General features: G+C 40.0%; 7 protein-coding genes, 1 long non-coding RNA gene and 2 pseudogenes across 13 annotated transcripts; 5 read left to right on the forward strand and 5 right to left on the reverse strand.

Moving 5' to 3' along the window:
- Nucleotides 1-20,303: 20,303 nt before the first annotated feature.
- On the forward strand, nt 20,304-20,635 carry LOC132491098 (SRA stem-loop-interacting RNA-binding protein, mitochondrial-like; annotated as a pseudogene).
- A 2,142-nt stretch (nt 20,636-22,777) lies between these two features.
- On the forward strand, nt 22,778-35,184 carry CSTA (cystatin A). The gene is made up of 3 exons (XM_060099933.1): nt 22,778-22,843; nt 31,511-31,612; nt 35,056-35,184. The coding sequence occupies exons 1-3, from the start codon at nt 22,778-22,780 to the stop codon at nt 35,182-35,184; spliced, it is 297 nt and encodes a 98-aa protein (XP_059955916.1).
- Nucleotides 35,185-56,995: 21,811 nt separating this feature from the next.
- Nucleotides 56,996-79,885, reverse strand: MIX23 (mitochondrial matrix import factor 23). Of its 4 annotated transcripts, XM_060099941.1 has the most exons (6): nt 79,792-79,876; nt 78,780-78,987; nt 69,674-69,799; nt 64,810-64,956; nt 59,409-59,468; nt 57,001-57,278 (listed from the first exon to the last, which is right to left on the reverse strand). In XM_060099941.1, exons 3-6 carry the CDS (start codon nt 69,782-69,784, stop codon nt 57,228-57,230), a joined length of 369 nt encoding a protein of 122 aa, XP_059955924.1. In that variant the 5' UTR covers nt 69,785-69,799; nt 78,780-78,987; nt 79,792-79,876; the 3' UTR covers nt 57,001-57,227. The 4 variants fall into 4 exon arrangements, with proteins under 4 accessions (XP_059955921.1, XP_059955923.1, XP_059955922.1 ...); XM_060099938.1 differs by lacking the exons at nt 78,780-78,987; nt 79,792-79,876 and adding an exon at nt 79,511-79,765 and having other exon boundaries at nt 56,996-57,278; XM_060099940.1 differs by lacking the exon at nt 78,780-78,987 and having other exon boundaries at nt 56,999-57,278; nt 79,792-79,885.
- A 953-nt stretch (nt 79,886-80,838) lies between these two features.
- FAM162A (family with sequence similarity 162 member A) lies at nt 80,839-118,845 on the forward strand. 2 transcript variants are annotated; one of them, XM_060099936.1, is made up of 6 exons: nt 80,839-80,996; nt 94,325-94,450; nt 109,322-109,444; nt 112,213-112,321; nt 115,563-115,671; nt 118,623-118,845. In XM_060099936.1, exons 1-6 carry the CDS (start codon nt 80,963-80,965, stop codon nt 118,713-118,715), a joined length of 594 nt encoding a protein of 197 aa, XP_059955919.1. In that variant the 5' UTR covers nt 80,839-80,962; the 3' UTR covers nt 118,716-118,845. The 2 variants fall into 2 exon arrangements, with proteins under 2 accessions (XP_059955919.1, XP_059955920.1); XM_060099937.1 differs by lacking the exon at nt 94,325-94,450 and having other exon boundaries at nt 80,842-80,996.
- Nucleotides 118,846-120,296: 1,451 nt separating this feature from the next.
- On the reverse strand, nt 120,297-123,179 carry WDR5B (WD repeat domain 5B). Its single transcript, XM_060099942.1, has 2 exons — nt 123,129-123,179; nt 120,297-122,664 (listed from the first exon to the last, which is right to left on the reverse strand). Exon 2 carries the CDS (start codon nt 122,589-122,591, stop codon nt 121,599-121,601), a length of 993 nt encoding a protein of 330 aa, XP_059955925.1. The 5' UTR covers nt 122,592-122,664; nt 123,129-123,179; the 3' UTR covers nt 120,297-121,598.
- A 137-nt stretch (nt 123,180-123,316) lies between these two features.
- On the forward strand, nt 123,317-137,792 carry LOC132490629 (uncharacterized). Of its 2 annotated transcripts, XR_009532581.1 has the most exons (4): nt 123,317-123,431; nt 131,140-131,226; nt 131,674-131,975; nt 134,619-137,792. It is a non-coding gene; the product is annotated as an uncharacterized LOC132490629 (long non-coding RNA). The 2 variants fall into 2 exon arrangements; XR_009532582.1 differs by lacking the exon at nt 134,619-137,792 and having other exon boundaries at nt 123,317-123,616; nt 131,674-132,758.
- KPNA1 (karyopherin subunit alpha 1) lies at nt 129,157-182,552 on the reverse strand. Its single transcript, XM_060099007.1, has 14 exons — nt 182,353-182,552; nt 173,469-173,602; nt 162,052-162,159; nt 158,997-159,096; nt 156,850-156,944; nt 150,027-150,158; nt 149,151-149,239; nt 148,702-148,801; nt 147,980-148,143; nt 146,138-146,216; nt 142,326-142,451; nt 140,313-140,440; nt 134,131-134,309; nt 129,157-132,705 (listed from the first exon to the last, which is right to left on the reverse strand). Exons 2-14 carry the CDS (start codon nt 173,595-173,597, stop codon nt 132,518-132,520), a joined length of 1,617 nt encoding a protein of 538 aa, XP_059954990.1. The 5' UTR covers nt 173,598-173,602; nt 182,353-182,552; the 3' UTR covers nt 129,157-132,517.
- A 12,784-nt stretch (nt 182,553-195,336) lies between these two features.
- PARP9 (poly(ADP-ribose) polymerase family member 9) lies at nt 195,337-227,483 on the reverse strand. The gene is made up of 11 exons (XM_060099009.1): nt 227,169-227,483; nt 221,986-222,065; nt 220,923-220,956; nt 217,881-218,725; nt 215,625-215,852; nt 214,192-214,392; nt 211,075-211,138; nt 207,947-208,312; nt 204,491-204,627; nt 203,700-203,874; nt 195,337-195,984 (listed from the first exon to the last, which is right to left on the reverse strand). Exons 2-11 carry the CDS (start codon nt 221,998-222,000, stop codon nt 195,614-195,616), a joined length of 2,436 nt encoding a protein of 811 aa, XP_059954992.1. The 5' UTR covers nt 222,001-222,065; nt 227,169-227,483; the 3' UTR covers nt 195,337-195,613.
- DTX3L (deltex E3 ubiquitin ligase 3L) lies at nt 227,109-234,702 on the forward strand. The gene is made up of 5 exons (XM_060099010.1): nt 227,109-227,544; nt 228,389-228,594; nt 230,471-232,006; nt 232,429-232,646; nt 233,610-234,702. The coding sequence occupies exons 1-5, from the start codon at nt 227,343-227,345 to the stop codon at nt 233,677-233,679; spliced, it is 2,232 nt and encodes a 743-aa protein (XP_059954993.1). The 5' UTR covers nt 227,109-227,342; the 3' UTR covers nt 233,680-234,702.
- Nucleotides 234,703-245,611: 10,909 nt separating this feature from the next.
- The window catches only part of LOC132491107 (large ribosomal subunit protein eL30-like), a 7,228-nt pseudogene continuing 2,136 nt past the window's right edge, over nt 245,612-250,703 (reverse strand).

The raw sequence follows: 250,703 nt of genomic DNA on the forward strand, positions 1-250,703 counted from the left end.
CAAGGCTGCCTAGCAACCCACATGCCTGGATGCACCTTGAAGCTGCTTCCTCTTTAGGGTTTTGCTACCACCCTCCTTTGCTCCAGGCCCCCACGATCTCTGTTCATTCATCACTTCCCTTCCCCTTAGCCAGGACAATATTTTCAAGTCTCACTTTGGTTTCAAACACCTTGTCTACCTCTCCCTATTCTAGAATGTAACCACTTAGAAACAGAAGCCAGAAAGTCTAGCAGACTTCTGCTTCTGACATGCAACATCCCTTCCTTAAGACAATGAGGACAGGGTGACCACTAGCTTGAATGGGCAGGGGATATGTATAAGAAGAGCAAAAATATAGATAAATATATGAAATACTATCTGGTCATTCTTTTATTTTTCAGTATTTACATAGGCTCTTAGATGCCTTGCTTGCACAATTTTGTATCTGTCATCAACCCACTTACTGAACTAAGTTGGCAAATTTAATTTCTACTTTTAACCCCATTTTTCTCACTTGTGTATTCTCTCTACTTTGTCCCTGTATTTCTGTAATACCAAGGATCCTGGGACTTGAAAATATAAACTAAACCTAACCCCAAAAATCAGGGCATCTGATCATTTTCACTAAGGAAATTGATATACTAACATCCTCTAATCAATAAACATATGTGGGCAGGAGATTATACTGAACAATGTTTATGCAGCATTATTTATATTGGCAAAAAATTGAAACAACCTAAATGCTCAATAATGGAGAATTGTTTAAATAGAGTAAGATCACATGATAAAATTCTATGCAGCAGCTAAATGTCAAGTTGTAGAAGAATATGTGATAATATAGGGAACTAGTCACAATAAAAATAATAAATGCAATATGAACCGTACAGTCACAATTTTATGAAGGACATACTTGAACAGAGTCTATAGCAAAAGGCTGGAAAGTTAAAAGGGATCTCTGTGTGATGGGATTATTAATGATAATTATTTCCTTTCCATATTTTTAAATATTTCTACAATGCACATATGTTCTTTTCATAATCAGAGAAATAATGTTATTTGAAAAACTAAGCATTTATTGAGCTTATGATTTGTGTACCACGTATATGCTATACCTCAATAAAAATATTTTTAAAAATAAAAAAGAGCAGAGGTCTTTAACAAGGAGAATAAGAAAGAAAAGAAACATCTCCTGAGATGATCTCAGCCCTAACTGGGCTTCCTTGCTCACCAAAGAAATCTTTTGTACTAATTAAGTTTCTTGGCTATCCTATGGAAAATGTGCTCCTTATTTTTTTTAATTCTCATATACTACTGTGCTTAAGAAAAGTATTTTGCAAACCATATGTACACTAATTACTGATCCAAAGAGGAAATTGTAATGCAGTCTCCCCACAGCTGACTGCAGAACCAGGAAGTAATCAGAATATGTCATACAGGTTATGAATGTCCTGGATCACAGGTTAAATGAGTCATTGAGAACCTGGTGGGTAAATCTGGTCTGACTACTTGTCCTGGACTTCCTAGCTCCTGACTCCATCCTCAGAGCTCTGCTCTGGCTGTTTGACATACCCACCCTCTTGCACAGGCTTGCAGAGCAGATGAGGCCAAGCAGTGATATTCAGAAGGAGGAATGGCGCTTGGCTGAGGCAGGTCTAGTGCAGAATGATGGATATGAAGGATAAGAACCCGCTTGCCATTGCTGAATCTGGGCCTGACTTCACCTATAAGCACTTTATTTTTTTTTTCTTCTATCTGAATCAGTTAGCTCCATTTGGAGATATCAGGTGGTTTGTTTCAATCAACAATGTCATCCTCTAGTGTCTTCTGCTTGGTTTCAGGGTTATTGTGTAACCAGAATGGTAGAAGAGGGTTGATTTCTATGACTTGTGCTGGTTAATGTTCTTTTAACTGATCTCTGACACTGAATATTCAGAGAAAGCCTCAAAATTACATTCTGAGCCTCTAGGTCTAGGTGACTTTTAATTAACATTAGTTTAACTTGTAGGACTTCAACCATCCTCAATTCATTCATTCATTCAACTATTTATTGAACGCCTGGAATGTGTAAGACACTATGCTAGGCACTGGGGATGATGTAGGGAACAAAAGAGACAAGGTTCCTGCCTGTGAAGCTATGGTTTAGGTAGAAGTGCAGACCAAAAAACAAAAGCAAAATAAACAATCCAAAAAAAAAAAATAAGTAAAATAAAAAATCTAAAAAAAGCAAAACAGGCAATTCCAATACACTGTGTAAAAGCTCTGATAGAGAAATTACAATCATAAAGTGCCATAGGAGTACCTAGCAGAGGCATACAGTTGGCAGTGAGGGGAGGGGAAATTGAGGGAGGGGGAGTTGGGGGAGATCGTGTCCCCAGGGCTTAGGTCTTGTGTTAGTTTGCTTGGGCTGCCATACAAAGTACTACAGACCAGATGGCTTAAACAATAGAAATTTGTTTTCTCTCCTTGGCATCTAGATGTCCATCTTCTCCCTTTTCTTCACATGGTTTTCCCTCTATATATTTGTGTCCTAATTTCCTCTTCTTATAAGGACACCAGCCATATTGGATTAAGGCCCACCCTAATGACCTCATTTTAACTTAATTACCTCTTTAAAGACCCTGTCTCCAAATACAGTTGCATTCTAAGGTACTGGGGGCTAGGACTTCACCACATGAATTCAGGGGGGGACACACTTCAGCCCATAACAGGCCTGAAGGATAAAGAAGAATCAGCCAGCCAAATGGAAACACTGGGAGGGGTTTCCAGCATGAGTAGAGGCAGCAAGAAAGGCACTCTAGGAGAATTTAGCAGGAACCAAATCAGAAAGTGCTTGTGAGCCATGTTAAAGAGGGAGAACTGTAGCCTAAGGACAATGGAATGCTATTGAAGGGTTTTAATTAAGGAAACAATATGATCAGATTTGCTGTTTCATATCTGGCTGTTGTGTGAAGAATGGATTAAAGAGGAGCATGGTTGGGACTTCCCTGGTGGTCCAGTGGTTAAGACTCCATGTTTCCAATGTAGGGGGCATGGGTTCAATCCCTGGTCAGGGAACTAAGATCCCCCATGCTGAGCATGGCATGGCCGGAAAACAAAAAAAAAAAAAAAAAAAAAAAAAAGAGGAGGATGGTTGAAGGGGGAGACCAGTGGGGAGCTATTGCTGTTATTGCAGGGGAGATCCAATGGATCTATTTTTCTCGATTCTTTAGATTTTATCTTTGGATTAAACTAACTCAAGGGATTTTTACACTGATTATTTTGCTTCTCAAAATTGCCTTTTCTTTTTTCTTTTTTTTTGGCCTCGCCATGAAGCATGCAGGATTTTCCCTGACCAGGAATCGAATCCATGCCCTCTGCATTGGTAGCACATAGGCTTAACCACTGGACTGCCAGGGAAGTCCAAAATTGCTTTTTCTTCATTGCCCTTCCATCCGTATATAAGAAACAGAAATCTAAGCCTTGTGGAACTTGCAATTACCGTAAGGATGTGTTGAAGACAGCCCTCATTGCTTTAAATAACCTCTCTTTCTAGGCCCATGGGAGAACATTCCATCCGGCCTTGCTATCAGGAAACAGATATGCTTATCATTAGAAACTCATTTTTTTTTATTATTGGAGTATAACTGCTTTACAATGTTGTGTTAGTTTCTGCTGTACAATGAAGTGAATTAGCTATGTGTATACATATATCCCCTCCCTCTTGGACCTCCTTCCCCACCCCATCCCACTGAGCTGAGCTCCCTGTGCTCTACAGCAGGTTCCCACTAGCTAGCTATTTTACACATGGTAGTGTATTTATGTCAAACCTAATCTCCCAGTTCATCCCACCCTCCCCTTCCCCCACTGTGTCCACACATCTGTTCTCTACATCTGTGTTTCTATTCCTGCCTTGCAAATAGATTCATCTGTACCAGATTCCAAATATATGCTTTAACATACGACATTTGTTTTTCTCTTTCTGACTTACTTCGTTCTGTATGACAAACTCTAGGTCCATCCACTTCTCTACAAATGACCCAATTTCATTTCTTTTTATGGCTGAGTAATATTCCATTATATATATGTACCACATCTCCTTTATCCATTCATCTGTCAATGGGCATTTAGGTTGTTACCATGTCCTGGCTATTGTAAATAGTGCTGCAATGAACATTGGGGTACATGTGTCTTTTTTTTTTTTTTTTGGTGGTACACGGGCCTCTCACTCTTGCGGCCTCTCCTGTTGTGGAGCACAGGCTCCGGATGCGCAGGCTCAGTGGCCATGACTCATGGGCCCAGCCGCTCCACCGCATGTGGGATCCTCCTGGACCGGGGCACGAACCCGTGTCCCCTGCATTGGCAGGCGGACTCTCAACCACTGTGCCACCAGGGAAGCCCTCATGTGTCTTTTTGAGTTATGGTTTTCTCAGCTTATTTTCTCATTTCCATGAATTGTGTAAGTAATCCTGTTTCCTTCTTTGCTTTGGCTCCAACGACCTTAAAAGCCAAATTTGTAGTTTGTCTCCAGCAACTAACCCTACCTTAGAGATGCCAGCATTTAGTGTAATAACCTCACGTTGGCTTCATTTTTTTTTCTTCCTACCCTTATTTTTCTTCCCTCCTCCATTCCCTATTTCTTTAATTACATATGGTACACGTTTACCTTGTTGATGTATTTTAAACACCTGGGCAGGCTGATTGGAATCCTTTTTAGAATATTGCTGGGTGGAATAGATAATCAGTTCAAGATGGAAAATTGAAGGCTGTTGTATGAATGTTGATGAATGTTGTTTAAACCCAGATGTGTAAGGAATGATAACCAGGGCCAAACAAGGGTTCCATTTGCAGTTTTGAAACCTGCTTCAGTTGTTCCACAGGTTTATCAGTTCTGACCTGCTTCCTGGCTAGCCCTCAGTTGCTGCCCAAGACAGAGATCGCCAAGGCTCTGGCTACCCACAGTTGCCAGGGTGTCCTGGTTTTCTTACCATTAAGTTGTCAGTCTCTCTAGAGCCCAACCATTTTCTGTATGAAAATACAGAAAATATTTTTCAGCTTATCTGGAAAATGTAAGCCCAGCTTCTCTGTATGAAGAGAAGAAAGAAAGGAAAAGAAGAAAAGTGTGACCCTTATCATTCTTATATATGTGAAACTATGTTTTATCATGAGAGAGACACCAATAAGCAGACAGACACCAGAAGGTGTTACAGCCTGCCAGCAAAGTGATTGACTGGATTTCTCTTTCTTTGTGGTTTTTAAGGTCATTTAAACTGGTAGTTAAGTCCAGTCCCAGTCCTATGATTAACAAGCACCGTGAACCCAAACTGATCTTCAGTTTCCTCAACTGAAAAATGGAGAACTTGACCAAAACATGTTCAGAAAATGACCTTCAAGGACTCCAGATGGATGGTTGACCCCTTCTACCGAAATGAAAGTGGTGAGACATGAATTTTCTCACACATTTGCTGGGCAGATGCTGTGTTTGATAACCTCGGAAATACAATGGGTAGCAGCCAAGACAACAGGGTCTGCCACAGAAGAGATTACAATCAGATTGTGGAGAAAATAAACAAAATATAAGTGTAATACCTGCGAGAACAAGAATATATAGTGCAAACCAAAAGCTAAGGGGAAGCAGAAAGCTCTGGGTGGTGTGGTTTTTGAAAGCAGTACTGAACATAAACTGATGGAGAGGAGGAAGAATAACATCCATGTGAAGGGGCATTGTATGAGCAAGAATGTGGAGGCAAAAATGAGAATGAGGAAGGGGTGTGAGAGACACTAGGACTCACCTGGAGGGGAGTTCCAAGGGAGGAGGCTGGCTCAAGAAGGATCTTGAGTACTTGAGTGCGATTCTTAAGAATTTAGGGTGGATTTGATAGATGACAGGAAATACCCAAGTTATGGAGCAACATTTTTTGTGGTGAATGAGAAAGAGTTCGATTTTCAGGAAGGACTAGAAGGGTGAGACCCAGCTAGGAAGTGTCAGCAATAATCCAGTAAGGGGAGGAGGACAGTTTTGATGGAGTGATACCTGTGAACTCAAGGAAGGGTGAATTTGAGAGACCTTGTAAAGTCATAAACTGCCAGTGTATTTCAGTAATTCCTAGCAATATTGCCCCTGGGTTTCTGTGCAATTAAGCCTTTAAGTTAGCTTGCCAGGATCTCAATAATATTATGCCAAGACCTCATTTATTCAGTTTAATGCTAGGTTTGGGTTGCTAATGCTCCATTTCAGTCTTTAGAAAGCCCTCTATAAGAATACAGTATTTCTAAATATCAATGGATGTAAAATAAGAGACAGTTTAATGTTTAACTCTGTCTTACCTTCTTTCCCAGGGTGGCTGAGTCAGTGCAGGGGAAAGGGAGCACTAGAAATGTTAAAATGGAAATGACACAGTAGGCAAAGGGATTCTACAGATTGCGGAGAAATACTGATCAGTTTGACTTTTGATTAACAATGTGGTGTATCTATGATCATCTTCTGTCCTCTGCTGATTAAATAGCTCCACCTGGGACTTCTCCGGTGGCACAGTGGTTAAGAATCCTCTTGCCAGTGCAGGGGACACGGGTTCAAGCCCTGGTCCTGGAAGATCCCACATGCCGCGGAGCAACTAAGCCTGTGAGCCACAGCTACTGAGCCTTCACTCTAGAGACCACGAGCCACAACTACTGAGCCCACATGCCACAACTACTGAAGCCCAGGAGGCCACCGCAATGAGCAGCCCGCGCACCTCAACGAAGAGTAGCCCCTGCTCACTGCAACTAGAGAAAGCCCACGTGCAGCAACAAAGACCCAACACAGCCAAAAATAAATTAACCTGTCTGGTCACAGAATCCTCAGCTAGGATTGGGGCCATAGCCATTGGACTAGGACAAGCACTTTTAAGGACTGGCTCATTACATGCTCCCAGCTGAATGTGCTACAATATGAAACCCAGAATCAACTTGCCTTCAACTTGATATGAACAACACATTACCAACATCTGCTTTAGCTCTTTCCTTGAGTTGTGTTCATTTGTTTTCTCTTTGTAAAAATGGCTTCCAAATAGCAATGGACTGGTCTTCCAGATTTCCTCCTTTTCACTGCCCTACTACATCTGTAAGCTTAGGACACCAGAATTGTTATTTGCTAGGTCTCTAAATTTAATGCACACAAGACTTGCCTGGGGAGCTTTTTAAAAATGCAGATTCAAAGCTTCACCCTAGAGACTGTAATTTAATAAGTGTGGGATGGGGCTCAGAACCTGCATTAAACAAGCATCCCAGGGGATTCTGGTGTAGGTGGTCCCCAGATCATATGTTGGAAAGCACTACTAAGTTGAACCGGCAGCACAATTAGCCCATGCCAAGCCAAACATAAATTAACATATAACAAGAAACCTTTGAGAGCACAGCCTTAAGTTTATGTATGAGTCCATTTTTCCCAGGGTGTAAGTTGACATGAAGCCATGCTGGGAGACGCCTATGATCTTAGAGTATCCAGCAGGACAGAATTTTCTCCCTAGGGAGAGGTGTAGTAACATTGATTGCATAATACTACTCCACCCTGGCATTTATCATTTGTCATAAAAATTGACTGAGCCAACTCCAATTCTGCCAGGTCACTTGATGAGTATCCAGGGCGTGTAAACCCCTATAATTCCCTTCCCTGTCCCCTCAAAGGGCAATAACACAATGTAACTCAGAAACCAAGCTACTGGGCAGAGGTCATACAAGCTTTTCTACATTGTTCTGAGAGTTCCCAAAAGCCATTGGGTTTGCTGAGATCACAGTTCCTTTGTCCTGCAGAGAAGGAGAAGATGATCGATGCTACACTCCCTTTTGAAGTGAGAAAAGCTGCAGGTTGCTGAAAGATTTATTCTTGAATTCTAATTCATATGATCCAGCAGTTCCACTTCTGGGTTTTTCTGAAGAAAACAAAATCACTATCTTGAAAAAATATCTGCACCCCCATGTTTATTACAGCATTATGTTTGTATAAAGCATATATATATGTATGTATGTATGCATGTGTGTGTGTGTGTGTGTGTGTGTTATTCAGCCATTTAAAAAAGAAGGAAAACCTGCTATTTGAGACAATGTGGATGGGCCTCAAGGGCATTATGCTAGGTGAAATAAGTCAGACAAAGAAAAACAAGCACTGTATGGCCTCACTTATATATGCTAGCTAAAAAAACAAAAAAAAAAAGAACAAAATTTTTTAAAAACCAAACTCATAGAAACAGAGAGTCAATGAGTAAATCAGCCATTGCCAGGGGCAAGCGTGGGTGAAATGGATGAAGGTGGTCAAAGGGTACAAACTTCCAATTATAAGATGAATAGGTTCTGGGGATGTAATGTACAGCACGGTGATTATAGTTAACAATACTGTAATTGTATACTTGAAAGTTGTTAAGAGAATACATCTTAAATGTTCTCAGCACACACACAAAAAGGCAACTATGTCAAGTGATGGTTGTGCTAACAAACTTTATTATGTGGTAATCATTTCACAATATGTACATACATCAAATCATCACCTTGTATACCTTAAATTTACCCAGTGTTATGTGTCAATAATTTCTCAATAAAGCTGGGAGAAAAAGACAAGAGATAACAAATACTGGGGAGAATGTGGAGAAAAGGGAGCCCTTGTACACTGCTGGTGGGAATGTAAACTGGTATAACCACTATGGAAAGCAGTATGGAGGTTCTTCAAAAAATTAAAAATAGGGCTTCCCTGGTGGTGCAGTGATTGAGAATCTGCCTGCTAATGCAGGGGACACGGGTTCAAGCCCTGGTCTGGGAAGATTCCACATGCCGCGGAGCAAGTAGGCCCGTGAGCCACAACTACTGAGCCTGCACATCTGGAGCCTGTGCTCCGCAACAAGAGAGGCCACAACAGTGAGAGGCCCATGCACCGTGATGAAGAGTGGCCCCCGCTCGCCACAACTAGAGAAAGCCCTCGCACAGAAATGAAGACCCAACACAGCCAAAAATTAATTAATTAATTAATTAATTTTTAAAAAAGGTAACAAATGTTCAAGTACAATTGGTGTCTAAAAAAAAATAGAGTGACCATATGATCCAGCGATCCCACTTCTGGGTATATTGCCAAAGGAAATGAAATCACTATCTTGAAGAATACTCTCATATTTATTGCAGTATTATTCACAGCATTCAAGGTATGGAAACAACCTAAGTGTTCATCAACAAATGAACAGATAAAGAAAATGTGAGATAGATGATATATTGTTAGATAAAGATATATGGAACATTATTTGGTCTTTAAAAAGAAGGAAATTCTGCCATTTGTAACAACATGGATGAACGTAGAAGGCATTTTACTAAATGAAATAAGCCAGACAGAGAAAGACAAATACTACATGGTATCACTTATATGTGGAATCTAAGGGGAAAAAAAGCAATTGAACTCATAGTAACAGAGAGTGGAATGGTGGTTGCTAGAGGCTGGGGATGGGAGAAATAAGGAGAGGCTGGTAAAAGTGTACGACTGTCAGTTATGAGATGATTAGGTATGAAGATCTAATGAGAAATATGGTGACTATTGTTGATAATTCTGTATTGAATAATTAAACTTTTTTAAGAGAATAGACTGAAGTTTTTCACTACCCCCACCCAAAAAAGGTAAATATTTGAGGTGATGGAGGTGTTAATTAACTCGACACTGGAATCCTTTCACAATGTACATATATATCAAAGCATCACAATGTACACTTTAAATACCTTACAATTTTATTCACTAGTTATACCTCAGGAAAGAGATGAAAAAAATATTAAAGAAGATTTAATGCAGACACCAATCACTAAACTGTATATTTAAATAGAGTTTAAAATCTAGTGAAAATTTAAGAAAATGTAAACACATGGGGACAATTAGATACTTTTTTGCGAAGTTTTCAGCTCTTCTCTAGAATTGTTCAATCCAACATGTTTTTCCCATATTATAAAACTACCTCCTCTCTTGTGAGCAACTTCCACCAACTTTAGGTTGTTGGAATGGATAAAGGTGGATCCTTGGAGAAGGATGGAGGTAGAAGAGGCATTTGTGGTTTAGCAAAGTCAGAACAAGTTTTTGAATCAAGGAAACACTGCTTTATCTGTACAAAGGGGTGGATGACCTAACTGGTGTGATTAATAGATTAATAGACTATAAATACTTCCCAAAATGTATTTGCTCATCTCATATATAAAATTTCACCATCGTATTTCTTCATCTCAAAGCACTTACTCCAGCCAGAATGTCAACATCCATGAAAGATTTTTGTTAGTCATTTGTACCTTTTTGTGACAGATTTGCAGATTCTTTCCTAAGAGTAAATTTTAATAGATGAGACAGGGAAAGTAGGTGAGTATAGTAACAGCAAAGGGGATTGGGGAAAAGATGAAAATTTGAGAGCCTCAGTCACAGGCTAGGTCACTCCCTAAATTCACATAACCTGGTTACAAACCTGGCATTTAATGCCTTTACCACCAGAAGAACTATATGCATTATAGGAATATAGTTCTTAGGGACAAGGGAAGGACAAACTTAACAAACATGCACCATTTCCTTCCACATGCCTTACTCTATACATCTAGATTTCCTTGGAAAGATACCTGAAATTTGCTGCCTTTTCCCCTTTCTCTCTCTTTATTTAAAAATTTTTATTTATGTATCTATTTATTATTTCTGTCTGCGTTGGGTCTTCGTTGCTGTGCGCGGGCTTTCTCTAGCTGCAGCGAGCAGGGGCCACTCTTTGTTGCGGTGCACGGGCTTCCCATTGCGGTGGCTTCTCTTGCTGCAGAGCACAGGCTCTAGGCACCTGGGATTCAGTAGTTGTGGCATACGGGCCCTAGACCACACGGGCTTCAGTAGTTGTGGTGCATGGGCTTAGTTGCTCTGCAGCATGTGGGATCTTCCTGGACCAGGGATCGAACCAGTGTCCCCTGCATTGGCAGGCAGATTCTTAACCACTGCGCCACCAGGGAAGTCCCTTTTCCCTGTTCTCTTGACTTATCAGGACCTGATGGGAAAGAGACACTTAATAGTAAGTATATAGACCTACACTTATATAGTCAATTTATTTTCAACAACTGCATTGATTAAATTCAGTGGTGAAAGAAGGTTTTTTGTTTTGTTTTGTTTTTTCCAGTAAGTGGTATGGAGCAACTAGCAGTCTGTAAAGAAAAAGAAAAGAAACTTGAACTCCCTCCCTCACAGATGGATCATATATTTAAATGTAAAAGCTAAAACCATAAAGCATCTAAAAGAACATACAGGAAGGTGTATTCCTGAACCTAAGTGTAGATAAATATTTTTAAAACATGTCATAGGCAATAACTATGAAAGAAAAAATGGACTTCATCAAAATGAAAAACTTCTGCTCATCAAAAAATGCCCATTGTGAAGCTACCAAACGTAAGGTAGATAGCTAATGGGAAGCAGCTGCATAGCACAGGGAGATCAGCTCGGTGCTTTGTGACTGCCTGGAGGGGTGGGATAGGGAGGGTGGGAGGGAGACGTAAAAGGGAGGGGATATGGGAACATATGTATATGTATAACTGATTAAATTTGTTAAAAAAATAAATAAATAGAATAAAAAATGCCCATTGTGAAAGTAAAAAGACAAGCTATAGATTGGGAGAAAATATGATAGATAGACTAGAGAGATAGACAAAGAGATAGATAGATAGACAGATAGATAGATGATAGATAGATAAGTAAGTAGATAGATGGAACTCATATCCAGAATATATAAAGAAATTTCCAGAACAGAAGAAAAAAAAAAAAAGTAAGGAGCAGGGGGCAAGACTTAAATAGGCACTTAATGAAAGAAAACATCCAAATAATCAATAAGCACATGAAACGGTCCCCAAAATTGTTACTCATTAGGGAAATGCAAATTAAACCACAGAGAGATACAATATATAACCACAAGAATGGCTAAAATTTAAAAGACTGACAAAACCAAGTGTGAAAGTGGATGGAGCATTTAGAGCTCTCATGAACTGTCAACGGAGTTTAAATGGTACAACCACATTGAAAATTATTTGGCAGTTTTTAATAAAGTTAAACATACACCTTCCTTATATCCCAGGATTTCCACTCCTAGGTATATACCCAAGAGAAATGACTTGTTCATAGCAGATTTATTCAAAATAGGCAAAAACTAGAAACAACCTAAATGCCCATTATCAGGAGACTGGATAAACAAATGTGGTACATTCTTACAATGGAATAGTGCACCACAATAAAAAAAGAAAACAAAAAAAGAACAAACTATTTTTTTTTTTTTTTTTTTTTTTTTTCCGATACGCGGGCCTCTCACTGTTGTGGCCTCTCCCGTTGCGGAGCACAGGCTCCGGACGCGCAGGCTCAGCGGCCATGGCTCACGGGCTCAGCTGCTCCGCGGCACGCGGGATCCTCCCGGACCGGGGAACGAACCCGTGTTCCTTGCATCGGCAGGCGGACCCCCAACCACTGCGCCACCAGGGAAGCCCAGAACAAACTATTGATAAAAGCGACAACATGGGTGAATCTCAAAAACATCAGCAAAAGAAGCCAAACACAAAAGAACATCTATGATATGATTCCACTTATATAAAGTTTAAAATGGGCAAAACTGGTGGTTGAGCAAACGGTAGTGACTGGGAAAAGGCATGAGGAAAATTGGGGGGATGATGGAAATAAGATATAATTTACTATATAGGTGTATACAACTGTAAACACGTAGGCATGTATTACTGGGCTGTGCACTTGAAATGTGTGCATTTTGCCACACATAAATTATGCTTCAATTTTAAAAATGGGGGAAAAAATTCCACCTGGAACCTCAAAGTACATGTAGCCTAGATGGGAATTGGGAGCTCCCATGTAAAGAGATCTAGGTAGGGTTACCACACCCCTACTCTGGAGCTGGAGGAAACCCTATGACTCCCCAAGAGTTTACTGAGCCCTAAGGTCTCCCGATTCTCTTCTGGTCACTCTGCTTTCCTCCACAGCAATACAGGCATGAAACTCAGACAGCGCACTCCCCCTCAAAAAAATCCTCTCGTGCCAAGCATTTTGCAAGTTTAGTCAACTTTCTGCCCGTTTGAAGTCACAAGGAGGGGTCTCATCAGGGAGCACAGGCTGGCCCCTTGCCACCTGGCAGGCTGAACTGTTCCCCCTCCTTCTGAAGGCAGAACAAAAACTGCTTTTCTCAAGCCAGGAAGCCAGCCAACACCCAGGCCACAGGGTCTCAGCTTCCTCCCTAAATGGGGCTGAAGAAGAAAATTCTTTTGTAAGAATAGAGCACTCCTTCTAAAAGGAATTCCGGAAAATACAGAATTCTCCTCTCTCCTCTGTGTGTAGCCATGCCACTCTGGTTGAAGCAAAGAGCAGAGGCAAAGCCTCTAGGGGAAGCTAACTGCTATTTCTCCTTCCATCCTTCCCCTTCCCCTTCCCCTCCAGGCGCTGGGAGAGCTCTGAGGAAACTTTAGAGTCCCTTGAGGACAATTTGAAAACCACTGCACTAAATTTTAGGAAAGGAAAGAACTGTGACAAAAAATGAAGTTTAAAAAAGAGGGCATTAGCCATGTGTCTAAAGAGTTGGAGTAGGGAGTGGCTGGAGGGGAGATTCTAGTTACACGAGTGTTGGCACCAGATGCTTTGGGATCTGCTATGGTCACAGGCAGCCACCCTCTAACTGCCTCAACAGTCCATGTGCATTTCTAACACGCAAACATCCACTGGAAGGGGCTACTGGCCCGTGAACTCCCCTTTCCCTCCACTGAGGCCTCCTCACCTTCTTCCTTCCTCTTCCACTCACTGTCACAGCCCCTCCTGCAGGCCTGGCCCTGCTTAGATGTTAGTGACAGGACTGATGTGGGCTCCCTCAGTCCCAGCATCTTCCAACCCCTCCTCAGAGGCTGGCTCTGCAGTTTATTCAGATTTTCTATTTCTTCATGACTTACTCTTAGAAGATTGTGTGATTCTAAGAATTCGTCCATTTCTTCTAGGTTGTCCAATTTGTTGCCATGTGCCTGTTCATAATATTTTCTTATAATCCTTTGTATTTCTGTGGCAGCCATTGTAATTTATCCACTTTCATTTCTGATATTATTTACCTGAGGTTTTTCTCCTTTTTTTTTTTTAGTGAGTCTAGCTAAAGGTTTGTCAATCTTGTTTATCTTTTCAGAGAACGAGCTCTTAGTTTCATTGATCTTCTCTGTTGTCTTTTTAGTCTCTACTTCATTTATTTCCACTCTGATCTTTATTATTTCCTTCTCCTGACTTTAGGCTTCATTTGTTCTTTTTCTAATTACTTTAGGTGTAAGGTTAGATTGTTCAGTGAGATTTTTCTTGTTTCTTGAGATAGGCCTTTATTGCTATAAACTTCCCTCTTAGTTACTACATCCCATAGATTTTGCTACATCCCATAGATTTTGGTTTTCATTTGTCTTCAGGTTTTTTTTTTTTTTTTTTTTTTTTGCGGTACGCAGGCCTCTCACTGCTGTGGTCTCTCCCGTCGCGGAGCACCGGCTCTGGACACGCAGGCTCAGCGGCCATGGCTCACGGGTCCAGCCGCTCCACGGCATGTGGGATCTTCCCGGACCGGGACACGAACCCATGTCCCCTGCATTGGCAGGCGGACTCTCAACCACTGCGCCACCAGGGAAGCCCTGTCTTCAGGTATTTTTTTATTTCTCCTTTGATTTCTTCATTGACCCAATAGTTGTGGTTTTTTCCAGCTTTCTTCTTGTAGTTGATTTCTAGTTTCATACTGTTGTGGTCAAAAAGATGCTTGATATGATTTTAATCTTCTTAAATATGTTGAGATTTGTTTTGTGTCCCAGTATACAGTCTATCCTTCAGAATGTTCCATATGCCCTTGAGAAGAATGTGTATTCTGCTGCATTTGGATGGAATGTTATGTAAAAATCTATTAAGTCCTTCTGGTCTAATGTTTCATTTCAGGTCACTATTTCTTTGTTGACTTTCTGTCTGGATGAATTATCCATTGATGTAAGTGATGTGTTAAAGTCCCTACTATTGTTGTTCTGCTGTCAATTTCTCCCATTAAGTCTGTTAATTCTGCTTTATATGTTTTGTGCTCCTATGTTCAGTGTATGTGTATTAATAACTGTTATGTCTTCTTGATGAATTGTCCCCTTTATCATTATATAAGGTCCATCTTTGTCTCCTGCTACATTTTTTAGCTTGAAGTCTATTTTATCTGATGAGATATGGCTACAACTGCTTTCTTTTGGCTTCCAGTTGCTTGGAATATCATCTTCAACTCCTTCGTTTTGAGCCTATGTTTGTTTTTAGCCCTGAGATGATTCTCCTAGAGGCAACATATAGTTGGGTCTTGTTTTTTAATCCACACAGCCACTCTGTCTCTTTTGGTTGTTGAATTCAATCCATTTATATTTAGGATATTTATTGATAAATGAGGACTTAGTACTGCCATTTTATCTTTTGTTGTCTGGTTGTTCTATATCTCCATTATTTCTCCATCATTTCTTTTTCCTTATGTTTCTGTCTGCCATTTGGTTGGTGGTTTTCTATGATTTTTTTTCTCTGTTTCTTCTTTTCTTATGTTTTGCATCTCTACTCTAGATTTATGTTGTGTGGTTACCATGAGGTTTGTATAAAACAGCTCATAGATAAAATAGTCCTTTTTCTGTGATAGCGTCTTATCTTCATTAGCCTATATGAGTTCTGTCCTTTTCCTTTTCCCTTATTATTATTATTATTTGTTATTGTTGTCTCTATCCCTTTTAAGGTTGTGATTTTGTTACCAAGTTGAAGTAGCTCTAGTTATTTTTATTGATGTTCCCCCTTTAACCTGTGTGCTCTAATTAAGTGTTTAACAACCTATTCTGGATTGATGTGGTGATGTCACGTTCTCCTGGGCCAGGCCAAAGCCACACCAGACAAAGGACAGACGTTCATGGCAAATGGGTCACTCTTCTGGTTCTGTCCATGGGGGCCCTTGCCTCTCCTCCCTGCCCATTGGTGGTGTGTGGAAGGCAGGGGTGCAGCATCCAGCTGGCAGTGCTGGGGTCCTCTGATGCAGCACACACTGTCGCTTCACCTCCCCGCCGTGGTGGTGAGTGCCATCCTGCCATTGCACTGCACTCCCATCAGTCAGCATGTGAACATGCACTCCAGGTCTCCCCTCAGGTGCCCGAGGCTGAGCTATGAGTCGTTTCCCTTTCCCAGCTAGCCCCTCAGGTCTCCACTGCAGTGGTGTGTCCTGTGAGCAGCTCTCTTGGGGGGTAGAGACAGAAAGGGAGGCACACCTGTCCCCCTTGCAGGGCCAGGTGCTGCCTCCTCATGGTCATCCTCACTCCATGGGGGCAGGGGGGACTGGTAAGTGATCACCAGAGAGGTCGCTAAAGAATATGGGACTGGGTGTGGTGGGAGAAACTCCTAGAGATCTGAGTCCACGCTGCTGTGTCCCATCATCTCTGCATAGTGCAGCAAACACTGGTTTACCAAACCTTTGCTTTTCCATCTCTGGGTGAGTGACCTTCCTCCCCTTTGAAGTCCCAAACCACTACCCTCCACACCCTCTTTGGTCTTTAGGAGCCAAAGGTGTTTTTCAGAGGAGGGCTTGGGCCATTTTGGCAAGTGACTCGGTTCTCCCAGCAGGGTTTCTCCCGTGGACGCATGTGTAGGGGAGCAGAATTTGCCACCCTCACCTATGTCTCTTTGTCATATTGTTTGAAGCTGGTTATTTCTTGAGTTGTGGAAAGGGCTCTGGAAACCAAGTAGGAGTTGCCCTTTCATAAGAAAATTTTCCATTTGTAAGGGTGACTCCCTCTCAGAACCTGGAAGAGGAGGATCACCCATTCTCTAAAAAATCTTATTGAGGACAAGGACGGCCAGAGAGGGGAAGGCACGGACTTAAATGTGCATCACAGTCACCCTTGTCCACTGTGTTTTCCCTGGTCACCTCCCCAAATTGACTCTCTCCACCCTTGACATCTTCGTTTGTCTTTAGCTGAGAATGGTATTGAAGATGAGGGCTTCAGCCACTTTGATGAGTGAATCAGTTTTCCTGGGACTCTCATGTGTTATTCAACTTTGACTTTCTCCTGTTCATCTGCTGTCTCAATTTAATTCTTAGATTAGCCAGAAGAACCTAGAAAAGCAGAGGAAAAGCTCTTCCTCCCCGACAACACTATTGATACACTTGTCACTATGAGATACACTTGTCAAAACCTATAGAATGGGGACTTCCCTGGTGGCTCAGTGGTTAAGAATCCACCTGCCAATGCAGGTGACACGGGTTCGAGCCATGGTCTGGAAAGATCCCACATGCCTCGGAGCAACTATGCCCATGCGTCACAACTACTGAGCCTGTGCTCTAGAGCCCATGAGCCACAACTACTGAGCCCGCGTGCCACAACTACTGAAGCCTGTGTGCCTAGAGCCCATGCTCCACAACAAGAGAAGCTACTGCAATGAGAAGGCAGTGCAGTGCAACGAAGAGTAGCCCCCGCTCACCACAACTAGAGAAAAGCCCGCATGCAGCAACGAAGACCGAACGCAGCCAAAAATAAATAAATATTTTTTTAAAAAAATTCTTTAAAAATAAAAACAAACCTATAAAATGTACAACACCAGGAATGAACCCTAGGGTAAGCTCTGGACTCTGGGTGATCATGAGGTGTCCACGTAGGTTCGTCCATTGTGACCAAACGTTGCTCTGGTGCAGGATGTTCAAAGGATAGTTGAAGAGTGCCAGGCTCTGAGCACCTGGAGGGCGTGGGGCAGGCAGGGAGGAGCAGGGGACATAAGGGAACTCCCTGTCCTCTCTGCTCAATTTTGTTCTGAACCCTAATCTGTTCTAAAATATAATTCAGCCTATTTGAGTACAAATAAACAAGAAAAATAATACCTATTCTGATATAGAGTTGTGATTTTCTGATTCTATTTACTACTTTACTCAAAGTTTTGTGTACTTTTGCCTTTTTGTTTCAGGTAGAAGAGTTCCTTTCAATATTTCTTGTAAGGCAGGTCTAATGGTGATGAACACTCTTGGCTTTTGTTTGTCTAGGAAAGCCGTTATTTCTCCTTCATATCTGCATATTCTTGGCTGACAGTTTTTATCTTTCAATATTTGAGTATATCATTCCATGCTCTCCTGTCAGTTAATGCTTCTGCTGAGAAATCTGCTGATTGCCTAATGGAGGTTCCTTTGTAGGTTACCATCCTTCTTTCCCTGGCTACCTTTAAAATTCCATCTTCATCATTCAATTTTGACAGTTTGAATATAATGTGTCTTGGAGGAGGTCTTTTTGCACTGAGGTAATTAGATGTTCTCTTAGCTTAATGGACTTGTATCTATATACCCAGTTCCTTCCCCAGGCTTGGGAAGTTCGCAGCTATTATTTCCTTAAATAAACTCTCTGTTCCTTTTTCCCTCTCTTCTCCTTCTGAGATATCCATTATCCTAATACTGCCCTTCCTAATAGAGTCAAACAATTCTCATAGAATTTCTTAATTCTCTCCCCATTTACCTGTATCATTTGTACAGTTCTATCTTCCTGATCACTCTTTCTCTCTTCCATGTGGTCTGCTCTATTTCCAATGCTTTCTGATGCATTCTTCCTCGAATTTATTGAGTTCTTAAGCTCCAGAATTTCTGTTTGGTCCTTTTTAGAATTTCAATCTCTTTGGTAAAATACTCCTTCTGTTCGTTAAATTTATTCCTGAGCTCATTGAACTGCTTTTCTGAGTTTTCTGGTAGCTCGTTGAGTTTCTTCATGAGAGCTGTTTTGAATTCTAGATCAGTTAGGTTGCAATATTCCATGGCTTTTTGTTTGGTTTCTGGAGAATTGCCCATTTCTTTTTGTGATACCTTCTTACCGTGGTTTTTCACGGTGCTTGATGAGTTTTCCTCTGCCAGTTCATTTGAGGTGGCAAACACTTTTCTTCTTTAGGTAAACCTTTTTTTTTTTGAACTTGATTCTAAACAATTCACCAGATTAGTACTTAGGAGCCTTTTTTGTTTTTCAACAGGTGGAACTATAACACATTTCTGGTTTCTCTTACCTGAGCTGCCTCTCATTATATTGGGTTGGCCAAAAAGCTCGTTCGGGTTTTTCCAGCACACCCTAGAGAAAAACCCGAACGAATTTTTTGGCCAACCCAATACTTGAGAATTGGCACTTTCCACTCTCACCGCCTCTGCCAAAGATGTCACCACGTACCCTCATTATAGCTGCTTGTGCCTCCAGGTTTTCTGGTGCCTTGCTGCTTCTGGTGTCACTGATGTCACTGGTGTCACCACCTGGACTCAAGGACAGCTGGCACCTCCACCTTGTCTGGGGTTTCCTGGGTTGCAGGCTCCACCATCGCAGGGGGACAGGGGGGTAGGGGGAGCCAGGGTCACAGGCACTTTTGGGGTTGTTGTTCATGGGTGCCACTGCTGCAGGCAGGGATCTGGATTTGCAGGCACCTCCATGGCTGGAGGGACAGGATTACAGGCCCCACTGCTGCTGCGGCCCAGCTCCCTGTGGCTGTGTGCACTGCTGGGGTTGGGAGGCCACGGGCATGTGTGCCACCTCTCCAGCTGCTACTGGCTTTTCTGGGGCAGCAGGCTCAGCTGTTGCATCCAGGGGTCCAGAATCATAGTCACTGCCTCCTCTGTTCCCACAGTTCAGCCTCCTCTATGTATTTCAGTCCACCCACTTTCAAATGTACAGATATATGGAACTTTCTGGAATCCTGTTGTGCTGGAAAGAGGAATCTTTGTTGAGTTATGGATGTTTTACTGGTTGGAAATTGAAGCAGAGAGACAAAGGGAGCATCTCATGTGACCATGAGGCTGGATAATCTCTAAAATTGTATTCATCTGGGCCATTTTAGTTTTGAGCTATCATGAACAATGCGGCTATGACCATTTGTACACAAGTCTTTGTTTTCACCCCTCTTAGGTAAATACCTAGGAGTGGAAATGATGGGATGTATAGTAAGTGATGTAGCCATACATTTACCCCAGCCATGGAAGCACAGTTAGCTGGGGAAGTCCAGAGCCCCAGGCCTGTACCAAAGTCTGGAGATAAGTCCAAATTCTCAATATATTCATGAGTTAAGAATCCTAAGCCAAGAGTAAAATAAGACCTCGTCTGGGGACTATGCACCCCATATGGCCCAGTGAAGACAACCACCCACAACCCAGCCCCCCACAAGGAAAATCTCCCATAAAAGATAATTCCTGTGGAAGATGAACTCACAGACAAGAAATACAGGGCATATGAGAATGTCAAGCTCTATAAAAAATAACCTGAATAATTGATACCCCCAAAAACTCCAATAATACAAGCTTAAAGATACTTAAAAATAAATGTGTATTAATCTAAAGATGGCGGCTTCAGCAGCAAAGAGCCCTACGACGCTGCCAACGAACATCTGCTGGCCATTGCGTTTCTTAGAAAAATTCCCTGGACTGCGGTCACGAGTGAGCTGGGAGAACACTTTGCACAATTTGGCCATGTAGGAAAGTGCACCGTACCTTTTGACAAAGAGACTGGCTTTCACAGAGGTATGGGTTGGATCCAATTTTCTTCAGAAGAGCTTCACAATGCACGACAGCAGGAAAATCATGTTATTGATGGAGTAAAGCACCATGTTCAAATTCAAAAACCCAAAGCTTTACAAGGGGATCAAACATCTGATGAAGAGAAAGAGTTTTGAGACCATCACTGCCTATTAAACAAAGTAAACAAAACTTAAATAAATAAATAAATGTGTGTTTAATTAATTAAATAATTAACACAGAGATATTAACTGTTGAGTTTTTCTTTTCTGCACTTCCTTATATGTGACTCTTACCCAGTCAGTCAGAGGCATCCACACTACCTTGAAAATAACTAGGATACATAGTAGGATAAAAGCAACATTTGCTTTGGGGCAGTTTTTGTTTCTACAAGTAATTATTGAAAATCGAGAGGGAATATCTGAGAGTAACAGAGCATAAACTCTAGAAAGAGAACAGAAGATATGCTGCTTTCCCCATGGCTGACCACTGGGGAGATTAGATAAGGATCACCTGGACTAGTCGGTGAACAGAGAGGTAAAAATAGGCTGTGACCTTGAAAAAAATTTCGACTCCTGGATATGAGGGGACCTGACTTGAGAAGGTCACAGAAAGATGTCAAGGATTATGTGTGGCCAGAGCTGAGCCAAAGTCTTAAGATGACTTGTGGCCTCTTGAGTGAGCACCATGTCATCCACATTTGCTATTTTTCTCAATACATAGATAAAGGCATTCCAGGGACTTCCCTGGTGGCACAGTGGTTAATAATCCACCTGCCAATGCAGGGAACACTCTTATATTGGAAACTCTTTTGTTCCTTTTGAACATTTTTATCATGTGTACGTGTTACACATTCCAAAAATTGAATAAAATAATACAAATAAATATTCACACAAAACAAGTTTTTCTTCTAGATAATTTGCCTGCAAAAGCCCTCACACATGTACAAAAGGGAAAAAAAAGCCTCTTGTTTATAAGGGTAAAAAACTGGAAACAACCAAAGTCTTCATCAGTAGGGGAATAAGTATGTAAATATTGAATAGTATATAGCACTTAGAGGGAATGGATAAACGGTAGATAGATAAATAGATAGAGATAAGTAGATAGACAAATAGATCTATCATAGAATAACACTTAAAGGAAATGAACTAGATTGATCTCTCTGTGTATCAACATGGAATGACTGAAAAATATTTTGAGTAGAAAATAAGCATAATATAGAGTATATGTTTAGCATAAAATTTAAGTCAATTTTTAAAAACACACTAAATAAAAGTATAAAAAATGGGCTAGAAGGATACCAAACTCACAATGTAGCTTACAAGTGTGGAGGGCAAGATTGGGGGTTGGGAAGTGGGGAACTTGTGATATCAGTAGTTTATTTCTTGAAAACAACTACCAAAAAAATAAAAGGGGGGGAAACAAATATGACCAAATGTTAAAAGTTTTAATTCTGGATGATAGGAATATAGGTATTTATTGTTTTATCCTTTGTGTTTTTCTATATTTTAAACAGTTCTAGAAATGTAAATAAAAGTAAAATACAAACATCCAGCCAAGATTCTCCAGATAGATCTTTTACTTTCTTTATAAAGTCAAGTCCACTTTAAACAATCAGCCTTGACATTATTAAAAAAAATATTCCTTGGGCTTCCCTGGTGGCGCGGTGGTTGAGGGTCCGCCTGCCAATGCGGGGGACACGGGTTCGTGCCCCGGTCCGGGAGGATCCCACATGCCGCGGAGCAGCTGGGCCCGTGGGCCATGGCCGCTGGGCCTGCGCGTCCAGGGCCTGTGCTCCTCAGCGGGTGGGGCTGCGGCGGTGAGTGGCCCGCAAACTGCAAATATATATATATATATATATATATATATATATATATATATATATATTTAAAAAATAAAGTTTTTGTTAGAAGTTAAACATTGGGAAACTCTCTGGTTGTGGTTTCAGATTTCATACTTCAGATGCAACAGGATGGAACCAAGGTCAAAGAGAACGCAGGGAAGTTTGACTCTTGTTCCAGCACTATGCCTTGTACACACCCACTTGTTCCTCCACAGCCCCTCCTTCTTGCCAGTTTCTGTTAGCAAATTCTGCTGAGGAAGCAAGAAGACTTACTTCAAGACATACTCCCTTTGTCCCTTCAAGACGTATTTTCCCTTTGTCTTTTGTTCTTTGAGGAAAAGAAAACATTCTACAGGTGGAGCTTGTGAACAACACCTTCTTTAAAAACCAGAGCCTCCACCCTTACCTGACCACTTCAGCGCCAGCATCCTGCCCAGAAAAGACGCAGTTAGCCAAAATGATACCTGGAGGCTTAACTGAAGCCAAACCTGCCACTCCAGAAATCCAGGAGATCGCTAACACGGTGAGTGGATGCAGTCCATGAAAAGGTTTGATCCCAAATCTTGGTTTAGGTTGGCCCTGTGTTAAATGTGTGGGTAAACATCAAAATGAGAACATGGGGAAATGTGTGGTTTTTTTTCAGGTTTCCTTACAACTGAAAAGTTTTTCAGATGAAACCTCTGATAATTCTAACTCTAAGAGTGATCTTGAGCAAGTCATATCTCTTCTCTGAGCCTCAGGTTCCCCATTTGTAAAAGAAGAATTTTTATTGGATCATCTCTAAGGCTCTTACAATATATGATTCTAGGATTACTAATTCAGTTTCTGATGAAACTTTTCTATTCTCACCAAGTGGAGCCAACATGTAATTAAAGTCTTGGGTTGTTAACAATTGATGAACTAGGGACTTCCCTGGTGGCACAGTGCTTAGGAATCCGCCTGCCAATGAAGGGGACACAGGTTCGAGCCCTGGTCCGGAAAGATCCCACATGCCTCAGAGCAACTAAGCCCGGGCACCACAACTACTGAGGCTGCGTGCCACAACTACTGAAGCCCGTGCGCCTAGAGCCTGTGGTCTGCAACAAGAGAAGCCACCATAATAAGAAGCCTGTGCACCACAGTGAAGAGTAGCCCCCGCTCGACGCAACTAGAGAAAGCCTGTGCACAGCAATGAAGACCCAATGCAGCCATAAATAAATTAATTAATTAAGAAAAAAAAGAACCTGCTTATGGTTTAAAAAAAAAAACACTTGGTGAACTAGACTTCAAATGCACTACAGGAAAAATAATTTTAATAGATTGAATGAAGAGCAATATCATAAAGATGATCCACTTACAAACTTCCTACAAATTTGACTCAATGGACAATGTTTTAGTATTTGGAAGATGATTAAATAGTAGAGAAGTGGCATAGTATATGGTGACTCCAAAATTCATTATGGTGAAAATAGAATTCAATGTGTTTAGCAGGTTAATACATTTTTCTAAGTGTTGTCTGGTTAGCCATTACCTATATAATAAAAATTTATTGTATTGCATATTTTATGAAAAGAAAAAATACATAAATTTCTATTTTAGGTTTGTAAATCATCGCCCTATTTTCTTGTATCATTCCTTCTTGCTTTTTCTCGCTGAAACTTCATTCTATGACACTGTTTGGCAAAGATTAGCTTCTTGTGTAAGGGATTCTCTATGTTAGGGCACTGAGAAACTCTCTAAGAGAGCAGATGCCTGAAATTCTACCATTCATTCTGTGGGGTTAAATATTTCCCTTTCAAGAGTTCTTTTAAAAAAGTAGTTACTTTACAATAATGTGAATAAATATATGTGAAAGAATATTAGATCAAAAGTTTCAATTAGACACCAAGATACAAGGTGTCTTAGAAAGTGCACATTCCAAAGGATATGGTAATCCAGATTCAAGTTTTCAAAGGAAATAGCTAATAATAAATTAGATGATTCACCCATGTTAAGAGTAAAAAAAAAAAGTAAATACCTTGTCACTTTTTCTTTTTTGAAGAAGGTAATATTAAGTTATTAATGCCTTCATTCAAATCCCTGTATTGTCAGTGTTTTCAAACTTGAATGTGCACACGGGTCACCTGGAGGTCTTGTTAAAAGACCAGATTTTGACTCAGTAGGTCTGGGGTGGGCCTGAGATTCTGCATTTCTAACCAGCTCTGGTGATGCCCAGGCTGTCCATGACCTCACTTGCCTGCAGTACTAGAGATACAGGGTATTCTGAGAGGCCTATGGGAGATGAGCTTTCTAAAATCAGAGGGTGGGCAAAGAATCTCAATTTCATCTGTGAAATGAAAATAACACCTCTTGCCCCTAGACCTCAGAGCCGTAAGGACTAATGAGAGCACCTGCATAGAAATGACTTGGAGGGAATTCCCTGGTGATCCGGTGGTTAGGACTCCGAGCTCCCAGTGCAGGGGACATGAGTTTAATCCCTGGTCGGGAACTAAGATCCCACAGGCCGTGACTTGGAAATGAGAAAGCAATGTGCATAGGTGAGGCATTACAATTGTTTACTTCAGATTTTTGCCTGAATTTCATCCCTGACCCAGGAAAATCCCTCTGAGACTCTCCAGGGACCAGAGCTGTAAGGGGGCTGGGAATAACAGAAATTTGAAATATAAAAGGTAGAAGGTGCAGAAAATTGTAATGATTTTTATAAAACCTACCTTGGTTCGCCAGAATAATTTTTATTTAAGTAACAACTTATAAGAAGGCCTTGCATTGTTAATAACACCCATCTGTGAGCCACACCTTCAATGTATACATTAAGTTGAAGGTGTGTTTCTTGCTGCTCACCTTGGGCTTCAACCCTCTCAGAGAGACAGAATAAGAAGTTACTGAGTAGCTACCTCACCCCTGAAAGGTGCTTTGCGGTTTTGATATCCTTGTCCTCCATTCGACCTCTCATTTGATTTTCACTCCACTTGGGGCAAGAAGGGAAGGCATCACGTCCATTTTTCAGATGATGAAACTGAGATTCAAGGAGGTTAATAATCACCTAGACAAGAAGCTAGCCTATCTCCAGATTTCGACCGCCTGCCTTTTCCACCACACAGTGGCAGCAACATCAAAAAGCATGAGGAGTGAGGGGAATACACTGGGGGCAGACGATGTGGCAAACTTGCCTTCTCTGTGCAAGCAGCCAGCCTCAGATTTAAAGCAATATGAGAAATGAATATCAATGAATTATTTCTTGAATATCTCTTAGGTATCCAGCATTGTGTTAAATGTTATAGAAGATCCATAAGGACTGTAAGACATGGCCCCTGCCCTCAAGAAGTTTACAATCCCTTTAGGGAAGTCAAGAAAATCTGGAACATAATATAAAACAATCTCCAATTAAGTACTTTTTCCTAATCTTAGGTTTTGGACCAGGAAAAACTTTAGAGATTTCTGGTCAAACATTCTTACTTTCAGGTGAATAATTACTGTTTGGCAGCTCTGTTCCTCCAGTGTTAAACTCCCAATTATCACTTGTCTTCCCTCTTTCACAGGAGACAGCCTCAGGGGACAATTCCCAACTAAGTGTTGGAAGATTGAGGGATAGTCAGCTTAGAAAACGTTTTATAGTTTAGGGAGCATTTTCACATCAATTGTATCACTTATTCCCCCACAGACAACCCCAAGGGGCAGATATTTCTACGAGCTTTAGGTGAAGAAATGTAATCGACATCTTCTCCAAGATTATAGAATTATTTAGGTTCCCAGGCAGGGCCAGGGAAATGGGAAGGTGTAGGTGATCACATACCTAGTGTGATCTGAGGGAGTACCAGGGAAGACCTCCACTTACCCTGTCATTTACCTTGGAGTTGTATTCCTTTGATGTTTTAATGTGCTTCTAGTTTTAAAATTCGCCTATTAAAATGCAGGTATACTTGGAGGAGCTGAAGTTTATCCCCTTTCCCTGTTTTTATCAGAGAGATTCTTAGTGGAATGCCAGCTGAAGGAAGAACCAATTAGGGAGGGAAAGAGAGGAGGGGAAAGTCATCACATAGAGAGGGGAAAGCATCAGAAAAATGATGACTGCAGGTTCAAGGAATTTGACATCAGAATGAAAGAGAGAGGTTGGATCAGGTCAGAAAGAGAAGAAAATCAAACAGAAGGCTTGGGGTTGAGAAGACTTGAACATTTTTGAAGGCAGAAGAAAGGAGTTTCTCCATTCTGAAGATAACAGAGACTGGAAGGTAATGGTGGTATCAGGTACTAAGGGCTGTTAGTAGTACTTGGGTCCAGAGTACACGTGGAAAAAAAAAACCCTTCCAAAGATTCTCTATGCCCCTCTTCTTTCCTCTTTCCTATTTAGGGAGACAAGTTCTCACGAAGGAAAACAAGCCTGGTTTCTTCATTCAGAAAACATTGATTTGGGAATTCCCTGGAGGTCCAATGGTTAGGACTCTGTGCTCTCACTGCTGACGACCCAGGTTCAGTCCCTAGTCTGGGAACTACTAAGATTCTACAAGCCGCGCAGTGTGGCCAAAAGAAAAAGAAAAAAGAAAATAAAAAAGAAAGAAAACACTGATTATGTACACAGTACTGTGTGAATTGCTATAGGGAGAGAAGGGACATAAAAAATGTCCCTACCCTCAGAGAAATTTATCAAATAGATTGGAGAAAAGGGATACACACAAGGAAATAAAGAGCCAAACATGGCCCCATCCATAAAAAGCCATAATTAAGGAGCAAATGAATGGCCCACTGGCAAAAGCCTCTGGATCATTATGGCTGATCCATTATCTCATGCCATATGTAAAAAACCATTGGATAAGAATTCTGAGTATGTTTATGTGCAGGAAGGAAAAGTTATTTCAATAATTATTTTTAGAAATAAGGGCTATTATTACACATGCACAGATGCATACACACAAAACATACACACACACACACACACACACATACCCCTAAGTCAAATGTGACTGCTGAATACCATTCCTGGCATACACACAGATCATGATTTTTGTCTGCCAGGACACCACACAAACACCCCATCTGCATACCATTATGGACACATCCAGGAGCTTAGCATGTCATGGCTCTTACCCACAAATCTGTGTTCTCCTCTCTGACTACAGCCCCCTCATCAGTCACCTCTTCCATTGTCCCCACGTCCAGAGAACCTGCCATTCATCCACACCAGAATCCTTCAGACACTCACCTCCCATCTTCATCAGAGCATGCCTAGGCCCACTCTGTCACTCATCCAGCTGGATCGCATGATGGGTGGTTTCATACTCTCCTCTACCCCTGATTTCCATGACTTCGTGAGCTCTGGCATTCCAGTCCTCAATTAGAGGTCACTCCCACTGCCACAACTTCCTCCTCAGCTTCTACTCCAGGTTCAGAGAACTTTGCTCAAGGAAGATGTAGAAACACAGAAAACTCACCCATTACAAATCTACAGATTCATGCCAGTGAACAACCACAGCAGGACCCTAGGGCTGCCAGGACATCCTTTCAGTCATATCCTGTTGATCGTTTTCTAGAAACCCCACAGAGGTGGATTTGGACCTTCTCTCTCCTCAGTTTCTTAATCCGTCCCATCCCCATGGCCCAACCAGATGGCATCTCAGTTCTTTCTCTTAAAAGATGGCAGCCATCTTGTTCGAGAATGCCCTGAATTACTTATCCCCTGCTGATCTCATTCCTCTCTCCAATCTAAGACTTTGTCCTCCTTAAGTCAGGTGCCATCATTTCTTGTATATTGGGTGCCTTGCCCCATACTTCCCCTGCCCTCAAAACATAGGTGACAAATATTCACAAATCACCTCTCACCAACCCTACTGTACTCTCATGTTGCTACCCAAACTCTCCCTTGTTACTCTCTAAAGCTTCCCAAATATGACCTATCCATGCTGCCACCATTATCTTTCTATGCATTTTTTCCTAAATTATGCATAGTCCAAGTGTTTCTGCAGAATGATTACAGGTAGGGGAAAAGCCTGTGTCTTGGGTTCAGTGTGGCTTAAATCCTCAGATCCTGGAGAACTAGCAGCTTACCGAGATTCATGCTCTGCAGCAACAAGAAATGCTTGAACAGCTCTGGGGTAACTGCATTTTACCAGGCGCTCCTCCCTGGAAGCATCCTTCCACTGGTTGGGACCCAAGTAACAAACCTACACTGTTCCCTTCAGCACCTCAACCACCACCATGCATGGCAGGCGGAGGAAGGTGAATGCCAACTGTGTTCAGCTCAAGGTCTGTCTGTTTACCACCAGACTCTGGACCACCATTCCCAGGTGCCCTTCACCCTCTTAGCACCCGTCCTGGGGGGTCTTTCGACAACAACCTGCCTTCTGAATAAGATTTCACTGATCAGCTCCTTCCAACTCTGCCCCTATTCCTCCTCCTCACCTGAAATCTCATCATCCCAGGTTCATAGCATCCAACAATAGAGCAATACAAATCCATTTTACTGGAAAGGGGGAGCAGGGCTACGGTTTATAAGTACGGTGAACCTGCAATCGAGGCACACAGTCTGACAGGTGCCAGAGCACTTACAGAAACAAACCAGGACATTTGAAATCAACTCTCTGATGGAAAATTCTGGACTTGTGGACTGCATAGATACAATGGAAAGGTTACAGCTTTGGATGTGTTTCTAGGACAGATAGAAATAAAAATGTCTGATACATAGTTTAAAAAAAAAGATAAATCAGATACTCACTATTCAAGGCATTTAAAACGCCAAATAACTATAATCAGTAATTTTTCAGCCTTTAGCAGTCATGTTCTCCTCACAGCCTTAGGTTCCTCATCTGCAAAATGAGGTTTAAATAGATAATTTGGGGCTTAGTGTAGAGATTAACCCTTCCCAGCTCAGCTCCTAACTTGACTGGTACCCAGTGGCTCAAAGGCTCAAAAGGATTAGGCAGGGGGGAGCAATAAGACACTGAACTCTTCCCTTACTCATTCTCTCTGCATGCTTGTCCACTTTTCTCTTCTCTCTCCTGTGCCCTACCTCTTCCCATTTCTTTCTTTCTTTTTTTCTTCACTATTTGTTTCCTTCCTTTCTCCACTTTTCAACCTCACTTTCCATCTCAAGAAAGCAATCACATTCCTCCCATCTATTCTGAATGTTACAGGAGAAATGGGTAGTGGTCCGAGAAGTGTTTGCCCTTAAAAAATGGTCTGAGAACTCAAAGAGTTTGCAAATGTCTAGATCTTTGAAAGCAATCTGGTACCCAAACTGAGGCACAAATAGAAAAGGATTCAAAATGCTTGCCCACTGATGGGAAGGACTGTGTGGCCTTGGGAGAACCCTAGATGCACTGGAGGCCTGACTAAAGCTGTATATGCACATAAAATGTTATGGGCTGGGGCTCCCCTGGTGGCGCAGTGGTTAAGAATCCGCTTGCCAATGCAGGGGACACGGGTTCGAGCCCTGGGCCGGGAAGATCCCACATGCCGCGGAGCAACTAAGCCCATGCACCACAACTACTGAGCCTGTGCTCTGGAGTCCGCAAGCCACAACTACTGAGCCTGAGTGCCGCAATTGAAGCCCACGCGCCTAGAGCCCATGCTTCACAACAAGAGAAGCCCACACACCGCAACGAAGAGTAGCCCCGGCTCTCTGCAACTAGAAAAAGCCCACGCACAGCAACGACGACCCAGTGCAGCCAAAAATAAACAAATAAATAAATTTATTTTTAAAAAAGAAAATGTTATGGGCAGGGAGGCAACTTCCCAATAAACAAGGTATATCCAACACATACAGTTGTTTCCTTTCCCTCTAAATGATAGAAACGATTTGAGGGGGGGAAAATGGCATAAACCCACAAACGTAAAGACAACGTGAGATAGGCAAACATCTCAGAGATATTGGCAAAACTTCGTGTGTGGGGGGATTTTTTGGGGTTTTTTTTTTTCGACAAAACTTTGGAAGATGGAAAACATGAACAATGTAAAATCACTGAGTCGTCTGGACAGAGCATAAGCCACACAGGGGAATGTTGGAGCCAGAAGCAAGCAGATTCATGGTACAGAACTCTAAAATGACTCAACCATTAGCAATGCCAGAAACTCAGGAAGACAAGAATGAGGCATGGGGCTAAAACCAGGAGAACTGATGGAAGATTGCTATGAGAAGCAGTTAGACTGTGCCCAGATCCTTCCCTCTCACCACCCTCCACCCTGGAAGACAAGCTATTACTGGTCCTCCGCCTGGGCAGAAGATTGGGGCTTTACTCTTAGCAGAACTGAGTCAGAGAAACCATAGTAGACACTTAGCATATCAGACCCAGCTGAGAGCAGGAATGGACGACCTATACTGAAAACTGGCAGATTCAGTAAAAATTTACATATTGAATTTCAGACTCTCTTACTGCCTTCTCATGCTTGGTTCAGGAATACTGGCATCTAAGCTTGTATTTCTCTGTGGTAGACAAAATAATGGCCTTCAAAGATGTCCACGTCCTAATCCCTGAATCCCTTAAATATGTTACCTTGCATGGCAAAGGGACTTGTGGGTGTGATTAAATTAAGGGCCTTGAGATATGCTATACTATTTTGCAACTTTAAGTCTGAAATTATTTCAAAATAAAAAAAATTTTGTAATGAAATAGTAATTACCGTCTCCCATTTTTATTAATCAAAGACATGTTTACCTATTTGTAAATACATATTTAACAGATTTGTAAATCACATAAATGGAGTTCGATATAGCCTTGGTAATTTGTTTCCTCTTGTCAACAAAAACTTAATCAGTTGATTTAAGAAAGAAATGGGAAATTTTTTCGAGCCAAATTATGGATTATAACCCAGGAAGAACAACATCTCAGAAAGCTCTGAGAACTGTTCCACCCATTAGAAGTCAAGGCACAGGTATATAAGTTTTTTGAGACTGAGGGCTGTACATCAAATGATGTATAGGTGACAGTTTATTTAATCCAGATCTAAGCAGCATGGTGGTGGGTCATGTGATTTCTTACAAGATAGAGGAGGGATATTATCTTTTAAGGAATTGTCTTGTCAATGCTAGGAGCATGTTACTCTTTATGGTTGAGCAGGTATTCCTGCTGATGGGAGTGGTTTGGCCGGTGCATAATGCAGATACAAAATGCAAAGTGGGGGGAGAGGGGAGGCCAAAGGGCAGAGAAGATTTTGTTGTTGTTGTTTAAATTTCTTGTCTTGCCATAAAAATATGACTTTTATTTCATACTCTTTTCTTAAGGTCAAACCACAGCTTGAAGAAAAAACAAATGAGACTTATGAAGAATTTGAAGCTGTGGAATATAAAACTCAAGTGGTTGCTGGAATGAATTACTACATTAAGGTTAGAGTTCAACATTGGCTTTAGCACTAAAAGATATTGCTGTATCTTTCACTTTATGTGATGTCCCCTGTCGCCCCTACCTTATAATTTGTTCTTTCTCCTTGTCCTAAATCAAGATGCCTACCTAGCATGGTACTGCCCAAGTGGTAAACTCTCAAACTTGGCAGATGATGGTATATTTATATCATCTTTTTCTTGTGAATTTAGAAAGCTTTCTTATATTAATTCTTAACTTAACTTCCAGAAAATGTATAGAAAAAGATTTCAGAATTCAGAGCAAGCTTAGTTTGTGGCCATGGCTTCTTCATGTGGGATCCTAGGATCCTAAAGATGTGGGGCTGGACCAGATGCTATCTTGAAGCTTATACCATCTCAAAGCTTTGTGATTCTATGTGTCTAAATTAAATGGGTTTAAGGAATGATTTGAATCATTAGCTGGGAAAATAATTTAAAACAACTTTTGCCCTTTAAATAAGCATTTTGATTAATATAATTTAAATATATTATTTTTGTAACTCAAATAACTAGTTTCAACTTGTGGCACTATAGGTGTAGTTTGAAGCAGTGGAGTATTAAAAGTATTTTAAAAATTAATTTTACAGTTATATCAGAAAATTAAGTGATACACTGATCCAGTTCTAATTGAAGAAAACTTTTGTGAAGTTATTGAGAGGGAACCAATCCAACAAACCAACCATGGATATTTGGAAGCCATTTTCAACCTTTTGTATTGAGAAGATGATAATTCTCATTTAGTAAATAATTACAACAGACATTCAAATGTATTTACTTAATCTTTACTAACCTACTTGATGAGGGCACAGTCTGGCTTATTCCTCTTTAACAAACAATTAACCACTTGAGATATAAAATTTTTTTTAAGTTTTCAGCAAAAAAAATAAAATGTGTTGTTAAGCAGCTTGGCATGAAAAAATTACAAGACTGGGTCATGTGAAAAGATCAGCCCAAATTGGGAGATTGGGATTGACATATATACACTAATATGTATAAAATAGATAACTAATAAGAACTGCTGTATAAAAAAATAAATAAAATAAAATTCACACACACACACACAAAAATCAGCCCAGTCCTACCACATTTGAGGTCCTGGTACATGCCAGGTGCTGGGGTGCTACACAGGGGTGAGACCCTGCCTTGTCCTCAGAAAGCAATGGTCTTGTTTCCTCCCTTCCTGCTTTCTTCACAGCTAGAAAAGAATGGTTTCTAGTTAAAAGTGGTTTTTTTCAAAGATAAGAAACATTCCATCAAAATTGGGATTATTATTTTAATAACTTATGATTAATCCAAGTACAAAAATTTCACATACTAACCAGCTCATACATTTCTTAAAAGGCCCATCAGAAAAAAGGCCCATCAGAAAAACTATCTTGGAAATTTCTTCCCTTAAGACCACAGTCCCCTTCCCTCCCTACCTCACCCTTCCATCTGCTATCAAATTTCTCCTATGGGATTAAAGTCACTGACCAGTTTCCTCCTTACTTCCTAGCCATCTAGCTGTTGACCTCTTTGATCTGAGACACTCACTCTCTGGATTTCAGATCTGGCTGGTGATGTGACCTCCTCTTGTTTTTCTCAAGTACCTGTCAAGAGACAGGTGGTAAAATGGAAGGATTGTAGTCTTTGGTGTCAGACAGTCCTGGGTTTGAACACTTACTCGGCTTGTTTGACTGGTTAAAACCTGTGTGATCCACAGCCCCTTATCTTCTCTGAGTGTTAATTCCTTTAGCTTCACAACATGAATAATAATAACCTACTTTGCAGGGTGTTGTGTGGAATAAATGAACTAGAAATTTACTAAGCACTTATGGGGACTTCCCTGGTGGTCCAGTGGATAAGACTCCATGCTCCCATTTCAGGGGGCCCAGGTTTGATCCCTGGTCAGGGAACTAAGAGTTCACATGCCACAACTAAAGATCCCGCATGCTGCCACGAAGATCCAGTGTGCTGCAACTAAGACCCGGCACAGCCAAATAAATAAATAAAAATTTTATTTTAAAAAGAAAAGAAGTTTACTAAGCACTCACAATGTGCCAGGCACTGTCCTAAGAGCTGAGCATGTATTATCTCATTTAATCCTCTCAACATGTCTATAAGTATGATCATTTCCTTTGTGTTGCTAATAAGAAAATTGTCCCCTGGGGAGGTGAACTAACTAACAAAGGTCACAGTACTATAAGAGCACAGCCAGAATTTGAACCCAAGTAGTCTGATACTTACTTATTAGCTGTGCTGCCTCCAATAATATATGCAAAACTTGTGCCCTGTTCCAAGCACAGAATAAATGTTTTTGAAATGTTACCCCATAGAGTGAAACTAACACAGATGTTGAAGTTTGGCTTTGTCACTTATTAGCTGAGAGATTTATGAAAAATTACTTAATCTCTCTTAATCTGCTCTGCATCTGTAAAATGGTCCTTGTTCCACCTTTCTTCTTGCCTGGAACAAAATGTAAATATAATCAAGTATATAAGATGGTCATCACAGTGTCTGACTCATGGTAAACATTTGATAAATGACATTTATTAAAATTAGTTTAGTTAGATTTATATATAAAGAATGAACTAGTGGTTACCTGTGGGGAGAGGGAATGTGGGAGGGGCAAGATAGGGATAGGAGATTAAGAGGTACAAACTATTAAGTATAAAATAAATATGCTACAAGGATATATTGTACAGCACAGGGAAATAAAGCCATCCTTCTATATTTTTTTAAATAAAATAAAATTAGGTTAGGAAGGGACATCAGAGCACAATAAATATTATTCAAAGACAAAACTTTTACTGTCTGAACCAAGAACAAAAGTGGAAATTCTTACCATAGTTTTCTAGGTCCCAGATTCATGCCCAGATTACCATTTCAATCTTCATACCAATGATTTCCCAGCAAGATCCCTTTACTTCAGAGGGGAAACTAGACTCTACATCCCTGGGCCCTGCTCAGTTTTACCTATGGGCATTTATAAAGCAGGTTCTAATATAGATATGGGAACCACACATCCCAAATTCTCTAGGGCAATTCTGATTTTCTTCTCCTTGCTCAAACCATGTGACAAATAAAGTATCCCAATTTGGGAGTCGGAAAATGGAAACATCAAAAAGACTGTCACTTGTTTTCTTGATCTGTGCATCTTTGAAAATGAAATGCAACTCTGGGCTTTCATTTGTGCACAGAATATAGTAAACTATAAAATAAAATAAACCTAGGACCTATGTCTCTTGCCATGCCTTTAGCCTGCCCTTTCTCTCATAAAATAAGATGGAAGGTTTATGTAAACTAAGTGTCTAAGAATGGTGGTCTAGGAATGCTATTCCAAAAAAGTGTATTGCAGCTAAATCTTTATAGGTCTGTAGATCTTTCATTTGACATGGATCTGTGTGAATGAATCTCCTTTTTCTTTTTTTCTTCTTTTTAACTTCCAGATACGAGTAGGTAACGATCGTTATACTCACATAAAAGTATTCAAAAGCCTTCCTCAACAAAATCAGTCTTTGGAACTTACTGGCTACCAGGCTGACAAAAACAAGGATGACGAGCTCATGGGCTTCTAGCGACATGTTCTGAAAGCAGTCGATTCTTTCCACTGTCTCCTGATTAATGGCCTCTGCTAATAAATGTAACTATCAATAAAGAAGTATTCTTTTTCAAATAAATTAATCTCTTCCACTAGCTCTTGTCTATTTTTTTTAAGATGTTGGGGTTAAGAGTTTATTAATTAATTTATTTATTTTTGCTGTGCTGGGTCTTCGTTTCTGTGAGAGGGCTTTCTCTAGTTGTGGCAAGCAGGGGCCACTCTTCATCGCGGTGCGCGGGCCTCTCGCTATTGCGGCCTCTCTTGTTGCGGAGCACAAGCTCCAGACGCGCAGGCTCAGTAGTTGTGGCTCACGGGCCTAGTTGCCCCGCGGCATGTGGGATCCTCCCAGACCAGGGCTCGAACCCGTGTCCCCTGCATTAGCAGGCAGATTCTCAACCACTGCACCACCAGGGAAGCCCTCTCATCTATTTTATATAAGAGTAAAATTACTTTTTCTTTCTCAAAATCAATGTTATAGCTTGAGAGTAGAAATTCCATACAAACTGATGTCATTTGGAAATCTTAGAAAAATTACTGAGGCCTAATGCAAAGGATAAAACCACCACCACTCCCACCATTGGCAGGCCAGATCTTGGGTTATCAGTGTCCTGGGGCTGCTGAGAATTCAACACTCCACCTCTACCCTCACATTTTAAAATTAAATCAAATATTTTATTAGGCATATTTATATTTTAAAACAATCTCAAGCTTACAGATAAGTTACCCCCCCAAAACTTTTTTCCTGGACATTTGAGAGTAAGTTATCTACAGTGATGTTCCATCACCAACAAATTCTGCATTTTGCACCTCCTACAAATAAGTACATTCTCCTGAAAAACTGAAATATAATCACTAAAATCAGGAAATTAACACTGAACCTGGAACCAAGCAAGACCCTGTGGGGCTCCTGGGCACCAAAGCCTTTCTGTGTCCCCTGTTTCTTTTTTGTAGGAAATAGGCTTCATTCAGCCTCCATGACCTTCCCTGAGTTCCAAAGGGCAGGTTCAAACTATTGCTAATCTGGGAAGGGAGGGCGATGTGAAGACAGGGAGGAGGAGTCAAGAAACAATAGTGCAGGGCTTCCCTGCTGGCGCACTGGTTAAGAATCCACCTGCCAATGCAAGGGACACAGGTTTGTGCCCTGGTCTGGGAAGATCCCACATGCCGCGGAGCAACTAAGCCCGTGCGCCACAACTACTGAGCCTGCACTCTAGAGCCCATAAGCCACTGAGCCTGAGTGCAACAACTACTGAAGCCCACGTGCCTAGAGCCCATGCTCTGCAACAAGAGAAGCCACTTCAAGGAGAAGCCCATGCACTGCAATGAAAAGTAGCCCTAGCTCACCGCAACTAGAGAAAGCCTGTGTGCAACAACAAAGACCCAACGCAGCCAAAAATATTAATTAATTAATTAAGTAATTTTAAAAAAAAGAAACAATAGTGCAGTCTTTGGGCAGGGTCCTGGTTCCTCCTCAAGGAATATACATAATATCTTTGAGCTCTTCTGCAGAACTAAAACCCACACCAGACTGAAGACGTTAACTACTTGGTGAAGCATTCTTCCTTCCAGAAAGAAGGTTACAGTTCAATACTACCTGATGCCAGATGATCTCTAGATTGAAGGAATGCAGGTCCTGCAGGCACCCTGATCCTTATCAGCAACCCCGCCCCTTGACTATAAGACTTCTCACAAGCTCCCTGGGTTGGAATACACAGTTTTGAAGACATTAGCCCACTGTGGGCCCCTTTGCCTGGCAAGGCAATAAAGCTATTCTGTTCTACTTCATCCAAAACTCTGTCTATGAGATTCAATTTGGTGCTGGTGCATAGAGGCCGGGTTTCAGCATCAAAACATTTGTTAACATCTAATCTTCCAGACAACATTCAAATTTCCCCAGTCACCCCAAAAATGTCCTTTATTGCAAAAAGATCCAGTCCAAAACTTTGTGTTCCATTTAATTGCCATTTTTCTCTTTCTTATTTAACACTTTTATTGAGATAGAATTTATATAATATACCATACAATTCACCCAAAGTATACAATTCAGTGGTTTTTAGTATATTCAAAAATGTGTGAAACCATTACCACAGCAAATTTTTGAACTTTTTTTTTTAAGATTTTTGTTTTTGATGTGGACCATTCTTTAAAAGTCTTTATTGAATTTGTTACAATATTGCTTCTGTTTTGTGTTTTGTTTTTTTGGCCACAATGCATGTGGCATCTTAGCTACCTGACCAGGGATCGAACCCGCACCCCCTGCATTGGAAGGCGAAGTCTTAACCACTGGACCACCAGGGAAGTCCCACAAATTTTAGAACATTTTCATCACCTCAAAAAGAAACTCCATGAACTGTCAGCCCCCATCCTTCTCCACACCCCCACTCCTAAGCAAACACTAATTTACTTACTTTCTGTCTCTATGGATTTGCCTATTCTAGACATTTCATATATATGGAATCATATTATATATGATCTTTTGTAATGGGCTTCTTTCGTTTAACAAATATTTTCAAGGTTCATCCATGTTGTTGCATGTACCAATATTTTATTCCATTTTATAGCCAAATAATACTCCATTTTATGGACATACTACATTTTGTTTATTCATTCATCAGTTGATGGATATTTGAGTTGTTTTCACCTTTTGACTATTATGAACAATGCTGCTATAAACATTTGTGTATATGTTTTTGTGTATACAACTGTTTTCTTTTCTCTTAGGTATATACCTAAGAGTAAAATTGGTGGTTCATAAGGTAACTCTATGTTTAAATGTTCAAAGAACTTACAAACTGTTTTCCAAAGCAGCTGCCTTATTTTACATTCCCACCAGCAGTATATAAGGGTTTGGATTTCTCCAACTTCCTCATTAGCGCTTGTTATTACCTGACTTTTTGAGTCTAGCCATCCTAGTGAGTGGGAAGTGGTATCTTATCATGGTGTTTATTTGCATTTCCCTGATGACTAATGATATCAAGCATCTTTTCATGAGCTTATCATCCATTTGCAGACCTTCCTTGGAGAAAGGTCTATTCAGGTCCTTTGTCTATTTTTAAATTGGGTTGTCTTTTTATTATTGAGTTGTAGTTCTTGCATATTCTGGATACAGGTAACTTATCAGATATATGATTTGCAAATATTTTCTCCCATTTTGTGGTTGTCTTTGCACTTCTTGAGAGTGTTCTCTTTTTTTAATTAATTAATTTTTGGCTGCGTTGGGTCTTTGTTGCTGCGCGCGGGCTTTCTCTAGTTGCCGCGAGCAGAGGCTACTCTTCGTTGCAGTGCACAGGCTTCTCATTGCAGTGGCTTCTCTTTGTTGTGGAGCACGGGCTCTAGGCGCACGGGCTTCAGTAGTTGTGGCACACAGGCTTAGTTGCTCCACGGCATGTGGGATCTTCCCGGACCAGGGCTCTAACCAGGGGCCCTGCATTTGCAGGCAGATTCTTAACCACTGCATCACCAGAGAAGTCCCCAACAGTGTTCTTTAAAACACAGAAGATTTTAATTTTAATGAAATCCAAATTATTTGTTTTTTCTTTTGTTGCTCTTGCATTTGGTGTCAGATCTAAGCATTCTTTGCCAAACTCAAGCTCATGATAATTTACTCGTGTTTTCTTCTAAGAGTTGTGTTGTTTTAGCTTTTACATTTAGGTTTTTTGATCACTTTTGAGTTAATTCTATAAGTCGTATGAGGTAAGGATCCAATTTCATTCTTTTGAATGTGGCTATCTAGTTGTTCCAGCACAATTTGTTGAAAAGACTATTCTTTCCCACATTGGTCTTGGCATGCTTGTTGAAAATCAGTTGATCATAGGCACATAAATTCATTTCTGGACTCTCAATTCCATTCCATTAATTTACATGTCTATCTCATGCCAGTCCCACACTTTCTTGATTACTGTTGCTTTGTAGTAAGTTTTGAAATCAACAAGTGGTGAGTCCTCCAACTTTGTCCTTTTTCAAGAATGTTTTGGTTCGCCTGGATCCTTTGAATTTCTGTATGAATTATAGAATCTGCTTATAAATTTCTACAAAGAAATTTCTACAATTTTAGCTACAAATTTCAGCTAGGATTCTGATAGGAATTGTATTGAATCTATAGATCAATTTGGGGAGTAGTGCCATCTAAACAATATTAAACCTACCAATCCATAAACAAGGATGTTTTCCCAATTATTTACACCTTCTTTAATTTCTTTTGAGAATGTTTTATAGCTTTCAGAGTATATATTTTGCACTACTTTTGTTAAATTTATTCTATAGATGTTATTGTAAATGGAATTGTTTTCTTACTTTCATTTTTGTTAATTGTATGTATATTTAAAAATGCAATTGATTTTTGCATATTAGTCTTGAATTCTTCAAACTTGCTGAAGTTGTTTATTGGTAGATTCCTTAGAATTTTCATATACTACAAATCACCTCATTTACAAAGAGACAGTTTTACTTCTTCCTTTCCAAACTGGATACCTTTTATTTTAATTAAATACCTAATTGCACTTGCTAGAACCTCCAGTACAAAGTTGAGTAGAAGTGGTGAGAGTAGATAGACTTTTCTTGTTCCTGATCTTAGGGGGAAAGCATTCAGTCTTTCACCATTAAGTATGATGGTATCTGTGGGGTTTTTGTAGATGCCCTTTATCAAGCTGAGGAAATTCTGTAATATGTTGTGTTTTTTATCATGAAAGGACATTGGATTTTGTCAAATGCCTTTTTTCTTGCATCTATTGAGATGATCATGTGGTTTTGTTTTTTTATTTTATTGATACAGTGTTTACATTAATTGATTTAGGAATGTTAAGTCAGCTTTGCATTCCTAAAATGAATCTCATGTGGTCATGGTGTATAATTCTTTATTATGTGCTACATTTGGTTTGCTAGTATTTTGTTGAGGGTTTTTGCATCCATATTCTTAAAAGATATTGGTCAGTAGTTTTCTTCTGATGCCTTTAGTTTAGTATCTAGATAATACAGGCCTCATATAGAATGAATTGAGAAGCGTTCCTCCCTCTTCTATTTTTCGTAAGAGTTTGTGTAAGATTGCTATCAGTTCTTCTTTAAATGTTTGGTAGAATTCAGCAGTGAAGCCATCTGGGCCTGGACTTTTCTTTCTGGGAAGTTTTTGACTACTAATTTAATCTCTCCACTTGTTATAGGTCTATTTAGATTGACTATTTCTTCTTAAGTTGGTTTTAGTAGTGTGTCTTTCTAGATATTTTTCCATTTCATCTGTATATTCCATTTTATTGGCATATAATTGTTCACAGTAATCCTTCCTTGGCCTTACCTAATGGATTTTGGACTGAATTGTTTAGGAAGGAGAGGGAAAGAAGAGGGAGAGGTGGGAAGGGAGAAAGGAGGGAAAGGAGGATGGGGAAAGAGAAGAGGAAATTTGTTTTAAAGATGCCCTAAATAATGTCTCCCTCTGTGCTCTGCACTCTGCTCACTACCCTGCTAGTGCCACTTGCCAATCCGCCACCCCCAAATAATAATATAGTATATATTAAGTGCTTATTATGTGTTAGGTAGAGTTCTAAAGACTTTACACATATAACTCATTTAATCCTCATAACAACCTCATGAGGTAACTATTATTATTATCGCCTCTTTACAAAAGCCTGAGCTGTAGAGAGGTTAAGTTACTTGCCCAAGGCCTCATGGCTAGTTAGTAAAGTAAGGATATGATCCCAGGCTGTTTGCCTCCAGGACAAATGCTCTTGATCCATACACTTCACAAACACAAGCTCAGAATTCATTTACTCAGCTATTCTGACCCCTGAAGGAGGTAAGTGAGAGCTTGAAATAGTGATTTTTTTTTTTGTAACCACTGACAACTCTAAATGCTTCTTAATAAGGAAACTGTTCTATTCATCTGCCTTCAGCTCTTAGCACATAGAGATTTAGTTCAATAAATGATCTAAAAGATCTCCACTGGCTGGCTAGTATTAATGCCATAGGGCTTTTAGGTAACAGGAACTGCCAGATGATAGCACTGGCCTAATAAGAATCTTTTTCTGAACAATGCAAACATGGACACAAATATCTATAGCTGTATACACAGGGGAGCTGGACAAAGATATATGAAACTCCATAATCAGATTGATTAGATTTATTTTTACTTTATCCTGATTTTGATATAGAAAGTCTGAATATACCACATATTTAAGAATTAGTCTAATGAGGAACACACAGAACCTATGCAAAGACAATTACAGCACCTCACTGTCAGAAATTAAAAACTTGAATAAATGGATAAACATATCCTGTTGCTGGTTAGGTAGACTTCATGTTAAAGAAAACATAATAATAAATAGGAATAAATAGGAAAGAAGACCAAGTAATATGTGTAGTGATCCTCAATCTTGCCTACATATTAGAACCACTTAATTTATAAATTAAAATTAAAAACCTAGATTGGGGCCCCACTACAGACCAATTAAATAAAAATCTCTGGGAAACAGTCCAGGTGATTCTAATGTTAGCTAGGGTTGAGTACCTCTATGATATAAAGGAAAATAGAAAATGGTTTAATGGAAATACTTGCCCTAATGGAATTGAAAATATATTTCAAAGTTTAAAATATTTCATTTTTCTGATAGTAGGTTAAAAACAGAATAGACAATGGGAACAGAAAAAAAAAAATGTAAGAAAGTGTGACCCAAATCTGTTTAAACCAGGTAAAATAAAAATAGTATGAAAATAATTTTTTATTTACTAAGTTTTGTTGAAAAATACATTTGGGGGGAGATAATCATTTGGATCCATATTTTGTATATATCATAATAGTTTTCAAATTGGTTTAAATTTGAAAACTGGAATATTTTTAAAACAGTTTTAAGATAGATGATATTTTAAAAAGGGAGTGGCTTACTTAAAGGCTAAGGAAGTGGTATGTGAAAAAGTAGATGTATTCCCCCAAAATTGTTGGGATTCCCAGAGTAACAAAAAAGAAAATAGACCTACAACTGGATAAACTGTTGATGGAAAGGGTGTTCAAAAGTTGGTTGGCCATTTAGGACTTATCCAAATAAAGGAGCAGGTTTTTCCCCAAAAGATCTGTCTTCTCTTAGCAAAACCACTGCAATCAAAGGAAAAAATTACATTTCTGAAACATTTCCCCCACCAAATTTGAAGTGGAATCTGGGAGCAAGAATCTGTTCTCTACTGCAAAAGTTATTTTCCCTAACCCCAAAGGAAAGACTGACAGAATGCACTCTTGCCTCGCAAAGCTGAGGGACTCAACCCCAGATATCTGTCAGGCACTTCCAGAATTCACTGCCAAAGACCATGGTTAAATGACTGTGCATTGGGTCAACTGAAGATTCAGAGGGCATGATTCTGACCAGGGTTGTAGGCAATGCCTACTCTGTTCTTTCTTGGGAAACAGGTTTTTTCCACTTACCTAAGGGAGTGAATTGATCAATTTCTGGCGTGTTTCTCACTTAGAAGGCCCAAACTCATCCTGGATACTGGTCTGACCCTTCCCTTGCTGGAACTGAAGTTCAGACACCATGGGGAGTTTCTTCCAAGGTATCCAAGCACATCCATTGTGCTCTAAATGACAATATGAGAAAGTATTGGATGAAGAAAAAATGTCCTAATGTCAGTGGATTTTTTTAAAATTTATTTATTTTTGGCTGCATTGGGTCTTTGTTGCTGCACGCGGGCTTTCTCTGGTTGCCGTGAGCCGGGGCTACTCTTTGTCGCGGTGTGTGGGCTTCTCATTGCAGTGGCTTCTCTTGTTGCAGAGTACGGTCTCTAGGCATGGAAACTTCAGTGGTTGTGGCTCGCGGTGTTCTAGAGCGCAGGCTCAGTAGCTGTGGCGCACGGGCTTAGTTGCTCCACAGCATGTGGGATCTTCCTGGACCAGGGCTGGAACCTGTGTCCCCTGCATTGGCAGGCGGATTCTTAACCACTGCGCCACCAGGGAAGCCCCGTCAATGGATTATTTAAACAGGGAGATACTGCTTGGCCACCTGAGTCACTAGGAATGTTCTTTTTTTTTTTTTTTTTTTTTTGCGGTACGCGGGCCTCTCACTGCTGTGGCCTCTCCCGTTGCGGAGCACAGGCTCTGGACGCACAGGCTCAGCGTCCATGGCTCACAGGTCCAGCCGCTGTGCGGCACGTGGGATCTTCCCAGACCGGGGCACGAACCCGTGTCCTCTGCCTCGGCAGGCGGACTCTCAACCACTGCGCCACCAAGGAAGCCCGGGAATGTTCTTGATAGGCTCCTTCTGTTCAAGAGAACTTTATTTATTGATTGATTGATTGATTGATTGATTGATTGTGGTTCGCGGGCCTCTCACTGTTGCGGCCTCTCCCGTTGCGGAGCACAGCCTCCGGACGCGCAGGCCCAGCGGCCATGGCTCACGGGCCCAGCCACTCCGCAGCATGTGGGATCCTCCCGGACTGGGGCACGAAGCCGTGTCCCCTGCATCGGCAGGCAGACTCTCAACCACTGCGCCACCAGGTAAGCCCAAGAGAATTTTATTTTATGTAATGCAGGGATTTATCATAAAGATGCATCTACTCAGGAATCTGAATTCCAAACAACCAGGTCTCGTGGAAAAGAGGGACCCACACAGAACTGGATCTCACAGCCAGAACCAGGATCCAAGGCAGCTCTAAGAAACCGAGGAGCTGTGATGGTGGGTTTTTGCTCTGGGGGCCCGTCATTAATGAGTCTCAGCTATTCCCCAAGAAGCTGTCTGCATCTCTCTCTCTCTGTCCACCTTTATGACAGCTCCAACTGGCATTCTCTTTACTATTCTGTATACTTTTCTCTGCCTCATGGAGTGCATCCTCACAGCTCCTGCTTTCTCAGAACACTGGACTCACTGTCTTGGTCCCTGTTGCACCTCATCATCACTCTTCTTCAAGCTTCACCTCCCACTGCTAAGTACATCATTTTCTCAGTATTTCTCAGTTCAAAACCTTGAAGAATTTGATTGTCCTGATCACCTTTTTGCTCCAGGACTTGTCACAGAACACTGGCTAACTTAAGGTTTGGCAGTTCTTGGGTCAGTCACCCAGTCCTGGTCCAATCAACATAGTATAAAATGGGCTACCAAGGAGTGCTCTCTAAGTAGGAGCTGTGAACCAGCGAGTATTCCCTAGAAAGGGCTCTTGTATGGTATCTAATCCACATGACAAGTATATAGATGGGTAGATGGATGGATGGACAGACGGACAGAAACAATTTGTCCTCAGAGAAGTAAGGCATGATTGACTAGGGAGAGAGAAACTGAATGTGGGTTGAACAGCTGAGCAAAGAGAGAATTGCATTTGCACATTGCAATGTTTGATTGAGATCTGACTCCAGCCCTTAGGAACCAAGTAATGCACTGATCCTGGCTGGACTGGCTATTAATGTCAAGTCTCCCTTCTTAGGGAAATGAGACATGTTTCCCCCCAGCTGCTTCACACACTTCTGGCTGATCCTTCATGTAGGGCCTGGACTTCACCAGCCTTTCCCTATTTATTAGTTTCTCCCAAAATTCATTCCCCTCCCTCCCCACCTTCCCCGTCCTACCTCCCCGCCCACCACCATGCAGCTTTCAGGATCTTAGCTCCCTGAACTGGGATCCAACCCGGGCCTGCAGCAGTGAAAGCTCAGAGTCTTAACCGCTGGACCACCTGGGAATTCCCCCAAAGTTCATCCTCTAAATGGGGCAATCATGTAAAGTTTTACCGAAAGCTCGGCCTCTCTGTACACTGGTTGAATCTCGGAGACAAAGAGTTTTGGGTGAAGTAGAAAAGGATAGCTTTATTGCTTTGCCAGGCAAAGAAAGACACACCGGGCTTCTGCCACAAAAAAGTGTATCTCCTGGGCTTCCCTGGGGGTGCAGTGGTTGAGAGTCCACCTGCCGATGCAGGGGACACGGGTTCGTGCCCCGGTCTGGGAAGATCCCACATGCCGTGGAGCAGCTGGGCCCGTGAGCCATGGCCGCTGAGCCTGCGTGTCCGGAGCCTGTGCTTCACAACGGGAGAGGCCACAACAGTGAGAGGCCCACGTACCGCAAAAAAAAAAAAACAAAAAACAAAAAATCCTGTATCTCCTAACCAGGGAGGATTTGGTGAGGGGTTTTATAGCAGTGGTTCACAGGTGGGGTCTCTGACAAGATCAGCGTGTGTGCAGGGCCTGCCCTCCCTTAATCTCATCTCAGATGGTGGGTCTCCTAATCTTGATGAGCTTCTCTAGTGCCTTTAATCTTGCCTCAGGTGGTTTCTTGGCTACTCCTCCCTTGATTAGCAACTGTTCCGCCCTTTGGAACTCAGGGTAGGTCATGGAGGCTGTAGTCTTGCCTACAAGAAATGGGGGGAAAAAGGGCCCCCATGCCTGGGAGCCCCACAGGGCCCCGCTTGGTTTCAGAAGTACTTAAAATGTGCCTAATTTGTAGTACACACAGAGCAAATGAGCTATTATTAGTAGCATACTTTTCATTCATTGAACAAATATTTGGACAGTGGGCTGCATTTGGCTAAATATAACAGAATCCTAAATATAGAAGCTTAACCAAACAGGTTAACCACTCTTGTTACATCCCTTGAATGAACAGATAAAAAAATCCCCACCCTCACATTATAACAAATTTGGAGACACAGATAGCCCGGCTGGAATTGGCAACCCACAATGCCATCAAGGATCCAGTCTCCTTCTATGTGTCTGTTCAGCCATCCTTAACATGTGGTTTTCATCTTTTGTTTGTTATCACATGGGCAAATAGTCCTCATCCTTGGCACTCTACCCATCCAGTAGAAAGGAGCAGGAAGGGATAATGCCTTTATTAGGAAAGTAAGTTTCTCATAAATGTCCCAGCAGTCTTCTGCTTATGTCTCATTGGCTTAAGTTGTCTCACTCTTATCTGGGGCTGCCAGAGAAGCTGGGCACACTGCTACTCTAGACAAAATCAGGAAGGGGAAAATGGATATAGGGTAGAAAACTAGCAGTTGCTCAGGTTCATCCATCCAGGCACCGAGAACCTTGAAAGCTGGTGGCGGAGAGGTAAACCAGTAATTGAACAGTGTGATAAAGATCACAATAGGGGCTTCCCTGGTGGCGCAGTGGTTGAGAGTCCGCCTGCCAATGCAGGGGACACGGGTTCGAGCCCTAGTCTGGGAAGATCCCACATGCCATGGAGCAATTGGGCCCGTGAGCCACAGCTACTGAGCCTGCGCATCTGGAGCCTGTGCTCCGCAACAGTGAGAGGCCCGTGCACCACGATGAAGAGTGGCCCCCGCTCACCGCAACTAGAGAAAGCCCTGGCACAGAAATGAAGACCCAAAACAGTCAAAATAAATTAAAAAAAAAAAAGATCACAATAGAGGTGTTTATCATGAGAGCACATAAAAGAGACACCTAATTTGTATTTCAAAGATCAGGAAAGGCTTGCTGAAGGAAGTGATAACTGAGACAAGTAGGAGCTGGCCAGAGAAGAGAGTGTGTGCAGAAGTTCAGAAGTGAGACTGGTTCTTTTCTGGGAACAGAAAGTAGCTCCCTATTGGTGGGCAAAAGAGTGTGCTATAGAGAGGGGTGATGTTGGAGGTAAGCAAGAGCACAAAGGACTTCACAAACTGTTTTAAAGAATTGGTACTTATCTTCAAGGTACTGAGAAGCCAGTGAGGAATTTCAAGCAGGAGACAGATTTTCTTGCTAGTTTTAAAAACTGGAATGGAAAAATCATTGTCTATAGCAATTATTTTTAAATGCCAGTGGATCTGCTGTCCCTGTTTAATGCAGCCAGGAGATGCACAAAGTCACTTGACCAAACCCTCTCCCCTTTTACAGGGTTGCCCTCAGCTGGCCACTGCATTCAGAAGCTGGGAGCTATCTTTGTTTAAAGTTACTAACATTTTGGCCTTCCTCCCTAATGTTGTGGGTAAATTAGGCTTTCTCTGGAAATACTGTCCCTATCAGAAGTGATCACTTTTTTTTTAAACATTGGAGTTCTTTTAATATATTAATTTACTATTTATTTATTTTTGGCTGCATTGGGTCTTTGCTGCTGCGCGCGGGCTTTCTCTAGTTGTGGCGAGTGGGGGCTACTCTTCGTGTGGTGCACGGGCTACTCATTGTGGTGGCTTCTCTTGTGGAGCACGGGCTCTAGGTGCGTGGGCTTCAGTAGCTGTGGTGCACGGGCTTAGTTGCTCCACAGCATGTGGGATCTTCCCGGACCAGGGCTCGAACCCATGTCCCCTGCATTGGCAGGTGGATTCTTAACCACTGCGCCACCAGGGAAGTCCCAGAAGTGATCACTTTTTGACTCTTTTCTTTACTCTGCAGTGTTCATGCTCAACTAAAAGAAACAATCAAGGCTTACCTAAAAGGCTAAGTATAGACAGAAATCATGAGTACCCTAAGTGATCTCTGATGTATTTGATTAGATCATCCATCTCTAGGCGGAATATTTTTTTCTTGATTTGAAATGAGACCACACGTTTGACTAATCTCCCAGCTTCCAAGTTATTCCTGGACCGTCTTAAATAGGTGGTGTGGCACAGAAGCACAGTCTACTGCAGTAGCACTGGGTACATTATTGCTGTTTCCCAAACTGGTATCTTTGGAGCACAACCTGAGAGACCGAACAGTCATTTGAAACCCACTCTTTACTCCCCATTCCTGGTTCCTTGCTTTGGGGGCTGTGACGGGGAGTGTGGGGGGGAGAGCGGGGGCGGAATGGAACTTTAACACTTCTTAGCACGCTATAAAATTACTTTCTTTTGTTTGTCTCCCCTCACTACATGTAAGCTTTTTCAGAGCAGGTATTTTTTTTTCTGTTTTGTTCACTGATGTGTCAGCAGTGGCTAATAGTGCCTAGAATTTGCATTTGGAAGGTACTCAAATACAGGGTTGGCCAAAAATTTCGTTTGGGTTTTCCCATAACATCTTACAGAAAACCCAAACAAACTTTTTGGCCAACCCAATACTTGTTAAAAGAATTTGCAAATGGATTATCATCAGTGTTTTCTCTATGGTTATCTTCTGTTCTGCTGAGGAAGGGCCAAACTTATCTCTGAAATTTGCACCTTGTTTTCTTCTCTTTTTGGCTAAATCCTACCTATGCTTCAAGTAACAAAATCAACAAATTATTTTAAGGCAGCGATTACATGCAAGACACTGTTTCAGCAGGCAAATCAACTTTCAAAAGCAATGCACCATCCCTTTCATAAAAGTTGCAGGCTTAAAATGCCATTCATCACAAGTAAACATACTAGTATTCATTTATACTAAAAGTCACTCCATACTATCATAATTGCACATTTTCATAATATGGTACATTGGAATGCATCAAGCATTCTGCTAAAATTGGATTGCCTAGATAGTACTTTAGCAGACGTGAAATTCTGGAAAGGCTCTTATGAATCCTTCCCAAGGATTCTGTTTCTGAATTCCCTGTTGAGCATCTTTGTTGAGTTTTTTTTTTTTTTTTTGCGGTATGCGGGCCTCTCACTGTTGTGGCCTCCCCCGTTGCGGAGCACAGGCTCCGGACGCGCAGGCTCAGCGGCCATGGCTCACGGGCCCAGCCGCTCCGCGGCATATGGGATCCTCCCAGACCGGGGCACGAACCCGTATCCCCTGCATCGGCAGGCGGACTCTCAACCACTTGCGCCACCAGGGAGGCCCTGTTGAGTTTTATTTTTATCCTCACATGTATCCTTTCAATTCACTCATCCATCCAAAAATTATTAAACATCAACTTTCTGTCATGCACAATTCATTAATAGCTAAGCCCTATAGAAAATCTTTTTCACTGCTGGAACTAGGAAATTCTTTTCTTATTGAAAAGACTACATTATAATCTTAACAAAAGTAGGTCTTGTTTATCAATAATCCAACAACTACAACAGTATCTGAGCCGTAGTAGATGCTCAAAAGCTTTTTTTGAAAGAATGGTGAGACTTCCGGGGAAGATGGCAGAAGAGTAAGACACGGAGATCACCTTCCTCCCCACAGATACACCAGAAATATAGCTACACGTGGAACAACTCCTACAGAACACCTACTGAACGCTGGCAGAAGACCTCAGACCTCCCAAAAGGCAAGAAACTCCCCACGTACCTGGGAAGGACAAAGTGGAGAGATTCCCGCACAGAGGATTGGTGCCGACCGGCACTCACCAGCCCGAGAGGCTTGTCTGCTCGCCCGCCGGGGCGGGCGGCACTGGAAGCTGAGGCTTGGGCTTCGGTCAGAGTGCAGGGAGAGGACTGGGGCTGGCAGCGAGAACTCAGCCTGAAGGGGGCTAATGCGCCACAGCTAGCCGGGAGGGAGTCCGGGAAAACTCTGGAGCTGCCGAAGAGGCAAGAGACTATTTCTTCCCTCTTGGTTTCGTGGTGCGCGAGGAGAGGGGATTAAGAGCGCTGCTTAAAGGAGCCCCACAGACGGGCGCAAGCTGCGACTGAAAGCGCGGAGCCCAGAGACGGGCATGGGATGCTGGGGCTGCTGCTGCCGCCGCCAAGAGGCCTGTGTGCGAGCTCAGGTCACTGTCCACGCCGCCCTTCCGGGAGCCTGTACAGCCCGTCACTGCCGGGGTCCCGGGATCCAGAGACGGCTTCCCTGGGAGAATGCACTGCGCGCCTCGGGCTGGTGCAATGTCACGCCGGCCTCTGCCGCTGTAGGCTCGCCCTGCACTCCATGCCCCTCCCTCCCCCCTGGCCTGAGTGAGCCAGAGTCCCCGAAGAGGCTGCTCCTTTAACCCTCTCCTGTCTGAGCGAAGAACAGACACCCTCAGGCGACCTACACGCAGAGGCAGGGCCAAATCCAAAGCTGAGACCCGGGAGCTGTGGGAACAAAGAAGAGAAAGGGAAGTCTCTCCCCGCAGCCTCAGGAGCAGTGGATTAAAGATCCACAATCAACTTGATGTACCCTGCATCTGTGGAATACATGAATAGACAACAAATCATCCCAAATTGAGGAGCCAGGAGTCAGTGCTGTGCCTCTGAGGTGGGAGAGCCAACTTCAGGACACTGGTCCACAAGAGACCTCCCAGCTCCACATAATATCAAACGGCGAAAATCTTCCAGAGATCTCCATCTCAACACCAGCACCCAGCTTCACTCAACGACCAGCAAGCTACAGTGCTGGACACCCTAGGGCAAACAACTAGCTAGACAGGAACACAATGCCACCCATTAGCAGAGAGGCTGCCTAAAATCATAAAAAGTCCACAGACACCCCAAAACACACCACCAGACGTGGACCTGCCCACCAGAAAGACAAGATCCAGCCTCATCCACCAGAACACAGGCACTAGTCCCCTCCACCAGGAAGCCTACACAACCCACTAAACCAACCTTAGCCACTAGGGACAGACACCAAAAACAACGGGAACTACGAACCTGCAGCCTGCAAAAAGGAGACCCCAAACACAGTAACATAAGCAAAATGAGAAGACAGAAAAACACACAGCAGGAGAAGGAGCAAGATAAAAACCCACCAGACCTAACAAATGAAGAGGTAATAGGCAGTCTATCTGAAAAAGAATTCAGAATAATGATGGTAAAGATGATCCAAAATCTTGGAAATAGAATAGACAAAATGCAAGAAACAGTTAACAAGGACCTAGAAGAACTAAAGACGAATCAAGCATCGATTAAAAGCACAATAAATGAAATAAAAATTACTCTAGATGGGATCAATAGCAGAATAACTGAGGCAGAAGAACGGATAAGTGAGGTGGAAGATAAAATAGTGGAAATAACTGCTGCACAGCAAAATAAAGAAAAAAGAATGAAAAGAACAGAGGACAGTCTCAGAGACCTCTGGGACAACATTAAACGCACCAACATTCGAATTATAGGGATTCCAGAAGAAGAAGAGAAAAAGAAAGGGACTGAGAAAATATTTGAAGAGATTATAGTTGAAAACTTCCCTAATATGGGAAAGGAAATAGTTAATCAAGTCCAGGAGGCACAGAGAGTCCCATACAGAATAAATCCAAGGAGAAATACACCAAGACACATATTAATCAAACTGTCAAAAATTAAACACAAAGAAATCATATTAAAAGCAGCAAGGCAAAAACAACAAATAACACACAAGGGAATCCCCATCAGGATAACAGCTGATCTCTCAGCAGAAACTCTACAAGCCAGAAGGGAGTGGCAGGACATACTTAAAGTGATGAAGGAGAAAAACCTGCAACCAAGATTACTCTACCCAGCAAGGATCTCATTCAGATGTGACGGAGAAATTAAAACCTTTACAGACAAGCAAAAGCTGAGAGAGTTCAGCACCACCAAACCAGCTTTACAACAAATGCTAAAGGAACTTCTCTAGGCAAGAAACACAACAGAAGGAAAAGAACTACAGTAACGAACCCAAAACAATTAAGAAAATGGGAATAGGAACATAGATATCAATAATTACCTTAAATGTAAATGGACTAAATGCTCCCACCAAAAGACACAGACTGGCTGAATGGATACAAAAACAAGACCCATATATATGCTGTCTACAAGAGACCCACTTCAGACCTAGAGACACATACAGACTGAAAGTAAGGGGATGTAAAAAGATATTCCATTCAAATGGAAACCAAAAGAAAGCTGGAGTAGCAATTCTCATATCAGACAAAATAGACTTTAAAATAAAGACTACTAGAAGAGACAAAGAAGGACACTACATAATGATCAAGGGATCAATCCAAGAAGAAGATATAACAATTGTAAATATTTATGCACCAAACATAGGAGCACCTCAATACATAAGGGAAATATTAACAGCCATAAAAGGAGAAATCGACAGTAACACAATCATAGTAGGGGACTTTAACACCCCACTTTCACCAATGGACAGGTCATCCAAAATGAAAATAAATAAGGAAACACAAGCTTTAAATGATACATTAAACAAGATGAACTTAATTGATATTTATAGGACATTCCATCCAAAAACAACAGAATACACATTTTTCTCAAGTGCTCATGGAACATTCTCCAGGATAGATCATATCTTGGGTCACAAATCAAGCCTTGGTAAATTTAAGAAAATTGAAATTGTATCAAGTATCTTTTCCAACCACAATGCTATGAGACTAGATATCAATTACAGGAAAAGAGCTGTAAAACATACAAACACATGGAGGCTAAACAATACACTACTTAATAACGAAGTGATCACTGAAAAAAGAAAAAAAAAAAAAAAAAAAAAAAGAAACAGGAAACATCTCGAATAAACAACCTAACCTTGCACCTAAAGCAATTAGAGAAACAAGAACAAAAACATCCCAAACTTAGCAGAAGGAAAGGAATCATAAAAATCAGATCGGAAATAAATGAAAATGAAGGAGACGATAGCAAAGATGAATAAAACTAAAAGCTGGTTCTTTGAGAAGATAAACAAAATTGATAAACCATTAGCCAGACTCATCAAGCAAAAAAGGGAGAAGACTCAAATCAATAGAATTAGAAATGAAAAAGGAGAAGTAACAACTGACACTGCAGAAATACAAAAGATCATGAGAGATTACTACAAGCAACTCTATGCCAATAAAATGGACAACCTGGAAGAAATGGACAAATTCTTAGAAATGCACAACCTGCCAAGACTGATTCAGGAAGAAATAGAAAATATGAACAGACCAATCACAAGCACTGAAATTGAAACTGTGATAAAAAATCTTCCAACAAACAAAAGCCCAGGACCAGATGGCTTCACAGGCGAATTCTATCAAGCATTTAGAGAAGAGCTAACACCTATCCTTCTCAAACTCTTCCAAAATATAGCAGAGGGAGGAACACCCCCAAACTCATTCTATGAGGCCACCATCACCTTGATACCAAAACCAGACAAGGATGTCACAAAGAAAGAAAACTACAGGCCAATATCACTGATGAACATAGATGCAAAAATCCTCAACAAAATACTAGCAAGCAGAATCCAACAGCACATTAAAAGGATCATACACCATGATCAAGTGGGGTTTATTCCAGGAATGCAAGGATTCTTCAATATACGCAAATCAATCAACGTGATACACCATATTAACAAATTGAAGGAGAAAAACCATATGATCATCTCAATAGATGCAGAGAAAGCTTTCGACAAAATTCAACACCAATTTATGATAAAAATCCTGCAGAAAGTAGGCATAGAGGGAACTTTCCTCAACATAATAAAGGCCACATATGACAAACCCACAGCCAGCATCGTCCTCAATGGTGAAAAACTGAAACCATTTCCACTAAAATCAGGAACAAGACAAGGTTGCCCACTCTCACCACTCTTATTCAACATAGTTTTGGAAGTTTTAGCCACAGCAATCAGAGAAGAAAAGGAAATAAAAGGAATCCAAATCAGAAAAGAAGAAGTAAAGTTGTCACTGTTTGCAGATGACATGATGCTATACATAGAGAATCCTAAAGATGCTACCAGAAAACTACTAGAGCTAATCAATGAATTTGGTAAAGTAGCAGGATACAAAATTAATGCACAGAAATCTCTGGCATTCCTATATACTAATGATGAAAAATCTGAAAGTGAAATCAAGGAAACACTCCCATTTACCATTGCAACAAAAAGAATAAAATATCTAGGAATAAACCTAAGGAGACAGAAGACCTGTATGCAGAAAATTATAAGACACTGATGAAAGAAATTAAGGATGATACAAATAGATGGAGAGATGTACCATGTTCTTGGATTGTAAGAATCAACATTGTGAAAATGACTCTACTACCCAAAGCAATCTACAGATTCAATGCAATCCCTATCAAACTACCACTGGCATTTTTCACAGAACTAGAACAAAAAATTTCACAATTTGTATGGAAACACAAAAGACCCCAAATAGCCAAAGCAATCATGAGAACGAAAAATGGAGCTGGAGGAATCAGGCTCCCTGACTTCAGACTATACTACAAAGCTACAGTAATCAAGACAGTGTGGGCCTCCCTGGTGGCGCAGTGGTTAAGAGTCCGCCTGCCGATGCAGGGGATACGGGTTCGTGCCCCGGTCTGGGAGGATCCCATATGCCGCGGAGCGGCTGGGCCCGTGAGCCATGGCCGCTGGGCCTGCGCATCCGGAGCCTGTGCTCCGCAACGGGAGAGGCCACAACAGTGAGAGGCCCACATACCGCAAAAAGAAAAAAAAAAAAAAAAAAAGACAGTGTGGTACTGGCACAAAAACAGAAAGATAGATCAATGGAACAGGATAGAAAGCCCAGAGATAAACCCACGGACATATGGTCACCTTATCTTTGATAAAGGAGGCAGGAATGTACAGTGGAGAAAGGACAGTCTCTTCAATAAGTGGTGCTGGGAAAACTGGACAGGGACATGTAAAAGTATGAGATTAGATCACTCCCTAACACCATACACAAAAATAAGCTCAAAATGGATTAAAGACCTCAATGTAAGGCCAGACACTATCAAACTCTTAGAGGAAAACATAGGCAGAACACTCTATGACATAAATCACAGCAAGATCCTTTTTGACCCACCTCCTAGAGTAATGGAAATAAAGACAAAAATAAACACATGGGACCTAATGAAACTTAAAAGCTTTTGCACAGCAAAGGAAATCATGAACAAGACCAAAAGACAACCCTCAGAATGGGAGAAAATATTTGCAAATGAAGCAACTGACAAAGGATTAATCTCCAAAATTTATAAGCAGCTCATGCAGCTCAATAACAAAAAAACAAACAACCCAATCCAAAAATGGGCAGAAGACCTAAATAGACATTTCTCCACAGAAGATATACAGACTGTCAACAAACACATGAAAGGATGCTCAACATCTTTACTCATTAGAGAAATGCAAATCAAAACTACAATGAGATATCATCTCACACCAGTCAGAATGGCCATCATCAAAAAATCTAGAAACAATAAATGCTGGAGAGGGTGTGGAGAAAAGGGAACACTCTTGCACTGCTGGTGGGAATGTGAATTGGTACAGCCACTATGGAGAACGGTATGGAGGTTCCTTAAAAAACTACAAATAGAACTACCATATGACCCAGCAATCCCACTACTGGGCATATACCCTGAGAAAACCATAATTCAAAAAGAGTCATGTACCAAAATGTTCATAGCAGCCCTATTTACAATAGCCAGGACATGGAAACAACCTAAGTGTCCATCATCGGATGAATGGATAAAGATGTGGCACATATATACAATGGAATATTACTCAGCCATAAAAAGAAACGAAATTGAGCTATTTGTAATGAGGTGGATGGACCTAGAGTCTGTCATACAGAGTGAAGTAAGTCAGAAAGAGAAAAATACTGTATGCTGACACATATATATGGAATTTAAGAAAAAAATGTCATGAAGAACATAGGGATAAGACAGGAATAAAGACACAGATCTACTAGAGAATGGACTTGAGGATATGGGGAGGGGGAAGGGTAAGCTGTGACAAAGCAAAAGAGCGGCATGGACATATATACACTACCAAACATAAGGTAGATAGCTAGTGGGAAGCAGCCGCATAGCACAGGGAGATCAGCTCGGTGCTTTGTGACTGCCTGGAGGGGTGGGATAGGGAGGGCGGGAGGGAGACGCAAAAGGGAGGGGATATGGGAACATATGTATATGTATAACATTAAATTTGTAAAAAAAAAAAAAAAAGAATGGTGAGCACTTTATACATTTATTGCTCACTTCCAAGTGCACAATCTGATGAGAGTCAATATACTTATCACACAAGCCTATCCACAACCCCGCTGGATCAATCTAACTGTGCCAGAGCCAGGAGGCTTCTGTTTAAATCATGGTAAGCAAAATCCTAGAATGACTCTCCAAAATGTCTCACTCTAATCCCTCAGACTGTGAATATGAGACATTACATCTGTGATGTCACATTACCCAGCAAAAGGGATTTGCAGGTATGATTAAAGTTGTAAGCAGTTGACTCTTGAGGTAATAAAAAGATTATTATGGTAAAACTAATATAAACACACAAACCCTTTAAAAGCAGTCTGTCTATAGCAGAAAAGGAAGTCAGATTCCAAGAATGAGGATTCAATGCACTGTTGCTAGCTTGAAAAGGGAGGGGGCCATGGTGTCAAGAAATATGGGTGGCTTTCAGGAGCTTAGAGTGGCCCACAACAGGCAGCAAGGAAACGGGGACTTCAGTCTTACAACAGAAAGGATCTGAATTCTGCCATCTGAATGAGCCTGGAAGCAGATTTTTCCCCTGCAGTCTCCAGACAAGAGCCCAGTCTGGGCCACAACTTGATTTCAGCCTGTGAGACCCCAGGCAGAGAACTCAGTCAAGGCTTCCTAGCCTTCTGACCTACAGAACTCTAAAATAATAAACAGGGGTGATTTTAAGCTGCTAAACTTGTTAAGCAGCAACAGAAAACGAATACAATCATCCTGTACTAGAATACCATTATGCAAGCCCTCCTCTACTTTTCCATTTTCTGAATTTGTTTTACTTTGCTTTCTTTTTCATGGTCCACAGAAACATTATCCAGGAAAATATTTCCACCCAACATTAATTTCTGCATATGAAAATGAGATAAGTTAAGGTACTAAGAGAATTTCTTTGGACAGTATCCAGCCTATGTTACTGCCCTTTAAGTTAAGAGCAATAAACCTAAAGAGATAAATAACTTAAAAGCTATAAACCTAAAGAGATAAATAAAGAGATAAAACTATCAATGACCAAAAAGGTCTATGCTCATGCCAATAAATTTGTAAAATTCAAAGAGGTACAATATAAATCAAATCAGATACTGAAATTGTATTTAAATTCTCTTACAAAAACTTACTGCCTCAACTTGGAAAAAAATCAAATAATTATGTACACTGAGTCAGAAAATTATTTTAATAGTTACAAAATATCTTTTTTTTTTTTTTTTTTACAGAATCAGTATAAAATAGCAGTTGATTTCTCCATAATTATCAGAATTATTTATACTTGAGGTCTTGGGTAAGTGGGGCTGAAATCAACAAAAGGTCTTGGACTGTTGGCTCAGAAATCTTCCTGGGAAGCCCACCATGTTGATGTCTGTCATGCTTTAACTCTTATGAGATGACCCGGTCTTTTTTAAAAAAAGTATCTTTTTATTCATTCTTTGGAGGTTTGAAGTGAATTCGGCAGCGTTCATTAAACACCTAAGATATGTGAACAGAAACAAAGGTCACTGAGTCATCCTGTATAAATCAGGCCTGGAATTCAATTAAATTTGGCATGGGTCTGGTGGATATAAACTTTTTTGTCCCAGGTCAACAGGTTTAGGAAACAGAGGTGTTTCCTCACTTGTTCAAACTGACTTACTAGGTGCTAAGAGCTCAGAAGGCCTTGATATTCATTTATATGATAATTTTAATATTTTAATAAAATTTAAATTATTCAAGGAAAAAATCATCACAAGCTAGCTTATTTGGTAAACTAACAAATATGCTAGTTCCATATTCTGGACATATTTTGGACAGTTAGACAAAAATATCTAAATTAACTTTAAGATAAAGCTTTTAAAAATCCTTTTATAATGTAGATTTTATTTAGATATCTGTCATGCTTTTCTAAATGAGTGCCAGATCCTTCTCACATGGAGATATACTTGAAGGGAGTCTAGTCTTTTGCTAAACTCTATAAATTTATATAATGTTTTGTTCTATTTATCTTGCTTCCTAAAAACTAAACAAATAACATATAATATTAAAAGAACATTCTATTATTACATGTCATGTGGGACTATGTCAAATAAAAATTTTGGTACATCCATTCAAGGGGATATAAGCAAGCATAAAAAAGAATAAGGAAGCTCTTTATGTTCTGATTTGAAAAGATCTCCAAGATATATTAAGGGGAAAAAAACAAAGTGTAGACAATATACTTCCGTTTGTCTGATAAAGGGGGAAATGTGTGTGCTTTCAAGGAGCAAACACCTCATTACATAGGTGGAAAGGGCAGAAATAAGAAATCTTGGCAAAGAGGATAGGATAAAGAAATGTGATAAAGCAAAGAAAATCGATTTGTATTTTGCAGTTTATTCATGGCTCTGCAAGTTGGTACACTCCAGTTTTGTTTTGTTTTTTTGCGGTACGCGGGCCTCTCACTGTTGTGGCCTCTCCCGTTGTGGAGCACAGGCTCCGGACGCACAGGCTCAGCGGCCATGGCTCACGGGCCTAACCACTCCGTGGCATGTGGGATCTTCCTGGACCGGGGCACGAACCCGTGTCCCCTGCATCGGCAGGCGGACTCTCAACCACTGCGCCACCAGGGAAGCCCGGTACACTCCAGTTTTTGGTTCAGTTAACCTCCCTCTGGATCCAGCCCCGTTCCACTGGTTAATTTCAAAGGGTAAAACAATTTTCAGTTCATTCTTTCAGATTTAATAGATTTTGCCCTTTGGAAATCTTTGAAGTTTTAGAGAGGACATGCAGACATACTTTTTCAGAAAATGAAGTAGGAATTTTGTAATTTTTTTTTATGTTTTATTGGACTATAGTTGCTTTATTTACAAAGTTGTGTTAGTTTCTACTGTACAGCAAAGTGAATCAGCTATACATATACATATATCCCCTCTTCTTTGGATTTCCTTCCCATTTAGGTCACTACAGAACATTGAATAGAGTTCCCTGTGCTATACAGTATGTTCTCATTAGTTATCTATTTTATACATATTATCAATAGTGTAGAATTTTGTGATTTTTAACTACATGTAAAGTCCTGGGATCCTGGTCCCCCAATCTAATTCTTAATTAGAACCAAGTAGGTGGTAATAAGGAGCATGTGAATCTAGGAGCCATAAAAAGCCCTATTATCAAATACCAGTAAAACTACATACAAAGTTTCACGATCAGATATGTTAGAAAACAAACAACTGTGAAGGATAATGATATGAAAATTTATGGAAAGTAACTGAGCTCAGAAAAGCTAACTTGAACAAATAACCTGGTTGAAGGTTCTAAGTTAACAACTAATAACTCTAAATATCAAATAGCCCATAATTAGTATTAGGAAACATACAGAATGTCTCCAATTCTGTTCCCATGACGATCATGCAATTCTACCATATGACTGTAAAGCTACTTTTTGTAAGATGGCTCTAACTTGGATTCTAACCACAACCCACGCCCCCCCCCAAAAAAAGTTAAAGCCTTCAATTGCTTGTAAATGAAGGATCTTTATTATTCTTAAGTGCCCAAGGCACTCTTTGTCTCCCCCCTCCCTTGGTTTCCCTTTGCTAGTTCTGCTTCCTCTCCTAGTTCTCTCCAAGAACCAACATTATTTTATACCTTCCAGCTCCTGTCATTTACCACTTCTTCAACATTCAGTTCTGACTGCATCCATTTCAACTGCAAGAAAGGAAAACAAAAATGAAGTTACAAAAATTTAAATTAAAGAACTAAAACCAAACTCTATGTTTTCCTAACAAACAGCTGCTGCTCCTGCATTCTTTTTTTTTTTTTTGCGGTACGCGGGCCTCTCACTGTTGTGGCCTCTCCCATTGCAGAGCACAGGCTCCGGATGCCCAGGCTCAGAGGACATGGCTCACGGGCCCAGCCGCTCCGCGGCATGTGGGATCTTCCCGGACCGGGGCACGAACCCGTGTCCCCTGCATCGGCAGGTGGACTCTCAACCACTGCACCATCAGGGAAGCCCCTGCATTCTTTATTAATGGTAATACTTAGGCCAGATTTCAAAACCTTCTTTGACATAGCTGTTCTCCTCATATTTAATCAGTTGCTAAATCTTATAAAGCCGTAGTTCTCAAGCTTTGCTGCATATTATAATCACCTTGAGAGCTTTTTTTTTTTTTTTCTTTTTGCGGTATGTGGGCCTCTCACTGTTGTGGCCTCTCCCGTTTGCGGAGCACAGGCTCCGGACGCACAGGCCCAGCGGCCATGGCTCACGGGCCCAGCCGCTCCGCGGCATATGGGATCCTCCCAGACCGGGGCACGAACCCGTATCCCCTGCATCGGCAGGCGGACTCTCAACCACTGTGCCACCAGGGAGGCCCTACCTTGAGAGCTTTAAAAAAAAAAAAAAAATCTCAAATGCCCAGGTAGTTCACAGAAGAAAAACAAATGGCCAATAAACCTATTTTTAAAATGTACAATTTTATTCATGTATAAAGAAATGTAAATTAAGCCATAATATGACAAAAAAAAATTTTAATAGAAGAAATCTGATGTCTGATAAAATCTAGTATTAGTGAGGGTATGGGGAAAGATACACTCACATATATTTTTAGTAGGAGTACAAATTGTTGCAACTTCTATGGAGAGCAATTTGGTAAGACTTACCAAAAATGTAAATTCACATGTCCTTTAACTCAGTAACTCCAGTTCTAGTTATTGATCCTACCATATAGATTTGCAAAGATAGCACAGACGAACAAAAAAAAGGACAAGGAGGTGGCAACCTGCTTTGAATAAAAGAAAAAAGAAACAGGAAGAAAAACAGAGAAGAAGAATATATAAGGCTCAAGTAATTGAGAAAGGGATGAGTTTTCCATACCTTAACCATACAGCCAGAGGTGTGAGGCTAAAAATGCTAGTCTTTCTAACTTTCTTTTTAACTGCCAACCTAATTACTCCATCAAAAAAAAAGAGCCAATTATATTGCCAGGTCCAGATGGCAGGGCCCATCATACTCCTGGTCGCCTCTGGTCAGAGAGACTTGAAAGGAAAGAACCTAACTAATTCCAGGAGGAGAACCTGAAAATATTCAGGAAAATTAGGAGAAAAAAAAGCATGAACTACAGGTTGAGGCAGCCAAGAGGTTAACAGCAGGATGATTTCTTCAGGCCAAAGTCAAGACCCAGGCCAGGAGATTTGGGAACAAAATGCCAGAGGGATTCTGGGCAACCATGAGTTAGGCACCCAGACCAAAGAACCTAACCATAAATTAGGAGTACACCTCGGGCAGGAGGTTTGAGAAATATGCATGTAACACTAATAAGAATGGATGTGGTACTGATCCAACGCTCCTTGTAAACTCCCTTCGTAGACTCAAAACTGCTGTCAGAGTATGGGCCAGTATATAGGATTGAAACCATGAACAAGGGGAAGGACTGCATTTCTGATGTGCTGTGGAGTAGTAACAAGCCTGAGGAAGCCCGCCTGCTTACATCAGAGCAACCTCGGTTTCAGATTTTAATCAGTTATATCGACCCAGAAATCATTAAAGCTTCACTGCTCTGTCAGAGACTGGACTTTCTGCCAAAGAAGTAACAACTTTAAAGAACAGTGTTACAACAGGCCACTGAGACAGTATTCATAATTGCTCTCAAATATTTAAAGGGATGTTGTGTAGAAATGGGTTTAGACTTATCCAGAGGGAAGATTAAGGATCAGTAATTCCATGTTACAAGGAGACAGATTTTCACACTAAGTAAGAAAATCTCTGAACAATTACAACTGTCCAAAAAGAATGCACTGCCACATAAGACTGTAGATCCCCCCAACCCCCTTAATACTGGTTAAACAAAAGGTGGAAACCACTGGTTGGGGGGATATTGTAAAGAGGATTAATATAACAAATATGGAGTCAAAAAGGAAAGAAACTGCTACTTCATTATCAGTCAATATGCAAGCTCTTACATATATTATACAATTTAATCCTCACCAAAAAAAGAAAATATAAGAAGTTACTATGTATCAATTCCATTTTACAAACTGAAAATCAGAAGTTTCAGAACAATTAATTTACAAGGTTACAAAACCTCCAAGTGGTAGATGGATTATTTCTTTAGAGCTGTCTGCCTTTACAATCCATGTTTTTTCTATTCTTGAACACCGCAGATATTACAGTCAGCTTCTAATGCAACTTCAGTGCCAACAACAAAATGTTTTGAGATGGTTGTTTTGGGTTTTTTTAAAAAATAAATTTATTTGTTTTATTTATTTATTTTTGGCTGCATTGGGTCTTCATTGGCACGGGCTTAGTTGCTCCATGGCATGTGGGATCTTCCCAGACCAGGGCTCGAACCCGTGTTCCCTGCACTGGCAGGCGGATTCTTAACCCCTGCGCCACCAGGGAAGTCCCGAGATGGTTGTTTTTGAGGCTCTGGGTCTTAAACGGGTAAACTTCGTTTCAAAGGCTACTAAGAGGTGACAGCAGGTATATAGTTCCAGCAAGGAACGTGCTTTTTCTGAGGTAAGGATTCAGGTAAAGAACTGGGAACTTTCAGACTGGCATCACTGTATATAAATAAGTTGTTCACTAAAGTAATCAGAATTTGACTATTAGTCACAACTTAAGGTAAAAACACTGACTGAATTTAGAGTCAGACGAGATGGGTTATAAAGTCCCAGTTCTACCACTTACGAGCTTGTGACTCTGGGGATGTCAGTATCTCTGTTTCCATATATAGAAAATGAACAGGTAGAGCTGGAACATCTCCAAGAGCTGTCTCTTTCTGATTCTATAATCTTCACAGCAAACTTGAAAAAAAAATTCAAGTTTCCTTATTTGCTTAAATACTACTCATGATTAACTTCTACTCTAGTCCTATGCAGTATCACAGGCCAGAAAACTACCTTTCATAACTCACTGGCTGGTTTCTAAAACTCCTCCTTGCAGTGATTGTGCTGGGCTCTAAAGACATATGGGCAGAACAGAGGGCAGACAAAATCGTGTGACACATCACTCCCGAACACTCAGTGGTTTTTGAACTTTGCCCTCTTCTAACAAGAGTCGCTCTATTCTTTGTCTGACTTAATTTGCAAATAATGATTTTTCAGTTTCTGATTTAACAGCCCTGCCCTGCACTTTCCTTTGTCAATACTTCAAGAGCCTGTTAAAATACAAAATCCAAAAAAAAACTAGATCTTAACCAGCTTTCTATAATTTATCTATAAGCCTTCATCAACAGGGAGGGTAGGCTAAGATGACCATTATAGCCTAAGTTCACTGTCTGAAGAACCCACCACTGGCTGATGAATCAGCAGGTGTGGAACACAGGGCTGAAGCAGTCATCATGAACAAAGAGAACAGCAAAGACAGTGGATGATCCTGTATCCAGTGAGACACACTGCATCAGTGGGATGACTAAGAAAGTGCACACCTGTGTGCAGCAAAAGAACAAAGGCTTGAGAGAGACAGCAAGATCCCTTTTTCAAAGTTTGGCTACATCTACTAAACAAAGAGCAAACTTCACAAATTGTTCAGTACGAAAACATGATTCCATCTCACACTGGATTTTCAGTCACCTGACATGTAAGGATCAGTAAGTCACCTATTATGCCATCTTAAAATACAGACATGATTTTGATAATTATACAGTGGTCATGTAAGAAAAAGCCCTTGTTCTTAGGAAATAACCAACATATGTAGGGGTAAAGGAGTCTAATGTGCCCAACATATTCTCAAAATGGTAAAGGAAAAAAAATGTGTATGGGGGAGGGGGAGGAAGACAGGGAAAGAGGGAGGGAAAGATGGAGGGGGAAAGAAGAGTAGAGAGAATGAACTGTAAAGCAGGTGGAGCAAAATGTAAACAATAGGTGAATATAGGTAAAGGGTATATGGGAGTTCCTTGTACTGTTCGTGCAACTTTTCTGTAAGTTTGAAATTGTATCAGAATAAAAAGTTACCCCTGAAGGCCCCCTCCCACCCCCACCCTCCTCAAAAGACAGCAATGCAGTCCACAAAATAAAATATGGCATATATTTCAACTGTTTTCTTGACGTGTTACGTTTAAGGGCTATAAAGAAATAGCTCTGCTTCATTAACTCTACTCTGAGGTCGACACCCCATCTACATGACAGCTGACTTTGGGAAAATAAAGCTTGCTCTGACATAGCACTCAGTGGACACTTGGTGTTCTCCTAAAAGGGAAAATGGCAGGCATGGGAAATGAAGTGGAAACAAAGGAGAGTCTGAAAAGAGTCAAAGACCCATACCACCCTCTCCACAGCAAAGAAATAAACATAATGAGGCTCTGGTGGCCCTGGTTATATTCAAATAGTACTATATTTTTATGGCGGAAGAGGGTAATATCCTGAAGTTAAATATCTATATTACATTTCAGATTTCTACAGTGAAACCAGAGGTAACTATTTTCAAAATGTAAATATATTTTAAAAATGTTTCTCCTCAAGTCAAGCTTCAAAACATAGATACAGATGTGATTTCCCTAGATTTTTTGATGTGGTGTTGGTCTATATTAATCCTTGTATCTTTAACTGTGGAATATATAAAGGAACGGAGATAACATGATTACATGCTTCTTTTACCTAAAACTTGCTACACTCCATACGTTCATGAAATGCACATTAATTTACCAATTAGTATTTAAATGTAATAAAATAAAGCCCATTAAAAATGAAATACTGGGCCTCCCTGGTGGCGCAGTGGTTGAGAGTCCGCCTGCCGATGCAGGGGATACGGGTTTGTGCCCCGGTCTGGAAGGATCCCACGTGCCACGGAGTGGCTGGGCCCGTGAGCCATGGCCTCTGGGCCTGCGCATCCGGAGCCTGTGCTCCGCAACGGGAGAGGCCACAACAGTGAGAGGCCCACATACCGCAAAAAGAAGAAAAAAAAAAAAAAAAAAAAGAAATACTAATCTCCTGATCATTTTGTTTTAAGTAATAACCGTCTCTTACTCTGAATTTTTCATATTAAAAACTGCCTTTATTTTGAAGGCTAAGTTTGGAAACCCTGCCTCAGAAATGTAAACCCTGTTCAACTTACCTTTGTCTGTTCTTTTCTAAGTTGCTTTAACAATGTTAAATTGTCCAAATTCTTTTCTCTCTCTTCTCGGAGCTGTTTTACTACTGATGAGGTCTGAGCTATACAGTTTTTTATGACTCGGTCCCTACTGGCATGAGCCGCCATCAACTAAAAGAACAAAAGAAGGAAATGAGAAAAAGAAAAAATCACAGCAATTTGTCACATTTCAGTGTTTTAAAAAATTTTTTTTAGGCTACAGAAATGTAATACTTTCTAAAAGAGTTTTTAAAAACTGAATCTGTGGAAGAGAAGATTGTGCTGAATGAGCCAGCTCAAAGGCAGCAGCTGTGAGGGTGAAAGTGAAGAGGTTGGGCCGTCTTCTTCCTCACTAAGCTCCCAGGCCTTCCTGCTCCTCTTCCTGCACTTCTCGCGCTGCGCTTTTCATCTCAGTCTCCTCCCTACACTCCTTTCTCTCCCATTCTTGCATCTGTGTGTTCCTCTACCTACACCCACCCTCACACACCTTCTGGGCCACTTCCTATTGCTGTTCTCTTTTTGTTCTTTCATTTTTTTTTTCAGCCTCATGTTGTCAACAGTGCAAAAAATTATAAAGTAAGTGATATAGAGAAGCTCTTAGTTACAATAAAGAGAAACAAAGAATGCTACATTTACCTATGTCAGACAGAACCCTTTTCAAGATTTTAAACTTTAAGTACTAAGAAGGAAAAATTGTACATGAAGTGGAGGTCACTGATTCCATCCATTGCGTGTGCTGACGGAGAGTAAAGGATGCCCGACAGAGCAATTGTTTATCAGCCTTCATCTTAATGCAACACATCCAATACAATAATTTGCATCTATTTTCTGCCTTGTTTCATTAATTATGATAGTCATGTTTCAATTCAAACATACTCCCATGATCATAGCCAAATTCTGAAGATACCCCAAAAACTTGGGGTGGAGACAGAGCAAAATACTAAAATAATATGCAATCGTCATTATAATTAATGGTGCATAATAACAGTGGTTCACCTCCAACTAAAATTTAAGTGTTGGCTTGCTCCATTTAATCATGTTATATCATTCCTTCTTCCCTCTGAAGGGGGAATATCCCAATGCTATGCTAGTGATGGCTGTATAGAAATAACCCATTATATATATTTTATATAAAATATGGGACTAACAACCATTCTATAAGCATTCCTCATAAGTTATTTGAAATACAGCTCTTAAATGGTCATAATGGGACCCCGTGGTTGAGAACTACTGGTCTAATACACACCAGGAAAGAATAAACCTTTATATTTCTAGAGGGGAATACTAAAAGTGCATTAGTTAAAAGTTGTACCCATGTGAAGGGAGGGAATTTCCTAACAGATGTTAATCCCACCTATAGTATATTTCTCTAATATGCTAATTTTTTTCATTGTAACATTTAGGGTTCACAAGGACAGCCTCAAGGCCCATATTTATTAGCTAATATGCTGCTTCTGTTACAGGCTTCAGTTTCTTCTTTTGGAAAATTATGGATTATGAGTAAATAATCAGTAATATCCTTTCCACCTCTAAAATTTAGAGACAACATGACTCAGTACATTGCTCAGATGCCAGATGCTATTTAATTACTTTGATATTTTGTCTAACCCCCCAGCAATTAGTGAAACAGCATTAGTACCAACTAGAAGTCTATCACAATATTCTCATTTTTCTATCTGCATTTTAAAATCAATTTCAAATTTTGTACATTTTATTAAAATGTTCAATATCCTTCTTTTGGTCTCTCTCCACACAGTTTCCTTCCTTGGTTGGGCTTTCCTCCATTACTCCCCTCTTTAGCTTGGCCCTTTCCCTGTGGATACACTTCTAGATGCAAACTACCCTCCTACCCTCACCTGCTTACATTTCCTTCAGATTAGCCCGACTGTGAACCCACTCCTATGTGAACAGGAATTGCTGGGCAAATCACCTTTTACTCAGTATTATCAATTATTGTGGTCTGTTTTCATGACCATCCTTCAATAAAATTCAAAACTAAGAGCATATGCAAGAGGAATATGCATGGACTTCTTTCTGTACATATATGTCAAAGAAATGAGGACGCTTGATAACTAGTAACAGATGGCGTGACATAAGCTTACCAGAGAAAAAATAACACAAAACCAGGCTTATTAGCTCATTAGTATCAGATGCTTGAGGATTTGGTCATAAGAGAATTATTTCTGATACATAAAGTGCTTATTAAAGGAACTGAGATAAAATTAAGAAACTCAGTAAAGTAAAACTTTGGTTAGAGGAGAAAAATCCTGAACTATAACCACATCATAACCATACTTCCTTTGATTTGGGGTAAACAATTTTGAAATGAAGACACTTGGGGTGGGGCAGGAGAATGATTCAAAACTAGTCTAAAGGGGGTATATCTAGGACTTTCCAGTTTTATTTTACCACAACTTTGAGAACTTCTTTTAGTCTGAAATTTTCACCTACTACCTTTTAATCATTATTTTTAAATAATGCTTTTTGCCTTTAAGGGAAACAGAATGTCGTTTTCCTGATTATAGTTTTTTGGTGTTTTTCTTTCTAGAACAAAGGTTGATTCTAAATTAACTCTAAATTCCAATTTCCCAAACATCATTTTAGAATCCTAACAACGACCCTTAGTTTAACTATCATTAAAAGCAAAACACTTAAATATTGTGAATCAGCATGTTGTACACCTGAAACATATAATATTGTACATCAACTATACCTCAATTGCAAAAAAAGTTAATAAGTTTTTGTCACGGCATTTTTTGTTTTAAATCTTCCTCCAGAACTTCTGACAAAAGGATGTAAGAAGCATATTTTTTAAACATATAGTCCAAAAGTTCATTATATTAAAGAGATAGCTTTAAGAATTACTCTAAATCAATCATTATGACACCGGTAACAGTTTTGCATTTGTAAAGCACTGTTCCAAGCTCATAGACTTTTTAACTGTTCAGTATTGATTTTTATGTTTATCTTGAAACTAAACAATAAATAATGTAAAGCTAGGAAAACTTCATATATTGAGGGAATATGCTCTAATAAGGGAATCTTATTGAAATTATTTCATTTTTACTAAGACTATACTTTTAAGATTTGGAATTTCTAAAATCAGTGCTTTATAATAACTTTGCTGATCTTCTCTTATGAAGAAGTATTATCATTAGAGTGCGCAAATATTCCTTCATCGACTATAAAAGGAAGGGTCAGGGACTAAAGACAGTCAGGGTGACCGTAAACAACTTGGACATGTCACAGAGTTCCACTTCTTAACTGAGACAATATCTAAGGGAACTCAGTGGTACTTGTTAGCATGGGTACTCTATTGCAGGCTCGACCCCTGGAACAGAGCTACTTGATAAATAATCCTTTACATACGTTCATGTTGCTGGATCCCTCTAGAATACAGATGGAGAAAAACCCAAACACATACACAAGAATATCTAAAACAGAAAGGTTCCAAATTTAGCATGCCAGTTTATCCTGGTTCAACAAAGGAATAAGAAATAATAACAATAAGAGAAGCAGCAAGCATTTATATGTAAAATATTTAGTACAGTAAGCACTTTATATTAACTCATTTAATCCTCTAACAATTGACCAGATACTTTTCTGATACTATTTTACAAATAAGGAAACTGACTCAGAGGTTATTTCAAGGTCACCCAGCTAGGAAGTAGCAGAGGTGAGATTTAATCTAGATCTGGAATCCATGTTGTTAATCGCTATACTATAAACCTCTAGGTTAATAAAAAGATTCTAAATGGAAACAATTGAATAGATTATAGAGATTATATATATATGGGTAGTGAGGTGGATCACTAAAGCCATTACAAACTTCTATCAATAGTTCTTTAGACAGAGCTACCCAAAGAAACTCAGTGAACTGTCGAACAACCTCATAATAAATTAGGCCTCGGACCCATGCTCTCTACTCCCAATACTGGTGTCTACTCCTTAAAGCCCCCGTCCTTGCAATTTTATGAAGCCACAAGAATTACCTGACCACTCAACAAAGTAACATACTTTCACATAAAAGCAGAAAAAAATATCAGCAGTTAATGCTTTGAATTTAAGTGATATGAATAAGTTTATCCAAAACTGATTTTTTTTCATAATTGAGAAATGGACTTTAGATTTTAAGTAATACAGTAATCTTGTGGTAGAGCCTAATAAAGCAAATGACATTTGAACATCAGCTTCCAAATTAATGAAAAAAAATAAGTAAGCTATAAAAAATGCTTAGCTAAATCGTTATTTCCTTTCACTTTTAGAAATTAAAAAAGAGAAAAAAGGGGATCTTTAAGAGGCAATGAAAGAATGCATACTTGAGAAACCAAAGCCTCAGAAAAGGACAATTTATCTGTGGCTTTTCCTTCTCTCCTGCCAAATGCTTCTTTTCCCCTTCCTGGTGAGTGAGGGAAGATAGAAGATATATTGATAAGAAGTGTGAAGGGTTTTAATTCTTCCTTAAATCAGGTGTCTAGCTTCTTAGATTGATTCATTCAAAGACCCTGCTCTTGTTTCACTGTTTTATTGTACTTGACTGTTTCACTTTCTCCTTCGTTCCTTGAAGCAAAAGCTTTCCTTAAGTTAAAGGCTGCTCACGAGGGGGTCAAAAAACGGCTGCTTTCATTCCTTAGAACTGTCTCTTCCCAGACTTGTGCTTAAGACCACACATTTTCTTTATTTTGTAGAAACTGGATCAAAACTTATATACACCCTCAGGTGTGGGCAAGAAAACATGAAGATTCAACTCTTGTATCCACAGTTTAATTATGTCAGTTGTTTTCTTATTTTGCCTACAGAGAAAGGCATAAAGGAAGCACAAAAGAAAAGACTCAAAAGATACACTTACAGACTCATAAAGTTGTTTACAGGTTTGGCTGGCATCAATTTTCCCTGCAAAGGAAGCTGTTGGAACCGTAGTGTTTAATTCATGTACTATTCTGTCATCAATCGTCCTCATCACCTTGAGTAATTCCTATATATATTTAAAATAAAAGAATAGTAACTTGAATGGAAAGTTAAGTGGTTAAAAAAAGACCATTTAAGCAAAACTAAATAAATAAATAAAGCTCTTGGATATGTTACAACCCTGTGAATTAGGAGTGGGGAAACCGCACTATATGTAGTGCGACCACAGAAAAATCTTTTTTACAAGAATGAGAGGTAGATTATGTAATAGTAATTCTAACAATTGGCACAACTCTTTCCTTGGTCCCACTGTGATCATCTTAAGTGTAAAGATCGTTTCATTCATTTGTAAACCCCATGTGCTGGCACGGTGCTTAGCAAACACTGTGTGTTCTTTCCATCTCCAGCATACAGCCAATAAAGGATTCTACTGAATTTGATTACCTCAACTTGTCCAAAACAATCCAGCATCATTGCTTGCTCTATTCCCTCTTTGTCTTTCATTCTAAAATGTGGTGCTAGACATAAATTTTCTAGAAAGATACACAAGAAACTATCAGCAGTGATTAATGTGCAGACGTTAATCTATATCCTTTCAAGCTTTTTTTCCTTTCGGGATTTTTGTTTTTTAGTTTTTTACTACGATTGTGTATTATTTTTGTAACAAAAAGTATACTGCTAGAAAAGGAACCAAAACTCTTTGTGGCTTTCTTGTTCATAGAACAAGTAGTTTTACCTTTTCTCAGTTACCCAAGTTCACATTTCCCAAGGATCTCTCCCCTCTAAAAGAGGCTCCAACTCTCAAAACCCAATCAAAATAAAAACAATATTAAAAGGGCAGGTAACTTAGACAGACCCTGATGAGTATACCAACACAGCATAGTCCCTTCTCCCCACATTTTGATTAGGGTACTTCTTTTCACTTGTCACTAGACAAAGGCTGGGCATCAGTTACCTTCTGTCTGCAGATGATATAAACTCTAGAAAAGGTTTCTAGTAGTATACCCCTTTCTTTCTCTTTTAATCCACCCTTACCTCACCCTGGCCCCACAAAACAAAACAAAACACAACCACAGAAAAATCATTAAGAAAACAGAAGTGTATAATACTAGGACTATACTTATTGAAAACATCCAGGAAGTTAACATTTAATATTAATGTGTATTAAAAGCATCTTTGCTTGATCCTCTACTTCCTTCAACATATGAACCTATTTCTTTGCCAAACTTAAATCCATCACTGAAATCAACGTCTTCATTCTTTTCATCCATTTTTTGGGGTCATATTAAAGATGACAGCTTTTAATCTGAAAATTGGCAGGAGTGTGATTTGCATACATTATTTAATCATATGATTGTGAATAAGTTATAGTTACTGTTTATTCTTTTTTATTGAATTATAGTTGATTTACAATATTATATTAATTTCAAACATACAATGTAATGATTCAGTATTTTTATAGATTATACTAAATTTAAAGTTATTATAAAATATTGGCTATATTCCCTATGCTGTATCATCCATTTGTTAAAATAAATTTTTATTACGATTAAAGTATTATACAATCATTTTGGAAAAATTAGAAAAAATTTAAAGAAAATAGAATCATCCATAGTTAACCATCATTAATAAGATATCCCTTTGTTTTTTTTTAAATTAATTTTTATTGGAGTATGGTTGCTTTACAATGCTGTGTTCAGTTTTTTCTATACATATCTGCAAATATTTTTATCAAATTGAGGTATTGTATAACAGTTAAAAGTTTTACTTTATGGAATTATGAGCATTCTGCCCTTGTTACCTTGAAGACATTTTTAATAGGTGCATAAATATTCTATTCTGTAGAGGTATCACAACTTATTTGACCATTTCCCTCATAATTAACAGCTAGGCGTTTCCAATTATAATAACAATTTAGGTCATTCAGTCTGTCTGCAGCATAGATTCTATTCCTATCAGGCTATTAATCTTTAATTAGTAATTTAATGCCCTTTTCCAGAACCCAATCTAGAAATAAAACAGCTTGTAGAAGGCTCATAATTTAGACTAAGAAAAACAGGCAAACATCAGATCTAAAACCAACTTCACTATCTTATCCCCTCTTCTTGTATCTTTCTATTTTTGTCAATAGTATCAAGATTCTCTGTAAACTGGAATTCTTAGGGGATAATCTTAACATATTCACTAAGCAACCACCATTTTAAATAATGTTTTATGTACAGTAGAGGATATATAATGTCAGTAAGTGGCAAATTTCAAACAAACAGCGGCAGTACTATTTAGAGTTAAAAAATAGCTAAGTAGCAAACAGGGACCTTCCTTGCCAACTTTACCTCCTACAACTTGCCTATTGAAACAAAAACAAAAAAAACCTTTAAAATCTCTCCTCTTTCCCTCTATCTAAATCGAACTGATCCTGAGGCCAAGGTTTACATTATACCTTTTAGATAAAGCTTTCCTTGACTGAGAGTCCTCAGCAATCTTTCTTCTTTAAACATATGCAGCAATTAGAGAGACCGCAGAGTTGATTCATTAACTCACTCTTCATTCAAAAAATACTTACTAATGTCTAATGGTTAGGCACCATTCTAAACACCAGGGCTATAATGGTGAATAAAATAGAAAAGGCCCTTGCTCTTATGCAGCAAAATTCTCAGAGGGGGAGAGAAACAATAAACAAGTACCCCAATAAATGAGATAAGTTCAGTGCTGAAAAGTACTACAAAAAAGAAAACTGGTAATGGGATGAAGAATGACTAGGTGGGGCTGAGGGGCTAATACTTTAGATAGGGAGATCAAAGAAGGCCTCTCCAGGACATAACATTTGAACTGAGATCTGAATGATATAAATAAGCCAACTAAAAGGACATCTGGGGGAACAAGTCAAAAATTAAGAGGCAAGAACAAACTTGGGGATGTTTGAAGAACTAAAAGAAGGCAAGTGGGCTGGAAGTGAATAAGGGAAAGAGTGGTATTAGGTGAGATCAGAGTTGAGGAGAAAATAAAGGACAGTAGAGACAACAGAAACAATTAAGGGTTTTTTCCTAAAGGAAACAGGGTTTTAGGCAAGGGAATGATATAACGATTAATTTTTTCAAAGATAACTTCGACTGCTATGTGGAGAATGGAAACAGGGTGATCATTCAGCAGACTACTCTGGTGGTCTAGGCAAGAGACAAAGAAGAGGTAGCAGTGGAATCAGGGAGAAGTTGGATTCAGGATATATTTTGAAGAGAGAGCTGATAGGACTTGCTGATGAATTGGTGTTGGGGGATGAGAAAAGTAAACAGAATGACGCTTAGGATTGAGACCTGAGCAACCGAATGGATAGTAGATAGAGTCATTAATTAATAGTGGGGAGAGACTGCGAGAGGAAAAGATTTGGAAGGAGTGGGAAGATCAAGATCCTATTCTGACTCACAGGATATTTTACATTTAGGATTATTGTTAATTGTTTGTGACACTGGCATTGTTTAAAATTGGAATCTTTTAGAAATAAAGACTGAAATATTTACAGAACAAAAGATCTACCTGGGATGTGCTTCAAAATAATCTGGTCAGGATGGGGAAAATGGTGGTATATAAATGAAAGAAGAGTGTCCATGAACTGATTGTTGGAACTGAAAGATGAGTACACAGGGATTCATGGTACTCTCTCTCCTTTTGTGAAATTTGAAATTTTGCATAATAAAAAGTTTTTTTTTAAAATTCTGTTTTGGACATGTTGAAGTTTGAGATGCCTGTTAGATATGAGTAAAAAAGTTAAGCAGAACGTTGAATATACCAGTCTGACACTGAACTAGGCTGAAGTTATATTAACAAATTTTATTTATTTATTTATTTACTTATTTATGCATGCATGCATGGTGCATGGCTTGCTGGATCTTAGTTCCCTGACCAGGAATTGAACCTGGGCCCTCAGCAGTGAGAGCTTGGAGTCCTAACAACTGGACTGCCAGGGAATTCCCCAAATTAATGTTGTTAAAGCCATGAAACAAGAAGAGATCACTGAGGGAGACTGTAGGGAATAAAGGGGGTTAACGATCAAGAAGGAACTCTAGCATCTAAAACTACAGGAGAAAGACAGATGTCACAGAAGTCAGAAGAAGAAAGGTTTCAAGGAGGAAATGGTCAACTGTGTTGAATGTTACTAGGAAGTCAATAAAGATGTGGACAGAAATTAACTTTTTAGATTTAGCAGGATGGAAACTATGGATGATTTCACAAGAGTCATTTAAATAGACTGTTTAATGGACTGAAAAGTTAATGTGGCTTAAGTACAGAGAATAAGAGAAAGCATGGTGTAAAATGAGGTCCACCATTACGGATCATGTTACAGGATTTTAGCCTTTTTCCTGAAAGCAATAGGGAACCAATGAAGTGTTTAAATACAGTGGAGTTACATGATCTGATTTGTATTCTGAAATGATTGCCTAAGTTAAAGTTAAAGAATTAAAGTGTGGAAAATGGATTAGAGAGAAACAAGAGTAGATGCAGAGAGGTTAGTTAGGAGACTGATGCAGGCGAAAGATTATATCACTTCCTAGAGTTTTGATTTACTTTGAACTTTAACTAGTTTTGAGTCTGATCATTAGCAATACAGCCAACTTTCCCTCCAATAAAACAATTTGGACATACTGTTAAGTTCCTTACAGCAGTGGGAATTTATTGGCATTAACTAGGTAATAAATCAAACAATTTCAGTCTTACAAATGTGAAGTTTCAAATATATGTGTTCTCTGTGTGCTAAAGAATCATCAATATATGATCTAGAGCTTGGCTTTTAATATGAAAGACACCAGCTATCTAAATAACCTCTATCTAATCTAACCTCTAAATAAAATTTTTTGGTTTTTTGTTTGTTTGTTTGTTTTGCGGTACTCTCACTGTTGTGGCCAGGCCTCTCACTGTTGTGGCCTCTCCCATTGCGGAGCACAGGCTCCAGACGCGCAGGCTCAGCGACCATGGCCCACGGGCCCAGCTGCTCCGCGGCATGTGGGATCTTCCCGGACCGGGGCACGAACCCCTGTCCCCTGCATCGGCAGGCGGACTCTCAACCACTGCGCCACCAGGGAAGCCCCAAAATGAGGTTATTTTAATCAAAAATTTTCAATTGCACGAGCTATATTTCAAGTGCTCAAGAGCCACATATTGCTAGTGGCTACCATATTGGACAGCACAAATTTCCACCGTCACAGAAAGCTCTACTGGACAGTGTTGGATTCGAGATAATATAATGACAAACTGATAGTGCACTTGTTCAGGAATTGCTGAGAACTGTAAGCTACTTTTAAATATCACAGAAAAGATACTAGGAAAGCTAAAGATAAGGGGGGGAAAGGGGTAAGGCTCAGGAAGGAATTTCTTTCAAAATTGCAAAAGGAGAAGGAAAAGAACTGTAAACTACCTCACTAGGCACAAATTTCTTTACAGTACAAAAGGTGCCAGGGCTCTTAAGGCAACTCCAAGGGGGTCTAGAGAAAAGCTTGGGTACCCTCACAGACTGAGAACAGATGAAGGTTAATGCAGGCACATAAGTGCTGCCATTAAACTATATGTATCATTCATAAGGAATTACTAACTACCTACCTGATACTTAGCTCCAATGGCATACCCTCTCTCTCACAAATTCACCAAGAAAATATAAAGAAGACACCCCTGAGCAGATAGCATACAACAAACTGCAACACAAGTCCAGAGAGATAATACAGAAATACACAGTTCAGTGGCTCTCTGAAGACTACATCTTTGTATAGGAGCTGGAACCCTAATCAGCTTCTAAGTGTCAAAGAACAGCAGAAGATAACTCTCCAAACTTTGTAGTGCCTCCAGCTTCTCCTTTCATTCTCCTCAAAACAACAAGAAATTCTGATATATCATGAATCTCTAACTTTAGGCTAACCCTTTAATGTTATTCAGGCACTTACCTTGGAATTGCATTTTATGTATTACCTTTAACTGTGGGGTGAAAATCTCACCCTCTTGGAAGGCAATTTCAGTACTGAAGGACTGACCATATCTAGCAGCAGGGAGGGGTGGAGAAAATTTTCTACTGCCCCTGCAATTATGCTATACTCTATTCCTAAGCTTACTCCTTAGCTAAATTCTTTTTATTATTTTGGGAAGCTTTTAGAGTACACGGCGGGTGGTAAAAGGTCTATTACTTGACAGTAAAATTAAAATGTACTCCACAGAATGATCTGAAATTTCTTAACCTTTCTTCTCCTCACTCTCGGCCTGAAGGTACCCAGAAGTAGATCCCATTCACATGGTGCTCTTTCTGGCTCCTCAAACTCCATTTTTATAACAATGCTCACACTGTGCTTCCCCCAAGCCAGAAATACAGACTTGCCTGCAACTGCCAGAGTCCTGTGCAGTCCTCTGCACTCCCAGGCAAGGGAACAGGGAGCAGCTAGGTATGCTGCAAAAGATACCATCACTGATGCTAGAAAATAGTCTATTTAGTCTGTACCTAATTACCAAACAACTCAAAATCAATTGTGTGTAAATAAATAAATATTCTTACCAGAAATACCAAGACTTAAACATTCTAGGAATACTTGGTTGATTTTGCTCAGGTGATATATGAACTGGGTCTCAGATAGAGTCAGGAAGAAGGGATTTCAGGGTGTTAAGTGGAAAAAAAGCACACAGAAATGACAAAACATCATGTGTTCAGGGAAAAGTAGGCCTATGTGGCTGGACAGCAGAGTTCAAATGTATATTGGAAGTGGCAGGGGTTGGGGAGAGAGAAGTATGTATGAATACGGGCAGTGGTGACAATTAACTAAGCAGAGGCACTTTGGGATTGGATTTTAAAAGGACTTGTATGCCATGTTAAGTAGTTTAGACTTAGTCGTATAATCCTGAAATTAGATGTATGGTTCAGGTTCTAAAATTTAGAAGATAACAGTATGAAGCCATAGCATTATGAAGGGGAGATATATTAGAGAAAGGAATGACTGAAGATAAGAAGAGCTACAGCAAAGCTAATTGCAAAAATGACAGGGCGCTAACAAAGACTGTGGGCGTAGTAATAAATCTTCCTAAAACGTCTCTTTGATCAATTCACCCCCTCTGCTCACTGACTCCCTAACCTCACACTTGGCATTCAAGGCCTTTCATAACCTGGTTCCAATCTTTTGTGTAATCCCAATGTGCACCTGTGCAAATTCTGAATTCCAGCAATTTGCTATTTCCCCCCCTCAATATATAAAAGTTTCTGCCTATATACTATTCCTTCTACCTAGAATTCCCCTGGTTGTGTCCACCTCAGGTACAGCTCAATTACCATCTATTGACTTAATGCTCTCTGAACTGTTACAGCATTGTGTTCATATTCTAAATATCCTCTACACGTTTTATATCCCTGCATGAGTTCCTTGTTTTATATCCTGCCCACTCAGTCTCTCCAAGTGCCTGATACCTAGCAGGTTTCTGTTATGGACTGAACAGTGCCCCTGCCTCGGCCCCCCTCCTGCCCCCAATTTCGTATGTTGAAGCCCTAACACCCAGTGTGACTGTTTTTGGAGACAGGGCCTTTAGGGAGGTAATTAAGGTTAAATGAGGTCATAAGGGTGGGACACGAATTCCATAGAACTGGTGTCATTGTAAGAGGAAGAGACACCAGAGATCTCTCTCCCTCTGTGTGCACACAGAGGTCATATGAGGACACAGTGATAAGGTAGCAATTTACTTTGAAATGCATCAAAAATTAAAAATAAAAAAAGGTGGGGCTTCCCTGGTGGCGCAGTGGTTGAGAGTCCGCCTGCCGATGCAGGGGACACGGGTTCGTGCCCCGGTCCGGGAAGATCCCACATGCCGTGGAGCGGCTAGGCCCGTGGGCCATGGTCGCTGAGCCTGCGCGTCCGGAGCCTGTGCTCTGCAACGGGAGAGGCCACAACAGTGAAAGCCCCGCGTACCGCAAAAAAAATAAAAATAAAAAAATAAAAAAAATAAAAAAGGTGGATTGATGGATAGATTGAGGGATGGTATGTGATTTAGTAAATATAGTGAATCACCGTAGAACCTACACAGTGGGTACGTGAGTATTCATTGTAAAATTCTTTGAACTTTCTACAGTGTTTGAACATCTTCATAGTAAAATTCTGGGGAAAAAGTATCTAAATCTTTATAATAAAAACCACACAATTTTCTGTTTCTCTTCCACAGTATTCAGTGCCGTGCTTTTCACATATAAGGTACCTACATACAAAATGTAATGGTTTCATAGCTCTAAAAAACATAAACTTTGATTAATAATTTGTGAGTGTGCCAGTTAACTACAGTTTATAATTTTACAAAATTCATTTAAATGTAAATGTTATACTAAAATTTTACATTTTCAAATACATTTTTTTACATTTGTATGCCTCTGAAGCAGTAGGGGCAAATGTTCTTATACTCATTCACAATGACGTTAAATGATATGCCAAGGCCAGCTCTGGAAAACCTGATCTTCTGACTTTTAACCCAGGGTATTCTCCATTATAAACCACACATTTGGAAAAGCCCTAGAGAAACAATCTAAAAACTTCTCCAGGTTTCACTAATGAGATTCATTTTATGACTTTTTAATTTACATTATCTCTGTGAATAAAATAATTCTGCAAGACAGTTTAGCTTTTGCCCACTTAACAACATCTCATCTGACCTTCCAAAAGAAAATGAAAGTGTTCTTTAAGCACTGTTGGATGTTTCAACAGCTTAAAGAGATCCTTTGAAATTTGGTTTTAGAGATTTAAATAATTATAGAGATGGAAGGCATTTTAAATGTTATTTAACATAATCTTATTTTACAGATTCAAAAGTTAATTATGGAAGGGGTCAGGTGATTAGCTCAAGGTCCCAAAGCTGTTAATGGCAGAAGTAGTACTAGCATCCAGAACATCCAACTCCCTAACCAGGGTTCTTTCAGATAAACTTTAAGGCTATCATTGCTCAATTATCTGAGCTCATTAACCCAAGTTAAATCACAGGACTAACGTGACAAGACCAAGGCCACAAATGGGCTGGTTAACCTTAGAATCCAACAGTCTTTTTTCTACCTTATTTACGATTTTTACAAATATTTGTATTTGTTAGGCACTTTGATCACATTTGAAGTCTGCTGCTGTTGTGCTGATCTAATCTGCGCAGCTGAAGTGGTGAAAAAGGTGTATATAATGCTGGAAAGACTCCACAGAAACTTCTTTGACCAAATGATGTTTGTCAAATAATTCAATCTGTTGAGATTATCTTCAAGAATATCACTCCCTAAAAACGGATGCAAGCACACAGCTTACTACAGAGGTCAGTGATACGTGAAATGATTTTTCATTATCTATAGTTAAAAAAACCTTTTTCATTATTTTTAAATTCCACACTTTTATCAAGACAGCAGCGCTTATGCTTACATTGGAACAGATAACTTTCATAGCAACTTCGTCAAAATCCAGACCCCCTGTTCTTTAATTCGTGTGTTAATAATCAGCCCTAGACCTCTGATGTTTGAATATATAAAAGACATAACCTTTTTCTTAAATGTTACATTTTCTCTAATGGTTGGGAAGGCAGAGCACCAGCGCAGGTACTAGGATTAATCGACCCTTCAAACCTCCAAACGTTCTGACCCATCAAAATAGTGAAACTCGTACAATTTTTTTGTTTTGTTTTATCAAGTAAATAAGCTTTCCTTCACTTTTTCTTTCCTGTAAATACTCAGCTTTAAACAGGAGGGGAATGACAGAGACTCAGAACTGAGTTCAGAGAATGGCTAAATGGTTGTTGCAATCCTTACCCACCCGGCCGGACTCGGCTTTGCCACCGAGGAACCACTGGAGTTTCTGGGCGCAGTTACACAAGGTCTGGGAGGCGCAGGGAGAGCCATGACCCCAAGGCAGCAGCCTCGCTCCCTAAGGCCAAGCCCGCGCCCCCATGACCTCCAATGACTCGAAAAAGGAATTTTGAAATATCCGCTTTTGCCACAACTGGTCCGCACTCCCTCCCAGGCCAGAGTAGGGAAGAGGGTCTGGGGACAAAAGGAAGGGCACGCCTGCCGCGTGAGGAAAACCCCGTCACCTGGAACTCGGCGAACTCCTCACAGCTCACACCGCCACTGGGCGCCGCCATATTGGACAAACACGAGGCCCCCGCCGCGAGCCAATCACCGCGAAGCAAAGGTGTCCGCGGCACCGCCTAACAAAAAATATTGAGAGGAATCTCAGCAAGAAAGCTGAGCTCAAGGTTTGTCTTTTCCCCTTAGCCTCGCCCACATGGAAATCCGTAACGCTGCTATCCTTCTTTTCACTCCTGTGCCTTTAACATGTCCCCCTGGAACAGGCCCAGGTGCATAGATCGAAGAATGTCAGAACTTGAAGGGATCGTTTTACTCCAATCCCATTTACTTAACAAAAAGGGAAACAGTTTCCCGGTCGCACCAACAAGGTGGTTCGAGGAGGAACTCTCAAGTAGAAGTGAGGTTTTTCTTAACCCTCGCGTCCCGACCATTGAGCAGAGGGGCTTTTGTTCTTTAAGAATTTGCGCCCACCAAGAAATGTCAAGAAAAGACATTGATGGCAGTGGGGGGTAAGGTATGAATAAGGTGTTTAGGTGTGGAGATAATAAAATGTTTAGTTTTATAAAAATAGTCAAATAGAAAACAACATAGGCATACATGTGAATTTCTCAGGTAGCCTGAGAGATACTCCCAAAGCCAACCAAGAGATGAAGGCCACTGGTCACTAAGAACCCAATTACGCAGTTTTTAAAAAGGCATGTACACATTCATTGAAAATACTGAAAAAAGTGTACTGAAATACTGGTTTATCTAGGCAGTGTGAGTTCGGGGTCTATAGGTCACAAAAATCCTACGGTAAGCACATTACTTTTCTTCTATTTTAAACGGATACTTTCTTAGGTGCATAGAAGGTCATTGCAAAGGCCCTCGAAACCAAGACTCCAAGGGAGCACTTTCAGGGCGGCTTCCAAGACGCGGCGCCAACAGAGGTGGGGCTGGGCAGGGCACGCTGCCCGCACACTCTGAACGCCATGCACGACCCACACGCTCCACGCTTCTAGCAGGCCCCGCCCATCGCCCGGACGTCACGCATAACCCGTTCGCTCTGCCCTCACCTTCCACAAGCCCCGCCCCAGAGTCCTGCTCGGGTCCCTCCGCGGCGCCAGGCGACCTTGTGCTTACCCGCGCCACCGCCGGCCTTGGGGCACTGTGTTGGTGGCGGAGTAGGCGGCCATGGGGAGCCTCCGCGGCCTGCGCCTGGCGGCTGGTGAGACGCGGGCCGGGCAGGGGGTGGGCGGGAAGCCAGCTCAGCCGCTGTGGGTGGAGGAAGCCTGCAGCCTCCTCAGGCATGGTAGTTGCTCTGTTCCATTGCTTTCCCCTCAGGTAGTTCGGAATCCAACTGCAGGGTAGTAATAGGGGGAGAGAGCAAGGGATGAGCGAGCAACTGGTAAGCAAGACACTGCGGGCTAGCCGAGAGTGACCCTCGCACCTGGCTCTGCATCCACCCAGCTGCCACCAACTTAACGAGCCCTTTTGCTCCCGGATCACTTTTCCGACCCGCAGCCCCCTGTGAGCTCAGTTCTTAATGCACTTCCCATCCCTAAAACTACCCCATTGCCTGATTCATTCAGCTTTCCACGAGTGTTGAGCCTCCCCCTCCCCGCCACTCCCACCCCCACCATCTCTAGAGTTTTATCTCTCAGAGAAAACTTGAGTCTAGGGTTTCCTACCTATTTGGCATCTGATTAGGCAAGGGATGTATGGTCTCCCAGAATAACAGTAATTGTTTTCCTAAAATGGGGGGGGTACATTTCTTTTAAATAATTCTACAATAAAGTGCTTTGAATTTCTTGGAGGAAAGTGTTATGTAAATGCAGGATCTGTGGTTTGTTTCCCTTTTAGACATTTGTGTAATGACTATTTGGAGTCAGGGTTTAATTCGCCTTCTTGGGGAACCAGGAGAGCCTTTGCTTAGTAGGGGCTGAGAAATCAGAGTGTTTGCCTCTTGGCTGTTTTCTAGGCACCAGGGCAAATCACACTTTTGGTTACCTTTATGAACTTTGATAAGGTGTAATGATTGATTCCTTAGTACCAAAACGTTGTTTACTTCAGATTTTACAAGAAGAATCGCCCTAAACTTGACTATTGAGATAATGCAAATGTACATTGTAAACGTAAATGAAATAATGTAAAAAAAAAAGTTATCCTTGACATTTCTTATTTTGCATTTCAGTGGAGTATGGACTGGAAAACATGTCTCATGCTGAATATTATTTACTTCCTTTAAAACAAATACCCTTTCTGCTAAAAGAGATTGATTTCATTGATTTGTTCAGTTTAGATGAACTAATTCCCCTAAAATCTTTTGTACACATCCTGTTAACCTTTTCAGCAAGGTAAGTGAAAGAATCATTGCTCTGTAAAAAAAAAACCCTGTAAAAGGGACTTTGACTACAGAACGAAGACTGAGTGTTTGTAAGTAATTCATCTTCTTGCCTTGAGAATATATTTATGCACTATAAGGATTCCAAAGCCTCTCTCCAAACTTTTGACGTTTAAGAACTTTACCATTGGGTAAAACAAAATTCCTTGAGCAATTTAAGAACAATTTATTTTACTCCAGATAGATCCACTAAGGATGTTATATGAGCAACTCTTCCCAAAGGATCTCTGAATGTCTGATGTTTTGTGAGCAACTTTAAGCAATTTGCTCCTTCACCCACTTTTGCCCATTTTATTTCTAAATACTTTGACCTACATTGTTTTACTTGATTGATTTCTCATAGTAGCCCTCTTAGGTAAGTCTTATCGTCTCCTCTTCATTTTACAGATGAATAAACATGGGTCCGAGGGTTGGTTGACTTGTCCCAGGTTGATCAGCCATAAAATGTTAGAGTCAGGAGATGAGTCAGTGCCCTCTAATTCTGGAACTGTGCTCTTTGCTTTGTTCAGACTGCTTGTTCAGATATATGTGTACATGTATTTGTCATAGCTAATAGGGTCTCTTTGGTGTGAAATGGAAGAGTCATGAAATGCAGATTTTCTTGTGAAATGGAAGCAGTCATTCATATGCAAATAGTTTTCAAGTAAGAGCGATTTAACTGGCAACTTTACTAAAGGAATGGTAGGTCAGATAGAAACATAATCTAGGCATACCTCATTTATCCAGAATATTATTTGGAAGAAGATACTTTAGGTGAGTGAAATTTCAAAAAGCCAAGGCTTAATCCTTTAAATGATGGACCCTTATTTTTAATTGTTTCTGTTGGAAATCTTTACTATACTCCCTTAACAAAGAGAATGTAGGCTTTTACGATCTTGAATTTGTTTACTGTTTTGTAGATGTACCTGTAGAAATAGGTCAGGGTTGTTAACTTTTGGTTCTTGGACCCCTTCACAGATGAGAGGTCCTGTGAACCTCTGAAATTGCATTCACATTTTTATGATTATATGCTTGTTTGGGGAAGAGAGGATCCATAGCTTCCATCCATTACTCAGAGCAATCTGTGGTAAGCTAAAAAGCACTTTTATGATTTGGAACTAAATGGCTATTGACCCACACTACTGTGGGTCCCATGAGGTAAAGATGGGGTCTGTTTTGTTTTTACTAAATCTTCAGCACTTACCAGTGTCCAGCTCATAATAGACAGGCCATAGATACTTTTTGGAATAATTGTTTTTAATATTTTATTATTTTTAATAAAATAATTGGTTTTTTATAATTATTACTTTCTATATAATAATTATTAGATCAAAGGAATGGAATGGTCTTATAAGAATGTTTCTTCACACCTTCAGAAAAGATTTACTGCCCTAAACTCCTTTGACTTAACAGCAGATTTTAAAATAAATTTATTATTGTTATTTTATCAATGCAGCGGGCCATGGGCAGCCTCCTTGTCAGTTTTACCCACACCCTAGAGCATTAGAATCAATGGATAACTTAAAAGTCATGTAGTCATGTAGTACCCTAAGTTTACAGATGAGGAAACTTAAGGCCCAAGAAGGAAATTGACTTGCTAAGGGTCACACGATTACAAAGCTGGGAATATCTCCTGGTTCCCATTCTGATTTTATTTCTACTACATTCTGCTCCTTCATTGTACTTTTTGTTTGTTCTTACTAATCAGCCCTAAATGAGTACATGCCCATTTTTACCATTTTATGCCTCCAGTCTTTGGCTTTGCTTATCACTCCCTCCAGGTCTTGCCAACAGGTTTTTACTGAGCAAACACTGTGTGCCCTGTTCACTATGAAACCTCTGGAATTAGCGGACTACCACTCTTCCTAGGGCTAAAGTTTATTGCAATGAATAAGCAGACCTATATAATATACCTGGAGAGCTTATACAAGACAGTATATATTAAGTTCTAGATTGCAGAACAGATTTTAAATGCTGCTCTGGTGTCCTGACGCTGGTTCCTCCTGGCTTTGTGCATATCTCTTTCCAGTTTCACAGGTTGTCATGCTACACTGGTAGCTTGAGATCTGCCATGGTGAGGGTTATTGGCAAACACTACAAATCAGGGCTTTTCCCCACCAACCCCCTCCCAAGAGCCAGCATACCACTGGCTTTAAGAATTCAGAGATTGAGGGTTCTTTTCCCTAAACCATGTAGCCTCTGAGAGCATAATCTGACCTTAAATATTTTTACCACTTTATCCTCATTTTCTTAGTGTTGACTCAAGTTGCAACCCCCTTTTTAATGAAAGTACATAGAACAGAAAATTTTACAATTCATCCCAAATGGTAAGAGTAAATATTGTTTTAGTCATATATATGTACACACACATAGGTATACATATATATAAATGTATGTGTCTATATTGGTGTACTTGGTCATTAAATAAAATGCATTTTTCCCTTTGGGGAAAAAAAATTCAGAGAAAGGAAAAATAGTGTAGGTTAGGATTATCTACTGAAGGTTCCATTGAAACAGAAGGGATGGGAGAGTGACACGAGCAAAGGTGGGGGCAGTAATGAGTCTGCAGTGGGTGTGGGGGGAGAAAGGGCAGTAGGGAGAGAGGATTATCTTGGATTTCAGGAGGTACTCATAGGAAATGCGGTTTCGCCTTTGAGGGTTTGAACCAGATGAATTTGGACAAAAAGGAAACCTTCAAGAAGAAGTCATTAAAAAATATTTTTTGAAAATTAACATGGTCGCTGCATACAGGATGAATACCTGCTACCTATGAAAATATTACAGTAATCTGTAGGTGAAGTGATGATGGGAATGACAAAAAGAGAATGTATCTAGGAAGTATTTTGAAGTAACTGTTAGTATGACGTTCAGACAGAGTAATTTATGGAAGACGTAAAGACTGAAGTTCTTGAGCATGGAGGACTGAAGGAGTGCTACTCCATTGTCAGAAATAAGAAAGTTGGGAAGGCTTACTGGTTTGGCAGAGAGGATGGTGCACTATTGAGTGGGAGGTGGCATTGAGTTATAGGTGAGGATGGAACCTCAGTCACAGACCTGAGGACAAAGGAGGGGTAAAGTTAGGGGAATATATGGGAGCCATCAGTGTAGAGCTGATTATTAAAACAGTGGAGGAGTCCTCCCTGAGAGCAGTGCGGGACAGAGGCAAACACTGAACCTTGGAGGCCTGACATAGTGTAAGCAATAGGAAGTGGCAGAGGATATTATAGAAGGTAGATCACAGAGGTCAGAGATGAAGGGAGAAAACGTGGTGGTGTAATGTAAGGGAGGACTGAGTCCTTGTAGAAGGATGAGATCATTAGAGTCAAATGGCCACAAAGATGGGAAGAGGAGAGTCAGATGAGCTAATGAAAAGATTCTAAAAGACATATTCATATGACTAGAAAGAGATCACTAATTTACAGCAATTTTAGTAAAATGAGTGGGGGAAGAAACATTATAGTTAACATGTGGGTGATGGGGTCAAGGTAGTAAATACATGCCACTTAGTCACTTGCACTATGAAAGGAAGGAGGTAGTATTTTATTTATAGGAGCTGTTGAGAACAAGTGAATGTTTTGTTTGAGATAGTGGACCCTCAGTACCACTGTGGTGTAATAAGTCAGGAATTCTCATCAACTGCCCATAGATGGTGAAAATTGATTCAGCCTTTCTGGAAAGCAGTTTGTTATATATTTTAAGAATCTTAAGATTGGACCTAGAGATTATCATACTAAGTGAAGTAAGTCAGAGAGAGAAAGGCAAATATCAAATGATATCACTCATACGTGGAAACTAATTTGTAAAAGATACAAATGAACTTATTTACAAAACAGAAGCAGACTTATAGATATTGACAACAAACTTATGATTACCAAAGGGAAATATTGTGGGGAGGGATAAATCAGGAACTTGGGATGAACACACATTACTATATATAAGATAGATAACCAGCAAGGACCTACTGTATAGTACAGAGAACTCTACCCAATATTCTGTGATAACCTATATGAGAAAAGAATCTAAAAAAGAATGTATATATGTATATGTATAACTGAATCATTTTGCTGTACACCTGAAACTAACACAACATTGTAAATCAACTATACTCCAATAAAATTAAAATATTAAAGAAGAAAAATGAATCTTAAAAGGGTTCATGTCCTTTAACCATCATATCCTTTAGCCCTCCAATACCAGGATTCTATATAAGAAAATAACCAGAAATGCCATTAAAGATTTATGTAGAAAACTATTCATTGAAATATTATTTGTAATAGTGAAAAATGGGAAATAAATCCAGCCATAGGGAATGATTAACTTCAGGTTATATCCATTTGATGTTATACAGGTATCAAAAGTATTTTTTAATTAATCTTGGAAAAGTGTGACATAAGCAAGATATGGAATTATCTGATTTTGGAAAATGTATATGTTGTGTATAAGTATAGGAAAAAGTCTGGGAAGAAATACACCAAGTTGTTATCCCCAGATGGTGTGATTATGGATGCTTTTGTTTTTCTTCATATGTTTTTTTAGTTTCCCAAATTTTCTGTTATGAGCAAGTGTTACTTTTATAAGTTAAAAGGTTTTTCGTTTGTTTTAAGAGTGGAGAGGCAATGTTTGGCAGGAAAAAGGCAGTGGAAAGGAAGGATCTAGAGTTTATGAGAATTTTGGTACAACATCTCTCAGCAAGAAGGGTCACAGTTGGAGTGGTTCAGAGTGAAGGAAGGCTAGTGTTCTTCCAAGCCTGCAGGGATGGATGAGAAAACAGATGGAGAGGTAGGGAATCTGTTTCTGTCACAAAACCTATTTAGGTCAGCAGCTAAGGCAGAGAGAGTTTCAAATAGCCACTGTTGGGAGTGGGCTGGAATGATGGGCGGAAAAAAGATCACCAAGGAGTGGCCCCATATCACTGAAGTTTGGCCACCAGAGACATGGATACTTTGCTTTCCATAGGCCCACTTCCCCACCCCAACTTAAAAAAAACTGGCCAGATTCCAAAGGTTTATTTATAAATCTATTTTTAGAACTCTTAAGATTTTTTTCCCCATAGAAACAATGTTACAAATGGTAGTTAGGGTTCTAGCCAGCCCACAAAATCTCATAATGTCAGTGTGTCTTGCCCATTTTTCCTTCCTAGAATTTTTCACATCTGTTAGTTCCTCTGCGTTAAGACCTATAACTGTCCTCTTTTCTTTGCACAACCCACTTGAACTACAGTGTTGTGACACCACTTAAAAGGTTTCCACATTTATGTCTACCTACTTCTGTTCCCTTTACCCTACTTCCCCCCCACCCCTAGCCTTCCCTGCATTCTGCACCCAGATTTATCTGCCATAGTCCCCATGGTTAGTGTTACTTTCCTGCTCAAAACTGCTCTGCCTGTTTCCCAAAATCTTTTTGGGGTATGGCAGACAAAAGGCTCTCACTGTGGGGGAGCATGCCCAGGCACAACTCTCATAGCCAGAGTGCATTAGGCCAGTATCATCACTTAAATTCTCAACCCTAGAGCATCAGCAAGGGTGTTAGCAAGGCAGTTAGGCTTGTGAGCACTGGTTGCCTGGCCGGCAGATGGAGAATTCTCTGTGCAAATCATTGTTTGAAGCCAGAAGAAATCCATCCCTTTTCAGAATAGTTGCAGACAGGAGTCTGCAGTTGCAGTCAAGCTGTTCAGATCTCATCGCCGAAAAAGCTCAGAGCAAGTTAATGTTTCAGGTTTGTTCATTTGTTTTGTTGTGGTCAGCCTTTAGGGCATTCCCACCCAGCTTCTTCTAATGTAGAAAGCAAATCAGTGGTTTTCTATTCTAAATGAGCTCTGGGTGGGAATAAGAGCTCCAGCTTCCGTAAGTGACATAATTGCCCTAACTTATTCTTCTTTCTAGTAGGTTTACTGAGCAGCTACAAACATTTGGCATATGATTTCATCATAACTATAAAATACAGTATTGACTAGATAGCCTATGTGTAGGAACTTTGCCATCCTCAGGATAAGCATACATTTAGTTTTTTCCTCCTGAGACTTAAAATTGACTCCGATTCACAAAACAGACTTTCAAAGTTCCTTATTCAGACTTGCTTTTTCCTATCACAGCAAACATTTCAGGACAAGCGGTATCCTATTTCAATTTTAGAAGGATTAAATAGGCATTTGTGGGCTAGCATGAATACCGCCTAAGTATTTAGATCAAAAAAATCTTTCCATGTGACATGAAAAAGGAATACTGTTGCCCCATAAACAAAGTGCTTCTCCCAGCCAGGATCCTTGCCTTCTGGAACACTAGGAAAAGAGCAAGGTGGTTGGGCTGAGAGTCTCACAGCAGTGTGCTTGGGTCAGCTCTGTAGCTCTGGTCATTCATTGTGAGATAATGAGACAGTGGCTGTTTACCCATGGGGGCCTCCAGCTGCTGTAGAGGAGGAATGTGAAATAAAGCCTTTTCCACGGAGGATGAGGATGAGAACATGGAGGATGAGCTGTAGAACAGTTCACACTGCATGTCATCAAGTAACTGAGAAGTGTATTAGAGTCTGCATGCTCTGTAAAATCTGGAAGCTGGGGATATTTTAGTACTCCACAGGGATTCCAAACTTTCAATGTAATGAGTTACATATTGATATGCAGAAATTAGAAATAAAGCAGAGCTCCTTTTCAGTGAATTGCTTTTGAAAAGAGGGATTTTTTTTTCTGTAGATAGACTATTTATTCAAGAAATGAGACAGTAAAATATGACCTTAAATACAGACAAAAGCAGATCTTCTTAAATCTCATTAGAATCTTATTTATAGGATAGATTATAGGAATAGACCAGTGTATCTGACCTTTACAGCAAAACATTCATATTTAAAATAAAAAAGTACTGAAAAATTGTTTAGAAAATACATAAGGTAGGGAGTAATATTTTGCAGGAAGTAACCTAATTTTGGAATAAGAACGTGTTTATTTCCACAATGAAAATTTTAATAACTCATCTTTTATAAGAGCATTTTTTAATTGGTTTATGGTTGATTTACAATGTGTTAGTTTCAGGTATACAGCAAAGTGATTCAATTGTACACATTTATATTCTTTTTCATATTCTTTTCCATTGTAGGTTATTACAAGGTATTGAATATAGTTCCCCGTGCTATACAGTAGGTCCTTGCTATTTCTCTATTTTATATATAATAGTGTGTATCTGTTAATCCCAAACTCCTGATTTATCCCTTCTCCACCCTTTTTCCTTTGGTAACCATAAGTTTGTTTTCTATGTCTGTGAGTCTGTTTCTGTTTTGTAAATAAATTCATTTGTATCACTTTTTAGATTCCACATATAAGTGATGTAATATGATATTTGTCTTTCTTTGTCTGATTTACTTAATATGGTAATCTCTAAGTCGATCCATATTGCTGCAAGTGGCATTATTTCATCGAAAAGAGGGATTTTGAATGCAGCTAGAGACATAGGTATTTAGCTCTGCAGGTGTGCCCTGGTCATTTATGTAGCCTATGTTCAACAGGGACTCTAGCTGGTTGTGCTAAAAAGCAGCAATTCTCAAACATGGCAGCACATTAGAATCACTTAGAAAATCTTTCTAAAAAATACTAATGCCAGAGTCCTCGTCACAGGGATGGCCCTGTGTGTTGGGTTTTTGTTTTTCTGTGGTGATTCCAGTATACAGAGTTCGAAGTCCATCTTTTTAGAGTAGTGCTTCTCAAACTTTAGTATGCATAAGCATCATGTGAAGGGCTTGTAAAAACATTTTTCTAGTCCTCACCCCAGGAGATTCTGAAGGTTTGGGGTGGGGTCTGAGAATTAGCATTTCCAGGAAGCTCCCAGCTGAGGCCGAATAGCACTGTTCTAGACTTTAGAGTGTGTGGTATTGTTTTTCCTGTGTCTGGCACACAGCGTGTACTCATCAGCTATTGAATGAATGTGGCTATTTGATTCTTGAAATTTAATGTTCATATGAATCAGTTGGATATCTCATTAAAAATATAGATTCAAATTCTGTAGGTCTGGGTTGGGAGCTGAAAGTCTGCATTTCTAACAAGCTCACAGGTGATGGCAACATTTGAGAATAGCAAGGTGTAACAAGATATATATCATGTGTAATTTTCTCATCTCATTTCCACCAAGGTGCACTAGGCAGATGACCTTCACCTGGACATCTTTGGTCTACCCTGAATTGGGCACATTTCCTACTATACCCCATTTCTTTCCTTTTCTATCCCATTACAAAAACATATTGGAGTACAAATGAGTGAGAGTGACATTTTTATAGAGATCACATCAAATCCTCTCCAATTTTTAAAATATTAAATATCAAGTAAATATAAAAATTTCATAAACTATGTAAAAGTAAAAAACAATAAGATGTAATTAATACACATGTTTAAAAATATTCTTATTTAGAGTAATTTTAATTTACAGAAAAGTCACAAAGATAGTACAGAGTTCTGTGTACCCTCACCCAGTTAACCCTAATGTTATCGCTTTACATAACCCACAGTACATTTGTCAATACTAAGAAACTAACATTGATACTTTGCTATCAACTAAAGGACAAACTCCATTTAGTTCTCTCCAGTTATTCTACTGATGTCCCTTTTGTGTTCCAGGATCCAATCCAGGATACCACATTGCATTTAGTTGTCATGTCTCCTTAGTCTTTGCTGATCTGTGATGGTTTCATATTCTTTGACTTTCATGATCTTGACAATTTTGAGGAATACTGGTCAGATATTTTGTAGGATGTCCCTCAATTAGGTTTTGTTTGATGCTTTCTCATGGTAAGACTAGGGTTTTGGGTTTGGGGGAAGAATAAATAGCACAGAGGTAAAGTGCCCTTCTCATCATGTCATATTGGCATATAATATCCACATGATTTATTACTGGACTCATTTTATTTTTTATTGATGGACTCATATTTTTTACCTTGTTATAATCTATTACTCTTATTTATTTTGTTGCTCAAATTATTCCAGTTTAGGCCTTATCAGATCAGCTTCTGTGTCCCTTTACAGGCCCTCATCATTTTGTTTTTTGGACACTTCCTTACTTTCTGGCACTACAGGATGGATATTCCAGACTCATCTTGTATTTTCTCTGCCCCAAATAGAATCAACCAGTTTTCTCCAAGGAGCCCTGGTTCCTTTCATTGGATAATGGTATTTAGACACCAGGATCTGGCAATGAGTGTGCTTGTTGCTACTCAAGTGTCACTGATTCCAGGCCTTCCCAGTGGGTAGAGCTGGAAAATACATGTGTGTATACTAAACCATGTGTGTACACATAATTATGTCTCTGTCTCATATCATCTCTCTGTATGTATACACACATGTATATATAGAAAACTAAAGGTGCTTATACTGAGTTTTCTGACTCTGACCCAGCACCACATTCATTCTAGCCTTCCACCCTTGCTTTTGGAACTTCTTTCTTTGACAATGAGAAACCTGGCTCTCATTATCTACCATTTAGTTAGTTACTTGTTCAATCCTAGTATATACTTATAAAGTAGTTTCAGAATTGTTAACCAATACTCCTGTAAGAAACAAATTTGCCAACTAAAGTACATTTCTCTTTGTCTTTAGTCTTACAGTTTCCAGTCAAAACAATATTTTCCAAAGTTACTTAGGTCATCTCCTTTTTTCCCACCTTAAAGTTTATAAGGTTAGATCACACATTTCTAATATAATTAGATACATTTGTCACAGTCTGATTTCCATCCTGGGAATCATCCAACATCCTGGTTGATATTTTAAAATTTGCATATATTAAAGCTCTCTGTGATATAGTTTTAGGGGTTTTGACAAATGCCATGATTTTATTTTTAAGCAGATCATTGGCAGACTTCATAACTAGCAACATACGTGCAACAAACCTAGCAGCTGATCTTCACACAGGTTAAGAAACAATAACTTAGATAATCTTCTAAAAGCCTCTTCACCAGCATTCATTGAACCTTCATTTATCATCACTGGTTCCCAGAGATTGGTCATGTTCCAGGTAACGTCACTGATGATTATCTCCAGGAGAGTCTTGAATGATTCTGACAAAAAAAGCATCCCCACCACTCTGCACTGTCCATCATGGATTGGAAAGAATGGGAAGGAAGGGACAACAGGGCAGAAGGCAGTACCTGAATCAGCCTTGAGACTGACCCACTAGAGCCTCCAGCCAGCAGTAATAACTCTAAGGCACAGATTTACAAATTGTGAGCCCCCAGACCAACAGTACTGGCATCACCTGAGAAATTGTTGGAAATGCAAATTCTCAGGCTCCATCTATACTTACTGAATCAGAAACTCTGGAAATGGCGTCCACTAGTGTGTGTTATGAGTCCTTTGGGTGATTCTGTTGCATACTAGAGCTTAAGGATTTATACTCTTAAGATTAACTAGCCATTTGCCAGTCAGAGCCTTATGGGCACAGTGAGGCTTCATCTTGACTTCTTGCTAAGGCTTTGGGGACACAGAACTGGTCAGCCAGGGACAGGCTGCAAGTGTAGCCAGATGGTTTAGCCCTCTGGGTTTAATAGCCCTTTAAGGGCTGTTTTTCTTTTGGTTTTTTTGTTTTTAATTGCGATCCACCAGAGGATGGAAAATTTGGGGCTTGGATGTCTGGGGCAATATATTCTATCTCTTTGAGTTAGAAAAGTGGTCTTAATAATGATACTAGGGGAGGGGGAAGGGTAAGCTGTGACCAAGTGAGAGAGTGGCATGGACATATATACACTACCAAACGTAAAGTAGATAGCTAGTGGGAAGCAGCCGCATGGCACAGGGAGATCAGCTCCGTGGTTTGTGACCACCTAGAGTGGTGGGATAGGGAGGGTGGGAGGGAGGGAGGGAGATGCAAGAGGGAAGAGATACGGGAAATATGTATATGTATAACCGATTCACTTTGTTATAAAGCAGAAACTAACACCATTGTAAAGCAATTATACTCCAATAAAGATGTTTAAAAAAATAATAATGATACTAAAACTTTTTTATGCTTTAATTTTTTTGTAATTGCAAAATAAAGACCGAAATCACATCAAGACTTCATATATATATTTTTTTAGTGATGTCGGGTTTTTAAATTATTTTTTACAATGGTTTGTTATTTCTAATGTGTATAATATCATGTTTGTTTATGTTTTAATAACCATTTATACCTTAAGGAGGTACAAATTCCTGGCCTCCAGTATGAAGTTATAGTAAGAAAAAGTTGGGAGATATTTTCTGATCTAGGTAAACCTCTCATGCCTTTAAGTCCCTATTCTTCACCTCCACCCCCAGGTATGTCTGTGACCTCAAGTACTACTTCTCTTTTCATTATTCCTCTGTTCTAACCATGCTGGCCTCCTCTTTGTGTCCCTTAGGGCCTTTGCACTTACTGTTGTTTCTGATTGAAATACCCTTCCACCAGATAACTGCATACTAGCCCCCTCACTTCCTTCAAAAGTAGCATTCTCAAAGAGAACTTCTACTTCCCTATCTAAAATTTCACAAACACACCACATTCCAAGCACAGAAACACTTTGACTCCCCATTGTTTATTTTTTCTCTCTGGAATTTACTAACTATATATATACATATATATACATATATATGTGTATATATATATATATATATATTTCCCCCCTTCCTGTAGTAGAATGTAAGTTCAGCTGGCATAGATTTTTATCTGTTTTTTATACTGCCTGGAACAATACCTGACAAGTATTATTTGCTGAATGAATAAATGTCTCCAAACGTGCATTTGTGTGACTGACAGTAAGTAGGTGTACATGGTAACATTTTTGTTTTATCATTATTACCCGAACTGAGCTGAGAGGCAACTTGTCTTTTATTCTCCTAAACTGCCTCTGTTCTAATTAAGAGGGATGGGGAAGGACAGTACCTAAGGAGATAATTATTGATTCTTTTTCTGTTTCCTCTTTAGACAGTAGAGCTCACTGCCAGTTAACTTTGTTGCTTTCTGTCTCAGCACCTGCCAGAAGGCAATGGGACAGGATGGTGTGAGATGGGGATTTATAGGTCACATTAAACCAGTGGTTCTCTGGGGAAGATGAAAAAGTCGAGATGGATGGTGGTGATGGTGGCACAACAATGTGAATGTACTTAATACCACAGCCCTGTACACTTAAAAATGGTTAGAATGGTAAATTTTGTGTTATATGTATTTTACCAGTTTTTTTTTTTTTAGAAAACCCCAAAACACAGTGGTTCTCAAAGTGTAGTTTCAAACCAGCAGTAGCAGCTTCACCTAAGATCTTGTTAGAAATGCAAACTCCCAACCTTCAACCCAGAATTGTTGATTCCAAAACTGGAGGTAGGTGTGCCTAGTGACTTGCAGTTTAACAAGCCATTCAGGTGGTTCTGATGCATACTGAGGTTTGAGAGTTGCACAGCATTGAATAATTGTTTTAATCCTTAAGCTATGGAAAACTTTTGAAGAGGTTCATAGGATTTCTTCATGCCCTGATAACTGTATAAAATTACCTTGATCAGAAATTGACCACCTTAGGGGTAAAATTGAAGTGCTCTGGAAATGTTTTGAGGATTAGTGCTTTAAGTAATGTTTTAAGAAACAAACTTAATGCTTAGAGTACCTGCTGTGTTTCAAGCATCTTGCCAAATGCTCTCACACTTGTTTTCCATTTAACCCTCAAATCAGCCCTGGTGAAGTAAATACTACATTACCTATTATACATTTAAAACAAGCCGAGATCAGTTATAATTTATCTACTTTTCTTACAGTGTATACTTACTGTCACTAGGTGGCACTGGTGGTGTGGTTACTCAGACCCAGGCAAAGCTTTCTGGGACTACCTGCCTAGAAAACTGAAATAAACGAGGCCTTTTATGAAAGAAATCAGACTGCAGACAACCACAGATCTTGATACATGTAGAGGTTCTAACTTAAGGTATGTCAGAGTTAGGACCTCTGAAAATTCACTCCTATAAAAAGCGATGAAAACATTATCATAAAGTCTTAAAATCAACTTTTTCAGAACTCTAGGAAATAACCAGAGGCTTGTGACAGTCTGTGTAGCATTTGTCGAAGAAAATGACTTACTCGTGGTAAGAGCAGCAAGCCTAATGGAGTTTTAACTGATTCCTGTCTCCTCTTGGCTTCACAGTAGCCTTGAAAACTAATACCTCAAAATTGCAGTATCTCTAAAAACCTAGCAGACACTGAAGAAGGCAGAATGGATTTGGAGCTCCCCCAAAGCCCTAGCCCCAGAGGACTGTTACTGTTTGGCCTGTGTGGCAGTTCCATGGAAATGCTCACTCACAGGGCTTGCCTTTTTTTTTTTTTATTAACCTGACTCAGAGCTAATACAATTCAAACAGCTTCTTTCTCACCCACCCCAGAGCATGCCCCCAAATGCACACATAGCCCTCCAGCAAAGGCTGGCAAACTTATTGGTGCAAGGCATTTAGGGAAGTCTCTGTCCAGTTATCAGTGGACTACTAAGCTAACATAGAACATAGATTTCTGTGGCAAAGCACAACAAAGAATATTGGGGAATACAGAGCATTGGAAATAGAATTGAGAGTCTGGAAATAAAGCCTCATATTTATGGACAAACGATTTTCTATATTGTGTCAAAACAATTCAACAGGGGAAAAAATAGTTTTTTCAACAAATGGTGCTGGGAGAATTGGATATCCATATGCAAAAAAATGAAGTTGGATTCCTTCCACACATAATATACCAATATTAACTGAAAATGGATGACAGACCTAAATGTTAAAGCTAAAACTGTAACATTCTTAGAAGATAACATAGGAGTAAACCTTTGTAACCTTGTATGTGACACCAAAAGCTCAAGCAACAGAAGAAAAAATAGATAAGCTGGACTTCATCAAAATTAAAAATTTATATATTTAAAGGACATCATCAGGGACTTCCCTAGTGGCACACTGGTTAAGAATCCGCCTGCCAATGCAGGGGACACTGGTTCAAGCCCTGGTCTGGGGAGATCCCACATGCCGTGGAGCAACTAAGCCCATGCACCACAACTACTGAGCCTGCACTCTAGAACCCGCGAGCCACAACTACTGAGCCTACATGCCGCAACTACTGAAGCCTGCATGCCTAGAGCCCATGCTCTGAAACAAGAGAAGCCACTGCAACGAGAAGCCTGCGCACCACAATGAAGAGTAACCCCTGCTCGTCGCAACTAGGAAAGCCTGCACGCAGCAACGAAGACCCAACGCAGCCAAAAATAAATAAATAAATTTATAAAAATAAATAAATAAAGGACATCATCGGGACTTCCCTGGTGGTCCAGTGGGTAAGACTCCACGCACCCAATGCAGGGGGCCCAGGTTCCATGCCTGGTCGGGGAACTAGATCCCACATGCATGCCACAACTAAGAAACCCACATGCTGCAACTAAGCCCATGTGCTGCAACAAGAACCAACACAGTCAAAAATAAATAAATAGGACTTCCCTGGTGGCGCAGTGGTTGAGAGTCCGCCTGCAGATGCAGGGGACATGGGTTCGTGCCCCGGTCCGGGAAGATCCCACATGCCGCAGAGCAGCTAGGCCCATGAGCCATGGCCGCTGAGCCTGTGCATCCAGAGCCTGTGCTCCGCAACGGGAGAGGCCACAACAGTGAGAGGCCCACATACCACAAAAAAAATAAATAAAAATAAAGGATGTCATCAACATCATGAAATGACAACCTGAGAAATGGAGAAAATATTTACAAATCGTATATCAGACAAGGAACTTGTATCTAGAATATATAAGAATGCTTATAACCCAATAACAAAAAGAGAGCCAAGTTAAGAAATGAACAAAGAAGCTGAATGAACATTTCTCCAGAGAAGATATACAAAGAGCCAATAAACATGTGAAAATATCCTCATCCTCTTTACCCAGTAGGGAAATGCAAATCAAGACTATGTTGGGAAGGAAGAAATTTTCCTCTACCCTTCTCGGTTCTTGTGGCTGCTCTAAGAATTAAGTTGACATGAGACATAATGAGTTGACATTAACTAACATGTATACATGAGAGAGACCCTGGAAAACTGAGTAATTTGCTGAAATGGCTGAAACCCTCACCTTAAATACCATCTTCAGGTGAAGTCAAAGAGGATGTTAGAAGTAGGGGTTTGAGACTTCAAAGGTGAGGAAGGCAATTGACATGGAGATGGAATAGCAAATGTTTGGTAAATAAATGTTTGCTGGGCCATGCAAAGACAATGGGAAACAGGGTGGACTCTGATGTCCAGGCTGTTTCCACCACCACACTTAGCCCATATTCTTTACAGATATCTCTGATGATAGCTCTCTTCCTGGAATAGACCCTCTATCTAAATTTTTTTTTAGGAAATTAGGGGAAGGTTAAAGTTTCTTCCTGAGTCTTCTGGGCCTTGATTGTTTTCAGCTAAAATAATCCATATGCCAAAGACATTTTGGGGTGGCAAATTTCACTTCTCTATGACCACAGTGTGGTACCATGTCACACCCACTAGGATGGCTTTTTAATTAACAACAACAAAAAAACAAGGCAGGGTGTAGAGAGACTGGACCCCTCATACATTGCTGATGGAAATGTAAAATGTAAACACTTGGAAAAGAGTCTTGAAGTTTCTCAAACAATTCTGTGGAGTTGCTGTATGACCCAGTACTTTCACCTCTTACCAAATGCCCCAAAGAAATGAAAACAGATGTTCACTCAAAAACTTGTACACAAATGTCCATATCAGTATTATTCATAATAGCCAAAAAGGCCACATATTGTGTGATTTCATTTATATAAAATGTCCAGAATATCCAAATCAATAGAGACAGAAAACAGATTAGTGCTTTTCTAGGGCTGGAGGGAGAAAGAAATAGGGAGTGACTGCTAATGGATTCAGAGTTTCTTTCTGGAATGATGAAAATCTTGTGGAATTAAATACTGTAGTAGTGATCCATACATAACTTTGTGTATATAGAAAAAACAACTGAATTGTACACTTTATTTTTTATTTAGTATATATATTTAAAATTTTTTTACTTTATATTGGAGTATAGTTGATTTACAATGTTGTGTTAGTTTCAGGTATACAGCAAAATGATTCAGTTATACATATACATACATCTGTTCTTTATCAGGTTCTTTTTCCATTTAGGTTATTACAGAATATTGAGGAGAGTTCCTTGTGCTATACAGTAGGTCCTTGTTGATTATCTATTTTATATATAGTAGTGTGTATATGTTAATCCCAAACTCCTAATTTATCCCTCCCCTCCACCTTTCCCCTTTCGTAACCATAAGTTTGTTTTCTAAGTCTGTGATGCTATTCCTGTTTTGTAAATAAGTTCGTTTGTATCATTTCTTTACATTCCACATGTAAGTGATATCATATGATATTTGTCTTTCTCTGTCTGACTTCACATAGTATGATAATCTCTAGGTCCAGCCATGTTGTAGCAAACGGCATTATTTCATTTTTTTTATGGCTAGTATTCCATTGTGTATATATACCACTTCTTCTTTATGCATTCATCTGTCATTGGACATTTAGGTTGCTTCCATGTGTTGGCTATTGTAAATGGTGCTGCATTGAACATTGGCATGCATGTATCTTTTCAAATTGTGGTTTTTCTCTGTATATGCCCAGAAGTGGGATATGTGGATCACACGGTAGCTCTATTTTTACTTTTTAAAGGAACCTCCATACCTTTCTCCATAGTGGCTGTACCAATTTACATTCCCACCAACAGTGTAGGAGCTTCCCTTTTCTCCACACCCTCTCCAGCATTTATTGTTTGTAGACTTTTTGATGATGGCCATTCTGACTGGTGTGAGGTGATACCTCATTGGAGTTTGGATTTGCATTTCTCTAATAATTAGCGATGTTGAGCATCTTTTTATGTGCTTTTTGGCCATCTGTATGTCTTCTTGGAGAAATGTCTATTTAGGTCTTCTGCCCAGTTTTTGATTGGGTTGCTTGTTTTTTTGGTACAGTAAGCCACCTACATACGAAACTTCAAGTTGCGAGCTTTCAAAGATACAAACATGCGTTTGCATGTACAGTCACGTAAGTTAGTTCATGTGTCTGGCATTCATTGTCATGTGCGTGCATCCTATACAAGTGTACAGTACTGTATAGAGTACAGGAGTACCGTATCTTTATTTCAAGCTAGATCTGCAAGAGAATGACTTCATTGAACTCCTTGCTATGCAACACAAGGAGCTTACTAATGAAGACCTGATGGAATTGGAAGCCGAGAGAAAGTACGAAGAGAGACAAGAGGAAGAAGAAGTAACTGAAGAACCGAAGAGATTCATGATGCAGGAAATGACAAGGGGATTTTCTTTATTTGAGGAGGCACAGGACCTGAACGTAGAATGGTACAGAAAGGTTGTAGCAGCTGTTCAGAATGCAGTCCAGTGCTACTGTGTCATCTATGACAAGAAAAGAAGAGCTACTACCCAGACATCACTGGATCGTTTTTTCACGAGGGTAGATAGAATTGAATCCAGCAAGGAACGAGAACCTGTGCCATCAATGTCAGGCATGAGTGAAATTGCAGCTTGCCCTCCATCTCCTATTTCTGATGACCCTTCAGCTCTACCATCTCCCACTTCCTCTCCCTCCTCTAGTCAGTAAGTCTTCTTACCTTTTCACTTGATGCCAGCCCGTGTATGCCAGCTGTTGTACTGTACTACTCCACTTTTCAGGGTACTGTACTGTGAGATTAAAAATGATTTCTTTATTTTTTGTGTTTGTTTTTATGTATTTTTTGTATGAAAAGTATTATAAACCTTTTACAGTACAGTACTATATAGCCAATTGTGTTAGTTGGGTATCTAGGCTAATTTTTTTGGACTTACAAACCGATTGGACTTACGAATGCACTCTTGGAATGGAACTCGTTCGTATGTAGGGAACTTACTGTATTGAGCTGCATGAGCTATTTGTATATTTTGGAGATTAGTCCCTTGTCAGTTGCATTGTTTGCAGATATTTTCTCCCGTTCTGTGGATTGTCTTTTCATTTTGTTTATGGTTTCCTTTGCTGTGCAAAGCTTATAAGTTTAATTAGGTCCCATTTGTTTATTTTGTTTTGTTTTGTTTTTGTTTTAAAGAAGATGTTGGGGGTAGGAGTTTATTAATTAATTTATTTTTGCGGTGTTGGGTCTTCATTTCTGTGCAAGGGCTTTCTCTAGTTGTGGCAAGTGGGGGCCACTCTTCATCGCGGTGCGCAGGCCTCTCACTATCACGGCTTCTCTTGTTGAGCACAGGCTCCAGACGCGCAGGCTCAGTAGTTGTGGCGCACGGGCCTAGTTGCTCCATGGCATGTGGGATCTTCCCAGACCAGGGCTCGAACCCGTGTCCCCTGCATTAGCAGGCAGGTTCTCAACCACTGTGCCACCAGGGAAGCCCTGTTATTGTTTTTATTTTCATTACTCTAGGAGGTGAATCCAAAAAGATATTGCCGCGATTTATGTCAAAGAGTGTTCTGCCTATGTTTTCCTCTAAGAGTTCTAGAGTATCCAGTTTTACATTTAGGCCTTTAATCTATTTTGAGTTTATTTTTGTGTATGGTGTTAGGGAATGTTTTCATTTCATTCTTTTACATGTAGCTGTCCCAGCACCACTTATTGAAGAGACTGTCTTTTCTCTGTTGTATATTCTTGCCTCCTCTGTCATAGATTAATTGACCATAGGTGCATGGGTTTATTTCTGGGCTTTCTGTCCTGTTCCTTGATCTATATTTCTGTTTTTATGCCAGTACCATATTGTTTTAATTACTGTAACTTTGTAGTATAGTCTGAAGTCAGGGAACATGATTCCTGCAGCTCCATTTTTCTTTCTTAAGATTGCTTTGGCTATTTGGGGTCTTTTGCGTTTCCATACAAATTTAAAATTTTTTTGTTCTAGTTCTCTGAAAAATGACATTGGTAATTTGAAACAGATTGCATTGAATCTTTAGATTGCCTTGGGTACTATAGACATTTTGACAACGTTGATTCTTCCAATCCAAGAACATGGTATATCTTTCCATCTGTTTGTGTCATCTTTGATTTTTTTCATGGGTGCCTTATAATTTTTGGAGTATAGGTCTTTTGCCTCCTTAGGTAGTTTTTTGTTTTTTTGTTTTTTTTTTTTTTTTTGCGGTATGCGGGCCTCTCACTGTTATGGCCTCCCCCGTTGCGGAGCACAGGCTCCGGACGCGCAGGCTCCGGACGCGCAGGCTCAGCGGCCATGGCTCACGGGCCCAGCCACTCCGCGGCATATGGGATCCTCCCAGACCGGGGCACGAACCCGTATCCCCTGCATCGGCAGGCGGACTCTCAACCACTTGCGCCACCAGGGAGGCCCCTTAGGTAGGTTTATTCCTAGGTATTTTATTCTTTTTGATGCAGTGGTAAATGAGATTGTTTCCTTAATTTCTCTTTCATTGTTAGTCTATAGAAATGCAACAGATTTCTGCGTATTAATTTTGTATCCTGAAACTTTACCAAATTCATTGATGAGCTCTAGTAGTTTTCTGGTAGCATCTTTAGGATTTTCTGTATATAGTATCTTATCATCTGCAAACAGTGACAATTTTATTTCTTCCTTCCAATTTGGATTCCTTTTATTTCTTTTTCTTCTCTGATTGCTGTGGCTAGGACTTCCAAAACTATGTTGAATGAAAGTGGCTAGAGTGGACATCCTTGCCTTGTTCCTGATCTTAGAGGGAATGCTTGCAGCTTTTCCCTGTTGGGTATGATGTTTGCTGTGGGTTTGTCATATATGGCCTCTATTATGTTGAGGTAGGTTCCTTCTATGCCCACTTTCTGGAGAGTTTTTATTGTAAACTGGTGTTGAATTTTGTCGAAAGCTTTTTCTGCACCTATAGAGATGATCATATGTTTTTTATTCTTCAGTTTGTTAATGTGGTGTATCACACTGATTGATTTGTGGATATTGAAAAATGCTTGCATCCCTGGGATAAATCCCATTTGAACATGGCATATGATCCTTTTAATGTATTGTTGGATTCGGTTTGGTGGTATTTTGTTGAGGATTTTTGCATGTATGTTCATCAGGGATATTGGCCTGTAATTTTCTTTTTTGTGTGATATCTTTGTCTGTTTTTGGTATCAGGGTGATTGATGGTGGCCTTATAGAATGAGTTTGGGAGTGTTCCTTCCTCTGCAATTTTTTGGAATAGTTTCAGAAGAATAGGTGTTAACTCTTCTCTAAATGTTTGATAGAATTCGCCTGTGGAGCCATCTGGTCCTGGACTTTTCGTTTGTTGGAATTTTTAAATCACAGTTTCAATTCCAGTACTTGCGATTGGTCTGTTCATATTTTCTATTTCTTCCTGGTTTAGTCTTAGGAGACTGTACCTTTCTAAGAATTTTCTTCTAGGTTGTCCATTTTATTGGCATATAGTTGCTTGTAGTAGTCTCTTATGATCCTTTGTATTTCTGTGGATTCAGTTGTAACTTCTCCTTTTTCATTTCTAATTTTATTAATTTGAGCCCTCTCCTTTTTTTTTCTTGATGAGTCTGGCTAAAGGTTTATCAATTTTGTTTATCTTTTCAAAGAATCAGCTTTTAGTTTCATTGATCTTTGCTATTGTTTTTTTGGTTCTATTTCATTTGTTTCTGCTCTGATCTTTATGATTTCTTTCTATCTACTAACTTTGGGCTTTGTTTGGTCTTCTTTCTGTAGTTGCTTTAGGTGTAAGTTTAGGCTGTTTATTTGAGATTTTTCTTGTTTCCTGAAGAAAGCTTGTATTGCTATAAACTTCCCTCTTAGAACTGCTTTTGCTGAATCCCATAGGTTTTGAATTGTTGTGTTTTCATTTTCATTTGTCTCTAGGTATTTTTTGATTTCCTCTTTGATTTCTTCAGTGATCCATTGGTTGTTTAGTAGCATATTGTTTAGCCTTCATGTGTTTGTGTTTTTTGCAGTTTTTTTCTTGTAGTTGATTTCTAGTCTCATACTGTTGTGGTCGGAAAAGACGCTTGATATGACATCAATTTTTAAAAATTTACTGAGGCTTGCATTGTGGCCCAACATGTGATCTATCCTGGAGAATGTTTCATGTCCACTTGAGAAGAGTGTGTATTCTGCTGGTTTCAGATGGAATGCTCTATATGTAACAAGTAATTCCATTTGGTCTAAGATCTGTGTTTCCTTATTGATTTTCTGTCTGCATGATCTGTCCAGTGATGTAAGTGGGGTGTTAAAGTCCCTTACTGTTATTGTGTTACTGTTGATTTCTCCTTTTATATCTGTTAATATTCACCTTGTATATTGAGGTACTTCTATGTTGTGTGCATATATATTTACAATTGTTATATCTTCTTCTTGGATTGATCCCTTGATTATTATATAGTGTCCTTCTTTGTCTCTTGTAACAGTCTTTATTTTAAAGTCTGTTTTGTCTGATATGAGAATTGGTACCCCAGCTTTCTTTTGATTTCCATTTGCACGGAATACCTTTTTCCATCCCCTCACTTTCAGTCTGTATGTGTCCCTAGATCTGAAGTGGGTCTCTTGTACACAGCACATATACAGGTCTTGTTTTTGTATCCATTCAGCCAGTCTATGTCTTTTGTTTGGATCATTTAATTTGTTTACATTTAAGATGATTGTCAATATATATGTTCTTATTGCCATTTTGTTAATTGTTTTGGGTTTGTTTTTGTAGGTGTTTTCTCTTCCCTTTCTCTTTTGTTCTGTTCTCTAGTGATTTGATGACTAACGTTAGTGTTGTGTTTGGATTCCTTTTCTTTTCTGGGTGTGTATCTATTGTAGATTTTCAGTTTGCAGTTACCATGAGGTTTTGATGTAGCAGTCTCTCTCTATCTCTCTCCCTCTCTGCCCCCCCCTCTATATTATATATATATATATATATATACATATATATATATATATATATAATATATATATATTCACACACACACACACCCATATATATATATGATTGTTTTAAGTTGTTGGTCTCTGAATTTCAAATGCATTTTCAATATCCTGCATTTTTTATACCCTCCTCTTCTATCGATTGCTGGTTTTGATATCATATTTGTGTGTGGATGATTTCCTACCTTTACTGTATGTTTACCTCTACTGGTGAGGTTTCCCATTGGTAATTTTCTTGCTTCTAGATGTGGGCTTTTCTGCCAAGAAGTTCCTTTAGCGTTTGTCATAAAGCTGGTCTGGTGGTGCTGAATTCTTTTAGATTTTGCTTGTCTTTAAAGCTTTTGATTTATCCATCAAATCTGAATGAGAGCCTTGATAGGTAGATTATTCTTGGTTGTAGGTTTTTCCCCTTTCGTCACCTTAAATATATCATCACTCCCTTCTGGCCTGCAGAGTTTCTGCTGAAAAATCCGTTGATAACCTTACAGGAGTTCCCTTGTATATTATTTGTTGCCTTTCCCTCATTGGTTTTAATATTTTCTCCTTGTATTTAATTTTTGTCAGTTTGCTTACTATGTTTCTCAGCATGTTCCTCCTTGGGTTTAATCCTGTATGGGATTCTCTGCACTTACTGAACTTCGATGAGTGTTTCCTTTCCCATGTTAGGGAATTTTTCAGCTATTTTCTCTTCAAATATTTTCTCAGGCCCTTTCTGTCTCTCTTCTTCTTGGACTCCTATAATGCAAATGTTGGTGCATTACATGTTGTCCTAGAGGTCTCTTAAACTGTCCTCATTTCTTTTCATTGTTTTTTTCTTTATTCTGTTCAGCAGCAGTGATTTCCACCTTTCTGTCCTCCAACTCACTTATCCGTTCTTCTGCCTCATTGCTATTGATTTCTTTTAGTGTATTTTTCATTTCAGTTATTGTATTGTTCATCTCTGTTTGTTCTTTGTATCTTCTAGCTCTTTGTTAAACATCTCTTGTATCTTCTCAGTCTGTGCCTGCGTTCTTTTTCTGAGATCTTGGATCATCTTTGATATCATTACCCTGAATTCTTTTTCTGGAAGGTTGCCTATCTCCACTTAATTTTGTTGTTTCTCTGGGATTTTATCTTGTTCCTTCATCTGGAATATATTCCTTTGTTGTCTCATTTTATGTGTAACTTTCTGTGATTGCAGTTTCCCCTCCACAGGCTGTAGGGTTGTACTTCCTCTTGCTTCTGGTGTCTGCCCCTGGTGGGTGAGGCTGATCTAAGAGGCTTGTGCAGGCTTCCTGGTGGGAGGGACTGATGCCTGCCTATTGGTGGGTGGAGCTGAGTCTTGTCCCCTGTTGGGCAGGCCTGTGTCAAGAGGTGTGTTTAGAGGTGGCCATGGGCTCAGGAAGATTTTAGGCAGCCTGTCTACCAATGGGTGGGGCTGTGTTCCCACCCTGTTAGTTGTTTGGCCCGAGGCATCCCAGCACTTGCACCTACAGACTGTTGGGTTGGGCCAGGTCTTGTTGTCTAAATGGTGGCCTCCAGGAGAGCTCAGACCAATGAGTACTCCATGGTATCTCTGCCACTAGTGTCCTTATCCCCACAGTGAGCCACAGCTGCCCCCCACCTCCACAGGAGACCCTCCAAGACCAGCAGGTAGGTCTGGACCAGGCTCCTATGAAGTTACTGCCTTTTCCTGGGTCCTGGTGTGCACGAGACCTGTGTGCATCCTCTAAGAGTGGCATTTCTGTTTCCCCCAGTCCTGTGGAGTTCCTGTGATCAAGCCCTGCTGGCCTTCAAAGCCAAATGCTCTAGGGGCTCCTCCTCCTGATGCCAGACCCCCAGGCTGGGGAGCCTGGCCCGGGACTCAGAACTCTCACTCCTGTGGGAGAACCTCTGCATTATAATTATTTTCCAGTTTGTGGGTAACCCACCCAATGGGTATGGGATATGATTGTTTCGCAAATGCATTCCTCCTACCATCTTGTGGAGCTTCTTCTTTGTCTTTGGATGTAGAATATCTTTTTTGGTAGTTTCCAGTCTTTTTTGTCGATGGTTGTTCAGCAGTTATTTGTGATTTTAGTGTTTTTGTGAGAGGAGGTAAGCTCAACTCCTTCTACTCTGCCACCATGTCTCCAATCCTCCTTTACTTTCAAACTGAGAGTTGTGGTGGATGAGCTTTTTGCCTTCCCCAGATGGTTGGAGCTTACGATTTTTGTTTTTGGAAACCCTACCGCCTCCTTATTTCTATTATTTTTGCAAGAAAGGTATAAAGAGATTTGGAGTGGAGGTGAGATTTGTGATCGAGAAAGCCCTGGACTCCCTTCTCCATCTTTCACCTCTTTCTGTCTGATTGGTTCCTGTCCAGCAGCATATTGAAGCAGGAGATGATTCTGAATTTTACACTTTAAAAGGATGAATTTTTGATGTAGAATTATGTATCAATAAGTGTTGTTTCAAACATCTTTAGACATATATAAACATATGCCTATGAGAAGTCCACAGTGATATCTTTTAGATTGCTATGTTTAAAAGTTTTCTTAACAGCAAGAGAAAAAAAAAAGCAAGGAAATTATGTTTCTCACCAACTATGGGAGGTCCAGTGCTATAATCACATTTTACTCTTTGTTCCTCTCTTGCCTCTCCTTATTGCTTCAAACTCTGAAGCTACAATGACACTCAATTAGGAGTTTAGAATTTCAAAGGTACACACTGTCCACTAACAAATAGATTTTTAAAACTGCTTGAATTCTCCTGTGATGTTTTAAGCACAAAGCTGTGAGGGCACACTCCTGTCTCATTAAAGGCAAGTCTTGGGGCTTCCCGGGTGGTGCAGTGGTTGAGAATCTGCCTGCTAATGCAGGGGACAGGGGTTCGAGCCCTGGTCTGGGAGGATCCCACATGCCGCGGAGCAACTAAGCCCATGAGCCACAACTACTGAGCCTGCGCGTCTGGAGCCTGTGCTCCGCAACAAGAGAGGCCGCGATAGTGAGAGGCCAGTGCACTGCGATGAAGAGTGGCCCCCACTTGCCACAACTAGAGAAAGCCCTCGCACAGAAATGAAGACCCAACACAGCCCAAAATAAATAAATAAATATTTTTTAAAAAGGCAAGTCTTGGGCATGTTTTTCTTTGTCAACCAGAGCATCATGGAGGGTCAGGACCCTGGTCAGATTTATCATTGGTGCCTTTCCAGCTTTCTTTCCTGTTTCATTCTACTGCAGTGCTCCCTTTCTTCCATGTCCTAGGACCCTAGGGCTCTTTTGTGATCTTCTGACTGAATCCTATACCAGTCCTGCTCTCTCTTATACCATGACACCCCCATACTCAGAATTATCCCGTTTTACCCTCATCAGAACTGTTTATGGCTGTCTCTGCTTTGAATTCTGATTAATTATTGACATTAAAAATGTTCATGCTAACGCTGAAGGTGAAAATTTCTAAGTTCTTAAGCATGCATTCGTTTTAAGAAGGAATGTGTTTCTTAGGTTTGTTCACTGAAAAGGTCTGGAAACAGTGACAAACTCAGTAACAATGAACCTCCCTCAGGCATCTCTAAGAACATTTTCTACTTAAAGGAACCAGAGCACTTTGGAGGAATGTCTGATTCCAAATCTGGGGCAGGAAGCATTTAAAATGAGTACAGAACATGTTAGAAAGTAAGGCAGCTATAAATGATTACTGGGCGCATGTTGAAAGGACCCAGGAGCCAATTAGAAAGGTCCCCAGTGACTAAAGATAGGAACATCTGGGCATTAAAAAGAAAAATAACTGGAATGGACTGGAGCACATCACATGTGTTAAATGCAAGAGTTCCTTATGTTACTTTTAAACAAAAGCTTACCTGTGGAGGTTGCAAGGAAACCAATTCATTAATTTGAAAACTGGCAAATAAAGGGACAGAATCAAGCATTTATTCTACATTTCTTATATGACTTTTACCTCAGGATAACCAAATAGGTAAAGTAGAAAAAAATACTACCATCTTGCAACCCCTAATGAAACAGTCACCAATGTCTGCTTAAAACATTAGATGAAAGATTGATGGAGAACTTTATAAGGATGAGTCACACTGATAGTATCTACTGCTCAATCTTAATATCACAAAAAGACAAAATCGATGTATACCTTAGGATGTCATACGGTAGGGTGTACACAGTGCCACCTATGACATTTTCTTGCTAAAAATTCTAACCTGTATCTGATGAAACCTCAAAAATCTGTTTACAAGAAATAGGGGAATTAGAAGAATATGTTAAATAACACCATGGGGAGGCAATCAGCAAAACCTAAAGCGAGGGAAATTCAAACTAATGATCTAGTTTCTTCAACAAATAAATGACGAGAAAAAAAGGAGGGAGAGACCTATATGGCATGCATCAACTGTATTCAGTGTGTGCACCTATTTAGAGTAAATCCACTGTAAAAAAAAAAATGTGAGTCCGTTGGAGAAATTGAATCATAATGTCATTTGATCATAATGTGCTGATAACAAAGGAATATTTTTTAGTTATGTTAATGGTATTCTGGATATGATTTTGAAAAGTTATTATTGTTTTGAGATAAATACTGAAGTGTTTATAGATGAACTAATAGGCTGTTGGGGATTTGCTTTAAAATAATCCGGTTGGTGGGAGGGAGTGGGTAGGATTCAGACGACACAATAGTGGCCATATATTGATAATTGCTGAAACTGGGTGGTGAATGCATAGTGATTTGTAATACTATTCTCTATAGGTGCTTAGTGTTTAGACTTTTAAAATTAACTGCATACATATACTGTATATGATAACATAGTTTTATACATTTGTATGTATATAAATATATATATAGTTTTAAAATTATACATAAATTGTGACTGTATCTAAAGTTGATTTCTAATTGGAGAATTATGTCTTGGAAGGAACAAGGCTTTCTAAAGAGCCCCTTGCTGGCCATTGCAGCCCCCTACCCAGAGTTTATCAGAACAGTATTGGCAACTTGGCATCTTGTTTTAGCACTTCTGGGAGGTTGCTGATCTTTACCTCAATGGCCAAGGGTCATAATCCATAATATTCCCACCAGATTCATTATTGTTATGATAAGACACACGTGAGAAGTGCTTTTATAAAACTTACAGCTGATAAAATGTTTATGTCGTAAATTCGTAATTTCCTAGTCAGCAAAACATGCATATTTTAAGATAGCACTAAGCATAGCACCTTAAATATAGTACATGTATCTTACATAAAGAGTAGGATATTCATTTTTAAGTGAGTTAATCTTTATAAATGAAATTGTATCTTGCAGGTATTTCTCATTTTGAGACATCAGATTTCCTTTCTCTGAAACATTTTTCTCTCTTTTCTAGGAAGTTATTTTAGGTTCTGTGAAAGAGATGCTTTCTCATCTTTAAGGCTTACCAGAAACTCTGATTTGAAGAGAATAAATGGATTTTGCAACAAACCCCAGGAAAGCCCAAAGCCTCCAACCCGTAAGTTTTTATTAGTCTTTCTAGTTATGGACTAGGCAGCTCCCAAAGACTAGAATAACTTGGAATCAAAAGAACCTAGGGGCTTCCCTGGTGGCACAGTGGTTAAGAATCTGCCTGCCAGTGCAGGGGACATGGGTTCGAGCCCTGGTCTGGGAAGATCCCACATGCCGCGGAGCAACTAAGCCCGTGCGCCACAACTGCTGAAGCCCGCGTGCCTAGAGCCCATGCTCCGCAACAAGAGAAGCCACTGCAATGAGAAGCCCGTGCACGGCAACGAAGAGCAGCTCCCAATCGCCACAACTAGAGAAAGCCCTCGCACAGAAACAAAGACCCAACACAGCCAAAAAGAAATAAATAAATTTATTTAAAAAAAGAAAAAAAAATCTAAAAGAGAGGCGGTCACAGGGGTCCCTATGTCATACCCTATCATGTAGTTCAGGCCTCCCAAATTGTGCTTATATTAGCTGCGCTTACATGTGGCAGTGATTTCTTCATTTTTCTCGTTTGTCATTTTCATCTCTTGCCTCAGGGGTTTGACTGGAGCTTTTTATAGGACGATAGATGTACCAAAGTAAATAGAGGTCTATAAATCATCTTTTAAGGAACCTCAAAGATGAACCAAATCAAAAAATGATGTTTTGGGTAAAATATAATTAGGGCTATGCACTGGCTTGTACATTGACTTCAGCCATGTTTAGTCCTATCCCTAACTCCAAACCCTGTCATTGTCACCACTGTGGAAGAAGGAGCATAATATATAAGCTGTAGGGTCCCAGGAACTATTTGCTTGTTGCTTCTTCATGGCAGTGCACTAGGGCCAGGCAGGTATTGGTGAGTGGAAAAGAATTATTCTCAAAGAATATTTAGCAAGAGCTTCAGAATGTTTATACCCTTTGACCTGGTATTTCACTTCTGGAAATCTGTCCTAAGGAATAATCCCTATATGTGGAAAAAGCTTTGAATGTAAAGATGTTCCCATTTATATATATATATATATATATATATATATATATATATATATATATATATATATGTGGAAAATGAGAAATTAGTCTAAATGTTAAGTAATCTGGGAATGATTAATCATATATGTTAGATCTACTTGATGAGGTTGTTCAGCTGTTGGAAATAGGGCTTATAAATACCGCATACTGGCATGGAAAGTGTTTGTCATCATGTTAATGAACAAAGCAGGATACAAAATTTTATATTGTGCATAAGCACAAGCATGGTACATATAGAAATTACATATATGTACATATGTATAGGGATAAGAGTTAGGAAACACACCAAAATAAAAATATAGTGATCATGCTATGACAGGAGAATTAGGGGTGGTTTTTATATTTTTCTTTTTTCACATCTATACTTTCTGAATTGTCTTTAATGAGTATATAGTACATAAAATGGAAAAAAAAACTCTAGAGAAAGTTGTGCCAAGCGCTGGAATGGTTAAAAGATAAAATCACAGCAGTTCTATTTCTGTACTTCTAAACCTCTTGACTTTGGTTCTTTAGGGATTTTTTTCCAAGTGACCTTCCTGTTCCTTTTGCTGTTGCCTTCTGGTTAAGTGAAAGGTGCAGCTTAAGCAAAGGTGATGTGTATGTAGTCAAGGAGATGGTCTGTCTGCAAGAGAGATGTAGGCATTATATGGAAGTTGGATGAGATTATCTCCAAGGTCCTTTCTAATGCTGACATTCTGTGATTCCCTAGCTTTTTCTGCTCCTTGTCTTCAGTGACTTCTCCTTCCTTTGAAAGGCTCTCTTATAGTCTATGGTTCTACCTTTCTTGTTCATTTTCATCTTTGGCTGCTCCGTTTTCCTCTGCTGCCTCTTTCCCCTGTCTCCTTTCTGGGTCATGCCCCAAGGCTCAGCCCCTGGTCTTCTATGCTTCTCTATCATCCTCACTGGCTCTCCCTTTGCACCAGTGGTTATCTCCACTCCCAGCTTATTAATGAAACCTACTCAGATGGCATGAATTTAGAGTCAGTAGATCTAAAATGGCATTCATGCTTTTTCCTCTCCTGACTGGTTCTTTTCACAATCTCCTTATCTTGGTTAACAATACTGTTATTGTCTTACTCATCCAAGTTTGAGGTTCTTCATGAATCCTTCTTTGTCTTCATCTCCAAATTCTTTCAGTCATCATCAGATTGACTTTGTTGTCTCTCTTCCTGCTGTTATAACTCTAGTTCTGACTATATCACCTCACCCTTGTATTGTAATACCTTGTATTATAATCTTCTGTTTGGACTTGCTACCCACTCTGTCCTATCCTTTTGCTTTCCATCCACTGTGCAGATTAAATTTTCTAAAATGTTAACTTCTTCCATGCTTCAAAGTGTACAATAGTTCTTGAATCAGGTCTAAAAAGCTTAGCCTGCCATTCAAGTTCTTTTATAATCTGATTTTACCTACAAACTTTTTTTTTAATTCTACTGAAGTCAAACAGGCTCCTCACTGTTCTCTTTTTAGTTCATCCTTCTCACCTTTATAACTTTGTTCATGGTGTTCTTTCAGCTTTCAATGGCTATGGCTTATATTGGGAAATAATGCTTTTATTTTACTTCAGTCCTCACAGAATTTTTGAATTTCATTTAAGAAATGAGTAACCTAAGAAATTCCATCCAAACAAAGGTCTAATTAGCTTGAGATTTCTCAATGATTCTGTTTAGCAAATAGCTAAAAAGCACAAATAGCATTTTAATGTTGCTAAATTTGAAAGCCAGTCTCATATAAGTAAGATATCTTCTCTTGTTTTTCTCATAGACACTTACAGCCACAGAGTGCCTTTGCATAAGCCTACGGATTGGGAGAAGAAGATCCTAATATGGTCAGGTCGCTTCAAAAAGGAAGATGAAATCCCAGAGACTGTCTCGTGAGTGCTGAATTTAGGGTTGTAAGCAGCTTTCCTTTTTCAGTAGTCTGTTTTAAAGGAAAAGCAGTTCCTCTGAGTGTGACTACTTAAAACCTTTCAACCAAATTTTAAAACAGTTTCCACTTCTCTAAATGTTTCCTCTTTGGCAAGTACCTGGAATAATAACAGTGCTGGAAAATCTATGTGTTATCATTGATACCTTATGTAGTGCCTAGTGAAGAGCTGTTAGATACTCTGAAGTTAGCTCATTTGATATCCTCTCCTAGCTACAGAAAGTGACTAAATTAGTTTTTCTTTCTTACATTTCATTGTTAGTATATAGAAATGCAACAGATTTCTGCATATTAATTTTGTATCCTGCAACTTTACTGAGTTTACTGATGAGCTCTAGTAGTTCTCTGGTGGCATCTTTAGGATTTTCTATGTATAGTTATCATGTCATCTGCAAACAGTGACAGTTTTACTTCTTCCTTTCCAATTTGGATTCCTTTTGTTTCTTTTTCTTCTCTCATTGCTTTGGCTAGGACTTCTAAAACTATGTTGAATAAAAGTGGCAAGAGTAGGCATTCTTATCTTGTTCCTGATCTTAGAGGGAGTGTTTTCAGCTTTTCACTGTTGAGTATAATGTTAGCTGTGGGTTTTTCATATATTGCCTTTATTATTTTGAGGTATGTTCCCTTTATGCCCAGTTTCTGGAGAGTTTTTATCATAAACTGATATTAAATTTTTTAAATTAATTAATTAATTAATTAATTTTTGGCTGCATTGGGTCTTTGTTGCTGTGCGCGGGCTCTCTCTAGTTGAGGCGAGCAGGGGCTACTTTTCATTGTGGTGCACGGGCTTCTCATTGCAGTGGCTTCTCTTGTTGCAGAGCACAGGCTCTAGTTGTGCGGGCTTCAGTAGTTGTGGTATGCAGGCTCAGTAGTTGTGGCTCGTGGGCTCTAGAGCGCAGGCTCAGTAGTTGCGGCACATGGGCTTAGTTGCTCCGTGGCATGTGGGATCTTCCCGGACCAGGGCTTGAACCCATGTCCCCTGCATTGACAGGTGGATGCTTAACCACTGTGCCACTGTCCCACTACTTTCATTTGTCTTTCTGTCTGCTGTTCTGTTTGGGTGATCTCCATTATTCTATCTTCCAGATCACTTATTCTTTCTTCTGCATTATTTAGTTTGCTCTTTATTGACTTTAGCCCAGTTTCACCTCAGCAAATGAGTTGTCTAATTTTGATTGTCTCCTCTTTATAGTTTCTAGGTCCTTGTTGTAGTGATCTGCATTTCCAGTGATTGCCTTTCTTAATTCCTCCAGCATTTTTATTACCTCACTTTTGAACTTGGGTTGTTAGACTGGAGAGGTCTGTTTCTTCAGTCTAGAGAAACAAACCAACTTGTTTGTTCTTTCAGGAGATTTCTCTTGATCTTTTAATTGGGAGTGCTTCCTTTGTTTTTTCATTTTACTTATATTTCTCTGACTCTATGAATTTAAGGGAAACAGTTATCTACTGTGGTCTTGAAGGGCTATTTTTATGTGGGAATGACCCTGTGTAGCCTGTGTGAGTCCAATATTTTTGGTGTGAGGGCTGTTTTTGGTATGGATGTCTGCCACATCTTTCCTCAATGTGTGTTGGCTGTTATCTCCTTCACAGTGGTGTGATTTGTGTTGTGGTAAGCAGAGCCTGCACTGGATCTTGTGTTGAGTGGGGCCTTCTCTTTGCTCTGCGGTTGTCACAGCCCTGTCATGGGCAGGGTCTGCTCCCTGGTTGTTGGAAGAGAAGCCCCCAGATCCATTTCTAAGCTGTGATGTGAGGTAGGCAGGAGTGGAGTGCTCCGGCTGGGAAAGGAGCTGCTGTGTATTCCCCCCCAGGAGCTGACTACCCAGACATGTGCTCTGTGAAGCAAGGAAGAAGTTAACATTTTAGAAAATTTAATCTGCACAATGGATGGAAAGCAAAAGGATAGGACAGAGTGGGTAGCAAGTCCAAACAGAAGATTATAATACAAGGTATTACAATACAAGGGTGAGGTGATATAGTCAGAACTAGACATGTGTCTCTGCAAAGACACGTGCACTGTGCAGGCTCACAAAGTACACTGTTGTTGGCGTGGCCCTCAGCCCCGCCTCTGCTGTGGAGATGCCGGTATCGGCTCTGATTTCAGCCCCACTTCTGTGTGTGTGCACCCAAGAAACCTGTTGCTCCTGGCACAGGACCCATCTCAGCTACAGGAGAGCCAGTAATCAGCTCGGATTATCCCCAGGCACTGCCACAGGCATAAATTCGCTGAAGTTGCACACCCGCAGGGAATCGCCTCAGATTTCAGCCCTGCCTCTGTATGCGGGCAACCACCCAGCACTTGCACACTCCCAGAACTCATAGCGGCTGAGCCACACCCACTGTGAGCTCACCAAGAATGAGGCTGCTGTGGCAAGTCCCTGCTCCTACCTAGCGTGCTGACAGTGGGGCTCCGGTGATGGGCATGGGCTCTGTCCTCTACACACTTCCAGTTGCAGCCTGGACTACACTTGAGGCCCTTCGGGCCGCCTCCGCACAGCCACACGGAGTCTTCTGCCCGGGTTTGTCTACTGAAGCCCAGGTTTCAGCCCTGAGCTGCTGCACACACACCAGGAGGCGCGCGTCTTGGGCTGGGAAGTACAGCAAGGTGGCCAGGGCCACCTGTGCTGGTCTCTCTCTGTCCTGCCTGCTGTAAGCTGGCTGCTTCACTCTCCTCTGAGCCTCTGAGGCTTACTGTCTGTCCCAGTGGACCTACCAGTCATCTAAGGGGCCTCCCAGTGTGAGGGACCTTTTCCCCTTTCACAGCTCCCTCCCAAGGGTGCAGGTCCTGTCCCAATTCCTTTTTTTTTTTCTTTCTTTTGTCCTACCCAGTTATTTGGTGATCTTTCTTGCAGCTTTAGTTGTATGAGATCTTCTGCCAGTGTTCGGTGGGTATTCTGTGAGAATTGTTCCAAATGTAGATGTATTTTTGATGTCTTTATGGGAGGATGTGAGTTCTATAATACATCCTTCTATCTTCATCTACACCCCCTTATTGTGTTTCATATACAAAGTGAATTGTGAAAATGCTCCATCCTCCCCAAAGTCCTGTACGATCTCTAGGCCCCGTCTCCCTTTTTATATGTATAGGCACCACTCTACTCCTGATTTGTGAGACACAGAGATTTATATCCTTCTGACAACTTCAGAAAGGGAAATTTTAACTTTCTTTCATGATCCCATTGTATTACTAGGTTTGAGATGCTCGATGCTGCAAAGAACAAGGTCCGGGTGAAGATCAGCTATGTAATGATTGCCTTGACAGTGGCAGGATGCATCTTGATGGTTATTGAGGGCAAGAAGGTGAGAGTGGACTTCCCGTCTATCTTTGTGTATTTTCCACAAAAAAACCTAGAGGAAGTCAGGGGTTGACCCTTGTATTTATTCTCTGTGATGAGGAAGCTACTTCCTACATGAGAAATGATAAGAAACAAAATAAAACGTAGTAGGAACAAACCTGAGATATGATGCCTGGAGATAAATAGCAAATCCTAACTTTGGCAAGGTGAAGGACTAAATTAGTTTTGGTTAAGTAAAAAAAAGTGTTTAGTTATCACAGATGTCATAAGTAATGTAAAACAAGAGGTATGACACTGGCATACTTACTAATAACTCCTTGCATGTCTGTAAAGCACTCTCATTTTTTTATTGATCCTCCCTCTGCTCTTGGTGAGTGTTCTTATCACTGTTCTTTACTTGATGTTCAAACTGGGCCATATATCTAAGCTCCTAAGTGGTACATAGGAATTCAGGTCCAGAAATCCAGTCATTATTAACAGCTATGTTACTGTCTTCCAAGTACCTTGCTGTTATCTTTTTTTTTTTTTTTTTTTTTTTTGCGGTACGCGGGCCTCTCACTGTTGTGGCCTGTCCCGCTGCGGAGCACAGGCTCCGGACGCACAGGCTCAGCGGCCATGGCTCACGGGCCCAGCTGCCCCACGGCATGTGGGATCTCCCGGACCGGGGCACGAACCCGTGTCCCCTGCATCGGCAGGCTGACTCTCAACCACTGCACCACCAGGGAAGCCCTGTTATCTTATTTAAACCTCACAACAACACTGCAAGATAGATAATAATATTAGGACCTCATTTATAGATGAGGAAACATAGCTTAGAAAGCTTTAGTAACTTACCCAAGTTCACACACATCTCCCTAATGGCAGAGCCACAATTTGAACCTAGACCTGTCTAATTGAGGTGATGGTAAAAGTGCTCCCAGTTATTGATTGCTCATTATGTAACAGGTATTGTTAAACTTATTTAATGACAATAATTCTAAGAACCTAAGAGGTAGGTTCTCTTATTATCCATGTTTTGTAAAAGAGGAACCTGAAGCTTAAAGATGTTAAATAATTTTCCCAATGTCACATAGCTAATAAGTGGCAAGACAAAAATGTGGAGCCAAGTTTGCCAGTTACCAAACTGCATACTATACTATCTTGTGATTAAAATAGTTATTTTTATATGCAGCAGTACTGGCCAAGGTGTTATTTTAACACCATGTCTAATTCTATATATCACAGCTTCCATGTAGAAAGAGATGTCTCGTATCTATTGTCAGATATTTAAAGGGTTCTTCTGCAAACCCAGTGGTAACTGACTTCCTTATCCCCAGTGAGTCCAGAGTAAAAGAAATGAACTTCTGGCTCTCTTTAGAGTCTTGGAATAAAAGATACTGACCATTTAGACTGATGTTATGGGAGCATGAAGGGCAAGTGTGGAGGCCTGGGTGAAGTTCTCTTGACAACTCTGTTCCTGCCCCACTTCAGGATTTTTTCTGTCTCCTTCTTTGACTTTTCATGCTTAGCTCTCAGACTGAACCTGCAGAAGCATGTAGACGGGACATAGGGCTTTTTAGAATTCTGAGAAGTCTGCATTGCTTTTGTCTACTTGATTATACTAACTGAGTTTATTTATTTATTTTTTAATAAATTTATTTATTTATTTTTGGCTGCACTGGGTCTTCGTTGCTGTGCACGGGCTTTCTCTAGTTGCGGCGAGCGGGGGCTACTCTTCGTGTGGTGCGTGGGCTTCTCATTGCGGTGGCTTCTCTTGTTGCGGAGCATGGGCTCTAGTCGTACGGGCTTCAGTAGTTGTGGCTCGTGGGCTCTAGAGCACAGACTCAGTAGTTGTGGCACATGGGCTTAGTTGCTCCATGGCATGTGGGATCTTCCCGGACCTGGGCTCGAACCCATGTCCCCTGCATTGGCAGGCAGATTCTTAACCACTGTGCCACCAGGGAAGTCCTACTAGCTGAGTTTAAATACTCCAGAAACAAATCACTCCTGAGGTCTTCCCTAGCCTCATCCAAGGGTATACACTGTATACTTTAAAGAATTCCTCTCCTGTTCTATACCATAAAATTTTATTATTTCTCTTTTATGGAACTATCCATTTCTAAAAAGTTGGTAAATGCTACTGGAATGAAGACCTTTTGAACTTAATGTGATTTAGAAGACAGAAATTAGCCATTGTGTTTTGTCCTCTCCATCAACTTACCAGTCCGATTCTCCTCCCCTCTCCATACTTAATTCTTTACATGTGAAATAACACAGATAGAAGAAAATACCACCTTATAGGGTGCTGTCTTCACTCATTTGGTATAAAAAATTTGAGACTGGTCTGTTTATGTAAGCTTCAAAGAGATGTAACAAGTCACAGGGAGGGAAATAAGGGAAGAGGATGGTTGTCTCTCCTCCACTCCTGTTTGCTCTCAAAGGATGGAAAAGCAGGGTAGACACTGCTGGGAGTCGTCAGTGGTAGTATTTGGTGAAGTCTGGGATTCCCAAAGCTGAATGTTTTTAGTACAAGAGGAGTAAGGAACTAGAAGGGTGTGAAAATATACAAATGAGTTGGGGAAGGAGAAATGGTAGCAACAAAGAAAAGTGAGAGGAGGGAAAAAAAGGGATAGAAATGGAAACAAGAAGGTATTTAATACTAAAGAGAGGAAAAGAGAAAGACAAGGGAATACATTATAAAGGGAGAAGAGAGGCTGGAAGGTTTAAAGAAAGGAGGCCAGAAAGGAAGAGAAGGTAGAGGTGTGGCATTTCTCTCTGGTGCTTGAATGGGTGAGCTGCTGTTCTAGGAAGGATCAGAGGAGGCAGAAGGCGCGTGGAGGGGCTGCTGTGCCCGGAGCACAAGCAGCCAACCCTTCCATGCCTGTACTTCCCGTGTCAGCCTGCTGGCGTCAGTGCAGTGACATCCTCCCCAGACCAGCATAAATAATCACTTGTTCAAATTGGTTTCACTTTTAGGCTGCCAAAAGACACGAGTCTTTAACAAGCCTGAACCTAGAAAGGAAAGCTCGTCTGAGAGAAGAAGCTGCTGTGAAGGCCAAAACAGAGTAGCAGAGATATCCATGTTGGCTGGATTTTGAAAATCTAGAAACAATGTTGCAGTAACAGGCCTTATTAAAATGAATGTGGTATAAGTTCCCTAATTCTGTTCTAGAGCTACAAATAAATTTTCTTAAAGAAATGACTTGTCTATATTTTACAGCTTTGATCCAGGTTAAATGCAGCCTCAGCTTTTTTGAGAAAATGAAAGAATGAAAAGTGAGACAACTTACTTGAACTTGAATATTAACTCTTCTTTAGAGAGTCAGGTCCTGTATCTTACTTTAATTCCCATTACCAAAGCGACATCTCCCCAGAAGCCAAATGGTTTCTAGTTCTGCATTTCTCTCTTCTGCGTCCTCATTTCTGAAGAGATAAGGAGGGCCAGCTGAGTACACTGCCCAGGTGCACGTTGGAGAGCTAACCTCCCCAAATACCCTGGTGTTTCTCAAGAGCCCTGGGAAGCAGCCAGACCACACTATGCCTTTGTCAGGCGTGCTGGTAGACAGAGGCTTTCAGAACAGTCTTTGAAAAAGTCCCGGCAAGGTGATGATGGAGGTCTGGCCACAGGTTTCTGAGGATTTTGACATCCCAGCACTGTGGAGTTGCTTGGGGCCAGCACCTCTTCTGCTCCATGGCTTCCAATTCCCAACCGGTCCTTTTCCTTCTGCCTTTACACTAAATTTCTCAGTTATGAAAAATCTATCAAATGCATTTTCTTATTAGTGTTGAAAAATAAGCATTTGCATCTGGTATGTATCTTATTTACAGTTCGACGAAGGTGCCAGGTTGTCTCACATTTAGGTATGGATGCTGGTTTCTATTTAAGGATTTCATTTATTCTCACGTGCTTCAATAGTATTAACGGATGGCAGGTCCGCATAAATATCCCAACCTGCTGGTTCTCTTCAGAGGGTTATAGCAGATTAAAAAGTAATATATGCAGCTGTTTGGGAATTTGATTTAATAAAATACTCAGTAAAATGTAATGCACAACTCTACCTACAGCTTCATAATCTATCTGATGATGTTGTGTCTGTCTATATACTTTACAGTACTTTAACCTTAGCTTCATTTTAGATATCAAGCTCTTTGATTTTTATCACTTGCAAATTTATCATCAAAAAGCATTGCTTTGTATACATTTTAGCAGATTAGTTTTTCTTGATTATTTTGGAACACTTATGTTACATCTTATCTAAATATGGGTTTTAAATATGGGTAAAATCTAATGTACTTCTTTTTAAAAGTATCGTCTTTCTTCATAGAATACCATTTTTAACTTCTAAAGAAGCATTTTAAAGTGTTGTATCATGGAGATATATTGTAATAAAATGTATGATTAAGTCAAAGCTCAAAAATGCTACCATGCAGCAAGAATTTATATAATCATTTCTCATTTTGTGTCAACTCTCCTATTCAATAACTTATAGTGACTACCTCTTTTTGGGTTAAATATAAATTTCATGCCCCTATCTAATCCCATTTCTCCCAGTACCCTCACTTATTAACTTCTTAGCAGTCACTCACCTACTCGTAACTCTAGTATCTTATATTGCTTACAACTTGTCAAGCAAATATTTCATGAGCACTATTAAAAGCAACAAGGGCAAAACTGTCTTCTTTTGTATTCTATAATACCTACTTTCAATTAAGTGATCATTGTACTATGTTTTGCTTAATTCCTAGATTTTTTCATGTTTATCATGTCTCTATAGGTAAAATGGGCAGAAAACATTTTCCACTTTATATTTCCTGTAAGCCCTGTTTGAATAAAGTTAACATGTGAGGCTATGGTTAGGTACTTTTAATCAACAAAAATAATAGTATAGGGAATTGACTCCAAAAACCTATTGAAAGCAGGCAAGGAATGAAGTTGTGATGGTGGTATAATTCATTGTTATTCATCAAACATTACTTGAGTCCCTCCTATATAGAAAAAGTAAGAATAGCAAGATAAATGAAACATACTTGACTCCGCAGAGCTCATAGTTTACCAGACAGATGGCCCTTGAAACCATTACAACACAAATTGGTAAATGATACATTTTGAATTTTATAACAGAAGCTATAGCAAGCAAGAAAACCGAATTCAGCTGTCAGCTGTGGCTGGAGGCAGGCAGCCAGTGACGGTTACACAGAGTGGTGATTTTCTGAACTGAGTCTGTAGCATGGGTAGGGTTAGGTCAGACCTAATGAAAGAGAGCAGCCTCATTCAGACATTGAGCTTGCCCTGAGGATCAGGACAGGGCAATCTGACGAGGTAGTGAGAAGTCCTTCAGTAAAATGCCTTTATAATTTTGTTCTGGTTTATTTTTAATTTTTATTTTGATAAAAACTTAAAACTTTTAGACTCAGAACAAACACAACCATTGCTTATTTTTCCCAATTTACAAACTTGATTCCATGGACCATTTCACGTCCCATCGTGTAGGCTATCACTTAAAGTGTGTGAGTGGCATCTGACATAAATCTCCAATCCACCACCATCCTAGGCTTATTCTCTTAATTCATCTGATCGCCCAAACCAAATACCTTGGAGTTATTCCAGACTCCCTTGCTCCCCTCATTTAATCAGTCATCCTGTCTTGTGAGCCTTACTTCTAAATTTTTGTCAAATACATTGATCCTCTAGAATAGTCAGTAGAGGAACAGAATGAGAATCTGCTCAAGGACAGACACAAGAGATTAATAACAGACCTCAAGATTAAAGTCAGAAGCCCTGGGATCTAGACTGTGTTGCTTTGCAAATTGAGGTTATAGGTCTTAAAATCTTGTAATTCAAGGCAATGTTTTAAAAAAAATACAAAACCATGCCAAAATTGAGAGGAAACCATCTTTTAAAATACCTTTTTTTTTGGCCAATTTGACTCTACTACTTGATTTCTAAAGGGTTTAGTAATTACTCATCCACAATTTAACTGTTTTGTCATTTCCTAATGCTGCTGATGCAATGATGTTTTCTGTAGGATGACAAGCTGCTGAGATTACGACATCTGTATGGCCTTGTAATTTCTGTACAATCTCTTTAGTCTGAAGGTTCCAAATGTAAACCAGGTTATCCTCTGAACCAGACACAATCCACTTTCCACCAGTAACTGAAAAACTGGCAAATACGCAGTATTTCTCATTCTTGTGACCAGTATATGTCTTCAGGCATCTGCCTCTGCTATAATCCCATAGTTTAAGAGTATTGTCCAAAGTTGCAATGAGAATATATTTACCATTTGGAGAAAATTTTACAAAAGAGACAGGAGGGTTATCATCATCAACAAGTGTTTTTAAACACTGACCTGATGCAGCATCCCAGATTCGACAGACACCATCATAGCTACCTGACACTATCAAGGACCCGCTACAATTAAAGTGAACAGCAGAAACTGGGTCAGAATGAGCAGACAAAGTCTTAAGGCACTTTCCTGTTTTCACCTCCCATATTTTCATGCTCTCATCAAAAGATCCTGAAATGATGAGGTTAGATGGTGGATTGAAATTACAGCAAAAAACATAATCACTGTGCCCAGTAAGCGTTTTCAAACATTTTCCAGATCTCACATCCCAAATCTTTAGAGTTTTATCATCTGAGGCAGAAACAAGACGACCGGAATCTGATGACCAGGCAACATCTGATATTTCCAGATTGTGTCCTTTAAGTGTTTTCTCATGTTTTCCATCATAGGCTCCCCAAATTATAATTACTTTATCAGCAGAAGAACTTGCCAGCCATTCTCCATTAGGACTAAACTTAACTGATGATACTGCTTCCGTATGTCCCACCAGAGTAAATTTCAGAGCATAGTTTGGTTTTTCAGACACACACTTGCTCGGATTGGCTGATGAGGAGAGAGCCGACTCTGCTTTGGCACCTCCTGACTCCTTTGTAGTCATGACTCTGAAGCTCCACGTCTGTAGGCTGGCTAGATGTCCGGTCCTGAACCAGGCAGCCAGTATTTTGGCTCTTCTGTCCAGTAAAATGAAGACAAAAAACATCGGACTCAAAAAAAATCAACAAACTAAAAAACGGTCTTTTAGTGACAATAATTTCTGTATCGTTTTTAAACTGCAATATACACTGATACAGCAGCACGGCTTGGACCGCCTCAGTTTTTCCTCGCTTCTTCCTCTGTAAACAAATACTTGAGAAATACTATTAAAAGGGTCCTGTGCGCTGTCGGCAAGTAAGGTATTACTGCTGGGTATCCTGCGAATGTACAAAGCGGTCCAAAGCTGCACGCGGAGCAGTGGGGCGATGGGGGGTGGGCGAGGGGTGGGGTGGGAATCTACATAAAGTATTTCTCACCGCTCCTCACCCCAGCTCTGAAATGTATGAGACTACTGAGCACCCCTACCCGCCAGACTTTAGGTACTCTACTTGAGCATGAATGAATCACCGCTTTAAACAGCTATCAGAAGCTAAGCGAAAACCTGCGTGGGCTCGATTTCCTGAGGTCCAGTCCTGCGGCTCACTCTCCACACCACTCCGTAGCAAACTAACGCGAGAGCAGCACAGCCGGGCGCATGAGCAGAGACTGCCCCTTCCACCACCACTTCCGAACCGAGGTGGCTTGTGGGGGAAGCCCGCTTGCGCTTGCGCAAAAGAAAGTCCTGAGGTTTTCTTCCGGCCTTTTGCGCTTTCGTCCTCCACGCGCGAGCAGTTCGCTGCCTTCTTGGGCGAGAGGGAAAGTGAACAAGGCTTCTACCAGACCTCACTGGCTAGCGTGGGAAGCAGTGAGTATTTCGAAGAACATTCATTACTTTTTGGAAACCGTGTGACGAGAACGGACTGAATTTTGCGATGCCCGTAGCTGCAGGGTTAAGGCCGCATTTGGATGTAAGGCGCTCAGACCGCGCGTTTCTTAGCCGACCGGGGCCCACCCAGCGCCGATGACTCTGCGTATATTCCGGCTGCACAGGTGGCTTTCATTCTGTTCTCCTCCTGCTGTGGTGTAGAGCCTGGTGGGGGGTACGAAAGGCTGCAAGTAGGCGAGGGGGACGTACCTAAATTTACGCCCAGATTGTAAGACTTCTGATTTAAAAAGTGTTCCCTAAACGTTTCGGGAAGGATAAAGAATATGTGTTAGGGGCCTTTAAAGGCCAGTGACCAGGTAGCCCGACATGGTAGTGCCGGGGGAAATGAGCAGACGTTTGTCTTAGCACTTCCTTACGGTTTAAATTTCCAAAGACAAGGAAAGTTCAGATCTGCATAGGTGTTTGGAACGGAAAAGGTGGAATGGGGTAAGAAATGTGTAAGGTTACTCGTAACTACGCTTTAGCCAGCCCTCCCTACTTTTAAGAAATGATTAGTGGCTGTGAAGTATAGATGCTTTTCAGGTGTAAATTACTCTTTAAACAAGAATAAGTTTACCAAAATGGAAGCCTGTTTTCTCCAATCCTGTATAGTCTGTCCCTTGGTATCTACAGGGAATTGGTTCCACGACACCCTCCCCCCCGCCCCGCCACACATCATACCAAAATCCACTGGACGCTCAAGTCTTCTGTATAAAATGCTGGAGTATTTTCATATAACCTACTCACATCCTTCCCTATACTTTAAATGATCTCTAGATTACTTACAATACCTAATAGAATATAAATGCTATATACATAGTTGTCAGGATGAAGCAAATTCAATTTTTGCTTTTTGGAACTTTCAGGATTTTGGGGGGAAGATTTTTGACCTGTGGTTGGTTGAATGTGAGGATGTGTAACCCACATATAGGGAGAGTCGATCGTAATTGCTCAATAAAGAGTGCCCAAGAGAGGCTGTTAGTGTTGTTTGAAAGGTTTTCCTGGTAGCCAGTTGAAGTGAAGAGGCAAATGTGTCTCATGATGTTTTCTGTCAGTCACCAATTAAAGCATTTGGAAACAAAGGGTCTCCTGTCCTATACTTGGGATAATTTAAAGTCTTGCTTTTATAAGGCACAACAGCATAATCAGATCACCTAGAATAAACTAGTTAAAACCTCATTACTTAAAGACCTTACTACTCTAGTTTGGAATTTAGACAGGAATTGACTTAGCTAGTGCAAATTAACAGTATAAACACAATGTGGTGCTGAGAATGGGAAGAGCATCTTTAAAATGATGTGAAGCATCCATTTTTATACATTATCTTAATCTGATTAAACTCCACCTCCTCCCTCTCCTTTCCTCCTCCCATTTGCTAGGGTTAGAGTGATTTTTACTGGGAAGCTTAGAAACACTCTAAATAACTCATTAAAAAATAAATTTAAAAGCACTTCACAGAACAAAGCATAGGCTTTGCTTCAAAGAATATAAGTAAATCTGTATTTTTCCAACACAGTAAAGAAAGGCAATTAGACAAGGTAAACACATGGTCTGAGGGCTAAGATGGGTGTTGGTACTGGAGTATATTTAGCCCACTAGAAATACCACAGGCATGAGGGAGAGAGTGGGCACACAACTAAGAATGTGTTGACAGGAATATCCAGAAATGATTTTGTGTCAGATTTTCCCAAAATTTGAGTGAGAGATTTCAGTATTAAAATTCATTTCTTGGTGTCTGCAGTGTTTTTATGAATAGCATCAGGAACTCGTGTAAAGAAAAAGCTATGAACATAACTAGTTAAATCTTTATTCATTAGTCATGTTCTAGTACTAACATGCAGTCCTAATATTGTAGTCCGTATGGATTAGGACAAACAATTAGTTTACTTCCTTGGGAGGAGGGGAGCATCAGCAACTGTGGAGTGTGTAGGAATAGGGAATACTGATACAAGTAAATCCAAAGTGGCTGAAACCATAACCAGAGATTTGCATTTGGGGCCCGCAAGCAAAATTCCTTACTCGGTCCCGTTTTTAATCATTTCTATTTTTGCTACTTTTAATCTTCACCAGATAGGTGATTTGGAAGTTTCTCTCCTATTAAAGTTTCTTTAAATTTCCCATAGAAGTTTTAGAACTGAAAGTCTCATCTGTGGTTGAAAGGTTTATTCTCCTTGCTACCCAGTAAAGTTGCAATTCTAAGTAGAAATATTGCCACAAATGGGTCATTTTTTTTTTTTAATTGTAAAAAAAAATTGGGGGTCGGGGGGTGGGTATGTGTGTCAGACCTTAAACACGGCCTGGGAGTGATTCCTATACTAAGGGACAACTTGACTGACGTCCTTCGTAGCAACTGATTACCAAATCCAGACCTCAAAAATCAAGCATAATGGAACTCTATACATACCCAGTTGCTTAAGACCACTAGCAGTTTAAATATACAAGCATCTCTTTGGGCTAAATGTGGGGTGGCCATGCAACTTATCTAAACTGAGACTTCTTTAAAGTGAAACGGGGCACTAAAATAATTAACAGGTGTTGATTTAAAAACTGGGACTGCCCCCAGCACACCAGAACAGTAAGTGTGGACTTCCCAAGAAGGCTCTCCTCATTATCAGAAGTTAATCTTGGAAGATTCTACACTCTTTGTATGCTAATTTGCACTCCAGCCTGCCCAGATCTCTCCCCACCACTGTGGCCTTCTGGGTTTCTATTTTCTCCTTACCCATAAATAATGCTGGGGCCAAGTGTTTTAGATAGGGCAGTGATCCATATTGTGGACACCCGTTGGGCTCCTTTGGCTTCCTCACGTTAAGTGGGTATAGATAAAGGAATTTAGAGAGTAATTTCATTCTTTGGAAAAACATTCAAGATCACAGAAATGACCACTATTGATTTTAAAATTAGAAAAATACTTTTTTTAAAAAAAAAAGGTCATGAAGAACCTAGGGGCAGGACGGGAATAAAGACACAGACCTACTAGAGAATGGACTTGAGGATATGGGGAGGGGGAAGGGTAAGCTGTGACAAAGTGAGAGAGTGGCATGGACATATATACACTACCAAACGTAAAATAGATAGCTAGTGGGAAGCAGCCGCATAGCACAGGGAGATCAGCTCGGTGCTTTGTGACCGCCTAGAGGGGTGGGGTAGGGAGGGTGCGAGGGTGGGAGACGCAGGAGGGAGGGAGATGCAAGAGGGAAGAGATACGGAACATATGTATATGTATAACTGATTCACTTTGTTATAAAGCAGAAACTAACACACCATCATCGTAAGGCAATTATACCCCAATAAAGATGTTAAAAAAGTACTTTTTTTTCAAAATGTCAAATGAAATAGGGGCAACAGTCATCTAAGCTAGCTTTAATAAACTTGTAAACCCTACAGTTGTGTACTATGGATGATAGTGTAGTCTGCAGGAACTAAGACTGTTTTAAGATTTTGTTTTGTTTTCAGAAAAAATACCTGGTCAGTGGAATCTCAAAAATGGTAGAGAAGCAATCACAGAATGAATAAATACATCTTTCTTTTTCTACTGATTTGTCACTTAAATTGGAAGAATGTATAAAGTATTCTCATGCAGCAATACATACAATGTGTAAAAATGAAAAATCTCTATTTAATAGCCTAAGGCAACCACCACTTCCATATTGGTTGGATATAATTGGCAAAAAATTTTTTTTCTTCTTAGAGTATGCCAGAAGAGACTGATGAGCTATTTCTGGTGTATATATAAACATGGGGTTGATTATATATTAGTTACCCTGTAAAATATACCCATTAACTTTTCTCAGAAGGCATAGGTTTTGTTTTGTTTTGTTTGTTTTAATATAACAAACCTGTGTTATGACAGCGTTTGCTTTTGTAAACTTCAGGTCAAATTATGTCTCCTGAAAGGGAACTATATATAAAACACTTAAATTTTGAGACACTAAAGAGTTGTTAATCCTTGTTTCAAACAGCAGCATAAAGGAATTCCTTTGAGCTTTCTTTGGTAACCAAGTACCCTTTACTAATATCACATAGATGCACATTCCTTCAGTCATTTAATATTTATTGAATGTCTACTGTGTGCAAGGCACTCATCCATGGCCTGACCAACCACATTCAAGTACAAAGAATCATTAGAACCATTCCAAATCAAAGTGTAAGAACACTTTGAAAAAGGACATAGAGTGGTCAAAATGACGAGGTAAGCAGAACATACTCAACAACATACATTAAAAGGTCATTTTTTTAAACTTTGGACACTCCTTGTGTTGACACTCCTTTAGGAAGTAAGCTGTGTTAAATTCACATCCATGGATGGCACTGCTTTCTATGGCAGCATTCTTTGTTCCAAAGCCTTTCCCTCTCTGTCAGTACTTTCTACATTTGAGTTTGTTGAATGGAAACATGTTTCTGAGTTTAGCCATTATGCTACTAAACTCAAAATCAATCATTTATATATTATTTTTAACTTGTCAGGTCATACAGAATTTTAGCACCACAGAAGAGGAAAAATGTTTGGACTGAGAGGGTCTACACTCCAGATTATGTAACCTAAAAGCAATTCATACCTGATTTAGTCATTTCAAGGGGACTGATAAGGAAGAACAAGAAAGAATGGCCCAACAAAACAAGAGTTGGCCCCGCTGTGGTTGCTGTGTCTTGTTCTGGGAATTCTTGGCACAGAACACCTCCACTGTGACTGCTGCTTTCTTCAAGACACACAGCCTGCAGGGCTTTTCCCCACCTTTAGACAGTGTCCAAGGGCTGTGCCTTGAGGCAAAGTAAATTCTCCTAAGTGTTGATTTTGTCACTATAACATAATGACAATTATCCACCTCAAAGAGCAGTTGAAGGATTAAATGAGAAAAAGTGAAAGCCCTTACTTAGCCAGGCACCTGGAACACAACAGTGGTTCAAATAAAGACTAGTTGCCTTTATGTGACCTGCAGGAAAACAGATGGGACTTCCTTGTCTACCCCTAGCTGAAAACAGAATGGAACTTCATCTACCCTTAATCCTTTCTTCTTACCCCAAACTTCCAGATGAATTTTATGTCCAGTAGCAATCTGATATTTTTAGAATCAGCATATAATGATATTTATTTTACTTTATCACATTCTTCTGATGCTCTGGTACCCATTGTTACTACCTATCCTTTTCTGACAATAAAGCATGTTATAGAATATTCTCCAAGTTAGAGCAGACTTACTGTACTAGTAGTACTACATCTGCCTTCAATTACTTTAGCTTCTTAAAGATATATATGTAACTTTAACTTTTGATGATTGATAGAAAAAAATAGCCAAGAATATTTCCCAGCGGGGTATATATTTACTCTGCTCACCTCACAACAGAAGAAAATGGTTCTGTTAACTTCAGATGGCAAAAAATTCAGATTTGAGACTTCCATATATAGGTATATCTGTCTCTGCAAATGAGCAAATTTTGGAATATAGGAGGTAGAACATAGTAAATAAATATGAAAAGCAAATAATACCTCTTTCTAAAAGTGGATCCCTTTTCTTTAGTGACAATCACCCTTAGACATCACAATTTCTAATGTATGTAAAAAGCCCCAAGCCCTTAAACAGCTATAATGACTTGCCTATTGATATAAAAATGTTCACAAATTTCATTAGCGAGAAAGAAAAATTCTTCAACCTGAGGAAAACTCTTTCACAATGCAACCCCAAATTGGGGTATTAAATAACTGAAATATTTATTTAGCACTAGAGAAGTAAATTCATAGTTGCCCGTGGGTGGCCATGTACAACAAAGAATAGTTGACAAAGTTTGATTAATAAAATATACTACATATTTTTTCTTATGCAAAGTCAGCAACAATCTGGAATAATTCAGATTTATTATGGGATAACTGTTAAAGTTTATATCTGTAACAATAACGATGAAAAATGACCCAGAGCCCATTCAGCTTTATCTGGCAGATGGAAGGAACAATCCTAGGGCAATAGAATTTTCGAAAACAGTACAGCTGATATAAGTTTAAAAGGGTTCTAATTACTTAGTGACAACATGAATTAAAAGTGTTCCATGGAGAACTCTGTCTCCTAATTCTCACCATTCTTCGTATCTATCATCTTTACCTTTCTTGGTGTCTCTCAGTCTGGCCTTTATCTACCTCCTGGTCCTTCAGATACAAAGTGCCTTTACATCCCAAATGTTATCAATGCTTTTTTTCCCACTAAAGTTCTCATTTCAAAGAATACACTTTGAGAGTTTGGAGGAGGAAGAAAAGGAGAGGAAAGTAAAATCAAGCCACTTCCCACCCCACCCCCATCAGTATATTAAACTACAGAAGAGTTTTCCTGTGTTGAAGTTAGCATGCTTTTGTAATAAGTAACATCTTAGTGATAAGATTATACAATAAAGTAAATTGATACAATCTGCCAGGTAGAGAACTAAAAATAGGACTTAACAGCTACCTCCTAAATGTCATTCTGTTGCCCAAAAGGCTGCTTTATCAGTTACAACAGTTATGCTGGGATTTAACTTTTAATCAATTCCAACTTTTATATTTAAAAAAATTCATTGCAAAAAATTAGCTCGTTATCTCATGGCTCATGAACTTCTCAGACAGGAGCAACATAAATTCCTCTTGTTTTAGACAGAAAATAGACCACATTAGTTAAATGGACTTTCTTTGTTTTCATTCATTCATTGAGACACCTGCAATTGCTAGCAAAAAATCCCAATGTATGCTCTTCTTGCTAACTTGGGGAAATAATTTTGTTTTATATTTTTTCCATTCAAATTGGTTTATCAAAACGAGCTGAAATTTTTTAAATTATCCAATAGAAGGTACATGATTTAAAACATCCTAATGTTACCAGTAATTTACAATTAAAAAAAACTCAGCCACGAAAAAGTCAAAGCTAAAAACAAGATTTTTACTATGAATCAGTGTTTCTATTACCCTTCTGAAAGAAGTTATATTTTAATGTGATGTAAAGGCAACATTGAAAGTTTTTCTTTAAATTAACCACCTAATTTGTCCCTAAAATTACAAAGAATCAAAGTCTTTTACAGGTCAAGTGCAGTAAACTAAAATGTTCTTTCAGCACAAAGCAGCACTAGAAAGAGTAACAGTTATAGATGGGAGTTGACTAGTTCTGCGTGGCTGCTCCATCAGTAACAGACAGACATCAGACGGTATCCATCCAGAGCACAGACACAGTTACAGACTAGATGCAAAAAAAATGCATCACATGCTTGGCTGATAAATGTCCTCTGTCTTTGTATCTTTCTACTTTGAATGAAGTGGATTTTTTTAAGTTTAAATCAGATCACATAAGTTGGCTGCTTAAATAACATGATGAGGTATGAAAGCTCTGAATGTCCCTAAAGTTCAGCAGGATTTACCAGAGATGTAACAGCTTGTCAGGGGAACTTCCAAATAGTTACGCTTTGGGGCTATAATGAATTCTAGAAGAGGACTAAAGTAAAGAGGTTTAATAAAAGGATATTCTCTGAAAAAGTGAGCAACTTTTCCTTCAGAATTCATTTTGAACAGCACATCAACAAAAAATCTTCTGATAGTATATCCCAACATTGAGTCAAGATGGCCAACTAGCACCAAGAAGTTGTATTGAACTCAGTTGCAGTTCTCTTGGCAATTAAGCTTATTTTTTCATTCCAGTCTGAGCACAAATGTGGATCACTGAAGACAGTACTGGAAGCGCCATTTGCAGGTAGAGATTGCAGTCATCATTAAATGAGCCAGAAGGTAGAACTGTTTTTATTTTATGGAGGGGACTTGACTGGGTAGTACTAGTAGGAGATGAAATGAAATGATTAGGGAACAATGAGGTTATAAGAAAAAGATCACTGCCCTTATTTGGGTTAAACAGGTCATGTCCAGAAGATGGTTATTTAAGATAAGGATGCTACTTATGTGCAGTATGAATACATGAGAATCCAGCTGCACCCAACTAAGGGGAAAAAAAAAAGAATTCCCTAAGTAACCTTTAAAAGCATGTGTTACTTGCCAGTCACAGAGGGGAAAAGCACCTAGGGTGAACTCCAATTTAATGAGGACCTTGATCAGGACCACAAAGCCTGAAACATTTGTTTTAATGCAGAAACACAGCCTCTAGTCACACTGGTTAAGTTTGGGGAAATCAGAGGGCTTTTTTTTTTTCTATTTGTTTTTAACTTGTTTATTGAATTACAGGATACGGTTTCGATCACTAAGGATTCTAAATCTTCATACCAGCATTAGAATTGAACCACTTCCAAATCCTAAGACACATAAGACCAAAGAGAAGCAATAGCCATACAAATTAATATGTGCCCCTCTCCTTTTGCTCTAAGGGAATCTTCAAACCAGTATCACATTTAAGAGTCAAAGTGTTAATTCTTCAGCATTCCTGACAACTAGAAAGCACATTCACTGAAGGCTGAAGGTGAGGGAGCGGATGGTTGAGTATCTGTGGAGAATGGCGCCAACAGAGGAAAGAAAACCATCCAATCTCAGTAAGGATTAATGCAAATTTGGCTAGAAAAAGCCACCAGGTAATCCAAGGGTTCACTGTGGAAGAACTCATGAAAAGTACTCTGAAGTACACAACAGGTCTAAACATCTCCCTTGTTGCAAGTAGTTGTGTGAAATTCAAGATAAAGGTTTAGTCTCATCTTTTAATGTATTTTTTCCCACATTAAAGGGAATGAGGAGTCCTCTTTTTTCCCCCAGAAAAAAAAAAAAAAAAAGGAGCCACATTGTTATGTGTATATTCCCATGACTCTATAATATATAACTGCGGATCTCCAAAGCCTAGGGTTTTCCATAAGAGAGTGGGCCGTTCTGGTTACCCTTTTATTAGAAGGGTATTCCACCACAGAGAGCCAGAGGTTTTCCAGATGTGTGTAAGAGAGCAGGTGCGCAAGGCAAGCAAATGAGCGCAAACAGTATTATGGAAAACATTTGAGAAGTTAGCTCCATGAGGACTGTGGGCTCCACAAGAGGACTTGACTGGGTAGCCTGGTCTGACACGGGGACATGAAAGCAGAGTATTGCTTCAAAGCTGGAAACCTTCCATAGGCGCCTCACACTGCTGGAAGATGTACTGCTGCTGGCTAAGGTCAACCTGGGGTGCAATGCTGCTGTCTTCATCCTCGGTCCCGAAGTAATGCTCAATAAGATCAAAGGCCTTCTGGTAGATCTCTTGGTTTTCATGACTCTGTAAGAATTCAATTTTATCCAGACCTAGAATGAAGAATTAAAAAAAAAATCTGTTGGAAATTCTAATAAAACTATATTTTGCCATGTCTCTTTCCTTGACATAAAAGGAAGATTCTCTACATCTCATAATCATCTTGCAGCAACATAGAAAACATTGCTGGGATTACATCTGAATAATACTATTGCAAACTGACATATTAAAAATGTATGCAAGAAACAGCCAGTCCCCAGAAGCAGCAGTTTCCGTAACAGTCACATCATCCTGTGCCCAAGGCTAGGAACAGAAGTTTTCCTACTGGACTGTGTCTGTGGCCTAATTTATTCTTTGCTCTGGTTCTATCTACCTAGGCTCTGAGCTATCCAGTATCATTTCAACAAATGTGTAATATCCTTAAATCAATCAGAATCAATTTCTATTGCTTAAACTAAGAAGTCTAACCAGAACAATTAGCCAACACATACTCCTCCCTTTATTAAGTTTAAGCACATCTGAGCTAGGCTTTCTTTTACCTATAGCCATAAGCAATCTAACTGCTACAGCGATACTGGAAATAAATGTTAACATTGCTCAAAAGAAAAAGATACATATATATGTATCCATATTTTAAAATATATATATATACACACACATGCAAAAATTAACAAAAGTCCTCTCCTATGGCAAAAGATCTGGGTAGAGGAACATTTGTCTTTTCATACATTTCAAAATTTCTTACACTAAGCAGGAATATAGTTTTTATAATCAGGCCTTTAAAAAATGGTAAACTGTTAAAGTCATTTTGGAAAGCAATTCTGCATTATCTGATAAATGTGAAGATGAATGTGCCCTATGATCCCTAATTCCAATTTTAGGAATAAACAAACCCTAGAGCAGTGGTTTTCAGTCCTGGCTATGCATTAAAATCACTTAGGGAACTTAAAAGTTTTAAAGTACAGTGGTAAACCAGTGATTAAGAGTACAGTTAGAACTGAGATTGGAAGAATGAGGAAACCAAATGGCAGATAGTGACTCTACTGTTTCTAATGAAACTCTTAGAAACCTTTACAGTCAAGAACACTTTAGGAACACAGGAATTGGGGGATGCAACTCAAAATCAGAACTCTAAAATCTTACAAGAGAAAAGGAGTGGAGTCGGGCATAGTCTACAGTAGATATGGATGCTCTTGAGGCTCAGATGGACTAGTAAGAATACAAAAGTACCCACAATGGCAAGCAGAGTCAGGGAATGGAAGATCCTAACAGCCCAGTGTAAAAAGGGCCCAACTTAAAAGGGTACTTGCTTCTCTTCACATCTACAGTGCATCTTCTTTTCCAATTCTGCATGCTAAATATTACTCAGAACAACTTTTTTGTATGAGTTTGCTAATGACAGGTGTGGACAAGCCAGAAAAGCATGGAGAAAAAGGAAAAAAATAATTTCAGGACATCTATTAAACAATCTGTCTTACCATAAGCTTCTTCGATCAAAGCACAGTAAGGATTAATGCCAGTGCCATTCCTTTTGGCTTCTTGTTCTCCAAGCCTCAGGATATTTTCCAAGCCATTTAGGGCAACCTGTACAATCTTAGAGTCCATGACTGTGAGGAGATCACAGAGTGGCTTGATACAGCCCAGTTCTACGAGGTACCTAAATTAATACAAAGAACAATTTAGTCAAGCAAAGCTTTTCATTTCATAAAACTTTTATGAAATTGGTAGAAGGGAAATCCTCAAATTCACTGTAGAAATAAAAGTAGGCACCCATTCAACCATACAACCTACAGCTTGTCAAAAAAAAAAGCTACAAAAAAAAAAAAAAACCAGTTATCTGGCACTATCACCATTCTTTTTTCCCTCCACAATTATTAGACTCAAAGGAACTGGAATACTCTCTTACTCTTATGAGTGATTCTTCAAAATAGTATACTTTTGATTAATTTCATTTTTGTTTCTATAGGTAACCACACCTCTGAAACAGGACACACTTGGTGCTAAAGCCAGCACAAGCCCAACAAGCCAATTCTATTGTGTACAAAGAACTCTTAAAGATAAGAAAACAGAATTTAAGAATGGGCAAAAGATCTCAACAAAGATATGCTGATGGCAAAAAAGCATATGAAAAGACACTTAACATCATATGTCGTTCAGGAACTGCGAATCAAAACAATGATGTCCCTACACATCTATTAAAATGGCTAAAATCCAAAACACTGACAATACCAAACAGGGGTAAGGATGTGGAGAAACAACTCTCATTTTTTTGCTGGTGGGAATACAAAATAGGATAACCACTTGGAAAGACAGCTTGGCAGGTTTTTGTTCTTGTTTTTTTAACAAAGCTTTCCATATGATCCAGCAATCACACTCCTAGACATTTACCCAATTGAGATTAAAATTTATGTCCACACAAAAACCTGTACAAGATTTACAGGAGCTTTATTCCTAACTGCCAGAAACTAGAAGCAACCAAAATGTCCTTCAATAGGTGACTGAATAAACTGTAGTACATTCAGACAATGGAATATTATTCAGTGATGAAAAGAAATAAAATGAGCTATCAAGCCATGAAAAGATGTGAAGGAACCTTAAGTGCATATTGCTAAGTGAAAGAAGCTAGTCTGAAAAGACTCCATACTATATGATTCCAAATATATGACATTCTGGAAAACAGAAAACTTATAAAGGCAATAGAATAGTGGTTGCCAGGGATTTGAGGGATGGAAGTAAGGGAGTAGTGATGAATAGGTGAAGCAGAGGGGATTTTTAGAGCAGTGAATGATACTACAATGGTGGAAACATTCATCAAAACCTATAATTGTACAACACAAAGAATAACCCTTAATATAAAATATGAACTTAAGCTAATAAAGTATCAGTACTGGTTCATTAACTATAACAAATGTAACCACACTAAAGCAAGATTTTACTAGAAGAAACTTAGAAGGGAGGGAAGTATACAGGAACTCTGTATTATCTAAAATTTTCTGTAAATCTAAAAATGTTCTTTAAAAAGGCTTAATTTTTTTAAAAGTTTTATGTAATATTTAGCTTTATTATTTACAAAGGAATGAATTTAATAGTATTGTGTGTAACTTTAAATATTTACTGACAATTTAGATGATATGTCCTAGGAATAGACTAGGTCAGTCATAAAGAGACTAGGTAAGGCATAAAGCCATTTCTGACCATCTCCCCTTCCTTTACACCACAGTTTTTAGTCACTAGAAACTGTTAACCACTCCTTCAACATATCTACATAATTCTCACTGTTTTTCTTAAAAAAACAAAACCAAGCCTCTTTAGATTATGTTAGTTGCTGCAAATTTGAAAAACATAGAAAAGCATAAAGAAAAATAAAAAGTACCCAGAGATAACCACCACTACTACATCCCAGCTGTGCTACATACAAGCTGGATGACTTTGGACAAGTTATCTGATCTCTCTGTGCCTCAGTTTCCTCAACTGGAAAAGTCTGGGAATCAAAGATTTAAGTCTGTCACTAAACCCCAGCAAAATTTTAGAGTAGTTAATTAAACAGATTACTTACATGTCTGCACTTAAACTTCACTGGCCTATAAAGGCAAGTCTATAGAACACCAACTGGATTTCAGAGATTTGTTCAGAATCTCCAAATTGTCTGCAAACTTGATCCTGGTCTATGCTTGATATGATTTTCTCTCCCATCTAGAAATCTTGGCTCAGTAACCTCTAATCCTTACATCGCCTTTAAAAACCTCATTTACTTTTGTAATACTGTCTGGTTGTGAAACCTTTTATTATGAAAACCAGTATTCTGAAAACTTGATTCAGAATTAAAAACAAATTTTAAGTTCTAGAAAGCTTCTAGAACTTGTATATAATTAAATGAATAAATACTGACTAAAACTTTCTAATTAAAAAACTCTACCCAAAAATGTGCTAATAAGGGCTTCCCTGGTGGCGCAGTGGTTGAGAGTCCGCCTGCCAATGCAGGGGACACGGGTTTGTGCCCTGGTCTGGGAAGATCCCACATGCCGCGGAGCGGCTGGGCCCATGAGCCATGGCCACTGAGCCTGCGCGTCCGGAGCCTGTGCTCTGCAACGGGAGAGGCCGCAACAGTGAGAGGCCCGTGTACCGCAAAAAAAAAAAAAAAAAAAAAAAAGTGCTAATAAGTAAATCCAGAGTTTTGAAGATGTGAGGTTTTATATTTGCAAAAATATGGTATTATTATTATTATGGCAAATTTCATTAAATGAGTTTTGGGTTCCCAATTCTAGCCACTTAAATTATACCTCCTTACAAGATCAGAGGAATTTAAGGTGCTGTTTTCTGATGCAACCACTCATCTTTGGAGATTTAAGACCACCATAGTGGTATTTCACTACTGATGCAAGTTTCTCCAAAGATAGTAATTTGCACCAAAAAGCAAAACAGAGGACCTGGGCTGTATAGGAGTTGGAAAGTCATATTACTTTGAGAAAAGCACTGCAAGAATTATTTCCTCAGGAAAGTCTGAAGACTTGAAAAGATGACTGGAAAACAGGCACAATTCTACGGTTAAAGTCTGGAACTGGCTCCAATGGGTGGTGTATTTTAAACACTTGGATAAAGCAATCACTGGTCACTGACGCTAGCTGGCTTTTGTGGCAGAAAAGGCTTCCATTAAGAAAATTTTCTGGGTAAGGAAATTTAGTCCATAAGAATTTACTATCTGGAAAAGTGAATTATATTTCTCAAATATTTCTTCTGATGAAAAACAAACTCACTGTGTCTTAAACCATCTCTCTCGGGACTTCCCTGGTGGCGCAGTGGTTAAGAATCCGCCTGCCAATGCAGGGAATACAGGTTCGAGCCCTGGTCCGGGAAGATCCCACATGCCGTGGAGCAACTAAGCCCATGCACGACAACTACTGAGCCTGTGCTCTAGAGCCCGCAAGCCACAACTACTGAGCCCACATGCCACAACTACCGAAGCCCACGTGCCTAGAGCCTGTGCTCCGCAACAAAAGAGGCCACCACAATGAGAAGCCCGTGCACCACAACAAAGAGTAGCCCCGGCTCGCCCCGACTAGAGAAAGCCCGCACGCAGCAACAAAGACCCAACACAGCCAAAACTAAATAAAAATAAATAAATAAAGCCATCCCTCTCAAACAGGATTTTGCTTCTTCTGCGTCCTAATTTTTATCAACAGCACCACCTTTTTCTCTGGTCATCTTTGGCTCTTTCCTTTCCTTTGCAATCTGTAACCTGCCACCAAGTCCTAGAGATCGTTCTTTCCCATATCTAGACCCATACCTCATGCTACAACACTTTTTTTTGCCATGCCTAGCAGCATGCGGGATCTTAGTTGCCAGACCAGGAATCAAACCTGTGCCCTCTGCAGTGGAAGCATGGAGTCTTAACCACTGGACCACCAGGGAAGTCCCTACAGCTATTACCTTAATTCTGGCCATCACAGTGTACTAAACTACTGCAATGGCATCTTAATTGCTCTCTTTCCTCTCCTCAAAACACTATCTTCTTGGGACTTCCCTGCTGGTCCAGTGGCTAAGACTCCACGCCCCCAGTGCAGGGGGCCAGGGTTCGATCCCTGATTAGGGAACTAGATCCCACATGCTGCAACTAAAGATCCCGCATGCCACAACTAAAAGATCCCACACGCAGCAACAAAGATCCCGCATGCCACGACTAAGACTCGACGCAGCCAAATTAAAAAAACAAACAAAAAACCACTATCTTCTTCATATCACTCTCAATGTTAAAGACACTCCAGAGTCTTCCCAATACCCAAGATTAAGGCCTTCATCCAAGTTTTCAAAGTCCATCAATTACTTAATTCCTCATCCCTGCAAAAGAATAACCTATAGCAAGATTGATTTGCCTCTTCCAATAACATTTACTGTGCATATTCCCTCATGCTATTCTCTCTCCTCCAGAATTGCCAAATCTCTACCCAAATGTCAAGTTTCATCTCTTTCATGAAACTTTAATTCCAGGCAACATTCTTTATATTTCATTTTTAAGAACTGTAGTATGTATTAGCATTTGATTATATTTAACCTAAAATTATGAATACTTCCTAAGTTATTCTAACTGGCACTTGCATCTAAATCTTGTCTTCTCAACAATAAGCAGAAGCCACACAGATGTCTTTTATCAGTAATAAAGACAGCTTATTTTCTATAATTTGGACTGTAATAGTTTTATAATAATCTTTCAAAATAACTCTTTACCCTTATAATAATCTTTCAAAATAACTCTTTACCCGGTTAAGAAAAAACTGCTAGGAGAATGATAATTAACTCCATTATTATAAATAGCTATGCTGAATTGTAAAAAGGGAGAGTAGGCAGTCCATTCCTCTCTAACAGAGCAAAATACCCCCGAATACTTTCTGATGAAAGATACCATAGTATTTAAAATGTCTTTAAAATATGTACATGTACAGTTTCACTATTTCAATTAAGAAAACATTTGGTATAAAATATAGTGACAATAATTATAAATCTAAATTTGAACATAAGACAACTATCAACTGTTCTAATAACTTCTATATTACTTCATATTACTGCCATCTGGTGGTGGCATACTTAAAAATCATAGTACCCCAGACCGGAACTTTGGAGGTTAAAAAAGACCCAATCCCCTACAAATATGCTCTGAAGACCACTTGAAGTCCTCCTTGGCTAACCTATCCACGATGAACTATACCGAAATAGCTACTGCATGTGTTAATCTATTTAAGTTGTATTCTTTCAGGTACATACTTATTTTCTGTAATCTTGTTTCCTGATCAATTTCTGAAATCTTAGGACTACTTTACCTTCTCATGTTGAAATTCCCAACAGAGCACTAAAAAATCAGCACTGGTTGAGCACCTACATTTAACCCACAAAGCGACAATATCAGAAGTAGCTATGTTTCCCCAATATTACTACATACATAGAAGGCGTTAATGCTTTAACACTCATTGGTAACCATATTCTCCTCATTTGAATTCCCCACAGAATCTTAGGGCAGGCTAAGAGTCTAGGTTCCATTCTTCTTTTTTTTCTATCTGAAATACTGTATATATCCATAATTAACCATCTGATTATATGATGTTCCTTTGAGGAATTGATTCCTATCCATATTTATGCCTACTCTAGCCATTAAGATTATAAATTGCTGCCCTAGGGGCCATTTAAGTCTCAAGCTAATACACAGACCTCTCCCTTTACTGAATAACATAGTCCTTTAGGAGACCTGCCTCTACTGAATTTGGCACTTTATTTTAAGGCATATCAATACATCTCTTTCAAGTCTGTCCAATTCTACTATTAAGACATCTAAACTAGAAATAGCAAGAGTTAGCTGTTAAAGTTAGACTCTAAGAATTCTACAAGTAACCTTCTAGACTACCCAAGATGTTTTTGATCAAGCAGCTTGAGAGTAGGCTCAAGCCACCCCTATAAGTGTTTTGATCACCTAAAACCTCAACTATGCCTTCCCTCTCACATCCCAGAATTATCTTCAGCAACAGAGAATGGGAGCGATATAAGGAATCAAATATACGCTTGAGTCTAATTATGAAACTGAGAACAATCTTCTAAGAGGTTAAAGTTGAGCATTCTTAATTGGGAGACAGTAATTTTCCTTTAATTTACAAGGCACTACTTAGCTAGTACTTACTTGATCTGTTCAGCTGATCCTCCAGAAGTTGCATTTGTGATGGCCCAAGCTGCTTCTTTCCTTGTCCGAAACTCAGCAGTTTGTAATATACTAATGAGGGCTGGGAAAATGTTGGCATCTATCACAGTCTGGAATGAAAAAATTAAATGGAAAGGGAAATTACAAGAGTTGTAAAACTGTTCATGACACTAATTATAACTTTTCAGCTAGCTTCACTAATGACACCCTTCCCCTGTTAAAAATAAACTGGGGGGCTTCCCTGGTGGCACAGTAGTTGAAAGTCCGCCTGTCAATGCATGGGACACGGGTTCGTGCCCCGGTCCGGGAAGATCCCACATGCCGCAGAGCGGCTGGGCCCGTGAGCCATGGCCGCTGAGCCTGCGCATCCGGAGCCTGTGCTCCGCAACAGGAGAGGCCACAGCAGTGAGAGGCCCGCGTACCGCAGAAAATAAATAAATAAACTGGAAGGAGTTAACTCCTCATTATCCCTAACCTTTTGGCTATACTTAGTATCACTAACAACATCCTCCCTGGAGTTTGTGACCTTGTAATCCCCTAGTTTTCTACCTGGGTTCTTTTCTCTTTTATTTTTCTCTCTTGTTCCACTCACCATAACACATTATAAAAGTTCAATTTTCTTTCTTTTCCTCTGCCATTCTCATTTCTCTCATAGCATCCACTCTCACATGTGTGCTCTACCTCTCCAGTCCACATTTCTCACTGGGGCCCCAGCCCAAGGTGGCTGATAGCTTACTTAACATCTGCTAACCACCTTAAACATACCATCTGCTCTTTGTATCAGGTCTCCTTTCAAACCTCTCTAGTTTACAAAGGCTATTTATTTATTTATTTATTTATTTATTTATTTATTTATTTATTCATTCATTCTAAATTCAATCAGTCACCAAGTCTCCTTTACATTCTCAATTCAGAACATCCTAAGTCCATCTTTTCCTTTCCTTTAGCACTGCCACCATTCTATTCCAAGCCACCACCTCCCACACAGATTACCAGAATAGCCTTTAGACAGAGTACTTTTACTCAATCCCTCTCATATACTAAAATAGTCTTCCTCAAATTGCTTTCTTCATGTTTCTCCTTAGCTCAAGAACCTAAAATGGGTTCATATCATTTATCAAAAAACTGAGGAATTCTGTATGAGAGCCTGGTGGTAGCAGACAAAGTGCAGCTGAAATCACCCTCATGCATGCTATAAAATGCCACAGTTATCAATCTCAGTCCCTGACAGCCTCCTGGGGATGACTAACCATGCTTTCCTGGTCAAGAACTCTTTCTATTACAACACTGAAGGAAGTCAGTAAAATTTAGTGGAAAGGTGCTTCATCTTGGTCCTGTCATTTACTAGAGGTATCCTTGAGCAAATCATTTTATTTCTCTGAGCCTCGGTTTCATCTTTAATTGAGAATGTTGGGTTAGATGACCTCTATGATTACACTCAGCTCCAAGTCCCGTAAGTCTATGGTATATCTTTTCCAACTCATTATTCCAGCCTTTCTCATGGCCTATTCTGAACCATTTGGCCTACGGCTTAGCCTTTCACTTGGATTACTCTCCCACTAATACAAGGACAAAAGTAAAGGGCACATAACCATTTAGAGAAAACTGGGTCCCCAAAGAGTCATGAAAAATTAAAGCAATCCAACACATGGGTCCACTGGAAAAGAAATATTTTATTTGGCAGGAGTAAAGCCAATCTGTTTAGCGTAAAGTCCATCAAAACATTTTGAAAATACAAGATACTATTTCTCAGATCTTGACAAATCATCAAATATTAAAGGCAAAGAGAAAAAACCAAGGCCTAAGTGTAAGTTTCAAAAGATTTAACCTCTATAATGTTGGATAAAAAAAGTAAGAAGTAGACTCAATAAGACAACATTGGAAATTAATGTTCTCCAAGGCAATAATGAAAAATTATACATACTTTACAGGCTGACTGAAAAAAAACCTTAACTAATAAAAATACAGAAAAAAAGACAGGTGCTATGAGATTACCTGGATCTGTGCCCTATTTCCAGCTGTGATGTTAGATATTGTCCAACATGCTTCCTTTTTGATAGACTCCTTTGGGCTACTCAGCAAATGCAATAAACTCTGCAGAGCTGAGCAATTCAAAATTACCTAAAGAAAAAAGTTTGAAAATTTTACTTATTGTATTAATCCAAACTGAAGTAAACCTTTAACTCAAAGACTTTATTTTCAGAAAATACAAAGAAATAACATCTCTCCTTGAAATTTTAGAAATAACTTTATATATGTAAAAAAGTACTCACTGCTAATAAGAATTCATTTCTAAGATTATCAAAGCAGTTTCATTATATACACTCACAACTGCTAAACATACTTAATATGGCACAATATGCCTTATTCACTTTCCTATGCCTATAGCATATTAAAATGTCTTTTGGGTAAATGTATCAAGTGGCCAGAAATTCGTAAGTGGTCTCAGATTTTTAAGTCTTCTGATAATTCTCTACCTGGAAGTCAAGGAATCAATACATGCTTAGTTAAGTATACCAGGTGCTTTATAGGATACAAAGATTAAAAGTATATGCCCCCAGCTATCAAACAGCTTACAAAGGCGAGGACGATAGACAAATATACATGAACAAGGAGATCTACTCTACCAGAAACTAAAATCATAAAGTTATAATGATTAAAATCATATGTGACAGGCTCAAGAATCAATCACTGAACAAAAGAATAGGATATCTAGTCTAGAAATAAATACAAGTATTTATAAAGAATTAATAAGTATGTAATAAAATTAATCCTTTCTTCCTCCAATTACTGGTAGTCTTATTTAATAGATGGTACTAGAATAAGGGGCAACTAGTTGAAAATTTTTTTTAAATCAATTCTTAACACCAAACAGTAAAATAAATCTGCAACCTATTTAAAGAGTAAATATAAAAAAGAAACCATAAAGCAGAAGAAAATATTAGTTAATAGCTGGTTTGGGGACAGTGAAGGACTTTCCAAGCATAAAAACAATAGAAGAAATTATAGGGGAAAAATTAAAATTTCACCAAATAGAAATTTTTGCATGTCAAAAATCATATGAAAATTAAAATGCACACCACACAATGTGAAAAAGTATTTGCAACGGAAAAAGCGTTGCTGTCTTTAATATGTAAATTGGTAAGAGAAACTACATTTTTAATAGAAAATTACCTCACAAAGTAACAAAAGAAATGCAAATTAAAATGAAGCCAATTTTTGCCTATTAAATTAACTCAAAAAATAACAAAACTTGTGGTTTAACAGGTACAGTCTTTCCAGATAACAGTGTGAAAGACATCACAAAGCATTTTTAAATGCCAAAGATGTGGTGTGGAAAATAAGCATGTCAGAAGTTAAAGAATACCTGGGGAGGAGTAATAAGGAAAAAAACACTTCATGGGAGGGGGTGGGGGGGAACACCTTGAAACACAGACAGGATTTCATAAGCAAAGAAGAGGGAGGACACAGCAGACAGAAGGGTTAGAAATGAAAAAATGCTGAAATGGTTCTTTATCTCACAGGCATTAAAGAAGCTCATTGTTTCTAGGAGGAAAATAATGTGAACAAAGTTACTTTAGGGAAGATTAAGCTGTTATTAGGAAGAATACACTGAGAGGGGTAAATGCCTGGGAGAGCAGGAGGATGAATAAGATAGGTACAGCAACAACCCCAGCATGTGAGAAAACAGGGCCCAAACTAAGGTCATCAGATGTGGATCTAGAAACACTAAGAATCAGTAAAACCTGCTGACTTGCTATACAAAGTGTGAGAGATGGAGACACCAAATATGACTGCAAAGTTTCAAGACTGGGTGAACAGTTGTACCATTAACTGAAATGGGAAAAACCAAGACGAGAAGGCGAGACAGGTACTGGAGACATGGGACTGGAACTTGAGAGAGGCTGGAACTAGATGTATAGGTTCAGAACTTCATTTATTCAGTAAATATTTTTTGAGTCTCTATACATTGTGCCAGGGACTATTGTAGAAGCAACAAAAATGAACAAGAATGACACAGTTCCACATCTACAAGCTTACAATCTAGTGGACAGTTACAATACAGTGTGGTAAGTGCTATGATGGATGAAACAAAACAAGGAGCACCTAATTTAAGAGTCAGCTTCTTGGAGAAAATGTTAATAGCAAGACTTGAAGAATGAAAAGGCATTAGTGGCAGAGTTAGGATTTGTGTGAGGGACTGGTCAGAACAGGGATGGGGATGGAAGCGTATGTTCCCTGCAGAGGGAAGCAAGCCATGTGTTAAATCTCAGAAGTGAGCGTGGTCATAGCTAATACAGCGGAACAAACATGGCAAAAGCACAGAGCATGTCATGGGAGGGGGCAGACAGAAACTTTTTCTGAATAGCAAATATACCAATATGGTTTTAAAATTCAGAAAATAAAAAGGACTATATAGTTAAAAGCCTCCTTTCCATTCCTATACCCCAGCTACCTGGTTCTCCACAGAGACAACCAATGTTATTAGCTTCCTGTGTATGCTTCCTGAGAAATTTTATGCAAATACAATCAAAAACATACATTGTTTTCTTCTCCTCTCCTCCCTGCCCGTTTTTTACACAAATAGTAATATATCCTACATACTATTCTGCCCCTTGTTTTTCTTTTTAAACAACAGAACCTAGAAACCTTTCCATATACATGCCTACTACCTTCTTCATTCTGTTGCACAGCATTTCATTATACAGGTTCCAGATTTTAAAGGATCTTAAACACTGTCCAAGGACAACAGGGGGCCATAAAAAGATTTTAAGAGAATGACACGATCAAATTTGCATTTTACAAGCATCCTTCTAGTGATATGGGAATGGTACAAGAAATGTCTGAACTAAGCACTGCAAGGAACGAGTAGAAATGGCAGTCATTAGTGACTGATGAGAAAGGTGGCAGAAAGGGAATAATCAAACTAATGTCCAGGTTTTTGGCTTGGGTAACTGTTGGGGCCATTCACTGAGACCAGAACATAAATAAGCAGAGGTCCAGATACACCAGGAAAAATAATGAGTTCCCTTGTGGACAGAATAAACTTAAAGTTAAATACTAAGAGTTGGAAGACACCTGAGAACAAATTCAGTCTCCTAATTTTAGAGATTAGAAAAGTGAAGACATTAAGTGTCTTGCTGAAAGTCAGAGCTGGCTAAGAAAGAGCTAAGGCTAAAACTAATCCCCTCCAGGGGATAATCCCATAAACAGAAAAGAACAGGTAAAGGAACTTGCTAAGGAGAAATAAATGGACAGTGAGGCAGAAGACCCAAAATACTTCAACACCACAGAAGCCTAGGAAGATAATTTTAAAGATGATGCCAATGTATCTGAGCGATCAAGAAGAAAAATGGCTAGAACAATCCACTGTGAGTGATGTATCTTGATATAAAATTTGAATGGAATAGAAGGTGACATTAAGAACCAGCAGGGAAGATACTTCTCACATAGGAAACTTACCATGTACAAAAAGGAGGAAGCCATCAGGGAAGATAAGAGGAAGATGACAGAAAGATGCTACTAGAGGCTTCTGATGTTCACAAGAACCCCTTCAAGTAGAAGCAGTGGGAAATAAACAGAACCAACAGGATAAGTCACACCATAGGGGAACCCAAAATTGCCACAAAGCAATAGGTCAAGACAGAGATAGTGAAGGTATTGAAAGTACCAACACTTTTAACAAACATTAATGAAACAAAGTATCATTTCTCCCCATGGAGTTAAATACTGTAACAGAAACATAATCATGAGGGGTCAATCTGCTATTCTGAAAGAAAAAAGAAATAGTTACCATTTATTCATACCTGTGTCTGAATATCATCGCCTGTGACAATGTTTCCCACAGCTCGCAAAGCAGGAGAAACCACTTTATAATCATTATGCCTGCAATCATAAAAAGATGTGTTATATCCAACAGTTCTATCTTTAATCTCTTTTCCTTACGGCTGAAACCCAAAAGAAATTAATATGTGATCGGTTCTTGGAGCAGAAAGGTACCTATGGTGGTTATTAAAGGAACCCTATCATGATGAGGAAATGTTTTTGGTGTCCCCAAGAAAGGCTATCTTTCCTTTTGTTTAGTATTTTTGGATAAAAACTACAAATCTGTTCTAATAACCCTTCCCAGGTATTCAATCACCTGGAGTCCAAGTTTTCCCTCTCATTCATTAATGCAGGTTTCATTTCCTCTATACTTGGTCTCTATGGTTGCTGAGATAATGGAAAGAGATAGTAACATTTATAGAGCACTTTTAAGTTTTACAAATCATTTAATTTTCACAGGAATAAAAATATATCAACAGTTGAGCTAACTTGAAAATGAAAGCCAGGCTTCATACTTCAAATAGTAGGCTCTTTCTACTAAACCTCAGCTGACTTAATGGTCTGAAAAACCCCTCCACAAATCTTTTATATATCTGAAGACAGATATTAAGTCTTGATTTCAGGCTAAGTAAGTTAATATCCTTTAACTTTCCTTAAATATCTTATTTTCTCTCCCCTTTAATGAGATTGATCACTCTTCTCAAAACTATGCCAGTTTCTCCACATTTAAGATCCGATGACTAAAAAGAAATGGTTAAAATATTTAGTAATCTAGAGACTAAAGAGTACAAAAGGTGACTCTCCCAGATTCTGAATGATGTACTTCTGACTAAAGAGTACAAAAGGTGACTCTCCCAGATTCTGAATGATGTACTTCTGAGTCCTCCAGCATTATATTGCTTTTAATTCACAACAGCATTATGCCACTGATCTGTACCCCGTCTATAACCCCAGAGGTTTTTTTTGGGTTTTTAGTTTTGTTTTTTTTTTGCGGTACACGGGCCTCTCACTGTTGTGGCCTCTCCCGTTGCGGAGCACAGGCTCCGGACGCGCAGGCTCCGCGGCCATGGCTCATGGACCCAGCCGCTCTGCGGCATGTGGGATCTTCCCGGACCGGGGCACGAACCCGTGGCCCCTGCATCGGCAGGCGGACTCTCAACCACTGCGCCACCAGGGAAGCCCAACCCCAGAGTTTTATACTGTATATATTATACTATCTAATTCATTCCACATGTCATCTTCGGGGCAATGTTTCCTTGCATCTACTTTGTACTTACTCCAATAAATTTCACATGGCTTGTAACTGTACTATTTCCCCATTATGTTATCACTCTTAATTTTTTTCTCTGATATTATTTTCTAAAAATTTGATTAATACAGTCTCAAATTATTTATGCCATCGGTAAATCTTCCACTTCGTAAATGAAAGGCATCACAAAGAGTTATAGCAAAATAAAATTCAAGGTCTGACACCAGTCTAGGTTAAGCTCTAAATGAGACAAAAAGATGAAGAAATGACTGTTTTTAGTGGCAGTGTGCCTTCTGCTATCCAGTGGTTGGTCTCAGGTCATTAATCATGAGCTAGAATTACACAGATCAAAGTTTTCCAAATGTTTCTGCTAAAGGGCTGCTTACAGCAGAAGAGTGAGAGGTTCTTTATAACCCTCAAAACAATCAAACAGATTTGACATGAGTATAAGAAAGTAACAAAAGACAGTAGCCTAATGCACAATAAATCAGTATAATGCATTAATATTTAAGTATCAGCAACTAGAAAACTAATATGAGAGACAACAGAACAGACACACTTTAAGATATCTTACATCAGCAGCTCCACAAGTCTCCTACATACTCCTGCATCAATGACTGCTTGAATTTTATCATTAGGTCCATCTGATAGATATGAGAGGGCCCAGCAGGCATCAGCCAGTACATCAGTGTCACTGACAAACAGCAACCAGGAAAGCACATTCAGACAGGGGGAAACCTATAAAGGGAAGATGATATGATTATGAAATTCAACAGAATAAAAGCAAGAAATGAGGGGGGAAACTCCAGAAAGCAACCAGGCACACACCTGGTGACTTCTGGTGTGATTAGTACTTCTGGAGATGGAGCAGTAAGTGGCCAAGTGACATTTCCATCTTTGGGAATGCTGTCAATAACCTTGCAGTTTACTTTGATGAGGTAGTCAGAGCCCAAGGAAAACAATTCCAAAGAGCAAAGTTTAATATATACCAATTCTCAGAGTGAGATTCCTTGTCAAAACACTCTTTGTAGATCAGAGAGGTAAAGGAATTTTCCTAAGTGTTAAAGCTAGGAAATTCTGCATTTTAGATACTCTGTTACAAACAAAAAATGCTATGTTTTAAGAGTAATTCAGAGCTTTTTAAAGGCAGTGAAAATTTATTCCAAATTCAAACAAAAATCAAAAAGACCTATTTTTCTAGAAACAAATTATTCTCTTTCTATTCACATTAATATTGGTTCTTAGACTCTTTTAACTGTACTTTTTCTGCCGATTTCCCACAAGCATAATCCTTACCTTTGCAAATTCTGGAGGGGGACTTTTCCCTCTACAGAGATTAGACAAAGCCCATACTGCATTCCGGGTCATGGTCAGGCGGTTTTGCTTTGAAAATAACCTATAAGCATAATGATGCAATGGTAAATGATATAATGGGCATTAATTCTCTGATGGCATAATATAAATATTTAACCACTTAATGCTATTGATAAACAGATGTCTTCAAACAGCTCTTCTCCACAACAATAAAGCTTAATTAATTCTAACACAAGGAATTCAAAATTTTGGCACTTGAATAAGATAGGATGCCCAAGGAAATGATCTGAACAAGTTAGTAAGAAAACATCTGTAATGAAAAGTAACACTAAGAAATCCAAAATGATTTCCAAAGATGCATTGCTTTCTGAGGAACTTCCTGTATTTTTATTACTCACAAAAAAAAAAAAGAAAAAAAGAAAGAAACTTACTGCAGCAGAGGGGGAAGAATATTGCAGTCTAAAACATAGTCCCTGCACATGGTACTATCTCCAGCAATGTTGCCAAGAGCCCAGACTGCCTGTGAAAGAATTATTCATTAATGACAGGCTGTAGACTTTAGTTTTCTCATAATTCTTTCAAAAAATATGCCAACATATCACAATAACTCTTTATAAAATTATACAGTAGTTAATCAACATATTATACATGGACATTAACTATTAAAACCCCTAAGTTCACTCAACAGGGAGTCAAATGAAATAGTTGTGGGATTGGTGGAAGAAGATCAATACTATTATATAAGTATACATGTGAATACTCATGGGAGTAAACTTATTAAAAGGAGGTACCAGTTCTTATACATATTCTTAATCTTAGGGGGCCCTACCCTTAAGTAACATTCCATACAGCCCTTGGAACATAGCAGAGATCAAAATGGCTTACTCAGCTGATTACAAATGTATTTTAAGCTTGCTTACAAAAGAAAACAGTGAGCCAAGAATTTAAGAAGCAACCAAAATGCAGAAAACTTTACTCAACCTTTGGGGATGATGGATATATTAATTATCTTGACTGTAATGACAGTTTCATGGGTATATACATATGTCAAAACTTATCATATTATACACTTTAACCATATGCAGTTTACTGTAGGTTGATTATACCTCAATAAAGCTGTAGAAGAAAGTCATATTCATTTAGTAATGATTTATATTTATGAATTTGACAAACTTTGCAGTAATTAAAATTTCATGTGATGAACCATGGATTGTCATATCCAAGCGGTAAAACTGAGACTCAATATAAGACTGAGGGGAAAAATTGTATTCTTTGACCTGCTTCTCTTTACTTGTTTCAATTTTTACCTGCTCCTGGACATCTTCAAACTCTGAGCTGAGCAACTCTATGAAGATAGGCACAGCTCCTGCCTGAATCACAATCCGGGTCTGAAGAGAATTTCCTGAAGCAATATTTGTCAGTACCCAAGCTGACTCAAACTATAAAGATAAAAATAATTTCATTATCTTATTAGAATTTAATAGCTTGTTTACTTATAACAATAGGTTTTCTGTGCATGAAGAAAAGAATCTGAGATCATTATTTACACATAATCTATCAGGTAAATACTATATTAATTTTAAATGAATTATTCCTGAAGAAATAACCTTAGCCTAGAGGAATACTCAGGGTGTCTAAAATTTCAGATCAAGGCAGAGCTGACATGAGACCGTAAGAATAATGACGGAGTGCTTCATATACTGACATGGAATGATCTCCCAAGACATAAATGGAGGAAAAATAAAAAAGAAAAACAATGTACATTAATATGGTACCATACTGTATTTTCCAAAAGGGTTAAGAAGGAATATATGCATTAATTTACTTATTGCACAGAATATCTCTTGAAGGAGTCACAATAAACTGTAAATACTTGTCACTTACATAGAGAGCTCGAGGTGAATGGGAAACAAGTATGGGAAGGATAGGCACTTACAGTAAAGCCTTTATGTACCTTTTGGCCTTAAACCATGTTTATTATCTAATAAAAATAAAATTAAATAATTTCTATAAAATGGGCAGAGTGAAATGGGGAAAAAATAAAACTGTAAAATGTGTAAAATATAGGTAGAGTGAAAAAGGCAGAAGACAATTGAAATAAGTAGTCCGAAAGGAGTTAACAGGCATACAACTAACAGAAATGGCAACTTCAGAGCATAAGAGCTTCCAATAAATGAGAAGTCTCCAAACCAAGGCACAGAGGTAAGACTTTTTTAAAAAGAGCATTCTTAAAGGTTGATAAACTGGTAAACAGTATGAAGGAAATTATGGCCCACAAAAAATATAGCACGTTATTAATTCTACACATCTCTACAGTAACTTGACTCTTTAGCCTAATATGATGTAATCCAAGAATGACCTCTTAAAATCCAAGAATGAACTCTTATATTACAATTCTATTTAGAGTTCTTAATTAAACTTTAGTTTTGTTTCCTTCTCCTGTTCTGTCTTCTATTTAATATTCTTTAATGAAGCACATATGGGGGGTAAAAAAAATTCAGTGACATGCCCCTTGAATGAGAAATCAATAAAAAGTCATCAAAAGATGGAGCTGTGACTCCTTTAAGCTTTTGGGTCAATTGAAAGGCAGTTGTCATATGGAAAACTAAATCATCAATCACTTGGGGTACGGGAAAATGAAAGAAATGGGAAGACAACCTGATTAGCCCAGTCCGAAGCTACATGAATGATAGTAAATTTATAGCAGAAGACACTTAAAGAAGGGATATTCAAAGAAACCTAAAATTTGATATACAGAAGTGAAATAAAGTGGTCTGATAGCTAGTTAGGACACTGATATTACAGCAGCAGGGAGGCCAGACTAGGAGCACCACAATTAAACATTTTTTTGCCTGATAACTCTTTGCTATAAGAGAAGTTCAGGAGACTTTTAAACACTGAGTATCACAAAATAAAAACTCCTATCACCTCTAATTAAATTACTACTCAAACCAATGTTCAAACCCGTTTCAATCTGTCTGAATTGAAACTTGACATTTATACAGTACTTTATATTTTCAAAGCATTATTCACATACTCTCAGGTGTTCCTTACAACAACCCAGAGAAGCCTGGCTTTTCTAGTTTATGAATGAGGAAACTATCAGAAAAAGATCCAATGATCACTAATCATTTGAGTAATGCCAGTCAAAGAGAGCTAGATTACAGCCTCCTAATCTAGTAGGCTTATGGCCCCAACCATAGTTTCCTCTCTGAAACACACCTGTAACACTGATAAGAGTCTTCCAATTGCTTGCAGTTTTGGTATCTAGGGCAAGAAATTTCAAATAATGATACGACAGATTATTTAGGGTATGCTAAAAGGAAAACACAGTTCACCTAAAATGTAGCTTCTTTTGCTTACTAGGAAAATGAACTAGTAAAAGAGACATATGAAGTGAGTACAAAAGCAAACTTTCCTACAAGAAGAAAGGCTCAAAGTTCAACAGAGAGTCATCAGCATCTGAGACCATGTCAAAAAAATGAAAACTTTGAGGAAAAGCAACCTGTGAAGAATGAATAAGATCAGCATACATAGCTATCTATATCAAAGAGAAAAAGGTTTGCAGTGAGATTTTGATGCAAAAGAAATGGTGACAATAAACTGAGTAGATAAAGGATATGTTAAAGAGTTATCAATGAAAAGAAATTAGAATAATAATTGCTAACAGAAGTCAAACTGCTGTTTGTCTGATGAGGTTTAGCCCCAGAGGTCTCCCAGAAAAAGAGAGATTTCCAGATGCCACTGAAATGAATAAAATGGAGAAGCAAAACAAAATAGAGTGACAATGATTAGGAGAATGGAGAATAAGTAAATAATAGCCAGAACATGAATGGAAGAAACTTGGATTAGGACTTCTCAACAAAAGAAGAATGTACCAGAGTTATGTTTATCACTAAGAAGTACATAACAATTATAACCTCTGAATGCAAAGAAGATTCATCTTGGTAAGAATGGAAATCGGAAAGTAGTTTTGCCATTACCGGGGAAAGAAGTAGATGAATAACTATAACCAGAGGGCCAGTGAAAACTCAAATCATATTCATGGATTAATGAGGCATTAAAACACATACACACACACACACAAACACACACACAGCACTGATTACTGTGATGTTTACCTTGTAAAAACTTATCAAGCTCTATTTGTGCAATTTTCTATACCCATGTGTATATGTGTGACATGAGAAGGAGGCAGGAGGAGAGAGAGTGAGAGACAGAAACAGAGAGAGAGGCAGAGAGAGAGAGAGGCAGAGAAAAAGAGAGACTGAGAATTCCTCATGAGTATAGACCCCTATTAAAGTGTTGGAAGAAGCAACTTTCAAATGTGTTTAATATGTAAGTATGTTTTTAAAAAACTGGTTGTACTTTGAATGATGTAGTTTCTCTTTCACTGGGTATTGCAGTCTTTATTTTTTTGAGTGGGGTGAACATTTCCATCTCAGGTCCCAGACTAGATTTTAACATGAAAGAGAGTTGTGAAATGGGAATGTCCAGAGTTGATATCAAAAACAATTGCATAAAGTTATAATAGAAATGGCCAGAAAAGGTAATTTAAGTAACCATGCAACTCAAGAAAAACTCAGCAACATGATGAAATGAAAAAAACTTAAGAAATGGTATCACCTGAAGTAGTACCCAAAATTATTATAATCTTTACTCCTCTTTGTTGTTTTAAACTACTATATTCTTAGTGTTCCAAGAATGGCATCATGCAAGGAAACAACCTGTCATGCAGCTGTGATTGCTTACAATTGTAATTCCACTATTATTTTTCACTGTCCAGAACTTTCTAAATAAGGCTACAACTGAAATCTGAAGGGCACGCTGAAGATTTTGGTATGTTCCCTCTTTCCTTTCTCAATCTCTACCTTCTGGTGCTCAGTTCCTTAAAATAAGGAAAATGAGAATCCAAAACTGAAGTACTTCTGACCTCCTATCAAGTTTCCCACTCCAGGTTGAAGTACGCCTGGTTCCCTTTCTCCATTTGGATCAGGACTCTGTTGCTGGCCACTTTGCCGGTTCCACTCTGGTTCCTAGCAAATGCCAGGCTCACCTGGAGAGCAAGTGAAAAGAGAGGCTCACATCAGAAAAATAAATCCAGATATCAAACTCTGCAGAGAACAGTGCCTGAGTCATCTGAGCAACCTTTTAAGATAGGTAGAGGGATCAATGAAGATGGGGAAAAAACATAGGAAGATGAAGGCTTAACTGCAGTTTACCACATTAAGCTTTTAGTGTGGACAAGAAAGGTAGAAATGGGAAAACTAAACCAATTTAATTCAAATTTAAAACTTTAAGAGGAGTATCTGTTTAATGACTGGAACTAGGAGGCAATTTACTTATTTCTAGCTATTTTTATAAGCTTCTATAAGAAGGTTTGGGAATACACCATCTCGGCACTGCAAAGGACAGTACAAAGATGTGGGACCTGGACTCAAAAAAACAAACCAAGTGGGCCCAGGGAATATACCATAAGGCAGACCAATCTCATGTCAAGGTTCTCATGTATGGCTGAGGCCTACATGTCACTGTGTTTGAGAATGCTGTTAGTTAAATGGCAGAGTCGGCTTCCAAAGTCCTAGATTCCACCCATATTCATCTCATTTGAGGGCAAGTGAGTATCTAGGTAGCACTGCCAAAAGCAGGCATTTTTATCTCCCTGGTTTGCAGTATCTCACTGATAAGGAAAGCCAGAAAGAAAGTGAAGAAACCCTTCACTAGGATTCACAGTTCTTTATGTATGGAATGAAGGGATTAAGTTTGTCCAGTGATTTATTATTGAGTTTATCTATCATGACTACATATTATTACTCTTTCTAGAAGAGAAATGGCAAACACCCCATTCCAAAGACACACTATTCAAATTTCTAATAAGCAGGTAGGAATATCATGGATAACTCACATCCTAGCGCTCTCCAAGAAGACAGAGGAAGGAATACCCTCCGATCTTCCCGGAGCATGTCTAATTATTTAACAATGAAGTCTCCTGGCTCTAAGGTCTCCATCAATATATTTGCTCCTCCTGCTTCTGGGGTAGTCAAGGTTACCCATTAGTCACACTGGAGAAAGAACACCGTATTGTGCTTAAATACACACAGAAGAAAAGCTGGGGATGATGACCTTTATATAATAAACAAGTTCGTTATCTCTAGAGTCTTTGGATCGCTAAAGTGAAAATCATGAGGTGATCACTTCCAGAGGAATCATTTCTCAATCTTTCAGCCTAATTAGTAGTTAGGCTGCACAAGGGTGGAATCTGAGAATTCTGATAGAAGCAAATTAGAGATTTCTGAAGGCTTTCATCTTCAGATGTGTTAAGATACAAACTCTAGGATTACAAAATCAAAAATGATGTAGAATTTACAAGTGTTAGCCAGGAGAGGGCACTGTCTGAGAGAATATACTGTGCTCTTTAGGGAATACTGGAGAAGGTGGGGATGGGGAAAGACCAAATTCTCTGATATTTTTCATTTTAGGACTAGAAAGTTATACCATCTTCCTTTAACACATTAAGGAACTGGACCTCTGCAACCACCTACTAATAACTGCTAAGTCCAGGAGTAAATTTAACATCTCTGAATTACTCTCATTGTCAGAGACAGGATAGAAACATACTTCCGCATGAACAAAATGATAATTTTCCCTACCTCCCTCTTCCTACAAAGCTTTTCAAATGATAAACTGCAGTAAGGCTCTTCATTTGGTCCCTCTGGTTCTCTTGACAGGTTGCTTAAGGGGCTCAGGCTCTGTTCTCTGCAGTATTGGTTGTCTGGATTTCCTTTTTTTCTGAGAAAAGTCCTCTTTCTTTGCTCTCTAGGTGAACCTGATTATTTTCCAGGTGTCTGGTGATCCTGGCCTTAGATGGGGACCAGAATTACAATCCAGGAAGCAGCCAACAAAAAAGAATCTTAATTCAAATGAACTTGGGGATTAGTAAATGTGAAACTGGAGAAGAAAAACTGATGGGACACTGAAGTACTCTACCTTGTCTGGACTTCCTGTTTTTCCTCTGGAAGGAACTCATCACCGCAACAAAGAGAGTAAAAGAGAGAGAAGGATGGGATGGGAGGAGAGGAGAGAAAATATCAAGACAAAGCATCAAGTCTTATGAATTATCAATAATGCTCTGGACAGTAAGGAACCTGGGGAGAGGAGCTGTTACCTATACTTATAAAGATGCCCCAGTCCTTATTACACCCTTAGAGTAAGGCAAAGGTAAACATGGGGGTGAAAGTTATCTTTATGATTAACTTGTTATTAGCAAATATTTACTTGGAAAAATAACCCCATTTTGTAATCTATGTAGGACTTAACCAATCTTTATAGTTGCAGAATCTTTCTAAAGGGCCTGAGCCACTCAGATTAGATCCTACAAGTGAGAATTTAGGAATCACAGGTATTTGTTAAAGAATAACTCAGAAATTGATTCAGTTGGTTACTCCAAGGAAGTCTAGCTACTGAATTACTTACTTTAAGCTCCAACTTTATTCAGGAACAATACAGTATTTTTAAATTTCTAGATAACTCCCAAGATGAGAGTCAGTTGATAGTTGGTTCTTTTTACTGTAAAAATTATCTAATCCAGAAGCTGTAGAATTTTCTCTTGGAACCCCTATACAACAGTACTAATACAGTAAATTAACATAGGAGAAAGCACACACATTCCCAACAAGGTTACATCCTTGTCAGCTCTTTTGGGGTGGGGCTGGGGGTGGAGGGGAAGGATTAATTAGTACCAGGTTTGGGGATCAGTGAGTCTCTGATCTAGCCCATGTTACACAGCCCTGAGAAACCCAACAAATACAATCTAAAAATCCTTCAGAACCAAATTTTACATAGTCCACACTTAGGTCCTTAAAATGGCTCCTCTACTGCAAACAATTCCCTCCCAGGTAAGTATGATCCACAGTCATCATAAAATAAAAAGTAACAAGAATTTTAAAGAGTAAAACCAAGGGCCTGGATGTTAACAAAGCTATCAAAGCAGCTTGCAATGTGGTTGTCAGGAACATCAGTATCAAAAAATTAACCCTTCATGCAGATTAAAATACGTAACAAATCTGTATACAAAATGCAACTTTGTAAAGGGAATTAAGATATGAGGCAAGAAATGAAAATGGTCCGCACCTGCAATGTACAATTCTCTTTTCGTTTGAGGAACTCCACAAACCTGGCCACTACTCCTGGTGTGCTGATGACTTCATCAATAGGAGGATTAGGTTCTGTCTCCCATAAAAATAAAAGGAAAAAAGAAAAATAATCCTTTGATTTCAAGGCAAGGACTTTATAAAGCTCAAACTTACTTCATAATATCCCTCCCTCCATTTTTAGCATCTCTTTCATGTTGTAAATGTAAAACTGAGTTCAGTCACTTTGAGACTAGGGTAGCTTAAAAGATTTCATAATAAGGGAAGCCTTAACATGGAAATATGATGGGCAGAATTCTTAAAAATTAAAATTACTGCCTCTACTATTTTAGAAAACTTAGAAAGTATGGGAAAAAACATCAAAAGACAACCACTGTTATTATTTTGGTATACTTCCTTCTAACCCTTTTTCTGTGTATGGGTTTTAAGTCTCTCTTTTTTATTTAACATAAATTGTCCGAAGAAACTGGATGAGATTCTGTGCTTGCAGGATCTAATTTTACTGCTGTAGTGATAAGTAGGAGTCAGCAGAAATTCACTAAGAATGACTTGCTAAATTAATCTCATTTTCATTTATGACAATAGAGTATCTTATAAATAAAGTCATTCAATAGAATCTTGTTGGGCAAATAGATAAGAAATGTCCTAAACAATTAGCATTGTAATTTCAGCAAGACATGTGACAAAGTTTTTGATGACATTCATGTAGCTACGCAAGAAAAATGGCAGCTGGATTACAGTACTACTAGGGACTCTTCGCTAAGTCAATGGCCTGTACTGGGAAGAGATGACTAATGGTTCGATGTTAATTTGCAGCAAGCTCTAATGACATGTTCTTTGCCTGGTTCAACATTTTTATCAACCATTCATATAAACACAACAAATAAATTTGATGATGACAATAAAAATGACGTAGTTAACATGCTAGATTACAGAAACAACACATACAAAGAGTAACAATAAGCCAAAGATGGCAATAAAACAGGGATAAAGCAAAATTCAGCTTTTAGATTTTTTTAAAGCAATTTTTAAAAATCCACGACTTCACAGACGAAACCTAAAAAGAGTCCAAAAAGAAAACTACTAGGGAGTATAGACCGCTGAAAATGCAATGAAACATTACTATGCCATGACTACCAAAATAAACCAAAATAAATGATGCTAGCCTGGAGTACATTATTGGAATGTATAGTTTCAGGACAAGGAAGGCAATCTCCCACCACACCTTAGAGTAATAAGAATGCATCTAGAGTACTGTATTCTAATTATCACATTTTAAGAGGAATGGCTGGCAAACTAGAATACATGCAGGCAAGTAGCACAGTGTTGAAAGGCCTTGGAAAACCACATTATCTGAGAAACCCATCTCAGCATGCTGAAAAGAGATAAGACATTTTTAGAAGGGTGGGGAAGGTAATATGATAATGGCCTTCAGCTATTTTTAACAGGTTGTCATCCAAAAAGCAATTATTTTTTGCTCTGGTGGTAGGTTTTCTTTCCAGTTAACCTCAAGGGATATATTAATTTATCACTAATGACTCCAAACAACCGTAACTTACTATGGGGGGGAGGGGGTGGTCAACTGTTTTAATGCTGATATACTATCAACATTTTAATATGGCTCAGAGTTCCAGAGTTCTCACTTGCCCAGATAACAAGAAGTATCATATCCCATTCTACCCTAATTATACACACACACACACACCAAAAAGGTAGTTATCCTGTCCACCAATAAATCCATACTTAAATTTCAGCGATACACTGCTAACATTAGAATCAACAATCACTACTCTTCCAAGTAATATTTTAAGTTTTTCTTAAAAAAGAGTGGATTTTCTCAATTTGAATTAACATGAAATATTGCTCTGTTCTTATCACTTTAAGATCTTTTATAAGATACCTCAGAAATGAAAATAATGCTGCCTTCTGGTCCTGGTAAGATCACACAAATAAAAAAGGAAATTCAAATATTAGCCATGGCTCATAATATACATATGTCTGTATGTGTCCTTTTATTCTGTTGATAGAGATACTCCAAAGCAAGTTATCTGTAGTGTGAAAAATAGATTATGGAAAGTAATACTTTGTAAATAAATTAAAAATATACTTAACATATTCAGAACTCACCTTTTGAAAGCAGTTTTCTGAATTTCTGCGTTGCTGAAAGCTGTTGTTCTGGGCTATTGGAAAATATCATTTCAATCATGTCAGAAGTAATAACACCACCCTGGAATCACAAACAAAAAAGAAATATAATAAAATTTTAACTTAAGTTCAAAGGAAAACAAAGATAGTACAAATTGTGGCCAAGTTACTGAGTTAATTATGTCTACAAGAGTTACACAACGGTAGGATAATCTTTGCATATATAAATGTATGAGATGATTAATAATGTGATGAAGCCAAAACTCTTTGTCTGTCATTAGAAAGCTCACAACCGTGAGAAAGTAATGTTAGTAAACACTAAGACAAGGCGTTTATTATTCTTCCTCTCCTGCTCATCACATGGCTGGCTGTTCCTTGTCATTCAGATTAAATGTTAAATTATAAAAGAAAGCTTTTCCCGACCTTCAAATCTAAAACAGCTACTCGATCTCTGTGATCACATCACTCTTATTTTAATCCTATACCCAGGCCTTTTCAGTTATCAGTTATTCTTCTTAGTTATCTGTTTATTGCTTAAGTTCCCCCAGTGTACTGTAACCTCCATGAAAGCCAAACACCCTATCTTACCACTATATCCCTGATGGGTGGCATACTATAGATGCTCAAAAAATATTTACTGAATGAGTATAGAGTAGTCTTATATAAATCACAGATTCTAGCCACTGTCAAATTCAACAGCTGACTCTTAAGTTTATTTAAAATTTCTATTTTCTTGCTTTATTAAAACTTTTCAGTTTCCCACTAGTTTCTTGCTTTACTAGCGCTTTCCCATTTCCCACTACAAGCCATCCTCAGCATTAGTGGTTAAACTTTCTTCTCAGGATCATTTGTCACAATGAAATAAAGTTCTTATCATTTCATGAAGGGTAACAGTCAACAAGATAAACTGTGAAGAAAGCTGCACTGAGTTGTACATGCAACATGGTTGGTAAGCAATACCTAACACTTAAGAACAACCCATGGGGAGAACGAAGCATTCTGCTCTTACAAGTCAGAAAAGTAACTACTTTGAAACTTATAAGTCTGATTCCTGAATAAACAAAAGTACCTGTATGATTTTGCTATGATTATGTTTCCACATATATCTTTGTTTTCTTCCCTCTCTTATCCCCTTATCATATAACATAAGATGTATTGACTTTACATTCATAGTATTTAAATATTGTTAACTTCACATCAGAGTATTTAAGTTACAGGATATCCAAGAGAGAAGTAAATATCACCCAAGGACTTTTCCCCTACTGGGGAAAAGGTTAGTGCATTTTCAGCTGCATGCAGGATAGCTATATCATGTTACAAGGAGGTATGACCTTGTCATTGTCTTTATCTGAGACTCAGTATGGTTTAAGAAGTTGGGTATGGATGCCACAATGACATCCTGGGACTGTAGACTGGGACAGTTAATTTTATGTGTCAACTTGGTTAGGTTATGGTACCCAGTTGTTTGGACAAACACCAATCTAGATGTCACTGTGAAAGTATTTTAGGTGTGATTAACATTTAAATCAGTACACCTGAGTGAAGCACATTATCCTCCAAAATGTGGGTAGGCCTCATTCAATCAGTTGAAGAGCAAAGACTGAAGTTTCTTGAAGAAGGAAATCAGCCTCAAAACTACAATATCGGGACTTCCCTGATGGTCCAATGGTTAAGAATCCGCCTTCCAATGCAGGGAATGCAGATTCAATCCCTGATCAGGGAACTAAGATCCCAAATCCTGTGGGGCAACTAAGCCCGCACGCTACAGCCAAGAAGAACCTGAGTGCCACAACGAAGACCCAGCGTGGCAAAAAAAAAAAAAAACCCTATAATATCAACTCTTACCTCAATTTCCAACCTACTGGCTTACCCTACAGATTTCAGACTTAACAGCTCCAACAATTGCATGAGCCAATTCCTTAAAATCAAACAATCGGTGGATCAATCTCTCTCTCTCTTCCTCTCCCCCACCCCTAAATTGGTTCTGTTTCCTCTGTAGAACCCTGACTAATACAGTCCACAAAATACTTCATAATCATTTAACGTCCACTTTAAAAAAAAAGAGAGAACTCTTCAACTTCCTGAAGAGCCTAGAAGAGTTCACCACAAAATAATAGTGTTGGCAATAACGTCTACATAGATTCCAAAGCAATTTAAACTGCTCTAATTCCAAAAGAAAGCTGGTCCATAAAAACTGGATATCTATGAAGTAAAAAAAGAGAAAAAAATCTATAAAATACTGTGAATATGCTACTATTTGCCAAAAAAAAAGAGAGGGGTTTTTCTCAAAAGGAATAATAAGAATCTACTAACAGTGGTTGCCAGTGGGGAAAGAAATTGGGTGACTAAGGCAGAAGGAGAAGATTTTTCTTTTTTTGAAAACCATGTATATATATGATCTATTAAAACATATACAATTGATCAAAATAAACTGGAAATCTAGACAGGTGTGATCCAAATAAATAAAGCATAATTTTTATCTGTTTATGCAACCTCAAGAAAGTTACAAAATGGGTTACAATAGAAAATTCCAATAGTTGTGATGTGGAATCAATTTTTAAAATCATATGAATATGTCCAATTTTGTACTTGGAATGAGTAACAAATTGGGATTTCCTTTAAAGTATCGGTTATTATCAACTTTTAAGGAATAATTTTATAATTATCCTTTTAAGTTTTAATAGCTGAATTGATCTCACAATTAGTTAATTCTGTTTAACTGCATGTTATTCAAAATATAATAAACATTTTATGAACCATGAGTTTACAGATATAGTTTCCTTTTAAAAATGAAATGTCAAGTACTTTTTGTAGCCATCTAACCTTTTTTTGGTTTGGCTGCAACACACAACTTGCAGGCTCTCAGTTCCCCAACCAGGGATTGAACATGGGCCACTGCAGTAAAAGCCCAGAATCCTCATCACTAGGCCACCAGGGAACTCCCCTAACCTTTTTTTTATTAAACTCCAAAAAAGATCTAACCTCATATCTTCATCAGAAAAAGAGTAAAAAGAGGTTCTTTCATTATCCCACTTACTGGTGCCATCTCCATGTTATTAATCTGAGCCTCATGGAAGCCTCCATCTGACATAACTTCTTCTTCTGTTTCTTCTTCTGCTGTAGCAACATTTCTTCGCTTGAATAACTGAAAAATAAAAGTCTGTTACTAAAATAATTCTAACACAAGGTAGTTCAACATCCAAACACTAGGTACCCCACTTTTAAAAGGCAGTAAGGATGGAGCTTTTTGAAAATCATTTTTAAAATTCTAACATTTGTGCCACCTTCAACCTTTCCTGATGAGGAACTATTTCAGAATTCTCCAGTCTTATGATCTAATGCAATTAAGTATCACAACATACTATCACCAACCCTTGATGAGGTAAAACTTACTAAGAGAGGCCTGACACTACATGACATATTAAAAAAACACATAAGGTTGAAAAAGGAGCTGGGGCATGCTTGGTCATTTCCCTCTTCACTATTGAAGTAGGTGATAGGACAGTCTTACCAATACATCAGGGGAAATAGGATAAAAATATTGTTAGAATGACTTAATACCTCTCTCATAACCCATCAAGGCTTCCTGACCTTCCCAACCTGTCCAGCAACAAATGATGACAAATGACCTCTGCTTGAACACTACTTTTAAAGCACCCATTAACTTGTGCAGGCAAAGGAGAATAGTTCTCGCTAATGGCAACTCACTAAGATGCCTTCCGCTACATCCTAGGCAGTAAGTACACTTATTCATTAAGCCATGACAGAGTAATAATAACTTATCCTCTCACCCTATATGACTAAAAAAAGCAGACAAAATCCCTAAAATAATAGGTTTCAGACATCGGACAACAGACAACAGAGGCAGTGATCCTTCAGAAGAAAAGAAACAAGGTTAGTCCTACAATTGCCTCAGGTTGCCTGGATGGAGTTTCTAGCCTGCAGCACAGGTAGGGTGAACCTAAACAGGGTCTAGAGGCCCCCTCAAGTGAGGAGACAGCATTCAGAACTGATGAGGCCAAGACACCTAGAATCTACAAGGCAGAGTACTGAAGACAAGTGATCAACACAGAACTCCAAAAATCTGTGAAAGGTTCCCCTTAAGTCTTTACTGGCTTAGTACTCACAAGCGCAGGTGTGTGATGAAAAAGGTTCAAAGGTGGAAAAGAAACCACCTTCAAGGAGCATGCAGAACAATTTTGAAGGTCACACAGGTCAAGCAATCATTCATGTTTCACCTAGCTGTTAATAGAAAAGACCTCCCAATATATGGGGCACTAAGGAGAATACTCAGAAGGGTATTGACTCAGTAGTGAGATAAACTAGTCCCAGATTAAAGACTGTTCTGGTCCAGCCCAATGAAACATAAAAGCAAACTGGTTTCAAGTAACTTAACTACATCCAATGATAAATTCAGAATTACACATATTAAAAGAATACAAAAAACTCCCACAAAGGAGGTAAAATTCACAATGCTCAGCATTCAATCAATAACTAATAAGCATGCAAAAGAAGTACGAAAAGACCACCCACAAGGAAAAGAAAAAGCAATCATATCAATCAAAATCACCTATAAATGGAAAAAATGGAAGAATTGGACAAGGAATTAAAATAGTTGTTATAAATATATTCCATGTATTCAAAAGTAGAAGAAAGTATAACCATGAGAAGGAGAGACAGGAACACATGAAAAAAAAAAGGCAAATCAAACACCTAGATATAAAAAATACAATTTTTCAAATGAAAAGTATGCTGGAGATGATTAAGGTCAGATTAGATATTGTAGAAGAAAAGATTAGTGAATTTAAGGACATCACAAAATAAAAGGGATGGACAAAAGGCTGAGAAAATATGTACAAAACATAAGTCAGCTGTGGGACATCAAGTGGCCTACTACACACATGCATTGGAGCCCCAAGGATGGGGGTAGGGAAATATATTTGGAAAATTAATGGTCAAAACTTTTCCAAATCTGTGAAAAATACAAACCACAAATCCAAAATCTCAGAGAACTCCAGGAAGAAATATGAAGAAAACATGATAGGCCATTATATCAATGTTTAAAATCAGGGATAAAAAGATAAAAGATAAAGCAGCCAAAGGGAAAGAGACATCTTACATGCATGCAGGGAAACAAAAGGTAAGACTGACAGCAGACTTGCTGCTGGAAACAAAGCAAACCAGAGAGTGTGGATCAAACACAGTTAAAGCATCGCAAGCGACCGCTGGGATAGCCACTACAGAAGTTCCTCAAAAAACGAAAAAAGAATGAAATTCTGCCATTTGCAACAATGTGGATGGACCTAGAGAGTACTATGCTTAGTGAAATAAGTCAGACAGAAAAAGACAACAACAGATACTCTGTGTTATCACTTACATGTGAAATCTAAAACATAAAACAAACAAATGTAGATAACAAAGGAGAAACAGACTCACAGATATAGAGAACAAACTAGTGTTTATCAATAGGCAGATGGAAGGGGAGAGGGACGAGATAGGGGTATGGGATTAAGAGACACAAACTATCAATAGTATGTATAAATAAATAAGCAACAAGGATATATTGTACAGTACAGGGAAACATAGCCATCATTTTATAATAACTTTAAATGGAGTATAATCTATAAAAACATTGAATCACTATGTTGTACACCTGAAACTAATATAATATTGTAAATCAACCATAGTACAATTATAAAAAAAGAAATCAAAAAAAAAGGGGAGAGAAACTGTTAAAAATGGAGGTAAAATACTTTTTTCAGTAATGCAAAAGCTGAAAGAATTCATCACCAACAGACCAGCTCTGTGAGGAAATGTTAAAGGATGTTCTTCAGACATAAGGAAAATGATACCAGATGAAATAAAGATCTAAAAAAAGAATGACAAACACACAGGAATTCCCTGGCAGACCAGCGGTTGGGACTCTGTGTTTTCACTGCTGAGGGCATGGGTTCAATCCCTGGTTGGGGAACTAAGATCCCAAAAGCCGCAAGGCACAGCCAAAAAATAAAGTTTAAAAGAAAGAAAAAAAAAAGGAATGACAAACACCAGAAATCATTAAAAGGTAGCGAAATTGGACTTCCCTGGTGGCACAGTGGTTAAGAATCCACCCGTCAACGCAGGGGACACGGGTTCGAGCCCTGGTCCGGGAAGATCCCACATACCGTGGAGCAACTAAGCCCATGCGCCACAACTACTGAGCCTGCACTCTAGAGCCCACGAGCCACAACTACTGAGCCTGCGCACCTAGAGCCTGTGCTTCTCAACAAGAGAAGCCACCGCAGTGAGAAGCCTGCACATGGCAATGAAGAGCAGTCCCCGTTGGCCGCAACTAGAGAAAGGCCATGCGCGGCAACGAAGACCCAACGCAGCCATACATACATACATACGTATATACATACATACATACATAAATGGTAGTGAAATCTTTTAAAAACTTTTCTCATTAAAAAAATGTTTTTAAAAGATAGTCGACCACTTAACATGAGGATGGTTACATTCAAAAAGACAATAACAAGTGTTGGCATGGATGTGGAGAAACTGGAACCATCATTCATGGCTAGTGGGACTGTAAAACGGTGGCTTTCTAGAAAACAATTCGGCAGTTACTCAAAATATTACACACAGAGTTATCATATAGCCCAGAAACTCCACTCCTAATATATATTTTGGGGGTATATGCCCAAAAGAAATGAAAACATATGTCCACACAAAACTTGTGCACGAATGTTCATAGCAGCATTATTCACAACAGTCAAAAAGTGAAAACAACCCAAATGTCCATCAATTGAACGAATAAACAAAAAGTGGTATATCCACACAATGGAACATTACTTGGTAATAATATTGAATGAAGTACTGACACACGTTACAACATGAATGAACCTTGACAACACTGTGCTATGTGAAAGAAGCCAATCACAAAAGACCATATATTGTATGATTCTATTTATATGAAATGTCCAGAACAGGCAAATCTACTCAGACAGAAAGTAGACTGGGGGGAGGTAGGGAGAGATGGGAAATGGAGAGTGACTGATAACAGGCAGGGATGAAAATGTTCACAAATTGATTGTGATAATGGTTGTACAACTCTGCGAATATACTAAAATCCATTGAACTGTAAACCTTAAATGAGTGAATTACATGGTAGGTGAATTATATCACAATAAAGCTGTCTAAAAAAAATAGACAATTTAAAACAAAAGTAATAACAGACTAGGGGTTTGAGAACACACATGTATAAGTAAAAACCATGAATCATGACATGGTATAAGTTGAAGGCAGACTATAAGTTAAAGATATAAACCCTAAAGCAAGCACAACACACACACACACATATATATCATATCTAATAAACTACATGCAGCCTACATGAAACACAATATGAAGACACAAATATGTTAAAAGTAAAAAGGTAGAAAAAGACTGCTAATGCTAACCAACAATGCTAATTAACAATGTCAGTTAACAGAAAGTTGGGAGTGGCTATATTAATACCAAGGTTTACTATCAGGAGTAAAGAAGATAATTTCATAATGATAAAGGGATCAAGAAGACATAAGAATTCTCAACAGTTATTTACCTATTTAACCAGGAACAGAAGGGACCTCCTTGAATTCAAGGAAAGAAATATATCAAAAACCTAAAGCTAACATCACACTTAATGAAAGATTGATTATTTTTCACCTAAGATTAGGAATGAGACAGGTATGTACACTTTCACCATTTCTATTCAAGGTTTAAGGTGTCAGGAAGCTGTAAGGTGCTAGTCAGTGCAATCAGGCAGGTAAAGAAATAAAAGGCATCCAGATTGGAAAGGAAAAAGTAAAACTGTCTATCTATAGTCAACATGATTATCTATGTAGAAAACCCAACAGAACCTACAAAGAAGCTACTAGAAGTTATACATGAGTTTAGCAAGCTTTAGAACAAAATTGATTATACAAAAATAAACTATTTCTAAACACTGACAATGAACAATTGAAAACTGAAATTAAGATACCATTTACAATAGCATCAAAAACTATGAAATAGGGAAAAATCTGAAAAAAAAATGTGCACCTATACACCAAAAACTACAAATCACTGGCAAATTAAAGACCTAAACAAATGGAGAGATACCATGCTTATAAGTCAGAAGACTCATTTGTTATCAATTCTCTCCAACCTGATCTATAGATCTAACACAATCACAACCAAATTCCCAGTAGGCTTTCATGTACAAATTGGCAAGCTGACTCTTAAAGTTCATGTAAAAATGCAAATGAGCTAGAAGAGGGCTAACACTACCTGATTTTAAGACTCATTAAAAGCTATAGTTTAAAAAAAAAAAGTAAAAAAAAAAAGCTGTAGTAATCAAGACAATGTGATATATAAGAGATAAACAAAGAGACTAATGGAACAGAGTAGAAGTTCAGAAGCAGACCCACAGATACAGTCAATTGAATGTATTGCTAAAAGGTTCCAAGGCAATTCAGTGGGGAAAACAATCTTTTCAATAAATGGCACCTGAACTGGACAGCCATATGCAAAAAAAGGTCCATTTCGCCTAGCCTTACTTTGTACTCAAAAATTAAATGTAAATGATCACAGACTTAAATTTAAGCCAGAACAATAAAACTTCTTAAAGAAAACATGAGAAAATCTTAAGTGACCTTGGATTTGGCAAAGATTTGACATACAAAAGGACAATCTGTAAATGAAAAAAAAAACTGATAAATGGAACGCCACAAAAACTTTTGCTCTTCAAAGATCACTGCTGAAAATGAAAAGGCAAGCCACTGACTGGCAGAAAATATTCGCAAAACATATATCTAACAAAGGACTTGTATCCAGAAGACAAACAACTCAATTTAAAAAGCAAGGAAAATATTTAAACAGAATTCACTAAAGTAGATATACAAATGGCAAATAAGCACATGAAAAGATGCTCCCAACTTCAGTCATTAAGAAAAAGTAAATTAGGGCTTCCCTGGTGGCGCAGTGGTTGAGAGTCCGCCTGCTGATGCAGGCGACACGGGTTCGTGCCCCAGTCCAGGAAGATCCCACATGCCGCGGAGCGGCTGGGCCTGTGAGCCATGGCCGCTGAGCCTACGCATCCAGAGCCTGTGCTCCACAACGGGAGAGGCGACAACAGTGAGAGGCCCGCGTACCGCAAGAAAAGAAAGGAAATGTAACCACAGTATACTATTCAGCTCAGCAGTGAATTCTTACATATTGTAATATAACTCTACACTAGGAAGATACACAGGTAAGGGAAAGAGTGATTTAAGAGCTTAAATCCTCACCTACTATAACAGAACATCAATAGATAATATTTTAAATTGATAAAGACATATAGTAACATACACATATTACTCAGAAATGCAGCAGTATAAACCACGTTGAAAAGCTGAGAGGTTGAAAGTGGTTTACTTTGGAATGAGACCAAGAACACTGCTGGTTTGGTTTCAAGTATTTTAGGACTATTTAATTTTTTCAACTATGTACATGTATTATTCAGAGAAAAATAGGTTGGTTTGTTTTCATCTGCTTCTTTGACCAGTTTTATTAAGAAATAATTGACAAACATCACTATATAAGTTTAAGGTATACAGCATGATGGTGTGATTTACGTATATTGTGAAGTGACTACCACAACAGGTTCAGCTAACATCCATCTTCTCATATAGATACAATAGAAAGAAAGAAAAAAAATTATTCATCTTTCCTATATATCATACACCAGTGTTAGCTACAGTCATGTTGTACATTACCTCCCTCATACTTATTTATCTTATAACTGGAAGTTTGTACCTTTAGACTACCTTCCTCCAACTCTCCCTTCCCCAATCATCCACCTCTGATAACAAGTCTGATCTCTTTTTCTATGAGCTTGGGTATTATTGTTTTTTGTTTTTAGATTCCACATATAAGCATGTGTCTTTCTCTGTCTGGCTTATCTCACTACACATAATGCCTTCAAAGTCCATCCTTGTTGTCTCAAAAAAATAGGTTTTACAAAAAATTTCAAAATTTGTTTGGAAAAACAAAAGACCCCGAATAGCCAAAGCAATCTTGAGAACAAAAAACGGAGCTGGAGGAATCAGGCTCCCTGACTTCAGACTATACTACAAAGCTACAGTAATCAAGACAGTGTGGTACTGGCACAAAAACAGAAAGATAGATCAATGGAACAGGATAGAAAGCCCAGAGATAAACCCACGCCCATATGGTCAACTTATCTTTGATAAAGGAGGCAGGAATGTACAGTGGAGAAAGGACAGCCTCTTCAATAAGTGGCGCTGGGAAAACTCGACAGGGACATGTAAAAGTATGAGATTAGATCATTCCCTAACACCATACACAAAAATAAGCTCAAAATGGATTAAAGACCTAAATGTAAGGCCAGAAACTATCAAACTCTTAGAGGAAAACATAGGCAGAACACTCTATGACATAAATCACAGCAAGATCCTTTTGGACCCACCTCCTAGAGAAATGGAAATAAAAACAAAGATAAACAAAGGGAACCTAATGAAACTTAAAAGCTTTTGCACAGCAAAGGAAACCATAAACAAGACCAAAAGACAACCCTCAGAATGGGAGAAAATATTTGCACATGAAGCAACTGACAAAGGATTAATCTCCAAAATTTATAAACAGCTCATGCAGCTCAATAGCAAAAAAACAAACAACCCAATCCAAAAATGGGCAGAAGACTTAAATAGGCATTTCTCCAAAGAAGATATACAGACTGCCAACAAACACATGAAAGAAATCTCAACATCATTAATCATTAGAGAAATGCAAATCAAAACTACAATGAGATATCATCTCACACCAGTCAGAATGGCCATCATCAAGAAATCTAGAAACAATAAATGCTGGAGAGGGTGTGGAGAAAAGGGAACACTCTTGCACTGCTGGTGGGAATGTGAATTGGTAGAGCCACTATGGAGAACAGTATGGAGGTTCCTTAAAAAACTACAAATAGAACTACCATATGACCCAGCAATCCCACTACTAGGCATATACCCTGAGAAAACCATAATTCAAAAAGAGACATGTACCAAAATGTTCATTGCAGCTCTATTCACAATAGCCCGGAGATGGAAACAACCTAAGTGTCCACCATCAGATGAATGGATAAAGAAGATGTGGCACATATATACAATGGAATATTACTCAGCCATAAAAAGAAATGAAACTGAGCTATTTGTAATGAGGTGGATAGACCTAGAGTCTGTCATACAGAGTGAAGTAAGTCAGAAGGAGAAAGACAAATACCGTATGCTAACACATATATATGGAATTAAAAAAAAATGTCATGAAGAACCTAGGGGTAAAACGGGAATAAAGACACAGACCTACTAGAGAATGGACTTGAGGATATGGGGAGGGGGAAGGGTAAGCTGTGACAAAGCAAAAGAGAGGCATGGACATATATACACTACCAAACGTAAGGTAGATAGATAGTGGGAAGCAGCCGCAGAGCACAGGGAGATCGGCTCGGTGCTTTGTGACCGCCTGGAGGGGTGGGATGGGGAGGGTGGGAGGGAGGGAGATGCATGAGGGAAGGGATGTGGGAACAGATGTATATGTATGACTGATTCACTTTGTTATAAAGCAGAAACTAATAAAAAAATAGGTTTTAAAAAAGACAAAAACGGCCAAAATAATCATGATTTGTATACCATGTACAAACTACATGTTGACTGAAATTGTAAACAAGTTATTCAGTGGGAAAAGTTGGCTGTCCACAAGTTTTATCAACTTGCTTACTTCACAAAATATTTCTTGTAACTAAAAACATCAATCAAGCCTCCATTCTTTATCACTATGGTTTTTACAAACTTTTTAGCATCATTATGTTACCTACACACATTGAGTTAGCAAGAGTCTGCTTAATTCAAAATATTTTAATAGTAAATGCAAATTTCATTTTTTTTTTTTTCTTGCGGTATGTGGGCCTCTCACCGTTGTGGCCTCTCCCTTTGTGGAGCACAGGCTCTGGATGTGCAGGCTCAGCGGCCATGGCCCATGGGCCCAGCCACTCCACAGCATGTGGGATCTTCCTGGACCGGGGCACGAACCCATGTCCCCTGCAACGGCATGAGGACTCTCAACCACTGCACCACCAGGGAAGCCCCAAATTTCATCTTTTTATACATAAAAATTATAAAACTGGCTCAATCAGAATGACATCAACTAGTAAAATTTTTGCCAAAAAATAAATTTTAGTTTGGTCTGCTGGTGTCAAATAAATAAAGGTCATTTATACAGTGCTGCCTAAATAACAAATATTAAGTGCTAGTCTGCTGAAAGGAAAGCACTAAAAGATGCAGTTATCTTTTGTGTACTTGGCAGCATCAATTCCTGTACTACCCTCGAATCTAGCTGCACAGCTGGCCTAAGCCTGTGACTTTTCCAGATAGATGACTAAGCAACTGTGGAAAGATAAACAGTACCTAAATGAATCTGTATATTACTGATGTTTACTATTTTACAAATTAGGTGTGAAACAAGTACTGCTGTGATATTAAGAAGCCTGATTTGCTTTACCAGTTCTCCTTACATAAGATGGCATATATGAAACAACAAGATTTTAAATAGAGCAATATTCCAGAAACTTATCACAGAAACCTATTAAAGCCCTAGCACAGTTTCAGACTCATACAATGAAGATGACAGAACTTCAACTACAAATGTTTTTAGTCAGGTAAGTGGGGCCATACTTGCGACCTGACAGAGCATCTGCCTTCAGTCAACTGAATATGAAAAACTTATTTTTTGTTTATATAAATTTTACAATGAAGTCTAATAACATGAATTCCCTGTCACCAAGAAGAAACAGTATAAAGTAAACACTGTTAATGGCAGACTGTCATTACTACATCTTCAAATGGCTTTATGCCAAATATAATGTATAGGCTAGTGGTTATATTCAGACCTATACTTGTGCTTGTGTGCGTACATACATGTATTCACATTTACATGTAAATATAAATATATAATAATGCTGTTGTAATACCTGAAATTTACCCCCAAAATAGAAGCTAAATAAAAGCTCATGCAAAGAAAAGGTTCCACTTCGAATAAGACAGAGATGAATAAAGATGCAACAAGAAACCAAGAGAAACTCATCCTTTTATGAATAAGTGATTGCTTTCAAAGACAGTAAAGCAGAATGTTAAGAACTCATAACTTAATTTGCTGCACTTAATATAAACTCTATTACAATATTACAAACTCATTGCCCTCCCGCCAATAGTAATAACGATAAAGTGATTCAAACATCTACAGCCCAAACAAATAAAACACTGAGGTTGTAATGCACTCTTGGACTTCAAATACTTGGATTATCTAGTGCAGTGTTACTCAAAAGAACAGTGTATGTTGAATAATTCACCATAACTGTAAACTATTTATAATAAACTGCCTTATTTCTCAGGTATGAAGGATTCTGACTCATTCACTTGCCTTTTATGGAGCTTTCATAGTGTGGGGGTCAAATGGTCCTTCCAAGCTCAAGCCTTAGCAAAAAAAGTCACCTAAGTGTTCTGCCTTTAAATTTTCTTGCCAAAAGGGATGGACCATTAGTCCCAAGCGTTTTTAGAGAAAGGTAACGTGAAGGTGAGTCTCAGATTCCCCTGTAGACATTCTCAGGTTAAAAATGATCAAAAATCCTTGTCCTAAATGTCCTTATGAATAATACAAAATTCAGGGGTGAAAAGACTTATTCCTTGAAATTTTGTTTAAAATACTACCTAATAAAGAAACATAAAGATAGAAAGACACAAAGCCAAGTACAGCAAACTGTTGATAATTACTGAACCCAAAGGGTGGGTTTATGAGGTTCATTATCCATTCTTTATTTTTGTACATGTTTATAACCTTTCAAATTAAAATTCAGAATGAAAAGCAATGTTCTGTTGGTCACTTGAGAATTCATTAATAAACACATAAAATCTTAAAGAAGTTGTAGCTCTAGAAAAATAAAATAGGCCAAAATATTATTATTTTTTATTTTTTTGCGGTACGCGGGCCTCTCACTGTTGTGGCCTCTCCCGTCGCGGAGCACAGGCTCCGGACGCGCAGGCTCAGCGGCCATGGCTCACGGGCCCAGCCGCTCCGCGGCATATGGGATCTTCCCGGACCAGGGCACAAACCCATGTCCCCTGCATCGGCAGGCGGACTCTCACCCACTGCCCCACCAGGGAAGCCCCAAAATATTAAATAGTAGTTGGGAACATGAGAACCTGAGAGATTTCTTCATTCTTGTATCCTGCTTTTCATTACCTCCACTCCCCTACCCCTAAAACATGTTGATTTTATAGTTGGGAGGCGGATATACACCACACAAACATATATATTAAACATTGTTAAAATTAAAATACAGGACAGTGCTGTCAGGATTAAAAAGAAACATTAGGTTCTTTAAGAGAAATTAATTAAAGGTAAAGGACTTACCTGCTCTTCTCTTTTCTGCTTACGTAACTGCAGTCCTTCTTCCTCCCTCCTTCTGCGCATCTCATCAGGATTCAGGGACTTATTTTTGTAACTTTTCAGGCGAAAGTTCTCTTTTCCTGGGGTAGTCATGACTTCTACAAAAATAAGAGGGAGGGAGGGAACAGATGAGCTCAGCTGAATATAAAGAGCTCTGTTACTTCAATAGCTCAATCTTTTTTTTTTTTTTTTTTGCGGTACGCGGGCCTTTCACTGCTGTGGCCTCTCCCGTTGCGGAGCACAGGCTCTGGATGCACAGGCCCAGCGGACATGGCTCACGGACCCAGCCGCTCCATGGCATGTGGGATCTTCCCAGACCGGGGCACGAACCTGTATCCCCTGCATCGGCAGGCAGACTCTCAACCACTGCGCCACCAGGGAAGCCCAATAGCTCAATCTTTTAAACATATACATGCTCAGACCCACCCCACAGGAATGTCAAATGGTTACTTTAGCAGCTTTATTAAAGTGTACAATTCAGTGTCTTTTAGTATATTCACAGTTATGTGCAAATCAACATCACAGTAAATTTTTAAACATTTTCACCACCTCAAAAAGCTATCACTGGGCCTCCCTGGTGGCGCAGTGGTTGAGAGTCCGCCTGCCGATGCAGGGGATACGGGTTCGTGCCCCGGTCTGGGAGGATCCCATATACCGCGGAGCGGCTGGGCCCGTGAGCCATGGCCGCTGGGCCTGCGCGTCCGGAGCCTGTGCTCCGCAACGGGGGAGGCCACGGCAGTGAGAGGCCCGCATACCGAAAAAAAAAAAAAGCTATCACTCCTGTTTGGTATAATTTCATGTGAATAGAATACGTGTGATCTTCTGTGCCTGGCTTCTTCAACTTAGCACAGTATTTTCAAAGTTCACGCATGTTGCAGCATATATTAGTACTTTATTCCTTCTTTTGGCTGAATAATATCATCCCATTGTATGGAGATACTCCATTATATTTATGCATTCATCAAATGATGGACATTTGGGTTCTTTCCACTTCTGGGCTGTTATGACTAGTGCTTCCATAAACACTTGTCGGCAAGTTTTTATGCAGACTTATGTTTTCATTTCTCTTGGGTATGTACCTATACACTCTGTTTAATCATTTCAGGAGCTGCCAGACTATTTTTCCAAAGTGGCTGCACCATTTTACATTCCTATCAGCAGTATACAAGTGTTGCCAGTTTTTCCATATCCTCACCAACACCTGCTATCACAACTTTTTTTAAACTGAAATACAGCTGATTTACAATATTGTATTAGTTTCAGGTGTAGAGCAAAGTATCACAACCTTTTGATTCTAGCCATTCTAGTGGGATAGATGTCTTTTAACATATTTATTTGCCAACTACATATCCTCCATAAAAAATGTCTATTCAGATTTTTTGCCCATTTAAAAATTGTGTTGTCTTTTTACCATTGAGCTGTTAAGAGTTCTTTAGATAGAAGTCCCTGTCAGATACATGATTTGTTAATATTTTCTTCCATTTTATAGGTTGTCTTTTCACTTTCTTGATGGTCAAATCTACTGTTAAAACCCTCTCATGAATTTTGAAGCACCAAAAGTTTTTAATTTTGATGGAATCCAAATTAATCAATTTCTTTTTCTGTTGCTCAGTGCTTTTAGTGCCATACTTAGGGATTCTTAACCCTCAGTTTCCTTCTAAGAGTTCGAGAGTTTTATCTCTTACATCTACGTTTGTCATCCATTTTGGGTTAATTTTTCTATGTGGTTTGAGGTAAAGGTCCAACTTCATTATTCTGCATGTGGCTACCAGTTGTTCCAGCACTACTGAAAAAAATATTCTTTCTCTATTGTACAGTCTTGACACGCTTGTTGAAAATCAATCACATATTTATACTTTTATTTCTCAACTTTCGATTCTATTCCCTTGATCCATATGTGTATCCTTGTGCCAATTCCACACAATCTTATCTTTTCTGTAGTAAGTTTTAAAATCAGGAAGTGTGAGTCCTATTTTATTCTTTTTCAAGATTGTTTTGACTCACCTTGATACACTGCTATTCCATGTGAATTTTAGAATCAGTTTGTCAATTCCTACAAAGAAGTCAGCTGGGATTCCAATATGAACTGCACTGAATCTGTAGATCAATTTGGGGAGTATTGCCACCTTAATGCTAAATCTTCCAACCCATGAACACAATTTTTTTTTTTACTTAGATCTTTAATTTCTTTCAACAATGTTTTGTAGTTTTCAGAGTGTTCTACACTTCTCCTGTTAAATTTACTCCTAAGGGTTTTTTTTGTTTGTTTTTGCGGTACGTGGGCCTCTCACTGTTGTGGCCTCTCCTGTTGAGGAGCACAGACTCCTGACGCGCAGGCTCAGCGGCCATGGCTCATGGGCCCAGCCGCTCCGCGGCATGTGGGATCTTTCTGGACCAGGGCACAAACCTGTGTCCCCTGCATCGGCAGGTGGACTCTCAACCACTGCGCCACCAGGGAAGCCCCTAAGTATTTTTTAATGCTATCGTAAATGGAATTATTTTCTTAATTTCACTTTTGGATTGTTCATGACAAATCTATATAAATACAATCGATTTTTATACATTGATTTTTGTATCCTGCAACCTTGCTGAACTGAACTTGTTTATTAATGCTATTTTATTAGTGCATTCTTTAGGATTTTCTACATAGAAGATCATGTCATCTGCCAGAGATAGTTTTGCTTCTTTCAAAACTAGTAACCTTTTTTGTTTTTTTTGTTTTGTTTTGTTTTGTTTTGTTTTGTTTTTTTTGCTGTACGCGGGCCTCTCACTGCTGTGGCCTCTCCCGTTGCGGAGCACAGGCTCCGGACACACAGGCTCCGCGGCCATGGCTCGCGGGCCCAGCCGCTCCGCGGCATGTGGGATCCTCCGGGATCGGGGCACGAACCGGTGTCCCCTGCATCGGCAGGCGGACTCTCAACCACTGCGCCACCAGGGAAGCCCCCTTTTTTGTTTTAAAGTCTAATTTTTCTGATATTAGTATAGCCACTCCAGATTCCTTGTGGTTGCTACTTGTTTATCTTTTCCCATCCTTATACTTTCAGTGTATTTGTATCTTTAAACTTAAAGTATGTCTCAGGGAATTCCCTGGCAGTCCAGTGGTTAGGACTCTGCGCTTCCACTGCAGGGGGCATGGGTTCAATCTCCGGTCAGGGAACTAAGATCCCACATTGTGACATGGCCAAACATAAATAAATAAATAAAGTATGTATCTTATAGAGAGCATATAGTTGGATTCAGCCTCACAATTTCTGCCTTTTTAATTAGACTGTTTAATCAATTCATATTTAGCGTTATTACTGATATAGTTGGAGTGATGACTGCTTTTCCATTTTTCATTTTCTGTCTCATGTCTTTCATTCCTTTATTACTCTTTTACTGCTTTCTTTTGCACTGATTTTCTAATGAAGCACTTAAATTTCTTTAGTGATTTTTTTCACTGTATTTTTTTAGTTTTTTTTCTCCCCAGTAGTTGCTCAAGGGCTTACCATACACTTTCACTTAGAATCAGCTTCAGACTTACACTAGCTTAATTCCAATGAGACATAGAGATGTTATGCTATATAATTCTATTCCCTTCCCCCCATTTTATCATATTATTGTTATATGTTAATGTTACAAATCCAACAACACAGTTATAATTATTACTTTATTGGGCCTCCCTGGTGGCGCAAGTGGTTGAGAGTCCGCCTGCCGATGCAGGGGATGCGGGTTCGTGCCCCGGTCTGGGAGGATCCCATATGCCGCGGAGCGGCTGGGCCCGTGAGCCATGGCCGCTGAGCCTGCGCGTCCGGAGCCTGCGCGTCCGGAGCCTGTGCTCCGCGATGGGGGAGGCCACAACAGTGAGAGGCCCGCATACCGCAAAAAAAAAAAAAAAAAAAAAAAAAAAAAAAAAAAAAAAAAAAAAAAAAAAAAAAATAATAATAATAAATAATAAATAAATTTCCCAAAACTAAAGGACACAAATCCCCAGCTTGTAAGGGTCCATCAAGTGCCCTTAAGTGAAAAAAAAAACCAAACAATCAAATCTAGGGACATTATGGAATTTCAGGGGTTAAAAATAATACCCTAAAAGCTTCTGGAGATTGGAGAAAAGACAGGGAAGGTCGCATACAAATGAAGAATGAGAACGCCTTTGGACTTCAACAGCAACATTAAAATGCAGAAAACAATGGAGCTATGACTTCCAAACTTTTTAAGCCTAGGTTTTTATACCCAGCCAGATTACTGATGAAATGTTAAGGTAGAATATAGATATTTTTCAATCGTGCAAGATCTCAGAAAGTTTTCGCTTCCCAGGTACCCTTTCTCTGTAAGTTAAGAAAATATGGGAAACAGGAGATCCAATACAGGAGAAGGTCAAAGAGAATTTTAAGGGCGACATAAAGAAAAGTTCCAGGATAACAGCTGTGAAGTAGACCTAGAAAGTAACCAGTCCAGATTGCATTAAAAGGACAGAAGGTTCCAGGACAGCTATCTCATGGAAGTGGAAGTGGGAAAAAAAGGTGTTACTCCTGGAAAAACAAAAATTGGTTAAGAGAAGAAATGATATCACAATATACTACATGGTTCAGCTATAAACATTTACATAGTTATAACTGAACGTTGACTTAATAAACACCTGTGATAACTATAATAAAAGGACGGGAGAGGCAGTGTGTAAATGTGGAGGAAAGTCAATAGATAATGTCTAAAACTGCTATATCAAGAAATAGCAATAGAAGCAAGTTATTTATAAATATGAAAGAGGAAACAGCTAAAAGAAAGAAATTGGTGGCCTCTAAAGTGCAGAGGCTAGGATGGGGACAGTTGTTTTCAGAGAATATTCTAATTTAAAAATTGTATTTTTTAATGGCAGTAAAGCAAGGAACTCCAATAGCCCTTTAGCTTTTAGTAAATAAGATCTTCACAGTATCATTTCATGATGTTAAAAAAAACTGCATCTAGTTTGTTCTGCCGGAGACTGCACTGCAAACCAAGACAAAAATCAAGTTTTAATGATTGATGTGAACATAGTACAAATAGCCCTGTGATTGAATACCAGCTCCACACTCATTCTGTGAAGTAGGGCAAGTTACCTAACCATCCTGTACATGTAGCCACCTTCTCAAAGAGGTTTTGCAAGAGTAATTAAGTGAAAACACCTGATGCAGTGCTTGAGCCATCAATAGATGTTAGTACCTTTTGCTTGTCTTTCTGCCCCCTAGCTAAAAACCCCCATTTTGACCCCAAGCTGGCTTGCTGGTCACAGAATAGGGAGACTCACGGACAACTCAGCACATATCCCTCCTCATGCTGAAAAATCAATCATGATGAGTAAGCAGACTTATCTTTGTATATGAAAAGCAGCATTATTCTTGTTATGTGAAAGAGATTATCCCCATTATCCACATTTTGGATTATTGCCTGCTTTCAAGAACTGTCCCAATTAGTCTACTACACTAGATCAGAACCATTTTGTCACTAAGGTCTGTCATGTAGGGTCATTATCATCTTTAAAAACAAACAAACAAAAAACTGTACGGGGGCTTCCCTGGTGGCGCAGTGGTTGAGAGTCCGCCTGCCGATGCAGGGGACACGGGTTCATGCCCCGGTCCAGAAGATCCCACATGCCGCGGAGCGGCTGGGCCCGTGAGCCATGGCCGCTGAGCCTGCGCGTCCGGAGCCTGTGCTCCGCAACGGGAGAGGCCACAACAGTGAGAGGCCCACATACCACAAAAGAAAAAACCTGTACGTTCCTCGAGTCTTCATCCCTGCTCTTTCACTGCAAGGACTTAAAATTTCTTAATGAAGGTCCTATCTGGTCCCTCACTGTCCTGGGGCCACCTCCTGCTCACTGCAGCGTGAATAGAGGCAAATCAGCCCCCAATCAGCTAACTGAATTGTTTACCATTTCCAATGTTTTCTTCCATTATTATGGCTGAATTCAGAATACCTTGCAAAGTACAGAAACCTTAAAACAAAGAGATTAACAGGGAATTATCTTTATCATCACTATGTCAGTCACCTTTACTTGCATGGCCAAAAGTCTTAGTTGATTTTATACGAAGCATACATACTTCTAGAAACAATCTGACAAGACTTAAAAACACTAAATCATAAATCATCAAGACTTTATCATTAATTCAACAAACACTATGCTAAAATACTGGAGATAAAAATAATATATAATCCCTACTTTCAAACGAGAGGGAAAAGGTAAAGACAAAATCAAGATCAACAGAGAACAAACAGTCCAGGAAACAACTGAGAGCAGCAATTCCAGACTACCTGGTATAGTTTATAACACAGTTGAGGCTAAGAAAAATTATGAAAACTATGAAAGCTGAACACAGCTCTGAGCCTCCTGATAGCCAAAGTACAAAGAGAAACAGGATGGCTTACAAATACAAATGATCTAATAAAAGCAGTCATTTGTTTAAATTAAAAAAAAAAAAGCAAAGGAAGAAAACAAAAAGGCCTATCACTGAGGTGTTAAAGAACGTGTAAGGTTTCTACTTTATAAGGATCAGTAAATAAATTAGAAACGGTGCCTTAGATAGCAATGAAGAGTTTTTTCATGTTCCAATCCTAGATAAAAGTCAAGGTACAAAATATTATTAATTCATAGTTCTGTGAAGAAACTTCTATGAGGATCTAAAGTAACATAATGCAAGTATACTGACTTCAGGTGAAGCGTTAATTTCTATCATTTAGCTTAGTCTAGGTTTTTATAAATGTATGTTTTGTTTCCCTACTAGATGGTAAACTCCTCAAGGCTTATGTTGTCTGATTCCATTTGAACTTCCTTTGCTATTTAGTCCAGTTTCTGCTCAATTATGACTGATAAAATGTCATGCAGTCAATATTTTTACTCATTATTTGTTAGTCTTCCCTGCAACACTTTAAATTCCATGACACAAGAACAGTGTCTTCTAGGGGCAGGACAGGAATAAAGATGCAGACGTAGAGAATGGACTTGAGGACACGGGGAGGGGGAAGGGTAAGCTGGGATGAAGTGAGAGAGTGGCATGGACATATATACACCACCAAATGTAAAATAGATAGCTAGTGGGAAGCAGTCACATAGCAGCTGAGCTGAGATCAGCTCAGTGCTTTGTGACCACCTAGAGGGGTGGGATAGGGAGGGTGGGAGAGAGACGCAAGAGGGAGGAGATGTGGGGATATATGTATACATATAGCTGATTCACTTTGTTATACAGCAGAAACTAACACACCATTGTAAAGCAATTATATTCCAATAAAGATGTTTAAAAAAAAAAAAGAATAGTGTCTTGATCATGTCTACATCCCCAGTCTCAGGGCCTATGAACAAACACTCCAAGTATTCGCTGAATTAATGGACCAAATAAAGAAAACGCAACCAAGAAGTATGAAAGGAGAGGAGAAATAATTCCTAAATTAGCAGTGATTCTGGTTCTAAGGCTGGTTCTAACAAGAGCTGGAACACCTTAGGCAAGTTACCTAACTTCTCTGACCCTCGAAGCTTTAATCTGTAGAAAAGGAAAAAATAACATACTTCAGAGTTACTGTAAGCATTAACGTTTTACTGTACAAAAAGTATTTAGCACAATATCTGGAAAGGAGCTCAATAAATGTTAATTCCTTTACCTTTCCTCATGTTCTCCACCTTAAAATCCGGTATTACACATAAAAGTGCCTTCCAAGAATAAATTATTTCAGTAAAAGTACAATAGAGTTCATTCTCCATTTGCTTTGAAAAGTTAAAATTTCATCTCTTCAATCTTTAAAATGGAGGGGGACTAGCTTGTGAATTACTTTCAAAATATCACAAACGCAAGAACAAGTTAAGAAAAAAACAATGTCAAGAATGATCCTTGAAGCAACGTGGGGGGGGGGCGGGGAATCACTCATCTACTGCGAAAAAATAGGGGTTTTTAAGGAAGTGCTCACTAAAGGAAAAAAGGCTTGAAAAAGGCAGAAACGTCATTTAATAGTATGTTTTAGCAAAAATACTTCCCAACTGTTTATTCTGAATTTAAACCTTAAAAAATTAATTATTTTGACATCGTGAGCTTAAAAGTGGAACATAACATATAATTCCATTCAAACCTAAAACATTCCTTCATGACGACCTCCCAGACTCCAGTCATCCTTCAGTTTCATCCTCCCATTTTGAGCTTAATCGAATACCTCGCCGCTTCTCTCGCATCCCCACTGACATACGCTGTGTGCAGACGAAGTTCTGTCATTCCTATAATTACCACACCCCTGTCAGACGCTTCAGGCCCATGTTGTTATGACATCTGTAAACTGCAGTCCTCCGTCTGTCTCCACCCGCACAGCGCCCCCTCCCCCCCCTTCCAAACCACCGGCTCCGGCTCGGGCTGTAACTTGTGAATTCCCGAGACGGTCCCCTCCGGCCTCGGTTAGGATTTTTACACGCCCCCCACCCCTTGCTCTTTCCTGCCTCAGTCGCCGCACTCCGCGCGGCCCACCCACGCCCCCAGCTCGCTCGCTCCGGGCCGCGGCGCTGGCTCCGCACTCCCTCCTCTCCGCCCCGCTGCCTCGGCGCCCCGCAGTCCCCGACGCTGCTTCCAGCCCTGCTGCCGCGCCGCCCCACCCCGCCTCGCCTCGCCTCCACCGGCGTTCCCGAAGGCGAACCAGTGCTCCCCACCCCCACCCTCCTCTCCGCCGGCCGCGCGGCCGTTGGGACTGCCTGGCCCGTGACGCACGGACGCGCAGCGAGCGCCCAGGCCCAGAAACCCGAGCTCGAGCACGGCGGCGTCCCGCCCTCACCGCGGGGCCTCCCCCGCACACAACCGGATCCGCCAGATCCCCCGGCGGGAGGGGGAGGGGCCGGGGGCCGCCGGGGCCCCGCACTCACCAAGCTCAAGGCAGCCGATCCCGGTGCCACTGCTGGGTTGAGCCTCTGGCTCGCTCGCTCGCCTGCCGTGCCTCTCCCGCACACAACCTCGAAGACCCAGCTCGCGCCTCAGCGGTGCTCACCAGGCCTCGCTCGCCGACACCGCCGCGCAACCAGCACAGCGAGACCCAGCTCAGCCGGCGTTCGCAGTACGCCTGCGCGCGGGGGCTGGCCCGCGCGCCTGCGCGCGTCTCTCCTCCACCCTGCTGCAGAGGCTGCCGGGAGGTGTAGTCTTCCAACCGTCCTCGCGAAGCACTAGCGGTTAGCCGGGAACCAGTGGAGAGTCTGGAGTCGGGAAGGAGGTCCGGTTGACATGGTTCGCAGTTAGTGGCAAAGGTTGGAGAGTCATCCTGGAGTGACAATGAAACGGTACTTCTTAGGCTGAATTGCAAAGTTATGTCTACAAACTTGTCTTCGAAGCTCTTCCAGGGCGGATCGATCCTTGCTCACCTCTGTATATAGCCTCTGACAGGCTTGTTACCTAATACACGTTTACTGAGTAAATAATGGAATGAATGAAGCCTGAGGGATTACTAAAAAAAGAGTTATAAGTCAGCGCTTCATGTCTAAGGCATTCACATGCAGCATGTTTGAGAAACTTCTGGGTATTTCCTTTTTTAGTTCTCTCCCGTCCCCTTTGCCTGATAATGTATATAAGCAGTATCAAAAATCATTAAGAAATTAAATGAAACACAAATGCTTGCTTTACTCTCAATAAATGCTCTCAAACGAAAATTTGGGACAAATAGTTGTTACTGTTAAATCTGATGGAATTCTCTTTGAGTTTAATCCAATTGTTTTTGAGCAGTGGCTTCAAAAGAAGAAAGACTGGGGCTACCCTGGTGGCGCAGTGGTTGAGAGTCCGCCTGCCGATGCAGGGGACGAGGGTTCGTGCCCCGGTCCGGGAAGATCCCACATGCCGCGGAGCGGCTGGGCCCGTGAGCCATGGCCGTTGAGCCTGCGCGTCCGGAGCCTGTGCTCCACAACAGGAGAGGCCACGACAATGAGAGGCCCGCGTAACGCAAAAAAAAAAAAAAAAAGAAAGAAAGAAAAGAAAAACTGAAGCCAGCCAAGCAGAGGTCACAGAATACAAAGTCTCGCATGCGACCTGGTTTATCAAATCAATCTAAACACCCACGGAGAAGCAAGGTGAAAGAAATGGGGTAGCTCTATAACATAAGTGTGGGAGAGAGGACCTTACTGCCTGAATCCTAGGCTATGCGATGTTCATTTGTCCTGGATCTCTTTCTGCCACGTCAGTATTCCCCACTAACGGTGTGTTTTCTAGGATGAGCTGAGTTTGAGCAAGGGCACTGGGGAAAGGGAATGTGTTCTAAGGGAGAGACTTGGAGGCAAGTGTGCATGACCGCAGCTAAGCTGAGGACAGATCACTTTATTCCAATCAGGAGCTAATATTATTCAGAGCTGGACTTTAGTATTTGTGAAAACTAGTTTCTTTCCAGTTCACCCTTACTCCTAGTTAGGGTATCCCGTGAGGGTCTGGACCAAAAGTCTGGGGTATTTACTAGGGTCTCTCTTCCTTGACCCAACCTCTTCAGCCCCATGAGACAGTCAAAAGCTCTACTCAGTTTTTCAGCCACTGCTTTCAGAATTAGCAATCACTTCAAGTGGAAAAGTAACAGCAAATATCAGGCTCACCTCTCATGGGTTCACTTTCTTTTCTTCCAGATCTTGGACCCACAGATTCTCACTGCTGTGGTAGCTCTTCAGTGCCTTAATGTTTTTTATATTTTGTCCAGCTGTTCTCCGTGGTGGGAGGATTTGTTCAAGACAACAACAGTAGTCCATTGCTGAAGCAGAATTCCTCTATATATGTTACTTTTACAAAAATGTTATCATACCATACATGGTGTTTTGTTAGCTAATGTCTCTCTGACTATATCTTTTTGTATTAAAATTTTTTTTAATTTTAAATTATAGAACAGTAGTTTTGCTATTACAAACAACACTGCTGTGAACATTCTTGTACGTATCTTTGTGTGTACAGGGAAACTGCTAGATCCTAAGACATTGCATCTTTAACCTTACGAGATGTGATAGGCAGAATTCTCAGGTGGCCCCCATGATCTTTGCCCCTTGCTGTTACCCTGTATAATCCCTACCCCTTGAGTGTGGGTGGGAGCTTTGACTTACTTCTGGCCAATAGAATATGGCAAGGATGATTACATTTCATTATAAGTCCCTGTCTTAGCAGACCAGAGCTAGACACTCTCCTGCTGGCCTTGAAGAATCGAGCTTTCATGTTGAGAACTGCCTATGGAGAGGGCCACGTGGCAGGGAACTGCAGATGGTTTCTAGCACCTGGGTGCAGCCTCCAGCTGACAGCCAGTAAGAAGCCAGGGCCCTCAGCCCTACAACCACAAGGAAATGAATTCTGCCAACAACCTGAGATGGCTTGGTAGTGGATTCTTCCCCAGTCAAGCCTCCAGATGAGAAGACAACGTGACTTAAACCTTGATTGCAGCTTTGTGAGACCCTGAGCAGAGGAACCAGCTCAGCTGTGCCCGTAATCCTGGCCCACAGAAACTATGAGATAATAAATGTGTTTTAAGACACTAGGTTTCTGGTAGTTTGTTCCACAGCGATGGAAAAGTAATATACTAGATATTGCCAGATTATTTCACAAAGTGGTTGTGCCAGCTTATGTTCCACAAGCAGCTGATAAGGTTTTCTTTTCTAAACAACCTTGCTAACATTTGGAAATGTCTTTTTTATTTTTGCCAAATGGATGGGTGTGAAAATACATAATAATAAGATACATATATTAACATAAAAACACGAAAAATAAGTTTTTACTTGCAATGATATATTCCGTTGTATTTTTTTCTGTTGCATAAATGCTATTACTTAAAATAGCAATAGGACTCATTAAAAGTGGCAACTAATAATAATTAATAGAAGGACTAATTAAGAAAATAATTTGTGAGAAAAATCCAACCTTTTATAGCATAATATATATATATTTTTAAACATCTTTATTGGATTATAATTGCTTTACAATGGTGTGTTAGTTTCTGTGTATAACAAAGTGAATCAGCTATATGTATACATACATCCCCATATCTCCTCCCTCTTGCGTCTCCCTCCCACTCTCCCTATACCACCCCTCTAGGTGGTCACAAAGCACTGAGCTGATCTCCCTGTGCTATACAGCATAATATTTTTATGTTTCTTTCTGTCCTCTGGTTCAGCAACTTATTTTAACTCTTTCTTAAACTCTTTATCACATATTCAAATTTTGTAGGCTATATTAGTCTATATTCTATATGTATATTAAGATACATAAATGTAGGAATTTTATGAAGGAGAGTATAAATACAGTAGAGCTAGTTAAACAGATATTACTCCTATCACAGTTTTAAAAAATGATATGTTTCTGTCCCATGATACAGTGGGATATTTTTTATTCTTTTTGTTTCCTTTTTCAACAGTATTTCTCTGAACTGCCTGGAGCCTTTAGGACATCTTTTCTTTTATGTAATGGTAAAACCAAATACAGCCAAATATAAAATTAGTTTTGACTTGCAGCTCTGTTCCTCTGCCTGCATTGCACTGATTCTTGTTGGCACAGATGATATCAAGCTAAACATTCCCTCAACAAAAGTGTTTGAACATAGAACAGTTAGGATTTTAATTGCTAGTGCAGCAGGTTTTTAAACTTGTAGGAATTTGTTTCTGGTTCTCCAGAATGTCCACCCATTTTGTATCTACAGACTTGCTTTGGTAAACCAACTGTCTGCCAGTCAGGTCCTTTGAATCTATAAATTAACCATTTCTATATCTAAAATGCCCATTGTTTTTAAAACATTCTGAAGCACATTGTATGTTATCATAAGTTAAGCCTCTCTTCCCCAGAAAAAATGGTTTTAAAGCATAGAGGTAATTTGAGCTTGTGAAACTGAAGTTAGATTCCAAATAAATTTACAGTTTTAGTGAAGAAATTCAGAAAGTCCTGTTTAATTTGGTTACTTTTTTCTAGGGACATTTTTTTTTAAGTTCTGAAACAGTCTTATTTCCAAAAATTTGTCTTTTTTTTTTTCTGTTTGAAGTTTTTGTCGCAACCTGCATATAACGTTGAATAATTGAGATTCAGATGGTTCATCCTTTTCTAGACTTCTTATGACCTCTTCAAGGATTATCAGACAGTTTTGGAGAACCAGCATGTTTATTTCTGTTTCACTGTAATTCTTCTCTCCGTTCTCATCCTCAGTGTATTTCCAAATTGGAGCAGGACATTCTTCTTGTTCCAGGCTTTGAAAATATGATTTTATGGCAGGCTGACATTATAACGTCTTTTCTATGGCTGGCAACAATGATCGCCATCTTGTAGGTACATGTTTAAGGAAGCTGTCTCCTGCCATTTCTATAGTCAAACATGTCGTTAAATGCTTCCGCACATTTTGAGGAAGCTGAAATGCCCAAACACTTTCATTATGAAAACTTCTGTATCGCAGGTAAGCAAACCACACCCCTCTTTAAACAGTGTTCTGTATAAGATGTTTAGCCGATGAGATCGTTTCATTTTCTTTGGTAAGAAGTTTAGAGACTGAATAGAATTTGTCAAAATTAACATTTGCCCTGAAAGCAAATAAATAAGCCGAGTCTACTTTGTCTTTGGACAGATATAACACACTTTGTTTTATGTGTTTGTGGTTTCATTAAAATCTTAGACATCAAAAAGACAATTTGAAACTCCATTTTTCAAGTAAAATTACCTTAAGAGCTAGGGGAGACATTTTCTGAATCAGGAAATAAAATCTTACTCCGTTCCATGGAGCAATGAAAGGCACGATACAATAATGCATATTGGTTCATGTGATACGCCCAAGCTAATTCAGCAGCTACTGTTTTCAACTGAGCATTGGTGTCTTCGGGAGAAATTAAACAAACTTTTGATTGATTTTGAAGTACCTGTCTGTCTCATCCTGGACTTGTAAATTTCAGTCTCCATATGTGCTTTTACATCCCCTTCTCCGCCATACCCATCCCAAACTCTTTTCTGCATATTGCACAGTATGCTCTGTTTTTGTTATTTACCTTCATAATCAGTTACATTGTCCTTCCATATGTAATTAATATTACACAATCATTGAGCTTTCTTTCAGTGATGTCATCATGCTGTTGCTGGTATTATAATCACTCTCTTATAAAACATGATCATCACACTCATAATGTTAAAAAATTTAACTTGTATGAGGCACAATGGTTAGTCCATAGGCAAAGCCAAAGATGTATTGCTAATGTTTATGATTACAATGCACTTAAACTGCACACTTCGGTCGCATCCCTCAGAATGATGCAACAATGGATGATCATTACTGTGAACTGCAAATCATGGTTACCAATATCAGTGAACAGGGGGGAAAAAACAAAGACAGAGACTATAGAAGTCGAATAATCTGTGCTGTATCCATTTGACACAATAAGCAGTGTTGCTTTCAGCCTCTATTTTGGGGGATGTATGGTTTTGTACTTTTCCCCCAACTTCCCACACCGATCATAAAAGATCGGGATTTTTTTTGTGTGTCCTGGGAGGTTTCCCAGGATGTAGGAATTTCAGTGCTAAAACCCAGAAGGTCAGGCAAATCAGAACAATTTGTCCCTCTTTCCCACCTGTACTGGCCAAATGTATTCCATTCATCTGGCCAGTACACCCATTCCCTTACCTGCTGTGAGTGCTGGCTGATAACTTTCAGCTGCCCCCTTCTCTGAAGAATTGCAGGGCTAACAGGAGCCAGCTTGCTAGAAGGCTCCCACTCCTTTCCCCAGGGACAAACCTCAGCCAATAACTGATATCAGAGTAAAAAAAGGCCAACCATTGCTATTGTGTTCAACTTACTCTAATGGTACTATGTGTGCTCTAGAGCCTCCCCATGTAATCAGACTAAAGCTAGTCTTCAACTGAGACAGCACTCTTACTAGCTTTTCCCCCTGCCTTAGACTGTCTCCTTTATTCCCACATTCCTGAGAGCACTCTCCCAATAAGTCACTTGAACAAGAATCCCCATCTCAGGCTCTGCATGTAGGGAACCCTCCCTAGGCCATGATCCTAATGTGCTGTTTTCCATTTCCTTAATCAGTTGTCCAAGACCATTTACTGAGGTTGGTCCATTGTTTTCCCAGTGATCTGCAATTTTACCTCTGTCATTCATATATATATATATATATATATACACACTCAGGGCTCCATATTGAGAAAAGTATGCATATAGTCACATGATACTCAGAAAATAAAAAGAACCAGTGAGCAAAAATGCAAGAAACAAATAGTTTAGACTTGAACATGGAAACTTGAATAAGAAATCAATTGTATTCTTTATCACATAAATTCTGGGTTCTAAATGGTACTTAGCTTCTAATTGTAAATATTTACTGAAAATATTTTAATGTATCATTAAAGTATTGATACCGTAAAACCTGCAATGTGAAAAAGTGCATCATAAATTTGCAGAATTTTTAATATATTTATAAAATTTATATAGTATATATAATATATAAACTTGAGAGATATATATCACAACTATACAAATATATAAATGTATTATATAAATTTATGTATTTTGGGGGGTATTCAATACATATATATTCGAGATACATATATTCTCAAGTTTCCATATAGGCACAGGTCTGTTTTGGAGCTTTCTATTCTATTCAGTTGGTCTGTTTGTCTATCCCTACACCAATAACACGTCTTAATTACTGTAATTGTATAATAAGTCATAATATGTTGCAGGTCAAGTCACTTCCACTTTGTTTTTCTTCTTTAAATTGCTTTGGTTCTTCTTGGGCCTTTTTGTTTGATATGTTTTATAATTACTCCATCAGTTTCTATGAAGAAAATCTCCTCTGATTTTGATTGAAACTATATTGAATTGATAAGATTAATTTTTGGAGAACAGACATTGCTATTATATTGTCTTCCTCTCAGTGAGGATATAGTATATCTCTCCAGTTATTTAGGTCTTCTCTAATGCTTTTCAATGATGTTTTGTAATTTTTTTTCAGGAAGTTTTTGTACATCTTTGTTAAATTTAATTCTAGTTACCTTATTTTTTTGCTGTTGCTATTATATTGGTTTAAAAAAAGCCTTTACATTTATTGTTTTTCATGCATAGAAATGAAATTGATTTATATAAATTTCTATTTAGAATCTTGCAGAGTGCTTTTATTAATTCTAATAATTTGTCTCCAGATTTTCTTGGACTTTCTATAGACGATCATATTTTCTGTGATTTAATGACATTTTTGTTTCTCCATTTTTAGTGTTTTTTGTTTGTTCTTTAATGTGTTTGACAGGAGCTCTAATACACTGCTGAAGGTGTGGTGATAGGAAGCATCCAGTGTCTCATTCCTGATTTTGTAGGGAATCACTCTAATGTTTTACCATGAAATACGATCCTTGCTCTAGGTTTTTGATAGATATCCTTTTATGAATTCTTTACCAAATGATTTCTCTCTATATATTGAAATGAGCATACCCTTTAATATATTTATATGGTAAGTTACATTTTAGGTTTTCTAAAGTTAAACTATCTTTGCATTTCTGAGATAAACCCAACTTGACCATGATTTATTTATACGGAGCTGAATTACATTTATTAATACTTTGATTAGAATTTGTGCATCTATTAACATAAATGAAGCAGTCTGTACTTTTCCTATCTTGTACTGTTGTCTATTTTCGGTATCAAAGTTAAACTAGCTCTGAAAAATTTGTTGGGGAGGGTTCCCTATTTCTGTTCTCTAGAAGATTTTATGTTTATAATTCCAGAAGATTGGAATTATCTGTTCTTTGAAGGTTTGGGAGAACTCACTAGTTAAATCATCTTAGCCTGTTGTATTTACTTGTTTACTTGTTAGGAAAATTTTTAATTACTAATTCAACTTATTTAATAGATACTAGAAAATTTAGGATTTCTAGTTCTTCAATCAATTTTGGTAAGTTGTTTTTTTCTAAGAAAATCTATATTTTGTTTAAATTTTCAATGTATTAGCATTAAATTGTTTTGTCTATTTCTTTTAATTTTTGCAAAGAAACTGCTGTTGACTTTATTACTTTTCTCTGTTGTATGTTTTTGTTTTTATTTAATTATTTTGTTTTTATTCAAGTTGATTTTCTTTTTTTTAATTTTTAAAAATTTTATTTATTTTATTTATTTATTTTTGGCTGTGTTGGGTCTTTGTTGCTGCGTGTGGGCTCTCTCTAGTTGCGGCGAGCGGGGGCTACTCTTTGTTGCAGTGCGCAGGCTTCTCATTGTCAAGGCTTCTCTTGTTGCAGAGCACAGGCTCTAGGCACATGGGCTTCAGTAGTTGTGGCACGCAGGCTCAGTAGTTGTGGCGCACAGGCTTAGTTGCTCCGCTGCATGTGGGGTCTTCCCAGACCAGGGCTCAAACCCATGTCCTCTGCGTTGGCAGGCGGATTCTTAACCACTGCGCCATGAGGGAAGCCCCTTATTTTCTTTTCTTACCTTAAATTGGTTACTTAACTGATTAATTTCTGCCTATAGATTTTCTTAATATAAGCTTTAAGGTTCTACAACTTAAGTACTATTTTAGTTTTATGTCAAAAATTGTATTAGTAATATTTTCATTAACATTCAGTTCTAAATATTTTCCATTTCTGTTGAGTTTTCATGACCCATGAGATGTTATTTTGAAGTGTATATCTTATTTCCAAATGTATTTATTTTTAAGCTATTGGGTTTTTAAAATTGATTTCTAAGTTAATTATGTGATGGATGATAGTCAGAGAACACAGTCCAATCGAGAATATCTTAAAACTGTTGAACTTAGAATATGGTCAATATGTATAACTGTTCTGTGTATACTTGAGAAGAATATATATTCTCTAATTGCTGGGTGGAGGGTTCTGTATATGTTCATTAGGTTAAAACTGTATTCTTCAAATCTTCTATAGCCTTGCAAATTTTTTTTTTTTTTTTTTGCGGTGCGCGGGCCTCTCACTGTTGTGGCCTCTCCCGTTGCGGAGCACAGGCTCCGGATGCGCAGGCTCAGCGGCCATGGCTCACAGGCCCAGCCACTCTGCGGCATGTGGGATCCTTCCGGACCGGGGCACGAACCCGTGTCCCCTGCATCGGCAGGCGGACTCTCAACCACTGCACCACCAGGGAAGCCCCTTGCTAATTTTTTTAACTGAGTGTCTACTAGGTCCTGAGAGAGCTGTGTTAAATCTCTAAGATAGTGGATTTGTCAGTTTTGCCGTTAATTCTGTCAGTTTTTTCTTTATATAGGGTGAGGCTATGATATTACCTCAATTACCATCATTATATGCGTATCATTATATCTATTCCCAGTTAATTGAATCTTTTGTTATTGAGTAGTCATTTATCCCTAATAACATTCTTTAACTTAAGGTTAAACTTTGGGATTTGTTTGTTCTTATTTTTCTAATTCTTTTAGGTGTAAGTTTAGATTGTTTGAGATTTTTCTTCTTTACTGAGGTAGGCTTTTATCACTATAAACTTCCCTTTTAGAACTGCTTTTGCTGTGTCCCATAGATTTTGGGTCATTGTTTTCATTTGTCTCCAGGCATTTTAAAATTTCCTCTTTGATTTCTTCAGTGACCTATTGGTTGTTTAGTAGCCTATTATTTAGCCTCGATATGTTTGTGTTTTTGACAGTTTTTTCCTTGTAATTGACTTCTAGTCCCATACCATTTTGATTGGAAAAGGTGCTCAGTATGACTTCAATCTTCTTAAATTTACTGAGACTTTTTTCATGGCCTAGCATATGATCTATCCTGGAGAATGTTCCATGTACACTTGAAAAGAATGTATAGTCTGCTACTTTTGGATGGAATGTTTTATATCTATCTATTAATTCCATCTTGTCTAATGTGTCAATTAAGGCCAATGTTTCCGTATTGATTTTCTGTCTGGATGATCTGTCCAATGATGTAAGTAGGGTGTTAAGAGTCCCCTACTATTATTGTACTACTGTCAATTTCTCCCTTTATGTCTGTTAGTATTTGCTTTATGTATTCAGGTGCTCTGTAGTTGGATTTTTAAAATCCAATCTATCTGTGACTTAACCAGCAAGTTTAGTTCAAATTACACATATTATGATCACTTACGTATTTGGAACTATTTCTTCCATTTTGTGTTGTCTCACTATTTTTCCCCTCTGATTCTTCTTTTCTGTCTTCCCTGATTTGACTTTTTTGGATTTTTTAATTTTTTTTTTAATTTTCAAATTTTTGGTCTACTATTTAGAAGTTAGGGTACTTTACTTCTCTTCTTTTAGTGGCTGCCCTTAATAATGATAATTTCTTGAATGACACAAGGACTTTAAATCCCTTTAACTATTTAACTATATTCATTAATCCAACATTTTACATGGTTCATCTTTTCAGTATTTTATTTCAGTCTTATTTTATTCCACAAATTATTAGTTGTTTATAAAGACAGTGATTGTTTACCATTTACACATTTACCATCTTTTTACCATGACTTCTTGAAGCTTAGATTTTTCTTTGTTTTTTCCCTCCTCCCTGAATTATATCCTTTAAATTTTAAATTCCTTAAGAGTTTATCTTTTGTTGGTAAATTCAGTCTTCAGTGGTCTGAGAGTGTCTTTATTCAAGAATTAAAGCAAAATAAAAGCTTAGCTAATTACAGAATTCTAGGTTAACAGTTCATTTTGCTCAGCCCTTTGAATACATTATGCAAATGCCTTCAGGCTTCAGTATTAGTTTTCTATTACTGCCATAATGAATTACCACAACTTTAGTTACTTAAAAAAGCACAACTATACTGTCTCACCGTTCTATAGGTCAGAAGTCAGGCATAGGTCTCACTGGGCTAAAATCAAAGTGTTGGCAGGCTTCACTCCTTTCTGGAAGCTTTTGAGTTAATTTCCTTGTTCACTCCAGGTGTTGGCAGAATTCAGTTCCATGCAGTTAAAGAACTGAGTTCTCACTTTCTTCACTGGTTGTCAGCTAGAGGCCACCCTTAGCTCCTAGAAGCTTCTCACTTGCATCTCAGAACAAGCATAGGGCATCAAATTTTTCTCATGCTGCCATCTCTTATGTGATTAGATTGGGCTGACCTGGATAATCCTGGTTAATCTTCCCATCTGAAGGGTAACTTTTAACTTTTTTATTTTATATTGAGGTATAGCCAATTAACAATGTTGTGATAGTTTCAGGTGCAGAGCAAAGTGACTCAGCCATACATATACATGTATCCATTCTCCCCCAAACTCCCCTCCCATCCAAGCTGCCACATAACATGGAACAGAGTTCCCTGTGCTATACAGTACGTCCTTGTTGGTTATCCATCTTAAATATAACAGTGTGTATATGTCGATCCCAAACTCCCTAACAATCCCTTCCCCTGACCCTGAAGGGTAACTTTAATCACATCTGCAAAATGCCTTTTGCCATGTAAGGTAATATATTAACAGGTTCAGGAGGTTAAGGTGTGGACATCTTTGCAATGAGCAGAGGGAGGACATTATACTGCCTACAACAAGAAATATGTTGTCAGTCTAATTGTCATTCTTTTGTAGATAGCTTGACTGTTCCCTCTGCCTGCTTTTAAGATCACCTCTTTGGTGGCCTACAGTTTCATTATGTTTCTTGGTATGGGTTGTTTCTTTTCTTATCCTTGTGAACACTGCCTCTCCTCCATTATCTTTTGACATTTCTATTAAACATATGCTAGATCTTTCAAATCAGTCCTCTCACCCTCAGCTCTGTACCACAGCCTCATGCACAGGTGTGTGAACACCTCAGCCCTCATGTTCAAGCTCCATCCCTGAAAACAGTCACCCCATGGCCATTCTTGATGAAGACTGTAGCATAGTCTACCCTTGGGAGAGAGACCCAAGGAAGAGTCCTGGAAGTAGACTTGGAGCTGTGTAGGCAGGAAATTAGAGTTTCCAGGTACCTAGTGGGTGGCTTAGAAGTGAGGTGTACAGGTTCCAAATGGACACATTCTCTTGACCTTGTGCATTCCTCACCTTGTGGAGATGGGCATGGCCAGAGGAAGGTGAGAGTGAGCCCCTCTCAAACCAGAAGTCCAAGGCGGGACTCCTCTTGCCCATATTCAAGGGCAGTAACATATGAGACAATAAACATGCTTCTTTTAAGATGAAGAATGCTGGCTAAGGTAAGATGAGGAGGAGGAGGTATTCTAGACAAGAGGTTGAGGATGTGAAGGTCAGGGAAGTTTGGAAGTATAGAGATATTGATTTCAGAATAGGAAAGAGATGCATGCTGAGATTAGCTGGCCACTACACTGCAGAAATCTGAAGTCAAATATGGCCACAGTCACAGTAGATTCAGCCTTTTTAAGAGCTCTCTGCACAGAATACTCTTCCAACTCTGTTCCCAATGTGCTGCGTCCCTAATTCACCTATCCTAAAAATTCTTCAGGTCTCAACTTGAGTTTCACTTTTTTTTAAAAGGACTTCCTCCCAACCCCAGATTAATTTATCCCTTTCCTCCTTATATTTTTCCAAAGAATCTGTAATTCCTCTTTTGTTATACCGAGTCACACTTGTTAAGATGTCCATAGCTGCCTTTCTGATTATTTCGGCTGAAAGCTTTAGGAAGACATTTGTCTTGTCCAGCATCGTATCCCCAGCACCAAGAAAATGACTGAAATACATACATCTGGTGACCAAGATATATTTGGTGAATTAATAATTTAGCCTCATGGTGCCTGAGTGGCATTACTTGAAATAGCTGAGTCCAAAAGGGGTAGCAGTAGAATATCGGCCGTCTGGTGTCCTTCCACTGCAAATAAGTTCATTTTACACATAATTTTCAGAGCCAGTTACTTTGACAAAGGTGATTTATTTTGATATATAAAGCACTTTATAAGATTCTCTAGAAAATCTAAAATCATCTTGTCGTCTTAATATGTTACACTATCATCATTTTACAAAATAAAAGGATTGGATTATATACTGGAAAATCTCTTCATTACATGTAAAACATTTTTGCTATTACCTATGGTAAAGAAGATAAAAGGACAACTTGAAGGAGAGGGAGAGGTCCTAAGAGTGTTTTAGTTGTTATCTACCCATCCCAACCCCAAGAGAGGAAGACAAAGATGAAGGCACTAAGATGATAGTTTATTTGACATATTCAAACCACTCTTTGAGTCACTGGTGGTCATTATTTGGTTAGTTCCTCCAAAGCAAGGTCATACCTGTTGTTAAAATGATGTGGAGGTTAATCAACAGAGCTGCCACTTGAGAGTTTCCTCCAAGGCTGCTGTGGAGAGAGCATCATTTGTCCTGAGTAATCCTGTACATGATCTTGCATGCAAGTCCACAAATACTGGGGCACAGCCTGTGTGTCACTAAAAATGACAAAGGTTTCAGGGCTGGAAACATTGTCAACCACACTGTTGTGGCAATCTATGGCTCCAGGATGCAATGGTGGGGGAACAATGTTTAACTGATGACCCTTGCAGAAGGAGCCTGTGAGTACTTCAGCCTCAAACACATAGATCAGCTTATCTGTGGCAGACGTTTTCTTGATCTGGTGTGCTATGTTTTTGAGGTTCTTGGTGAGGTATATTCCAGCTCCATATTTTGGGTCTGATGAGAGAAAAAAAAATTAAAGATTATTATGATCTGACAAATCACATTGCCTATTTGGGTACTAAAATGTATTCACTCCCTAGTCCTCCAAATAATCACCACTTCCTGCTCTCAAGTCCCTGTGTCTGTAGCAAAGACACCCAAAGTTGTTCACTTGTGGCAAATTAACACTAATATCACGAAAATAATGATAGCTTACATCTTAATATACCATTAGAGTTTATAGAGGAGTCTATGATTTACAAAGCATTTTTACATCGATTATCTTCAATTAATATGTGATTTGGGTAGGATCTCCATATAGCATGAAAAATCTGAGGTTCAGTGAGAGTATGACTTAAGTCAACTTACCAGCCGAGCAGCTAATAAAGACAGCATAATGGGGCTTCCCTGGTGGCGCAGCGGTTGAGAATCTGCCTGCCAATGCAGGGGACACGGGTTCGAGCCCTGGTCTGGGAGGATCCCACATGCCGTGGAGCAACTAGGCCCGTGAGCCACAACTACTGAGCCTGCGTGTCTGGAGCCTGTGCTCCACAACAAGAGAGGCTGCCATAGTGAGAGGCCTGCGCACCACAATGAAGGGTGGCCCCCGCTTGCCACAACTAGAGAAAGCCCTCACACAGAAACGAAGATGCAACACAGCAAAAATAAATAAATTAATTAATAAACTCCTACCCCCAACATCTTAAAAAAAAAAAAAAAAGACAGCACAATGTAGGGAAGGTTCTGTTTCTATTAGAACATGGCCTGACTTCTACAAGCTACAAATAAGGATATGTCTAGAACTCTTGAGAATAGAGCTAGTGAAAAAAGCATGTAAGAAAGGCAAAGTGTCTTCCAAATTCATGGACAGCATTACAAGAAAAATATGTCAAAATAAGGGGAATGCTGAGCATATGAAGTAACGTTAGTGTGCATGCTACATTGTTCAGGAGGAGACACTCTGGATTTTGGGGACACAGACATCTGTTTACTAGTGGGATATTCTCTACTGTGGGGCAGGGATAGGTGTGGTAATACCAACCTCAAATAGGAGGCAAAGAATGAGACTTGGTTCCTCATCTACTGGCGCTTAGTCTAGGGATTTTTCCCTGTTCCAAAAGCTAATCCAAATAGATGAATCTCTAACTGAGGGATGTCAGTATTGACCAGACAGATGGAAGGAGCATTTGGAGGGTTCTAGCAGCTTCCCTGGTGTCCCTGAAATCACACCATGTAATCATTCACCTGCCCCATTAGTTCTGGCCCTTGAGACACACCCCAGTGAGGAACAGAAACCTCTCTAGATCTGCAGCTTGAAGTCACTTTACTGGATATGAGCAAGTGTCCTGGGCCTGGACACAATGCGGGGCACTAAAACCCTGCCCGTCTGTTAGAGAGCATGGCTGAATATTAGAGAAAGAAAAGGTGTGTCCAGCTCCCTGAACCTCAGCCACAGTTGGAGCCTGAACCCGTCACATCCCAACCCCTCAGCCTGACTTCAGACCAAGCCCTGAGGCAGTTACTGAATGAACCCTGTCACAGAAAGACTCCTAAGGCTGGACTGAGCCTAAAACAGTCTGGGCTCTGGTCCATGTTCTCGCCTCCCTACACCCCAGCCCACAGTGGCCTGTAACCTGGGAACTCTGCATCCATACACATAGCCATGTCCTGGTTTGGGGGTGGCATCAGTGGAGCCATGGACACTGAGAATGGCAATCAGGCTTGGGGCCAGTCCCAGAGCAGGTCAGTGGGGTGCAGGGAACCACTGAGAAGCAGCATGAAGGCTGGGGCCAACAGAAATAGGCAGTGATCACCCAGAGCATGAGCCTGGCAAAATAGCCCACAGAGAATTTCTACATGCTTTTGATCTAGGTACATGCTCACCAGGAAGTTTTCTATTCATCAGGCATCCTTAATACTGTGATACAAGGAGGATGTGCCCTATTCCAACCACTGGAAATGAATATTCTCCACACTGATATAAATGCTTGTCATCTGTCTTCTCTTCTCTGGAATATTAAGAACTCTCAGGAAGCTGAGGGCCAAACTCTGGTCCTCAAGGTAATAATCCCTGCTTAATGCCCTCTCTATTCCTACTTAGAAGGGGAAAAAAATGAAAACTTCTTTGAAGCCATATTCTCTTTCCCTCGTTCCCTTCCATTCTTCCCTCTCTCTTTCTTTACATTTACTTGGGACATAACCAAACACTGTTTCAGGTTCTAGAGCAGCACTGAACAATAGAAATGTAATGGAGGGCTTCCCTGGTGGCGCAGTGGTTGCGAGTCTGCCTGCCGATGCAGGGGACACGGGTTCGTGCCCCGGTCCGGGAAGATCCCACATGCCGCGGAACGGCTGGGCCCGTGAACCATGGCTGCTGAGCCTGCGCATCTGGAGCCTGTGCTCCGCAACGGAAGAGGCCACAACAGTGAGAGGCCTGCGTACCGCAAAAAAAAAAAAAAAAAAAAAGTAATGGAAGCCACATATGTAATTTTAAATTTTCTAGTCACTGCATTAAAAAAGGTAAAATTAATAATATATTTTTAACCTATTATATCTAAAATGTTATCATTTCAACATGTAATCATAAAAATTACTGAGATATTTTACATTCTTTTCTTTGGCAGTGGTCTTTAAAATCCAGTATGTATTTGATACTTACAGCACATCTCAATTCAGATTAACCACATTTTAAATGCACAATATCCACATGTGGCCAGTGGCTACCATGATGGACTTGAGCTTCAAAAGTGACTAAGACATGTTCACAGAGAGAACTCCCCACATGTAAACAGATAAAATACAGTACAATTTTATGTGGCCAGAAAATATTTTGAGATAAAATTCAAAGATTTCTTTCTTGGGGGTTTCTTCTTGCTCCTCATTCCTCTACCCATTGAGTTCTTGCTACTTATCACCTCAGAGGCAAAAAGAATAAAATTTAGAACAAACTCAATTGAATATACATATATATGATATATACATGTATGTATACATAAATGACAAAATTATTTTTAATCAAGTGGAGAATACAGTCATAGAAGTCTGGCTTTCAGAGTTAGGTTTTCTGAGAGAGAAAAAGGAGTTTTTTTGAACCAAAAGGCTAAAAGCCTGAAGGATTTAGAGCATGGAGTTTATATCATATATGAGAGAGGAAAGAATACAAGATATTCTAAAGCAGTTTTCTCACTTCAAGATAAAAGTTTTGGGTTTCCGTGGTGGCGCAGTGGTTAAGAATCTGCCTGCCAATGCAGGGGACACGGGTTCGAGCCCTGGTCCGGGAAGATCCCACATGCTGCGGAGCAACTAAGCCTGTGCACCACAACTACTGAGTCTGTGCTCTAGAGCCCACGAGCCACAACTACTGAAGCCCACACGCCTAGAGCCCGTGCTCCACAACAAGAGAAGCCACTGCAATGAGAAGCCTGCGCGCCACAACAAAGGGTAGCCCCTGCTCGCTGCAACTAGAGAAAGCCTGCACACAGCAACAAAGACCCAACTCAGCCAAAACTAAATAAATAAATAAGTTAATTCAAAAAAGAAAGATAAAAGTTTTTCCTTCTACCTGGTGGGAAGAGAAGAATCAGAGAAGACACGCCTAGAGCTCTTGGGGACTCTGAGAACTTGCTCACTTTACTGCCCCACTCCCTTGAAAGAGCCCTGGGAGCCAAGATGTAGCAGAATAATAGAAATCTCAGAAAAACTGGAGGGACTTCCACAGCAGAAGGGACCATTGCCTGACCCCGCTGAGTGCAGCCCCTCACCCAGCCTGGCACTTGAGTGGAAAGTAGCAATGGCTGGGAAGATGTCCAGAACAGGTGAGGACAGCCCCCCCAAGAGCCCTCATTTCAACTTGGAGGATGAGCACACTCAAAAGTTTCCTGTGCTGCAGGAGGCGCACAGACATGGCCTGGAAACGATTTCCCCCGGCATGAAAAACAGAGCAGCCTGTGTAGACACTACCTAAGAGCAAAGGGCATTGGAAATTTAAGTCTGGGAAGGTGCTAATGACCAAAGCCCAGGGTGGTTTACCTACCAGAGGACACTGGGGTCAGAGGACAGATGGGGGGCCATAAGCTAGACCACCCTCCCCACAATGCCTGCCCACCATCTAGAGCAATCTCAGGAATATTAGGAGAAGAAAGGGCAAAGCCTTGCAGGAACTGAGTTTAAACACCAAATGGGGACTTCCCTGTGGTCCAGTGGCTAAGACTCCGTGCTCCCAATGCAGGGGGCCTGGGTTCAATCCCTGGTCAGGGAACTAGATCCCACTTGCCACAACTAAGAGTTCGCATGCTGCAACTCAAAGATCCCACATGCTGCAACTAAGACCCGATGCAGCTAAATAAATAAATATTTTTAAAAAACCAACCCAAATGGACTAAGAAAACTCTGAAAATGACTGAGTTCATCCTGAACTGTCAAGATGAAGTTTTCCATATCTGTGGACATGGGCGCATGAAAGCTAAAGTTCAGTTATAGAACCATAAAGAAAACAAGTCCCACACCTGAGATGTGTGGGACTGTAAATTTTTGTACTTGTTAGATTTACAGATGTAACAAAGAAATGAAGGAAGTACAGAGGCACACAGGGAAGCAACTGGCTGGGCCTGCAGGAGCTGCAGAAGGTGTCAAACAGGAGATGCCATTTGAACTACAGCTTGAAGAAGGAAGAGGAGTTCGCAGGTCTAGAAAGGGTGAGGACGGAAGGCATTCCACATGGAAAAGCACAGAGGCGTGAAAGCATACAGCACATATTTAGGAAGCTCTAAGAAGTTCACAGCTAGTGTGTCGAGGAATATAGTAAGTGATAAGCTGGTGAAATAACGTGGGACCAAGGCCTTAAATGCTCTGCTAAGGAGTTTGGGTTTTTTACCTTGTAGGCAACTAAAAATGCAGATGTTAAACGGGCGTGTAATTTTTTAGCATGCTAATTCTGGTAGCAGAGTAAAGCACAGGTCAGATGGTTTTGAGGCAAGGAAAGGACCAGGTAATGGTCTAGGCTTAGGGGAAGATGAACTAAAGCAGTAGGAACAGAGAGGTAAGTCTGGACTGAGAATTTTATTGAGAATCACTAGAACTGCATGACTGCCTCAATATGAGAGTGAGAGAAAGGAAGGAATGGAGGATGATAAAGTTTCCAGCCTAGGAGACCTGGTAGATGGATGGGGGTATTAGCCAGGTTAGGGAATATGGGGGGTGGGGTGGGGGGAGCCCCTTTCTTAAGGAAAAGTATGGCCAAGAAAAGCGTTCAGTTTGAGGTGGTTATGGGACATCTAGGTAGAGATGTCCAAAAGACAGAAATATGGGCCTGCGGGTCCGGAGAAACGGAGGGGGTTAGAGTTACAAATTTGCAAGTCATCACCATAGAGGTAGGAGTTGAAGTCATGGGAATAGGTATAATCACGTGGGGGGACACTGTAGAGGAAAAAGAGCAAAGGTTCCTTCAGAACTCCAGAAAATACCAACATTTAAAAAAAGGACAACAGATGGACTCACTAGATTATAAATTATAAGGGCAGGAACTCTATTTTGTTTCACCGTTGTATCCCTCCCACCTAGCACAGAGCCTGACTCTTAGAATGGTTTTCAATAAATACTTATGGAATGAATGAATGAATCCAATAAAGAAACTGCAAGCATGCAGGCACATTCTTGCTGCATTCATCCAAGTCTTACAAGCAAGAGATGAATTCAGAATAGAACTGGCTAGAATGCAAGAAAGATAGAAATAAATAAATAAAGCTTTGTTAATAGAAGCCCCCTCTACCAACACAAGGCATCTAAGTTTACTGAGAGTCCCATAATTTGGAACCATGCAGGTGTGAAAAAGCCAGGAACCTTTACACTCCAAATGAAAACTAGGTTAAAAAAAATGAGTTGCTCAGTGGTGACAAAATTGTTGTCTCCAGGGTTTCTCAGGCACGTTCAGTTAAATGTTCTTACCAGACACATTGGCACAAGTCACATTATGAGTATTATCTCCCCACTGAGTCTGAATTGCCTGAATTCCCTCAAGGCAGTAGATGTTAAGCTAAAGGCTAGGGAAGTGGGCAGAGCACAGAGGCCAGTAGGTAAAAGACGAGAATCTTAAGGCTTAAAGACTAGATGGAGACAAGATATTTGGCTGGGTTAAAAAGACACAAACTTGACCAGAAATAAACAGGCCTCATGCTGCTTAGTTTTTAAAGGAATCGTATGGCTGAAAAAAACTACAAGTCCAGCTATCAGTAGCCTGGGAGCATTCTAGATCCCTAGGGCAATCCATAGACCCCTGGTAGGCAGTTCACCTACAAATGACCAAGGGCGGCAATACATAAGGAAGATTTTTCCCAGAGTGCAAAACAAGGGTCTTACTCCACTCCCAGAATAGAATACTATACCGGTCCAGCAGCACGTGGTTAGTGGTATAGACCAGTGACTTGTGTGTTTTCCTTTCTCCCTTTTCGAACTGGGAGTTTTTATTGCGGTTTTCCTGCGCCTTCTCATATCGTTGTATAATGAATGTATTAGGACAATTACCTTGCCTTTAAGCTTTAAGAAAGTACTGTCTGGACTTGAGGCTGATGAGCTAAGATGAGACTTTGGGACAGTCCTCCTTGGGAGGATGGTGTATGTCTTAGCTACTTGGGGAAGAAATATGTGCACAGATGTGGGGTAGGCAGTTAGCAGTGTCTGCCACAGAACTGAAAAGAGGGCACTCGCTGGATTTGAAAAATATGAGGATTGTGATGTTCTTAGAGTAGTTTAAGTCGAAACAGAAGGGGCAGGGGTGGAGTGCAGAGATGCCAGTTACAATGGGTTTAGGAGCAAATGGAAGTCGTGAATTTTTAAGATTTTGCCAGTGAAAGGATCATACTGATCATCACCTTCCTGGTTACACTCCAAAACTTCTTGGTGGGGATTCATTTATCAATTTTTACCCCCAGGTGAAAAATTGTTCAGGTCCAAGTTTTACCCTGGGTATTACTTATGTTTTCTCTGGGGCAAAGATGATGATTTCCAGACGCTTTGCTTTCCAGAAATCAAGCCTTGGAGTAGGCTCTGCAGCAAGGATCATGCTACGTATTTGAAAGGTGAAGATCAAAAGCCACATATATATATATTTTTAAGCCACATATTTAATGGACCAGGCAAAATCAAGCTGCCTCGCTAGTATCCTCCATGATGATAACTAAACTTCTTAGCTTCTTATGGAGAGATTTAAAAGAGAAAATATAGCAGTAAAGTATGCAATATTTTTGTACAACTGACACATAGAAGCTTCTACACGTAGAACCCCCATAACTGAGATGATGCCTAATTCATTCGCTGGCAGCTACTGGAAATGAAGAGGATGGAAGAGAAAAGACCAACTTTATTATATTCAGGAAAATGCTCTTTTAATTAAGGGAAGAAGATGGTTTGGTAGTGTTGATAATAATTTCGTTGAGATAAGAAAAAAAAAAAGCTCCAGGGTGCTCTCTGCAGATAGGACACAAACACAGAAAGGGGAAAAACAGTGAACTGTAGCTCTTACTGCAAACACTTTCATCAACATAAAAGCCACCAGCCATAGTATACATGAAGGAAAAATTTTAAATATGACCCTTTCCAAATAACTTTACCACTAAATCCCAGTTGTAAATGACCCCCTTACCAAAGCAACAAATGCTGTTAGTGGTGAGTCATCTGCTGATGTCTGCTCACCAATTCCCCCAGAGTAACCCCGATTATGAGGGACTGACACCTACCGCAGGGCACCGAGTACATTCTGTGAAAGCCGACTCTGCATACCATTTTGCAGAACTGGTGTGGGACTTGCTGAAACAACCTGTGGCTCACAGGTTTCCCATGGGCTCTCTCTTCCATCATTTTCTTCCTTCTTTGGAAGGCAGCCATGAGAAGCGCATTGTCTATCTTCTCCACCTACAGCCCAAGGAGATGAAAAACTGAAAAAGAAACTGGAGAACTGCTACTTAAATTGCCTGCTACTCTGCTTCAAAAATAAAGGCACTTATGTGCATATTACTTTGCATGTGATTTGCTTTTCATATAAAGTTGCCTAAGAGTCTCTCCTGGCCCCAAACCTCTCCTATTTTGACTTCTATCTCTTCAAAATTCCCTGTCCCTTCTTAGATAAAAATTCCCTGAGCAATCACTATGTGATTGCTGGTAATGAAATGGTCAACTGCAGACACAGTCTTTGCCCTCTTAAAGTTCATAGTTTAGTGAGAGCTAAAAATAGGTAAATAATTATAAGTGTGATAAATGCTATTGCATTTCTTTTATTTTGCTTCAAGATAGGCAGGTAGCTTATCTCTGAGTCTTGGTCTATGCTTCTGTACATCCTGACATCATTTCTACCACATTGATTCCAATTATACCTCTCATACCTGCCCATCCCTGCCCTCCTTTCAGACTAATTCCTAGGATTCCAGGTCACTGAGCAGTTAGCTTAGAGTCATTAGCAGATGAGTTCTTCTCTTGGCTATAGAACCAAGTGATAGCAGATAAGTCAAATTCTTCCCTTAATTAAGTATACCTTTATAACCCCCAAACCACAGTCTTCAAACTGTTTCTTTTGATGCTGAATTTCTCGAGTTGAAAGATTTAGGCATTTCAAAAATGCATTTTCCTTCATTTGATTCTGGTTTTCTGGTTGCTGATCAGTCTGCTGCCCTAAAAATGAGTAACATAAAACTTTGTCTCAGTGCTCTGTGAGAAGGAAAGGTTTGTAAGGAAATTAAATGAGGAAATTCCCTGGCGGTCCAGTGGTTAGGACTCAGTGCTTTCACTGCCAGGGCCTGGGTTCGATCCCTGGTCGTGGAACTAAGATCCTGCAAGCCATGCCACATGGCCAAATAAGTAAATAAATAAATAAACAGAAATTAAATGAAACAAATTATAAAAATTTGGAGGAATATATAAGCAGTTTAACTTGTATACCTCATATGTTTAGGACATGCAAGGACAGCTATAATACCATGAGAAGTCATAGGATAAAATAGGGGGTTAATAAATTTGTCCTCAGGACTTCCTTGGTGGTCCAGTGGTTAAGACTACACGCTTCCACTGCATGGGGCTCAGGTTTGAGCCCTGGTCCAGGAAGTTCCAGATGCCGCGGGGTGCGGGCAAATAAATAAATTAATTAATTAATTAATTAATCGAGCTCAAGAAAAAAAGTTACATCCCATGGGAGGCAGAATCTCCCACAGAACAAATAAATAAATAAATAAATAAATAAATTTGTCCTCAGATGATTTGGATTATGAAGCTGAGGGGATAAGAGTAAAAAGAGCATTAATATATACTCCCCCCATCAATGCTGTAATGATGATATATAGTTGTATTGCTAATAGGAAATGTAGTTCTAGCCAGGATGCCAATCAACAAAAAAACATAAGCATATGAAAATGTTAAGGGGTGATGGAAAACGGTATGACATTTATGTAACACTTCAAAGTTTTCAAAACAGTTTTGTATCTCTACCTCATTTGGGCATTGCAAACCACCACTGAAATAATTAACACAGTTTTACAAATAGGGAAATTGAAACTCAGAGAAGTTAAGTGACTTGCTCAATATCACAAAGCTAATAAGTACAGATCCAAGATTATAAACCTGGCTTTCACCAGTGCTCTCTGTAAGGGGCAAGGCAGAATATTTAGTATATATGTTATTCATAGGCCACCCAACCAAGAAGAACAAAATTTGGAGATTAATAGTTTATGGTGTCATGCCTTTCCTCCCTACCTTCCTTTTCCCTCTTTTTCTTCCTTCTTTCCTTCCTTAACTTCTTTCCTTCTTTCCTATTTTACATTCAAGGGACAACCTTTTATTGCCCAAAGGAGCTCCTTACTGGACTAAATACACATGTGGACATATGAAAACACCAAAAAAGGCTTCTTTTCTTTCAGTTTACCTTCCATTTGACTTAAGACCAAGTATACTAAAATGACCTAATCCCTAGCACATTATCTAATTGAGTGGGCTCAATTTAACCACAAAAAGCAGATGATAAATTCAGAGAAACTTATAGAGAGCCAAGTTGTAAATCCGGAAAGCAGAAGAGCAGGAGGAACATAACTCCATAGCAGAGGAACACCAAAGCCAAGACATTTCAAAGGAAGAGACTGTAAATTAAATCTGGAGAGCAATAGCTCACATTTATAAAGTATAGTATTAGAGTTCAGTTCTCTTGAGTTCAGCAAACATTTACTGAGCTCCTATTACATGCCAGGCACTGAGCTGGGCACCAGAAACTCAAAGATCCACGAAGTCCTGCTATCAGAAACACTCACCAGGAAGGATTAAAAGAGAACCATAAAAGAGGAGATGCCTAACTTCTATTATTTAAAACATAATGGTCTGGTAGATAGCTGATGTTCCCTGTAGTAATAACTCATTTCAAAGTTATCCATTTTGTTAATGTAGATCTTAACCTGATTAAGAGGGGCTGAGCCTCTATGAACCTCTGAAACGCTGCTGTAGAATAATATGCTTAGTCATCAACTGCCAAAAAATTCCACCTTGCAGCAGAGCAAGGGACGTAACATGACTAAATTGCCAACAGCTAGGAGAATGGGCCAACTTTACGAATGCAGTTAAAGTAATGTCACAAGTTTTACAGGAGATCAGTGTTATTTTCTATCTTGTTCTCTTGAGAAGTGTCAATGTCAGTTTAAAGACCCACATTCACTACATTTTAAGAGCTAAGTAGAAATCATAATCTTGGGTCTCATTCTTGAGTATTATTTTTGTCCATGTTTTTTGACACTGGGTTTTCTGTGGACTATAGATACAACATTTATTGCAAACTCCCACTCACTTTGACCATATCTGCCTGAACTATTTTTACAAACACATGGTGAAAATAAGGCGTTCTCTGAAGTTTTACATCTGAATTTTTGCACTAAAGTCACTCTCCATGTTACAACCAGCGATCTTTCTAAAATACAAATCTGACCTTGTCTTTGCTTAAAATCATTCAAGGCTCTCCATTTGTTTCAAGAAAAACTCTGAATACTTTCATGTGATTTATAAAGTCTTGCATAACCTAGGCCCAGCTATGGTCTGATTTCTTGAAAGTTTCTTTCTTTGCCTTACTAACTCCTACCTATTCTTCACTTCTCCATTTGTGACACATCCCCTGAGAAGCTTTCCCCTTACCTCCCAAGTCTGGGTTAGGTGCCTCACCTAGTTGTTTCCAGAGCACTTTCACCTTCCTGTTCATAACTAACCTGCTTACCTCTCAGTTTCCCCAGTTAGATTTTGAGTGGGAACAATGTTCATCTTATCACTGTATCCCAAGCACCTAGCACAATGCTTCACATAACACGGATGCAATACACATTAGTTGAATAAATGAAAGAGATAAGCCTCAATTTCCCAAGGCAGTATTTTCAATGGTATGATTTCCCAGTTAGCTCTAGGGCTAAGTTAAAAGGATCTCTCCAGACCCAAATTCCCACAGTCATCCCGATGGATTTTGCCCCATTGAATGAGTGATACTTGAGTGGACCTCACAGTACCAGTGAAATTTACTCTGGTGGGAAGGCTTAAAGTAATTTTAGGGCTCCTAACGCTGCCAGCAATAAATAATTGCAATAAAACTCAATCAAAGAAATGAATTAAGTAAGTGGAATATGTCTGCATTTGAATGCTCCATCTGTAGAATTAGGGATGTACTTTTTTCCCTAGAGCCTGGGCTTGGGTTATCCTGGGCTTTCCTCATAATTGCCTCTTAGGCAATCCATGTCATCATCAGTAAACCCAATCGTGGGTGTGTGTGTGTGTGTGTGTGTGTGTTTTCATTTACTAATAATTAACCCTGCTGGTAGAAAGAGCCAAAAAAAGGTTATAAAAGTTATGGCCTAACAGACCCAGCATGGTTTGTCTCTCTCCTCTTCCATTCTATCTCTCACGCACTTACACACATGCACGCTCATGCCCCAAAGCTGGAAGGGCTGACTTTCCAACTTAATTGAAAGTTACTCACCTGACAAGCTCCAAAGGACTCGCTCCTTTTTTCTTGCCATTTCCTCTTGAACTTCACACAGCATATGTTCAATGTTCATAACTGCCTTAATGAGGTCAGCCTGGGCTCCTTTAATCTCTAAATGTGCCCTTCCCGGGCTTATAATCTCTGAGATAGAGACCCATGAGGTTTTCTGAAGCTGAGACAAATAGTCATGTTTCTTTTTCCCGAGGTAGAGGATATGCATATCCTCAATGATGTGGTGGTCCTGGAGGGTCAGTATCCTCTGGATCCATGCTTGGGCCTCATCTATCTTTTCCTGATCGGGTCCCATCAGATTGAGGACAGGAAATCTATTTCCTCTCTTCTCTCTGGTCCCCTGGGGAACTGAAAACACTATCATAAGCAACCACAGAAGGTAGGTGGGTTTTAAATCAGTACAGAGCAAAACACCATAGCCACTGTTTGCCCTGAGCATCCTTAGCAGTAGCAGCTCCAATTAAGTACCTATCTCTGAGAGCTTTGCTGGGTACAAAGAAAATCTAAATGTATAGTTTACAGCCTCCTTGGGGACACAGAGTTTAGCTTATCATGTCTTGGCCCTGCTGTTGCATTTGTCAATTTACAGATGAGTTCACCTTGTAATCTCATCCTGGATGCTAACCAACTATTATTTCTTGCTGAATGGGATTTTCCGTAAACTCTTGTTACAACCAGGTTTAAAATCAAATATCTCTGAAAGTCATAGATAAAGCCAATTTTTGAAAAATTGGAAATTATCATAGTATAATGAAACAAAGAAATACCCATAACCTCACTACCTGGGATTCCTTTTTATGTCTTATCTGTATATGACAGGACATTTTGCACCTCCACAACCAACATTTGGAGTTCAGTGCTGCTAAACAATGGAATATAGCAATGAAAAGGAGTAAACTTTAACTACATGGATAAATCTCAGAAACATATTTTGAGGGGAAAAAGTAAGTTGAACACTTAATATTTCTAGGCATTATTCTAAGTGCTTTACATGTATTATTTTATTCAATTCTCACAATCCTATGAAACACGTACTATTAGTAGGACCCATATTACAAATGAGGAAACTGATTCAGAAAGTTATTAAGTAACATGCCCATAGTTATAGGACTTGTAAGTGGTGGCCAGGGAGCTGGTAGGTGTGTGGGCAACCTGACTCCAGTGCTCATACAATTCTGCTTCCCAGTGAGTGATCTCAGGACAGTAGTGGTCATTAGCATCTTTTCCCCTGATATAGCAGTTGGGTGGTACCAGGAGCTATGAAAAAGTACCAGGACATACCTAAAAGTAGGAGCAGGAGAATGGCCTCCCTCTGGTAACAATAAAAGCCAAAGTTTTAGACAACAGTAAGAAGTGACAGAGATTCTTATATTGATGACATACTTTTTTAAAAAAAAAACACTTGTTCTGCCTGGGAGCTTATATTATTTTTAGGAGAAAATAAAAACAATGCATGGTGATATTTCATTTACCCATCATTATTAGGAAAGAAAGAGTTGTTTTTCTAGGTAACTAAATTACTGAAATCACTAAAGGAGTCTCTTCTAGCACCAAAACATAATTAACTTTAACTATTTATTAATTAAATACTTATAATAGAAACATACTTCCCTGCCCTCCTAAATAGTTTAACTTTTCCTTAATAATCTGAGATCATCATTAATCATTATTAATGTCTGTAACTGTCCTGTACTATAATTCCTTTATCGATGTCCTCAAAAATTACTGAAGTAAATGGCAACGACTGGCCCCATTTTTCAGATTAATGATATAGGGACATTTGTATGTTCCTCTTGAATATTATCCTCTCCTAAAACTCCTCCTATCTAACTTCCCTAGAGTCACTGTGGTTTCCCAAACATGCAGTGCATTTGTTTGCTTCTGTGAGTTTTCTTCACTTTGGGTGCCCTACCCCCACCACCAACTCTGGCCATTGAAAATCTTGCCATCCTCAAAGCCCAACTTAGAACCATCTTGTCCATGAAGCCATTCTTGCCCCCTTCCAGTCAAAGGGCATCTCTCCCTCTTCTAGGTCACCTGGGGAGCCTGTCTATCCTCTCATTCATTATTTATCCCCTGGCATTTGTTTAATGCTTCATAATTTACAGAACATTTTTACATACATAATCTCCAGTTATTCTCACAACAATCTGTCATTATCACCATTTTACAGACAGATAAATAGGCTCATAAGAGGTGCAGTCACAAGCCAGAGCTCTTCAAGTTCCCTCTTCTTCATTTCCAACACTGCTGGACACTGAATGTCCAAAAGTGAACTCTTCTAATAAAGGGTATAAGCAAATCATTTCGACCCTAATAGAAAATATCCTAATAGTTTCTATTGCTGGTTGAATGTCTGGTGTTCTTAACATCTATAGAACACTGTGGATTAAAAGACTATTTCAGAAGTACACACCCTAGTTGTCATGACACAATTCCATCTCAGTGCACTCAAACTCCTCTACAGGAATGGAGTTGTAAGACGAAGTTAATACTTCTCCAACAACTACCAGGATTGGTTTAGTCCAGTGATCCCCAGACCTGGTTCTGCAGCAAAACTGACCAGGAAGCATTGAAAAATATACATGTTTGGCCCAGACCCAAAGTTCCTGAATCAGAATCTGTAGAGTTGGGCCATACATATTTTTGTTTGTTTGTTTGTTTTAAAGTTTCCATCACAATCCCAATGATTACTCAGGTTTGGGTAGCATTGGTTTAATCCACTTATTATTATCTGGTATTACTGAGATGTATTTTCTATGATTACTAATAAGTAACCCCATTTAGATGGCACTCCATTCAAATCAGAAAGAGTAACTGGCTTAGTAAACTTATGAAAAAAAAAATATAGACATCTATTTGTGAATGAACTACCCACACTGTGGATTACCTACTTCAACTTAGCTTCTCTCTGTTCATATCATGAAACTAGACTGAGCAAAAATAGAATCATGGTCAGGTATAGAGCACATTGGTACCCAGGCAGGAGCACAATGAAACATGTTTGGCTTATTTATTCCTCTTCTCCCCTCCATTAGTTCGGATGATCAAGAATAAAATGAGCCTATGGTGGTAGACTCTATTTCTAGATCCGTGAGTTTCTTACTCACCACCAGGGTAATTGTTGAGACCCTGCAGCTTCAACTTATTCTTTTCCATTTCAGTGCTGAAAACCTATGAGAAGCAAAACAGAGCAGAGAGTCCTAAGTGGGGCTTTTAGCCACTGTCATCAAAATCCCTCTCTCTACCTACACTCACATACTTGACCTCATCCACTCTGTCATCCCCCATTTCCACTGCCACAAATCTAAAGCAGCCTTTAGGAAAGTCCTCGGGAACAGCAAGTGCAGCACTACAATCTATTAGAACATGTAGGGGAAACAAATATAGAAAAAATAGAAAAAAAAAAAACCTTAAAGTTTGGCATAAAAAAAGGAGAATGTACATCCCAAGGCAAAATATCATTTATTCATTCATTCATTCATAGATATTAATGCCCTGCTAATTGCATATTAGGCACTGAACTAAAGCTGTGGATATGTCACTGAAGAAGACAAACAGAGGCAGATGCTCTTGTAATCAATAAAACAAATTCATTTTAAAGAGTTATACACACACCATGCTTTGTAGATTAAATAAATGATCAATTCCTGTAAAGTGCTTATAACTGTACCCAGCATATTATATTCAATATGTTAGCTATTGTTATAATTATTAGTATGTGACAGTCCACACACAAAGATTTATGTATATTGCCAGGTAGATCCTTTAACATAGTATCTATTTGAAAAAACTCATCTCTCCTAGGGTTTGGAACCACCACGCCCAGGGTCTTCCTTGTTTAAAGTTGATGCAATTGGCAGTAATTCTTCATTGAAAAAGATGGTAAATAATGATGTAAAGACTACATTTTTCATTGCGTCTGAACTTTAATAATGAAGTTTCTTAATCTCTAGTACTTTTTCTTCATAAATTATATTTGCAGCTGCTATTTACAGAGCAAAAAAGCCCTCAATCTTACCATGCTTATTTAGTACCTGGAGAGGTCATAAAAGGGAGGGACTTCCCTGCCCTCCAAAACAAATGACGTAACATTATCTGCTGATAAACAGACTAATAACAGCTGCCAAACACAACATGGATAAAAATCAGTTCTCTTACAAAGTCACTTAAAAGTCAGTATGTGTCGCAGGGTTAGAAATCATTTAGGCAAGGCTTTTGAACTGAATGTGAGAGAGAACTGTAACTTAATCAGTATCAATAACATAGAGGGTGTGGATAACAAGCAGACAGTCTGCAAGTAGTTTGGAAAAGTAGATCCAAATGGCAAGAATTTGGCAGTTTTTCCAGCTCTGTCCACGAATGACTAACACCTCATGTGAGGAAGGTGAGCGTTCCTAGTAAGGAGTTCCTTATTCTGAGACGTGATGTCTGGCACAAGGTAGATATGCAATGCATATTTATTAAATAACCAAATGAATGACTGTTCATTGCCTTCTACAGATACTCAGTGGCACCCAGGATGCTTATCATCATGAAATACTAGTGAACACAGTATTTCAGTCAGCCGGGGAGTTATTTACTCATTGTCATCCATGAACTGGAATGACAAATAGATGAACATACACCCCTCATTGAAAGACTTATTTAGGAAGAAAGACTTATTTAGGAAGAAAAGATGTGCTCAGCAGAACACCAGAGGTGTACACATATGTGTACGCGCACGTCATACTTCCACATGGATATAATGTAGTGTTAACACTGAAAAAAGCCTGAAGGAATGGTCAACGTTCAGGGTATAATATAAATTACTTTGTAAGATAATCTTCTCCTTTGAGTTACAAAACGGAAAGCTGTATCATCTTTCAGGTTATTCTTTTCTGTATTTTTGCTTAGTGGTTCAGAACACAGGCTTTGGGGTCAGACACAGGTTGGTATCTTGGCTCAGCCACTGCATTGGTGTGTACATATTAACCTCTGGTCCCATTTGTAAAAATGTTGATGACAATAGTGGCTTCAGCATGGGACTGAGGGGAGAATGGAGAGAGACAGCGTCTTCTTGGCACGGTACTTGGCTGATGCAACTCATGGCAACTACTGTTATTATTAGCCCCTGGGGGAGCCCTCAGACTGTGGTTGATCTTTTCTGTACTGTTGAACTGCCATTTACATTTTTGTTTGTATGTTGAAGAGAATGAGAGTCTTCTTTTCTAGTTGTGGTTAATTCCTCTTACAGGGATATGGTGCTTTATGCACAGTCCAGAGATGTACTCAGGGCACCTATCTGGGCCCAGTAACAGTCCTCTGCTGGGGGCGGTGGGGGGACTGGTGAACTTCATTCGAGTGACAGGATGTTTAATTTTGTCAAGAAGGTAAGCTACTTCATTGGGTAATTCATCAATCTTTCAGGTCAGCTGTGGATGAGTCAGTGGTGTACTGGAGATGGCTTACACCGCTCATGAGACCCCACTGTGAACCCCTCTTTCCAATTCCTTCTTCAGTGATGTAACATGGATAGCTTGACGTCAGCAATGGAAATCAGTAAACACTACAAACTTCCCTGTGTCTGGTGAGGCAGCAAGAGGAATAAGAACCTTTACACTTGTTCCAGAAAAGAACAAGATAGAACACGTCTGTTTCCTTGTAGGGAGAGAGAAAATGGCAAGCACCCACATGAAGACAGTCTGGGAGGTGGGAAAGAGAAGGGGAAGGAGTAGAGGACCCCATAAAACTAGGAGGTGGCTTACCTTTAAGGAGCAGAGAGAAGAATAAATGCCAATAAAGGACAAGAGAGAAGCTAGGTAGTGAGGTAAACATGGCTTGTACAATGACATTCTTTACTAGGTCAGAAGTGAGCAATTTATAAAAGTTAGGGCTTCCCTGGTGGCGCAGTGGTTGAGAGTCCACCTGCTGATGCAGGGGACGCGGGTTCGTGCCCCGGTCCGGGAAGATCCCACATGCCGCGGAGTGGCTGGGCCCGTGAGCCATGGCCGCTGAGCCTGTGCGTCTGGAGCCTGTGCTCCACAACGGGAGAGGCCACAACAGTGAGAGGCCCGCGTACCGCAAAAAAAAAAAAAAAAAAAAATTAAATTTCACCAAGTTAGACCATCACCATGCTGTACAGCACTTAACAGGCCCCGTGTCTTACTTTGGAGATACTAAACAGATGTTGTTGAGTGAATGAATGAACAAACGAACTGCATGACATTTCTAAGACATTAACTTACCTTATATAACTGCTGTTCTTTTGGGAAGATCACAAACTTTACAGTTAATTGTTGCAAATGGTGTCTGGCAAATATTAAAACTTCATTAAACATAATCTCTGCTGCTGCAGAGATTCCAGTCCCAAGGGCAGGAAAGGAAATGGAAGTTATATTCAGCTCAAGGCATTTTTCCAAGCATTTCTTCATTGCAGTTTCCAATGTCTGCAGGAAAAACACAAATTCAACGTCAGCCTTGAGTCAAAAATAAGACTTCACTTATCCCTTAATCCTGCCCATATTTTACAATGCCAGCCTCCACTATTCCTCAGGGCCATGTCCATCCCTCCTCAGAGAACAGGAAAGGTACCACTCCATAGGGGACCCATTATAGCTATAAGGTTGGATGATGAGAAATGAAAGGGCTGAGAAACTGAAGTAATTGAGTGGTCCATTTTGTGCCATTCAGGACGTCTGGGCATCGTGATTTCCCTCAGTTTATGTAGCCTTCTCCCCTGGTTAGAGAGCCAACCTTCAGTCTATCCCCACTTACCTGCCACTTCTGGGTCAACAAAAAGAGCTTTAATAAAGGAGGTAAAGGTTAAAGTAAGCAAGCAACATTTATTTAATGTCATTAAGATCTGTTACGTAATTTATTTTTGGCAGATTTACACTTCCATCAATGTTTCAACATTCAAACTGAATACTAATGTAGGAAGGTTATTTAATAACCTTCCTACATTATACCGATATACTAGTATATTAGTTATACTAATGTAGGAAGGTTTTACTAATGTAGAAGGACCTTGAAAAACTGAGGGGTAGAGAGTGACTGGAGGACCAGTTTGGGATTTGAGGGCTCTCTAAACAAGAGAAGACCAGAAATGGAGACAAAAGAAAGATAGACAAAGGTAGAAAAGGGGATTAAGTTTCCCTCTCTCCACTTGTCAGTAGGTTCCCCCTATTCTTTAATGCATGTAATTTACGTCCCTCCGTTGTAGAGTCGGGCAGAAAGCTAAGCTCCACCACAGGCACAGACACCACAGGCGATAGGTTTGACTGGAATGGTGTTGGAAGGGAGATCCCAGGTCCTCCTGGAATTTAACAGATGGCAGGAGATATGGAGAGGCTGAATCCCAGGCCCACGTAGGAAAAGGCCTACAGGGTCACTGGGTGCGGTGAGGTGTGCAGACTGAGGGAGCCCTGATGTTTCTATGTCTATTTGCAGTATGTCCACTTAAAATTTAGACATGGGTTAGGTGATATTTTAAATTAAACTTCTTAAGATAACTTGTGACAACAATACCTGTTTAGTATTTCAGGTATTCACAGGAGTACTAGAGAATGGGGATTATTCCACTTGACAATAACATTTCATGAATGTAATGACAGGATGGAAATTCAACAGACTACATAGACTCCGGAGATACAGAAAGATAAATTTATTTTGACCTTACCAGTTTTTGTTCAGAATATTCTGAAGGCCACAACACATGGTATACATATTTGCAGGGCAATTTAAATCCTTTTGTGACCAGTACCAACTGGGAATCTAGTGGTGTTTTAGTCATATTTTGGCTAAATTCCCTTTCTATTTCATCTCCTGCTGCTTGTAGAATTGATTTTGACACAGATGTAGCTCTAAGACCACCATGTGGATATACAGAATTAACAATTACATTCGTCTGAAAAGGGAAAAAAATGAACAAGATTCAGGGTTAAATTACTTTTTCTTAAATGATTAATTTAAATCTTTATTTCCCTGAAGAGCTTTGAAAAATACATTTGAAGATCCTAAATCCACAGAAATATCACTTAGTAATGGATATAAAATTTCCAAAGCATGATCATTTGACTGCCATGAATCTGTCTGTCCTAGTCAGAAATCAGGTAAAGTATGTAGATGATACAATTTTTATTGCAAACATCTGTCAGCCCCTTGCTGGCTTATACCCCCAATATCCCAGATTCACAGCATTCTCTATGATTTGTTTTAAGCTTTATCAATAAGTGGTTTCACTCTCTGCCCCACTGTCATCACTTTTTGCCGTTTCTCTGTGAATTTTCATTTTGTCTTACAGAGTGGAAATAAAATTTCTCAGGCAATTTCTATCCCCTAACGTTTGTGTTTTTTAAGGTAAGTAGTACATGGTGAAAGAGAGCACAAATGAGACAAAAAAGTCTTCAGTGGGAAGTAGGCCTCCTTCTTGGTGGGGTCCCCAGATCCCCCTAATTCATCTTGATGGCTTTGGCTCCCTTTGGGGGTAACTTCGGTACTTCTCATGGATGTTAATGAATGTGTCACTTTGAAAGTGAAATCAGAATTTGCAAGTCGGGGGCATTGGCACCCTTTACAAATTTTAAAGTTCCTTGTGTTGGCAATAATTAAATACAATAAAATTTTAGTTAAAGGGATAAGTTATTCAACCAGGATGTTTCCACTTTAATTTTAAATTGGCATATTAATGACTTATCAAATAAATATTTCATCTCATGGGGTCCCCTCAGTCTTCTTTCTAATTGTCTTGCAGGCAATTAATGGCATTTTTTCACTTGTGATTAAGTCTATTTGATTATGGCCATAGGAGAGTCAGATCCAGGGGAAAAATAGTGAATATAGCCTTATATTCTTTCTCTCTCTTCCTCTGTTGCAGCCCTTGCTCCCTGCTGCCCCCTTCAGTTATTCATCAGTAATTTGTTGAACACCCAGATGCATGCCCAGAGACCAGCTCCAGGGCTACAGAGATGAACAAGCCATGATTTCCACCTTCGAGGTACTCTCTGCCTGGCAGAGAAGCTGCACTAATCCAGAAATACCTAGGTTCACTGTTCCCCTGACTCTCTCCCCTCCCTGTCAGGGTCCTCACCTTTGTGCCCTATGACCCCTGGCTAAATGCTAAATTACACTTTGTATCCTCCACAGCTCCTGGCACAGAGCCATATACTCAGAATACGATTTACAGCTCGGCTTAGGTCTCCTGACTGGTCCAGCCTACTACTTTTGATCTGTCAATACCTCTGTATCTCTCTGATCCGTCATTCTAACCACCCAGGGCTCTTCTCCTGCCAATTTGTAACTATCATAACTTGAGATCAGATTTAAAACTCACATCTTCTGAAGTAATCCTTTTTGATCTACTACACTCCACTCTTGTCACAAATGTATATACTCTTAAATATGAATTCGCTTCGTATTAAGACTTTTTTGTTTATTATTGCTAGGTTGCTTTAGAAATGTTCAGATGGTTTGTCTCCCTAACGAGATTTTTCAAATAGAGAATCTTTTTACATAAAAAGAATAAAATAGATTTTAAGTTCCTCAGAATCAAAGATTGTTCTATTTCCTCATGGTGCCTAAGAATAATGGCAATAATAATTATAAATACTTATCACATGCCAAGTTTTGTTCTAAGCAGTTTATGTGTATTGATTCCAACTCTAAGGTATAAGTGCTATTATTATCCTTATTTTACAGAGGAGGAAACTGAGGATCAAACGGTAAAGTAATTTGGTTCAGGTCACCCAGTTAGTAAGTGGCCAAGTTGGTATTGAAATCCAAATGGTCTGGCTCTGAAATCCATACTCGTAACCTTACTTAACAAGATGCTTTCTAAACCGTGTTTGAAATAGTATATGCTCAAAACATACTTGATAGGTAATAAACAGTTCAGGGATCCCCTTTGGCAGTGCAAGAGAATAAAACAAAGACTTACTTCCTGCGTTTCAATGTGGCCCTGGACAATCTGGAGAGTCAGGTTGTTCACAACCATAGTATTGAAAAGGTGGGTGGCTTCTGGACTCACCCGGGACCCCAGCTCATTCTTCCCTAGGATGACTTCTGAAACAGTTTTAAAGGCAGCAACAGTAGGGTCCTCATTGCTTACCAGGTGAATTTCTTTCAAATTACTGACTAGTTGCATGTGTTGGAAATAACACTTGATAGTTTCCACAATGACCTGTGTACACAAATCCAGAGGGAACTGGAAAATCCCAGAGCTCAGGGCTGGAATCGCTACTGTCTCAATGTACACATTACTACTGACAAAATTCAAAATATTTATAATGGCTCTTCGCAGTTTATCGATACATTCCTCTCTATCCATTAACCCCCACCGAGGCCCAACAGCATGGATAATGAGTTTGCAGGGAAGCTTCCCTGCTCCTGTGATAGCTAAGTCACCAGTTGGAATTTTGCCATATAAGGAAACACATCTTCTGCTCTCCTCTTGGATTTCAAGGCCACCAGCTTTCACAAGGGCCTGGGCCAGGCCTCCCCCATGAATGAGGTCTTCATTGGCTGCATTCACCACAGCGTCAACAACATGTCTGGTGAGGTCATCCTTCCAGACAGATAACTCTAGCCTGGGCACCAGCATTTTTCTGAAGACTTGTAGAGACTCACTGTTACCTTCCTGGGCTGGAGAGACTAGGGTAAAGATACAGCTAAATTTATTCTGGAGGACTTCCCCCAGCCGACTCTCATTATTTTTTAAAATTTTGAAGTCATTGTGATTAATGGAAATTGGCCGACTGTAGTCTTCTCTGAGAATATCAATCTCTGGAAAAGGAGAGAAGATAAAAAATAAAGAAGTGAGTAAGCGTTCCTTTGAAAAGTATGTAATTCTACTTCACACCGGCAGACTGAGCTTCTTCTGTGCAAAAGGAAAGATGAGCTTCCTCTAGGCCCCTTCCTGATTCTCCCTCTCACCTAGACCTGTAATTAGACCAAACATATCCAGGAGTTTTCAATGGTAAGTCACCATAAAGTGCTTAGTCGTGTGCCTGGCATACAGTAAATATTCAGTAAGTGGTATCTACTATGATACAATGATGGTGGTTTAAAACTGTGCATATCAGGGCTCACAGATTTTAAAAATCTACATAAAAATGGCAAGTTTGGGAAGACCCATGCTTAAGGCACAAGTGTTAGAAAGGACTTACTTATGATTCAAAAATATGTGGAGGCTTTATTCATAACTCGTTAGCCTTTGTCAGTGTCTTGGCTTGGGTTCTCCTAGAAGCTGATTCTGAGGCAGGGGTTTGAGTGTAAGTTTATTTGGGAGGTTATCACAGAAAACACCAGGGGTGTGGGATGGGAAGAGGAGAGTGGGAAAGTGAGACAGGGAAAGGAAAGAAATGAATAAAGGGGGTGTTACAAAGCAAATGAAGCTTAACTCCACAGGGGGACAGTTTAGACCATGTGTCTCAGAATTATATCACCAGAGGGGTAAAGCAGCTGGGATATTTGTCCAGTGTTTATCAGCCATTGGTCGAGGATGCTCCTGGGGGCATAGTCCAGCACATGGGCAGAGCACTGACAACATGACAGTAAATAATTCTCCACCATACCCTAGTGTTGTAGTGCGATTTTGGTGGAATTAAAACTGATTGGCTAAAAATTATTTACTGCATGTGGCAGCAAGACGATGTGCTGCTCAGATCACCCTTCAGTGAAGGGGGCAGTATGGTTAGCTGACAGCCTCCAGTTGTTAGCCCCTCAGGGCCCATCTCAGCCTTCCAACCCAGGTCACGCTATTCTCAGGGTGGCTCCCATCAATGGCTGAACAAGGCCATTGATGTCCAACGTGGGACTCCACCAATGAGCAACCTCAGGCTGGCAGAGCTTTTTCTTTTGTTTTTTTTTTTAATTAATTAATTAATTTATTTTTGGCTGCATTGGGTCTTAGTTGCTGCATGTGGGCTTTTCTCTAGTTGCACTGAGCAGGGTCTACTCTTCGTTGTGGTATGCAGGCTTCTCACTGCAGTGGCTTCTTTTGTTGCAGAGCATGGGCTCTAGGCGCACGGGCTTTAGTAGTTGTGGCTCGCGGGCTCTAGAGCGCAGGCTCAGTAGTTGTGGCGCACAGGCTTAGCTGCTCCGCGGCATGTGGGATCTTCATGGACCAAGGCTCGAACTCGTGTCCCCTGGATTGGCAGGCGGATTCTCAACCACTGCACCACCAGGGAAGCCCGGACTGGCAGAGCTTTGCCAGGTTTTCATTACAGTCTGATGGCTCCACCTGCCCAATCCAGTTTCTTCTCTTTTCCTTTTACCTTCTGCATTCCTAACTCCATCTCAGTTTCCGCGTCCTGGAGAACCCAACCTGTGCCAGTGTATTTCATGGGGTCTAAGGCATCATTATTATATGCCATTGAGAAAGGAAAAATGATGCCAACTAAACCTATCAGTGGGTAGAGAGTAGCCTTACTTCAGAGATATGAAAAAAATGTGTGCCCTAAAACAGATTATAGTGTAGTAATTAATTATTTTTTACTTCAATTCCCATTTTTAATCTGAGCCACCTAGAAAGACCTCTGGTGGCCTCAATTACAATTACCTAAAAGCAGCAGCACATGAGTAGTCAGAGCCAACAGGCTTGTGCTTTCGTTGAGAATCTCAAGTGGGCCACCCAAGTTTAGGCAGGTTCCATTTTGGCTCTTACAAGCCTTCTTGAGCAGGAGACAATCAGTGGGTCACCTCTTATGAACAGTTTCAGTTCTAGGGCTGTGGTCAGAAGGGTCTCACATCTTGTGGGCAAAGGATAAGATCAACGGGAGCCCTAAGGGAACACATCAGCTGGTGCCACACTGCTTCCGAAGCAGTCCCCCTTCTGAGGCATATGCCCGGTCCCCACAAGGTCCTGCAGTCACGCACCTGAGCTTCTGTGGGGGAGACAGTCTCCTCTGTATTCCCCTTCCTCCACTGAGGAAAGATATGAGCAAAGATTTTCTGAGACAAGAGAGTGAGGTGATCCTACCTGATTTCTCATTGTAAGCTGCTGCTCCAACACCCTGTGAAAAGTGAGAGTGGTTTAAAAAAAATTGAGACCAAATGATTTACAGATTACTGATGACAAATACCATTTCATAAACACAAAGCGACAGAAACCTTCCTAAGAACACTGGGATTGAGGGGGAAGGGGAACACGTTTGTTTAATCAGTGTGCCTGAAATACTTGAAATACTGAATGTTCCAGCCAACACTGACTCTACCCCGCTTCCCTGGAGGCCAATGCACTTTTAATTCTGGATGGGATGAAGGGCTGGAGATTACCACTTGAAAAGGCTCAAAGGTCACAGACCAAAATGACCCAAAACTCTCAGACAGGATCCAATCTCCAAAGGTTTGTGGGGTTTCTCTAGACAGAACAGAAGACATGGGGACATGAGTCTCATCAGCTACACCTCCCCATCTACCACTTTCAATTGTTTATTTCATGATACAAGCCTGAATGTGGAATTTTCAGGATAAACAAATGAGGTGCCTTTTCCCTAGTCCCTTATTATTATTATTTTTTTTGCAGTACACGGGCCTCTCACTGTTGTGGCCTCTCCCATTGCGGAGCACAGGCTCCGGACGCGCAGGCTCAGCGGCCATGGCTCACGGGCACAGCCGCTCTGTGGCATGTGGGATCTTCCCGGACTGGGGCACAAACCCGTGTCCCCTGCATCGGCAGGCGGACTCTCAACCACTGCGCCACCAGGGAAGCCCCCTAGTCCCTTATTTTTACTCCTCCTCCATCCTCCTCCTTCCCGCGTGCTGCAAAAGCAGAATTGCTGAATGAGTAGAGAGAATAAAAATGATACTGAGGTGACATTTTTTTAAAAAATCACCCATCCTCATGTTGACTCTGTTGATTATACTAGCATATTCTTGAGTCCCCACCTCTCGCATGGGGCAAGGAGAAAACTTTTATTGGGAGAGTAAAACCAAATAAGAATGCCAGTTACAACTGAAGACCCCAGATTTTTTGCTGTTACAGGAAGAACTATTCACATGCTGATCAAAGTTTATTACTTATAAACATTTATGCTTTTTACCTTGGAAAAGTCCATCCTCCAGGTCTCTGGGGTCTTTCAATGTTTACTGTTTTGCGTTTCTCAAATGTGGCGGCCTCCTTCTAGGAATGAATAGAAGGATGTAATATGATGAGCATCTTAGGGAATTTGGTGAGAATACACAACAGGAAGACTAAACAAGATTTCTGATCTTGAGTGATTTTTAATTTCATTGGTGAAGATGCACACATTGCTTTTGCTGCTGTTGTTACTGTTTACCCTCTATCCTTTACAGAGAGATTCAAAGAAGGGAAAGAACTGTATGGGCTACAGCAGGGAAAGCTTTATGAGGAAGGTGAGGCTAGAGCCAGGCCTTAAAGGACAAAGCAGGTTTTTACATATTTAGAAGAGGAGGATGATACCACATGGTAAAACTAAGCACAGCATTCAAAGAGCAATGAGGAAAAACCAGCCTATGAGTGAGTGAAGACCCCTGGACGGTGTCCAAAGAGAGGGAACTGTGCTTATGCCTGTGGAGGATGTACGTTACTGAGTTTGTGATAAATATCTCTGATCGAATTAGAAAGGGGATTGTCTGAATAAAAATCAGAGACCGTGGGAAAACACATTTTAATAATTTTTCCTTCTAACAGGTAGGAATTAAAGACTGTGAATTTTGAGGAGAATAATAATAAAAATGCTTAAAGACACCGTTGCCCACACTTGTTTCCACATAGTTACCTCTAGGCCTCTGAAATGATTTCTGATGCCTTTGCAACAGGAAAATTTTGTGCCACTCTCTACAGCATCAGAGCACTATCATTCTTTCTCTTTTTTTTGGTAATATTTATTTATTTTATTTTTGGCTTTGTTGGTTCTTCATTTGCTGCGCACGGGCTTTCTCTAGTTGCGGCCAGCAGTGGCTACTCTTCGTTGTGGTGCGAGGGCTTCTCAATGCAGTGGCTTCTCTTGTTGCAGAGCATGGGGACTAGGCGTCTGGGGTCAGTAGCTGTGACTCATGAGCTCTAGAGTGCAGGCTCAGTAGTTGTGGCTCACGGGCTTAGTTGCTCCGCAGCATGTGGGATCTTCCTGGACCAGGGCTCGAACCCATGTGACCTGCATTGGCAGGAGAATTATTCTTGCGTGTCAGGAAAAGCTGCAAATCCAAGTATAATCCAAAAATGCAGGGAGAATACGCATTTTTGCCTCCAGAGGGCACTGCTGTTTTCACAAAAGAAGGAAAACTGCCGCATCTGCTCCCACTGTGGGCTTCCAGTGGGTTTTTCTTTAGATGATGTTGCACTTTTTTCTTTTTTCTTCTTTTTTTCATTATTAATTTTTATTGGAGTATGGTTGCTTTACAATGTTGTGTTACCCTCCACTGCACAATGGAAGGAATCAGCCATACACGTACAGTTATCCCCTCCCTTTTGTACTTCCCTCCCATTTAGGTTACCACAGTGTATCAGGTAGGGTTCCATGTGCTATACAGTATATTCCCAGCAATTGTCTATTTTATACATGGTATCAATAATGTATATGTGTCAATCCCAGTCTCCCAAGCCCTCCCTCCCCACCCCTTTCCCCCTTGGTATCCATACATTTGTTCTCTATGTTTATGTCTCTATTTCTGCTTTGCAAATAAGATCATCTATACCATTTTTCTAGATTCCACATATATTCTTTATTATACGATATTTGCTTTTCTCTTTCTGACTTAATTCACTTTGTATGACACTCTCTGGATCCATCCATGTCTCTACAAATGACCCAATTTTGTTCCTTTTTATGGCTGAGTAATATTCCATTGTATATATGTACCACATCTTCTTTTCCATTCCTCTGTTGATGGACATTTAGGTTGCTTCCATGTCCTGGCTATTGTAAATAGTGCTGATATGAACACAGGGTGCATGTGTTGTTTTGAATTATGGTTTTCTCTGGGTATATTCTTGTTCAGACCAGGCTTCAAGGGCTCTGGGATAGACTTGGCAGTGGGGGATGACACTCTTTTAACCCCAAAGAAATTAGAAACGAGGAGCATATTGTCCAAAACGTTCAATCTCTTCTATTTTATTTTAACAACAACAATAGCAACAAAAGCCTTCCCAGCTTTCCATCACTGGTTCCTACTATGTTCCTTTCTCTTCATGGGCAGCATGAAGGAGTTGACTCTCCGTCCATCTGCTTGCTCAGCCCACTGCAGTCTGACTCCCAGTTCATTCCCAGCCTCCTCTGAAACTGCTCGTCAGTGTCTTCCACGTGGCTAACCCCAGTGGACTCTCTTCTGTCCTAATCTTTATTTGACCTCTCTCTATAGTTTCATTCTTCATTTCATTCTCTGATTCCTGAATCTCTGCTTTTTGGCTTCTCCTATACCATCTTCCCTTGGTTCTTCTGTTACCTCTCAGTTTGCCTTTACAGACCTTTCCCCTGGATTCAGCCTCAGTCAACTGTCCCAGGATTTTGTCGAGAGGCACGTCTCAGCTCATTCTGTACACCCTCAAAGTGTGATCTCATCCACTCTCATGACTTCAACTCACCAGCTGCAAATATGACTCCCACATCTGTATCTCTAGGCTATGGCTCTCCTAAGCCTCACTTTTCAAGACTACCTGTTTCAAGACTACCTGAATGTCCCATAGTCCCCTCAAACACAGCCTCTGCAAAACTGTACCCATAGTCTCATCTCCACTCCCCGCACTGCTACCTACCCTCACCCAACCCCCTCCAAAATCCATGCTTTATCTCCTGGATTCCACAGCTTGGTAAGTGATACACCATTTATCCACTCAAGTCAGAAACCTAGAACCTTCTCTTCTGTCCCATATTCAACTCATCACTGGGTCCTGTCCACCCAAATCACTTTCAAATACGGCCCTACCCTCCTTGCCCATTGATACCACTTCACTTCAGGGCCTCAGGGCCTCTTGCCTGAGCTATGGCAATACATTCTTTTTAAACATTTAAATGTACTTAATTTTTTTTTTTTTTTTTTTTTGCGGTACGCGGGCCTCTCACTGCTGTGGTCTCTCCAGTTGCAGAGCACAGACTCCGGACGCGCATGCTCAGTGGCCACGGCTCACGGGTCCAGCCACTCCGTGGCATGTGGGATCCTCCCACACTGGGGCACGAACCCGTGTCCCCTGCATCGGCAGGCGGACTCTCAACCACTGCACCACCAGGGAAGCCCTAAATGTACTTAATTTTATGTTTTATTGTTTGAATTGTTCAAATTTCGAGAAAGTATAAAAGGCTCCCTCCTACTCCCCTCACTAAATTCCCTTCCCAGAGGCAATCACTGTTATTAGCTTCTCCTGTGTCCTTCCAGAAGCCTTTTTACACAAAAGAAGCATCTTTTTTTCCTCACAAAGAAGGCATTTATTTGAAAAGCACTCTCTGCTCAAAACCTTCAGCAGACTCCATCACCTATGGTAAAGATCAAGCTCTTCAGCCTGGCATTCAAGGGTCTCTTTGCCATATCAGTTTCCCAGCCTCCCCTTTACATACCCAATGCTCAGGCGGAACTACAGTGCCGCGAAATGGCACTACTCGATGTTCTCCAAACTCTCCTTCACCTCTGGGTCTTTGCCCTCATGGGGAGGAAGCTCTGGGACATCACCTTGGTCAGAGTGCTCTTCAGAGCCTGTGCCCATCCTCAAAAGGTAGCATGTTATACACACTGTTCTGCATCTTCCCTTTTCCATTTAATGTAATTCTAGAAATCTTTCCATGTTAGCATATAGAAAGGGTCTTCCTTCTTTCTACTGCTCATTGCATTCCATTGCATAGACGCACTGTAAGTTATTCAACTGCTAGTACCCTCTTTTATGGACACAAGGAGTTTCTAAACTTTTACTATTATAAAAAAGGCTGTAAAGAACAACTTAGTACATAGGTCACTTCACACAGGTGCTAATCAATAAACGGGACAAATTCCTAGAAGTGGAACTGCACAATAGGGATGTATACGCAGTCATAATTCTGATAGCACTGCCAAATTGCTCTTCATAAAGACTCACCCATTTCCAGTCTTACCAACCACGTGCAAAAAAACCTTACCTCTGGCCTCTCCGCCTCCATTCATCCCTGCATGGAAATGTGTCCTTCACATGATTGTCAACACCAGCTTTCTAAAATGCACATCTGACATGTCACTCTCCTGCTTGCCCTGCCTACAAGCCTTCCATATCTCGTTACTGATCGTGAAGACTTCTCACCGTCTAGAACTGTGCTGTCCAGTGTGGGTCATTAGCCACATGTAGCTCTTGAGCACTTGAAACGTGGCTAATCACAATGGAAAGGTGATGTAAATGTGAGATAAACACTGGATTGCAACGACTCAGGCTGACAAAAAAGAATGTAAAATATCTCATTAATAAGTTTTTAACATTGATTACATGCCTAAATGGTTAATTTAGGATATAGTGAGCTAAATAACATAAAATTAAAATTAATTTCACCTGTTTGTACTTTAAAACTTATAGCTACTAAAAATTTTAAATTAATATGTAGCTCACATTATATTTCTATTGGACAGCGCTGATCTAGACCCTTCCTCTGTCATCTCCCTTACTCATCACGGCTTCCCAAGGCCTCAGTGTCCCCTCTGTGCTTCAGATACAGTGGTCTCTGTGCTTTTGATGCTCCCCAGCCCTCCCTCTCCTTCTCTCTTTTAAGATTCTTCTTCAAACTTCCTATCAAGGCCTTCAAGAGATTTTGCTTCTTTAGTCACAAGTCTACCTCACCTTACCAGCAGGTGAGGTCAGGTGCCCCCCCCCCTTCACCTTTATTCCCTAGTACACAGGGCACAGCATGCAGTTCAGTATTGTTGGCCAAATCGAGAAATGAGAGCATAAAAGCCCCAAGAGCCAGTCTAAAGCATAGCGTTAGAGAAGGTAACATGTGATGTGTCACAACGCAGGTGAACAAATTCAAATTTTTTAAAAATGTAGGTAAGTTTAACCTGAATTCAGAATGTGAATTACATTTCAGCTGCAAATAACAGTAACAACAGTAAGAGTTAAAAGGAATCACAAACTCAGGAGAAACTTTCTTTGACTTGGGCATCTGCCCAGCCTCCATCCTCACCAGGGGAGGCTTGGCCCTGGGCGCGTCTCTCGACCGCTTCTCCCCGGCCCGCTCCCCGCCCGAGTCCGCAGGAGAGGAGACCTGGGCGCCTCGGCGCCCCACCGCCCCGGGAACAGGGGACAGGACCTACTCACCCGGCAGTCCGCGGCAGGGAGAGCAGCGAAGAGAGGAGCGGGTGCGGCTCTGCCGGGAACCGAAAGAGATCTCCAGGAAAGCGAAACTGAAACTTTGCGCTCCAGGGCGGCGGGGCCCGACTCACCCTTGCCCGGGCCCGGCACAGCTGCGTCGCGAGTCGCGGCGTCTTCCCCATGCGGAGAGCCATGGCTTCGAACCTCTGCCCGCCGTCCCCGCTGCTCGTGCGGGTGTCGCATCCCGGCACCCACCTACCATGGAAGCTGGAAAAGTACTTCCAGAGCCGAGAGTCGGGCGGCGGGGAGTGCACCGTGCAGGCCCGGGACCGCAACGACCCCAACTCGGACACCTTCCGGGTGCAGTTCCTGCAAAGGGCGAGTGAGCTGCGGGCCCGGGCTGGGTGGCAACCACCGTCCCTGGGAAGATGGGAGGGGTGGGGGGCTCCATGCAGACCCAGTTCAAGCTAACCTAGGAGAGAGGGCGGGAGAAAGTCTGGTGGGGGAACAGGAACCTGGGGGTCCTGCTGGCAAGAGGCGGAGCCCCAGAGAGGAGGACAGAGCTCACAAGTGCCCAGTCTCTGACCTGGGCCGACTGCGCCTTAAAGTTGATACTTCGCAGTCTCCTCGCCGTGACTCCTATTTCTCAGCTCTCAGAACAAGCTTGCCACCCCGAGACGCTTGTCAGCCCTTGTCACTTAGGAATTTCACTTTTATGTTTTACATAATTATTCCACTGATTTGTTTTTGAGAATTCGAAAAGTTATATATGCTCACTATGGAAAAGGGAGAAAAGAATAAAGAAAACCACCTGGAGAGAAACAATGTGAACATTTTGATATATTTCCTCCCAGCCTTTTCCTCTGAATGTCAGTAAACACATAGTAGTTCTAAAACTGAGTCTGCACTTCTGATTCCTGCTGTTTTCAGTTAACTCATAATGAGTGTCATTGAAATGGGGAACTGGCAACAGTTTCAGGAACATGACTTTTAATGAGTGGACAATATTCCATTATCATGAAGCTTTCCTTTCTACAGTAGAACTTAAGCTGCCTACTTTAGAGTTTTGAATAGCTCCCTCACCTTATCACCAACCCACCATTCCAGGATGCAGGGAGCAGCCCTTACTGGGAGGGTGCTGGGGCAAGGTACAGATGCATGAGTAACAGGATTATTTGAAATTGCTCCCATTTCTATGTGTATGTATATATTTAATGTCTCCAAAGGTAAGGAGGGAGTGTTGAAGAAAGGAAAGCACCAAATTATAGTGGACAACAAACCTGTGACTATTTTCCTGGAACCCAATGAAAATGCAGTAGAGAAGAACACCAGGATGTCTTCTTTGACACAGTCACGAAAAGGGGCAAGCCCTGGTGAGAAGCATCCAAATGAAAAGGACATTTCTAGCGCTGTGGATTCCTGTGTCCAGAAGGTGAGTATTGAAGGAGCTAGGTATGTTCTTCCAACTAACTCTCCAGTCCAGGGACCATTTGCTGAGGATTTATTATGAGCCTGGCACTGTTGTAGACATTGGACACAGAGGTGAACACAACAGACAGGTCCCTGCTGGGGATGGAGAGGTACACAGAAAGACAATAAGCAAGAAAACAAAATAAATAAAACCATTTCAGACAGTGATATGTGCTAAGGAGAAAATATAATGGGGTTTTGCCTTAGAGAGTGACAGGGCCAGGGCAAAGAAGGAGAAGGAATCTGTGTTATTTCTGACCAGAAGTCAAAGTCTCTGAGGAGGTGACATTTGGCCTGAGACTTGAATGATGAGCAGGGGCCAGCCATGCAGAGTCATTGGACAAATCAGTATCAACTGCCTACTGTGTGCCAGGCACTGTCACAGGAGCTGAAGATCAGCCAGGAACACAGCAGACCCTGCCCTCAGGGACCTTACATTCTAGTGAGGGAACCAGAGAATAATAGTAAACATATAGATATGGAATAAAATATCTGCCAGTGATAAATATCTGCTAGGAAGAAGAATAAAGCAGGATAAATGATAGTAACAGGACTACTCTTTTAAATAGGATATCAGGAAAAACCTCTCAAATGAGGTGACCTCAGAGTAGAGACACAAATGAAGTAAGGGAGCTAGCTAAGTGGATTTCTAGGGGAAGAAGGTTCTAGGCAGAGGGAAAAAAACAAGTGTAAAGCTGACACCCCCCTCCCCCCCTCCCCACACACATCCAGACAGGAGCTCACATCCTGAGCCCAAGAGCTTCAAAGAGGGAGACCAGCGTGGCTGGAGGGCAGAGAGCAAGAGAGAGAGTGAGAGAGGAACTTGGAGAGGTACCTAGAAGTCAGGTCTTTGAGGGATGAAGGTTAGGACTTTGGATTTTAACTTAAATGTTAGGAGATTCCTTAGATGGTTTTAAGCAGGGGAATAGAGTGATCTGATTCACATTTCTGCAGGATTACTCTGGCTGCTGTGTGGAGAACAGAATCTAGGAAGAGGCTGAAGTGGAAGGTCAGAGTCCAGTTAGGAGGGGTTGCAGTGAGCCAGGTGCAAGGTTACAATGGCTTGGACTCTGGTGGTCCTGATGGAGGTGTGAGAAGTGGCTGGATTCAGGAAACATTTTGAAGATCTAGAGGAAGGATGTTATATGCAGAGGAAATAGCTTGTGCAAAGACCTCGAGGGAGAACAAAACATTAGAAATCTTGCTTTTATATTACATTCAATTTGCCTCTGTCCTTTTTCACCTAATCTGGTGTTTTTTCTTATACTTGAGCTTCTAAAGGCCAGGGTTTAGAGGACCCAGCAACATTGCATGCAGTTAGGGGGTTAGTTTTGTTTTGTTTTTTAAAAAGAGAAAAAAAGAAAGAAGGACGAGGGCAGAAGAGAAAAAACAATAATAGGAAAAAACATCATCCTCAGATTTATGGCTCCCTCCCAGGCTCACACTCTTCAGTGAGAAACACAGCAATTTACCCAGAAAGTCGAACGAAGTGCCTTCCCTCTGCCCTACTCCCCAAGGTCAAAGCAATAGTGGCAGCTCTAGAATCCAGACTTCCTGTCCATGGAACTTTTAAAAATGTTAGTGCCCAGGCTCTACATTTACATCAGAATCTCTGGAGATGTGCTTGGGCCTTGGGTTTTTTTTTTTTTTTCTTTCCCCAGGCCATTCTAATGTACAGACAGGGCTGGGTGCCTCTGGGTTGTAATACATTGCATGCTTTGCAAAAAGGATTGGAAAGAAGTCACAGCAGTTATTTCTCTAGTCTCTAGACATTCTCCTGAGAGGAACATAGACCTGGATGTCTAATAGATTTTATTTGTTCCCTTTTAAAATTTCAGATCTTTCTTACTGTCACAGCTGAACTGAACTGTCACCTGTTCTCTAAAGAGCAGAGGGAACTCATCGCCATTCTCTGCCCCAGTGTCGAACGAGTGAAGGGCGATGAAGGAACTGAGAAAGTGCGTGGTGACTTCAGAGATATTGAAAAAATACATGGCTTCTTGAGTAAACAACTCCTGGAAAAGGAGCAGAAACGAGAACCTTCCCCTTTGACAACAGAGGGGGAGCCACTCCATCAGCAGGACGGGAACAGCTGTGTTTCTCCCTCTGAACCAAAAACCAGGTCCGAAGAAAAAAGCAACCGTTTTGAAGTTCCCTCGGCTTTCTTTGAATACTTCACATACACCTGCCCTGATAAAATATACTCAATAGAAAAAAGATTTGGTACAAAAATAAAAATGCAGAAGAGTTCTCCGAATATGGTCTATTTAGACTTCACCTCAAGTCAATCAGGTAGCCTCGAAACAGCTCGCGAGTATTTTGTCAGAGAATTTCAGAAGAGTGTGGAGACTCTGAAGCAGGAATGTGTTGCTCTGGCAGACAGTAAGCAGGCACACAAAATCAAACAGGAATTAAATCACCAGTTTACAAAGCTCCTCGTAAAGGAGAAAGGAGGAGAATTAACTCTCCTTGGGACCGCATATGACATTTCAGCTGCCAAACATTTTCTTGCCTCAGAAATCTCTGAAAGTCTTGTCAAGGCACCTGTGAAAATATTGACTCCCAAGCACATGATGAATGGAATTGAGGTTGACACTGCTCACTATAAGCTTTTAGAAGCAGAGTTACTCCAGGAGATATCACAGATAGAAAAAAAGTACGACACTCAAAGTAAGGTTTTGGGAACAAGTCAGAAAACCTGCATTCTATTTGAACCTAAAACCAAGGAGTTAGATCTATCTGTGCATGCTTATTCAAGTTTCATCGATGCCTATCAACATGTCTCATGTCAGATTATGAGAGAAGTTCTTTTGCTGAAACTTTTGGGCAAGGAGAGAAAGCACTTACATGGGACCAAGTTCTCTGATGACTTTCGAAAAAGGCATCCAGATATAGACTTTGTGCTAAATCAAGAGTCAATGACTTTGATTGGGTTGCCAAATCACCTTACAAAGGCAAAACAGTATGTCTTAAACAGAGGGGGAATGTCTCCATTAGCTAGAGAGAAATGGAATGAAACACCCACAGACACTGATAGTAATGATTCGAAAACAGCTTCACCAACATTGCAGCGCTCTACCAGTTCTGAGGTGTCAGAAGTGGACGAGGAAAAGGACATATGTACCATCTGTTTGAACACCATTAGTAACAGACAAGTGCTCTCAAAGTGCAAGCATGATTTCTGCAGCCCTTGTATCAACGAAGCCTTGTCATATAAGCCAGTCTGTCCTATATGCCAGACTTCCTATGGTGTCCAGAAAGGGAATCAGCCAGATGGAAGCATGCAGATCATTTTCCAAAGAGACTCACTTCCAGGTTATGAATCCTTTGGCACCATTATGATTACTTACAGTATTAAAGAAGGCATACAAACAGTAAGTGTTTCTGAGGTCCATGGGTTTCCAGTATGCTGGGATTACCAGAGCAACAGGGACTGTTCTGTTACCAATTAGACAGTGGATTTCCCAGGTAGTTATCTCCATGGTCATGTGCAAGGATTTTAAATGCTGATAAAAGTAACAATGTCTGCTTATAATTTAGGTATCTTTTGTGTCTATTAAGGCAGAGAAAGGGTGGGTGGTGATTGTGCGCTGGAGTGGGGGAAGTCAGGAAGGTGGATAGTGTTCCCAGCATGAACTTGGGGAAAGAGGAGAAATATGAATTATATGGGGAACGTGAGCAAACCTTGAATACTTTTGTTGATATTTGTTTGCTCTATATGCATGTGAACACATCTACACATATAGTAAAATTCTGACACAATGTTTTCATGTGACATTTTCTTGCCTTCATATAGAAAGAGCACCCAAACCCAGGAAAGAGATTTTCTGGAATACATCGAACTGCATACTTGCCTGATAACAAGGAAGGAAATGAGGTTTTGCATCTGCTTCGTAGGGCCTTTGACCAAAAACTGATTTTCACAGTGGGAGACTCTCGAGTATTAGGAATCTCAGATGTCATTACGTGGAATGATATCCACCACAAAACGTCCAGGTCTGGGGGACCAGAAAGGTGAGAAGCTTTTAAAACAGAATGGCTGCTGAACAGAATTTAGAGGTCGTAAAACATGGCAATTTGAGGATGTGACTGCAAGGAGACAGTTTCCAGCAGTGGGATTGGATGCAGTGTTTTGACAGATGCTCATCTGGGGTGATCATCTCAAAGACAGAAAGATTGCTTCCTATGACCTTCTACCCTCCCAACCACAAAGCGTCATACAGTGGGCAGCAGATATAAGTTATAAGATATAAGCAGATATAAGGCAGTAATAAATATAGATATAAGATATAAGATATATAGATACAAGATATAAGCAGATATAAGGCAGTAATAAATAAGTTAATAAAAGCGTCATACAGTGGGCAGCAGATCTTCAGAATCCAAGATGAATGGTATCTAAGGTGATTTAATTTGGGGTTTCATGTCTATTTGAAGGGTAGATGCTAGGAATGTTATTTACTTCGTCTTAACTTTTAAGATCACCCTTTCTTCTACCCTCCCCTCCCATGAGTCCATAGAGATCCTAAATCCACTTGGCTAACAGAACTCTAGAAAAAGTCTTAATTAATGGAGATGGAAGTTGTTTTATGGGCAATCCAATTGCTCTTTATGAAATTCAGATAGAATACCTCAGACCCTTAATATTCAAAAGGGAATACATCTTAAGACTTAATTTCCCAAATTTGAAAATCTTCCTGTAGCAAAATGATTACCCTCCCTAAAAATATAGTATATTATAACTTTATAAGAGTCATTGCTTACCATGAGCTGCAAATTAAAGTCTTGTTGGAATGCAGATCCTGGGCAGACAGCTAGGCCTACTCACTAGCGAAATGACTCACATCAGCACACTTACAAATCAGCCTTCAGGATTGCTTGTGAATATTTGCAACACTGAATGTTAATGCCAGGGACCTACTGTACAGATTCTTTAAAACCATCTGTGATGAAACTAAGGGCCTTTTTCTTCTGCAGTTATGGCTACCCTGATCCTGACTATCTGAAACGCGTCAAACAGGAGCTGAAAGATAAAGGAATTGAGTAAGAGGAGTACTGGAAGGATAAATTGAGCCAAGCTTGCAAAAGGCACAGTTGAAGAAGCAGAGTAAATTCTAATCTAAATCCTTATGTAAAAACACCTTTAAAATTGTTTCATCTCAAGAAGTGGTTTGTGGGGAATTCCCCGGCAGTGCAGGGGTTAGGACTCCCAGCGCTTCCACTGCAGGGGGCACAGGTTCGATCCTGTGGTTGGGGAACTAAAATCCTGGCTGCACAGCCAGAAAAAAAGAAAAGAAGTGCTTTGTGTAAGAGTAAGAATCTGCTGGTCTGTCATTTCTGGAGTGTTACATTTTCTGGACGATAAAAGCCCCGGAGATCTGTGTAATCTTGCTGCAGAGGTAGTGTGCCTCATTCTCGTGTCATCCTTGTGGAGGCTAGAGGGGTGGAGTGCTGTGGATCTGAAATCATCTTCTGTGTTGTTCAACTGAAGTACCAGCTGTCAGTGGATCCTCCTTTTATTGCCATCTCTCGGGTAGTCCCTCAGTTTTGTCTGTTTGCTCTTTGATCCCTACCCTAAAAGTAGAACCCTAATGTGAAAGGTGGTCGGGTGGGAGGAGGGCTTTGATTATGGAAAATTAGAGACATACGTTAATCTCCCTGCCCCATGGCCAGAGGAGTGGCCAGGACAGAGACTGAGCAACCTTGGTAATAAAGGGAATAAGGCTATTATTTTTGACAACACAGAGCCTGGTGAACAGTTGGTGCTTAATAAGTGTTTGCTGCCTGACTCAAGTTGCTAGTAACCCCGCAGAGAAACATGTTCCCTAAATCTTTGGCAGAGGCAGGAGTAAGGAAGACAGCTCTGGAGTCCTCACCACTTATTTGGGAAACGGAGTTTCTTACTCCAGAACTCATGACCTCTGAACTCTGACCGGCCTCTAACTTTGTCTTTGCTCCCTGCTGATTCTTATAACCTGCCATATGGTGTGCACTTCCCTTGCCCTAGTAATGCTACCCACCTCTGAACACTTTTCCCTCTGGATATTATTGTACTTTTGTGTGTGTGTGTGTGTGTGGTACGCGGGCCTCTCACTGCTGTGGCCTCTCCCGTTGCAGAGCACAGGCTCTGGATGCGCAGGCTCAGCGGCCATGGCTCACGGGCCCAGCCGCTGCGCGGCATGCGGGATCCTCCCGGACCGGGGCACGAACCCACGTCCCCTGCATCGGCAGGCAGACTCTCAACCACTGCGCCACCAGGGAAGCCCTATTGTACTTTTATGTATACCCCACTTGCAGTTTTAACAGATAAATCACAGGAATCTCCATAGACTCTCATCTTCTCATGAGAAAAATGAGAAAAAACCCTTTTCCTCCCTTTTGCTAAGTCCTACCACGTCATGCTTTCTCCCTTAAAATATGTCTCCCTAAAATTGTCTGGACAGAGAAAAGGCTAGAGTCGTGCCTACCATAAGGAATACGGACATGTCAAAATTTACTTTTAGGGCCTCCCTGGTGGCGCAAGTGGTTGAGAGTCCGCCTGCCGATGCAGGGGATACGGGTTCGTGCCCCGGTCTGGGAGGATCCCATATGCCGCGGAGCGGCTGGGCCCGTGAGCCATGGCCGCTGAGCCTGCGCGTCCGGAGCCTGCGCGTCCGGAGCCTGTGCTCCGCAACGGGGGAGGCCACAACAGTGAGAGGCCCGCATACCGCAAAAAAAAAAAAAAAAAAAAAAAAAAAAATTTACTTTTAAATGGTTCCTCAAGTCAGAAGAAAGTTTTAATAGCAAACTATCTTGTTATCCATGTCCCAGCCTCTCTCCAAAAATGATGAAAGTGATGTCATTTTCTTTTCCTAAAGATACGTGTACACACAGTTTTTTTTTTGGTCAGACAATAATAGTTAATATTGTGTTCTTATTTTGTCCCCTTTATAAGAGCTTTATATCTGTGTGATGGATACTGTTGGTATCCCCATTTCATAACTGAGAAAACATGCACAGAGAGGATAAGTACCTTGACAAAGGTCACATAATTAATAAGCAGCAGTTCTGGGATTCGAAGGAGTTAGTCTGGCTCCAAGGCTTCTGTGCCCTGGAGCTGTACTGTCTCTTACAGGGGTCTTTTCCTCCATGGAGGAGGCTGAGGACTTCCCATTATTCTGAGCTTCTCTCAGAAATGGATTCCTGCACAGTGCTCAAAGCAGATTTCCTCTGAGGAATTCCTGTTTGAAGAACTTAAAATCCCAGAATCTTTTTCTTTGTCCAGAGAGTTGAGGAAGTTTAAGGTAAATGATATGTCTTTTTTAAAAGAATCAGATTAGACATTTAGTTTTTGGTGATTCATTAAAGTCTTAGAGTTATGATTGTTTTGTATCTATGGATATTTTAGCTAAATTTGCTTCAAAAAAGCAAAAGTTTGGTCCCTGCTAAGGTCTGGATCCTTGATTGCAATGTGTACGCAAGTTTTATAGTGTGGTTGGTGAGCCTTTGGATTACTGCTTTTGCTCTTTGGAAGGTATTATCATTGATATCTGCTATAAAGTTATATCCATTTTAGGAACAGATTGCGTTCCTTCCCACTTCTTTTTTCTTTTCCCTTAGGTTTAGATTCTGGGTGTTTCCTACAATACATACAGTGTACAACATACCATGTGTCTTTGCTTGATTTTGTGTGTAGCTTTTTTTTTTTTTTTTTTTTTTTGCGGTATGCGGGCCTCTCACTGTTGTGGCCTCCCCCGTCGCGGAGCACAGGCTCCGGACGCGCAGGCCCAGCGGCCACGGCTCACGGGCCCAGCCGCTCCGCGGCATATGGGATCCTCCCAGACCGGGGCACGAACCCGCATCCCCCGCATCGGCAGGCGGACTCCCAACCACTTGCGCCACCAGGGAGGCCCTTGTGTGTAGCTTTTGCTAAATAGTATCACAGTAGAACTTTACTATTGACTTCACTGCTGCCACATTCAGCTGTAAAAATCACATTTCTTAGTATTTTTCCTCCTTAACACATAGGTTACTACAAAGGTAAAGGTAGGCTGCAGGTTTCATCTCTTCTCTCCTTCTAGAGAAAGCATACATAATAACCCATCAAACTACACTTGCCCCTCCTTGCTGCAAGAGTTTTTGTTTCACCTTTCTAGCATTAGCGCTGGATTACTGAAATGGCTCACTAGGCCCCAGCAAATTAGGGCCCCTTTTTTCTCCAAAGGAAAAAAGAGAATAACAAATAATATTGAGATATTTGATGTCTCCCTAAAGATAGTAAGTTTCTGCATCCAATCTCAATGTGTGGGATTTTCCCCCATACATCCAAGCAATCCAACACCAGCTGAGTGTCCTACAATTCCACTCAATTCTGACACTTTCTACCTGGGGGATAGCATCAGATTCCAGAGGTAGGGGCTCAGCCCCACAAGACTGCCCTCCAGTTCAGGTGCCAATTGCAAGTCCAGATTGTTCTTGTGCTTCTGACCCAATGACTATAAAATCAGAGGTTCCCATGACCCCCTCCTTGGGTTCAAGTAATTTGCTAAAGCAGCTCACAGAACTCAGGAAACCAGGTTACTCACTAGATTACTGGTTTACTATAAAATGATATAACTCAGGAACAGCTGGATGGAAGAGATGCATATGGGGAAAGGGCATGGAGCTTCCATGCCTTTTCCAGGTGTGCCACGAAACCGAGCAGAACCCTGTGGGGCTCTCCTAGGTACGAAAGCATTTCCGTGTCCCCCGTTTCTTGTTTGTAGGAAAAAGGTTTCAGCCTCCTAGACCTTCCCTGAGTTCCAAAGGGCAGATTCAAACAGTTACTAATTAGAGTGAGGGAATGCAGAAACAAAGGAAAGGCAGTCAAGAAGCAATAATGCAGCAATGGGCAGGCTCCTGGTTCCTCCTCAAGGGGCATACATAACAATCTGATACATATCTCTGTCCACAAAAATAATCAGTAAACAATTTTAATAGGAATAGAAAAGAGTTTTATCTGAGCCACACTGAGGACTATAGCCCAGAAGACAGCCTCTCAGATAACTCTTGAGACCTGCTCTGGAGAAGCATGGTTTTCAGCACAGTTGTATGTCTTATCAGAACAAAGAACATCAAACAAATCAGGGATACATTCCTTCAAGGTTTCAAAAGCAAAAACAAAAAAACCCCACAAAAAACAGATCAGGACGTACACAGCAAGTAGTATGGCCTTCGCACCTGGGAAGGTATTCTCATCATCAAAGGAGTACCAGCATTGGCATCCCAGGAAGGGAGGCATTTAATCTTTATTTTTAACATGGACATTCTTTACTTCTGGTCAATGCACCCTTTTCTTTAATAATTAAAGCAGATGTACAATGTATGTTTGATAGGCCACAAACTGGCTATTCTAGTTAGCATAAAATTCAAGTTAACTCATGTTTACCTCAACATGTGAAAATTTCTTTTATCATCTCTGAGTTCTTCTACAGGAACTAAGCTCCCCACCCAGGTGGAGGATGGTAACTTCAGGCTGAAAACAAGCATGTGGACTTCAGACTGGTTGGAACCAGACAGCTGATGATTGAGATTCCAGGAACACCACCCAGTTACCTCCCCACCAAACCATCAGAGGGAGGTCACACACCCTGCAGCTCTCTCCCCAACCCAATTTTGCCTATAAAAACTCTTCCCCAAAAACCATCAGGGAGTTTGGGTCTTTTGAGCATGAGCTGTCCATTCTCCTTTCTTGGCCCTGCAATAAACCTTTCTCCATTCCAAACTCCAACATTTCAGTTTGTTTGGCCTCACTGTGCATCTGGCACATGAACTTCAGTTGGACAACAGCCACTCTCCCCAGATCTCCAAGTGAATTGAAACCCAGAAGCTCTTCAAACCCCGTCCTTTTGGATTTTTATGTAGGCTTAAAAACATAGACATGACTGATTAAGTCGTTGGTCATTGGTGATTGGACTCAATCTCCAGTCCCTCTCCTCTCCCTGGACTGAAAGTTCCAACCCTCTAATCACGGTTGGTTTCTCTGGCAACCAGCCCCCAACCTTAGGTGCTTCCCAAAAGTCACCTCATTAACATAACAAAAGAACCCTTTTCACTCTCAGCACTGTGGAAATTTCAAGGGTTTTAGGAGCTCAGTGCCAGAAATGGGGATGAAGACCAAACATATATTCTTATTATAAATCACACCATCACAGATAGCATCAAAGCAGACATTAGGAGAAAAAACCAAACTTTTGTTGGACTTCCTTACACTTATCTTTTGGTTTAGTACTGTTTCTGCCTTGATTTCCATATGGGAGTTGGGCACTATTTCCTTTTCTATTAATTGGGACTTGCAGCCTCTAAAACAGAGCCCTAGGTAGAGAGTAAGACGCTAACAATCTGTTGGAGAGGTGCACATCAGGTCAGTGAAGGTGAGAACAAACAAACAGGGAAATGAGGCAAACTAAGATAAAATGCTATGCAATACCTTGGGGTCTCACCCCTTACCCCATCCTGTGCCACTGCTTTGCAAGTTAAGATGCATATCAAAGGAATAATTTCAATAAGCCATATACATAGAAAAGCACTAAACTATGCATCTTCACTATCTAGAGCCAGTATCCTGTTTTTCTCCATCCTAAATTCCCCTTGGGGTGCACTGTGGGGGTCAGGGGTGGGGGAAGACAGCTGCAGTGGTTGATGGCTTCAGAGCCAAAACATCCTTTCTTCACTGAAATGGCAGGTGACATTCTTTGTCCACACCCATATCCCACAAATCTATTGTCACCAGTCCTGCCTCTCCCTCATTTCAAAGCTCACTGTCCAGTTGGCATCTTCCTCGTTCCCTCACCAGAATCACTGGAGTACCCCCTAAAGACTCTGTCCCCTTCCCCCTTCTTCCTCCCACCTCAAACTATCTTTTGAAAAAACAGCTCCAATTGCATCACTCCTCTGATGAAGTGCCTTTAGTGACTCCCTGATGCCTAGAACAGTGCTTCTCACACTTGATCTTGTGTCAGATCACCTGGAGGGCTCAGTAAAACACAGATTGCTAAGACCCACCCCCAGAGTTTCTGACCCAGTAGATGTGAGGTTGTGCCCCCAAATCTTCATTCCTAACAAGGTCCCAGATGATGCTGATACTGCTGGTCTGGGAACCATATTTTGAGGACACTGACCTAGAAAATAAAGTTCAAACTCCACAGCATGGCCGTCAAGTATTTTTCATTCTACTTTGCTTGCCTCATGTCCCTTCCTCCCCGCCAAGCCACTGATGGTCCACTCACACCAGACTACCAACTCTTCCAAACCACAGTCTATACTTTTATTCTTCTGGCCTTTGCTCTGCGCACAAGGGTGCGCTCTCACTCTCTCTTGCTCTCTCTCCCTCTCATGGCCTAGCACCTCATTCTCCTCTTACAAATCTCTTCCTCATCTCTCAAGTTCTTACTCAAATGCTACTAGTATAGAAACTTTCTTTCTAATTTGTCTCCAAATTATGAACCACCTTTTCTCTGGTTTCCTAATATATTATACATATCTCTATTAATGCAGACGTGATATCAAAATCCACTTACGCATTTTGAGTATACCCATCTATATCCTGCCAGGACCTTTCAAGATACAGCAAGTAAATGTGTATTCTTTCTCTTTGCTTTGCTTTCCCCTTACTAATACACTTACCCCAGAGAGAAGGGATCCATGTCTAAATCATCTTTATAATCTGAACACGATGCCAGGGCCTTCACTACATGTCGGCTGAATGACATTAAATAATGTCAGGCCGGAGGGACACCTGATTCTATCCCTGTCTTAGGGGGCATGAAAAGGACCCAGTGTATTTTTCTGAGGATGAGTGTGTAGGGAAAGTAGGGTGGGGTAGAAATGGGTTGCCCAGCAGAAATGGGAACTAATATTGATTTTTTTAAAAATAAAATATGCCAGGCACTCTACAGACATTATCTCATTTAAGCCTCATGACAACAACATCATGAAGTAGTTACAGCTCTGCCCATTGTACAGATGCAGTTGACTGAGTCTACACAACTAATGAATTACAGAGTCCAGGATTTTGACCCCAGAATTTGTCTAACAGCAACGTCTGTCCCAAAAGGGTGACATAATCCTAAAACAGCTATAAGCGATTTTCATAGAAAAGAAACCGAAAGAGGATCAAGGCACAGCCTGCTGGGTGGGGCAGGGCCCGACAGTGGGGGCAGATGAGCAGAGCTGAGGAGGGCTGTGCCTGCGCCCCCACCGCTGCTGGTCTAAGCGTCCTGGGGTGCTGGGGCCCCCGACCCTTTGAAGAACTGACCTCCAAGTTGTACTTCCTCAGCCCAAAGAGACTGAAGGCCATGAGCCAGAGTTCCACCAGGAGCCGGGGAGCCCGTCCTCTTCCTGGCGCTTTTCCTCAGGTTGGATGGTGAGGGGCGCCGGGGTGGGGGCGGGGGGCGGCGGGCGGGGAGGAAGGGGAGATCCAGCTGTCCCACCAGGCGTCCTGCGCACGCGCGACGCTCTGCCTCTCAGGGCGCAAAGCGGCGCAGAGACCTCGGTCCTTCTACACCTGTCCTGGTGTAGGTGCTCACCACCCTGGCTTGTCCTGGGAGAGGAGAGTTGTGCGTAGTCTCTTCCATAGTATTTTTGGCCTCTTTCCCCCCAAATTTTAAACTTTCCTTATAAGTTAGGGATATTAGTCATTTATTGTGATGTATCCTATGAATATTTCCTCTCATTTTGTCATTTGACTTTTGAATTTGCTTATTGTGGCTTTTTTTTTTTTTTTTTTTTTTGCCATGCAAACGTTTTTTATTTTTATATAGTAAAATTTACCAGTCTTTCATTTTACTGCATCTGGACTTTTAGTCACATTTTAAAAGCTTTCCCCTACATCACATGTAGGTTATAGTCTCCCCATGCTTTTTTTTCTATTCGTAATGCTTTATTTCTTACATTTAGATCTCTGATCCATTTGAAGTTTATTCCTTAATAAACTTCCTGTGTATGTTTCCTGTGTATTCCTGTGTATGTTTTGAGAAATGGATCTAATTTTATCTTGTTTTCTGAATGGGTATCCATATTTTTATCTCTGATAATACTTAAATCCAAACAGCATTTATTAAAAAGATTATCACTGCCTCAGTAACTTGAGATACCACCTTTATTTATCATATACTAGATTTTTAGGTGTAGTTTGGCTATTCTGGAACTTCTGTTTCATTGACTGCTCCATTGACCTGTTTATTCATCCGTTTTAGAGACGCTTTGTATATACGTTAAAGTCAGGGCTAGTCCCCCTACAGAGCTCTTCCATCTCAATGTTTTCTTCCATATTCTTGTGTACTTTTCTTTCCTTATGAACTTTAGGATAGGCTTCTGAGTTATGACCAATGTCAAAAAAAAGCTCGCTGGGATTTTTATTTGAATTGCATTAAACTTGTAAATTAAATTGCACAGAGCTGACATCTTGAGATGGTGTTGAGGTGTTCTCACCATTTCGTTTGTTCAGATCTACTTTTGTGTCTTTAAAGAGTGTTCATGCTTTTTTACATAGAAATTTCCTAAGTTTGTTTCTATATATTTTATCTTTTTTTCTTGCTATTGTAAATGAGCTTTTCTCATTCACTATATCTTTTAACTAATTATTTGTGTATATGAATGCTATTGACTTTTCCTGTATTTCTAAAAATTAAGGTATAATTTACATACAGCAGATTCATACTGTTTAGTATATAGTTCTGTGACTTTTGAGAAGTGTATACAATTGTGTAACAACCACAAGATACAAAGATATAAAAGAACTTCAACACTCCCCCAAATTCCCACCAGTCCCTTTGTAATCAACCTCTTCACTCCAGGTGAGCCCCTGGCAAACACTGGTCAGATTTTGGTCCCTATAGTTTCAGAGTGTCATATAAGTAGAACCACAGTGATCAAATAAGGTTCATTCATGTTGTAGAATGTATCAACTTTGTTACTTTTTATTGCCAAATAATACTCTATTGTATGGATATACCACATTTTATTTATCCATTCATTTATGATGGACATTTGGATTGTTTAATTTTTTTAATTGCTGGGGTATAGTTGTTTTACAATGTTGTTAGTTTCTACTGTACAGTGAAGTGGAATTCCCTGTGCTATACAACAGGTTCTCATTAGTTATCTATTTTATACATATATGTATCTATTTTATACATATATACATATATATGTCAATCCCAATCTCCCAGTTCATCCCACCTCCCCTTTCCCCCCTTGGTGTCCATATGTTTGTTCGCTATGTCTGTGTCTCTATTTCTGCCTTGTAAACAGGTTCATCTGTACCATTTTTCTAGACTCCACATATATGCATTAATATACAATATTTGTTTTTCTCTTTCTGACTTACTTCACTCTGTATGACACTCTCTAGGCCCATCCATGTCTCTACAAATGACCCAGTTTTGTTCCTTTTTATGTGGAGTAATATTCCATTGTATATATGTACCACATCTTCTTTACCCATTCATTTGTCGATGGGCATTTAGGTTGCTTCTATGACCTGGCTATTGTAAATAGTGCTGCAGTGAACATTGGGGTACATGTGTCTTTTTGAATTATGGTTTTCTCTGGGTATATGCCCAGTAGTGGGATTGCTGGGTCATATAGTAATTCTATTTTTAGTTTTTTAAGGAACCTCCATACTGTTCTCCATAGTGGCTGTATCAATTTACATTCCCACCAACAGTGCAAGAGGGTTCCCTTTTCTCCACACCCTGTCCAGCATTTGTTGTTTGTAGATTTTTTTTTTTTTTTTGCGGTACGCGGGCCTCTCACTGTTGTGGCCTCTCCCGTTGCAGGGCACAGGCTCCGGACACGCAGGCCCAGTGGCCATGGCTCACGGGCCCAGCCGCTCCGCGGCATGTGGGATCTTCCCGGACCGGGGCATGAACCCATGTCCCCTGCATCGGCAGGCGGACTCTCAACCACTGCGCCACCAGGGAAGCCCCTGTAGATTTTTTTGATGATGTCCATTCTCACTGGTGTGAGGTGATACCTCATTGTAGTTTTGATTTGCATTTCTCTAATAACCAGTGATGTTGAGCATCATTTCATATGCCTCTTGGCCATCTATATGTCTTCTTTGGAGAAATGTCTATTTAGGTCTTCTGCCCATTTTTTGATTGGGTTGTTTTTTTTTTTTTGATATTAAGCTGCATGAGCTATTTGTATATTTTGGAGATTATGGATTGTTTAATTTTTGACTGTTGTGAATAAAGCTTCTATGAATATTTGTTGTCTCAGTCAGCTTGGGCTGCTAGGACAAATACCATGGACTGAGTGGTTTAAAAAACAAACATTAATTTCTTACAGTTCTGGAGGCTGGAAATCTGAGGTCAGGATGCCAGCATGATTGGGTTCTTCATGAGGGCCCTTTCCCTGATTTGTAGATGACCCCTTCTTGCTATTTCCTCACATAGTGGAGAGAGAGAAAGAGAGAGACAGAGAGATCTATTCTCTTCATCTTCATATAAGGGCACTAATCCCATCGGGGGCTCTATCCTCATTATGTCATCTAAACCTAATTACCCCCCATCTGACCCCAACTTCAGATACCATCACATTGAAGATTAGGGCTTTATGAATTTTGGAGGGACACAAAGATTTTGTCTATAGCATATGTGTACAAGCTTTTGTGTGGACATATGTTTCACTCTTGAATATGTACCTACTTGGGAGTGAAATTTGTGGATCATGTAGTAAACTCTAACTTTCTGAGGGACTGCAAAACTGTTTTACTAAGTGGTTGTATCATTTAATATCTCATCAGCAAGGTATGAGTGTTGCACTTTCTCCACATCCTAGATAACACTTATTATTGTCTGCCTTTTTTGATTTAATTATCCTGGTAGGTGTGAAGTGGCATGGTGTTTTTTTTTTATATATATACCTCAATTAAAAACTTTTTTGGTTTTAAAATATAAGAAGATACAGTGAAAATGTTTAAGATGAAATGAACTTTTTCTAACTGAGTTGGATTAGACTGTGACAGACCAGCCCTCATACCTAAAACAGCCAGAAAATTGAAACACAATAGAGAAATCATCTATTTTCAGGCAGAGGAGAGCTGCTGAGTCAACAGAGAGAGAACCGGAGGGGCTGAGACTCCAGAAAGGGAGAACCTTGGAGAGGGAGGGCTGACTTCTGCAGCCACTTCACCCAGGTGTTAATTGCTGATTCTGGGTATGGGCCCGAGGCTGATGATCCCAGGGCTTGCACCCAGGGGAGACCAGATCAGCAGAGCTGGGAAACAGATCAACAGAGCTATGGCAGGAGATTTGGGAGGTCCCTTTAGAACATCTGTTAAATTCTGGGGATGCACGAGTCTAGAGTTCTAAAAACAGAAGCAGAAAACTTCTGCAAGCAGAACAGAGTCTTCCAAAATCTTGTGAGACAAGGATTAAAATTCTGGACTCATCAGGGGGATTTCTGCTGAAAATCCTGAAGAGACAGGAGTAAAACTGAGGTAGACTGAGCCTTACCAGGGCTGCAACTCAGCCTCAACCCAGAACAGGACATGACATTATTGGATTCAGGTGACCAGCCACTGATAAGAAATAAAATGCTTCATAGAATTCACGTAATTTTTATTTTTTTTGGAAAAATAAATGGGCAAGAACATCAAAGAGTATTCTAGATTCAAAAGGAGTCATGAGAAGAATTTGTCCTAGCAGACATTAAAATCTTTTGTTTGTTTGTTTGTTTGTTTAAAAACAAGCTCTGGGGCTTCCCTGGTGGTGCAGTGGTTGAGAGTCCGCCAGCCGATGCAGGGGATGTGGGTTCGTGCCCTGGTCCGGGAGGATCCCACATGCCACGGAGCGGCTGGGCCGGTGAGCCATGGCCGCTGAGTCTGCGCGTCCGGAGCCTGTGCTCCACAGTGGGAGAGGCCACAGTGGTGGAGGCCCGCATACCGCAAAAAAAAAAAAAAAAAAAAAAAAACAAGCTCTGGCCAGTTTTATTAAAGAAAAATTGTGCATGATTTACCTTTCACCAGTCTGTGCAGGCATGATTTTAATAATATCAGAATCACCTGGATCGAGGACTTCCGGGGAAGATGGCGGAAGAGTAAGACGTGGAGATCACCTTCCTCCCCACAGATACAACAGAAATACAGCTACACATGGAACAACTCCTACAGAACACCTACTGAATGCTGGCAGAAGACCTCAGACCTCCCAAAAGGCAAGAAACTCCCCACGTACCTGGGTAGGGCAAAGCGGAGAGATTCCCGCACAGAGGACCGGTGCCGACCGGCACTCACCAGCCCGAGAGGCTTGTCTGCTCGCCGGCCGGGGCAGGCGGCACTGGAAGCTGAGGCTCGGGCTTCGGTCAGAGCGCAGGGAGAGGACTGGGGCTGGCGGCGAGAACTCAGCCTGAAGGGGGCTAATGCACCACAGCTAGCTGGGAGGGAGTCCGGGAAAACTCTGGAGCTACCAAAGAAGCAAGAGACTTTTTCTTCCCTCTTGGTTTCCTGGTGCACAAGGAGAGGGGATTAAGAGCTCCACAGATGGGCGCGAGCCGCGGCTGAAAGCGCGGAGCCCAGAGACGGCCGTGGGACGCTGGGTCTGCTGCTGCCACTGGCAAGAGGCCTGTGTGCGAGCGCTGGTCACTGTCCATGCCCCCTTTCCGGGGAACCTGTGCAGCCCGTCACTGCCGGGGTCCTGGGACCCAGGGACGGCTTCCTTGGGAGAACGCACGGCGCGCCTCGGGCTGGTACAACGTCACGCCGGCCTCTGCCGCTGCAGGCTCGCCCCGCACTCCGTGCCCCTCCCTTCCCCCCGGCCTGAGTGAGCCAGAGTCCCCGAAGCAGCTGCTCCTTTAACCCTGTCCTGTCTGAGCAAAGAACAGACGCCCTCCGGCGACCTACACGCAGAGGCAGGGCCAAATCCAAAGCTGAGACCCGGGAGCTGTGGGAACAAAGAAGAGAAAGGGAAATCTCTCCCAGCAGCCTCAGAAGCAGCGGATTAAAGCTCCACAATCAACTTGATGTACCCTGCATCTGTGGAATACATGAATGGACAACAAATCATCCCAAATTGAGGAGCCAGGAGTCAGTGCTGTGCCTCTGAGGTGGGAGAGCCAACTTCAGGACACTGGTCCACAAGAGACCTCCCAGCTCCACATAATATCAAACGGCGAAAATCTTCCAGAGATCTCCATCTCAACACCAGCACCCAGCTTCACTCAACGACCAGCAAGCTACAGTGCTGGACACCCTATGCCAAACAACTAGCAAGACAGGAACACAATGCCACCCATTAGCAGAGAGGCTGCCTAAAATCATAAAAAGTCCACAGACACCCCAAAACACACCACCAGACGTGGACCTGCCCACCAGAAAGACAAGATCCAGCCTCATCCACCAGAACACAGGCACTAGTCCCCTCCACCAGGAAGCCTACACAACCCACTAAACCAACCTTAGCCACTAGGGACAGACACCAAAAACAACGGGAACTACGAACCTGCAGCCTGCAAAAAGGAGACCCCAAACACAGTAACATAAGCAAAATGAGAAGACAGAAAAACACACAGCAGGTGAAGGAGCAAGATAAAAACCCACCAGACCTAACAAATGAAGAGGTAATAGGCAGTCTACCTGAAAAAGAATTCAGAATAATGATAGTAAAGATGATCCAAGATTCTATTTCCAAGATCCAAAATCTTGGAAATAGAATAGACAAAATGCAAGAAACAGTTAACAAGGACCTAGAAGCATTAAAGATGAATCAAGCATTGATTAAAAACACAATAAATGAAATGAAAAATACTCTAGATGGGGTCAATAGCAGAATAACTGAGGCAGAAGAAAGGATAAGTGAGGTGGAAGATAAAATAGTGGAAATAACTGATGCAGAGCAAAATAAAGAAAAAAGAATGAAAAGAACAGAGGACAGTCTCAGAGACCTCTGGGACAACATTAAACACACCAACATTCGAATTATAGGGGTTCCAGAAGAAGAGAAAAAGAAAGGGACTGAGAAAATATTTGAAGAGATTATAGTTGAAAACTTCCCTAATATGGGAAAGGAAATAGTTGATCAAGTCCAGGAGGCACAGAGAGTCCCATACAGAATAAATCCAAGGAGAAATACGCCAAGACACATATTAATCAAACTGTCAAAAATTAAACACAAAGAAATCATATTAAAAGCAGCAAGGGAAAAACAACAAATAACACACAAGGGAATCCCCATCAGGATAACAGCTGATCTCTCAGCAGAAACTCTACAAGCCAGAAGGGAGTGGCAGGACATAATTAAAGTGATGAAGGAGAAAAACCTGCAACCAAGATTACTCTACCCAGCAAGGATCTCATTCAGATTTGATGGAGAAATTAAAACGTTTACAGACAAGCAAAAGCTGAGAGAGTTCAGCACCACCAAACCAGCTTTACAACAAATGCTAAAGGAACTTCTCTAGGCAAGAAACACAAGAGAAGGAAAAGACCTACAATAACGAACCCAAAACAATTAAGAAAATGGGAATAGGAACATAGATATCGATAATTACCTTAAATGTAAATGGACTAAATGCTCCCACCAAAAGACACAGATTGGCTGAATGGATACAAAAACAAGACCCATATATATGCTGTCTACAAGAGACCCACTTCAGACCTAGAGACACATACAGACTGAAAGTAAGGGGATGGAAAAAGATATTCCATGCAAATGGAAACCAAAAGAAAGCTGGAGTAGCAATTCTCATATCAGACAAAATAGACTTTAAAATAAAGACTACTAGAAGAGACAAAGAAGGACACTACATAATGATCAAGGGATCGATCCAAGAAGAAGATATAACAATTGTAAATATTTATGCACCCAACATAGGAGCACCTCAATACATAAGGCAAATACTAACAGCCATAAAAGGAGACATCGACAGTAACACAATCATACTAGGGGACTTTAACACCCCACTTTCACCAATGGACAGATCATCCAAAATGAAAATAAATAAGGAAACACAAGCTTTAAATGATACATTAAACAAGATGGACTTAATTGACATTAATAGGACATTCCATCCAAAAACAACCGAATACACATTTTTTCTCAAGTGCTCATGGAACATTCTCCAGGATAGATCATATCTTGGGTCACAAATCAAGCCTTGGTAAATTTAAGAAAATTGAAATTGTATCAAGTATCTTTTCTGACCACAATGCTATGAGACTAGATATCAATTACAGGAAAAGAGCTGTAAAAAATACAAACACACGGAGGCTAAACAATACACTACTGAATAATGAAGTGATCACTGAAGAAATCAAAAAGGAAATTTAAAAATACCTAGAAACAAATGACAATGGAGACACGACGACCCAAAACCTATGGGATGCAGCAAAAGCAGTTCTAAGAGGGAAGTTTACAGCAATACAATCCCACCTTAAGAAGCAGGAAACATCTCGAATAAAAAACCTAACCTTGCACCTAAAGCAATTAGAGAAAGAAGAAGAAAAACATCCCAAAGTTAGCAGAAGGAAAGAAATCATAAAAATCAGATCAGAAATAAATGAAAAAGAAATGAAGGAAACGATAGAAAAGATCAATAAAAGTAAAAGTTGGTTCTTTGAGAAGATAAACAAAATTGATAAACAATTAGCCAGACTCATCAAGAAAAAAAGGGAGAAGACTCAAATCAATAGAATTAGAAATGAAAAAGGAGAAGTAACAACTGACACTGCAGAAATACAAAAGATCATGAGAGATTACTACAAGCAACTCTATGCCAATAAAATGGACAACCTGGAAGAAATGGACAGATTCTTAGAAAAGCACAACCTGCCAAGACTGAATCAGGAAGAAATAGAACATATGAACAGACCAATCACAAGCACAGAAGTTGAAACTGTGATAAAAAAAATCTTCCAACAAACAAAAGCCCAGGACCAGATGGCTTCACAGGCGAATTCTATCAAGCATTTAGAGAAGAGTTAACACCTATCCTTCTCAAACTCTTCCAAAATATAGCAGAGGGAGGAACACTCCCAAACTCATTCTACGAGGCCACCATCACCTTGATACCAAAACCAGACAAGGATGTCACAAAGAAAGAAAACTACAGGCCAATATCACTGATGAACATAGATGCAAAAATCCTCAACAAAATACTAGCAAACAGAATCCAACAGCACATTAAAAGGATCATACACCATGATCAAGTGGGATTTATTCCAGGAATGCAAGGATTCTTCAATATACGCAAATCAATCAACGTGATACACCATATTAACAAACTGAAGGAGAAAAACCATATGATCATCTCAATAGATGCAGAGAAAGCTTTCGACAAAATTCAACACCCATTTATGATAAAAATCCTGCAGAACGTAGTCATAGAGTGAACTTTCCTCAACATAATAAAGGCCATATATGACAAACCCACAGCCAGCATCATCCTCAATGGTGAAAAACTGAAACCATTTCCACTAAGATCAGGAACAAGACAAGGTTGCCCACTCTCACCACTCTTATTCAACCTAGTTTTGGAAGTTTTAGCCACAGCAATCAGAGAAGAAAAGGAAATAAAAGGAATCCAAATCGGAAAAGAAGAAGTAAAGCTGTCACTGTTTGCAGATGACATGATACTATATATAGAGAATCCTAAAGATGCTACCAGAAAACTACTAGAGCTAATCAATGAATTTGGTAAAGTAGCAGGATACAAAATTAATGCACAGGGCCTCCCTGGTGGCGCAGTGGTTGAGAGTCCGCCTGCCGATGCAGGGGATACGGGTTCGTGCCCCAGTCTGGGAGGATCCCATATGCCGCGGAGCGGCTGGGCCCGTGAGCCATGGCCGCTGGGCCTGCGCATCCGGAGCCTGTGCTCCGCAACGGGAGAGGCCACAACAGTGAGAGGCCCACATACTGCAAAAAAAAAAAAAAAAAAAAAAAAAATTAATGCACAGAAATCTCTGACATTTCTATATACTAATGATGAAAAATCTGAAAGTGAAATCAAGGAAACACTCCCATTTACCATTGCAACAAAAAGAATAAAATATGTAGGAATAAACCTACCTAAGGAGACAAAAGACCTGTATGCAGAAAATTATAAGACACT

Source organism: Mesoplodon densirostris, chromosome 5 (assembly GCF_025265405.1).
Source record: "Mesoplodon densirostris isolate mMesDen1 chromosome 5, mMesDen1 primary haplotype, whole genome shotgun sequence".
Classification (NCBI taxonomy): domain Eukaryota; kingdom Metazoa; phylum Chordata; class Mammalia; order Artiodactyla; family Ziphiidae; genus Mesoplodon; species Mesoplodon densirostris.

Coding starts and splice junctions, on each gene's coding strand:
- CSTA (XM_060099933.1), top strand. CDS start 22,778: ATGATACCTGGAGGCTTAACTGAAGCCAAACCTGCCACTCCAGAAATC. Junction 22,844..31,510: donor TCCAGGAGATCGCTAACACG/GTGAGTGGATGC, acceptor TCTTTTCTTAAG/GTCAAACCACAGCTTGAAGA. Junction 31,613..35,055: donor GAATGAATTACTACATTAAG/GTTAGAGTTCAA, acceptor TTTAACTTCCAG/ATACGAGTAGGTAACGATCG.
- DTX3L (XM_060099010.1), top strand. CDS start 227,343: ATGCGGAGAGCCATGGCTTCGAACCTCTGCCCGCCGTCCCCGCTGCTC. Junction 227,545..228,388: donor GCAGTTCCTGCAAAGGGCGA/GTGAGCTGCGGG, acceptor ATGTCTCCAAAG/GTAAGGAGGGAGTGTTGAAG. Junction 228,595..230,470: donor TGGATTCCTGTGTCCAGAAG/GTGAGTATTGAA, acceptor TTAAAATTTCAG/ATCTTTCTTACTGTCACAGC.
- KPNA1 (XM_060099007.1), bottom strand. CDS start 173,597: ATGACTACCCCAGGAAAAGAGAACTTTCGCCTGAAAAGTTACAAAAAT. Junction 142,452..146,137: donor GCGATGATATTCAGACACAG/GTATGAATAAAT, acceptor TTTTTTCTTTAG/GTAATTTTGAATTGCTCAGC. Junction 132,706..134,130: donor TTTGATCGAAGAAGCTTATG/GTAAGACAGATT, acceptor TCTTCATTCTAG/GTCTGGATAAAATTGAATTC.
- WDR5B (XM_060099942.1), bottom strand. CDS start 122,591: ATGACTACAAAGGAGTCAGGAGGTGCCAAAGCAGAGTCGGCTCTCTCC.
- PARP9 (XM_060099009.1), bottom strand. Junction 214,393..215,624: donor AATATTCTGAACAAAAACTG/GTAAGGTCAAAA, acceptor TTTTTCCTGCAG/ACATTGGAAACTGCAATGAA. Junction 208,313..211,074: donor TCTCAACAATTACCCTGGTG/GTGAGTAAGAAA, acceptor TAGTGTTTTCAG/TTCCCCAGGGGACCAGAGAG.
- FAM162A (XM_060099936.1), top strand. CDS start 80,963: ATGGGGAGCCTCCGCGGCCTGCGCCTGGCGGCTG. Junction 80,997..94,324: donor CGGCCTGCGCCTGGCGGCTG/GTGAGACGCGGG, acceptor TTTTTTTTTTAG/AAAACCCCAAAACACAGTGG. Junction 112,322..115,562: donor GAAATCCCAGAGACTGTCTC/GTGAGTGCTGAA, acceptor TTGTATTACTAG/GTTTGAGATGCTCGATGCTG.
- MIX23 (XM_060099938.1), bottom strand. CDS start 79,600: ATGGCTCTCCCTGCGCCTCCCAGACCTTGTGTAACTGCGCCCAGAAAC. Junction 69,800..79,510: donor AGCCGAGTCCGGCCGGGTGG/GTAAGGATTGCA, acceptor AAATATATATAG/GAATTACTCAAGGTGATGAG. Junction 64,957..69,673: donor GTAAACAACTTTATGAGTCT/GTAAGTGTATCT, acceptor TTGTTCTTTTAG/TTGATGGCGGCTCATGCCAG.